Source organism: Muntiacus reevesi, chromosome 10 (genome assembly GCF_963930625.1).
Source record: "Muntiacus reevesi chromosome 10, mMunRee1.1, whole genome shotgun sequence".
Classification (NCBI taxonomy): domain Eukaryota; kingdom Metazoa; phylum Chordata; class Mammalia; order Artiodactyla; family Cervidae; genus Muntiacus; species Muntiacus reevesi.
Window position 1 is genome coordinate 74,052,250 of NC_089258.1, and position 286,929 is coordinate 74,339,178.

Sequence of the window (286,929 nt, forward strand, 5' to 3'; positions counted from 1 at the left end):
CGTGAATCAGCCGTAAGTATACATATGTCCCCTCCCTATATGCAAAAACCTTTGAATCTAAGTAGATGTCATGAATCTTTGCTTTTGTTTCCATTGCTTTAGGAGACAGATCCAAAAATAAATATCGCTTCAATTTTATGTCACAGAGCATTCTACCTAGCTTTCCTTGTATGAGTTTTCTTGTTTCCAGTCTTACATTTAGGTCTTTAATCCATTTTGAGTTTTATTTTTGTATTTGGTGTAAGAAAATGTTCTAATTTCATTCTTTTCCATGTAGTTGTCCAGTTTTCTCAGTACCGCTTATTGAGGAGACTCTGTTCTCCACTGTGCATTCTTTTTTTTTTTAATTCTTTTTATTTTTTCCACTGTATATTCTTAAAAATCTTTGCCGTAGATTAATCGACCATAACTGTGTGGGTTTATTTCTGGGCTCTCTAGTCTGTTCCATTGATCTACGTGTCTGTTTTTGTGCCAGTGGCGTATTGGTTACTGCAGCTTTGTAGTACAGTTTGGAGTCAGGGATGACCATACCTCCAGCTTTTTTTTAAACTTTTTACTTTGTATTGGGTATAGCCAATAAACAAGGTTGTAATAGTTTCAGGTGAACAACAAAGGAATTCAGCCTTACATATATACATACCCATCCTCCCCCAAACTCACCTCCCATCCCTCTAACTTTATTCTTCATTCTTAGGATTGCTTTAGCAAGATGGGGGCTCTTTTTGACATTCCAAAGCTCTTTTGTGTATACACTTAGAGAAAGTTGGCTTCACAAAGCATCTTCAGAATTCTGACCTTAAAGGAACAAGTTCTAGGAAGAATTTGCTTTACCTTCTTTGTGCCTTTGAGCTGTAAATATTCTACCAAACTATTTACAAAGTATTCTACCAGACCTAATTCCTGAGACTGAGAGGAAAAAAAAAAGAGACAGAAAAGAAGTCTTTTTTAAAAATTCAAGCTAGAAAGCTTAACTTATTCAAACTGCTATTTGTAAGCTATTGAGTCTCATGTTGTAAAATCTGATTTATGACTAAATTTTAAAATGAAGCTATGAAAAAATAAATAAATAAAATGAAGCTATGAGATCTGATTGTGCCCATCTATATGTTTGTCCCTTATAGATATGATATAGATATGTCTCTACTTGTTATATATAGATATCATTTTAAATATGATGTCTCTACCTTTGGGTGGTATCACAGAAATTAATTTGGAAATGAGCTCTATTTAATTGGCTTACACAGGAAATTAATGCTTATATAAATTCTTAGAAACTAACCCAAATTAATTTCAGGTTCACATATTCTGGGAATTATTCAGTATTAAATTAATATTTGTTATTAAAGTTAGCTTGAGTTTGTTGGCTTAATGAATACAGATATGTCTTTAGGGTCATCAACATTAAATACAATGCTTTTATTGTACTTAGGTTTACCAGAAGTCAAATAAGATCTTATTATTTCTGTTATAAAAATTTACCAGAAAGAAAAATAACGGGGTATGATAAATTTTTATAAGTGAATTAAATGTAAATAAGAGTTTTTAGGTAAAATCTTTAGAAATTATTATACTTTAAGTATGGCCACTTAAAAATAGTTTCCCCAGATATTTGGTAACTACAAACTGTCCAGTTTTGCTAAATTAAATGATGGAGGTCTATTGAAGATCTGTGTTTAAGTTACTAAAACATTAATTACTGAACATAGGCTTCCTTTTACAGACACACTAAAGATATTTAGGACTATTAGTAACTATGCTTGGTGTCCAATTGAGACATTTTCTATAAGAAAGCACATGTTTTTAGACATTATAAATAGTATATATTAGTTGGCCAATCTACAGAATACTAATATAAAAGACAATTTATAATTGCTTACTTCTTATTTTCACTAGAAAGTAAGGATTTTTTAAGAGTTGAAAATGATAATTAAAATATGTAATTAAAACCACTAGAAGTTAAATAGGAAAACATTTTTGTATGCAAGGGAAAAAAAGTCTAAGGACTGAAAATGCATGTAGTTAAGGTAAGAAAGAGTAATTTTGTCCTAAAGAAAAGAGAGAGAAAGGGAAAAGCATAGGACAAAAATCTGGAGGTGAAAAAGAAAGTTACATAAAGTTTGTAGGAAAGAAATCCTAGGGAAAAAAAGAAAAAATTTTGTTTGTGATCAGGACTGGCTAAGATTAGAACAATTTTAAATAAATACATACATTAAATAAATAAATTTAAAAAATAAATTCATGAATACGTGAATTTTAATATTAAAGGTAAGGTGGGGGAAGGGATAAATTAGGAGTTTGGGATTACCAGAGGCACACTACTGTATATAAAATAGATAAATAAGAAGGACTTACTATATAGCACAGGGAACTATACTCAATATCTTTTAATAACCTATAATGGAAAAGAATCTGAAGAATATATATACAGAGTTGAAAAATATATATGTATTCAATTAAAAAGAAATAATTTATATTTAAAAATTCAAGATTCAAAAAAAAGATTTAAAAAAATCATACATCCTGTCACTTACTAGTTGGAGGAGTAACTAAAATTGGCATTAGATTTTATAGCTCATTAAATGATTCCATTGCATTATGTGGCTTACTCCTAACCAAACCACAAGGGAATCAGGATAACTCAGTTGTATAGAAAAGCAGACTGAGGCTCAAAGAGGTTGAGTTTTCTCCATGTGAACGTGATCATACTTAACTTGGGCAGGTTCAAACACACGTTTCATCCCGGCACGTGTGACGCTCAAGCAGCAGGGACTTGGTTTACTACTCTACCTAGACCCAGAAGAGAGCCTACACAGAGTAGGCTCTCAATGAACATTAATGCAATTAAAAAAAACAAAGGTAAGGTGACGTAAAACTTGAATTTGGTTTTCTGTCTCTGTAAGAGGACAAAGTTTTCTTAGAATATTGATCTGCTTCCCATAACAGACTGTAATGTTTCTTTACCTTTTAAGTAATCTGTTGTAATTATCTGTATTTGCCTTTGAAATTTTTTATTGTCACTTTGGTTAAATAAGTGTAGTTTTACAGTGACCTGTGATCCTATTTGACCAAGTGCTTTTAAACCTTTTTTTGATATTTTTGATGGACTTCCCCAAACCAAATTCTAAGTGAAATTCTTTGACCTCTGTCCAACTTTGAGGTTTCCCGGTTCTACTGATACAAGGATGAAGTCATAACTTCTACAGTCACTGTCCTACAGTAACCCCTAAGAGGGCTCCAGGGTAGAGTTGACAGTGAGGCAGCTTGAACCCGGATTCTTGCATCTTTCTTTATTTAGAAAGCACTAAAATCGTTAGAGGAGATACCAGCTCCTTGTGACCGGCAGTAACCTACTATCGAGACGTGTGGTTGCTTGCATGTACCCATTCACCTCATTCGCCTACGGACCCATTCATGAGGCTTCAGAGCAGCTCCTCAGAGTGGAAGGGCCAGGTTCCTGGTATATAGCTCTGGTAAATCTCCAAATAAAGCTGAAAGTCACAGCTCTCGTGTTGTGTGTTCCAGCTGGCAGTGGAAATGACCCAGTCAAGGTCCCACAGCTGGTTGGCAGCAGGTCTGGGACAACTGTAGCCTGCTGACGTTTAGTCCATCTTTACAGGGCTCCTCCTGCAGCCCTCGGACACTCTGTGTGTTCAGCTGTTCAGTTTTTTATTTTAATGGTCTTTGTTCATTTCTGTCATTCATTCTTGAAAGTGAAAGTGAAGTCGCTCAGTCGTGTCTGACTCTTTGGGACCCCATGGGTTGTAGACCGCCAGGCTCCTCCGTCCATGGGATTTTCCAGGCAAGATTACTGGAGTGGTTTGCCATGTCCTTCTCCAAGGGATCTTCCCGACCCAGGAATCGAACCCGGGTCTCCCACACTGCAGGCAGACTCTGTACCATCTGAGCCACCAGGGAAGCTATTCTTACACCTCTCATTAGTTGTTGTTTAGTCGCTAAGTCGTGTCTGACTCTTTTCGACCTCATGGGCTGTCGCCCGCCAGGCTCCTCTGTCCATGAGATTTCCTAGGCAAGGATACTGGAGTGGGTTGCCATTTCCTTCTCCAGGGTATTTTTTTTAAATTTATTTAATTTTTGGCTGTTCTGGGTCTTCAGTCTTGATCTAGTTTCCGTGAGTGGGGGCTACTCTCTAGTTGCCGTGTGCAGGCTTTTCATTGCGGCGGTTTCTCTTGTTGCAGAGCACGGGCTCTAGGCGTGTGGGTTTCAGTAGCTGAGCTCAAGGGCTTAGTTGCTCCGTGTCATGTGGAACCTTCCTGGACCAGGGATCTAACCTGTGTCCTTTATATTGGCAGGCCAGTTCTTAACCATTGGACCACCAGGGAAGCAAGCCCTCAGCTGTTCCATTATTGATTCATCCATTTATACCGAGAACCTTTACCCAAACCCTGTGCAGAGTCAGTTCCCTTCTCAGGGGTTAGTTCTGGAGCAGGACTAAGTCCCGAAGCTCACAGATCAAAGGGGAGAGCCGGCCAGAGACACCAAGAGAGGGGGCCTGGGCTGGGCCCCCTGCCTTCCTCACGCTTTCCTGAATAACCTAGGCAGACCAGGCTTTTCCATAGGGCCTGGCATGAGCTGAAAGTTTAAAAAGACAGAGTGAAAGGTATTGGGGTGCTCAGCCCCAGTCTTTGCAGTCTGGGGGCCCTGAGCTCTGAACCAGGGACTCATGAGACAGGCCAGCCTCTCCCCGTAGTCCCTAAGACCCAGGCCCAGTGAGGGCGATCTCATCTCAGCCTGCTTGCTGGTCTCTCAGGATATCTTTTCCCTTTAAGGTTGACCTTGAGGTTGCTTTTCAGCCAAATTCATTTGGCAAGAATGTTGGAGGTTGAGAGAATCACATTAGCACTGGCCTTCAAAATTATTGTGGATGATGACTACAGCCATGAAATTAAAAGATGCTTACTCCTTGGAAAGAAATCTATGAGAAACCTAGACAGCTTATTAAAAAGCAGAGATACCACTTTGCAGACAAAGATCCATCTAGTCAAAGCTATGGTTTCTCCAGTAGTCATGTATGGTTGTGAGAGTTGGACCATAAAAAAGGCCGAGCACTGAAGAATTGATGCCTTTGAACTGTGGTGTTGGAGAAGACTCTTGAGAGTCCCTTGGACTGCAAGGAGATCAAACTAGTCAATCCTAAGGGAAATCAGTCCTGAATATTCATTGGAAGGACTGATGCTGAAGCTGAAACTCCAGTACTTTGGCCACCTGATGTGAAGAACTAACTCATCTGAAAAGACCCTGGTGCTGGAAAAGATTGAAGGCAGGAGGAGAAGGGGACGACAGAGGATGAGATGGTTGGATGGTATCACTGACTCAGTGGACTTGAGTTTAAGCAAACTCTGGGAGATAGTGGAGGATAGGGGAGCAAGGCGCGCTGCAGTCCATGGGGCTGCAGAGTCGGACAGGACTGAGCGACTGAACAACATGGGCCTGCCCTCTTGGTGAGAGGGTTCTGTGTTACCACCGCCCGGAGGTGGAGGCAAGGCCTGAGAAACGGGAGCAGTGGGATGCTGCTAACAACCCGTGTGTCCGCTCACTCCAGAAAGGATGAGAGCGACAGGGCCTGCCCAGAGCCAGGCCAGGTGCCTGGTGCCCATGCAACGCAGGCGAGTCTCACACGGCCTCTTCAAATCCTGCTGATGCAGTGGGAAGGGGCCAGCATCCCCGAGAAGCCCCTTCTGTGGGCTCTGCTCTGAGCAGTGGCTGCCCAGAGCCCCTGGACAATCCTCCAGCGGCCCCCGGAGCCGGTCTGTGAGACCACCCAACCTCCCGGAGCTGGCTTGTTCCCTACCGTCCATCGCACTTAGAGGGGCCGCGTGGGTCCTGACGTGTGTGACTGCAAGTGCGTGTCTGCTGTCTCTTCGGTGGGCCTAGTCCCCCGCCCTCCCGGCTCTGAGGCTGCGTCCCCTTGTCTGCAGATGAGCATCTGCAGGCCCCAGGGCTGCCCTGACTTCGGAAACCTGCCTGAAGGCCTTGTTTCCCGCCCCCATGGAATCACAGGCACCTGAGGGAGCCTCTTGTTTATCTTCAGCCTGAGCTGGGTGCAGAGAGAGGTCAGAGGGCCCTGGGGAAAGGGAGCGGGCCAGCCGCCCCAGGCCGCTTCTCCTTCCTCGCCCACGTGCACCCTCGTGCACATGTGCGTCTGGGAGGAGGGTGGGGAGGGGTTATTACAGGACAGATCGGGCAGATAATGCCCAACGTCTCCCCGTGGCTGTCTCGGGAGAGTTATGGCCGCTGTGACGGGAGGCGGTGGGGGGGGGAGACTGCAGGGTGGGGGGCCCAGCTGCTGCTGATGTCAGAGGCTGCCGTAGACTCTGGGGTGCGGTGTGTGTGGGGGGGGTGCTGGTGACCTCCCCCGGGGCCAAGGCTCTCTTCCTCAGCCTTGCCAGGCAACGTGCCTGGTTAACTCTCACGGTCCCTCCGAGCAGTAGAGTGGGGAGAGAGGTCTGGGAATTCTCTGTGGTTCTGGAAGTCATTTCTGGCTTTGCTTGCGGATGAGGGCAGAGCCCCCCACTCCACCACTGGAGGAGACCGGTGGGGGTGGGGGGAGGGTGCCACAGGCCAGGAAGGAAGGGATAAGGCCCAGGCTGGATGGGGAGGCCCCTGGCGGGGAGGGTGGGCCCTGCGGGCTCACTCACCCCCTCAACAGTCCTCCACTGAGTGCCAAGTGAACTTCCCTGGTGGCCCAGATGGCAAAGCATCTCCTACAATGCAGGAGACCCACATTCAACCCCTGGGTCGGGAAGATTTCCTGGAGGAGGAAATGGCAGCCCACGCCAGTACTCTTGCCTGGAAAATCCCATGGATGGAGGCACCCGGTAGGCTACAGTCCTTGGGGTCGCAAAGAGTCGAACACGACTCAGAGACGTCACTTACTTTCTTTCTTTCACTGAGTGTCCACCATGAAGCTCTCCAGTTTTAGGGGAAGATGAACGGTGTGGCCCCGTGTGGGGAGTGGGAGGGCGGAGGAGGAGGGGTGCTCCTGGGGGGAGTCACATTTGAACTGAGTGTGGAGAGTCAGGTCAGGAAGGAGTCAGCCAGGTGTGAGAGGGGCTGGGGTGGGGGCGCAGGTGTTCCAGGTAGAGAGTTGGGGTCGGGGCGGGGGGCAGGAAATCTGAGGGTGCTCAGCTGGGCCGTGTTTGTAGAGCGCGGCGGGAAATGCAGACTGAGACACAGGTGGAGGTCAGAGCCAGCTGGTGGGCCTGGGACAATGCCTCTGCAGGTTCCCAGAAGACAGAGGCCGAGAGTGGAAGAGGGGGACCCTGGGCTTGTCTGGGCCTGGCCCCGAGGAGGTGAGCACTGAGATCACCTTGGGTATGTGGGAAAGCTATGTGCTGCAGGACGGACAGACAGACTTCCCAACCCCCTCCCAGCACTTACTTTATGCCTGGGAGCCCCTGCTTCTTCAATCTGAATTTCCTTATCTGTAAAATGAGGGTATATTTTCTTTTTCTTTGTGTAATCCTCTCGTGGCAGTTACGAGGCTTAAATCAGGTAACGATACAACTCAGTCAGTGTCTAGGCACTCTGGACCCCCACCCCCCGCCCCCTGCTCCCCACTTCTCCTCCAGCCCAGCACCCTCCCGAGGTACCCCCACGTTCGGGCCAGCTCACAGCACTGGGCATCCCCTCACTCTTCTCTTTAACTAGAATCCAATACCTTTGGGCCCCCTTGACAAACGTTTATCACAGTGTCAATAAGGCTATTACCCATTCTCCCCACCCATGTTTTTTAAAGACTTTCTTAAGTGCAGTTTTAGGTTCCCAGAGAAATTGAGAGGGAGAAACGGAGACTTCCCAGCGTCCCTCTACTCCACACCTGTGGGTCCCCCCTTCTGTCCATGTCTGTAAACTCCATTAGGACCTGAAAATTTCATAAGGACTTGGATCCTTTTCAAATTTTGGACTCCCCAGCACTTAGCACAGTGCTAGATAATTGTGTTGTGGCTTCAACCCCATGGACTGTAGCCCGTCAGGCTCTCCATCCATGGAATTCTCCAGGCAAGAATGCCAGAGTGGGTTGCCATTCCCTTCGCCAGGGGATCTTCCTGTTCCAGGGATTGAACCCGGGTCTCCTGCATTGCGGACAGATTCTTTACTGTCTGATCCACTAGGAAAGTGATAGATAATTAAAAGATAGGAGCCTGCCACTCTGGAGATTCTCAATAAATACTGATTTCCTTCCAGCTCTTCCATACTGTTTGTAGGAGACAAGCTTATTCACAGGGCATGTTTTCCTCCAATGGGGCCATTGTGCAAGGGCAGCAGAAAGTTAAGGCAAGTTTCGCTCGTGGGGTTGAGGTCATTTTGGCTCATCTTCCTGCAGAGAACACTTGATGTAGTCCAGCACTTCCTTCCTCAGTCTGAGTTGCCTGCCATTGTGTAATTCTTACTTGTATAAAGGAGACTGGGACTAAGTTCACCGAGGATGTGGCGCTTCCCAGCCCCCCACCCCGCCCGAAGCTGGCTCAGTGCTGGGGACTCAGTAGGTGATAATGGTTGGTGCGGAAGTCCTGGGCCAGGGGCTGTCCTAAGCCAGGGATCCCCAGCATTTCTGACACCAGGGACCCGTTTCATGGAAGACAGTTTTTCCCACAAACCAGGCCTTTTTGATTCAAGCATATTACGTTTATCATGCTGCTGCTGATCTGATAGGAGGCTGAGCTCAGCTGGTAATTAATGCAAGCGATGGGGAACAGCAGCGGCCATAAATACAGATGAAGCTTCGCTGACTTGGCCACCACTCACCTCCCGCTGTGTGGTCTGGTTTCTAACAGGCCAAGGGTGGGTACTTGACCATGACCCCAGGGTGGAGGACCTCTGTCCTAAGCTCTTCACACATAGTCACTCAGTCCTTACAACAACCAGCCAAATTAGTAGGCACTGTTGGGATACTTGTTTTATTTATTTATTTACCATGTGCGTGCATGGCTTACAGGAGTGAAAGTGCCGAGTTCTCACCACTGGACTACCAGGGAACCCCCGGGATCCCTGTTTAATAGACGAGAAACAGAGACACTGGAGGTGCCGCTGGATCAAGTTCAAGAGTTCAGAAGTGAAGAAACCAGGATGCACAGTCTGATCTTCACCTTTTTCTCAGAAGTGAAGATTTACAATGTTGGTTTCTGCTGTCCAGCAGCGTGAATCAATTATACACATGTTGCTGTTGCTCAGTTGCCCAGTCGTGCCCGAGTCTTTGCGACCACATTCTTTTCCATTATGGCTTATCGCAGGGTAGTGGACACGGTTCCCTGGACTGTACAGCAGGGCCTGGCTGTCCATCCATTCTGTATCTAATAGTCTGTGTCTGTCAATCTCCGTCATCCCTCCCCTCCCCACCCCCTCGGGAACAGCAGATCTGTTCTGTGAGTCTGTTTCTCTTTTGTAGATAAGTTCATTTGTGCCATATTTTAGATTCCACGAATGAGTGACATCATGTGGTATTTGTCTTTGTGACTCACATCACTCTGATAATCGCTGGGTCTATCTGTGCAGTCATGAATGGCACTAATTCTTATGGCTGTGTGCTCTTTACAAAACTTGCAAATCCATCTCTCTCTGAAAAGCGGGGCCTGTATTTGCTGCTTACAGCTGATAGATCTCAGAGTGGTGAGCTGTGCGCTGGGTTATCCCCTTGCACTGGTTCTCGTCTTTGTCTTCCTGTCCCCAGCAGGTGAGCCGGGGACGCTTGGCAGGGCCTGCAGTTAAAGCTGTCTTTGGCAATAGCCTGAACCAGGAGTCACCTGAAGGCAGGTGGGCTGAGTTTAAACTTCCAGATATTTTATTTGGCCTACACACCATTTTAGAAAATTTTGAATTAGTTGTCAATACAAACTACGGGGGACAGAAAACAAACCAGTGGTTTGCCAGGGTCTGGGGAAGGCCGGGAAAAGGTACATTCAAAGGGGCAGAGGTCATGGTTGTGTTAACTATATGCAGTAGTTAAAACTCACGGAATTGTTTGCTAGAAAGAGTGAAGTTACTGTATGCAAACTTATTCGTCAGTAAAACTGGGTCTTCGAGATGAATTCCCAGACAGTCAGGGTTTCTGACCTGGGATATGGCCAGCACTGGGCCCTCTCTTCTTGCTGTCCTAACTGCTGGTGGGCTGGTGCCCTGACACCACTCAATTCCTCGTGTTTCCGGAGCATTTGAGGGCTTTTTGTAGCCCAGGGTCTAGCCGAGTGGCTAGAGTGGAGTTACAGAAATCTTTTACTACTCCTTTTTTAACAAAAAAAACAAGAATAGATAAAAACTAGGAAGCTGAGAAGCAGGGAAAAGAGAGGCAAAGCAGTGAAGTGAGAAGAAAAGGGCTTGATTTTATTCTCTGCTCCCACATAGGCCTGGCAGAGCCAGAGTCAACAGGTAGAGTGCTAGGCAGGGTGGACCGATCCAGGCCTTTGGCACAGACAGAAATGTGCCCCTTTCTACAGTTGGTTTCCTAATTCTTTCAGGTTAGAAGATCTTGGGTATATTAGTTAGATACAAAACTTGCTTGGTTGGTAACAGCAAGCACACTTAAAGCTGTGTCCTGCTTTCCTCATTTGGGGGATCCCAAAAGGGTAGTATGGGCTTCCCTTGTGGCTCAGCTGGTTAAGAATCCACCTCCAATGTGGGAGACCTGGGTTCTATCCCTGGGTTGGGAAGATCCCCTGGAGAAGGGAAGGGCTACCCACTCCAGTATTCTCGCCTGAAGAATTCCACGGCTTGTATAGTCCACGGGGTCACAAAGAGTCAGACGTGACTGAGCGACTTTCGCTTCATCAGGGGGTAATATGCGAGGTGGGGGTGCAGCACTGTAGGTAGGAGGGAAGCAGACAGAAGAAAGAGTACCTGTTGCTTCCAGCAACCCTGACAAGCCCTCCCCCACCCCGGCCCCATTTTCCTGGGATGCTCTTCCAGGCATTTTCACACCAACCATTTCCAGCTCTTCACTCCTGGAGGGCCGTAGTCTCCTTATTCAGTGTAAGGATTCCCGCTAATTAATCCACTCCTGGTTGCTGGGTGAGTCCTGCTGTCCTTGCCCTTTGAGGTCTCTGACTGGTCTCTGAAGTATCTTACTAACTAGCCTGAATTCACCATATCCGCAATCCATCCATCCATCCATCCTTCCTTCAACTCCACAGATATGTACTGAGACTTGATATGTGCCTGACATCATTCTCCATGTGTGATCACAGGAGTGAACATGCCTGACATCATTCTACGTGTGCGATCACAGGAGTGAATATGACAAAAATCCAGCTTTAAGGATTTACATTCTTGTCGGGGGAGTGAAATTTATGTTGGATTGCAATAATTGCTCTGGTGAAAAACAAAAGCTGCAAAGAATATAGTTGGGGATGGTGTTGCTATTTAAAATGGGTCTTCAGGGAAGGATTTTCTTGTAGCTGTCTGAGGCAAGTATGTTGTAAACAGGAGAATAGGAAATTCTGGCCCCATCCAGGGCTTGCTCCACCTGCTCCACCTACTGCCTCTCACTCAGCTTGACCCGTCACTCGTACTCCTGTGAGCAAAACCGAGGCCACTGTCCAGCCATCACATCTGGCACCTCTGCAGTTCACACTGACGTGGCATCCTTCATGCCGGATGGTATGAGGGTATCTGGCTCCGCTGAGTACCCAGGGCCTGCTGGGACTTTAGCTGAGTGGGGGAGGAGAACAGATATTGTGGTTTAAATTTAGCTGACAGCATGCAATGAAAGGTCAAGAGTCAAGGAAGGGGGAAAAGGAGAGAGGGAGAGGCTGCTGCACTGTTACATCAGAATGAAGATGGATAATTTCAGATAATTTCAGTATCTGCAAAAAGCCTGGACTGGGCAGAGCTGAGGGCGATCCCTGCACTGAGGGGCAGGGAGATGAAGGGGAGGGAGCAGGGAGCCTTGTCTTGTTCCATCCTTCAGCTCTAGCCTGTGAGACAACACTCTAAAGGGCAGTAGCTTATCGTACGTGATGACTGGAACCCAGCCATGGCTTGAAAATCCCTAACCTACTATGGAAACTGTCTTCTCATGAACAGAATAAATCGTAAGTCTTATGATTGCATGTGGAATTCTCTGAGTGAGGTAAAAAAGACAAAAGCTGATTACAGTGAACTTGAATCTCTTAAAGGTGTTCGATATTCTGAAAGGTTGGTGCTCAAAAACAACAAATTCTGCTCTCAAAATCTTGTAGTGAAAGTTAACCACATCTTCCACAGTTGGTGATGGGTTTTTCCCCTTCATGTGGGAATAAGAAATTAAGGCTATTCAGCGGTAAGGTTAGAGGTGAAACACAAAATAAATCATTAAGTGCAACTTTTCTCATATTACCTCCTCTGGAACCAAGCCAGTGATGAACAGCTAAGGTCAAATGATTTATCTGCAAACCACTGAACTCAAACCATTGCAAAACCCTGAGCTCATAAAATGTGAAGTATATTGAATACTATAAAGTAACTTAAAGATAGGAATTGGATATAAGTATCTTCTCTGCAAAAGATGTCTCTGCTCAACAGACTATAAATATCTGGAATAATTTTACAGTTAAAACAGAGTCAAGGAGGAAGACTGACTTGCTTGAACCCAAGTGCCAGAGAGAAGAGAGTCTGGGTTTTAACCCATTTGTCTCCCAATTCTAAGTTCACACTGTCCAGTAGCCAACACTGACTCCTGGAAAGTACAGCCTCTTACGAGATCAACATCACACCAGAAAGGTGGCATCACCAGGGGTTGGCAGCCAAGACATGTGGGTGGAGAAGAACCTAGATCTTATCAGTCACTGAAACAGTTTTATCTGTGCTTCTTTTTGATAATAGCATAAGACGCTCAAGACTCAAGCCAAATGTCCAGAAAAACCTCATGAAAGTAACAGCATTTAGAGAAGTTGTCACGTGGATCTTATGGGAACACAGCTGGTGACGCGGCTGCTACCACTCCTGCTTCTCAAACACCGGCTTCTGTTGTAACCAAGAACTGTGAAACCTCACTCAAAGAGCCCTCCTGGAGCCTGAACATTTTTTGTTATTGGGGGAAAAAAAAAAAAGACAAGGTGATAAGGGAGGACCTGCAGGATATTTAGTATGAAAATTCTCCTTCAAAAGTGACTTCCCTTGTGGTCCAGCGGCTGAGACGCCACACACAATGCAGGGGCCCCAGTTCCATCCCTGGTCAGGGAACTAGATCCTGCATGCCACAACTAAGAGTTCATATGCCACAGGTCCCACATGCAGCAACGAAGACCTGGTAGAGCCAAATAAATGAATTAAAACCAGAGCAAGCTGGAATTGAGACAGAAGGGAAATTCAATGTGTGTGTGTGTGGACTGCTTATACCTCTGAGAGAAGTTAAATGATGCCTAGTCACTGAAGGCAACTCAAACTTGGGAAATAACACTGCAATTTTGAGATTCAAGTTTTATTTACAAGTAAATGAAGACTGTCCCCTGTAGCCACTCATTTGGGGTGAGAAGAGCAATGTAAAGTAGCAGCTGCTGGCTCCACAGTGATGAGTCAGAGGAGTCCATGCCACTGTTTCTTTAAACGATGATTTTGTAATTAAAACGAAAAAAACAAAACACAAGACATGATTTCTTCATGTTGCATCTGTGAACGAAGTCAAAATAAGAATGACTTTTCGAAGCTCTAGCCTCTCATCACATGTGTGAGGTGACAGCCCCGCTCCCCGAGAGCAGCAGTCTCTGAGCAGAAGACTTAATACTCATCGAGAGTATCTGCCCGAGGGATGGACAGGCCTCGGTCCTTCAGGGCCTGCACTTTCAGCTTCTCCGCTTCCAGCTTGGCCTGCTGTTCCGCCCTCTGCTCTTCTAAGATTTCTTCAATAGACACTTGCTGGAGAGGTGTGTCACTCTCCTTTTCTAAGTCCTACAAAACAAGAGGATTTGGAAAACTTCACCTCATGACCAAGAAGAGAAAACATCATGGATCTAAAGGCAAACGGATTCCTGTATCAGGCTTGAGTTACCTTCCGTGCCTGTGCCAGGGCACAGACACCTGTGCACAGGTAACCTTGTACGAAGAAGGGGCTGGCGACGCCCCACAGAGCACACGGGTGTGATTTACAGGAATCAGTGTCGGTATGCGTAACAAGGCTTCAGTCTGTGCGAAGTCAAGCCTACGTGAGTTAAGAACTACTTTTCTTATAGCACTTCCCCAACCCCAGGGAGTTCAAGAGAGAAGTCGCTGAGGTCAAGGTAGCTTAGAATAAATTTTGTACTTACACATGGCCCAAGTTAGCCTAACTTCTGGGGCTGTTCTTTTTTTTGCTAAGAAGTAAAAAACATTGGTTCAAAGTAGCACCCCTGACCCCCAGCCTCCAACCAAAGGCCATCAATGGGCCCTCTGTTAACACAGGACTTCTTTCTCCCCCATGACAACTAGTCTTCTGGAGAAAACCTCAGCAAACCAGTTGGGTTAGTAAATCATTTTGGCCCCAACATTCTTCCCAAATATCGGCTACATTTCCCACTTAATATGGTAAAACATGATAATATATTTATTTTTGAACACCTAAAACATCTGACAACCAACTTGATAATGCAGAATTTTGCTATAAAATTATCTATCTACCGACTGTTTATTCTTAAGAAGTTTATCTAGGTATCACTTGGTGTTGCGGTAACATGGAAAGCCTCTGTGGACAGGGTACTCACATTTCTCATCCTCCTCTGACTTTTACTTACAAAATCTGGGAACACAACACAAACGCCACCTCTCCAGGCGTTCCAGCCTATCGCTGGATGCTAATCTGCAGAGGTGGCCAAGGCCTCAGAAGCCACAGCGGTGACACCGCAGATGGAGGACTCTCCCAGAGAGGTTAGAGCGAAAGCCACATAAATTCCATAAGCGAGCCCTGCCCTCAAAACTTAGCTGCATCCAGCAAAATATATATTATCAAGTGTGATCTTCCCTCACAGCCCATGGGCGGCAGAAGGGAAGACTGTTCTTGGCTCCGTGTCCTACCTCCTGGACTTTCCAGTGTTATGCGCTGAGCTTTCGTGTGGTTATGACAATGCTGTTACCCAACAATCAGCTTATTACTTAAGGCTGTGTGTCTCATTATCCTTGAGGTAGAAGCCAGGGACTTCACAAACAACAGTGCGTCTACAGAATGCAAGTGGTTTCTAGTTTTGAGTTTTCCTAGAATTGGTACACAACGTCTTCAAACAGACCATCGATTCATAGAACTGTGGAAACAGTCCCAAACCATATTTCTTTAGTAATACCACTATAAATAATTCTGCAGAATCTGAACCGTTAACATACAAAAAAGAGAGTACTCTTCTCCACGAAAGGGCTCCCAGGAAACAATGACACTTCAAGAATAAACACAAATTCTTCTCTTCACATACATCAACAGAGGGCTGTGTCTATGCCAGTGTAACTGGCACAGAAAGCCTATCTGTGCTGTTTTCTCCTCTACAATTGAAGCAGTGTGTTTGTGTGGTATTGTGACTTGAATCTTTCCCCTGATAGCAAAGTAATACATTTCCTCTCTAAAAGTTACATTCAGAAAAGTAAAAAACAAAGAAAAAATAATCACCCATCATCCTACCATTCAGATTGGCCAGTCCCTCTGAATGTACAGTCAGACAACGATCCTGACCCCCACATCCCAGGATACATACCATGATGCTTTATATCAACCACACACACAAAAAAACAGCTACAGACCAAGGCGCTTCTCTCCAAAGACTTCTGTAAACCTGACTTAACATGTGGCTAGGGATTGGGAAATGGTACTGAAAACTTTAAGGATAAAATCAAGGTTTGATTTTCCTGGAAAACGCAATAATCAGAAGCACCAGGATCAAGTCAAAGATATTAAATAAAGCACTTTTAAAGTAAATGTTTCATGTAAACTGTGAAATCAAGTTTTATCTTCTTTAAAAATGTCTGAGTAGTTCTAATATATATTTTGGAGGAGTTTTCTAATGGTTCACACACACACACTCACACCTATAGAAACACCACTTGAGAGGATTTAACTTTTCACTTGCCAGCTGGCTTTCCTGACAGATAATAGGAACCTCCTCCCTGCCTGGGAGCTAAGAAGCCAAGTGAGGTTGAGTCCATTCTGAGAAAATTAAGAAAGGCTTCTTCTAGTCACTCTTTCCCCCTGCCCCCTTTAAAAACACAGATATCATACTGTACACGCCATGTGCCTTTCCCCCAAACCCAGTTACCTTTACGTCATGAAAGACCATGTGTAGCCCACTGTTTAAATGACTACAAAGTACTCCAGTGTTAGTAAGCCGTATTTCATTGGACTATTCTTCTCTTGCTAGGTATCAGGCTTCAATTTTTTGCTATTAAAGATATGAGAATAATCTACTAATGAACACATTTACGTGAGACAGCGTTTTATATATATAATGGCTGCACCACTCGGCTCCTGGGATCTTAGTTCCCTGACCAGGGATTGAACCCTGGCCTCTGCGGGTGAGAGTATGGAGTCCTAACCATTGGACTGCCAAGAAACTCCCATGTAGGACAGTATTCTTTATGATACCAGGTAAAAATCAATGACATTTTACTGTTAATGGGATCAAGATCTTTAATATGCCAGGAGGCACTGAAACAAAGTTGACTCTTCTTTGGAGCTCTCCTTTTATAACATCCCTTTCTTAAGCTAATTTGGTGGTGTCCTGTGAGAAGCTGGGTCAAGGTAGAAAACATTTTTTCCTTCTTGAAAGACAAAAAGAAACCTAACTGGCATGATTATCAAGAGCCATAGCAGCTTAACAGTTTTCACTTACTATTTCTCCTAGTAGGACCACATTTTCTCCTCTGACCACAAAAATCCCTCGAGGAATATCACCGTATTTCTTGCCCACGTGAATGCGCTCCACAGTCTGATGCAGCACTAAGTTAGCTACAAGTGTACCGGGAAGAAACAAAGACATTTAGTGCAAATTACTCTACAGGTAAAGGCCCACAACTCAGTCAGTTACCCTGAGTACAAACGACTAGCTGAACATGATTTTCAAACTTTCTAATTCTGGAAAAGGCTAAAATTTCAAACCATCTCGTCCTATTTCATTCAGACACACCACTTAGAGATTTTTAAACAACTGCAAATAGAGTACTTGGGATTATGTTGCACTAATACAAGAAGGATGGTGGAAATAAATGAAGAAAATTAAATTCCTTATGAGTTAATTGCTGATATCAACATGACTATAAGAAAATATGATAGGGCACTTGGAAAACTCTCAAGTCCAAAGAACTGCAGAAATAATCTTTTTTTCTTATAGAAGGAAATTTTTTTTTCTACTTTGTGCAGGTATGTATGTGTGATGATTTACCAAAGATTTAACTTTGTTTCGGTATGGATGATTCACTTAATCCAATGTAGGTATTCATGGATTATGATACAACAGTAATCTGTTTTTTTCCCTTTGTCAGATGACTATAATTTGGTAATCTGAGAGTAACCTTAGTATTCATTACTTTCCCCTCATGTAGTCTGATGAATTTGACTTAAAGTTTAGAACCACAACCTGTGCAGAATAATTGCTTTTCTTCTTTCAGTTGGTACTGTGGTCGTCTTTGAAGAAACAGTACTATCATCTGTGATTCTTATAAATATTTCAATTATGTTGTTCTTCCTTAGGTCCAAAGCCACTGACCTAGCTAATGTCCAGCAAATGTTGACATGAACTGGAAGTTCCTCAAGACAGGAGCAAATATAAGGTCTCTTTAGAAAACACAAGAGACAGAATCAAGATTAAGACCTTGAGTCTGATGTATCCCAAAGTATAAAATCCTGAGCTTAATGTTGGGGGTCCCTAAAAAGCTTCAGGAAAGGCCTCTGACCCACTTCTCATTGGACAGGGAGGGATTACCTTCAGGGCAGGAACTGCTTTGAAGAGTAGTCGCACCCAAGCCAATGTACAAATGAGCAGCCTTTTCAGTGGACTGAGTGTATTTCTATCATCTGGCTCCCTCTAATGGGGAAAATAAAAAATAGTCCAAAACACTGTAATCACATGTTCTAGTAGTGAAACCAGTTTTAGAAATAAAACATAAGCTTGTAAACACAAGCTTTCAAACCACCTAATTGTAATTTAGAAAACAATGATGTAGTGACTTAAAACAGTATTCATCATGCCAGGTACATGAAAAAAGCTGCAGATAAACTTCAATACGAAACAGCACAAAAATACAGTGGGCAGCTCTTATCATCCAGAGTATGGGATGGAAAAAGCCATCATGGCTCTTATCATCATGGACTCATGATAAGTCCATGAGTAATACATACCAAATTGATCAATGCTTCTCAAAAAGCCTATAAGTGTCCTTCCATCTCGAAGCAGGACCAAGTGCTTTTCTGGGGAGAGGAAAAGAGATCTTTAAAAAATGAACTGTTAGCTTCAGCCTGTTTATAGGGAAACAAAAACAGAGTTAATAGCAGATTAAGCTTTACCACTTCCTCTTACAGAGCACTTAAAGCAGAGTTCATTGAGAAACTAGAGGGATGACCACAGGAGCTGGGGACTAGTTTAGATGAGAAGATGGGTGGTGAAAAGAATCTAAGAGGGGCAGCAGAGCGGGGAAGGTCTGGGGACGCAGTCAGGGGGCCCAACGGACTGGCTCCAGATGCTGGTGCTTGACAGTTAAACCCTGTCAGCATCACGTCAGTTTCTATAACTGCCAATTTGGACATTTAATCTAGGTGGTCTTTATGATCTTAATTTTCCAAAATTATTTTCCCCTCAACTTAGACAGAGAGTCTCTATTTCACACTCTGGAATCAGAGACGGTTTTAAATAAAAACAGTACCAAAGACACGTGAAATGAGGATGCTGATAATAAAATCAGAGCAAAAATTCAACAGAATGTATTGAGGGCTATGTGCTGTTCTGGGGCCTAGACATATAGTACAGAATAAGACTCAGAGTCACCAACCTCATGAACTTATAAGCCTGGTGGAGAAAAGCAAACACACTTTTAAAAATGACCTATGGTGATTAGTCTAGCAGAATAAAAACAAGATAGCAGAATAATATGAGAAAGGGAGGGGAAGAAGCTATAGAAGAGAGGGTGGTGGGGACTTCCCGGGTAGTCCAGTGGCTAAGACTCCACACTCCCAATGTAGGGGGCCCAGGAACAAGATCTCATATGCTACAACTAAGAGTGTGCATGCTGCGACTAAAGATACCATGTGTTGCAACTAAGACCTGGTGTAGCTAAGTGAATAAATAAACATAGGGAAAAAAAAAAAAAAGAGAAGGTGGCTAGGGAAAACCTTTCTGAAGAGGTGACTCTGAGCCGACAATGAAGAATGACAGTAAGCCAGTCACTAGAATAGCTAGCAAAAAATCACTTGTCTTTAATGCCATGCATAAAGTACTTTCTACATGCAGAACTTGGACCATAAAGAACGCTGAGCACCAAAGAACTGATCAAGATTCTGAAGAGGACATCAAACCAGTCAATCCTAAAGGAAATTAACCCTGAATATTCATTGGAAGGACTGATGCTGAAGCTCTGATACTTTGGCCACCTGACGCAAAGAGCCGACTCAATGGAAAAGACCCTGATGCTGGGAAAGACAGAGCACAAGAGGAGAAGGGGGCAAGAGAGGATGAGATGGTTGGATGGCATTATCAGCACAATGGACATGAGTTTGAGCAAACTCTGGGAGACAGTGAAAGACAGGGAAGCCTGGCGTGTTATAGTCCATGGGGTTGTAATGAGCTGGTCAGCACTGAGTGACTGAGCAACAAGATGCAGAACAGTGCAATAAGACAGTGAGTCTTTCCTGAAGGAATTTACAGGCTTTTTTTTTGGCTATAATTAAGTACCACAAGAGGGCAAATCTTAATTACATGAGAGTGGCAGAAACTGTTATCTAGCTGGAGGTATCTGAGTTGGACCTTAAAGTGAAAGTGAAGTCGCTCAGTCGTGTCCAACTCTTGGTGACCCCATGGACTGTAGCTTACCAGGATCCTCTGTCCATGGGATTTTCCAGGCAAGAGTACTGGAGTGGGTTGCCATTGCCTTCTCCAATGGACCTTAAAAGGTAGATAATTTTTGGCCATGGGAAAAGTGACAGGGACTGGGAAGAGTGACAGGGTCTGGGAAGAGGAGGGAAATCTGTAATTGAGGCAGTAGAAAAGGGAGCTGTGTGTCCAAATGTGTGGCTAAAAGTTGAGGGTGTGAAGGGAATAGGAGATGAAGTCAGAAAAGTACTGGGAGCAGGCTGAGTTTGGATGTGACTTCATGGGGAACAAGACAACTCTGAAGATTCAACTGGCAGAAAAGAGAGAATGGTTTTGAGGTTATGACCAGAGTCTGAGACATGAAGAAGAGACCTGAACCAGGGCAGAGATGAGAAGGGAAAGGATGAGAGGATCAAGACACTGCAGTTATAAGGGATGGAATTGGTCAACCAAGTGCGTTTGTATATGTGGATATGTTTGTGAGTGCGTGGGAAGCTGAAGAGATGGGTTAAAGATGGTGCAGGAATTTTGAGTCATCCTGTCAGGGAGGACCATGTACCAAAAGTTAGGAGTGAAAGAAGCAAGATCCCGTGGAAGGTGTTTTGTTGTTATGATTTTCAAGTGGTATCAAGACACCTGTGCAGAAATGTCAGCTGCAACTGGAGATGTAAGACTGGAAGGCCAAAGAAGTCTGGAACGGAGCAATTTTCAGTATGTCCACAAAGAGGTGATATCATTATTAAAGTCCAGGAACTCTTTTAGAGATTTAAAGAAAGCAGCAGCCAAAGATGGAACCTAGGAGTCCATCTATTTTAGGAAACAATAACTGTTACAGAGATAAGAAAATCAAGTACCAGTGCTGCAGAAATCAAGAAAATAAACAATCATATGATAATGGTATCAGTGTGCCAAAAAGAGGAAAAAATGCATTAGACAGATGTTTCAGTAGTGTGTTGACAAAAAAATCTGATTGTAGGGTGATAGAGGTGGTCTACTCCAGGTAGCCAGGAAATAGAGTTAAAATGGGAGATGATTTAAGAGGTTTGGGGGTACAGATGTGAAAAAAGGAATGGGAATTTGATGGTGAAATATAACTGAAAAAAATATGACAGACAAGTACATGAGGGGGAGCAAGAGATATGAGAGAAAAAGGCTATTAATGGATTCCAGAAGCAGCTGGAAGGATAGAGAAATAACACACAGACTGAAAGGGAGGAACTGAGGAACTGAGATGAGAGGATGGGTGAAAATACAGAAAGACTGAGGAGAGAGAATGCAACTGTGTGTGTGTTGCAGTGAAGGCTGCATATGAAATGATTTGAAACCACTCAGTAAAGGAGGGGCTTGGAATCTGCAAAATAGAGGTTAGAGACTTGAGAAAAACAAATATTTTTAGTAGAATGACAGGATGTGCTAGGGATCTCAAATAACTCAGATACATAACAAGAGAGGTGAGGGCACCATCCTCAGACAACTAGAATTAAAGATTTCATTACATGTTACAGACAGGCCTGTACAGTGGTTATTCACACAGAAATTTGATCCAAGCTACACTACATTCCCTTCAGTAGCAAAATCACTAATTTGGATGTAAAAAGTGATTTCAGACGATAGCAAGAGGATTTCATCACAAATTCACTCTTTACATACACAGTAACTGCAGATTGCTCAACTTGTTTGGAACTGTGTGTAACTGTTTCGCAGCAATTACAAGTCAATGAGACAGATCACACAATTGGCACAACTTTAAAAATGTTGTTTTAGGTGTAACTCACAGATGAGAGTTTGGAAAAAGGAAAGACAACTGATACAACCGAGCTCTTCTTCAGGATAGTGACTGGGAATAAGGGAGGCCTTAACAGCAAAAGAAAACTAAAGGAAAAAAAAAAAAAAGTAAGTTTGAAGTGACTCAGTCTTTCTGGAAAAGTCACTACCTAGTCTGAAAAGCTAAATACTCCCAAACGGTAAAAGACTGCAAACGGCCACACAGTATAAACCTTACGTTTAGTGCTAATTAAGTCCAACTGATGTTGTATTCGGAGAAGTCAATGGCACCCCACTCCAGTACTCTTGCCTGGAAAATCCCATGGATGGAGGAGCCTGGTAGGCTGCGGTCCATGGGGTCGCTAAGAGTCGGACACGACTGAGCGACTTCCTTTCCGTTTTCACTTTCATGCATTGGAAAAGGAAACGGCAACCCACTCCAGTGTTCTTGCCTGGAGAATCCCAAGGACGGGGGAGCCTGGTGGGCTGCCGTCTTTGGGGTCGCACAGAGTCGGCCACGACTGAACCGACTTAGCAGCAGCAGTAGCTGTTGTATTACTATTTTCGTTTCTGCAAGAATCCTTTCTCTAAGAATTCTCATTCATCCACCCAGTAATCACCTGATATTTCGAAATACCACAGGTGAGAGACAATGGACCGGGGAAACGGTAACCTTCACATGTGAGCTTCAGCAGCTGCATCCCTGAAAAGCAGAAATGAATTCTACAGCTTGCCCGGGGGACCGGTGGAAGCTGCGAGAGAGGGGATACAGGGAGTAGGCGAGAAAGTGGCAAACGGTGTGTCCCGTGACTCAGGCATCCTCCGGAGGATGCCAACGCCGAACGTCCAGAACTGCACTAAAAACAAACCGCCCCCGGCCCGGCCTCATTCTATCGGCTTCCTCCTTAAGAGGCACCCTCCTGGGAGGAAGGGTCTCACCCCAGACTTTCACTCTGAGGAGATGAGCTACTCACTGTCGATGTCCTCGATGAGGCTGGCGGTGCCGGGCATATAGTTCATTTTGAGTAGAGACAGAGCTGCAGTGTATAGCGGCGGTGGGCCAGCGCGTCCCACACCTCTTTCCTCCTTACCGCGGTCGCCACCTCTGCGGGACCGGGACAGGAACCCGGACCCGGACCAACGCCGCCGCCCCGGCTTTCAGTAGCCGGGGCCTGCAGGAAACGCCGCCATGTCGCCCCACCCACTTCCGGCATCACGTGCCCGCCCTCAGGAAGAGGTGGGACCGTTCATGTGGTTACCCCCGCCCCGGGATACCTTTTGCATATCCCTGACGAGAAGGGGAAGAGGAGTCTAGACTGCACAGACAGTGCGGAGGTGTGTTCTCCCTTTTAGGAACACTCGTTCTCCTGCTTCCTAGACCTCAGAGTCACGGACACCGCCCTCGGCCTCTCAGGACGCGGAAGCGGAGGGGGGCGGGATCCGGCCTAGGATTGGCTGTTGCAGGCCGACCCCCTTTCCTTGCGGTCCATTCGCGCTCCCCCGCCGGCGCCTGCGCGGTGGGCCGGCCGTGGGGGGCGGGGGGGCGGGAAGCGCCTGGGGGCGGCAGAGCCCATGTCGGCCTTGAGGCGCTCGGGCTACGGCCCCAGTGACGGCCCGTCTTATGGCCGCTACTACGGGCCTGGGGGTGGAGATGTGCCGGTGCACCCGCCTCCGCCCATCTACCCCCCGCGCCCCGAGCCTCCCCAGCCTCCCATTTCCTGGCGGGGGCGCGGGGGCGGCCCGGCGGAGACCACCTGGCCGGGGGAAGGCGGAGGAGGCGATGGCTACTACGCGTCTGGAGGCGCCTGGTCAGAGCCGGGTCGTGCTGGCGGAGGCCACCAGGTGAGCTTTGCGCCACCGGTCCCCGGGGTGGGGTGGGGGGGTCCGATAGGGGAGTCTTTGGGGGTGAGGGCCATTGGGATTGATACAGCTCCCAAGAGTTCGTAATGAATTGGGTTTCGTGCGTTTTCCTATTACGGCTTTGGAGAGACAAGAGACTAGGATCGTGGGTGGGGGTATATACTTGTGTTTTCTCTACCCCTCCTGCTGTGCTTCAGCCGTAATAAATGTCTTCTTACCAGGAAAAAAAAAACTGCGCTGAACCTGCTAAGCTGAGTAGCAGGCTGTGAATCTCTCATCTGGGGGACGAGGTTGGGCTGGACTGACCTGGCTTTGCTTTTCCAATCCTAACAATTTATCCTGCGTGGTTCGTGGGGGCCGGCTCTCTCCGAGGAGGGAGGTGGCCGCAGCCCCCTCCCGCTGGGAAGGAACGCGAAGGAAAGGGAGGGACCTGGGCATTTAGCCCTTTGCCCCTAAAGCATTGCCCGGCATTGAATCACCGGTCATCATTACTGTTGGAAAGCACCTATCCGTGGGTTGTATATAATCGTAACGGTGACTGCGACGTAGATGTCATCACAGGGTTCCTGTTTTACGATGGAAGAACTACTGGCCGTGAAAGGTTAACTCACTTGCTCAATATATTCAGACCTCTGACATTTTATTTTGTGTCGTCGTGCCGGAAATATACTTCTGTTTTGTTAATGCAATATTCGTCGTAGAGGATTACGGTTCTATGGTGAGGGCACACCTGTTCTTGTCTTCAGGAATTATAACATTCTCATTGGTTGAAATTTAATAATGAAATTCCCAGACATTGCTGGTGGAAATGTAAAATGGTTCAGTGTTTTGGAAAACGGTTTGGCAGTTCGTAAAAACGTTAAGTGTACTGTTAGCAAGCCTGCTGCTAGATATATACCCAAGAGAACTGAAAACATGTCCACATAAGAACCTGTACACACATGTTCATAGCAACGTTATTTATAATAGCCAAAAAAGGGAAATATCCCAAATGCTCATCAACTGAAGAAATGATAAAAATAGTATATTCATACCCCTGGAGGGAATGGCAACCCACTCCAGTATTCTTGCTTAGAGAATCCCCATGGACAGAGGAGCCTGGCGGGTTCCAGCCCATAGGATCGCAAAGAGTCAGACGGCACTGAACGAACGACTAACCACAGCACAGCACAGTGTATTTATGCAATGAAATTGTTTAGCCACAGAAAGTAATGAAGTACTGAGACATTCTGTAAATGGATGAACGTTGAACATATGCTACATGGATGAAGACGCAGAGACCAAATATTGTATGAATCCATTTTTTGGAAAAATCCAGGATATAGAAATCTGTAGAAAAATTTGTTTCCAGGGGCTGTGGACCTGGGGACATTGAGGAAGATAGATAAAGGGTATGGAGTTTCCTTTGGGGATGATGAAAATATTCTGGATTTAATGACGATAGCTGCACAGGTCTGAGTATATTAAAACCATGAATTGTACACTTTAAAAGGGTGAGTTTTATGGTATATCTTTAAAAAAATTGTATGAGAAAAAACATGTAGTGAGAGGTTAATTGTTAAGAACGGTCCATAATTTCTCTGTCTAAATCTGGAATAAGGAGCTGTGGGATTTTGGTCCCATGACGGAGTAGCGTGATGAAATACTTGGTCTGTAAGTAGGCAAACTAGACCGAGGCTAACTTGAAGGGATAGAGGGGAGGCCTGCTGAGCTGAAGACTCTGCCTGGACTTGCTGTGGTATCAAAACAAAAATATGTTTTGTTTTTGTTTTTGGTTAGGATTAGAGAGGACTTCCTAGGTGCCTCAGCAGTAAAGAATTCGATCCCTGGGTCAGGAAAATCCCCTGGAGAAGGAAATGGCAACCCACTCCAGTGTTCTTGCCTGGGAAATCCCATGGACAGAAGAGCCTAGCGGGCTACAGTCCGTGGGGTTACAAAAGGGTTGGACATGACTTTGTGACTTTTTTTTTTTTTTTTTTTTAAGGTTAGAGAAGTTAAGATCTCAGTGTCATGTAGGGAGTTGTAGGTTAAGGTGGAGAACAGGTGTGCACACAGGTGGGTGATGGTGCTGGAGGGGTGGAGGATAAAGCTGGAATGTATGATGGGCATTTGTAAATCATTTCAAGAGTCTTTCGGGCAGATATTTCTGAAACTCAAAAAGTATCTGATGATAATTTCTTAGGTAGCAGTAGGAAACTCATACAAAAAATAAACGTGATGTCCTACATACTGCAAATGTTTTTTCTAAATTTGTGGCTTGTCTTTTGACTTTTTTGTGGTTTTTGACATATGTTTTGCATTTTTATATAGCCAAACATGTCAGACTTTAAAAAGGTATAGGAACCCTTTACAGCCGTACTCTAAAACTGTGGGCCATGGACCGGAAGCTTCAACTTCACTAGGGGGCTGTTAGAAGTGCAGACTCTTTCCTCCTCCATACTTACTGCTGCTACAGATTAATAAGATCCTCAGGTGAAGCATATGCGTATCATGTTTGAGAAGTGTTGCACAACGGAATTGAACGTGTTGAGATGAGGCTGCTCTGAACTATTAAAAAGGCTTGACTCTATATTAATGTATTTAAATATGGCAGGAGAAAAATGGAGAACCTCTTGCTGTTTTCTTTTCTTTTTTTACTTTGTTAGCTAGACTTGCAGCGCTGTAGTTTGATTCCTAAGCTTGCAGCACATACATCACCTAGGAGCTTGTTGGAAATGCTGTATCTCAGGCCCTGCCCAAAGCTTTTAACAAGACATCACTTTGCCGACAGAGGTTTGTCTAGTCAAAGCTGTGGTTTTTCAAGTAGTCATGTACAGAAGTGAGAGCTGAACCAGAAAGAAGGCTGAGCACCGAAGAATTGATGCTTTCGAACTGAAGTGCTGGAAAAGACTGTTGAGAGTCGCTTGGACAGCAAGGAGATCAAACTAGTCAATCCTAAAGGAAATCAACCCTGAATATTCACTGGAAGGACTGATGCTGAAGCTGACACTCCAATGCTTTGGCCACCTGATGCGAAGAGCCAGCTCATTGGAAAAGACCAGGATGCTGGGGGAATTTAAGGGCAAGAGAGAAGGGGGTGACAGAGGATGAGATGGTTGGATGGTATCATCAATGGACATGAGTTAGAGCAAGCTCCGGGAGATAGTGAAGGACAGAGAAGCCAGATGTGCTGCAGTCATGGGGTTGCGAAGAGTTGGACATGGCTGAGTGACTGAACAACAACTGGGTGATTCCCATGTTCCCCAAGAACAAGTCATCTGAGAGAGTGCCGAGATGGACGGAAGCTGGAAGCCGCAGCCTCTTATAACCTCATCTTGGTAGTGATACACCTTCACTTATGCCGTACATTACTAGTCATGGAGACTGACCCCGGGACAGTGTGGGAGGCATCTTCACTCAGATGTGCATACAGAAGGCAGGGGTCATTGGGAGTCATCTTGCAGGATGGTTACAATGGGAGGGTTTGGGGAGACAGCTCAGGTTAGGCTCCCAAATTAGGTCAGAAAAGAAAACGGCATGTGTTTGAACAATGTCTGAATGTAGATAGGTTTTTTCCTCAACATTTTATTATAAATATTTTCAAACATAGAAAAGTTGTAATTGTACGTGAAGACACACATACCCACTGTCTAGATTTTAGTAGCATTTATTACATTTATCACGTGTATCTATCTAATTTTTTGGTTGTGTTTTATAATGAGTTACATAGATTGAAAAGACATTTTCAAAGGTGTGTATCAACTGGAAGTGAGGATTGCAGGAGAAACAGAAGGATTCTGAATTTTTAGTATTTCCTAGGATTAACAAGGAAGAACAGATTTTTATGGGAAGATGTGGTTTAGTTTTGTACCAAAGAACTAGGGATCATTTCTTTTCAAAAAACGATATTGATTTGTTTGGCTGCATCAGGTCTTAGTTGGGGCATGTGGGATCTTTGTTGCATCGTGTGGGATTGTTTGTTGTGGTGTGGATGTGAGATCTTTATTCCACAGCCAGGGATGGAACCCCCTTCGCCTGCATTACAAGGTGGATTCTTAACCACTGGACAGCCAGGGAAGTCTCACCTTTATTTCATTTCTGCTGGAAGCCAGTTTGTGATGGTGGTTACCAAGCTCTGGATGCAGTGTATGAGACTGATGAATGAGATGCCTGAGATTTTGTTATTGTTTTCCGATGCCCAGTTTTACAGTCTGTGGCATTGAGGAGTTGTCTGTGGGAACAAAGCAATAGGTGTGGGACTCAGCAGGGAGTCAGGGGATGGAGACAGTGATTGGAGAGTCACTACATGGAAGCATGGGTGACTTACCTGATTGGGTTATGCTGCCAGGGGAGAGCTTTGAGATCTAGTAGGGTGACAAGAGAGAGAAAACCCAGAAGACAATGAGTGAGAATACTTGGATAGGAGGAAAAGCAGGATGTCATGTAATATAGACGACCGATACTTTGCAGGTTAGTGATATGAGAACTGAAGAGAAGCATTTGGATTGGCAGTTAAAGTGGTGTTGATTTTAGTGGTGGGACTTTAAAATAGTATTAAAGTAATGATTGGGGGATTTGGGAAGACAACTAGTATAAACTGTTGGTAAATGAGAAAATGGTCACTTGACTGGGAACCAGGGTTGAGGGAAGCATTTTTAGGATTGAGTGGCTTGAGAATGTTTGTCAGCAGAGGAGAGAGAAAGCTAGTAGATTGTGAAAAAGGATACTAACAGAAGGGTGGAATGTGTCTTGGGGAGAGGTGGAGTAGGAAGTGAGGAAGACCCGAGAAACCTCCTCAGAGCTAGAGAAGGGGAAATGAAGCTGTTGGGAGGGGAGGGCATTGCAGGAGTTTCAGCTCATGGTTGATGAAGCAGGAGGTTATCTGAGGGTCAAGGAAGTGGGATGGGATAGCTGAGAACTTGATATGGTGAATATTTGAAGCAGGTGCTAGGGAAAAGGAAGGCTGTGTAGGGAAGCACGGCAGAGACCCACGTGACAGTAAAGCTGAGATTGTGATGACGGGCCAATACAGGAGCAGAAAGTGCTTTTTAGTGATTTTTGGAAAATAATTTATAATGTATTTTTCTAATGTGTGTGTGTGTGCTCAGTCATGTCTAACACATTGCAACTCTATGGACTGCATGCAGCCCATCAGGCTCCTCTGTCCATGGGATTATCCCAGCAGGAATACCCGAGTGAGTTGCCCTTTCCTCTTCCAGGGGATCTTCCTGACCCAAGGATCGAACCCATGGCTTCTGCAGCTCCTGTATTGGCAGGAGGATTCTTGACCACCCAGACACCTGGGAGGCCACCTGGGAATTTTCTAATAATTTTTGTCTAATTCTTGTGAAAAAATATAACAAATTTGTAAATGGATCGTAGGTAGAAGCAGCACTACGCAGATCCCTCTGCTGTTTGGTTTGTCTGGGCTGGGGATGTTTTTTGGAGTCATGGTGGCAAGTCATTTTGTAAAGTTAACCGTATATCATAAGAAATAGTTATCTTCGTATGGGACTAGATAGTTCTATTAAATAGTTCTACATATTTCTAGATAAATATGAAAGGAGTTGACTTCAGCCTTCACCTGAGATTTAGGTATTTCTTTTCAAAAGAGAAGAAAGTAAACTTGCATTATATTCTTGCATAATTTTAATAAAATATCCTTCATCACAAGAACTTTAATTCATAATATTCTCACTTGAAAAAACCTTTTATCATATTTGTTTAGTTTATATCATCTTTTAGCATTACCTTGGCTAGTTTCAGACAGCACATAAAAAGTTTGGAAAGACTTGGGCACATGATAAAATTGGCAACTTGATTTATAGAACAGCTTCAGCCAGCTTCCTGTGAAACCAAATGCTATTTCATAGAATTAGTGTCATGTTAAGAAGGTGTTGCAGAGAAGGCAATGGCATCCCACTCCAGTACTCTTGCCTGAAAAATCCCATGGACGGAGGAGCCTGGTAGGCTGCAGTCCACGGGTTCGCGAAGAGTCGGATATGACTGAAGTGACTTAGCAGCAGCAGCAGGAAGGTGTTGAGCTGCAGACTTTCTTTGTTATTGGAAATATTTTTAGATTTGTTCCATTTTGTCCAAAAGGGGGAAAAAAAGCAAAGGCAATCTTCTTAATTAAGACTTATTACAAATAATTTTTACTGCTTCATTGACATTCTTTTTTCATATAAAAATTGTGATGTATTTACATATTATAAATGTTACCATTTTTAAGGTATAGTTCTGTGAATTTTGACAAATGCATATGATTATGTAACCACTATCACAATCAAGGTATAAATATTTATCCACCTGTTAAAAAAAAAGGACTCTGAGGATAAAATGAAAGATTAACTGTTTATTCATCTCTAAACCCCATTAAAATTACAGAAAAAGAACTATGTTCTTATTTTTAAAAATATTTTTATGAGCTCATAACATGTAGGTATGTCTACACATATATATTCAATGTTTCAAATGTGTTTCAGTCAGTTGCAGTCATTCTTTTTATTGCTTAAATGATCTTATATTAAGGCAATGGGAGTCCCCTCCCCTCTTCTTGGCTTCAAAGTTCTTTTGACATGACCCACTGATTTTTTGACAGCTTCTTTGATTTCTGGTACAAGATATGCTAGGGTTATTATATAGCCTGTCCCAGATGTCATACTCAGCCATTCCATTAAGAAACCTTGATTTTTGTTTTGTTTTAATTAGAGAATTTTATTTAGAAGCTATGTGTGTCAAGATCCGGATAGGAAAATAGAACCTACACTAGTTCCTTTATAAGAGAATTTGATTTAGGAAATTAGTTAAATGGGTGTTAAAGATCTGAAAAGGTAAAAAGAGAATATGGAAGTAACTCAGAAGATAGTTATGGCAGGGAACAACCTCAGTTCTTGGGGCTGGGGAATAAAGAGGGAGAGATTGTGGAATTAATAGAACCTGGAAACTTGGAAGAATGACCTTTGTCACTGAATCCAAGGAGGCACTGGTATTGGTACTTCCGAGGGAGTTCTCAGGAAACCAGAGGAGCCTGGAGATGGCTGCAGGTTGACGGGCTTTGCTGGCCTGGCACTGGCAGAAACAGGAGGCAAGCAAGCAAACAGGGAGGATCAAGCCCATCCTCCCTCCTCTAACCTGGTGCCCCCTATTGGCAGAATCACATAGTAAACAAGTGATGAAGAGAAGTGTTTGCAGACTCCCGATCCTGCACCTCAGAGCCAGCTACAGAATGCTGGGTTTGGAACTGAGGGCCAGTTGTCGTTCACTCAGTCGTATCTGACTCATTGTGACCCCGTTGACTGTTGCTCGCCAGGCTTCCCTGTCCTGCACCATCTCCCGGAGTTTGCTCAAATTAATGTTCATTGTGTCGGTGGTGCCATCCACCCATCTCGTCCTCTGCCGCCCCCTTCTCCTTTTGTTTCAGTATTTCCCAGCGTCAGGGTCTTTTCCAGTGAGTCGGCTCCTTGTGTCAGGTGGCCAAAGGATTGGAGCTTCAGCTTCAGTATCCAATGAAAATGCCAGTGAAAATTCAGGGTTGATTTTCTTTAAGATTGACTGGTTTGATCTCCTTACTGAGGGCCAGTAGTTTTTAAGATCACTGGTACAGAAGTTACATTTGGTGTGAGGTGTACTGATTGCTATTGTGTTGTCATTGCTTCTAGACCTTTTAAATGAACAGAGTTATACAGAATGAGCATTTAGGAAGATTTTTTTATTGATGTACAGTTGATTTTCAATGTTGTGACTAAGTATTTTAAAACAGAAATAAATGAGTTCATATTTGTGTTAATTTAAATTTAATGTCAGATTATTTTTCTTCTTAGATTGTATTTATTACTTTAAAAAAACTTTCAGCTTTATTGAGGTACAACTAACACATGAAATTGTAATATATTCAAAGCATACAATATGATAATTTGCTATATGTATATGTTGGGAAAGGATTCTCACTATCAAGAATTAACGCATCCATCGCACCTCACATATTTATCTTTTTTTTTTATGAGAATACTTAAGTTCTATTCTCTTAGCTAGTTAGCTAGTTTCAATCATTTACAATACAGTGTTATCAAAAAATACGGAATGCTTCACGAATTTGCGTGTCATCCCTGTGCAGGGGCCATACTAAATCTCTGTTATCGTTCTAATTTTTGTATATGTGCTGCTGAAGTGAGCACTGTATTTATTACTTTTATATGGAAATCTTGGTTTCTAACAATATTAAGGTAATTACAAATACTTGTATTAATTCAATCGTGCAATAACATATAAAATAACTTTAAAATAATGCCAGGTTCCAGCTCGGGCATGACAGCGTGAGGAGCTCTTGTGGGCCCAGTCCTCCGTGAAACTGGTGAAAAATATTTTTAAAAAACAACCATATTAAAGTCTCTGGAAATCGTTTCAGGGAATTTAGCAAATGAAGAAACATTTATGATAGAAAATGTACTCAAACTCAGTAAGAGTAATGAGATTCTGTGGGATCCTCCACCTCTTCCACCCCAGCTCAGTGATACAGAAACTCCATTCCAGACGGGAGGGCAAATAAAACAAAGCTGCTGGCTCCCCAGGTCCCAGCCATCCTGGGAGAACAGCACGTCAGCATTGCTCATCTCGCCCCCAGCTACTGTTGCAGAGGCCACATTCCGGGCAAGTGCGGTCAGTAGTGGTGTTTCTACCCCCACCCTGACCCGCCCTGTGGAATGGGGGCTTTACCTTGAAGGGCAGCGGGGCTCTGATCGCCCTGTCCCTGGTCTGGAGGCACGCTGGGAAGGCCTGAGGCTCCTGTCTTCCCCCTTCCAGGTGCTCAGCTCTTACTGCAGGGGTGTCTCACAGAAGCACACCCTTGTCCCCAGCCCAACTGCAGAATGTGGCTCAGACATTTTTCTCTGGAGGCGGAAGCTGTAAAACCAGTAGTTCCTAACGTTTTCCCAAAGGAACTGACTTTATTTGCATCAGAATATGGCTAAGCTGGAGCCTGAGGATGTTCTCAGAAACTTAGAGGTTGCTGTGGAAGGCAGTTGGGAGGAGATCGGTAGATTCATTGCAGATAAAGACTAAATGGTAGGCCAGCTAGTTAGCTGGAGAGAGCTGGGGAAGGAGATAGCTGGGAGGAGCCCTCTGGGGTCAGAACACATCCCAGACACTGACTTTGGGAGGTGTCCCTTCCAAGGAACCCAACTGTGATTGGATCGGTTTGTGGAACAATTCACATCCCAGGGTCTTGTTGAAATAGTAGAGAAATTAGCTGGAAATTTGTGGAGTTTAACAGCTCCACAAATATTTATATATATTCAGTAAAGAAATTAAAAAGCTGCATTAGAAAATACTTGATGCAAAAGCAGTAAAGGAAGAACAGAGGAACAAAACCAAATATGAGATATAGAAAACAGAAAGTAAAATGGCAGATGTAAATCCAACTACATCCATAATAGCATCAACTGTGAATAGATTAAACCATCCAATCGAAGACAGGGATTGTCGGACTGGACTAAAAAAAAAGGTTCAACTCTACACTGTGTGAGATAATAGAAAAAAAAATATATATATATTGATCTCTACCCCAGGTTTTTGGTATAGGTCTCTTGGAAACCCTTGTAATTTCCTAAGTCATAAGTGGAAGAAGCCAGTCACAATTTATACCACAAATCACATATTATATGATACATGCTACCATTTATATGAAGTGTCCAGGGTAGGCATATCTATAGAGATAGATTAGTGGTGGTGCAGGGCTATAGAATGGCAGATAGGAGGGTGTAGCTGATGGAAACAGTTTCTTTTGAGGTTTGAAATGTTCTGCAATTGATTGTGGTGATGATCACATATATTGCTTTCGTATATCTGGATATATGAAAAACCATTGACTTGCACAGTTTAAATGAGTAGATTGTATGGTGGGAAATTATGTCTCAATGAACCTGTTAACGCAAGTAGTAATACCAGTATTTTGACTAAGAGATAACTAATGGATGCAGTTTAGGTTTCTTTACAGTTCATCTGGTCCTTGGAATATATTCCACTGAGAATGTACAGTCAAAGTAATATGATTTAAAAGCCATTAGAAATAATTCTTTATTCTGTATGGTTATGTTACCAACTTGATGTTTAGTTATCAGTTGATTTTTCCTGTAGTAAAAAACAACTCCGAGTTGTAGCTTACAGCAGTGACTATTTCCTGCTCACATTCTGTGAGGTTGCTGCAGGGGCTCATCTTCAGATCCCAGGCTGGGTTCAAATGACAGCATTTCTTTGCATTTCTTTTACCTTTAGAAGGTATACCATTAAGGATATCCTTCAGAAGATTGTTCAAGAGTTACTTGAATTAATTTTTTTGTATATGTGTGGTTATCAATTTGTTAGGGTTTTTTTTTTCAGATAAAATACAGTTTGAATTTTAAATTTTCACATAAATTTAAGAACTGTACTTTTTTTGTTTAGTCCTGCTGGGTGGCTTGCAGGATCTTTGTTCCCCAGCCAGGGATGGAACCTGTGCACCCTGCAGTGGAAGTGAGGGCTGCCAGGGAATTCCAGGACTATGGGGTTTTTAATTCATTATTCTTTTTGTTGTTGATTATTTGGTTATGGTTTATCTCCCTCCTCTGTGGAATGTAAAATCTGGGGGGGCCTCCATGTTCCTCCACACAGTGCAGTGCTTGGTTAACCATGAGTCCTTAGACACATTTGTTGAAATAAATGAATGAAACGTGTGTGTGCGCTGTCACTCAGTCGTGTCTGATTGTTTGTGACCCCATGGCCTATAGCCTGCCAGACTTCTCTGTCCATGGGATTTTTCAGAAAAGAATACGGGAGTGGGATGCCATTTCCTCCTCCAGGAGATCTTTCCAAACCCAGGGATTGAACCCGCGTCTCCTGCGTCTCTTGCACTGCAAGTGGATGTTTTACCACGGAGCCGCCTGGGAAACCTCTTGATTCCATTATTCTTGTATACCTCATCTCCCATTATGAAAATACTGATTTCCAATCACACCAGTGTAATCATTCATTAGCAGTACCAACAATGTTGGTAATTATTAATATGCTTACTGAAAAATTCATTTGGGGGAGTCTACAGACTATTTACCTGAGTTGTAATGTTGGTCAGATTACTGTGCTTTATATACTCACTTGAAAGAATTTCCTTCTGTGAAGTATCTTATCAATTCAATATTTAGTGTTTATTTTATTTTGCTTCCTTTCAGGGATTTAAAAATACTTCATTATCTTTCATAATTATGTAAAATGTTCATAATTATTCTGAAGTCAAATGTACAAAACAAGATGTATTTAAGGGAAGTCTACCTTCTGCCCCATAGCTTTGTTTTTTAACTTTTTGTTATGGAAACTTGTGACACATTCATTGTGTAAAAGTAGAGAAACTAGTGTAGTAAAATTCTCAGATATCCATCACTCATCTTCAGCAACTATCAGGTTATAGTTAATCAAGTTATTGCTCATTAGACACCCAATCACTTGTCACACTGTTATTTATAGTAGTTTAAAAATAGGTTTTAATATTTGTTTAGGGTAGTCTTAAGGGCAAGTTGGTATTTTAAGAGAGGCAATCCGCCCTACTAGGAGAAATAGATGATTCGTGAAAGTTCTTACCATGTAGATGGTAAGAAGTTATGTGGTCCAGAGCTATGAGGAAGGATTTGGCCTTTTAATAGGGCCAAAGACAGTTCATGCACACGTTCTGAGAAGCCAGGGACAGATTGGTAACTTTAGAAAGTAGGAAGACAGTTTCTGTGTGATTGCTGCTTTTTTTTTTTGTGAAAGATGAGATAAAGTTACCAGTTGATGAGTGAGGGGTGTCATCGTAAGAGGATACTGGAGATCTAAGAGGACAAGAAGGTGAAATATTAGCTGTTGTGCAGAGTGGGATGAACATCCCTAGGAAGGGTGGTGTGGTTGTTAGGCCATGCTGAGGGTCTGCTTGTGTGAATCCAGAGAGCTTGTGTTTCTCTCCACTAATATTTTGGTGAGGTACAAATGGGAAGTCAGTGGGTAATTGGTTTTTGCAGGGTGAGTACCTCTGAGGGAGAGTGGTAAGGGATGAAGGTGTTGGAAAGCTGAGTAAGGAAGGAGTGAGGAGAGGGAAGGTGGAGAGGCAGTAAAAATGTGTGGGGGCTTTGGAGAATCAGTAGGAAGGGACAGAAACCAAGGAAGTTCTGGGGATTTAGGTGTTGGTTCACCATTGCTGGGGTGAGTCAGCTTCAACTCTTGTGTTTTCACCTCTTTTTAATTAAGATTCAAATTCTTGGTAGAGAGAAACAGTTAATTAGTCAAATGCCACTTAACTGGGGGGAAGGAAGAGGAGTCATTAATCAGGGGAATTTGCCTGATTGAGAAATCTGGTGGTTAGAATGTGAAGTTTGCTTGTTTCTATATTGCTCTAGTTGCTATATTATGTAAAGGAGATGCTACTTGCCTAGCTTGTATAATGTCATGTGGAATAACTGCATGCTTTGAAAACAAAGTGTTATGAAACTGGTAAGTAGTGCAGTTAAGCTCAGATGGTGATAATTAAATTCTCAGTGACTACAACTGCCAGTGAATTTCTTTGTGAAACCATATTTGAAGATTTGAAGATCCTATTTAAGCTTAAAATTAAACTATAAAGCTCAAAGCAAAATAGCTCAATTTATGGGATAAAAAGTGCATATATTAAAATAGCCTGAGAAGTTTTGAGTTGAACTTGTTTCTTATCAGAGTATTTTGACTTATTGCAAATGATTGGAGTGAAAGCTGTAGAAATTAATGTCATAGCTAGATTTTCTCCTTGGAGTGGTAATTATTCTACCTAATTTCCTGATACTACAATGCGGGAGACCCGGGTTTGATCCCTGGGTTGGGAAGATCCCCTGGAGAAGGAAATGGCAACCCACTCCAGTACTGTTGCCTGGAGAATCCCATGAACAGAGGAGCCTGGCAGCCTACAGTCCATGGGGTCGCAAAGAGTCAGACACGACTGAGCGACTTCACTTACTTTCTTTCACTTTCACCAGAAGAAAGCTTAGCCTAGCAGAAAGTGGAAGAATGTAAAAAGCTAGGGGTGTGGCAGGCAAAGAAGTCGAGTATTGAAGACATTTGCATTTGAAGTAAAGTTTAATAGTAAAAGACTTCCCAGGTGTCTCAGACTGTAAAAGTGTCTGCCTACGATGCAGGAGACCTGGGTTCAATCCCTGGGTTGGAAACATCCCCTGGAGAAGGAAATGACAACCCACTCCAGTACTCTTGTCTGGAGAATCCCATGGACGGCGGAGCCTGGTCAATGGGATCTCAGAGTCGGACACGACTGAGCGACTTCACTTTTCACTTAATAGTAAAATGTTAACTTCAAGTTGCAAAGCTATTGAAATAAGTAAATGCTACTCTTAACAATGGCAAACAACTGTAATTGGGCTGCACTCATTAAATTAGTAGTGATGGGTTAGGGATTGGAGAGGGATAAAGGAATTGAATGTCTCTGGTTTTGGTAATTGTCTGGACATAGTAGGTATATCATTTGTTATTGTATGTAAGTGGCATAATAACAAGAATAGTTAATAACTGCTTTGTTCTCAGGCACACAGTTCACCATGTATCTGCATCAGTTTTAATGACGAGTGATTTTAGAATGGGGTCCCATTGCTTTTTGTCTCTTGACTTTTTCCATGCTTACAACTGCCTCTATATCAGCTTTTCAGAATGATGTAAGGAAAAGTAAGTAAAAGTGAATTTACTTTCCTTTTTTCCCTTAGGAGCAGCCACCATATCCTAGTTACAATACTAGCTATTGGAATTCTACTGCCCGACCTCGGGCTCCTTACCCAAGTACATACCCTGTAAGACCGGAAATGCAAAGCCAGGTATGATCTGAAATTGATAGACTTTCTGAATTTTCTCTTAATGATCTGATTTATTTTCAGAACCTGTGGAAATTTTATAGTAAATATATGTGGGGTTTTGTTATGTAATGGAGTCTATCTTAATCATTTTAACGTTTTTTAACTCAGAGATAGGGAGATATCTAGGCAGATGCTACATAAGGCAGAGGTGGCTTGACATATGATAGATTATTTCTCAGGATCTGGAAACAACAAACGCAAAATGTACTTATTTCTAAAAATGTGTTATTTTATGGAGCTATGATTGACATATAACGTTATATTAGTTTCAGGTATATAATGTAAAGATTCAGTATTTATATGCTTTCCAAAATGATCACCACATAAGTCTAGTTAACATCTGTCACCATACATAGTTACAAATTTTTGTTTTCTTGTGATGAAAAAAGTTTTTAATGTATTGTTTTTGGCTGCAGCGGGTCTTCCTTGGGTCTTCCTTGCCATGCGGGCTTTCTCTAATTGCGAGGGCGGGGGCTGGTCTCTAGTTGGGTGTGGCACGTGGGCTTCTCATTGCAGTGGTGTCTGTTGCAATGTACAAGCTCTAGGGTGCCAGGGCTTCAGTAGTTGCAGTTTCTGGGCTCTAGAGCACCGGCTCTGTAGTTGTGGTGAACTAAGCACCGGCTTAGTTGCTCTGTGGCAGGTGGGATCTTCCCGGATCAGGGATCAAACCATGTCCCCTGCAGGGCAGGCAGATTCTTTACCACTGAGCCACCAGGAAAGCCTCTGTGATGAAAACTTTTGAGATAAACTCTCTCAGTCAGTTTTTAAATGTACAACTCATTATCTAACTATCGTTACTAGAGTACACGTTGTGTTCTGTGGTTTATTTACTTTATAACTAAGTTTGTACCTTTTGACCAGCAACCCGCTGCTCCACCTCTGGAAACACCAGTCTGTTGTCTGTGTCTATGAGTTGGCCTTGTTTGTTTGTTTGTTAGGTTTTACATATAAATGAGATCATGCAGTATTTGTGCATCACATTTAACTTGACGCCTTCAAGGCCCATCCATGCTGTCCAATGGCAAGAGTTCCTTGGTTTTTTGCTTGAATAATACTCCATTGTGTGTGGGTGTATCTGTCTCACTTTTTCTTCATTCATTCTTCCACTGCTGGACATTTAGGGTGTTTCTGTGTCTTGGCTATTTAAATAATGCTGCAGTGAACATGGGGTACTTTTTAAGTTGGTGTTTTTGTTCCCTTTGAACATATTCCCAGAAATGGAATTATTGGATCATACGGTAGTTCTGCTTTTAGTTTTCTGAGGTACCTCCATACTGTTTTCCATAGTGACTGTACCAGTTTAGCTTCCCGTCAACAGTACACAAGGGTTTCCTTTTCTCAGCATTCTCATCCAGTACTTCTTGTCTTTTTGAGAATAGCCATTCTAATAGGTGTGAGGTGGTGTGTCACTGTGATTTTGATTTGCATTTTCCCGATGATGAGGGATGTTGAGCACCTTTTCATGTACCTGCTGGCCATCTTGTATGTCTTCTTTGGGAAAATGTCTATTCAGATCCTCTGCCCATTTAAAAAAAATTTTTGTGCATGATGGCACATGGCGTGCAGGATCTTGGTTCCCCAATCAGGGGTTGAAGCTGAAGTTATATTTATATCTCATATGTGTTTTTATGCTTTTACTATTTGTATGTGCATTTTTATAACATTTTAAAAACATATCAAGTTTTTAAACTTGATGTAAGTGGTTTCATCCTAGCATTCCCTTGCACCTTGCTTTTTTTAACTCAACATTGTTTCTCCCTTTTCTATTGTACAACATACAAGACAAGCATTTCCCTAGTGTGTGGAATTGGTGGGTTTGGGTGTGTACATCTTTATTTAATATAGCCAAATTACTTTTCAACAGTGATTAGAGAGCCGAGAACTCCTTTATTTTCTTTGCTGCCAACCTACTCTTCAGAAGATTTAAAAACGCTGAAACATCTCTGAACTGTGATCATTAGCTCATGCTTAGTCATGGTCTGTAACAATTGCAAGGCTAATACATGTTCTTCTGACTCTGGTTGTTGTAATCATGCATGTTGTAGCTCTGATCTATTGACCCAGAGGGTACTTGGGAAAAGTATGATAAACTCACAGGTTTTCTAGTAATGATTGTGGTGGGGGTCTTTGGTTTGCTTGCCTGACTGGGGATCAAACTCTGTGCCAAAGCAGAGTCTTAACCACTGGGCCAGCAAGGAAGTCCCTGTGGTGGTTTTCTTTCTGTTGTTTGTTTAAAGTCCTCTCATTGGTCACAAATGCGACTTGTTTTTCTAAAGCTGCTTTCCCACATATCTAAAGGATGAAAGAGGGATGTTTTCACATTGATTTTCTAATGATGAAGATAATTCTCCTGACTTCTGGAAGATTTCACCACAGAACACCGAGTGCCTGGGAACAGAAATGCTCAAAGAAAGACAACTGAAGTCCTCTTATAATGTTCTAAATTGAGAAATCAGGATACAAAAGGACTTTGGTCAGAACCTGTAATACCTTTTCATTTAATTTAAAGGAGAACTGGGTTGTCAAATACAACTTATTAAGTATCATGGTTTGGAGCTCCTGTGAGACAAAAATTGTACCAGTTCTGTAAGTAGAGATGCTGCTTGAGGAAATGACCAGTGGAGGATGATGGACTGGGCAATTCCAAAAGCGAGTGTCAGCAGAAACTCAAGTTGGTGTTGACTGCTGATAATTGTGGAGGCTCGGAGTCCTTTTGTGGTGAAGCTTTCCATGTTTTTCAAGATAAGCACTACAGGAGGAATCGTGGTGTCGCTAATGGAAAAGTAACTTTTCCCACTTGGATTGGGTCTGTTTGCTGTTTGATAGTCATATACACCAAATGGGAAGGGAATCCATTAACAGTGTATCACTTTCTGGGTAAGAGACCTGGCCACTTTTCTCCCCTTTGGATTCTACATCTATAAGCAGTCCATCAATTGTAAAATCAACTTTTGGAAGAAGTATTTTCTCCTGGATAATCTTCAGCTTGCAGTGAGACACCATATGGTGTGACAGTGTTTTGACTTTCAAATGCTGAGTCATATTTACATTTACCTCTAGAACAAAAGCAGCACTTGGAATATGTTTTGAGTTTTAAAAGCTCCAGTCTCTTGATTTCTTCTGGAATCCAGAATGAGACTTCTACAGAAATTCAATGACTGTCAAAGATTTTGCTTACTTCTCCTTATAGTGGATCAGTTTCAGATTTTATCTGTTGCCATATCAGCTGACAGGTTTCAAATCCCAGCTTGCTGTCTTTAGATACAAGTTTCCCTTTATGAAAAAATTGGACTAGATGGAAGTAGCTATGTTCTGTGCAGCCCACTAGACATACTTGGGATTTTGTGACCTTTTTTTTTTTTTGGATGTGACATTTTTAATAGGATAATTTTTTTTCTATAAAAATAATGCAACTTTATTACTAAATACTTGGGAGATAAAAGAGAGAAAAGTCACTAACTGTCATCATAGTATGTCCATATTTTGGTAAATTTGTTTTCAGTCTTCTCCCTATTGTATTTACCCAGTTTTAAACTTATTTTACATATACTTTTTAACATTACTTTTTGGTTATCATATGTACTTGTTACAGGGTGAAATGACAGGAATTCTTTTTTTTACTTTTTAATAGTAAGGAAATTTTCAAACATAATCCAAAGTAATGGGATAGCACAGTGATCTCCCTAGACCCCTTACTCAGCTTCAGAAAGTATCATTAATACATGGCCCTCATGTTTCATCCATGTTCTTAATGTGCTTTGAAGAAAATTATAGATATCACATTATTTCTCTTGTAAATACTTAAGTATGTATCTTTAATATACAGGAACATTTTTAAAACATTACCACAATGCCTTTATTAAAACTTAAAAAACACTAAAAATAATTCTTTAATGTCAATAGATGTCTGGTCAATTCTACAGTGAATTTTAAGACAGAATAAAATTCCTTCAATGAATAGCCTATAATTGACTTAATCATTCCATCAATACAGGACGTTTAGGTTGTTTTTGATACTGCGTGATGGTGACTCATGCTCTGATGAACAAATCCATGCTTATAACTTTTTCTCTGGTTGAATCATTTCCTTAGGAAGGATTTCTAGAAGTTGAAAAACAGTACAGAAAGTCACATTTTTTTTAATCACCTTCAGCTGCGTATGTTGTATAAGGGACTTTATTTTTTTTGGGGGGGGGTGCCTGCCCTGCAGCATGGGGGGGCCTTAGTTCCTCCACCAAGGATCGAATCCATGCCCCCTGAGTTGGAAATGCAAGGCTTAACCACGGGACCACCCGGGAAGTCCCTGTCCCTCTTTTTGATGTGGTAGATTTGGAATCAGATTTAAATTTCATTTTCTTCAGTTATTAACAACTATAGAAGGTATCCGGTTTCTACACTTTTAATTCAGGTATAATTGACATTTAGCATTCATTTCAGATGTATAACATAATGATTCGATATTTGTATACATTATCAAATGATCACCAAAATAAGTCTGTTTTATTATCACAAGATTCTTTTCTTATTCTCCTACCTAAAATGGGAAAGACTGTCTAGTTTTAGAAGGATGAGTCCAGGAAAAGTTGATTTCATTTTTACCATCTTAACAAGGTAGAGTAGAAATTAATGGAAAATCTGAAGGTAATCATTTAAAGTTTAGCTTTAGTCTCATTTGGATTACTAAACTGAGGGTTTTAGGTATCAATAGTAGTCTGGATAGGTGATGTAAAACTTTAGGAAGCGGTATATGAGGAATTTGTCCACTGTAATTTGGGAAGCAGAGTGAGACAGTACAAAAAACACAGACTTGGAGTCAGATTGGGTTCATCTCCTGGCCTTGCCACAATTATACTGACAACAATGGTGTTACAAAAATTATCAGTTATTGAGCATACTATGTGCCAGACACTGTACTGAGCATTTTATATATGCCATCTCATTTAATTTTTACAATAACCCTGCAGAATAAGTTCATGATTTCCATTCTCCTGCTTGAAAAAGTAGAATAAACACAAAGCCTGTGGCAGGGCTCAGTCTGTCTCTGTGGTCTTCTTTTCTTTCTGTTGTATCAGGGTCCTTTTCTTCTTTCTTTAGTCATTCTGCCAGGTTTCCCAGAACAGCCTGCCTCCTGTTAGGTGTGGCTGCCAGGTGTCCTTATGAAAATAGTTAATAGCACGGCCCTACGGCCATTACTTCATCTTTCATCACAATATACCTTCCCATTGTTAGGACACGGGCTCTAAAGTGATAATCTGAGTGTAATATATGTATACGATTATAATATAAGAACACCTCTCAAGGGTTGCTTAGGTAGTTGATATTTTCATTACTCATCTCCTTTCTTCCCAAAGTTCTCAAAGTGAGGGCATTTCGGCTCTTGTACTCATTCATCTTTTTTCTCCCAACTTTGCTTTTTCCAGAGTTTGAATTCTTACACAAATGGGGGATACGGCCCACCATACCCCACTGGCCCGGGGACAAATACTGCCTCATACCCTGGGGCCTATTACACACCTGGGTATGCTCAGACCAGTTACTCCGCAGAGGTTCCAAGCGCTTACCGTTCACCGGGCAACAGCCCAGCCCCAGTCTCCCGTTGGGTGTACCCCCAGCAGGACTGCCAGACTGAAGCCCCCCCTCTTAGGGGGCCGGTTCCAGGATACCCTGCTTCACAGGTGAGCACTCTGCTGTCGTCTTTTTAGTTTTTAACTATTAATGAATGGTACCAAGTTTATTTCTCTGTTCACTTCAATAGGTTAGGTTTATATTTTTAAATATTTTAGGAATCTCTGTTCACTTCCCGGGGAGTTCTAGGATGTCTTCATTTGTGTTTCCTGATAGCATTTATTTCTGGTATCTGAGGGACAGACTTACGCTGTGCTTCAGCTGTTAAAGTTTAGGCCCTATTCTTTCTGAACTTGACGGTCACCAAACCTGCCCCTGGTATCTTTGGAACCAAGCTTTTGTAGGCTTGGAGAAGTTATTGCAACTGTTAAGAAATACTCCAGTTTAACCCTGTAGCAGCTGAAGTATACTCTGTTAAGCAGAGAGGAGGCAGCTCAGGATCTGTTTACACTAGAATATTTTCATTACTTCTTTAAGTGTTTTTTTAGCAATGACCAGCGTATTTCCTTCCTCTCAACCCAGAACCCTGGAATGAGCGTACCCCATTACCCTTATGGGGATGGTAATCGTAGCGTTCCACAACCAGGACCAACTGTTCGACCCCAGGAGGACTCATGGGCGCCCCCAGGTGCTTATGGAGTGGGAACCCGGTACCCCTGGCCTCCAGCTGCGCCCTCAGGACCGCCGGGGGGCCTCTACCTGAACGAGGGCACTTCCTCATGGCCTAGCAGTGGCTCTCCTCAGCCACCTGCTTCACCGCCACCCCCGCAGCCTAAGGTAGGAGGCCTGCCAAGCCTTGTTCTTTTAATGTTGGGGTAATCGAGAGCAAAATATGGGATTTCTCTGCATCGGCCTGTGTTAAGTAGGGGGGCTAGTTTCAAAAACCTGGTGGCCACCACCTACAGCTTTATGTAGCCCAGTTCCCCCCCACCTTTTTTAAAATAGACTTTATGTTTTAGAGCAGTTTTAGGTTCATTTCCTTTTTTTTTAAAAGACCGTAAAGTGCTCATTTTCTTATTAGTTGTAATACTATCTGAATGTTAAAATCAAAGATTAGATTTGTTACCTCTATCTCCAGACAGAAGACAAAACCAATGTGAAATAGCATGGTTTTATTAAACTGTATACTTAAACATCATTTGCTTGTGGCCAGGTTCCTTTTAAGATTTGTCTTCAGATTTTCTCTCTCAAGGGGAACGGACTATCTAATTCCCATTTATTAAGTCACTGATCAGATTGTGAGGTGATAAAGATAGATTATGAGGTGTTCATGATGATGACCTACCTCAGGGTAGATTCCAGCCTGTATACTTAGGAATTCTCTGCCTTTATCTTTTCAGAGCTGTATTTTCCTCAAATGATTAAAGAGGGCTGTCCAGTTTTATTGGTGGGGGATCTTTTCACGTACCTTCCTGGTCAGGTGGAAGATGGGGGCTGACAAATCTGATGCTGATGGATTCCCATTAACGCTTTTCTCCCCTCTCTGCTCTCCCACTCCAAGGACTCCTCCTACACCTACAGCCAACCAGATCAAGGCATGAGCCAGCACAACTTCCCTTGCAGTGTCCATCAGTACGAGTCCTCGGGATCAGTGAACGATGACAGTTCAGAGCTTTTGGATTCCCAGGTCCAGTATAGTGCTGAGCCTCATCTGTATGGTAATGCCACCCACGAACATCCCAGCACTCAAGACCAGGGTAATCATCTTGCTGAAGAGTGTTTATCTTCAGATGAAGGGACTCCCCCAAGCATTAAAAAAATCATACATGTGCTGGAGAAGGTCCAGTATCTTGAGCAAGAAGTAGAAGAGTTCGTAGGAAAAAAGACAGACAAAGCCTACTGGCTTCTGGAAGAGATGCTAACCAAGGAACTTCTGGAACTGGATTCAGTTGAAACTGGGGGCCAGGACTCCGTCCGGCAGGCCAGGAAAGAGGCGGTTTGTAAAATCCAGGCCATACTGGAAAAATTGGAAAAAAAGGGATTATGAACGGATCTAGAACAAAAGGGGAGCCTGTTACTAACTCGACCAAAGAACTCTTGATTTTGGTTAATTACCTTCTTTTTGAAATGCCTGTTGACTATAAGAAGCAATACATTCCAACTTTCCTTTAATAGAAAACTTGAAAAACTGGTAAAGGATTTGGAAGAACAGTTGGGTTATGAGTTGTTTTCAGACCAGTGAATGTAATAGGGAGCTCTCGGGTTATCGGCATTGCCAAGTAGACTCGCCCGGTAAGAAATATATGGGTGTTGTGGGCAAGCCGCTTCTTATCAGCAGGAGGGAAATTCACCTTATGTAACAGGCTCCTCAGAAACCTACAGGATAAGACTGGGTGTTCTTTGGACAGGCTCTGTTTTTTTAAACATCTGGATTACTTGTCACATTTTTGTACATTGTAACTGCTTTCACCATACACTCTGTGTGTAAATTACAGCTTGGACTTTAGCCTCCTTGGACCTCTGTTTTGTTTTGTTATTTGCAGTTCACAAATATAGTATGATTCTCTATTTCTTGGTATATTTTGTAGTAATATGTTTAATATAATTACTCAAGAGACTGTACTGACAGCCAGATAGTATGGCAGTTCTGGATAAATTTGTACCCTTTTACCACTTGAATATATTGCACTGTGTAGTGAGTTTCTGAGGTAGACTGTCTCCTTTTTTTGTATAGATTATCAGGTTAGAGTTTTACCACTTCTATTTTTCTTGTTACTATCAGAAGGTTAATTTGGAAATGGCATGCCTATAAGAATGAAAATGTAGGCATATTCTTTTTTGCTTTCTTCATTGTATTTGGATGAAGCTTCACTTTAAAATTTCCTCCCCCCCGCCCCCACTTCATTGTCTTTTTACTATAGCCGCTTCCATAGGGAACAATGTGATGGAACTCAAATGAAAAACGCCATGGCGAGTAGGAATAGTCACTGCAAAAGTAATAAGCACAACCATTTGGGAATGCTATTCTCCATCTAAAATAGTAGCTTCACCGTCAGGGTCCCTATGAGCAGACTTCAGCTCAGCTTATCTGCAGCTTCTCCATCAGGGTCCCTATGAACAGACTTCAGCTCAGCTTATCTGCTCAGTGTACAGTAAGATATGCAGAGGGTAAAAGGGGATTCATGCTCTGGGGCTGAATCAGCCACAGCCAGAGTGGGAAATTATGTTCTTTTAAAGGCAGATGTGATGGTTAGCTTTGTTTCCCCAGAATAAATTGTGTAGACAGTATTGCCTGTTTTATAAAAAAGAAGTTTACCACCACTAGTAACAGTCACTTCAGAGCCAGAGTTAAGGAAGGGATACTGAAAGGGTCTTAGCTGGATTTGCTTGGGTGGTGGTTGTTTAGTCACTTCAGTCGTGTCCGACTCCTTTGCAAATCCATGCACTGTAGCCTGCCAGGCTCCTCTGTCCATGGGATTCTCCAGGCAAGAATACTGGAGTGGGTTGCCGTTTCCTTCTCCGGGGGATCTTCTCGTCCCTGGGATCAAATCCATGTCTCCTGCATTGGCAGGAGGATTCTTGACTCCTCAGCCACCAGGAATGCCCTTTGCTTGGGTAGCTCTAAGCTGTCATGTAGAAGAGACTTAGGTATTTACTTTTTACATGTGAAGAGAGTTCCACTATATAGTGTGTTATTGGAAAAACTGCTGTTTCTTAATAAGATATCCAAGTGATAATGTGTTTTTTTTCCCCTTTTGACTGCCAGGCCTATTAATAAGAAAACAAATCTTTCAGCCATTTTCTCTCCTTATTTAAAAAAAACAAAAACCAATACAAACATATGATGAGAAGAATTAGAGTAAAAATAGTGACTGGGTCTTAGGTTGGTATGAGTGATTTTATGAGATAATATGGTGCGAATTTTATTCAAGGATTTTTATTTTTGGCCTAATATAGGAATGTTAAAGGCTTTTTTATGAAAATTTAAAAATTGAAACAAATATTAGAAAGGGGAGAACCTTAAAGCTCATAAACCAGTGAGACAATGACTGATACAGGCAAGAACACTATTTTTTAACTGAGTGCCCACAATACCAGTTTCCCTAAAGTCTTGATTTATTTATATACACATACATATGTGTATATGTTTTTCAACAGTATACTCTTCACTAATGATCCCTTTATATTAACATCTTACATAACTATAAAACATTGGTCAAGTTAAGAAATTAGCCGTGATACAATACTATTAACTAAAGTAGAGAGTTTTGGAAAGTAGATTTTCTTAGTCTTTTCACTAATGCCCTTTCTCTGTTTCAGGATCCAATCCAGGATCCTGCCTCGAATTTAGTTGTCATGTCATCATAGTGTCCTCTGATCTGTGACTCTATCCTTGACCCCTGATGCGGTAATGTATTTCTGGTGTTATTAACCTTAGCCACTACCTAAGGTGGTGTCTAGGATTCGCTACTGTAAATGTACTGTGTTTTTCTTTGTAGTGTCTGAATGTTTGCTGGAGATAATGTGAGCTATGCAAATGTCCCATTTCTGCTTAAACTTCAGCCCACTCATTTTTTAATCCATTGGCAGATCTTGCTTGTGTCGATTACTACTGTGGGGTTCCAGTGTGACTTTGTTTCTTGAAGTCCTTCTACATTTATTAATTGGATTCCTTCTTAAGGGAGGGCTATTGCTTCTGGATTTATAGTTTTAATTATAATAAGATATTCAGGATAAGTACAGACTTAGAACTTAAAAGATGTAAACCATTTAAAAATGATTCTAAATGCCAGTGTCAAGGAAAGGAAAACTAAATTAGCAACCTCTTCCAGAAAATACAGTGAACTTAAGGAAAATTAGTGTTCATTTTTTTGTGTGTGTGGATTTGATTCAGTTCTTGACTTAGTATTCACTCCAGATTGAATTAAAAATGTTTTTGATATTTCAAATCTGGACTTTTTAAAAAGGTGTCTAAGTTTAATATTACTTTGGGGATAATTTTTGTGAAAATCTTGAATTTACCCAGATCTGGCATATTAAATACAACTATCTCTTTTTTATAATAACCACTATTGTTCCAAATACAAACACCAGTATAAACATTTACACAAGTAAGTCCTGATGAAGTATCAGTGGCATGGGCTAGTCTCTGCATTCTTGGTGGGGAATTCTTCCAAATACTTTGAAAAATAGGGCTTTTAAAGCTGATTTTTAGCTGGTTAATGTAATACCATTAGAGGTAGGAAGATTTTTAAGTTGAAGAATATAGATTAAATTGGCATTAAAGTTTTTTGGGGGACGGATATTTGATGACTGGAGCTTTTCATCTTTTTTTCTTTTTAAAAAAGTTATGCGTTTAAAGACTCAAATAATTCTGTAGAAGCTAGCAATTTGAAGTTTATGAAAAGGAGCTCTCTTCTGTCACACTCTTTATTTTTCCTTCTACAAAAGTAACCACTTTAAATTGAGTTTTTAAAAAAAATTCTCTCCATGTTTTTTTAACTTTTTAAAAAAATTTGAAAGTAAATTAAAAAAAAAAAAAAAATTTGGCTGCACTGTGTAGCTTGTGGGATGTTAGTTCCCCGACCAGGGAACGATGACTCTGTGGCCTCCAGCAGTGGAAAGCGTGGTCCTAACCACTGGACCACCTGGGAAGTCCCAGTTTTTTAAAAACACAGTTGTATTTCTCCCTCGTGATTTGTCAATTTTAGGCTGTTTCTACTTATTTTCTATTGTAGAAGATGATGGTCAGGTCTCTCTGCCTCCATCACATACACAATCGCAGCCCTCCTCCCACCAGTTTCTCCATCCACTTAAATGGTAGTTCTGTGGTTCATTATTATACTATGTAATGCTGACCAGAGCTTATTCATGTAGTAAACTGGTTACTTTTCCTGAACAACTCCTGGAATTGCAAATGAATGAATTTCCCTGGAATGAATCCTTTGCCTTACTTGGTTTGCTGATGTCCTTATGACTAATTTGACCTCAAACTCTCCATCACTTGTCTAAATCTTCTCTTAAGATGCTCAGACATATTTGGTCAGTTTCAGGCTCCTGAAGAAGCTGTGCTGGGGTGCCCTCTGATGGGAGAACGGTTATGCTCCTGGTGCATACTTATATTCTGGTGTCTTCTGTTCATCCTGGGGATTCTCGCCACCTTTTCTGTTGGATTCTTTTTTCCCTACAATCTGTGTGTTTCTCTTTCTTAATTTGTTCCCTCATTTTGGTCGAGTCTGTTCTCCAGTAGCTTTCTGGAAAAGGTGCATAGGAAATAATTTTTTTTAATATCTTGCATGTTTGAAAATGTGTTTTCATGATCCTTTGTTTAAAACTTGGTTTTTCGTTTTGGAAGCTTGTAGGCTATTTTTGTCCCCTCTGTTTTGAAATTTCCTAACAGTATAACATTGGTGTGGGTCTGTTTTTGTCCATTTTCCTGGGCATATTTCATTCTGGAGACACCTGCCCTTAAGTCCTATAACATTTTCTCGGGTTTTTTGTTTCTCTTACCCGTCCGCTACCCTCATTTCTATTACCTCTTTTTAAAATTCTTGCTGTTTCTGTTATGAATCTCTTAGCCTGATTCTTTGATTGACTTGTCTTTTCACTTTAATTTTCTGCCTTTTTGCTGTTTTTGTGGGAGATTTACTCACTTTTATCTTCCAACTCACCACTGAATTTTACATTTCCATCTACCATATTTTTAGTTTCTAGGAATTTTTTGTTCTCTATGTGATTCTGCTCTTGTTTGTGGGTGTAGCATCTTGTATCTCTGAGAACATTAATGATAATTTCTTGATATTTGTTTCATCTTGAATAATGAATTACCTACAAATTGCTTTTCCCTTTCTACTTAGATTGCCATCTTTTTCATGTTAGAGTTTTTTTTCAGATGTCTTTTAGTTCTTGGTTGTATTTTTATACTGGAGACCATTGTTGTTCTACTGGAGACTCAAAAATGCTTTTAGAAAACGCTTCGTGACTATTCTGTTTAATTATTTTTTCATACTCTTTCTTGGAAAGAATATCTGTTTTAAATGGAAATTGAGAAGGGAGGACTGTTTGGATAATTTTTACTCCTCTGTGAAGAGAGAAGGGTTTTACACTCTATGTGGCTCTTCTCATCAAGAGTGGAGGGCAGTTAGCTTACAGTACAAAATGTGAGACGCCAGCTACTGAGAAGGGAGGATTTAGGGGTTTCTGAGATCAGAGCACATTTGCTCTAGGCAACTTTTAAGTGTTCTTTTATTTTGCAATATACACCTTATCCTGGTAGAATGCCAAGGGTAGTGTTGCCAGATGAAATATAGGACTCTCAGCTACATTTGAATTTCAGATAAACAACAGCTCATCTTTTAGTATCAGTGTGTTCCACATATTGCATGGGACATAACGATACTAAAAGTAATTTTTTTCCTGAAATCCAAAATAACTAGGGATACAGTCTCATCCCTCAGTATGGGTGGGGGATTGGTTTCAGTACAAAAACCATGGATTCTCAAGTCTCTTATATAAAAATGGTGTAGTATTTGCATAAAACCTAGGTTTATCCTCCCATATACTTCAAATCACCTTTAGATTAGTTATAATACTTAGTACAATGTAAATGCTATGTAAATAGCTGTAAATACAATGTAAATGCTGTGTAAATAGTTGCTGGATGTGTGGCAAGTTCAAGTGTTTGCTTTTTGGAACTTGACTGAATTTTTTTTCTTTCTTTCCAAATATTGTCTACTCATGGTTGGCTGAATCTGTGAATGTGGAACCCATGGATAGGAGTGCCAACTGTATTGTATTCTTTCTTTCTTTATTTTTTGGCCATGCTGAGCAGCTTGTGGGAATCTTAGTCCCCACCCAGGGATTGAAGCTCAGCCCTCAGCAATGCAAGTGTGGAGTCCTAACCACTGGACTTCCAGGGGATGGCCCTGTATTGTATCTTTTTAATTAAAGTTTTTATTTTGAGATAATTTGTTAAGTCACAGACGGTTTTCTGAAATAATGCAGAGCTTTCCTGTGCCCCTTACCCAGTTTCTTCCAGTGGTAACATCTCACAAAACTTCACTGCCACGTCACCGCCAGGATGTGGACATTGATACGGAACAAGATGCAGAACAGTCCCGTCGCCACCGCCGTTCCTCCTGTTGACCTTACCACACCTGCTTCTCCTTTCCCTCCACACTATATCCGTGGCAATCACAAACTTGTTCTCCATTTCTGAATTTTGTCATTTTGAGAATGTTATAGAAATAGAATTGCATCATATGTGATCATTAGAGATTGGTTTTTTTGCCCAGTCAGAAGAATTCTCTTGACATTCATCTAAGTTGTTTCGTGTATCTGTAGTTCTTTTTTATTGCTGATTAGTAGTCTGTGATATGGATGTACCTTTGTTCAACCATTCACCTGTGGAAGGACATCTGGGTGGTTTCAGTTTGGGGCTGTTATGAATAAAGCTGCTATGTACATTCATGCACAGGTTTTTGTGTGGACATGGTTTTCATTTCTTTGGGATAAATGCCCAAGAGTGCAGTTCTGGGTCATACGATATGTGCATGTTTAATTTTTTAGGAGACTACTAGACTTTCCTAAAAGTGAAGTTGTACTGTTTGCATTCCCACCAGCAGTGTGGGAGTTTCTCTGTATCCTTGCCAGCATTTGGTGGTGTCACTTTTTTATTTTGACCGTTCTGATCAGTGTGCAGTGATAATCTCACTGTGCTTTAACTTGCATTTCCTTAATGATGTTCAACCTCTTCTTATGCTTATCTGCCAGTTGTATATCCTCTTCTGTAAAAATGTCCCTGTGTGTCTTTTGCCCATTTTCTAACTATTTATTTTAATAAATTTATTTTAGAATAGATTTAAAGAGGAATTATGATAGAGATCCCACATACACTACACCCATTATTAAGATGTTAAATTAGTGTTGCATATTTGTTACAACTAACGGATCAGTACTGATACATTCTTATTGACTAAAGTCTATACTTTATCCAGATTTTCTTTGTTTTTACCTAACACTGTTCTCTTCCAGGATCCCACCGAGGATACCGTATTACATTGAGTCATCATATTTCCTTAGGAGCCTCTTGGCCATGACAGTTTCTCAGAATTTCCTTGTTTTGTTTTGGCCTCACTGTGAGGCTTGTGAAATCTCTGTTCTTTGACCAGGGATTGAATCCGGGTTTGGGTGGATAGCATAGAGTCCTGACCACCAGCCCACCAGGGAACTCCTGTGACTTTCCTTGGTTTTGATGACCTCTGTAATCTTGGGGAGTGCAGGTCTGATGTTTCATAGAATGCCCTTCAACTGGGATTTGTTTTGTCTGATGTTTTTCTCCTGATCACACTGGGGCTTGTGTTTTGGGGAGGAAGACCACAGAGTAAGTGCCCTTTCTCATCAGACATCAAAGGGCTATATTGTCAACGGAGCCTATCCTGCTGCTGTTAGCTGTCATTCCCTGGCTCAGGTAGAGCTTCTCAGGTTTCTCCACTACAGTCTTTCTGCCCCACTCCCCGCCCCTCCAAACTGTATTCTTCGCAATATAGTCCCTGCATGCAGTTCTACATGTGGGGGAGGGGAGTTATCCTCCAACTCATTCAGAGTATTTATTGGTTAATTCTTAGAATCTCCCTGCAAGGTATATTTGTTCATTCTCTCCCATTTATGTATTTCTTTATATCTGAATGGACCCATATTTATTTATTTTATACTTTGTGTTATGATCTAGTGCTACCTTATTTACTTTTGGCCATTGGAAGCTCTCTCAGTTGTCTTTTTGACATACATACATACCCCCATCATTGTGTGGGGCTTTTTTTTTTTTTTTTGAGCCCTCCTTTCTGGCACTACATGGTTCTCCAGGCTCATCTTGTATATTCCTGTTTAGTCCTAGAAGCAATTATTCCTCCTCCGTGTTCCTGAAGAATGGCATTGAAACCAAATTTGGGTTCCATTGATTATCTTTTCACTGTTGAGTTTTGTGTTTTCCAGATACTGGTTTTCTGTCGGATTGGTGGTTTGCAATATTTTATCTCAATCTGTGGCTTGTCCTTTCATCCCGCTAACAGTTTTTCACAGAGCAAAAGTTTTTGATTTTGATGCAATCCTATTTATCAATTTTTCCTTTTAAGGACTTTTGGTATCAAGTCTCTGAGAACTCGTTATTCTTCCAGAAGATTTCTGTGATTGTTTCCTGGAAGTGTTTTGTTTTACTTTTGCACTTGGTACATTTGCACATGCTCTCTCTGACAACCCTAGCCAAGAGGAGACCTTGGTCTGATGGAAACCTCCGGGGGCCCGAGGAGAGACGCCTTGTTGCACAGTTTCAATTGAGGTTATCAGCTCAAAACAGTCTTCACTGAAATAAGAGCCAACACAAGGAAAAGTACAAGTCACTTTCCTCAAAGTGAAAAAACTAAAAGCTAAGATGACTTAAGTTGGGGGCAAAAGTATTCCGTTTTTGGGTATAAAGTAATAAAATGCATTCTTAGGAATGGTTTATGAACTTATAAAAATCGCCAATTTTGGGCTGGAAAAGAACATCACTGATGTCCTTGTGGTTCCTTTTGTTCTAACCTTCTTTTATAAACAAAGTCAGTACATGGTACTTGCCTCACAGCAGCAGCCTGTATGTTCTTAATTAAAATGTAGAGTCATGACCCCTCTGATTATCTAGGGTATGGATCTGAAATGTAAAGAATCTATTTAGCACACTCTTCTGATGGCTCAGACGGTAAAGCGTCTTGTCTACAATGCGGGAGACCTGGGTTTGCCCCCTGGTTTGGGAAGATTTCCTGGAGAAGGAAATGGCAACCCACTCCAGTATTTTTACCAGAAAATCCCATGGACGTTGGAGCTTGGTGCAGGCTACTGTCCATGGGGTCGCAAAGAGTCGGACACGACTGAGCAACTTCACTTTCACTTTCTGATCATCAGTTTGAGAATCACTGTCTCAGCCCAAGGCCCCGGCCTTGTTATCTTAGAGTCAGTGGATCAGACACATCTGTGGAGTTGTCTCAACTTCTGATGCCTAGGTGTCCACCAGGGATTGAGAACCTCTCCAGACACAGCCTGTCCTCAGAGCACTTAGTGCCTTGATAGGCACTCCACACAATACCTTTTTAATATTGAAATATGACTTATTCTGGAAAGAAGTGGGAAACTTACAATTTATACTTCTTAAAGCAGTGTTTCTCAAAAGTGTGGCTCTCATGGTATCTGCTTCCAAATCACCTAGAGGGCTTGTTTAAAATGCAGATTCCTGAATCCCACTGAAGACCTACTGAATGAGAACTTTTGGAGGTATGCCTGGACATTTGATAACTCCCTCTTTTGTAACTACTGGTGTATCTGGTCTCTTGTTAACAGCACTGGATAAGATGTATTTGTTTACCTGCTTGTCTCTCCTGTTGAGACTGTGAACTCCTTCAGGGTAGGTATTGTTATTCCAAGCTCCAGATTAGGCACATTTAATTGTTGTATAGTTCTCAAAGGGTGGTCCGAGATGGCTGGGAGTCTTAGAGATCCCTTTAAGGGTCACAGGATGAAAACTTTTCCTAATAATACCAGGATATGATTTGCTTTTTTTTTTTTTTTTTTTTGCTGTGTTGCTTCCATTTGCACTCTTGATGGAAAATCAGTGGTGGGTAAAATTGCTGGTGCCTTACCAGGAATTAAGGCAGTGGAAACAAATTGTGCTATCGGTCATTGTATTGTCTACTGTCATGCATTTGCTAAAAAAAAAAGCCAGTTTCGCTTAAAAATGTGCTTCATGAAGAGTAAGTTACTAATTTTATTAACTCTAACCCTTGAGTTCACACCTTTTTGACATTCTATGTGACAAAATGGTTAGGATGCATGAAACAGTTCTGCGGGCTGAAGTACGCTGGTGAAAAAGGGTTTCCAGACCCAATTTCACTGTGTGTGTGGAGGCCTCCCCACACCAACAAGCAATTCTTGAACCCCAGCAGGGTGTCTAAGAATTCAAGTCACTTCTGACACTGTCTACCGGGTACAGAATCCCATTCCACAGGTAAAGGGTTCAGCCCCACAGGACCATCCTCCCCTCCAGGTGCCAGTCACACACCCAGGTCGTTACCTGTGCTTCTGACGGACTGGCTGTAAATCAGAGGTTCCCATGACTTGCTCCTCAGCTTCAATTAACTTGCCAGGACGGCTCACAAATCCCAGGAAAACCCATTTATTTACCAGATTTCCAGTTTATATATAGGGTATGACATATAGGGCATGGCCTGGTGGAAGGGGGTGGGGCTTCCATGCCATCTCCAGGTGCATGGCTCTCCCTTAATCTTCACAGGTGTTCTCCAACCTGGAAGCTCTTTGAACCCTGACCTCTGGATTTTTAGTGAGGCTTCATTGCAAAGGCATGACTAAGTCATTGGCCATTGGCCACTGATTCAACCTTCAGGCCCTCTGCCCTCCCCCAGAGACTGGGGGTTGGGACTGAAAGTTCCCACCTTCCAATCACATGGTTGATTCTCCAGAGAAGCAGCTCCCCCACTTTCTTTCTCAGTTACTTTCCCTGAGCTGTTTTTAGGACCTGAGGACTAGAGCTCAAATATTATCCCACTGCTTTTATAGCTCAGGAAAGTCCAAGGGTTTGGAGAGCTGTGAGCTAGGAATTGTGAATTGAATATACATATTCATCTGAATGGGGCTTCCCTGATAGGTCAGTTGGTAAAGAATCCACCTGCAATGCAGGAGACCCTGGTTTGATTCCTGGGCCGGGAAGATCCCCTGGAGAAGGGATAGGCTACCCACTCCAGTATTGGGCTTCCCTTGTGGCTCAGCTGGTAAAGAATCCACCCGCAACAGGAGACCTGGGTTCGATACCTGGGTTGGGGAGATCCCCTGGAGAAGGGAAAGGCTGCCCATTCCAGTATTCTGGCCTGGAGAATTCCATGGACTATAGAGGCAAATACAAGAATCCAATGGCTTTCTATTAAGCCAGACATTAAAGTCTTTTCTCTGATTAAAAAAAACCTGGAAAATATTTTCCCACAAAAATACATGAAATGGATTCTTATTTTCAAATAAATTGTTTAAATTTCTCAGTCGTAACAGGTAGTACACTAAATCATGATAGACCCTGTCTACAGGGTCCTCAATAGTTACAGTATAAACGGTACTGAGAGCCTCTCCCTAAAACAGAACACCTGGTATGAAGGCTGCATCAGGGATTTGGAGAAAGAGAGAATTGGAACTTGAATTCCAAGATCATCACTTTAACTGTGATATTAGGTTAAGTTACTTAGGTGCAGGCTCAGAAGACAGAGCGTGTGTTTTTAGTACTGGCTCCATCACTTGCTGGTAGCATGTTACTACCTCTGCAAATAGGGATAAACTACAACACCCTGTTGCTGTGAGAATTAAATGGGATTATACTTGTAAAATGCTTACAACTGTACCTAGAACATGGTAAGAGCTCAGTAAAAGCTAGCTACTGTCATTACTTACATTAGTCATCTAACAGCATATTAGTAACTGGCTTTCTTCATCCTCTGCAGAGAGAACTGAAGCTATTCAGGTGTTAGAAATTTGAGGAGAAGGTATAAGTAAACTTGTGGATAATTGTGTGTGGCTTAAACCATAAGAGAATTAATGTTACAAAAATTGTTTTAGTTTCCCTTTTCTCAGCTTCTGAAGAAATAAAACTGACAAACATCCCCAGAACCCTTACCCTATAATTTAGTTAGGAAACAGTAAAGTATTGTACGCCTAAAGGAATTGAGGTCTGGCAGAAAACTAAATACTCAGGAGATCTGGGCAGCTCTACTACTTAGGAAATTCATTTAAACTCTTGACCTCAGTTATGTCATCTTTTTTTGGACAGAAATATCACCTCCAACCTCCCTTGCGGCTTCTGAATCCTGCCAAGCTCACCTCGACATCTTTTAAATATATCTTTTCGGCAACCTCGAAATCCTAATAAACGCCAGGGAGAAGGGCAAAGCCCCAGAGACCTTTTTCCCCTTGCAAATGCCAATGGTACGTGTTCTCAGCACCCAGAAGCGAAGGTCTGGGTAGCCGCAGCTGCTGCCAGCTCCCTGCCCTACTTTTCAGCAGATGGTGGCATGCCAGCGTCCTCGCCCCATCCTGGCCATTAGCAGGTCAGCCAGTGTACCACGGGGGCCAGGACGTCGGTCTTCCTCTCTATGAAGTGAAGAGACTGGGCTGGTTTATCCTTGCTCGAAGAACTTTGCTTTCACCGAGACTTGACAGGCTCTCCACTCGTAACGCCTCAGGCCGCGTCCCATCCTCCCAATGACCTCTCGCTCCTCGTATCGAGAACCCGCGGGTGGCTTCGGAACAGAGGGCACGCCGCACGCAACAACCCCTGGTCCCGCGCTCCGACTTCCAGCCGGTTCCGAGGATAACATCTCGCGCGATTCCCTCCACCTCTCGCGACACTTCCCGCCAGCGCTCCTGCGGGTCTCCAAGCCCCGGCCGTCGCTCTGCGGCGAGCTTCGCGTCACCTCAGCGCTCTGCTTTCGGCGACCCGGCCAGCTGGCCGCTCGCCCGCTGGGAGTGCGGTGGAGAACGGTGTTGGCGCCAACCCCGCGGGCCCGCAAGTTCCGCCCCGCCCCGGCTGGCGGGGCAGGCTTCCGTGGGGACATGTCGTGTCCCCCTGAGCGAGGGCATCAGAGCGCGAGAGGCTGTGAGGCAGCCAGGTGAGTCTGTGGCGGCGCGCCGGGGGTGGTGGCCGGGCCCCTGGCCCCCGACCCGAGGGGCGGTTGGGAGGCGCTGCGGGATGGAGATGCCAGGGACGGAGGAGGGCGCGATGCCCGGAGGCAGGGAAGGGAGGGCCCGGGAGGACCAGACCCGGCGGGGCGGGGGGTGGCCTCGGTCCCAGGGACGCGGCCTGGGCCCGCTTGGTATCGACGGCGCCGGAAAGTCACCGGGTTTCCACCCGCGTCCCGGTGCTCACTGCGGGGCCGGAGGCGGGACGGGGAGAGGCGTCCGCGAGCCCTGAGGTTTCAAACCTGGGTTGCAGGAGGCCCGGCGTCCTGGGGAGAAAGGGACACGCGAGGTGGTGGAGGTAAATTCGTGCTGGGGGGGAAAAATATTAAAAGTGGCGGAAGCCGGGGAGCGGCGGCTCGGAGGGAGGCCGGGTGTTCGCGGTCCAGCTGCACTGAGTACCGAGATGGTCTCGCCCGCTCCCCTCGCAGGAGCCTGGGTTTTCCTTTTGTGGTCTGTCTGCAACGTTGGTTGGTCTCTGCCGGGCGGTGAAGGGGAAACACACAGGTCAGTCAGTCTTGGGGGAAGGAGGCTTTTGAGGTCACTTGCTACTTTTCTCCTCTTGAGACCTGGACCGTACGAGTGGGCGCGCGCGCGTGCGCACAGTGGCCCCAAGCGAGGGTTCGCGTTTTCAGAAATTTGTACCATCGTGCGTGCTTCAGCACCCTGCAAGGATTGATAAGAAGTGACTGTTATCTTAAGTGAATAGTTTTATTTTCAATGTTGTAATTGCCGTAGCCTGGAGTCTAAAAGCAGGTGTTATTAAAAACAGTTGGGGTAAATGGTTTTGGCTTTGGCACTAGATTTAAATTGGAAATTGGCGTAAAGTGATGTTTTCTTTTTTTGCAGTCAAGATTTTGACCATGTGTTTCTCATGATTCCAGTTTTCTTTAATTAAAACCATAGTTTTCTGAGAGGATTGGGAGATCAGTGCAAAGCCCGTTGGTCTAACTATAAGAAGCATTTTGTTTAAAGCCTCCTTCCCTCCCCTAAAAAAACCAAAAACCAACCAAACAAAAAGCTGTTAATTTATGTTATTTCTATTTTAAATTGTGTGGCCGCCTTAGTTTTTCTTTTTTCCCCCAGAAATTCCTTCTAAAAATAACCCCGTTTGTGTGTGTGTGTATGAACAGTTATACTGTTAATAGAAGGAAATTTTTTTCTCTTGAGAGTTTTCTTTTGTCTTTTAGAGAACGAAATGTCGTCAGTGGAGTCACAGCAGGAACAGTCGTCCCAGTCAGACCCATCTCCATCACCAAATTCATGTAGTTCCTTTGAGCTCGTAGATATGGATGCTGGCAGTTTGTATGAACCAGTTTCTCCTCATTGGTTTTATTGTAAGATAATAGATTCTAAGGAGACATGGATTCCTTTCAACTCTCAGGATTCGCAGCAGCTGGAGGAGGCATATAGCTCTGGTAGGGTGAAAGTAATGACTTGTAACAGGCGAGGACTTACTGTCATTCCTCTAAAACTGTAATATGATAGTCATTATAGTGAGTGCTGTTTCTAGTTATCTCCTATAGCATTTTCATATCGAAGTTCTGCATTACTGTCCAGTGAGTTTATAATATTCAAGAATTTGGTCTGTATTTTGAAAACAGTGCCTATTGTTAATTTCTGCATAGTTATCCAATAATGTTTCTTATGTTTCAGTTTTTGTTTAAAAAGAGTGATAGGTGGTAGAGTCACATTGCAAAAGAATGAATCCTTTAATTTTTCACTTGTTTTTCTTACTTCACGAAATAAGAATGATGCTGGTTAGTATTTTGTCATCATGAGGTCATTAATTTACCTTTTGACCCCTTAAGCAAAAAATTCAGAAAAGCTTTCTTGTTTACAGTTTTTTGTTCTTTAAAGGGATACTATAATCTCTTCTCAGAAAAAGAGCAAAATAGTATTTGGGTATTATTTTTTTCATGTTTCATTAAAGCCAAGAATGATTTGATGGTTTAGACAAGAAGAAAGGGATCATTCATACGTTATATAACATTACTTAGAGTATAACTCAGTTTTTTTGGGGGAGTGGCAGTTGTATTTTATTTTGCTATACTATATGCTTATTTTCCCCTTTCCAATCCTCAATAGGAAAAGATTATAATAGAATTGTTCCCACTGATGGGGGTAGATATGATGTTCATTTGGGGGAGAGAATGCGGTATGCTGTTTACTGGGATGAACTGGCTTCAGAAGTGAGACGATGTACCTGGTTTTACAAGGGAGACAAAGATAATAAGTATATTCCATACTCGGAGAGCTTCAGCCAAGTTCTAGAGGTATTCCTTTGACCTCTTTTTTTAACTCATTTTCTTCATTTTTTTCTTCTCTTATTTAAGTCTTTTCTTCCTCTTTGTGACTTATTTTGTGAATTTATAGAGAGAGCTTGGTTCTATCTGCAGCACAGTTTATGGCGTTTCTTTTTGCAAGTCAATTTCAGGATAAAGAAGTTTTCAGATTTTAAAATACTACAGAAACTGTTATGTCTTTAAAATTTTTTTTCTCTAATGGTGATCATTGTTAGTATTTAAACTATGACCACAGAGTTGTTCATTTTTGCTTTTTATTTTTCTTGCTCTGAAACTATTCTGAAATTTGCTCTAAATCGGAGTAGGACATTAATATTGTTGAAAGAAATATATCAAAATGTGAACAATGATTATTTCTAGACTAGGTGATGGGATTAGAACTGATTTTTTTCTTTGTTCTATACTGTTACCTATTGTAATTTTAAAATAATTTTAAAATAAATTTGATAAATCAAGAAAAGGAACTTTATATGTAATATCCTAATTTTATGGATAATATAAATACATTAATATCATTGAAAGAAATATATCAAAATGTGTATAGCCGTTTTTTCCAGTCTAGATGCTAGAAGCAGAATGATTATTTTTTGTTGATTGTTTTTTGTTTTATTCTATACTAGTATCTGTTGTCATTTAAAGAGAGTTAAAATAAATTTGATAAATTGGAGTAAGATATTCTTACTGTAATTGTTTATCTAGCAGTATTCTTATAGAGAGGTTCAGTTTTAATAGAAAAACCATTAGAGAAATCTAATGAAATGTGTTTTGTTTTAAGGAAACTTACATGCTTGCTGTAACTCTGGATGAATGGAAAAAGAAATTGGAGTCTCCCAACAGAGAAATTATTATATTACACAATCCAAAGGTAAAGCAAATTAAGGCCCTTCTTTAATGTTAGGATTAAGATTAATTGAGTTACTAAAGAGAATGCAATTAATTCTTAGTTGTTTCCTTTTCTAGCGATTCTACATAGGATAACCTTTGGAAGTTTTTATATTGCATTCACAATTATGAAACTTAAAACTGTAGCCTCTACCATTATTTGCTCATTCAACTCTTTTTTTTTTTCTTTTTTTCTTTTTAGTTCTACCACTTTATTGCTACAAACCCATCTCCCTCCACCCTCGTGCACACATGCTCAGTCATGTAATCCCATGGATTGCAGCCTGTCAGGCTCCTCTGTCCATGGACTTTTCCAGGCAAGAATACTGGAGTGGCTTGCCATTTCCTTCTCCATCATTCAACTCTTACAAGGAGAATTTCCTTAGGGAAAATTATGTTACTGTAGATTAAGAAGATTACTGACATATTAGGTGGGCATATCTTTCACGTGTAGGATGTTGTGGAAAGGTATGTTAACCTGATACATTTTCTTTTTCCTTTTGTTTTTTAGCTTTATTGAGGTATAGTTGACAAAATAGTGAGATATTTAAAGTGTACAACATTAGCCTAATGTATTTTTAGGATTTTCATTTTAAGCTGTAGGAGTTACATAGCAAAACTCCAGTTGAGATTTGACAGTGTTTGTGGCTCAGACAGTGAAGAATCTGCCTGCAATACAGGAGACCCAGGTTAGATCCTTGCGGTGGGAAGATTCCCCTGGAGAAGGAAATGGCAATGCATTCCATTATTCTTGCCTGATGTATTCTATGGACAGGGGAGCCTGGCAGGCTACAGCCCATGGGATGGCAGAGTAGGACACAACTAAGTGACTTTCTCTTTCACACTTTATGTTTTGGAAGACTTGATCCCACCCCTCATTATGTATTAAGATGTATTTAATGTGGAATAAATATCTTTATTGCTCTGATCTTTTTTGTTTAAGCTTATGGTGCATTACCAGCCAGTTGCAGGGTCCGATGAATGGGGTTCAGCACCCGCCGAGCAAGGTCGACCTCGAACAGTGAAGAGGGGGGTTGAGAACATCTCTGTTGACATTCACTGTGGTAATGTTAATCATTCATTTTTTTCTTATCTTCTGATTACTTGTTTATGACTTAAACTGTGGGCTTTTTCTATGACTTTTATTACCTTGAGGCTTAAAAATGGTCTTTAATCAAATGGCCTTATTCTAAGTTAAGATTAGCATTACTTCATCTAGTGAGAATCTTAATAGGTATAAAAATCTCTTTTCAAGTTGCTAAGTATATATGGTGGGATGGATAAAATTTGGGCAGTACTGATCAGGAAGTCACTAAGTACAAATGAACTTAGTCCTAATTCTAAGAAATGTGATTCTTCCTGCTTGCTTATTTATTCCTGGTAACTCTGTCCTTGGGAGAAGGCAATAGCACCCCACTCCAGTACTCTTGCCTGGAGAATACCATGGACCGAGGAGCCTGGTAGGCTGCGGTCCATGGGGTCGCTAAGAGTCGGACGACTGAGCAACTTTACTTTCACTTTTAACTTTCACGCATTGGAGAAGGAAATGGCAACCCACTCCAGTGTTCTTGCCTGGAGAATCCCAGGGATGGGGGAGCCTGATGGGCTGCCGTCATGGGGTCGCAAAGAGTCGGACACGACTGACGTGACTTAGCAGCAGCAACTCTGTCCTTGAAGTTTTTCAACCAGGGAAAACTATTTTTCAGTAGGACCCTGGTGGTTATCCATTGGTCTCTAGCTAGGGGCGTTTATGGTTGGTTTTGTAATATATTTAACTGGATTATAAAATTCCTTTTAAGTATTCTGTCGTCAGATTGTTTGAATTTGGTAACTGCCCTGTGGCTATACAAGAGAGTATTCTCAGGAAATACACAAAATATTAAAGGTTTAAAGAGATGTGATGTGTGTAGTCTGATGATGTATGCATCCTACTCCCAAATGGTTCTAAAAATAAATGTGTGTGAACACACACACACGTAATGTTAAAAGTATGGAATCTGTGAAGAAGAGATTTTCTGAACTATTCTTTCAAGTTTTCTGTAAGATTGCAGTTATTTCAAAGTAAAAAGTTTAAAAATCCTGAAAAATTTTTTCACCGACTTACTGGGTTAGTGCAAACCTAATTGTAGTTTTGGACCATGAATTTAAACATTATAGCTAGGCTCAAACGTATTTTTATTAATCAAAATAGGAACCATTACAATCAACACATTTTTGCCAACAAGAAATAAGTTTTATTCCTGTAGCATAAAAATTCATGCTTCTAGATTCTACAAACTCTTGGAAAGCATTTTCTGCCTCGTGCTGATTGTGAAAGTGTTTTCCCTGCAAAAAGTTGTCAAGATGCTTGAAGAAGTAGTAGTCAGTTGGCAAGAGGTTGGGTGAATATGGCAGATGAAGCAAAACTGTGTAACCCAATTAGTTTTGAAGTGTTGTTTGTGCAACGTGGGGTTGGGTGTTGTCGTGCAGAAGAATTGGGCCCTTTCTGTTGACCTGTGCCAGCTTCAGGCATTGCAGGTCTCAGTGCATCTCATTGATTTGCTGAGCAAATCTTAGATGTAATGGTTTCGCTGGGATTCAGAAAGCTGTAGTGGATCAGACTGCCAGCAAACCACCAGTGACCATGACTTTTTTTGGGTGCACATTTAGCTTTGGGAAATGCTTTGGAGCTTCTTGGTTCAGCCACTGAGCTGGCTGTCCCTGGTTGTTGTATAAAATCTACTTTTTGTCCCACATCACAATCTGATCCAGAAATGATTCATTGTTGTTGCACAGAATAAGAGAAGATGACTCTTCAAAACGACAATTTTTAAAATTTTTGGTCAGCTCATAAGGTACCCAACTAAGCGAGCTTTTTCACCTTTTTAATTTGCTTCAAATGCTGAACAACTATAGAAGGTTGATGTTGAGTTCTTCAGCAACTTCTTGTTAGTTGTAAGAGGATCAGCTTTGATGATGGCTCTCAGTTGGTCATTATCAACTTCCAGTGGCTGGCCAGTATGCTTCTCATCTTCAAGGCTCTCATCTCCTTTACAAAACTTCTTCAACCACTGCTGCACTGTACGTTCGTTAGCAGTTCCTAGGCCAAATGTATTGTTGATGTTGCAAGTTATCTCCGCTGCTTTACAACCCATTTTGACCTTATTTAAGAAAATCACTCGAATTTGCTTTTTGTCTAACATCATTTTCACAGTCTAAAATAAATATAAAATAAACAGCAAGTAATAATACTTAGCAAAGAAACAAGGTGAGGAATGTGTATTAAAACACATTTAGATGTTAGATCTATAATATAATCACATTTATTAAAAATGTTTTCCAATATCAAAGGGCAAAAAGTTCAACAGTGCAAAAACCACAATTACTTTTGCACCAACCAAATATTTTAAGATAAATTAAAAACACTTTTGAGATAAGTTAGAAACAAAGTAAAATCACAATATTTTTACTAAGTAGTGAAATATAGGAAAATTTGTGTCTTTAAAAAAAAATCTGCTCATATTTTAACTTACCCATTTCTATTACCTACTTATTGTGAATGTTTGATTTTAGAATACATGACTAGTTATACTGAATAACTTTTCTTTATAATTTCACTTGTAGGGGAACCTTTACAAATCGATCACTTGGTTTTTGTAGTGCATGGGATCGGACCTGCTTGTGATCTCCGCTTTCGAAGCATTGTACAGTGTGGTAGGTTTGCAAAGCGTGTCAGGTTAGATCACGTAAAGGGACTGTTATTGCTCCTCTGAGCCGAGATAGAGCTGTCTTAGGCTGTCCTCTTAGCTGCATAATAAGATTTGGAGAGCTGAAGACAGGTGGCAAGATAGTAAAGCCTCCCAGCTTAGACCTAAAGTGCTAGTAACTTCCTTAGGCTAATAGGTTTATACTCTTAACTAATAGTTCTTGAGTGAATAAGCCTTGAAGTCTGATAAAATTGTTTTATGATGTGACTGTCCTGTTTGTAACTATTCCAAATTTAAAGGAAACCATAAATATGTGACCATAAAGTTAATCTGGTTTAAATGAATAACTGAAACTTATATTTTTTAAACTTAAAATGTTGATAAACCTCATGATACTCTAATTGGAACATTTAAGTCATTAACTTGATTTTGAAAAGTAGTATTCATAGTCTAATTGTCCCAATTTGGGAGTCTTATCCTAATACTAATGCTTCTAAGCATAAACTTTCTAGATGGTTAAGATCAATGTAATATGAATTCTGAACATCAGTGGTTTTTCTAAAATATTGAATAATGAATGATTGTTTGAGTGCAAGGCCAACTGACATAGTCAGGTGATTCTTTTAAAAAATTGAAACAGTTCATCTGACAGAAGTTTTGAAGTTAAGGTGTGTGTGTGTTTTTAATGAAAATGTTTTGTATAGTAAAAGCAGTTCTATATGAAAGGAATGTCTTTTCCTATATGCACTATTAATTTTTCTTAAATATAACTCTAATTTTGACTCTAGTCAGTATGTGCTCTAAGCAAATGTAGATGAGTGTGGTATAATCGTATGATCTGTTACATCCTAATTCTGTGACTTGATTGCTTCACTGTTAATGCATTAGTTAATTTTCTTTTCTAGTTAATGATTTTCGCAGTGTTTCTTTGAACCTGCTACAGACGCATTTTAAGAAAGCCCAAGAAAATCAGCAGATTGGGAGGGTAGAATTTCTCCCAGTCAACTGGCATAGTCCCTTGCATTCCACTGGTGTAGATGTGTGAGTAGTACTTTACACCTTTGAGTTGTTACCTGTGATTGTAATGTTTTCTGATCATTAATATGCTTAGGAACATCTCTGCTGTTAGCTGAGAGTGTATATAAAATTCTGTTCAACAAAATACTTTTTGTACTTGTGTCGTTTTCTTAGAGTTATATTATTAAGTGCTGAACAATCCCTTTGTTTAACCAGCTTGGGTCAGGAGTAGGGAATGGTGTGTATCTTTTTCCAATGTGTTTTAGTGGCTCATTAGTGTTTACTATTGCAGCTTTACTATTTTTTTAGCATAAAGGAGGTTATGGAATGTATTTAAGTTTTCTGCTTAAAGCATCTTTCCTTTTTTCAGAGATCTTCAGCGAATAACCCTGCCTAGCATTAACCGCCTCAGACACTTTACCAACGACACGATTCTGGATGTCTTCTTCTACAACAGCCCCACCTACTGTCAGACTATTGTGGACACAGTCGCTTCTGAAATGAACCGAATTTATATACTTTTTCTGCAGAGGAACCCTAATTTCAAAGGGAGTGTATCCATTGCTGGTCATAGTTTAGGTGATGAATTCTCTATGACTGGAGAGGACTATCACATTTTATGGATACCTTTTATGTATTTTTTGAAGTACAATGTCTTATCAGTGTCAGATTCAGAGGTCTAGAACTGGTCTGTGATGAAATATGGAAGGGGTTGGAAGGGTGATGGTGGATTGGAAAGAAAGACTCCCTGCTTAGTAGATTTTGCTACATGGGTAGTTCCTTTTTTGTGTAAAAGACAGTTGTTCAGTGCTAATGCTTCAAAATTGTCCCCTCTTCTGTTTTACTTACAGGTTCGCTTATATTGTTTGATATCCTAACAAATCAAAAAGATTCTTTGGGAGATACTGACAGTGAAAAGGTAATTTTAGATGTTCAGATAGTTTTTCTTGTACTATTTTTTAGTAGGGATTTTTAGATTTTAGACTTTTTTCCCCCCTTAGTCTCATATCATAATATTAAATTTACATTTATTTTAATTTTAACAGATTTGTAATTATCTCTGTTATTCTTGGATGATAGAAGCAAGATAGTAATATGCTTCTATAAACATGTGCCACATTCTAAGATAATTAATGGTTATCTTATTTTCATTATAAATATGTACTACTGATCTGTTATTAGAGTTATAGAATCATTGAGTTGAAATGGAATTTGCATATGAGGAAATGAAGAATGAATTGAATGTAAATTGATATAGTTTATAGAAATTCTGCTTGAAAGCTGTCCTTAAACACTACTAAGAGCTCAGGGAAAGTTTTGTTAATGATGATGAAGAATACATTAGTAGTCATTCAGTCACAGATTCATTTATTTAAAAACATACAAAGTTTCAATTGACTGCAAAAACTTAAAAGATCAATCACATTTTAGTTTATATTTCATATACATTTCGATTTAGTCAAAGTTAAGATACTATGTGGCTATCTTACATAGTGCTTTTCTTTATTGCAAAGTAATATTAATAAAAAAATCTAAATGAATTTAGACAATATAAGTTTTACAATTTAATTTTTAGGATTTGCCAAGTATTTTCATGGATCAAGGAGATACACCAACACTGGAGGAAGATTTGAAGAAACTTCAACTGTCTGAGTTCTTTAGTATCTTTGAGAAGGAGAAAATAGATAAGGAAGCTCTGGTAAAAATAATCTTTTAAAACTGTACTCTGTTCCATTTTCAGTATTTTTATTGCTTATTTTCATCATACTGCTGGCTAAGAGCCTGCCCTTTAGAAGCATTTTAGTCATACATACTTTATCATTAGTAATGCTCTTTAGCATTATTTTTTTTTTCCATCATATAAAGTGATCTTTTCTTTGTGGGAGTTCAAAGTTCAGAGGAGCCACGTTGATAATAGGAATAGAGCAAAGACTAAAACCCAGCACAGCTCTGAAAACATGAGAGCAGGTGTAAAGGCCACTGACTTTTCCAGCTCTTATTTTCTGTTACACTTTCCAGAGCTCTACTTGTGGGTATTTGCTTATTTTTTTGCCACTTCGGTTGTGCCTTTTTTTTTTTTTTAGGTTTGTGACACATTTGTTCATTTAACAGGTATTTAGTAAATACCTACTATGATCAGGCAGCTGTACCAAGTATGAGGTAGAGTGCTGATAAGGCAGATACAGTTCAAGCCTCATGGTGCTTATAGCTTAGTGGAAAAGACACAGATAGCCAAACACATAATTAATTACAACTGTGCTCAGTTGTAAGTAGGGGAAGTGCACAGTTTAGGAGTGTACAGTGGGATGAGCTGATCTAATCTGGGAGGCGAAGGAAGACTTCCCTTGTCAGGAGCAGCCCTTTGGCTGACCCCTGGATTGTTGGTCTGTTTTGTGCTCCGTGTTTACTTTATGTTCTCACTGCTCATGTGCGCAAGCAGGAATATAACCTTTCTCAGGAATGGAACATCTGAGGAGCATGAAACCGTGGAGGGTTTTTCTTTCATGAAGTTAGATACTCACCTCTGTAGGTTTGTTGTTTTTTTTTTTTTTGCAATAGTATCTGTATTACTACAGCATTGATAACTCCAGTATTGGTATTTTATATTCCTTTTTTAAGCTCTTTATTAAGAAGATAAAGTTATTAATGATGCTTTACCACTGGGGACTCCTAGTCATGAAAAGCCAAGAACAGCAGAGTGCTTAGGCCTATTCCTGTCAGAGAACAGGACATTTAATTGCTTTTATTTTGCCTAGAAATAAAAACAGTGTTTGATTTTTTATACTTAGACTTTATGTACAGACAAAGACCTTCAGGAAATGGGAATTCCCTTAGGACCAAGAAAGAAGATACTAAACTACTTTAGGACCAGAAAAAATTCGATGGTATGTGCTTAATATAGCTTATGGGATTAAACAGTGTGTTGACTTCCTTGTACCCTTGTGCTTTGTGAGGTGTATAGGGAGCTAAGCAGTTTTAAAATTTACCTTTGGCTCTCTTTTTTATAAATTAAATACAGTTTCTTTTTATTAATATCTTTAAAAATATTATCAGTGTTAGAAGTCTTATCTCCCCTGGACTTCCACCATTTTTTCCTTTTTTGATTTGCATTATAACTAGTTTATTGAAATATATTGCATATCACATACCATAAAATTCACCCTTTTAAAATATACAATTCAGTGGGTCTTGGTATATTCAGAGTTGAATAACCATTACCACTATCGAATTCCAGAACATTCCATCACGATAGAAAGAAACATCATATTCAGTAGCAGTCACTCCCCATTCCTCCCTCCTGTGAACCACTGATCTGCTTTCTGTCTCTGTGTATTTTCTTATTCTGGATATTTCATATAAATGGAGTTATACGATATGTGGCCTTTTGTGACTGGCTTCTTTCACTTAGCATAATGTATTCAAGGTATAACCATGTTGTAACAGTACGTGTGCACCGAGTGTTTTTGGCCACTGAATTCCTTTCCATAGCCTAGTTGATTATCTTTCAACCATTTAGCAGGTTGCTTGGTTCTGATTTGAGGCTGATAGAGACATACTGTTTGCTTTGATTAGAAAGGCATAGCACTTCATTGAACTCTTCAGTAGCCCCCAATATCCCACAGTGCTCTGCTTTCATTTGCTCTCATGATGGTTGCCCAAAGTTGCAGTTATTACCCAGAAGGCTTTGTACAGCTTTCATCATTTCAGAGCATGTAGGGATATCAATTCATAATTTAAGGCAGCTTGGTTTTCTTTAGCTTTGTTTTCTGAGAGATTCTTCTGAAAATTGTTGACTGTTGTTTCAAAACTTTCCCAAGCCTCCTTGTAAACCAGTAGAAAACTGTATAATCCTTTGGATATTTTTACTGCTTAGCAGCTCCACAGAACTATTTTTTATTCTTTAGGGTGTTAATAGACCAACCCCGCAATCACCTGCAGGGGCAAATATGTCTAATATCCCCAAAGAGTCAGAGTTCTACAGTAGTACTAATGGTCTGGACGTCGGCATTGGGCAGGTAAACAGTACTGATTCTCTTTGGTCATTTTATTGTTTGCTATTGGTATTGTAGGAACAGATGTAACTTTTATTATCAATAAGAGATGCTTTCATTTCCTTCATCCAGGTGCCTGTAAAATACCCCCGGCTCATCTATAAACCAGAAATATTCTTTGCCTTTGGATCTCCCATTGGAATGTTCCTTACTGTCCGGGGACTAAAAAGAATTGACCCCAACTACAGATTTCCAACATGCAAAGGTTTCTTCAATATTTATCACCCTGTAAGCATGGGATAGCTCTTCTGATTTCACTTGAATCTTAGGGCTTATTGGTAAAGGGCATATGATATTCTATTGTGTTGATTTACTTTTTCTATTTTGTAGTAATGAGAAAATTTATAATATGATAGTATGAATGGGGAATTGAAGAGGGCAGAACTACTATATTTAAAAATAAATGAACTTATAATGTTTCATATTCCTGAGACCATCATTATGATCAGCAGAGGTATATGTAACTATTGTTTTTTACATGTAGTTTGATCCTGTGGCCTATAGGATTGAACCAATGGTGGTCCCGGGAATGGAATTTGAGCCAATGCTGATCCCACATCATAAAGGCAGGAAGCGGATGCACTTAGGTATGTCTTGAGTCCAGAACCTGATAATTCTAGACCTTGTGATGAGTGCAGGCTGACTGGACCTCATTCACTTTGCTTGGCTGTGTTGAGCCCTTTTACCTCTGTAAACCATGTAGTGCTCCTTTTCACGTGTGTTTCAGAACTGAGAGAGGGCTTGACCAGGATGAGCATGGACCTTAAGAATAACTTGCTAGGTTCGCTGCGGATGGCCTGGAAGTCTTTCACCAGAGCTCCATACCCCGCCTTACAAGCTTCAGAAACTGCAGAAGAAACAGAAGCAGAACCTGAGTCAAATTCAGAGAAGCCTAGTGGTCAGTGACACTGTACACAGTGGTTTCCTGCACCAGGCCAGATAAGAGGGACTCCCTGGTGTCTGGTTCTTATTCTCCCTGGGTCTTCTTAACTTTCCCCTTGTTATTGTTTAGAGCCAACACTATACTATGAGTCCTACTGGGCCTTCAGCTCTGCTGGTTTCTTTCTGTCATCAAATAGCCACAAATTGTGGAAACACATTATCTGTGAGGGAAAATGTTAAGAGAAGCTGAGCATCTAGTAGCTAGGCTTTAAAGCACTCCCCGCTCGGGCAGTGTGGCAGCGACGCTAAGAGCCCACACTGTGAAGAGCCTTGCCTTACCGGGGACTGTCTATGTATTCATGGGTCAGTTTCGTTTTCCTGGCTGGGCGCTAGCTAGGACACTTCTCTTGATTTCACAGTTAATACTGCATTCTTTTGCTTTAATTGTCAATTGCCCAAGGAGATCTAACCCTGCTTGCATTTATTTTGTAAACAAAAGGTAAATGGAATTAGCTGTCAAAGGTATAGGAAAGAAAGGGGATTGGATAAAATCAGTGTCGCTTGAGAACAAGCTTTAAGGGCTTGGAGAGGAGATGAGAGAGAGCTTTCAGAGCAGAGTAGCTCGTCCTCTGCTGAGGCTGGAGTGTGAGGGGAGGTAAGGACAGCCTTGGAGGGCTGGAAGCTTCTATGTTCTGACCATGGTTCCTTCATATCCAGATGTTAACACAGAAGAGAACCCTGTGCCAGTGAAAGAGGAAGCCCCCCCAATCCATGTGGGAATGCTGAATGGAGGCCAGCGCATTGACTATGTGCTTCAGGAGAAGCCCATTGAAAGTTTTAATGAATATTTATTTGCTTTACAAAGCCATTTGTGCTACTGGTAAGTGTTCCTTTTTGTTTTGGGGGTTTTCTTGGTCTTCAGCTCAGTTGCTCAGTGATGTCCGACTCTTTGCGACCCCGTGGACTGCAGCACGCCAGGCCTCCCTGTCCATCATCAACTCCTGGAGCTTGCTCAAACTCAAGTTCATCACATCGGTGATGTCATCCAACCATCTCATCCTCTGTTGTCCCCTTCTCTTCCTACTTCAGTCTTTCCCAGCATCAGGGTCTTTTCCAATGAGTCAGTTCTTCGCATCAGGTAGCCAAAGTATTGGAGCTTCAGCTTCAGCATCAGTCCTGCCAGAAAATATTCAGGACTGATTTCCTTTAGGATTGATTGGTTTGATCTCAGTTGCAGTCCAAGGGACTCTCAAGAGTCTTTTCCAATAGCACAGTTCAAAAGCATCAATTCTTCGGCACTCAGCCTTCTTTGTTTATTAAGACCAAATATTTATTATTTGTGTTTATTTTTAACAACATTTATTATTATAACTTTTTTAATGACAGCCTGGTGTGAGGTCACAGGTGTGAGGTGATATTTCATTGTAGTTTTGAATTGAATTTCTGTGAGGATTAGCGATGTTGAGCACTTTTCATGTGCCCATTATCCATTTGTCTTCCTTGGTTGGAACTTCAAATGACACGATTGTGCTATTTTGTATTAATAATTACCTGAACAGGCAATCATTCTAATTCCAAATGAACACCGGCCTATGCTGCTTTTTCTACATCTGTCAAATACCTGTGATATAATGAAGACTTATTTCACTAAGCATAATATTTTTTAGGTCCATCCATGTTGCTGCAAATGGCAGAATTCTTTTCTTTTTTAATGGCTGTGTATTATTCCATTGTAAATATGTACCACATCTTTATTTATTTGTCTGTTGATGGATGCTTAGGTTGCTTCCATATCTTAGTTATTGTGAATAGTGTGGCTGTGAACACTGGGGTGCATGTATCTTTTCAAGTTGGTGTTTTTGTTTTTCCTGGGTGTGTGCCAAGGAGTGGAGTTGCCGGATCATATGATAGTTGTATTTTTATTTTTTTGAGGAGCCTCTATACTGTGTTCCACAGTGGCTGCACCAGTTTACATTCCCACCAGAGTAGATAAGAGTTCCCTTTTTTCCACATCCTTGCCAACATTTATTATTTGTGTTCTTTTTGATGACAGCCATTCTGACAGGTGCGAGGTAATGTTTCATTTTGGTTTTGAATTGAATTTCCCTGGGGAATAGTGATATTGACCACCTTTTCATGTGCCTGTTATCCATTTGTATGTCTCCCTTGGAAAAATGTCTCTTCAGTCTTCTGCCTGTTTTTTGATTGGGTTATTTGGGGACTTTTTTTATATTGAGCTTTATGAGCTGTTTATATGTTTTGAATATTAACCTGTTATTGCTCATATCATTTGCAGATATTTTCTCCCATTCAGTAGCTTTTGGTTTCATCTTGTCTATGGTTTCCTTTTCTGGCAAAAAGCTTTTATGGATTAATTAGGTTCCATTTGCTTATTTTTGCTTTGAAAGACAAACCCAAAATATTTTGCTATGATTTATATCAAAGAGTGTTCTGTCCGTGTTCTCTTCTAGGAGGTTTGTGGTTTCCACTCTTGTATTTAGATGTTTAATCTGTTATGAGTTATTTTTGTATATGGTGTGCAGAGATTTTATGTCATTCTTTTACATGTTGCTGTCCAGTTTTCCCAGCACCACTTATCGAAGAAATTGTCTTCTCTTCATTGTATATTCTTGCCTCCTTTGCTGTGGATTAGTTGACTCTGGGTGTGTGGGTTTATTTCTGGGCTCCATATTCTGGTCCATTGTTCTGTGTGTCTGTTTTTGTGCCAGTACTAATATATTTCGACAACTGTAGCTTTGTAGTATAGTCCGAAGTCTGGGAGGATAACTTTGACCATATCGGGCCTTTTGTGATTCTGTATAAACTTTAGATTCATTTGTGCTAGTTCTATGCAAAATGTCATGGGTATTTCACTAGGGATTACATTAAGTCTGTAGATTGCTTTGGGTAGTGTGGTCATTTTAATAATATTAATTTTTCTGATCCAAGAGCACAAAATATCTTTTCACTTCTTTATATCATCTTTAGTTTCCTTCCTCAGCGTTTTATAATTCTCGGAGTATAGGCTTTCATTTCCTTGGTTAAGTTTATTCCTAGGGCATTTTATTCTTTTTGATGTAATTTTAAATGGGATTTTTTTTTTTTACTTTTTGATAGTTCATTAATATCATAGAGAAAAGCATTAGATTTCTGTATATTAATCTTGTATCCTGCAAGTTTACTGAATTCATTTGTTCTAATAGCTTTTTGGTGGAGGCTTTAGGGTTTTCTATGTAAAGTATCACATCGTCTGTAAATAGTGACAGTTTTACTTCCTCCCTTCCAACATGGGTGCTTTTTCTTCCTTCTTCCCTTCCCTTCCTCTGATTGTTGTGGCTTGGACTTCCAGTACTGTTTATGTTACATTGAAGAAGCAAGAGTGGGCATCTTTGTCTTGTTCCCGAATTTGGAGGAAAGGCTTTCAGCTTTTCATTGTTGTGTATGATGATAGCTGTGGGTTTGTCATAGGCAATCTTTATTATGTTAAGTTATGTTCTCTTTATACCAGCTTGGAGAATTTTTGTCAATGTATATTTAATTTCATTAAATGCTATTTCTGTATCTATTAAGATGATCATGTCATTTTTGTCCTTCTTTTTGTTGATGTGGTATGTCACACTGATTGAATTGTGAATATTGAAGCATCTTTGTGTCCTTGGGATAAATCCCACTTGATCATTGTGTATGATCTTTTATTTATTTTTTTGAGTTGTTTGTTACAATATTTTATTGAGTTTTGCATCTGTAGTCATCAAAGACATTGATAAGTAGTTTTCCTTTTTTGTAGTGTATTGGTCTGATTTGGGTATCAGGATATGATGGCCTCACAGAATGCATTTGGGAGAGTTTCTTCCTCTTCAATTTTTTGGAATAGTTTAAAAAGGATGAGTGTTAAATCTTTGTAATTTGCTAGAATCCCCCTGGGAAGCTGGTCCTGGACTTTTGTTTCCTGGGAGTTTTTTTTATAATTTGTACTTATTACTCTTGGCTGTGCTGGGTCTCTGTTGCTGCGCAGGCTTTTCTCTAGTTGCAGAACGTGGGGGCTCCTCATTGCGGTGGCTTCTCTTGTTGCGAAGCATGGGCTCTAGGCCACGAGGCTTCAGCAGTCGCGGCTCCTGGGCTCTAGAGCATGGGCTCAGTGGTGCATGGGTGCAGTTGCTCCGAGGCATGTGGGATCCGCTCCGACCAGGGATCGAACCTGTGTCTCCTGCATTGGCAGGCAGATTCTTCGCCACTGAGCCACTAGGGAAGCCTCCTGCGAGTTTTTTAAATTAGAAATACAATTTCACTACTAGTGTTTGGTTTATTCAGATGGTCTGCTTTTTATTGATTTCAGTCTTGCCAGTTTTTATGTTTTTTTAGAAATTTGTCCGTTTCTTCCAGGTTGTCCAATTTGTTGGAATATGACCATTGATAGTATCCTCTTATGTTTTTCCATACTGCTCAGTTAAGTGGTTGGTCCTCAGTCCTTACTCTGTATTTCTTCTCTGTAGGTTCTTTCCACTTAGAGAAAACCCATTAACATTTCTTTTAGAGTAGGTTTAGTATTGATGAAATGTTTCAGGTTTTGCTTGTCTGAGAAGTTCTTTGTCTCTCTTTCAGTTTTAAATGGTAATCTTGCTGGGCAGAGTACTCTAGGTTGCAGATCATGCCACTCCCTTCTGGTCTGCATGGTTTCTGCAGAGAAATCAGCTGATAGTCTCATGGGTGGGGATTCTGTTTTCTTTTTTCCTTGCTGCTTTTAGAAGCCTCACTCTACCTTTTGCCATTTTAATTATGTTATTTCTTGGTGTAGGTTTCCTTTAGTTCAACTTGTTTGAACTGTGCTTCCTGTTCCTGGATATCTTATTTCCTTCAGGTTTGGAGAGTTTTCAGCTGTAATTACCTCAGCTGCATTTTTGATGCCCTCCTATCTTCTGTCTTCTCCTATAATGTGAATGTTAGTTATTTAATGTTATTTAAGATATTTCTTATACTGATTTCATTTTTAAAAATCTGTTTTTCTTTTTTCTGTTCTGATTGGATGATTTACATTTTCTGTCTTTCAGATCATATATGTGTTCTTTTGTATCACTTAGTCTGCTATTCATTCCTTTTAGTGTGTTTCTTTTTTTTTGGCAGCTGTTGAATTCTCTTCAGATTGGGTCTTTTTAAATATTTTCTAGTTCCTTTTTAAAATTCTCACTATGTTCAACTATTCTTTTCCCTAAATTCAATTAACATTTTTATTAACAATGTTCTGAATTCTTTACCTGGTAAATTGTTCATTTCTGTTTCATTATTTGTTTCTTCAGGGTTTTTTTCTCTTGTTCCAATTGAGAGCAGTTCCTCTGCGTTTTTATTTTGCTTAACTTTTTCTGTCACTGTGAATTTAGGTGAAGCATTTACCTCTTGTGGTCTAAAGGGGTGTTCTGGTGTGGGAGCATCCTTATGCAGACTGCATGTGCCGTGTCTCCACTCCAGCAGGGGGTGGGGCTGGAGCTGGATGTGAGGCAGACCTCGCCCCTGCCCAGTGGCCCGCACCCTGCTGGGACAGGAGCTGATCCAAGTTGCTGGAGGCAAGGGTCCGGCGGGGCTGGCTCTGTTCCCTGTGGGTGTGTGTTCTCCCCTCTCCCTGCCTTGGAAGCCTTGCCCCAGAGCCGGGAAGTACTGACCACAGTGGCGCCCATGTGGACCCTCTGCAGGCAGAGGTCTGAGCTGTCTGCCCACCGGAGCTGCACTTGTTCCCTTTCTCTGCTCACACGCAGTCTCACGCACATGTCCCCCTTGCCCCTCACAGCCCATCACCGTGCCCAGCCTCCACCAGCTGTCTTGTCATGGGGCCGCCCTGCAGGGTCCCTGGGGCCTGTGTGGAGTCTCCGTGTATATCCTGCGGGAGCTGTGGGGTAGAGGCTGCCGTCAGAGCTCTAGGCTCCTTCTGACACGCCACTTGAGTAAGTGCCAACCATGACTGCTGCCAACACCCATGCTCCGCCCCAGGCCCGGGTTGCCCCTGGACACTGTGCAGTGCCGCGTCGTCCTGCTGGAGGACGTGGAGCGGAGGGAGGTGCGCGCCCAGGCAGGGAACCTGGCAGCCACTAGAGCACTTGTCCAACCGCCCCCTCTGCCCTGCTCTCCTTGCGGGGGTACACAAGCCAGCACACACACACACACTCCCTCCCTCCCTCCTTCCCATAGCCCTCCTGCTAGTTCCACCTGCCCTCCCGTCAGCCAGGGGCGGTTCATCTCCCCCGTTAAGGTTACGACCCCAGCCTGCAGCATCCCCTGAGGCCCAGGCCTGCAGCATCCCCTGAGGCCCAGGCCTGCAGCATCCCCTGAGGCCCAGGCCTGCAGCATCCCCTGAGGCCCAGGCCTGCAGCATCCCCTGAGGCCCAGGCCTGCAGCATCCCCTGAGGCCCAGGCCTGCAGCATCCCCTGAGGCCCAGGCCTGCAGCATCCCCTGAGGTCCAGGCCTGCAGCATCCCCTGAGGCCCAGGCCTGCAGCATCCCCTGAGGCCCAGGCCTGCAGCATCCTCTGAGGTCCAGGCCTGCAGCATCCCCTGAGGGGTGGGTCTCTGCCCCAGTGTTCTCCCTCTTCCTCGAGTCCCCTCTCAGGGGCACAGGTGCTGATCTGACCGCTTTTCTTCCTGTCCTACCCAATTACATATGGGTCCCTCTCACAGCCTTGGTTGTACAGAAGTTTTTCTGCCAGTTTCCAATGAGAATTCTTCCATATATAGATGTAATTTTGATCTGTTTGTTGGCAAGGAGTGAGTTCCACGTCTTCTTACTCTGCCACCTTGATTGATCCACCTTGCCATCCATGCATCATCTTTGGTGAATTGTTAAAATCTTTTGCCTCTTTTAAAAAATTGGATTATTTCATTATTAAGTTTCAAGATTTTCCTACATTTACAAGTCCTTTTCAGATACTTTTTCTCTCTCAGGATGTGATTTTTCATTTGTCCAACAAGTATGTTTTGAAAAGCAAAAATGTATTTTGATGAAGTCCAATTTATTGATGTTGGTGCTTTTGTGACACAGATAAGAAATCTTTGCCAAGTGAAAGTCACTCAGTCGTGTCCGACTCTTTGCAACCCCATGGACTATACAGTCCATGGAATTCTCCAGGCCAGAATACTGGAGTGGGTAGCCTTTCCCTTCTCCAGGGGATCTTCCCAACCCAGGGATCAAAACCAGGTCTCCCCCATTACAGGTGGATTCTTTACCATCTGAGCCACCAGGGAAGCCCAAATCCAACATCAAATGTTATTTCTCTTTAGTTTTAGAAGTTGTGTCATTTTAGCTTTTACATTTAGGTCTGTGTTCCACTTTGGTTAATTTTTTTGTTGTTGTTGTTAATTTTTAAATATGGTGTGAGGAAAGGATTGAGGTTCATTGTTTTGCCTGTGGCTTTTATTCTAGCAACATTTGTTGAAAAGTTTATTCAGATGGAGAAACTGTTGAATTGCCTTGGCCCTGTTTTGTTCTGTTGATCTGTTTGTCAGTCTTTACATCAATAAAACCCTGTCCTGATTACTGTAGTTTTATAGTAAGGCTTGAAATTAGGTATTATAAGCCCTTCATCTTTGTTGTGCCTATTAGTAGTTATTTGAGGTATTGTAGGTCCTTTGCATTTCCATATGTAGTTTAGAATGAACTTGTTAATTTCAACCAAAAAGCTTTTTAGGCATTGTGATTGTGATTGCATTTTATCTTTGGATCAATTTGGGCCTGGGGGAGAACTGATACCTTAATAATGCTGAGTCTTCTGACCCACAAACGTGGTATCTCTCAGTGTATTGTCGTCTTTAGTTTCTCTCAGAAATGTTTTGTGGCTTTTAGTGTACGTATCATGCACGCTGTAATTATTGCCCTCTCCGTTACAAGGTTGATCATCTTGACATAATATACTCGAGGACCATTTTAATTTTCTTTTTGGGGAATTATCTATACTCTTTATTCTGTTTCATATTGAATTTTTTTTTTAATTGATAAAATCTGTGATATGAGTTGTAAATACCTTTTCCCAGTTTAACATTGTGTACATTGGTTTTTTGCTAAGTATAAACTTTGATTTTTATGTAGTCTAATTTATTTTTTCTTTTTTGGCTTCTGGAATTTGTGTCATGCTTAGATTTTCCTTGTTTTCCAGAGAATTCCTTACCACAGTTTATTCTGATATTTTAGGGTTTCACTTTTACATGTAAATCTTTGATTCTCTTCAAATTTATCCTTGTAAGAAGATGTGAATTGATTCAAATCATTTTCCAGATGGCTCTCCATCTGGAAAACACTGTTAATAGATTTGAGATTCTAACTTCATTGTATTAAATTTCTGTGGGTTTTTAAGTCTTACTTTTGAACTTTCTGTTCTTTTCTATTGACTCATTTATTTATGCACCAGGATCACACCATTTTAATATCTGGTTTAGCTAATCTCCTCTCATTGGGATAGGAGGAATTTCTTAACCTGCAGTCCATGTGCAGAGCTTGTAGGGGACAGAAAAAGTTCATGAGTCTAGTGAAATTCTACTTACAATTTTGGGTATACAGTATATGTGTATGATGTTTTTTCAGGGAGAAATCCATAGGTTTCATTAGATTCTCAAATAGGTCTATGACTCAAAAAATGTCAAACCCCAGATCTAAAAAAGTGTTTGAGCCATACACCTGTAAGGCAGTCCATGAATGTTATTTTTATAGTCATGTTTCTTTATGAATGAGATATAAGTAATTGCTTGTACACACACTGAATAATATCGGGAAGATACATAAGAAATTGATAACACCAGTTGTCAGAAGTTGGGAACTAGTGGTTTAGAAACAGTGGGAAGGAGACTTCATTATTATATCCTTTTGTATCTTTGATCTTTATCCACATGATTGTATTGGCTTTTCTTTTAAAAAGGTGACTCAACATTTAAAAAATTAAGGTGATGAATTGGACGACTCTTCCATATTGTCCCAAGAATGAGTTCTGTGGAGGGAGGGCTTGGTAATTTACTACTGGCTTTTTTATATTACAGAACACAAGGCTAGACTTCTTTGTTAGAAGGTAACCCAGCAAACAGCTTCTTTGCTAGGTTACCTTCCAAGCCACTGTTATATATATATAACTTCTAAGCCAGATTTTTTTTAAACAGTAAAAAAAAGAACTTGTAAGGTGGTTGTGTAGATTGTTAGATAGTATATGTAAAACACCTAGTATAAATGTTAGTTTCTTTTTACAACATAATCTTTTCTCTTTCCAGGGAGTCTGAAGATACAGTATTGCTGGTTCTCAAAGAAATCTACCAAACCCAGGGTATCTTCCTTGATCAGCCTTTATAGTAAAAATGAACCACCTAAGGCTGCTTAATGTAAGTTTTTAAATGTCATGTATGTAGCATTGTTCCTACATATTAACATGTGGAGCCTCAAAAGCTGCTTGGAAATGTACTTTTGGTTGCTTGTCACCAAGATCTAGGTTATTACTCATTTTTAGAGGAACTCTCGTTAAAATTCATGGGAAAAAGCACTGGAGGCCATTTAGAGAAAGGTTAGCATGTGTTTTGCTAGCAACTTGGTCCAAAAACACTTGTCATTTTTGGGATCTAAACTCAGAATCTTCATGGTTCTGACCATCTAAGAGTTACCATGACAACATTTACAGCTTTAAGTACATACAGTCCATTCTGGGATTTACATTGCTGTTGTTGATCAGTCACTAAGTTGTGTCCAGCTCTTTGTGACTCCATGTTCTGCAGCACACCAGCCTCCTCTGTCCTCTGCTCTCTCCTGGAGTTTGCTCAGATTCATGTCCATTGAGTCAGTGATGCCATCTAACCAACTCATCCTCTGCCGCCTCCTTCTTTTGATTTCAATCTTTCCCAGCATCGAAGTATTGGAGCTTCAGCATCAGCCTTTCCAGTGAATATTCAGGGTTGATGTTCTTTAGGATGGACTGGTTTGAGCTCCTTGCAGTTACAACAGTTTCAGCTTTCAGCATAGACAGCCCAGCCTAGGGTTTACATTACTCAACCCTGTATATATGTGTTAATAGTCAGAAAGCTTGTGTGTCAGACTCTGGCATTCTCTCTGGTTGCCTTCAGTGTGATGACCTCTCTTCCACTTTCTCCCCTAGATGGACAGAGGGATCCTTCCCCAGAAAACCCGCCTCTCTGTTCCTGCGTTTTCCTCTCAGCTGTGTCATTCCCTGCATGTTGCCTGCTACTTACTCACCACTAGGGTCTCTGGAAGATAATCTTCCTCTCTGGAAGCAAGTGGAAAAGCAAAGGGAAGACCCTGTCACTTTTTACCACTGGCTTCACAGAAACATTCGCCATTCTTTCTTGATGGCTACGGGTAGTCTGGGTCTTTAATTCTCTGATGTTATTTACATACCACACTCTATTGCTTATTACTTGAGATGGTATAAAGCTTGTCTTGAGTTTGTTTTGGGTTGGGTGTAAGTTTTTCTAGGAGGTTATTGTTTATCTTTAGAGAATATTCTAATCTGGTAGTGGGTTCCTGAGACTCAGAAGCCATTCTGGGTCTGCTTATAGTCATGGTGTTCTCTGCATGTGAAGGCCAAATCTAAGTGGAGGAGGGAGACTGATGGACAGTCAGATTCTTTCCAGCCAACTTCTGTTTTCCACATGTACTGTATGAAGAAAGACTAAAATTATAAATACTGTTTACTTTCTATAGGTGACTGACAAGATTTATTGCTAGGACTCACAGAGGCTGTTCATTGTTTTTACAGCTATTTGAGCTGCTCTGAGTCTAAAGTGGACAGTTTCGTTTCCATTAGGTACATTTTTATAAAGATATTATATATCCTAGACCTGCCCTTTTATATCGTATCATACTTCAAACTGGAAGACTCTAGATGAAGTCCAACCTAGTTATTTGTTAGTTCTTAAGTTTAAAGTTATAAACGCTGAAAAACCTGCAGTTACACACCTTTGCCTGCTTATGAAGTGATGAATAAAAACTTCCAGTGGTGTGTTCATGGTGGAACAACTTGTGAAAGCCATCTGCCACATCCACTTGTGTGAAGGGAGTGTTGAAGACTGTTCTCTTCAAACAGACGCTGTCGCTCTGAGTCCCCGCAGAGCAGGGAGCAAATGGACAGGCCTCGGCACAGGCAGTGCCGGGGAGGGGTGGGTCCGCCCGGGGGATCCTGGCTCTGTGGGGCTAGGAACAGCTACTGCAGAGGCAGTGTCAGAGTGTGCAGGTGAGGTGGGTGAACGTAGACCCCCGGCATTTAACATTCACATAGGCCATCTCTGTGACAGCAGAGGGAATGTTACTAACATCACGCTAGAGATGAGGCTGGGGTACTGCTGAGAGCCTGGCCTCTCCGTGTCCATCTGCTTACAGACTAATGCTGACCAAGCCACTAAGACGTTTCAGGTCTATGAAATGCTTTATTTACTACATAAACTCCGAGACCAAAATAAGGGTTACTGAGAATAAAGTAGCATTCAATGTAAAGGGGAAGCTTTCATCAAGTTGTCCTCAAATTTAAATTTACTCTTCCTATTAACAGAGTAAGTAAATTGTAAGAGTAAGCCAAAGGACAAGCAAGAGTGAGTCCTTGTAACCAAAGAGGAACCGCATCACCCCGGATTGTTAGATAAACCCCCGTTTGTACTAAGAGGTGTTTCCTTCCTGGTGGTGAAGGGCAGGTGACTGGAGAAGAGCTTTATATCCTGTGTATCCCCCTGTGTTGATATCATGGATCCATCTTACACAGGGTACTAAGCTTGACTTAAATTCCTTATTCAGTTGTATATTATTTGCACTACTTCAGTTGTATCATGTGCAATCTCTTGACCAAGCCTATTTTTAAACTCTGGTAGAGTATCATTTTATACATATTTCCAGCTGCAGAATTGGTATTGCTTATCTCAGCAAGAGAGATTGTTTGCATGGAAAGATTAATAGCACTGATTAGCTTTCTAATATTTTGCACTTTTTGAAATGTTTGTTTTTTATGTGATTATATTTAAAACTTTAGTAAATACTGAAATAAAACCAATTTGACCAGTTGCCTACTTCTACCTGGCTCATCCATCGAAGACCAAAGAGAATCAGTACAATAACCATTTTCTCCTCCCCTCTGTGTTACTAAAACAAATTTTAAAAAAGTACTGGGCAAAGAACTGACATTCGGGTTCTTTTCCCCTTGACTGTTAAACTACGGTGATTATAAGGTAAATATTGAGAGCTCTTTGGTATTATTATCATCAGCCACTACTGGAGACAGTTGAGTCACTTATGTCAGATGGGGAATCCAGTGTTTAACTTGAAATGTTTCAGTTCTCAAATGGAACTTTAAGTGCAAAGCCCACATTCACCATTTTATTTGCATATTGCATTTACATAAGGAAACAGGTGCACTGAAAATGTTATAGAAAGAAATAAAAAACAAGGTCGTATTAAAGTATGATCAGCATAAAGAGAAGGGTAGTTTCAGGTCCCGTGCGTCAGTTCCGACCACGTCCCGTAGCTGTTGCTCACGGCCCGCTGGGGGCGGGGCAGGACACGCTGGTCTGTCCTCCAGGTAAGTCTGAGCACCCTCTCCTGCCTCAGCCACGTGGCAGGGTGGGCGCGTTCGCACAGGTCTGCAGCCGTGACTGCAGGCAGGGCGGCTCGTGAGCTCGGTTCAGCACAGGTGAGGCTGGAGCCGGCATCCGCTGTCGGTACTGAATTGACGCTCCTGACCGTTTTCTTGTTTACTGTGTTTACTCAGTAATTCAACAAATTATCAAATCACTTATATTCACAGAATTCAGGAGGGACAGCACTATTTAACTGGACTTGGATAAGCATAACAGTGGTAAATTAGTCAGAATTGGACATTTTCTATTTCAGGCGTGGAATTGTCCCACCAGAGAAAGTAAACCGAAGTAAAATTTAATTGCTCATGCCCTGGATTTTAAGATTCTGAGCTATGGAAAGTGGAAATTAAGTTCTGGTAATCAATGCTAGTGTCTAGGATAAAGTGAGGCTAATGTAAAGGGTTCTTTGTGACAAAATCCTTCTAAGAACCGTACTGAAGTTACATGTGAAAACACTGGATCTTGGGATACCAGTCCGGTGGACCAGACTCGTACGCTGCTGGGGGACTGCGTGGTGAACAGTAGTGCAGAAGGACTTCAACCCCCCTCGATAAATCCCTGCGCACCGGGGCAAAACTGCACCAGCCTGCGGGCTTCTATCCTCGCCTGTGTCTCAGGAGGAAAAGGTCAGACATTCTTGTCCTGGGTGTGGGGAGAGAGGAGGGCCGGTGGGCCTGTTCTCCAGGGAGGCGGCTCCAGTGTCTAGCTAGACACAGAAAGGCTGCGGGGCGTGGGGCTGCTTCTGCGCGGCGGGAAGAGCAGGGCTGAGGGGCAGCGGCCTGTGGCACTCGGCGTCCGTCAGCGGAGGGTAGTACTGCCTGTAGCAGCTGTACGCGAAAGTCAGGCCGATGGCCGATCCAGCCAGGACGTCTGAATGAAGACAGAGGAGACGGTCTTCCCTCACTCACAAGTCATGCTTGCTGGTGGAGGAAGCTTGACCCTCCAAGGCTACTCGTTTAGCCTGCAAGACCCCTACATTCCAGGGTTATGGTTTTGGGGGGTTTTCTTACTTTTATCATATAGCTGCACTATTGTCATGATCAAGCTGTTCCCTTAAACGCCAAATCAAAACACATCTTTAGTTAGGTAAATATAACACATTTTCTGAGTTCACTACATTGAGTTACTTTAGTTTGGAAGAATAACAGGTTCATTGAATACTATGAAAAACCCCTCATCACCATTCAAAGGGTTCTAGAGGAAGGAATAAATTCTCTAGGAGTTGCCTCTCTTTGCAAAAATTTAGTTTATCCTTCAGAACAGCTCTAAGGGCCTCTAGCTAATACTGTCAGCTTTTTTGTTTTTTTTTTTTAAATTTTGGGCTTTCTCTGCAGATACTCTGTAATTTGGATGTTTTACTATATCATTCAACTTAAATTTCTTTGGTTTAATTACAATTTTATGTTTTTTAAATTTTACTTCCATTACTGAACAAAAACCTTGACAGTGAAGTTGATTTTTAAGATAGTAAACTGAACTTTGAGGTTGGTTGTAAAAAATTTCTTAAAAGAGTTTTTTCTGAACTTATGATGCTTCAAAGTAATGGGAAAATTAGGATGTCCCTCTTTGGTAATCTGTTTAAAAGATAACAGTGAAAAAAAAAAAAAGATAACTGTGCTTTCCCATTTTCCATGCAGCAATAAGCCACGCTCTCAGTTCAGATCCAGACCATCCTCTACGCACTTGTCTGTTCACTCACTGGGGGTGTGTCCCAGGCCACGTGTGGGGGACAAATGACAGGAGACCCATGGCCAGCCCACGGCCTGGACTCCTCACTTACCCTGCCAGTGATGCTTGTAGTCACAGGTGCGGGACAGTGCAATCACAGCTGCAAAGAGGAGGGGTGACAGAAACGAACAGAATCTCCACGATTTCCCTCGGCCTCGTGGTGTGAAGCAGTGTAACTTCCCTGCCAGATAGAAGGATGCGAAGGCCAGGCCGGCAAATGCAACTAGAAGAGGGAAAACCTCTATGTCTTTTAAAGGAAAAGAAGACAGGGTTATGAACATGTTCTTAGCCCTTTTTGTAGCTTCTGGTGTAGATCACTGATGGTGACTGTCAGTTATGAGGGAGGAGAAAACAAGGGAAAATGAAGGATTTTGTCCCAAAGTGAGTGACATTTACCCGGAAAAGTTTTTGGAATCCTAGCGATGGGACTTCACTTCCCATAGCCTCTTGTTTCCTCCTATATAAATGGGAATCATAAAAAGGACCCATCTCATTGGGCTAATATGCTGTCAAATGAGACACGAATCTAAAATGCTTTTGGAAGTACCTGACTATAGTAACTCTTCCATAAAGGTTGGTTAATATTTTTATGACTAGCACAAGACTGTAGGATTTACACAGATAATACAGTAATAATGTTCAAATTTCATGAAGGGAAACTACTTCCTCTGTCCTTAAATGTTTAATACTTGAGGTTCAAGCTTGTTATTAAAGAAGGGGGGGGGTCCTCTGATTTCTAGATACAAGAATGAGTGTGTGAGATGTTCCCATCCTCATAAGTTCCCTTGGGTTAAATTCAATGATTAAAAAAAACACAGATGTAGAGTTCACATGGTATTCATACAGGAAGAGTGGCCACTGGGGAAGCTCTTACGGCCCTCGTTCACCACGGCCTTGTCTCCCGTGCACACCAAGTCTCCACGGGCTTGCCCATCCGGGAAGCAGCGGTAGAAGAAGTCTGGGCGTGGCCTGGAAGAAACACGCCAGGTCTGAACGTGGATCATTCACAGCTCCAGAAATTGTTCTTCCGTTGTGTTAGACGTCGATTAACCTGTTAACTGTCAATCAAATAGCATCCCAGGCAAAACAGTGAAACTGGACTGGATAGTCACCACTAAGAGAAAAGCCTTATTTTTCCAAGGTTAGTATTTAAATCAGAAAAAGAAAAAAAGGCTGCTGCAGCACATAATTACTTGTTAGGGGAAAGAGTCAATCATGCTGCAGCTTCCTCAGGGTGCTCTGGAGGACACACTGTGGCACTGGGAAATGTGCTGTTCTGAGCAGAAAAGAGCCCGAGAGTCAGAGGGGGACCGAGGCAGAGGGAAGGGAGGACGCGTTAAGAGAGGAGGCTCGGGAAGGTGCGGCGGGGGCTGCGTGACCCCCCTCTCCTGAAGGGGGAGGGCTGACGGCAGCTCGGGCACTCACCTCCCCACTATCAGTTTGATCGTGTTGGTGAAGACGCCATTCAGGGCCAGGGCCAGGCTGGCCGCTGCAAAGCAAAGAAACTCACTGTCGGCGGGTCTGCTGAGGTCCCTGCCTCGTTCAGCACAGCCACAGGGGACACTGTCTCGTGGGACAGCAGAGTGGTCAGCCTCCAGCCAGACTGGAGCATAAAAGGAACGCGGGCCTTGGTGGCCACTGCGGTGCCACAGGGAGGACGTCTGGCCTAGCCTAGCCTGAGGACGCGCCGCAGGCACACAGTCCTGTGCCTACAGGTGTACCCGGGAGGTAACCCACAGCTCACAGGTAAAAAGCGGGGTAGAGGGGAGACGGAGTCACCTTAGGGGCTCGCAGCACGTGGCCGCCACACACTGAGGCCACCAGCTCCATGGGGGGGAGCCCGACGGCAAAGGGCGGGGGGCACTCTTACCCAGGCAGGCCTGCCGGCTGTCGGCTGCATCCGCCTTCTTGAGACACCTGGCCAAGAGGACGGGAGCCAGCGGGGCGAGGACGGCGATGACCTGCACGGGACACAGCGGAGCTGAGCACACGAGAGAACAGAATCAGCTTGAAAACAAGACCTCCGACAGCAAGAGGGCGGAGTGACAGCAGAAGTCACACAGCAGACCTGAACTGCTCCCCTGTCCGCCTGCGGCCCCCTGGGCCCCGAGCTCCCCCGGCCGCCCTGCGCACTGCACCCGGCACGTGTCTCCCGAGCCAAAGCGGAGGGACATCCGCTCTCAACCCCGCCGAGAAGCACGGCGACGCGAAGCCCCGTCTAGCACGGAACTTCCCATAACCGTCGCCGCGGAGCCGGGATGACCGCCCACGCCCTGAAAGCGCGGTCAGAAGGCAGGCTGGTCCTCCACGCACAAACATCGGCTTGGTGGGGAGATACTCTGCCTCCACGTACGGATTCCGGTAAAGCCACATCTCCTCGGGCTGGATGAGCCTTTGGAAGGGCGGCAGCAGCTCCGTCACTCTGAAGGAGACACAAAGGAGCGGAGCGTCGGCGGCTTCTGGCGAGATCGCGCGGAACCCGGCCGGGTCTCGGAAAGGAGGGTGGGGGCTGAGGGCCCAGGCCCGGGGGCGGGGAAGGGGGCACAGCTCAAGTCCTTACAGGAAGGCCGCGAACAGCGCGAGCCGCACGCCCACCTCGGCCGCGAGGGCTGCGACGGCCACCTTCCCCTTGCCCATCGCCCGGTGCGCGCTCAAGGCTGACGTGGCGGCGCCGGGGGCGGGGCGCCGCGCGGGAGATGGGCGGGGCATCGCCTCGGGGGCGGGGCGCCGCGCGGGAGATGGGCGGGGCGGAGGGAGGAGTCGTTCCCCCGCTTGTCTCTCCACCCGCCCTCCCACGCCGCCCCGACGCTTCGTACTTACTCGGCCTTTGCTCCCGGGAAGCGCGCAAAGTGCGCGTTTCCTTTGCTGCGTTGCCAGGTTCCTTGCTCCGCTAGACCTGGGCTGCAGGGCCCACCGGCCAACCCTGCACTTGTCCCCTCCCGCCCAGGTTGGCCTGTTGGTCACTGAGTTGTAGCAAGAAGTTGTGGCAATGAACAAGTCCATACATTTAATTTTGGAACATACAGGACAATTTATTGAAGTCAATCTCAAGCAAAATCTGAAATCAGTGGAATGTCATTAAAAATCTTTCCAAATTAATCCTCACGGAAGCAAAAAAAAAAAAAAAATTTGAATCCCAAAGTATTTGTAAAATAAAAAAGGTTAGGGAACATCTCAGTAAATAGAATGTACAAAAATTATATGTTCCTACCAGCACACACAGTAGTAAGAAGCTTAAATATTACAGGCAATCCTAATACACTGTAACTAGTCAACAATAACCTATCTATATACAGGTTAACCAAGCTTTAAACGTTTCACACTATGCAATAAAACATGGGCCAATCAACAAAATCCCCAAAATATCATGTATCTTGAAGTCTATGTGGCAACATCAAGTCATTATTCAGTAATGCCCTAGTGGAACACCCCCCAGGGAAAATGAACACTAATCCTTAGTATCAGGAGCTTCTAGCCAAGTCACAGAAACTCTAATAAAAGAGATTGACTTTTAGTGAATATTGATGCTTTGTTGTTAAAGACTCAAGTCTCAAGTGATTTAGGCAAAATAACATTTCACAGGATCTACAAAGTTTATTACAGATAAACAAAGTACAGAAATAACCAATCTACAAAGGTCATTATCATAGATAAAGATCACGAGGAAATGAAAACAGAATCTGTAGGTATCTGTGGTTGTTGTGCAATATCACAAGTGGATACAAATGGATTTCTCATGTCAATTCCAATTATGCACACACCCTTATATATAAAAAGAACCTTATTATTAGCCAGTTGCAATCATCATTTAGCATCTTAGTTATCAGTGGCGATATGATTTTCTTGTTTAACATGGAGGGCATGTGACAGCACGAATGAGATAATGAGCAGTGTTAGTGACAATGAAGAAAAAGGACATTTTATCCAGTCTGCTTCTAAACTGACAAGAGTTACACCATATACACCCCTCATCTAGGTCATCTGATGGATACTGACAGCGGTGTGCACACATCAGAAGTCTGGTGGCTGGGGAAAGGGAACCCGAGGGTGCTTTCTTGCCAATTAGCAGATGCAGTGATGTCATGCAAGAAGACAAAGGACTGGAATAAAGGACTTTGGCAACTATTCCTCTTCTCCCTTTCTCTTACATGCTAATGACTTTGAGATGCTCCTGAAGGACAGGTATTTCTCTACCTCCTCTTCCTTCATACAAACGTGCCACATGCACCTGAACTTGTCACTTAAGCCATGGACTGACTGCAGAAAGAACGGAAATGGGTTTGAAACACACAGGTCACACCCGGCATTTCAGGAGTGTAACGTAAGTGCAAAATTTTTTTTCCCCCCTACACAGGCATCTATTAAAAGGAAAGAAGAGGTGCGTGGGGATAGGGCTGACAAAATAACAAAGTAAAGGACATACATAGGAAATACTCATGAAAATGCTGCTGCTATTTCATGCAGGAGTCTCTTCCCTGACTACACGCACTGAATCTGAGACCGACTGTGGACGCTCCCGTGTGCAGAACTTCACCTCTAACTCAAGTTCAAGAGGGTAAGAGACAAAACAGTGTACAAAACAATGCCTTCTATTTCATAAATTTAAAAATAACTGTAAAACAAGGAGAATCTGAGGAGTTTCAAGTACTTAAAAAACCTGAATTCAATGAGGCAGAGGTCTCAATGTTAAAGTGACTACTTCGTACCTGTGGTAAACATTATAATTCCCCTCCCTCACCCCACTGTAACCCCGTTTCTCCCAGTAGCCCACCCCAGATAAACATTGGTAGATTTCAGTATATACAAATTTCCAACTCTTTCGTGTATGTCAGTACATGGCAAAGCTATCTAATTAAATCTATTCCCGAGCCTATCTGGAAATGGAAGTGAGTTCCACTCTCTTTGTTTACAAATAACCAGAGACCAAGTCTAGGTGAAAGAAAGAAGGCGAAAGTCGCTCAGTTGTGTCCAACTCTTTGTGACCCCATGGACTATACAGTCCACGGAATTCTCTAGGCCAGAATACTGGAGTGGGTAGCCTTTCCCTTCTCCAGGGGATCTTTCCAACCCAAGGATCAAACCCAGGTCTCCCCCATTGCAGGCGGATTCTTTACCAGCTAAGCCACCAGGGAAGCCCAAGAATACTGGAGTAGGTAGCCTATCCCTTCTCCAGGGGATCTTCCCAACCCAGGAATCAGACCAGGGTCTCCTACACTGGAGGTGGATTCTTCACCAGCTGAGCTATCAGGGAAGCCCAAGTCTAGGTGGCCTGAGGCCAAAGGAAGTTGTTCTGAGTGATCACTTCATGTGATCACTGCAGCTGCAGCTGTAGCTCCGACCCGAGGGATCTAGACACACCAGCTTTTTAAGAAGTAATTCAAGTCTAATTTGCACTGCTCGTCAATTGAGCAACTTCCCCGGTCCCTTCATGCTGTCCCTTCTGCAGAAGAACAACTGGTGTGCGCTTCCCAAGCTGTCAGCACGCCATGGAGACAAATTTTCTCATCCTAATGGGACATGGTGTGCGGGAGCATCTTAACTTTAAGGTGAATGCTAAAGAAGAGCTTTCTGTTTTAAAATGAAATGAGAGACAAGCAACAAATCCCTGGGAGTCCAGAGCCTGTGCTCCACACGGCTGGCCCGCCTGCTTCCTTCCAAACTGCAGATCTGGGCTGGACCCTGCCCGAACACACCACGCAACAAGCTACTATGAAGTAAGGAAACTCTGCTTCACGATCAGGAAAGAAAGCTGTCTGACAGCCGCCCTGTCTGAGGGTCCTTGACCTGATTATCTCGAGGTTGTGGGCATCACAGCATTCTTCCCAGACCTGCTTCCTAATACTTTGTGGAAATGGCAGCAGGGAGCAGCCTTCCCCCTTCCCTATTTTATTTTTTTAGTCTTTAGATGTGTTCCTGACTTGAACACATGGAAATCTCCAAGTTTCAATGATTCTAAAAGTCAGCCTATTTTATAGCTTAGGCCAGAGCTTTTTTGAGAATTAGGGTAGGGTGGGAACTTGTTAAAAAGAGAAATGAAAATAAAACCCACCTCACTCCTAACTGTAGCCCTGATTAGACAGTCAAGAAGTGACTCACTTCCTCCAGCTGCTTCCGTCTTCCAGGAATGCAGCCCCCCTCCCCCCCGCCCCCCCAAAAGCGACAGGCAGCTCCCGACTCCCACCAGGGCCTGGAAGGGCTGGAATCTCACCTCTAGTTGTTAACAGACCCAGTTTCTGAAGCGTTCTGCCGCTTCAGAAAAACATTAACATTCACTTTTTCTCTGAACCAACATAAGGTTCAAAAAAATTACCACCGTTATCCCATGCTGCTTGATGTTATTTCATTTTCAGATAAGAATTAAAAACCAGCCATTTACGGTCTGACTACACCTAGATTTCACAGTTAGCATATCAAATAACAACTTCCGGCTGCGAGTAAGCAGCGTGTCTGCGGCAGCATCTCATGGCGAACCGTAAGCAAGCAGGCTGCTCGGACACCACGCAGACTGCATGGGTGGACACGTCCCACAGAAAGCACGACTCGCGCTCTGGCTGCCGCCACAGCCTGCGCCTTTAAACACGTGAGCCTGTGGCGCCGCCAGGCCTGAGTAGAGCTCCCTGGCCCTGGCAGGACTAAAACCACTTCTGAGGCTGTTAGAGGACAGTCCCGGACAGGGACTCCAGAGCTGCAGTCAGCAATTTCGCTTTCCACCCTGATTTCTGCAATGGCAGAACAGTCCCGCTAGCCGCCCCCTCCCGCCCCACCTGCCCACCCGGTTGCCCCCCACCCCAAATCAGAAAGCTCTCAGCGGAGCTCCGTTACAGATACACAAACAAAATGTGACACAATGCAGAAGCTGCATAAAAACACTTAAACCTAAGGTGTTTGTAGTATACAGGATATACCCTGGCTTACCATATAAAAGTCAGATATTAAATAGCACTGAGTCCAAAACAAAGCAAGAAGATTTCATGTTGGATACTGACTCAACGCAGTTACAGTTCAAATATTAAAGGAAATCCTTCATGTTAGTAAGTTTAGAAAAGCAAATGTTTATCATATACATATATAAAATAAAGTTTTAGTATGATAAAACATAGATTTTCTTAAGTTATTTTTTTTTAAAAGGACATCAAACTCTATAGTTGCTCAAGAGCAAAGTTTAGTGTTTTGGTGAGCTGTAATTCATGTGACTGGCGGCAGTCGCATTTGGTAACACGTGTAGCATCTTCTATCTTTTGAGACCGTATCTAATCAATAGAATTACTGGAGGCTCAATAAGTTACCTCAAAATTATTTGCTGGAATCACGCAAATGGCAGTTTAGGAGCTTAAGTAAAGGAATTGTAGTGTTTGTTTTTTTGTTTTGTTTTTGTTTTTTTAAACAAAAAAATCCAGTATAATTGCACATATACATACATACAAAAAAAAAAAAAGAGGCACAAAACAGATTTTTTTTCTTCTTTTAGAGAAGAGCTCTAAATTGGTAAGAAAAAAGGGGACACACAGCACAGCTGAAGGAATGTTGGGGAGCATCTATCTTCCCAGCCTTTCTGTAAGGTCACTGGGTGCTTCGGGAGGGAAAATAAATGCTGCCAGGTACAGGCAATCGTAAGCAGTCAAAATTCACAGAGAAAATTAACGTTCACTCAAGCTAACCCTAGACTTCTACTTAGTACAGTGTTACAACAAGGTCTGACAGGACTAATGGATCCATACAGGGAATCCTGGAATAGACACATCCCTAACCGTTACGAGCAAGGGCGTTGTGTGGGCAGACAGCCCGCTTCACGAGCGTCTCTTCTCGCCAGTGCTGCTTTCTCGGGGGCTCTCCCTAAGTGCCTCCTGCGATGAAGCGCGCTTGTGTGGCCTTACCTTCCCTGTACGAGTGCCTCCCTGCCCCGGTGGGGGCAAGTCTAAGGACTGGATAATTTACAGGTCACTCGGGGAATGCCCCGACCCCTTTTGCCCTCAAAGGCAGAGTTAAACAGAAAGAGCTACTCAAATCACACGAATTCAAATTCATTTGTGTAGTTTCCATCAAGAAACTGAGTGGTCAGTTGATAAAGGGGAGTTTGACTGGGAGACGGAAAATAAAACGCCCAACATTCTCTCCAAGTCAGACCAGGGTCCACAGCACACTGGACAGACAAGGGTGCTCCTCTGACCCGACTTTTGGTCCGTGCCCTTCATCTGCCTTTAGCTGCCTTTACCAGTGCCCAGGATAACAGGAATGTCCATTCGAACCCTGCATTCACATACCACATAAATGCACTTCACCAAAACACCCATTATCATTGGAGAACATTTCAGACTCGGTGAGACCATCCGCTTCCAGTTTCCTCCAGAAGGAAAAACCAGCAACCACATCACATACCTTTCTAGGTAAAGTCACATCAGAAAGCCCGCCGAGTGTGAGAGCACAGACGTAATATCCACTGAGGGCTTCTGTTTTCAGGAGGCCAGGTGCAGTCCTCCCACAGAGCTATCTCTAGACCATGAGGGACACCTGGAAGGGAAAGCAAAGCCAGCCGCCCTCCCGCCCGGGAGAGGGGCCTGTGACACCGCCAGACCCTTCTCTAGAGGGCTTTCTGCAATTCCTACTTAAAACACACATGTATACACATACACTGATCAGACTATCTGAACTATGCGTCTCTGAATCTTAAAAAATGAAAATAAATAAAGGAATGAGGGCTACTTTTTTTTTTGTACACCCACGGAACACATCCTAGACTTTAAATTTATCTCATTAACAAAAAACTTTCTTTTCTCTCTGTTCTTATTTTAAAAAGCGAAGACAGCTCTTTTTTTGCCAGCTGCAAAGGCTCTGGAGCACAGTAAAAGGGCAAGAAAAGACCAAGTGAATCTAACCCTCCACAAAGGAATTCCCAAACCGACAGAACTGAAAACAGCAGAGCCCACCACCGGCTTCGGCCTGCGCACCGGCTCCCTGCTCCTGCTTTCGCGAGGCGGCGCTGCTGGCCAAGGCTGCCTGCATCGCAGCGGTCTCTTCTTGCACTGATGCGTCCTCTACTTTTTTCTTCTTTTTTTCCCTTTAATTTAAAGAGAAGGACATTTTCCCCGCCCGTTTACTCTTTGACTTCTTCTCCGTGATCCTGTGATTCCAGTTTACACTTGATCTTGCTCCAGTACTCGGGGGACACGGGGGACGCAGGGTCGTGCTCCGAGCAGCAGAGCCGGCCTTCCAGGGCAGAGGGCACCAGCGCCCCCTTCTCGTGATCTTTACAGAAGGACCGGGGGCAGAACTCGCAGAAGGCGACGGCCGCAGCGCTGCACTCATCACACTGGTGCCAGGGGCACTCCCACTTTCCTGGGGAGGCGGGAAGAAGGACGGAGCTCAGTGAGTGCCCAGGTCCATCACCCACCAGACACGCCACCTCCCACCTGCCCCTCTGGCTGGAGGCTGCGTCTGGCTGACCACAGCTCCAGGCCTCGGCCCGCGAGAGGTCTGCATGGTCCTGGCGGGGTGGCTGTGAGCTCTGCCCCCAGTTCCACACCTCAGGGGCCAGCTGCCCACCTCGGGGAACACAAGACCCCAGCCCTGCACCCACGGGCATCCCCCCCACGCACTGGGAGGCGCTTGGTCTGGCCGTTGTCCCCTCCGCTTCCCATGGCACGGCCCACGGGGGCTGGACCGCGGCGGGTGGGGGCGCTCACCGTAGGGCGGCTGCGGCAGGTTAAGGCAGAGCAGGTGGTAGGCCTTGGGGCAGTCCTTCCTGTCGCACATGACCAGCTCCCCGCCGTCCCCACACTGGAAACAGACGTCCTCGTGCAGCTGCTTGGGCTCGGTTCTGATTTTTCGTCGCTTCGGCTTTAACTTAGCATTTTTGGCCTTTTCTTCAGCTGTGGAGGCACATGCCGACTGGCGGGAAAGAGGGATCATGGTTTTAACGATCACAGCGCATGAAGTTTTACGGAAAAGGAAAATCCTATGACCTCAGGTTCACAAAAATCCATCTGTTGTCCAGTTAGCTAAAACTCCAGAAGGGCTTGTCCCATAACAGAAATGAAAGAAAAACAAGCCTTCATTGGGACTTCCTTGGTGGTCCGGTGGATGAGGCTCTGTGCTCCTAATGTAGGGGGCCTGGGTTCGATCCCTGGTCAGGGGACTAGATTCCACATGTTTTAACTAAAAGAGCCCATGTGCTGCAACAAAGAGCTGGTGCAGCCAAATTAAAAAGAAAAAGAACACTGTTCTATTTCAAAAACAATGCTTCATTTTCATTGACTTTTGAATAGGTGCTTTTTTTCAAAATTGCAAAAACACTGAGATATCATTCACAAACCATAAAACCCACCAATTTAAAGTGAGTAATTGCATGGGTTTTAGGGTATGGTGAATTTTTTTTTTTTAATGTTCTTGAAAAGGAGTCTGCTAACTTCCAATTCAATCAGAAATACAAACATGTTCAGAACCTGACAGTTCTTACTGAGATATACTCCAGTGGGGACTTGGCGTCTCAACTCCAGGTAGACACAACCGATGGACCACACACTAAACCATCTGGCCCACTCTTCCTGAGACGGTTCTCCAACAGCGCCCTCCCCACCACTGACCTTGGGCCGCACGCCCAGGAAGCCGCTGCAGTTGTCTGCCCCGCAGTGGCACTCCGTCCTGCCGTTGCCCAGACAGTCCAGGTTGTAATTAAATGTTAGCTCCATCCCTAGGCCACAAGAGAGAGAACCGTTCATACTCAAGTTCCGGGGAAGAGAGAAGCCATCAAAGACACAGCCTCACACTGAAAAAAGAGACAGAATTCTGACGTGAAGACCCTTCCCTCTTCCTTGTTCCACATTGAAGGCAGTGATGGGGAAAGGAAAACAAACAAACAAACAAACAAAACTAGAGGAAAACATCCCCATCTGCCAACGATTAAAGCAAAAAGAAACATTCTACAAAGGCCATCATAGCCTTTCCACTGAAGCGGTCAAACACCATCAAAGAGACTGAGAATCTGAAATCTGTGCTCAAGAAAAATCTTTTTCTAAAACAAATTCACACCTAGTGTGCAAGTGAACAATATGACCGTGGAATTGTCACAACCATACCATGTTCAGCAGCTAACGTGTAAGTAGCTAATCTTACATTATGATCAGAAAAAGAGTTCAAAATGCAGGTTTACTATTCAAACCAAAGACCCAGGGATTCAAACTAGGAGGTCCAAAGCTTCCTTTGGCTGGGCCTCAGCAATCCAGTGAGCGCTAGAAACACAGTTTAAATCCCCTTCAGTTACGGCATTTCCCTTCCCACCCATTTTTCTAACAAAGGGGAAATTAAGTTCTGCTGTTATGATGGTGGATGGGTAAGGAAAAATAAAAGCAATGACTGCTTCAAAAAGCTTTTTATGTCTAATTTGTAACAGAATGCTCTTTCGAACTAAAAAACAAAACAAGAAAGCTCCCACAACAAGCCAGGAAACCAGCGGATGTTAACGCAGGCTCATTACTTTAAATTAAAAAAGAAAAAGAAAACAAAAGTTTAAACATCTGCTTACATTACACAGACAGCAATCATTTGGAGGATGAATTCACTTCTACTAATCTCCCTTTTGCAGGATATAGAGTTTTACTTCCTAATGGCAGATAATTCTAAACACAGCTCTTTATCTTATTTGAATAAATACGTGAGCGTCAAAACTTAAAGAGTGTCCTGGGGGAGGGAGCAAGTTAAGTTCCTTTTACCTGCAGGAATGTCACAAAGAGCAAAAAGCCCAACGCGAACGTCTCCATTCACGGTCCACTTTTGGGTTTCACAGTTTGGATTACAACTGTGGTTCATAAAGCGAGAATAATTTCCCTTCGGGCCAGCATCAATGATACGGTCCTTCAGAAAGAAAAGAAAGGAAGAGAGAGCTCCTTTGACATAAAACTGAGCATCAGCGTGTCGGAGAAACCCCCAACTCAGGCAAGAGCCACAGGGCAGCACCGGGCGCCGCCAGCCAAGGCCTGACCACCTACAGCTTCACAGATGTGCTCCTGGGGCGAGTGACTGAGTCCTCTTCTCTACATGGAGACCAGGTCAGAGCAAGTAAGACAACGTGAAGTCTGGGTTCTTTTAAAGTTTGTTTCTAGAAACAGACCGCAGATAACGCCACTTAGAAGGTCAGCTGGCCGTGGGGCTGAAGGAAAGGTATTTTCTGAGCAGTGTGCTCGGCTGGGACGCTAATTGAGACGGGGATGATGGTGGTTTGCTGCCAGGCCTCTCCCCCTGCTCTGAGCGAGAAGCGGGGCTGGGGTCTGGGGGCACTGAGTGATGAGAACTTAGGCCACAAAGAGAGAGGGAGGAGAAGTGAGACACTTCTCTGCACGAAGACTTGGAGATTTGGTTGATGGAAACGCTAGAGTCTGGAATATAATCTTTGTCGTTTACATTTACTTATATAAAAGTTCAAGGTATCTAAAGAAGTCCAACATTTTGGCTCCCTGAATTTACGCTCTGATAATCCGGAAAGGCTCTGGAGGGCGGAGCCCCCCAGTGCTGTCCGGAGGGCTGGAGCAGTCACCGGCAGTGGGGCTGGGAGATAAGGGGGCGGTCGGCAGCCATGAATAAATGGCATTTTATGTTTCTAAATTATCTGTTTGTGAAAGTGGTAAAACGTTCAGTGACATAACAGTTAAACTAATACTCTTCAATGATTTCTAATTCTTTTAATACTATTCTGATTCAGTTTTAGAGAGAGCCTGGAACACAGGAAACACAGGTACTAGTCCAGGTTCTTCGTTAAGCTGTAACAAGATATTCAACACATCATTTCTCATGGCTGGACCTAGTTTCTCGTCACCTATAAATCAGAGGACTGTTGGAGAAATTCAATAAGATAGGTTTTGCAGTGATGTGCTTCAAGTAACACAGTTGCATGTATTAAATCAGAAGTTTTACTGTCTCTTTTCTTTTGACTTTATTCCTTTTTCCTGACTCATTAAAAAAAAAAAAGTGTAAATATACAGAATGATTTACAGTTAGGATTTTTTTGCTGAAGCAGAACTCTCCTGGTGGTTTGTAACTTAGAATCAGAGGTGACTCTCTCCGTTGGTGATAAACAAACTGAGGACCAGGTCTTCCAGTGACTAAGAGCCGGGGCTCAAATCCGGGTGTGTTGACCTTGTTGCTGGTCACCCTCTCACGCTCGGCGCCGTGTCACGTGACCTGCCACAATCCCTCAGGTTTGTATTCTGGTATAATGAGCATATTACAGCGCGAAGCACACTGGCTACTGCAGACCATTATGTTTTGCTTGAAACGAAACCGAATTAGAGGAAGGAAACTGAATTCAACCTAAGACTATGGGACTAAACCAAAAAAAAATCCTTTGTTCTTACCAAAAAAAAAAGCAATTTTACCTTGGTAACAGTTAACATATAAAAATTAGTTACACTGTTCTCGTGGGCTCGCTTGATTCGCAATCTGCATTCTTCCTCATCAATTAATTCGCCAACATATTCATTTACAAATTCACCCTGGAGAGGAGCATGCAACATGAAGAGGACCAATTAGTGTATTGTATTAGAAAGCGTTCCAAAATACCACATGTGTAACTCAAGAGAATTAACCCAAACCCTTCCTGGAAATAGAAATATACAAAATAAGACCAGAAAATTGACACTGGGACGAGATTCTGACAATTTCACACGCACTCGTGTGTGTGCATATGTGTTGTTATGTGTACACGCGTGCATTTCTGTGGAGTTCTACCCGGTGGGCAGTCAGGGAGCCACCACCACAATCAATAACCGACCTGCCCTGTCAACACAGATGCCCCGAACCGCTCCTTCATAACCACGCCCATCCTCCGTCCCTCATTAGTTCTCCAAATCTATAGTTTTTTTCTTAATTATATTTTATGGAAGTATAGTTGACTTATAACACTGTGTTAACTTCTGACGTGTAGCAGACTGATTCAGCTATACATACACATAGGCTCTCTTTTGTATATCCTTCTCCATTATGGTTTATCACAGGATATTGAATACAGTTCCCTGGGCTAAACAGTAGGACCTTACCCAACCCTATAGTTTTATCATTTTGAGGGTGCTCTATAAATGGAATCACAATATGTAACCTTTAGAGATTGGCTTCTTAAAGAAATTTAGCTTAATTCCCTTGAGATCTAGCCAAGCTGTTGTGGGTATCAATAGTTTATTGTTTCATTACTACTGAGTAACAAAGCTTTTATTACCAAATAAAGCTGCTGTGAACATTTTGATAAAGTTTTTGTGTAGACAAAGGTTTTCATTTCTCTGGGATAAATGCTGGGTCATATGGTGAGCATATGTTTAATTTTTTAGAAAACTGCCAAACTATTTCCCAGAGTGGCTGGCTCATTTTGAGTTCCCACCACACACTCCCCATGTGTGGGAGAGCCGGCTTTCCCACGTCCGCGTCAGCATGTGGTATGTGTGCGCTCAGTCGTGTCTGACTCTTTGTGACCCCGTGGACTGTAGCCCACCAGGCTCCTCTGTCCGTGGGATTCTCCAGGAAAGAATACTGGAGTGGGTTGCTATTGCCTTCTCCAGGGGATCTTCCCCATCCAGGGATCGAACCGGGGTCTGCTGCACTGCAGGTAGATTCTTTACCAGCTGAGCTACTAGGGAAGCCCATGGGATTGCCACTGTTTTTCATTCTGCTGTTCTAACAGGTGTGTAGTAATAAGCTCCTTTTAAAAATAAGTGTAAATACTGTATATTCGACCTCTCATGTTTATAAATGCATAATCATGAATCACCCTTTCACCTCGAAGACTTGGTTGATTCAATCTAGGGCAACAGCATTAACTATAGGATTTCTTGGTGTTAAAAATACATTTCCAAGGCAGAGAAATGTCTTCAGGGAGTAAATTAATATGTATTTGCTGTTGTTTTTACCAGACCTGTGTTCCTCCCCCAGCCCCCAACCCGAGTTCTCAGCAGCCAGGCTCACCGCTCAGCATCACAGAACTGAGAGCATCAGTCATCTAAAGAGATGCGCTGTAGTGTCTTTTCTGATTCTGAGTCATTAAGAGCATAAGCCAACATCCTTATGTATGGATACTTGCCTTTTCCCACCGATAAGAAGACAAGACTGTGACTTTGGTACGAGAGAAGGGAGATACTGGGTGAGCCGGCTGGCCAGCTGGCCACTGGGGACGTGGGCAAGGGCCTGTCTGCTTCAAGCAGCTACAGCTCGTCTCGGCTGGGCCTGGCTACCACACAAGCGCGCTTCTGGGGGCTCCTATCCCTACTGTAACCGGTGGGACAGGCTCCGACAGGGAGCCGCGTTTCCCTTCTGCCAGCGACACCGTGACAAGACAGCTCTGCAAGGCACGTACTGTGCGCGGCAGGCCCTGAACGGCTTTCCCTCACGCGGTTCGGACTTGGACCTCGGCTGCTGGAAACATCTTGCCCTTGTCCCCGTCACTGGCCTCCCAGACAGATCTCATCGTCATCTTGGCTGCACTGCCACCTAGCGTCACTTAATTTTATGGCGAGTTTTCCTTACAGAAGACCGAATAGAGGGGAATTCAGACCAAATCAGCTCCACCTTACTTGTCTGATACACTTGAGATTCAAGTCAAGGTTTCATCTGAAGAAAGGGTTCTGCGGCTTTTAAAGGTCTGAAGCCATGTGTTACGGTTTCTATTTACTATTCTATGAAAACTGGCGAATACTGAAAAGACAAAGTGCTGATATCAACCATGAGGCATGTTAAGTCTTGTCAACTCGATATGGTTGTGAATAAATGTGTCTAGTTATTTTGTAAAAGAAATATTTTAGGCATCTAAAAAGTGACAAATCTTTAGCCTCAAAGAGTTGCTTACTGGACTTAAAACCATTAACTGTGAATTCAATTGTGGTTAAAAATAACAAAATAAAGAACTTTTAAAATGGAAGAAATCTGGAACTTCTCTGGCGGTCCAGTGGTTAGGACTCCACGTTACCAATGCAGGAGGCGCAGGTTCAATCCCTGGTCGGGGAACTAAAATCTCCCATGCCATGAGGCATGGCCAAAAATAAATAAATAAATAAATTTTTAATTGCTAGAAATCTATCCTTAAAGGCAACAGCAAAAAGACAGTTTAATTTAGTATTTAATATAATTTTTTTTTAGGGCTTTCCTAGTGGCTCAGTGGTAAAGAATCTGCCTGCAATGCAGGAGCCAGGGGAGATGTGGGTTAGACCCCTGGGTTGGGAAGATCCCCTAGAGGAGGAGGGCATGGCAACCCACTCCTGTATTGGTGCCTGTAGAATCCCATGGACAGAGCAGCCTGGTGGGCTACAGTCCGTAGAATCGCAAACAGTTGGATACGACTGAAGTGACTTAGCACGCACACATGTTTTTAATTTCTAAGAAAGAAATCACTTCATAACAGGAAGTCCCTTGTTTAACTCTGGCATACGTTTTTAGGAATCTGTTATGTGTGAAAAGAAGGGGATGATGATGGTGTGCATTCAGTCTCCCCTGGGCTCCTGTCTCTGAGTGTACCCAACAAGCCTTTTCCACATTGCTACAGTCTTCCTAACTATGCTGTTCGGAGACTCTGCAAGCTCAGTTCTTTTGTAAATGACCAACCGCCTTCCACCAGCAATTCCTCAGGTGCTAAAGGGCAGAGTAATCCTGGCTGGTACTTTCTTCTCTTTTGATTATATCATTAATTTAGTAACTTAGAACATGGTTTAGAGTAAATGTAACTACTATTAAAAGGTGTCAACACTGTATTAAATTGGGTAGATTTCAGGATGGCTCCACAAACTCCCTTGAAGCCATAAGTTAAAACCTGCGAGTGACACGCAGGGCGTTAAAATGGTATCAAAATGTTTGCATTATACGGTGACATTTAAAAAATGTGTATTTGACCACGTCGGGTCTTAGCTGTGGCATGGCGACCTTCGCCACGTCATGTGGGATCTCTGGTTGTGGCGCACGGACTCTAGCTGTGGCAGTGGGCTCGGCAGTGGTGGCCCGGGCTCAGCTGCTCCGTGGCATGCGGAATCCTAATTCCCAGACCAGGGATTGAACCCGTGTCCCCTGTATTGCAAGCTGGATTCTTAGTCACTGGGCCACCGGGGAAGCCCCTATATGATGGCACTTTAAATGCAGATAGCCTTTGATCAAGCAACCCAATCCACACACCCAATGCTCTGGCGAATCCTGCAGGCACTACCTCCGAAATGTCAGAAGTCCAACCACTTCTTTCCTGCTCAACTACAACCCCGATTAGGCCACACCACCTGGACTCTCATGGTCTCCTTTTATTGCCCTCTCTCCGTTTGTGTGTATTAACTGCACAGAAAAGTTCTAAAAGGCTACACACCAACTTATGAACAATGGTTTTCTCTGGTTAGGAGGACAGGAATTGAGGAATTTCACTCTTTATTATCTTTTTCGTATTGAGTTTCTGTTCTATGTTATATAGCGTTTCATTATAAAGGTGATTTTTTTTTTTTAAAGGCAGAAAAATGCCAGGAGTAATTTTAAATTCCCACTAGGCCCATCTTCTCTTAGAGAACATGGCTCCAAGATCTACACATCAGCAGGTGATGGTGGGGGTGGGGGGGTAGGTGGAGAAGATGAACTTTTTAAAAAACAGATTATTTAGGCCTGTCACCAATATTTCAGTTGACACTCATTTTAACAAGGACCCTGGAAGATTCTCAGGGTCTCTAAAGGTTAAGAGCCACTGTTTGAATAGTAGGATTTGTTGGTGATTCTCAATTATTGAATTATTTGGATTAAAATATTTTCCACAATGGGCATGCATTTCCTGTGTTAAACAGAGTGCTTTGAAGAATTACCTCAAAGTATAAGAACGAAGATAATTTATAAGCATTAAAGATCTCAACTTTTTCTAGTTGCTCTGTATATATGATCTAATTTGAGACTACCCACAACTCTTACACGTCGGGCAGGGCTTATTATGTCCATTTTAGAGATGAAGGAACTGAGACTCAGACAGGTTAAGTCAGCAGTCCTCATCCTTTTTGGCACCAGGGACTGGTTTCATGGAAGACAATTTTTCCATGGATGGGGGAGGGGGGGGATGATTTTGGGATGATTTAAGGGCATTACATTTCATTGTACACTTTATGTCTATTATTATTACATCGGTTCCATCTCAGATCATCAGGCATTAGATCCCAGAGGTTGGAGACCCCTGGGTTAAGTGCCTTGACAGGGGCTTCATGGCTAATTACGATGTTGAAGCAAAATCCTGGGGTTGCTAGTTTCTGTCCAGTATGGTCTTAACTTTACTATTTTTCCTTTTACCTATATTAAATCTAGTTTGTTTAACAAGTAAAAAATATTTCGGTTAGAATGACCAATGTCCCTTCTCCTTTTGACTGATCACAGGAAAAGTGAAAGTCCCTCAGTCGTGTCTGACTCTTTGTGACCCCACGGACTGCAGCGTGCCAGGCTCCTCTGTCCACGGCATTCTCCAGGCGGGAGTACTGGAGTGGGTAGCCAGTGCGGTCTCCAGGGGATCTTCCTGACCCAGGGACCAAACCCGGGTCGCACTGCAGGCAGATTCTTTACCGTCTGCTCTTCTAACCATTTCTTACTTGCTCCAGAGTACCAAACTCTCACCCTGAGAAGCTGCAGAACTGTAGGACAAATCCCTGTGTCCCGAACCCTTACTGCCACTCTGAGAGGTACGGTCCCGGGCTGCCCCAGCGCCGCCCCGCCCCGTGCTACCTTCTTGATGCTCCTCTTGGTCCTGAGGCCCCAGCCCCTGCGCTCGGTCCTGATGACCTCGGCGTCCGGGTAGAGCCTCTTGGTGAAGCACTGGTTCTGGCAGCGCTCACCCGCCGGGCACACCTGCGGATGACACTCGTACTGCAGCATGCGGTTCAGGCACTCGGACTCCAGGCCGCACGGGTTCTCGTCGGCTGGCTTGCAGTTGCAGCGGGGGATCTCCGACAGGTCCGCCACCTGGATCTGCACCTTTCCTATCACTTTGTTGGCCTGGTAACAAAACCACAAGCGGGAGGGAGGAATCTGAACAGGATGCCGGAGACACCCAGACCCGCCTGGCCCCGCCACTGCCCATGGGGTCACCCCGAGAAAGGCTCTTTATCCTGGTCAAGATTTCCCAAGTTGAGTAAGCTGAGATTAACAGCTGCCTCTCCTAAGCTGACAAAAATACCAAAACCTGATGTGAGTCCTCATTTATTCTCTGTTTTTCCCCTCCTACCAGTTGATGATGATTTCATAAAGTTGAAAACAGCTCTGGCTCTCTGGAAAAAAGGGGGCTAAATCCCTACATTCTTGTTGGTTACTGGACAGGCTGAGGAGCAAGCTTATCAAAGCCCCCGCCCTCCCGGGGCAACGGCCTCGACTCCCAGTGGATGCTCCGACAGAAGCTGTCGGGTTGTTCTGCACAGACTGAGTCGTGATCAGCATAAAGGTTTTACAAGTCAGTCAGGGCCTTCTAACTACTAAGAGAGCAGTTTCACCTTGTCTGTTGAATACCAGCATTTTCGTGGGTGAAGACTCACTTTGATGTGTTTGTATGGAGGGGGTTTTCTTGAGTTTTTTTCAATCTCCAGTGCTTCTTTACTTTCTCTTTGTGCTTTTAATTCTTGGAAACGTTTTGCAGCTTCTTCCAATGCTGCCAATAAGACCAGACAAAGCATATAAACACCCCAAACCAACTAAACAAAAACCACGAGGAGAGTTGTTTTTACCCTGCCGTCCCCATGCACTGAACGGGACCTGAGGTTTTCTGTTTAAAATTATGTCCTGGAAGGAAGCCTTTACCGCCAGGGAAGAGTGACACTGAGATGGGATATGAGGCGTCACAGCTGAGCGCTGCTCTGTGCAAGCTGCCAGCTGGGAAAAGAGGCCCCCTCAGTGGTCAGGGGCTTCCACAGGAACCGGAGGGCGGCTTTGCACCTTGTACCAGGTTTAAACTCACTTCACTCCTCCCCAGAAAGCTCAACTTGCCGTCAACTTGTTGCAAAAACAGATGGTAAGACTTAAGAGAGCGTATTAACGGCTGCCAGGGGGTGGGGAGACAGTTCAGGAGTGTGGGATGGACACAAACATACAGCTATATTTACAATGGATAACCAACCAGGACCTACTGTGTAGCTCTGAGAACTCTGCTCAAGGTTATGTGGCAGCCCGGATGGGAGGGGAATTTGAGGGAAAATGGATACATGGGTATGTATCACCTGAAACCATCACAACATTGTTTGTTGACCAGGTATACCTCAATACACAGCAAAAAAAGTTAAAAAAAAAATAGATAACAAAAAATTTTACACAGAAACAGCTGTATGGCTCTTCATGGGAAGTGTTTACTACTCTTCTATGGCAAAGGTGCTTCACTTAATTAAGGAGACTCTGCGTTTCCAGAAAAATCTCTATGTCTGTAGTAAGATCACTGAGGAAACTTCTTTCACATACACAGCACAGTCTACTACACTGAATGAGTTTTTCTAAACGACTGGATTGTGAGGTGGTTCTAACATGACCGGAAACTATGGACGCCAGGTCATAACACCTGATGAAAACTCCCTAACACCAGAAACATGTCCTCTGCAAGTGAGAAGTGCGAAGAGATCAACATAGGAGTGTCGGTTCTGAGTCACGGTGAACGTCATCCGATGTACCTTTTTTGAAGGTCTTGTTGATACTGGTCTGTCCATCAGCAAAGCTTTTGTCTCCTTCGACGTAAGGGAACACTCTGCCCTGGTGGACCCAGTAGTAATCGTGAGAGCCGAAGAAGAACACGGGGAAGTCGCCCAGGTCGTGCTTGAGGCCCTGGATGTTGAGCGGCACAGACCGGGGATTGCAGATCTCAGCTGGCCACCATCTGAAAGCGGGAGGATGGAAAGTCACACTAAGCTTTGCATGGCCGGCAGGAGCCGGAAAACATTGGTTTTGTACTTTGTAATTTTCATTGCAAGTCTAAGGACACAGAACACCTCGCTTATCTTTAATCCTGCCCAAACCACACGTCACTTAAAAACATACTGATGAACGAATTAATGAATGAAATGGTGAACACAGACTAAACAAACTAGGCCCTAAACACCCAATCTGATTTCTTCCTTAAATATTAATATTTGACATTTATAAAAGTATATATATCATAAGAATAAAACATACTAATAAGGTTAACAGTGAAACTACGATACAACTTAAGAATTAGAATTGGCCAATAAAATATTCCAAACCAGATTTCAGTCCTGGAAAAGTCACATTTTTCTCCAAATGTGACATTCTTAATTCCAAGATTGTCTTTCAAGCTATAGAAGTTTATTCCTGGCAGTCAAGAGAATCATTTGAGGATAAACTGATGCTGTAGTAAAGAATGCCTGCTCCCATTCAAACGGACATTTTCTGACTCTCTAATCAGCCAGGATAAAATACATTCTGGTCAAATGTACTAGGCTTTTATCAGTGTGTACTTCAGAATCTAATTCATCTTAGATCATAATAGACGTGGGATTTGGGATAGGCCTGAAAAAATCATGCTTCCTGTGATGCCTGGTCCACAGTGACCACTGGGGGAACCACCTCTGAGGCGCACTGGAAGACTTCCTGCAACTGGGCAAGTCAGGAACTGGAGGGTGAAGCCGCGGCAGTACCTGCGACCGCTGATACCAACAGCAGACGCACACAAACTCAGTTTTTTTAGTCCCATTTTATACATGCCTAATAAAACCACTTATTTAATGAACAATGAATGACATTATTGGGAAGATAAACGATGAACATGCTTCACCTAAAAGCACCCCATGTTCACCTATGGGTTAATTAAAATGTGGGTAGAAAGCCAGTGTTCAAATTGTTAAAAACAACACTATTCTGTGTAATCAGTATTTGGTTCCCCTAAAAGCAGGCTGGGCAGTGGTTGTATTTCTGATCCGTGTTAAGGCCACATGTGGGGTGCATGTGGTAACCACACACACTGGCTCAGACAGACGGGGGTATGATTTCTGCCAGCCTTGTTCCAGGCCCACGTCTCCCCCAGGAAGTCTCATATCAGAATAACTAGTTATTGAAAAGAAACAGTTTCTTGGGGCCCAGAGAGGTCTGAGTGGAAAAAATACATTAGGAATTAGTCCATGGATATAAAATCAGGCAGATAAAATGTCACCGGCCTGTGAAGGGGGACCTCTGCTTTGGGCCTCTTTAAATGTCACGTGATTAAAATTTAAGTATTAAAATTAAGTCAAATATATTTTCATATTCATAAAGTTTTTTAAAAAGGAAAGATATAATGGACAGCATGGTGACTATAGTTAATGATACTGTATTGTATTTGAAAGTTGCTAAGAGAATAAATCTTAGCCATTCTCACCAAAGTTCAGCTTTTTTGGGTGCTACCTGTCCTGAACTCCTAGCCTGGCTCCCTGCCATAAATGGTGTGCTTTCCTTCAACACACACAAAGAAGTTCGCACCACAAGACAAAAAATTGTAACTATATATGGTGATGGATGTTAACTAGATTTATTGTGGTGACTGTTTTGCAATGTATACAAATGTCGAGTCATCATATTGTATACCTGAAACTAACATAATGTCAATTATATTTTTTTAAAAGGCAAAAGAAAGTTTTAAAAAGGAAACATTCTGAAATTTTTTTTCTTTCTTTTTTTTTAAATTTTTTTATTTTTCAGTGGGTTTTGTCATACATTGATATGAATCAGCCATAGAGTTACACGTATTCCCCACATTCTGAAATTTATCTGAGGACCTTGGGGCTTCCCTGGTGGCTCAGTGGTAAAGAATCAGCCTGTCAGTGCAGGAGATGAGGGGTTGATGCGGGAGACGATCCTGGGCTGGGAAGATCCCCTGGAGGAGGAGGGCACGGCAGCCCACCCCAGCATTCCTGCCTGGGAAACCCCATGGACAGAGAGGCCTGGCGGGCTGCAGCACTGTGCCAAAGAGTCAGGGACAACTCAGTGAGCAAACGACAACAAAGCCTTCTTATACTACTGCTGGTGTTTCTTATCTGGGAATATCTTATCTATTATTCATCAAACCTGTACCTATCCCCTCCTGGAAAATATATATATATTTTTAATTATAAAAGCACTGTGTGCCAGTCAGAATCACCATCATCAAGAAGTCTACAAATAGCAAATGCTGGTGGGGTGTGAAGCAAAGGGAGCCCTCCTACACTGTTGCTGGGAATGTAAGTTGGTATGGTCACCGTGGAGAACAGTATGGAGGGTGCTCAGAAAACTAAAAACAGAACTACCATGTGACCCAGCAATCCCACTGCTGGACACATACTTGGACAAAACCATGATTCAAGAAGACACGTGCACCCCTGTGTTCATAGCAGCAGTATTTACAATAGCCAAGATATGGAAACAATCTAAATGTTCACTGACAGATGAGTGGATGAAAAAGACATGGTACATCTATATAATGGAACACTACTCAGCCATAAACAAGAATGAAAAAGGCCACTTGCAGCAACATGGATGCATCTAGAGATTATCATACTAAGTGAAGTAAGTCAGAATGAGAAAGACCACTACATACGGTATCACTTCTATGTGGAATCTAAAATATGGCACAAATGAACTTATCTACAAAACAGAAATAGACTCACAGAGAGGACAGACTTGAGGTTGCCAAGGGGGATAGAGGGAGAGGGAAGAATTGGGAGTCTGGGGTTAATAGAGGCAAACTATTACGTAGAGAATGGATAAACAACAAGGTCCTCCTGTAGAGCATAGGAAACTATATCCAATCTCCTTCGATAAACCATCTACGTATGTATGTATGTAACTGAGTCAGTCTGCTGTAACAGCAGAAATTAGCACAACAGTATAACTACACTTTAATTAAGGACATACCTTTAAAATTATTAAATGTAGTTTTATACACAAAAAAGTGTAGTTTCTTTTAAAAATTAAAACAATGCAGAAATGTGCAACAGAAAAGCTGAACACGCTTTCTCCTTATAATCTCATGCCCCAGATTATTAATGTTAGATGTTTTTTCCAGGTAATAATACAAACATATTATGTCTAGATCTCCAATTTTTACAAGTTGTATAAGTATACGGAGAGATAATCTATGTACTATTTAACATACTTCCTGAAGTTAACTGTACACTGTGGCCACCCTGCTTTTGTCTTTCAAGCATCCTGCAATATGGATTTGACAAATCCCCTACTGACTGACCATCTGGATTCCTCAAAATTTTGCACTTAGAAATAATACTGCAATGAATATCCCTATGAGGACATTTTTGCCCGTTTGTCCAATGTCTTTCCTTAGATACACTCCTTGAAGGGGAAGTGCTGGGTCCAGGGGCGCACAGTTCAGTTCTGTCACATGACACCTTTCTTGTATAGGGGCCCTTGTCTCTCCAGGCCCACCTGAGCTACAGGATTAGTACTCTTAAATCTCTGCCAGTCTGTTAACTGAAAATAAACTTTGTTTTTTTAATGTGAGGCAGGGCACTTTTCACATGTTTATTTTCCATTTGCTCTTCTTCTGCAAACTGGCTCTGTCTCTGTTCCTTTTTCCTTCAGGAAGGTATTTTTCTTTTCTTACTGAGAGTAGAAGAGTTCACCTGGTTTGATATTTGCCTTTTAAAACTTTATATCTTTTGCTGTAAAGTGTAAAATTATTTATATATTCAAACTGTCCATTTAAAAAAAAAAAAGAACATGGAAGTTTCCTGTCATCTGTTAAAAAAATTGATTGGAGGGGAGCTTCTCAATGCCCTTTATCTCAGCTAAAAATGAAGTTTGTTAAATAGGTAAGCAAGCAGCATATTTAAAACAGAGAAAATGACAGAACCCTTGTTTAAAAAAATTACAGCATGTTTGAAATTCTATAGAAACATATTTAGGATTCTAATTGAAAAGCAGAACTTTACTGTGTTCTTTTGAATAGTATCCATTTTCTTGGTAAAATAATATACACCTCAAAATGTAGAATGTAAAATTTAAAAAACATATCAGTATCCTTTGGTGTGAAGATTTGTTAAAAATAAGTTTCTTAGGAGGAGAAAGATTTAATAAAATGATGGCAACCATGCATACTTCTTGCTTCATTCCCTTAAGAACTAAAGGCTCCTAATGAAATAACCTCTCTCTCTAAATTCTAAAAAGCTCCCTCTTTGCACCTAGCTTAGAGCGTCTAGCTAGAACTATAGTAAAACAGATTTAGGGGCAGAAAGAGTTATTTTGGCCAGAATATAAAGTGTTAACTTCATTAGAAACCAGACATGAACATAAATCTAATTAGAATGCAAAAAAAAATTCTTCCCCACTATCCATATGAAACTTTTTATTCCAAATCCTATTAGTACCATAGTTCATTAGGATAAAATAACTTTTAGAACTTAAAAACAAAAGTCAATCAACAACAAAAAGGGGTGGGGGAATCTGACAACCACTGACCTTCCCAGTCCTCTAAATACCCAGCCTAAAAATCTAACAACCACTGACCTTCCCAGTCCTCTAAACACCCAGGCTAAAAGTGTTTCTCCTCTCTCTTTTCCTGAGGAAGTGGCTGCGCTGGGTTGTACCTGCTTCCTGGCCGCGCTTGTACAGACTGTGAACTACTCAGCAGTGATTGAATACTTCCTCTTTGTCCCTGGAGAAACTTGCCTGTAATTTCCCAATTTGGCCCAAACAATCTGCTTGTAATGCAGCTTCTTGCCAGCTTTGCAGTCATTGCAGTTCCAGCAGCCTTCGGGCGTCTCCATGCTCAGGCACTCCGGGTGGAAGGAGGCTGGACACGACTCGCAGCAGAGCAGTCGCCCACCTTGAAACAAACAAACAGCCTTAATAACTAAGAAGGGAGGAAAGGGAGAGACAAGAAAGTTATCTTTTCAGTGCATTAAATGTGATTCAGATTGAGAGAAATTAACAAAGGGATTGAGTTATATTATAGTGATGGATTAAAATACAAGACAATAAACAGATTTAGCTACTTCAGTCCTTCCTAGAGAGGGCTTCAGTGGCCAGAAACTCAGAGCGTGTGAGGAACTGTGAGTAGGAAAAATATGACTCTTCACCCCTCTGAAGTGAGGACTATTGAGGCATTGATTTAGCTGAGGGTTAAGACTCTTTAACATATGACAAGTAGATGCATAAAATCTTTAGACCTGAGTAGATGTGAGAACAGATTTTCAGAAAAATATGCACCCTTTTTTCTCCTTGAGAGTTAAGAGAGTAAACAATGATCATCTTTGTATTTTAATCCAGTGGCACATCTAACTAAATCCCTTTATAACAATATTAGCGAGAATGAAAATAGCCAATAGGCTGACCACTACTTTTGTCTTCACTTGTAAGAATACAAAAAAGCAAAAGCATCTTGAATTTGTGATTACATTTATCATTACCTTTTCAGGAAAGACAAAAAAGTCAGACAGGCTATACAGCAGTGGTTTGCAACTTTTTCATCACCAAGGATCCCCTTTCCCTTTCCCATGGACTCGTGTTTTCAAATATTTTATCAACCAGAAAAACCCACCAAAACAAAAAAAAAATTTTAAAAGCCACAATTATTTTTTATGTTTTAATTGACTACAGAAATACCGAATAGCCAATTGGAGCTTCACATTCCAGTAACAAAACTAGTCTTATCATATTAAATTGTTAAAGTCATAGCCAAATACAGAGAAACTCATGCAACTGTATTTTGCACAAATGGCTGATTCTGTTAGACTTTCTTAAATATTAAACATAGTTCAAAATTTTGTAATATTTTCTGACATCATATTGAGAACCACTGCTTTATAGCATGAAATAAGTATCAGATAGAATCAAGTATCACATATAAGGAGATCTTTTTAAGTAGCCAAGAAAATCCTCTCCTTTTAAAAACACAAAATGATCTCTGTATTAAGACGAAAACAGGTGCAGCAAATGAAACAATATTATTTTTAAATGCAAAAAATTAAAGAAATTTGAGGGGAGATTAGGTATTTCAACAAGTGACAGAGAAGAATGTTAATCACTGAAGATGAAATACAATAAAGACATTTACTGTTAAAAAAAAAAATCATCTTTCCATTGGAAAACCAAGTCTATAACCCATGAGTGTACTGAGATTTAAAGTCTTGTAAGCAAAAGGTTAAGAGCCCACTATATAACTTTATCAAATTATATGCTCCAACCTTTTGAGCGTTTGCTATCAATTTTCCAGAAAATCTTGTCTTCCTGTAGACTTTCAAACTTCTAACTAATTAACATAAAAACAAAAAGAAAATCCATGTACAATCATTGATGAATTAAATTACTATATTTCCTCTGCTTAAAAGCTTTTACTTCCATCATTTGGATTTTCCCCTTTGTCTGCAGATCTCAATATGGATTAATTGTTCCAATTCTCCAACCTAGAGATTAGCTGCCTGAGTGGTCTCAGCCTAGGTAGGGAATTCTTCTGTAAGTTTAAAGTAAAATGAAATAATTCATTTTTCCATCAGAAAGAAACGACCAGTAGGGAGAGCGGTCTTTGCAAATAGCTTTGAGGACATGTGATTATTTGGGTTGATGTGGAAAAGTCAGGCTGGCCATTTTTTAACATTATGGAATAGTCCTGAATTTTAAGTCTTATTTCAGAGGAAATACAGACCCTGAATCATCAGTGAAAATCATCACGATTTTTTGACAAAAATACACAGGGAAATAGAAAAATAAAAATATGAACAATCCACCTTGGTGCTATGCAAGAAAACTGCTTTAGGGTGCGAGAGAAGAAATATAACGGTTCAAGCTAAGCAAACAGAGGGCTCAAAATAATTTCAATTCATGTCAAGGCCAATACTGAGTACTGAACACAAAGTAAGCAACAATTGAATTTGTCTACTTTTATAAAGGCGCCAGCAGGGAAATCAGGCATTTCCTAAAATGCCTTGGGTAAGTCTAATTTTACTGTACTATGGAATTAGTCAGACCCATGTCCATCTTTGTTTTGGAAACAGGTGGTATCACCAGTAAGATGCCATACTGTGACTTCAATGGAAAACAGACAAAACAGTCAGTAGTCTCTCAACCTCCTTTCCCATGGGCTCTAACCATCTTGCTTAGCTATACTTTCCTTTAGTCATAGGTCGCTACTTCAGATGTCTGACAAACAGCGAACATACATGAGCAGCAGGCAACACAAAGAAAGAAAAAAAAATGAATTAAATTTTCTTTAAAGATTCTGAGCCTGGCCCCAGATCATACCGGAAATGTATACAGGAAAAGGCCTTCACCTTCTAGGCTATTTATTTTACCCTCTAGAATAATAACTCCCCCAAAAATACATTATTGTTAAACTACTTTTTCCCCCTGTACTACATGTAGGCTCTGTAAGGCAAAACACAAGATTTTTCTTCCATAGATTAAATTAACTGGGAGAATATAAATATATACATTTAGCTCTTGGTTCTCTGTGGATAAATTATCCATAAGCTATTCTTCAGTTCCGCTGGGCTGCCTTTCAAGCTCCAGTATTTGTGGATTCTCCCAGCTGCCCACCAATGTCTCCTGAGAGAAGGGCAATTAGTTTTCATAGCAAACATTTAAGAAACAAAATGACAGACTGTATTCCAGAATCAAAATTTTAAGTGTCAGTTATTTTTGTTCCCCTCTGTTTAATAACCTATCTTATTATTTAGTTGAAAGTTAGTAACAAATTACATTCTGTCTCTTCTATTCTAACATGAATGGTAGTTCAGGCAAAAGAGAAAGAGGTCTCAGAATACATTTCTATATTAAGCAGAATCCTAGTCTTTCAATTTTAATAACTACAGATATATGGAATGTGCGAAAATTTATTCAAGAAGTGTAAGTAAAAATTTGTAATAGCGGAATTATTTTAAGCCCTTTTTAATAATTTTGCAGCCATATGAAGACAGTCACAGCCACCAAGGTAGAATTTACTGAAAGCAACAGATGGTGCTTGACAGGCATACATTTTCCCCCTTCATTTAAAGAGAAAAAAATAGGAAATGCAAAAATAAAAGTAAGAGATAAACTATTTTGATTATTACCTTTCTCACATTTCTTTTTGGAAGCTGACGAAGAAGGAATCATAGGTAATTTCATCAACTCTGCACGATTTGATTCATTCAGTAGGTAGTGGGACTTATAGGCATAGGAACTGAACATGGGGTCTGAATGGTCCTGCACTATCAGCCCTATACGAGACAAACAGAAAGATGTGAGCTGCAATGAAACTACCCATGATTCCATGAGGAAAAATAAACCAACACCTACTAGGTAGCTGTGCTTCAAGGTGGGGGAAAAAGAATATGAAGAAAAGGAAAGATCTGACAGAAAAGGCTTTCTACAGTTAGTAAAGGGAGTTTAGGCAACTCAAAGCCTTATATCTACACGATACACACCCAGAAAAAAAAAAACTTGAATTTAATTTGAGGATTAAACTGTGCTTGATGTCGTTTTGAAAACCCACTCTGGAAAACAGCTATGTTCCTCAATGTTTAGAAGGACTATGATGACAACCCAAAGAACAAAATGACACATCAGTTAATAGTGGAAATAAGACTGTCTACATGACACAGTAGAGACCCTGGTCTTCAATGCATTAAGCAGCAGTGAATGGCAGAACTGGGCCTCTCCTCCTCTCTGCTAAGATCTTTAGATACCCTCAAATTCCAGCTTTCTCAGCCAGACAATGAGGCTTTCCTCTTATCAACATGATACATGGTTTTAAAGAAGCCGTAAGTTGCTGAACTTCACTGAGGTACTGCAAATCTCTAAAATTTTGTCCTGCTTGGATAATAACCAACTTAAGCGTTTATAAAAACGTCCTTTCAATCCACTAATCCAGCTGTCCTATTGGAGGAAAACACCATCTGCTCTAACCCACATGTAGCACACACCTCCCCTCCCTCCCTCCTCTTCCTGTCCCGAGCTAAGTCCATCCTGTAGCCGAGGGACCTGCAGGACCAGGGAAACTTTCTGTTTGTGGTTACCGGTCAGTTTGTAACAATCTAAGACTTTACAGCACGAATCATGACAGCAGCTTCATAGAGATCTTTTTGAGCAGAAGTTTTGTTTCTAAAGGGTGACCATTTATTATTTTTGGTGGATGTTATCTTCATTTGGTGCTGCTTGACACTGAGACAGATTCAGGAAATATCTCTCATGTGAATGGAACTTGAAATTGCTAACTGATAATACAGAAGAATCTTTGAATAAAGGTTATATAATGTTTAATAAATTTTATACATTTAATAGAGAAAAGTGGTACAGTGGCTTTTAAATAGGGAAGAACAACTTAGAATGTTAAGTAACTTATTTTACAGCACCCTCCAGGTGAAAGGGAATGCTGAAGAATCTCTACTGCACTGAAATGGCAGCTGTGACACCATGAGAGGCAGGGGAAGAGGGTTGTTCCTCTAAACACTGAGGCATTTCCAAAAATATTTCCAGATATTTCAGGCTTTAAAAATTAGCTTAATGATTTTAAACAACCAGGAGCTAAGACAAAAATCCTCTGTGCAGAGGGAGAAACAACTGCAACACAAGCTAAGTTTCCTAATACCAAAACATAAAGGACTGAAGTATCCCTTTTAATAAGTGTGGATTTATTACAATTAGATTCCCTTTAAAAAGGAGACCCTCTAGAAATACTGATAAAGGAACACATATTATTTACTTCTGGAGAAGTTTTAAGCCCTTCTCAAATCCTAGCAGCTGATCTATTTAGAATAATTTTCTGTAAAATGCTGGAAAAGAAAATGAGTTTCTGTTTACTTTGCAAAGCTGAAGTTAGATTATTTGGGAATTAAATAATCTTGTTCTTAAAAAGGCATTTCAGTACAGCAAATCTTGCAGAATAACTGCCAAATTGATAAAATCCAAATGTGATCCTGTTGTCAAAACATGGAGTTTCCATTATCTCAAGCTTTTAATCAAGGCATGAAAGTTAAACTTAAAATGGTTAGAATTTGCTCTAAAACTAGGTTCCGTGACAAGGGGTCATTTTCTACCTTACTTAAATAAAAAAATATCTGCTTTAAAGGTCACCCAATTATTGAATGAAATACAGCAAAAGAAAATATTGGTTGCTATACTTACTGATGGTACTGGATTCAGGATGTACTCCCGAGTAAGCCAACACAATAGTTTTAAACTTGATATTTATTAATAAAATGTTGGCTCAGTTACACACACACACACACACACACACACACACACACACACACACACACACACACACCCTCCCTCCATCACTCCAAGTGAAGGTGAGTAAAAGTAATATTTACAAAGCAACAGAGACTTTATGTTATCACTGACACTCATCTATTTGGAAGTCTCTAAAGCTAGTCGTTCAGTTGTTAGTTCAGTATTTTCACCCTATCATTCCTTGCTTGGGAATGGGGAGATGGACAAGGCACATGCTGACATTTTCTTTGGCTAATGCAACGTGGCATGAGACACGTCCAACCTTCTCCTCCCTGTGCCATCCAGCCTTCAGAGCAGAAGACAGCTGCCTTCACTGCTCTACCCAGCACTGCTCTCTGATGGCGGCCGCCCCACATGCGTGCCCAACGGGCCAACTCAAAGCAGTGTGTACACGGACTCAGCTGGCTGCTACAAAAAGGACTACCAGTTCCTTAATCCTTTACTGTCCACCTCCTCTGGCCTTTTTTTTTTTAAAGAGAGTTACAAAAGTAAAACAACTCAAGATCTATCATATTAGCTAAATTCTATTAAAAATATTTTATAGTACTTTCACCAAATTGAAAGAACTGTCTCCTAAAACAAAACCAAACCAAACACAACCACTATGGATAAAGTAGATAACTAATGAGAACCCCCTGTACGGCACAGGGAACTCTGCTCAATGCTCTGTGGTGACCTAAATGGGGAGGAAATCCAAACAAAGGGTTAGGATATACGTAAATATAGAGCTGATTCACTTGGCTGTACAGCAGAAACAGAAAATTCCTTAAAAAAAAGAAAACAAGATCGCAAACTTCTTTTTCAATATGGGCTAAGCATAATCTAACAGGCCTGACATGTTATAGAGTCCTTTCAAGAATTTCACACTAAGGGAAGTTTAGAAAACTTGGCATTTATGACAAAAAAAAGCCCCCAACAAGCTGTGTTTGGGGATATTAGTTGATTTCTAAAATGCTTACATTTTAGATTACACTAAACATTATACTAAAAATTGTTTTTATTATAATACAGCTGAGACTCTATAAAGCTGAATACTCTGTATCATATTCAACTAAAGAAATTCTACTTTAGATTTATCACGAACTCAAGTTCACTGACACCCTCAGGGACACAATATTGTTTTTAATTGATCAATCTCCTGGCAGACTTAAATATTAACAGCTGGCAAGTAAGAAAGCCTGCACTGCAGGCTCTTAACTAATACACCCCATATGTTGCCTTGGCTGTATCCCATCAGGCCTCCCTCAAAGCCAGACCAAAACATGATAAAACACAACATAAATAATTGAAAAATAAATGTGCTCTTCTTGCCTGGCAAGTGAAATCTAAATTAATGGAAAACTCTGGATTAAATAATAGGACATGAGAAGATTCTACTTCAAACAGAAGAACTGTTTGGAGAAGTGAAGAGAGCTGACCCTTAAACACCGTGGGGGTGAGGGGTGCTGACCCCCACGCAGCCAGAACCCTTTGTAACTTCACAGTCGTCTCTCTGCCCATCTGCAGATTCCGCCAGCGTTGGGTCGAAGTACTGGAGCACACACTGAGGAAACAGTGCAGCCAAGTGGACGCGGGCAATTCAAACCCATGCGGTTCAAGGCGCAACTGTCATCTTTTGATGCTCCAAACAGAACAGTGAGTACTCGTCTTTAATTCTAAGTTACTAAGAAATTAAGCAGAATTTACCTTAATTTATGGAAAAATTAATATTCTAACAGTCTGAGTATCTAACGTAACAAAAGGGACTGGTTGCTGGAAGTGTTCATCTCTCTTAGGGGTACTTCTGGAACTCGATTTTAACGGGGAAATACACCAACGAACCCAAAAAGACCCGAAGAGAAAGGACTGAGACTCACCTCTGGCGCAAACGAAACAAAAGCCTACATTTACAGCAGAGGAAGAGCTACTGCTCCGTGTGGAATGATTACTGCAGATGAGAAGGCAGGAAGACACGAGGGTGCTGCCGGCGGCAATGCAAGCATCTACGGAGTGGTAGGCGACTGGGCACCGCAGACATCTCACCATGCGACCTATTGGAAGACGGTCAGGGAGGAACCTGGGTCACAAGGCATCTGCTGACAGAAAGGGACATCTGTGGGGACCCGTGTGATGCTGGTTATAGCGGAACGAAAATCTCCTCACTGGTTTGGCTCTGCCATTCCTATGCTGTATGATCCCTAAATGTAGTGCCCATCTAGAGTCACTCAAAAAAAACTGTGTCTGCTCCAGTGCTGGAGAAATGGTGGTTGCCAATATGGCACCTGTTGAAGGAAATTCCAGGGGTAATTTTGAACATATGGAATTTTCTTCTCATGGTCTGAATTATAACCTAGTATCCACTTGTCTTAGGGCTCTCCAGGTGGTTCAGTAGTCAAGAACCCTCCTGCCAATGCCGGAGACACGGGTTTGATCCCTGGGTCAGGAAGATCCCCTGCAGAAGGAAATGGCAACCCACTCTAGTATTCTTGCCAGGATAATCCCATGGACAGAGGAGCCTGGTGGGCTACAGTCCATGGGGTCATACAGAGTCGGACATGACTGTGTTTTTTACTATCTTATTTTACTTATTTTATTACTATCTACTTACCACTTACTTTACTATCTACTGTAGCCCAGCTGCAATAGCTATAGATAAACAAAGGGAGGATGCCCAGTGTTCTTTGTAATAATGGGCTTACTGTTTACCATTGCATTTAAAACAACCCCAAACGTCGTCCCCTTCCTTAGCTTTGTTTTACCTTTACTTGCTTTGTGGATATCTTTCTCCATAGAGCAGGCAGAACAGCAGTGCTGGGGACAGCGGAAGCCTTTTGATTCAAAGATGGCAGTGGGGAATTTGCGGACACAGGCTTCATGGTAAAATTTCCCACAAGCGCTGACAGAGCAACGCTTCACATCCGTACCAGACACTTTACATGAAAAACACGGGTGCTGGCCTGCAAAATTGGTGAGGAACACAGTTTAAATAAAATCTGGATTAAATAGAAGCAGCTACTGATATCAGAGAGCTAACTCCTCCCCCCACAGATACTACTACTATGTATAAGATTTTAATATACAAAAAGGTGCAGAAAATAGTTAAAATATGACAATAAAACTTGCTAGAATAATTGATTTTCCACAATAATTGATCATCCATTTGAAGATATAGCACTAAAAGCAATTTAGATCCCCACTTCTCACTTTACACTAAAATAGAGTCCATGGAAAACCTAGAGCAGAATTTTTCAACACCTGAGAGTGGCAAGGTCTTCCCAACTGAGAATAAAGAAATAACCAGTGAAAACACAGATGACATCAGATAATCACAATTTCCATTTGTAGATCAGACATAAAATGAAAACTCATAATCCTAATAAAAACAGAAAGTTATAGCTAGATGTCTTATTAAAACTGCAGAAAATCAAGGACAAAGAGAAAATATTAAAACCACCTTCAGAGAAACAAGACTGAAAGCTGATGGAAAGAGAAAGCTGGAAGCCAGGGGATGCTGTCACTAAGGGCTGAAAGAAAACTGTTACCAAGCCAGAATTCTGCACCAGCGAATGCATTCTGCGAGAAGGGGGTGAAGTCAGTATGTACCGGGGAGAACTAACAAAACTGAAACTCGGTTCTCTGAAAAAGAACTGATATCCCTGGGAGCAAGTAACTAATAAAAAAATGGAGAAAAAGCAGCAATATTAAGAATATCAGAAATGCAAAATGATGCATCACTACAAATCCTATAAATGTTTAAACAAATAAGAGGATGTCACTACCTTTTTGCATAAATTTGAAAATTTAGATGAATAGATTCCTAGAAAAACAGAACTTATTATTAACACTGGCACAAAAATAAATAGAAAATATGACAGTTCTATAAACTATTTAGGAAACTGAAACTAAATTAGAAACCAATACAGAAACTTTGAAGCTCAGATGGCTCCACTGGTCAATCTGCCAAACATTTTGAGACAGAAACAATGAGAATGGGGAAGAAACAACAACAACAACAACAACAACAACAAAAGGGAACAAGTGAAAAACAAACACATGTAGAAAAATAAGTGCAACAGAATGACAAAGGATTATGTTTTGTTATATAAAGAGTTCATATGTGATATTATCACTTATATGTAGAATCTAAAAATCAAATGAATGAATATAACACAGTCTCACAGAAACAGAACAAACTAATGGTTACCAGTGGGAAGAGGTATGGCGAAAAGGGGCAAGATAAGGGTAGGTGATTAAAAGGTACAAACTACTATGTATATAATATAATAGGTAAGATGCAAGGATGTACAGTATAGGAAATACAGCTAATATTTTATAATAACTTTAAAAGAAGTATATTCTATGAAAATATTGAATCATTACGGTTTACACCTAAACTAATACAAATCAATTATGCTTTAACCAATCAATCGGGCTTCTCAGATGGCACTAGTGGTAAGGAACCTGCCTGCCAATGCAGGAGACATAAGAGACTCCGGTTTGATTCCCGGGTGGGGAAGATCCCCTGGAGGAGGAAATGGCAACCCACTCCAATACTCTCGCCTGGAGAATCCCATGGACGGAGAGCCTGGAGGGCTCAGTCCACAGGGTCACAAAGAGTCTGACACAACTGAAGCAACTTAGCATGCATGCATTAGCCAATCAATCAATCAATACAAAACAAGGAAGAATCATGGGGAAAATATATGTAACATACATAAGCAAAGATCACAAGACTTATGGGTTTCCCTGGTGGCTCAGCGGTAAAGAATTCACCTGCAATGCAGGAGACATGGGGTTTGACCCTTCCATCAGGAAGATCCCATGGAGAAGGAAATGGCACACCACTCCAGTATTCGTGCCTGGGAAATCCCATGGACAGAGGAGCCTAGTGGGCTACGGTCCATGGGGTCACAAGAGTCTGACGTGACTTAGCAACTGAACCACTATAAAGAACTATAAATCAATACAGAAATGGCCTAATATAAAAGTTGGCCAAGGGTATGAACAGGCAATTCTGAGAAAGCCAAAAAGATAGACAGCCAATAAACATATGTCAAAATGCTCAGCTTTACTAGTAACTAGATAAATGCTAATTAAAACCACAAGCAACATTCGAAAAAGTCATCAAATAGGAAAAAAATGTAAAGAGTTTGTTAGTACTGGCTGTTGACCAGGGCGTGGTGAAACAGGCATTCATACATTGCTGGCAGGAGTTACGTTGGAAAGAACTAGCTCAGAAGGCTGCAGGGCAGTATCCATTCTGGAAGGAGACATCCACTTTCTGTGGCCTGGACATTTCTATGTGCTGTCTGCGTTAGAGAAGACTTGTACATGTAAAAGGATGTTGACTGAAGTACTGTTTGTAACTGCAAATAACCGAAAGCTGTCATTATCTGCCTTTTAAAATCAGGATTGGCGTTTTCATTTTGTGTCTGTGTGACATAAGTGGTTATTTATTTGGATTCATCTTTTGGGAAGTGTTCAAGTCTTTTGCCCATTTTTCTTATGATGCTATAAAAATTCCAAAGGAAAAAAATGTACAAGAAATCATTTTTTGTTTTGATTTTTTACAGAAAGTTAGATGTGGTTTTGGAAGTAGCTAACCATTACAATTTGACTAAGTCATAAAGATCCTTTAAAATCAGTACTTACAACTGTGATGTTCAAATATTTGTTGTTGTTTTTAACTGGCATTGTTGCAGACATAAAATACAGCAGTGTTAAATTGGATGATTTATAAAAATTCTTCAAAATTAGTCCTTACAAACTGTGATGTTCAAATTTTTAAAAAAATTGTTTTTGTTCCAGAAATAAGGAACAGCAGGTTTTTTTTGGTTCCTGTTGTCCCATTGCATATATATAATTTCAAATTATATTTTAACACATGGGTAGATGAGAAAGAAATACTATTGTTTTTAAAATAACTTTTAGAAATTAAAAGAAATTAAAAGAAAATTATTTTAAAGTTTGGCTTTACCTAATGCATAAACTGCTCCACGTAAAAATGAAACAGGTTTTCATAATGATCAAAGTAAGTCTAATATAAACAAAAAGTGTTGTAACAAGCGGTGCCACCACACTAACAGGGCTGAGCTATAAACCTCTGTAAGACTCAGGCTTAGGGCTCTAGCATGGGGATGATTCCACTGCTCTCCCTTCTCACTAGGTCATGGGAAAGTCGCTCAGTCGTGTCCAGCTCTTTGCAACCCCATGGACTATACAGTCCATGGAATTCTCCAGGCCAGAATACTGGAGTGGGTAGCCTTTCCCTTCTCCAGGGGATCTTCCCAACTCAGGAAACGAACCCAGGTCTCCCGCTTTGCGGGCAGATTCTTTACCAGCTGAGCTACAAGGGAAGCCCAAGAATATTGGAGTGGGTATCCTATCCCTTCTCCAGGGGATCTTCCCGACCCAGGAATCAAACTGGGTCTCCTGCATTGCAGGTGGATTCTTTACCAACTAAGCTACCAGGGAAGTCCCACTAGGACATGGTCTTCCTTTAGAATAAGAAAGTATTCTTACTACACATTTTATTCAAAAGGGTCAATGAAAATGTTTTCTATCCAAAAGTCACATTTGTCTTAAACAATAGAATGGAAGTATAAGAACTTATCAGGCATGTATCCTGTACATGTAATGTGTTTATCTTTTGATAAACAAACAAAAAAACCTCCTAAATGACCTTAAAGAATCTGAGTTTACATTGCTAATATGTTGGCAGGGTACCACATTGGTATCCAACTGATTTTCATGTGAAAAAAATGTATCAAAAGCAGTTTTAACAAGTTACTCTTGTATTTCCTGGATTATTAATGTTTGTAACGAGAATCAACATTTTCTCATGTCTTACTGGCTATTTGTGTTACTTCTTTGGAGAAATGTCTATTTAAGTCCTTTGCTCAATTTTGAATTGGATTATTTATTTATGTATGTATTTTTGGTGTTTTCACCTATGAGTTTCATAGTTTCAGCTCTTATGTTCTGGTCTTTGATCATTTTGAATTAATTTTTATATATATGGCATAGGGTAAAGGTCCGAGTTCATTCTTACGAATGTGGACCCAATTTTCCCAGCACCTTTACTGAAAACACTATTGACCAGTGTTTGCACCCTTGTTAAAAAAATCATTAGACCATATATGTGAGTTTATTTCTGGGATCCCTAATCTATTTCATTGGTTTATGTCTTTGTGCTAGTACCACACTGTTTTAATTACTGTAGCTTTGTAGTAAATTCTGAAATCAGGAAGTATGAATCTTCCAACTTTGTTCGACTTAAATTGTTTTTAAAGCAAATTTCCTTAAATTTTCTAGTAGATGTGTACCAAATTAGATTACATCTAACATTTGTTGGCAGATTTCTGCTGGATTCTAGAGTTAGAAGAGAAGCCCTAAGAGTGTTTTAATACTGAGATACATGGTCCGTCCCATCAGTAATTTAAACTACAGGCTGAAAATTTGAAAGCTTAATTGGGCCAGGCACATCAGTGACTGCGTGACAGGGTTTCAGAAAAAGGCCATGGTGGGGAAGGTAGGGAACCAAGAGTACGTGCTTGTTCCGTGTTTACATGTTCAGAACTCATTCTGAAGGCCAAATAAAACAATGTGTAGGTAATCTGACTCTGAGGCTGTCAGCTGGCAAACTGTCCAAAAGTTTTTCTGCAGAGTCTAAATGTGATCAACAAAATGATACCTTACACAGGGAAAAATGTAAGTTATTTCTTTAAAACAGCTTCTGTAACTTAGTTTTTGCCTGTGTATATAAGTGAGGGTGTGTAGGTATGGTCAGGATATATGATACATGATCCCCATCTACTGGGTCAAGGTGGCAGAAGGCAACGGGAAAGAGCAAGGACTCTGGGGTCAAGCTCTGCCTCCTGGGCTCAAACCCCACTTCATCATGTACGTCTTTGGGACTCTGGGCAAGGCTGGGAACCAAATACTCTAAATCTCAGTTTCACACTCTGCAAAATGGACATAATAATAGTAGTAATCTTATAATGTAATGAGGATCAAACAAGATAAGAAGATAAAATGCTGAGTATTAAGAGCAGCTGGTATTTACAAAGTGTTTGGTTAAAAACAAAAATACTGTTCTAATGGAATTTGGAATATACAAAAGATTTTTGGAGGCATACAAGTAAAAAGTGTAAAATAAATATCTATGAGAATCCAAATAAAGGGAGGAAAAGAGTAGGAAAATAATAAAGTATCAAAGGTAAGGTCAGCATATCATAAATACTTGACATCCAACTGGCTCATAGTTCCTCCCAGCAAAACCGAAATAAACCCCACAAGAACATACAAACAGGTTCCTAGAAGCACTACCAGGCCATCTCACAACCAGGTGATTTCTCATTTACATTATTGGTAACATCGTGCTTTCCATGACTTTACCTAGAATCGAGGCTATGACACGGAAGAAATAAAAACTTACATATTTCTTTCTCTATACATTATTTTGACTGGTGGAAGTCTACATATGGGGTATAAGAAATAAATGGTGACCCCCCACCAAACCAATTTCCAGCTCCTCCATCTTTCCACTAAAAATACAGCTCCCCATGGTTACAGTTTGTGATGGACACATATTCTGGTGTATGAAAGCCAAGGGATTTTAAACCAACCTATTGAGCACAAAAAAATCACAAACCCAGCTGAAAAATAACTCACTCTACAAACTTTCTACAGCTCTTTAGACAAAACACAAATGCATCTCAATGATCTGATAGGTTTTACGGTCAAGGATATCAATAACCTCAGATATGCAGATGACACCACCCTTATGGCAGAAAGTGAAGAGGAACTAAAAAGCCTCTTGATGAAAGTGAAAGAGGAGAGTGAAAAAGTTGGCTTAAAGCTCAACATTCATAATACGAAGATCATGGCATCCGGTTCTATCACTTCATGGGAAATAGATGGGGAAACAGTGTTAGACTATTTTTTGGGGCTCCAAAATCACTGCAGATGGTGACTGCAGCCAAGAAATTAAAAGACGCTTACTCCTTGGAAGGAAAGTTATGACCAACCTAGATAGCATATTAAAAAGCAGAGACATTACTTTGCCAACAAGGGTCTGTCTAGTCAAGGCTATGGTGTTTCCAGTGGTCATGTATGGATGTGAGAGTTGGACTGTGAAGAAAGCTGAGCGCTGAAGAATTGATGCTTTTGAACTGTGGTGTTGGAGACGACTCTTGAGAGTCCCTTGGACTGCAAGGAGATCCAACCAGTCCATCCTGAATGAGATCAGTCCTGGGTGTTCATTGGAAGGACTGATGTTGAAGCTGAAACTCCAGTACTTTGGCCACCTCATGTGAAGAGTTGACTCATTGGGAAAGACCTTGATGCTGGGAGGGATTGGGGGCAGGAGGAGAAGGGGATGACAGAGGATGAGATGGCTGGATGGCATCACCGACTTGATGGACATGAGTTTGAGTAAACTCTGGGAGTTGGTGATGGACAGGGAGGCCTGGCGTGCTGCGATTCATGGGGTTGCAAAGAGTTGGACACGACTGAGCGAGTGAACTGAACTGAACTGATGGTCAAGGAAGAAATCTGACAATAATATGGCTAACTGGTTTGTTATTTTTCTTTTTGGTCTTAGGAAGCCTAATCACGAATAATCTTAATCACTGGAACAGCTATGGAAGAGGAGATTCGAGCTTCATAAATGCGTTAAGGGAGTGCACCGTCAGAGGAGACAGAGGCTCTCCATACCCCCACCCGCCGCCCCGTATCTACCAGAATAGGGATGCTCACCAGTTTTACACTCGACACAGATGAACTTTCCATCGGGGGGTGATGACAAGCCCAGGCACTCCAGGTGGAAGTGTTTGCAGCACTCTCCCTCACAGGGAATCAGAGAGTCGCCAGAGCTTTCACAGATCTGTAACAAGGCAAAAACAAACAGCGGTTCTCAAACTGTCCCAGGGATCAGGACCACTAGAGGGCCTGTGAAGACAAGCTTGCTGGGTCCACGGTTTCTGATTAGTGGGTCTGGGTTGGGCTTGAGAATTTCCAGTAAGTATCCTGACGGTGCGCCTGGTCCTTGGCCCTCACTTTGAGAACCACTGAACTAGAAAACTCTTTCCTGCACCCAATATGTATAAAGTTTAAAAGTTACACTTGATCTTTGATGATTCCTTTTTTGGAATCTGCAGACTTCAACTTTGCTTCACAGTGCAAAGCAGTATTTTTCAAAAAGGGTAAATAAACCTTAAAAATGGTTATAGCAACTTAAATTTAAGAGAATGTTTTTGAAGGCAGCCATCTGTCATTTACTTCCAATTAATAAGAGAGTATCACAATGAAGGGGGCTTCCAAGGTGGCTCAGTGGTAAAGAATCCACTTGCCAATGAAGGAAACTCCAGTTGGCGACCCGGGTTGGGAAGACCCCCTGGAGAAGGAAATGGCAACCCACTCCAGTATTCTTGCCTGGAGAATCCCATGGACAGGGGAGCCTGGTGGGTTACAGCCTACGAGGTGGTGAGTCAGACACGACTCAGCAACTAAACAACAACATCCCAGTGAGGACCCACAGTTTCGTGTGAATATTAAGTATTCCAACTCCGAAAGGGAAGAAAAGAGTCAGAAGTGGCTTTGAGGTCTGTAGCTTTAAAGTCACATTGCAATTCAGAAAGATACTACCCTCTCTGGGACTTCCCTGGTGGTCCAGGGGCTAAGACTCCTTGCTCCCCATGCAGGGGGTCTGGGTTCGATCCCTGATTAGGGAACTAGATCCCACATATTGCAAGGAAGACCCAGTGCAGCCAAATAAAGGAATACAATTAAAAAAAAAAAAAAAAGAAGAAGAAGAAGAAGAAGAATATACTACCCTCTCTGACAGGACAGAAGCGTTTTACTGGCAGGACGTCACGGTCACTGTTTCAAGCTGCAGGACAGGTCCCTTGCCTACCTGACACACAGTGTCCTTCTTGCTCATTCCAGTGCCTCTTCGTGACAGACTTGAATCCACGGACTGCACATCAGAAACGTCTGCCTCTGCAGCAGCTGAAGGGCTGTCGACTTGCTTTCCAAATCCTGCCTGCATGGAAAACAGAACAGGCTTTTAAGAAAAACAAAAATCTCCTCAAAATTAGGTGCTGTGAAAATCCTAGTAAGCCTTGCTCAAATAAACCTTCCCACAACCTCTTCTTTCTTTCTAAACCCCTGGATACCAGATGTGTGGTGTTTCGAGAGAAACTGTTAAAATGAAAAAAAAACAACAACAACAAACTTCGTTTCTGTTCTGTAAAACCACAGCCCCCAACCTTTTTGGCACCAGGGACTGGTTTCATGGAAGACAACTTTTCCACGGACTGGGGGTGCGGGGGGTGGCTTCAGGATGATCAAGTGCATTACATTTGTTGTGCGTTTGATTTCTATTATTACTACATCAGCTGCACCTCAGATCATCAGGCCTTAGATCCCAGAGGTTGGAGGCCTCTGATTAAGAGATCAGCAAAGTTAAGAGACTCCTAAGTTACAAAATAACCAAAATGTTTCCTTTACTACCAGTATTTTTTTTTCCCCAATTCCCCATTCTCTCCAAATAAAAAGAGAGCCAGGCAAAGCATTACTTGGTTACTTGTTTGGCAAAGCAAGACGGCACTGCGCCCAGGCTCTGGGACGTACTTACCTGCAGGTCACTCAGCCCTCTGGAATCGGAGTCAGACGTGTCTCTGTATGTGGAACCAGCCATTTCTACGTCGGTTGAGGCGCGGCTCCTTTTCTTTAGAGGTTTACAGGAATCTGAAATCTCGCTGGCACCTTAATACAACACACTGAAATTAATCCTAAAATAGTGCTTAACATTTGTTGTTTTCATTTTTTCTTGTGGGAGAGTATTTTCTTTCCCCAAACTCATCTGTAGTGTGAGAAAAAAAAAAAAGCATAGCTCTCTTTGTAACACTGAAGTCAGGAGTCAAAACTGCGTAAGCTTCTGAACTTCCTGATGGTGAGTGATGTAATTTACAACCGCTCTCTGAAAACATTTAATTCCAAGCTCCTGCACTAAAGCTATTTTCGGGCACAGAGCCCAAGTTCCGACCCAAACACCAATTCGGTGAGAACTGCAGGACAGCGGATCGATTTGGAGCAATGCAAGTAGCTGTTCAATTGGGGGGGGCGGGGGGGGAAGGAAGACATAAAACCCAACACACTGTGCAGCTTACAAATACGGTTGCAGAGACACCTCCTTCTTGTTTTTTATTAGGGATGTGACAAATCTTTGATTTGTATTCGATTCGTACACGGATAGTGCCATTTTCCCCCGAATTTTGCATTTCAGATGATTATTGCCCCCCCTCCCCCAGATAAATCCTGGATGTTCACAAATGTTCGTCTGAGACTTCCTCGGTGAAGGGCAGGTACTGTGACCATTACAAGTGCTGCAGCACCGCGACATACGTCATGCCATCTAGGCGACACAGTGCTGAGGGCTGTAAACAGACAATCAATGTTCAAGCGCAGCCGAATCACGAACAGCTGGATGAGAGGCCTCTGTGTGGAATTGGTGCGGGAAGGAATAAGTATGAAGAAAAAAAAAAAAAAGGCAGAGAGTAGTGTGGAATTTTTTTTTTTTTTTAAAACGTGTGTAATACAAATCCGGCCAAAACAATAGTGCAAAAAGTTACAAAGCAACAATCTCTCAGGCTAATGCAGTATAGGCTATACAGAAAGAGCCATGATGGAACGTGTGGATCAGCCACGGTGGATGCCAAAGGAACCAAGGAGACGCTTAATATTTCAACCCACAGTTTGTGTTTGGGAATTTTTTTTTTTCCCCCAAAATTTCCATACAACAGACAGACATCTCAGATCAGCCCAGCAAGCTACGGTGGAGGTGTGCAGTCCAGAAGAGACCCAGGAGGGACAGGTCTCCCGAGGGCCGTGAAGATCCACAAAGGCTGGGCAGGGAGCAGGACTTGGTGTGTGGCCACGGTCTGTGGTGGAAGATGTGGGCCTCGTGAGACTGCTCAGGTTAACCGGAACCTCGTCATCACATCCCATCCTACAAGGTTTTCAACTGAGGGTTTCCTTACATCTATAAAGTGAGGGTGCCTGCCCGTGTTAACGCTGATTAAAAAAAAAAAACACAAGTACACAAATCTATCTCCTTCATTGTTGGTGTATGGACTCAGAACACCACCACAACATATTTCCTTGGCCTAAAAGATCACTGGATTAACAAGGAGTTTTAACAGAGGAACAGGAGTGCTGTACTGAGAGGCTTTCGGAGGGAAACACAGGTACCGCCATTTCCGATGAGTTTCTGAAAATGCTAGAAAAAGGACAGACTGCCCACAGGCAGCCACCACGCTGTTCTCCATGATAACGGCACTAATGTTAAAAAAAATAAGAGCTTTTAATGATTGTAATGTATACAGTTTGGGCTGTTTGGCAAAACCCTGCGATGTGCATTAATGATGCTTTATTTAAAAACGCAAAACCGAAAAAAACAAAAAACAAAAAAACCCCCAAAAACAGTCCATGTTGAAATTGATCAGTGTAAGTTAAACGATGGTTTTTTTAGGCTGGACCCATGATTTAAGCTGTACCCATCCAGCTCAGACCAAAAAAAAAAAATAAAATCATCTGAATGTTAAAGCAATTTTTCAGAGTCTTGAAGAAGAAACCAGGCAGGAAAACGCCAATAGTGATGATTGGCAAAATCAAAATCGAAAACAAAGAAACTGTTTTATCAAGCCGCCGACAAAGAAATCTTGCATGGAGACTACAAGTCTGGAGTTTCTGGGATGAAATTGTACAGGAATCTCAGTCCACAGTTTCCTCAATCGCTGCGGAGACGGAGCTGTCACTGAATCTGACAGAGCCCTGCACGCCCCGGTCCGCCGACCCTGTGGAATGGTGGAAACACAACGCAATCAGGCCTCCTAATCTCGCAGCGATCGCGATGTCTTTTCTTGGAGCTCCGCCAAGCAGTGTTCCCTCCGAGAGGCTGTTCAGTTCTGCTGAGGATCTCCACGGAGACCATCGCTGCAGACTTCTCCCCGAGAATGCAGAGAGGCTGGAGTTTTTTTTTAATAATGCAATTTGCCCAGAGTAAACTACAGGCATTAAATACAGTCTGATCTCACCAAAAACGCACGAATCAATGCTATGGAGTTTGTACTGCAGTCAAATTGCACACAGAAAGTACAGACTTAAGTTTAAGGTTTCTTAAACTTTGTGCATATCTCAAATAGATTCTGCATAAGATCAGCAAATAATGGCCATAAGTAGGCTATGAATCATTTTAATTTACAAAAAAAAAGATTTTACAGCACTGTAAAAATAAACGTGGCAAGATTTTTTTTTTTTTTCAATCGGGTGGTCTCGTCTGATTTGTCATAGTCCAGGTTTGCCAACTATTGACAGAGCTACTATTCGGTATTCGGTCGAATACCAAAAAAAGTGGATTCGTCACATCCCTAGTTTATAAACCAGTGAAACCCCAGAATCTTAAGGAGAAAAGTTGGAAACAGGTATTAAGCCTACGTGGTGTTCTCCAATTTACCAAAACGAACAAGACTTTTCACATGGAGGCACAGAGTAAGATCAACTCTAAGAGACATACACGCAGGCAGGCGCGCGCGCACGCACACACACACACAGACACAGGGGAATGCTTCAGCTTCACACGAATCATCGACTGAAGAGCGACAACAATGATTTACAGAGACACACAAAAATACATGAAGTACAAAGAAGTCTTTAAAATTGGTTTTAATTGAGGAAAATGCAGAGCAACAATATAAACAACTCACCTTTTTGTAATCCAGTCTTCACTGTAGCCTGAGGAACTGTTTCAACCTGTTTTGGACAGAAAAATATAGCATGAGTGGGGAATTTTTTTTTCTTCTGCCAAATTAACAGAGGGGGGAAAAAATAATACGGCCATCAATCTAAGTAACGATGAGCAACGAATGCATCTGAAATCTGGACATGGTCCCGTTTTCTGGGTAAAGCTGTCTCAGGGTCAGGGAGGGTTTCAGTCTGAGCTGCCTGTGCTGGGCGCCAAGGGACAACACTCAGCCACGTGCGCTCAGGCAGACCTCTCCCACTGCTTCCTCGGTGCCTGAAGACAACCCAGATGCTTTTCTCCACATCTGGGAGGCAGGAGAGGGGTTGTTTGTACAAGCAGCCCCGGGGTTGCTGTAAACTCCGCCCGCCCCAAAGATGTTTAGGGTAAATTTTTTACTTACTATGATACTCAGGTTAATGCAACTCACACCACTTTAAAGACCCTCCGCGCCTGCACTGACATCTAAGTTGCTGGGGATCAGGACCCTCTCTGTAGAGTGCTATGGGGCTCCATACAGCTGGAAGCTCAATACTTTTGCTGCTAGTACAAACTTAAGTTTGCGATATTGCAAAAGCGCTTTCTTGAGTGTCTTATAAACAGTGTCTTGATCCTACATTAGGACAGAGAGATCAGAAGTTACTCTGCCAATGGATATGTAAAACGCATGGTAACTGGAGGGCTGAACCGTTGGAACTGAAGGAAGGATGCTCTTTGGAGGAGTTCCTGCTTAAGTCACAAACTGAATTTTAGTTTTCTTTGAGATGTGGTGAAATATGCATGTTGCAACACAGTCTGTAAATATTTAAGGATTATTCTAAGCTTTTTAAAAATTTTATTTTATTTTTTACAACAGGTAGAAAAAAGCATACAACAGAAGAGCTTTTACAAGATACAATTGGCGATACAAATATAAAATCTTCTAAATAATCACTGGTATTGTTCTGCTACTAACTAAACACAGTGGCATTAACAATCTGTCCCATTTTTTGGTACTCATTCTCCTTATTAATTTTAGTCTGGCTGGTCACAGACTGAACTGGGGAACCAGCTGGCCAATTCGCAACTTCATTTTGGTAAGGAATACTGCAGACCTGCAAGAGCTTAGAAAGATTTATTGGAATATAATTTCCTAAGTATGAAAGCTAATGATGATAAAAGAACATCAAATTAGTATACTATTTAAATTTGTGTTAAACTATTTCTGAGAAAATTGTTTTACATGCTTCCTGATACCATGACACACCCACAAAATCACTTCAAGTTTGGAAGTTTAAAATTCTGAAAGAAATCATTTAAGTAGAAAACTCCACATTTTTCTAAATGTATTTGAGGGGTTTTAAAAATAGAAAGCTTATTGGAACTAATACTATTCACAGTTCTTTTTGTTTAATAGCAGCTGCCCGGTCTGTAAAAATTGGTATCTTTTTACTTTAAACAATGAAGAAAAATTCTGACTGTGAGCTTAAGTTAAAGGAGTAATGGTTTCTAAAAACTTCTTTGAAAATGTAACTTAGTATGCCTATTACTACAATGATTACACTGGTTGAATACCCTTCAGTCAACATGCCCCTCCCTTTTTTAACTTAAATAGTGTGTATCTGATAACCCAAATAACAGGTGAGTGCCATTCTACTGGGCAAACAACATTCCAAAAAAATCTGTGATACCAGCAGAAAAACCAGATCATCTATGGTTATGTTTCTTAAATAAAACTCTTACAGTTAAATTAATTTGATTCGTTTAAAAAATAAAATTAACACATATTAGCAGCTTAGGTCAAAAATTAAAATTAAAAAAAAGGGGGGGGGGGACTCAGAGATGGTTCCAAATAAAAATAATGAAAACATGAAATCATTTTGCTCATAACAGAAAATTCAAAATAAACAAGAGGAATTTTTAAAAGTCTTGGACCAGTGGTTTCCCATCTCCTAAAGCCTGACTGTGGTCTGTGAAAATGCTTGAAGCAGAATCACAGGGATGCTGTCTTAGAACTGGGTACTGGAATTCATCAGGGCAGAAGCATGACGTAGTCCAGAAGGGAAATCCAGTGTTGGGGAGGTCTCTCCTTTTAAGGTACCAATATAAGCCACAACATTGACAAATACAAGGTTCTAACTCTCTACAGGTAGGAAGCCAACCTGCTCCTTTTTGATCTTCTTCTTTGGCACAACCTCAGTGGATTTCTCTGATTCAGAACGAGTTCTAATTGATCTTCTCTGCTGCTTCTTTTCTACTGAGCCTAAAAGATAATTTAAACAAGCAAATAAAAACTCATTCGAGGATGCCTTGACATTTAAATAATTAAGATCTGACCAAATTCCCTGCTTTTCTCATCCATTACTTTTGGTCTTGTAATTACAAATCATTAAAAACTATTAAAACACTTGGGAGTACACAAAAAAATGTAGATTAAATTGTAAAGGCTGGTAAGTTGAAACTAGGATTCGTGAAAGACCCTGAACTATACAAATAAAGAGGGATTAGGTTTTAAAAAATTATATAGTCAAACTAAAACAGACGATAAACACACGTAGGTAATAATAAGTGAAGAGATGAAGGGATGGCGGGAATGTATAAAAACGACTGTATTCTCAGTTGACATTAGGAAGTAATGGTTCAAAATTTATTCAGTATTATGTATTTTGCATTAACAAATTAATTCTACCTTTAAAATGCTTAACAGGGCTGGCTGCTGGTTGTACTATTGTTATATTATTAACAACCAAAGAGAAAAAAGGAAGAAAAACACAAAAATGTGATGAACAATGAATCATTAATTTGACCATCAAGGGACTAGTATCCTTTAGAAATAATTAGTCATGGAAAACTAATTGAAAAAATTTCAAGTCTGTTAATATTAAATGGCTAAGAAGGTTTTTAAACAGTAAGAGTCTTTGCAATAAAACTCACGTCATTTCAGTTCAGTTGCTCAGTCGTATCCAACTCTGCGACCCCATTTTGGAAAGGATAAAACTGACATTTAAGGCCACAGTGTGAGAAAATACTAAGTTAGGAATGGACCCCAGAATGGTTCACCCTGTGACCCAAAGCAGGAAGAACCCTTTCAGCACAGCTGTTCTCTATCTTCTCAGCGCTTGGACCACCTGAATAGTCCTCGCCAGATGATAATCACCTTGCAGAAGCTACCTCCATAAAGTGTTCACCTGTATACTTCCTGGTTTCCTTAGTCTTGTCTGTGCGGAAACAGCTCTCCTCACCTTTGTTCAAAGCCCAAACAAAGAAGGATCTCGTTCCTTTTTCAGGGACAGGAGCAGAAAGTTTGACGATAACGTATTGTTTCTGAGCTGTGCTTAATTAATTTCTAGCATAGAAGTCACACAATGAAGGTGTCCTTTACTGTCACTTTTCTCTTCTCTACACACTGATGGAAACGTTCACTAAAACAACAGGCATCCATTCCACTCTCACAGACACCTGAGTGTTCCAGAGACCTGTATTTCAGTTTAGTTATCAATATTCAAGTACCTACCAGGAAAGAGGAAAATGAAACTAGAACTGCATAAGACAAACAAACAAACAAAAATCTTTACTTGTTTTGAGGACGAAAACATATAATTGTTCCATCAAGGGCAAATGATATTTGATCTATTATCTTGTAAAGATAAGGCAATGTGGTGACTCCTTCAAATTATTCTGAAAGCTACCCAAAGAACATATAAACTCTACGACGTTTAAAAACAACACTGGACTTCTCTGGTGGCCCAGTGGTTAAGGATCTGCCTTGCAATGCATGGGGACACCGGTTTGACCCTTTGGTCCAGGGAAGATCCCATATGCTGCTGAGCAACTAAGCCTGTGTGCCCCAACTACTGAGCCTGTGCTCTAGACCCCGCGAGCTGCAAAACTACGGGAGCCTGCATGCCTGGAGCCCGTGCCCCACAAGAGAAGCCGCTGCAATGAGAAGTCCACACGCTGTAACTACAGAGGAGCCCCCGCTCACAACTAGAGAAAGCCCACGTGCAGCAACGAAGACCCAGCTCAGTCAAAAATAAAAATAAATAAATAAAATTTAGATAAAATAAAAATATTAAAAATGGGAATTCCCTGGTGGTCCAGTGGCTAGGACTCCATGCTTCCCCTGCAGGGGACATGGGTTGGATCCCTGGTCAGGGAGCTAAGATCATGCATGACATGTGGCACAGCCAAAAAAAAAAAAAAGAACCCAACAAAACCCCAATAATGGGGGAAAAAAACCCATAAACAATGAAAAAGTATTCTGCTTATGTTCTAAGGGATAAGAAGTGAGCATCTCTGGATTTGGAAAATAGCACAGAGATCTTGTATAAATGCAAATACAATTCCTCAAACCACAGAAAAGCAGCAGCGCCTAAATTAACTAAGAAAAAGCCTGAGAATTCTCCATGAGTAGTTAACACCAACTGAGACAATGATGATGCAATAGGTTTCTGAAGGGAGACCAGGTCTCTTTTCTGACTTTTCAACCACAGAAGCTATTTTCACAAGGAGCAAAACGGTCATTTAAGGAGACAAGATATGCTTATCAGCTATAGGTGGTAACCAAATTGAAACCAAGGCCAAAGCTTTAGACCGCTCATCTCTAAAGTAAGGTCACGAAAGTCATTTACGATCTAACTACATACGTCTGCCTGAGGAAGAAACTGAACTTTTTCTCGATATAAAGAATAATGACTGAACTTCCCTGGTGGCTCAGTGGTAGAGAACCCACCTGCCAGTGCAGGAGACACAGGTTTGATCCCTGATCCGGGAAGATCCCACATGTTTCGGGGCAAGAAAGCCCCTGCGCCACAACTACTGAGCCTGTGCCCTAGAGCCTGGGAGCCGCAACTGCTGCGTCCACGTGCCCTAGGGCCCGTGACCCGCAACAGGAGAAGCCACCGCAACAGGAAGCCTGCGCGCCGCAAGTAGAGAATAGCCCTCGCTCTCTGCAACTAGCGAAACGCTGCGCAGCATCGAAGCCCCAGCACGGCCGACAATAAATAAAATTATTAAAAACAAAGAATTACAACCTTCCACAGCTTAAAAAAAGGAAAGAAGAAAATTCACAGCAGAACTTAAATGCAAAGGACAACATGAAGATAAAACATTCAGTAGCTGAGGGGAAGAAAACACCAAGCTCCATTAGAAGTCAAAGTTTAATACTGAAGATCAATCTAATATTCTAGGCAGAGCCTACTTTCTCCCCAGTTCGGAGAAAACAGGTGTTTAATGATCCTCCTAGTGTGAGTATCACGCTGACATTCAGACAAATTACCACCCGTTTAGTGTAAAGATGACAAAACCTGGGCCTAACCACAAAGTGCTGAGGCCAACCGTCTTGTGGCATCTAGGAAGGTAACAAAAACGTTCAACTATGGCTAATGAATGCAGGATCTTCTAAGTCCATTATTCATTGCTTCAACATTGTAATTTCATTTTTTGTACTGGATTCTGAAATGACACAGGTTGCAAGTCTGGTTCTGGACTTGGCTACTCTCTCCTTGAATGCAGCCTCCTCTCCCAACTCGTTGCTGGATGAAGGCTTCTTATTGACTCTGTCCCACCCTGTATATGCCACCACCTCACCCCATCCCACAGGCTTGTCACTTTTTTTAAAAAAAAAGAGTAGCCCAAGTTCTTTCCTGAATAATGTTTGCTTTTATTTAACTTTTGTAAGAAGAAGAATTTTAACTCAAAACTTTCCTTACAAAAATATTTATCTCTTAGTGCCCCTCAATTACAGGTTTGCCTGAGTTATTATTGAGCTAAGATTACTACCTCGGGTCTCAAGACGTTAATCCTTCTGGACAATTATTTGGTCACTTCTTAAGATTCCAAAAAAATTTCAAAAGAACAGGGAAGGAAGTCCAAAAGGGAGAGGATATACGTATATGTATAGCTGGTTCACTCTGCTATATAGTAAAAAATAACACAACACTGCTTTAAAACAACTAAACTTTAGCAAAATTAAAAAAAAAAAAAGAACAAAGTGAAACATACTCCTTTCTTCTATGATTTCAATGATTTCTCCTTGATTTCAAATGATCAAGTTAGTTGATATCTAACTCTTTTCTTGACAGCTGTATGCAGCAGTAATACTGTTATATAAACCAAACCAACCAGACACTCAATTTATGCTACAAGTCAGCCTTTGCCTATTCCAAAGGCACAATCTTACTAAATACAGGCGTTTCTTCTTTGAGTAACACTAATGTATCTTGGTTTTCAATTCAAGCTATCTGTTAATCAGAGAAGATTCTAATAAGAGAGTTAGGCCCGAGACCCTCAGCTACCGACATCTAGCACACCTAAGGGAAATGGAAAAAGCATGGGCATCCACCAATTTGTGTTCCACAGGGGATAGCGGAGGAAATAATAAGTGTGTGTTAATAGTGCTGGAAAAGTTAAAGCCATTATTTTCATGCAGAGAGATCATCAAATGATGCATCTAAGTCAGATATGTATAGATTTTATAACTATACTCTTTTCATCATAGAATCCTATTATTTAAATTCCTATAGGAAAAATAATTATCATTGTTACTATCAATAAAGCTCTTTGGTCCCTAAGCCATTCTCTCCTATTGAAATAATTGCCTTTATAATTTGATTTTTTAAAAATATAACTTGATTCTGATAATGAAGGTTTCCTAGGAACACAGTTGCCATGTGATAGTCCAGCAGAACCAAGACCTCAAATGGGTCTGTGTACTCTATACTCATACCCACCTGCAGAACCAGTTGTTGCTTCAGGAGACGACATATTCTGAGTTGCCTTTTCATTCCTCTGGTTTGGTGTAGAAATTATAAGTCTGTCTTGTCCCCTGACACTTATTTCTGTTTTGTTACCAATTCCCTTCAAAATAAGGCAAATTAAAAAAAAACAAACAGGTGATTACCAGACAAATGGCATCATTGGCTTATAAAGATGGCTTAAGACCATCATAATGTGCTTGGATTTTATATGGTTTTTGATTGCAGTTACTTTATTATCCTAGCCATTATCAGAGCAATTTTATTAAGTCATCAGGTTGTATTCTAAAATGTATGATGAGATTATTCGGGGGAAAAAAAAACCTAATTGTTAATCCCAGATGATGAATATCACTAAAAGAACAAAACAAAACCTGTACCACCTATTTTTCTGTCAAAACCAAAACATTTTCTAGTCTGAATGGTCTCTTCCTTTACCCACATCACAGTAAGAGAACTGTAGCCATTTTAATGTGGTAAAGTACCCTACTACATGGATAAAAATGCCAGTGTGTCTTTGAAAGACAAGACTCTCCTTAGATTACAGAAGTACGACCAAAATGTGCACCCAATAAACAACTTGGAGCAGACAGAGGTTGCTAATTTCAGCTGTGTTCTCATTTTAGGTATTTTTTAATGCATTGAAATAAAAGAGTGATTTATAAATATAGTATATGTATTTTTAAAGCCTTCATTTTTAAAAGGTCAGTTTTACCTCAAATTTCATTTAAATAGCACTCTTTGGAAGGGGGTGACCAAGTTTGACTTGTGCATCCCAAAGCAGATAAAATCCAGCTCCAAGAATGAAGCCAATTCACATTCAAAAAGTACGCAAAGGATTTATTTGCTAGTCAAAGCTGTTCACAGAACCCAACAGGGACTATAAGTTTTTCCAAGGAGCTTCGCCTTAGTGAAATTAGTTGACTCTGTAGGCAGAAACAGGTTAACAGAAGACATTTACACCTTGGGAAAATATATCATTGATGAGGCGTCCCTGTATTTAATTATTTTAATGAGCATGTGACACTGTTAAGAAATAACCACAGAATTCTTCAAAACTTGTACACATCCATGCGTGTGTGCTCAGTTGCTAAGTCGTGTCCGACTCTTTTGCAACCCCATGGACTGTGGCCCACCACGCTCCTCTGTCCATGGGATTCTCCAGGCAAGAATACTGGAGTGGGTTGCCATTTCCTTCTCCAGGGGATCTTCTCGACCCAGGGATCAAACATGAATCTCCTGCATTGGCAGGCAGTTCATTACCACTGAGCCACGAGGGAAGCCCTTACAACCATGAGGAGCCACTAAATTGAATACACAAGCCCACACTTGTGGGGCGGGCTGGGAGGGTAGTGAAGAGGTGTATTAAAAATGACAAATGTTGTAAAAGTTTTAAAGCCTTAAACTGTGACTGACTTTAAACCCTGACTGGAGGCCCAGGGCTGGCTGAGGAAGGCATTCTGTCTGAAGAGGCTGCATTCATGCCCCTACCCAAGCTATCACCACATTCATTGTGACAGGACACACACAGCTCTGGTATGTCCCTAAAATGCATGAGCACCCCAAGCCAACATGAGCCAAACAAACTTGCTGGTGCCACCAAACGGATCAGGAGGTTCAATGATTACAATGGTTAATTCAGATAAATGACAGAGATGATTTAATCAGAAGCATACTTTGCAACTTTAAAAAAAAAAAAAAACCTAACCACACAAACTAGAAACGGGCAAAGTGCCCAGTTTTTTTCCCATGATTTTAGGGAGCTGAGCTCAATTTTGGCTGCACAGCTCAAGATTAATCTAGTACAGATGGGGATATTACAAAAGAGGGGGGAAAAAGAAGGAAAACAAAGCCTTTTTGCCTATGTCCTTTTTGCCCCCATCTTAAACATAGTAAACTGACTGTACATTTCAAGTGCGGTGAATACAAAGGGTATTTAGATGATGATCTTGTGTTATCTGGGTTGTTTTCTTTTTAAATGCCAACAGTGACTACTTACTAGACACCTGGGTTCCCCTAGAAAACCCATGAGAAAAGGAGATACCTTCGTCGAATAAACAAACTGATCGATAAATTTCCCATCTCCTGTAGCATTCTGCAGAGCAAACACTTGTTCAATTTTCACCACGGGAGACATGTTACACTTCTGCAAGTCCAGGCTCCCTTTGTGCATGGTGATGGACGCTGGTAGGGATTTCCTCGCTGCCGCCGTTTTCCAGGCCACTTTCACGGGAGGGGGGTCGTCCTCGTCCACGCCAGTGTGCCGCCGCTGGCTGTGTCTCCGCATTTCAGTACCTGAGGGCGAGGAGGCCGCCTCGCCGGCGTTGGTCTGTTCTGGCTGTGCATTGAGCACGGACCTCGGTCTTCGAGGCTTTTTCACTTCGGCTTTGGAGGCAACGTTCTTTTTTGCTTGGGATACAGTCTCCTCGGGCTGTTTATCAATATAGATGAAAGTATACTGTTCTATCCTCTCCTCCCGGGTCATGGTCAGCGCCTTCTCTGCGTGGGCAATGCCGATGTCCCACTGGGCACGTTCCCTCTGAGGCCGCGGTTTCCGAATCTGGAAAGAAAGATGCAGGCAGTAAGGAACATGCTTTATTCCAACGGGGCTTCCCTGTGGCGGAGTTGGTAAAGAATCGGCCTGCAATGCAGGGGACCCAAGTTTGAGCCCTAGGTCGGGAAGGTCCCCTGAAGGAGGGCATGACAACCCACTCCAGTATTCTCGCCTGGAGAATCCCATGGACCTAGGATCCTGGTGGGCAACAGTCCATGGAGTCGCAAAGAGTCGGACACGACCGAGCGACTAACACTTTATTCCAACGGGGACATTGAAACCCATGCGTATTTCCCATGTGGTCTTATAGTTTTTCCAGGTGTGCATACACACCTTCAGGGTCTTCAGGCAAATAAAGGAAATGTTCTGAGCCTGTAATTCTGATGGATCCGTGCTACTACCGAGGACACGTAGGTCCACTCTCTCTGATGGTAAACCCTTCCCTGTCGCCCACTCTGCTGGACGAGTCCCTCCAAGAAGTTGTCCTCTTCACATCACAGTCATAAAAAGCTAGCAATGGTGATGGCGGAGAGAAGGAAGGTGACAGAAATGATTGCTTTCAGTGGCCTAGGAAACACAAACATTAAAAACGTCACCCTCAAGCTCAGGGGTGCTGCACAGACCACAGCAGAGCTAAGGAAGGGACAGAGAACCAGTGTTTAGGGCTATGCGGCCGGCTTGTGCCAGGATGCAAACAGGGTGCAGAGAAAGAAGAGCCCGGAGGAGCACGTGACAGCGACAAGACACGAGAAGACAGGAACGTAATGAGAGGAAAAATAAACCTGAATCACAGTTTCCACAGTCCTGATCAGACGGCTGGATTGGCAAGACAGATAAGAAAATTTTGAATAAAGGTATGTGAATGACCAAAGTAAGTAGGAATTAGCCAGGGAGCTTAGACTGAGGGAGCCAGAAATTAGCTAATGGAACCATCAGACAGTATAGTATGTGTCAAACACTGACATTTAAATTTGTAACATGTTACAGAATGCTTGATAAAAGTCATCAAAATCCTCTGAAATAATATTTAGCTTACTGTGAAAACAGAACACATTTCTGAATCAACAGAGGCCCACACTAAATTAGTTGAGTTAAAAAATCTCGACCAGACACACTATCAAGAGTACAGGTCTAATTCTAATACGTCCACCACCGCATCATCTTTGGTTCCATCACTAATGTGACCTTGGCTGAAGCAACCACTCAAGCTTCCTGTGCCTTAATCTCTTCATCCATAGAAATAGGAATAATAGTATCTACACCTCACTGACACTGTAATGAAGATTAAATGGATTAACACATAAATAAAATGCTTTAAAAAGTGCCTGTCTCAGTGTAAGTACTAAATATTTTTAAAACTTTACTTTCATAGAACAATTTTGCTAAACAAGCATAAAGGGGAATTAGGGCAGGATGCCGAAATTAAATGAAAAGAACAGAAATCTCTGACAATAGTCACATTTCACTAGCATCTATTAGACTTTATACATTTGAATTCAAATCAAAATAGAAGACAAAGTTGTATTAAGCAGAAAAAGTTTTTGAGAGGACTGCGATGTTGTTTATGTGACATGTAGAGTATGACACAGTGATAATAATTTATTAAAATTGAACTTAGAGGACTAAAATAAATCATTCTAATTGCCTGAATTCAAGTACGAAAAGCTCTATTAAATTATTAACTCCTTTAAAATCCACATTCAGTTGACCATGCTTCTATGTCATCAGTTACCTTCTGCTTTTCAGAGTGATTGCTGGCTTGTCTGGTCGCTTCAGCCAGTAGTTCCTCATACTGTTTGTGGCCTTTATACTCTCGGACCCGCTTCTCATGAACCCACGCCCTCTCTGGCTGGTTGCTAAAAAACTGGACGTGATACTCCCTGGCACCTGCAAGCAAAAGTTCTCGTTAGCCATTTCACAGCATAAGCAGCCACATATATTTTGCCAAAAATGTGAACCTAAGCTGGGTTCCCAGGTTTACTCTTATTAAAACTTGTAATTTTTGGATCATCCAAAGATCTACCAATGACACAACTAACAGCTACTATAGAAATAACCTCAAACAATTAAAATTAGTACAGTGAGTTTTAAGAAGAAAAAAATATTACAAATATTCTGCTCATTATCAGATTTGTTACCTTGGTTACACAATTTTCACAGGCCTCAAACCTTTTTACAAACAAATCTGGGTATAACTAAATAATTTTTCCTTCAAAAAAGGCATATTTTCTTGGACTTTTAAAAGCTAAGAGCTGATCGAACTGCTTTTCTCTTGACATAAAAGTGTGGCTGAAACTCCAATACTTAGCTACCTGATACGAAGAACTGACTCCTTGGAAAAGACCCTGATGCTGGGAAAGACTGAAGGCAGGAGGAGAAGAGGATGACAGAGAATGAGATGGTTGGATGACATCACTGACTCAATGGACATGAGTTTGAGCAAGCTCTGGAAGTTGGTGATGGACAGGGAGGCCTGGCGTGCTGCAGTCCATGGGGTCGCAAAGAGTCAGACACGACTGAGCAACTGAACTGAACTGAACTGAAAAGCGTGGCGCACAGACCCAGGAGAAGAGGAGAGGCTGCAGGGATCCTCAGGCTCCCATTGAGGTCAAAGCCTTCGTCATTATAATGAAGAAGATGTCTTTTTTGAGATGTTGACATGTGCAGTCAATATGGCAAGAGCACTGCTGGGTCAGACTGCTGGTTATCTCAGCACAAAAAAAGGCAGCGAGTGACTCCAAATTACACTGGTGTTGTATCCTTCACAGTCACACGCTGGCAGTTAAAAAAAAAAAAGGCCAGTTTTACTTAATGCCCTTGATGAAGCTGTAAAAATGATTAATTTTACTACATCTCAACCCTTTGAGTTTGTGATAGTGAAGGACAGGGAAGCCTGGTGCGCTGCAATCTGTGGGGTCGCAAACAGTCGGACACGACTGAGGGACTGAACAACAACCTCACCCCGACCCTGGAACATGCGTCTCTCTCACATCCTGTGTGAGGACACAGGAGGGTGTAAATCACATCTGTGTGCCTCCACTATGACAGCTGTCAAGGGGGGAAAACTTCTGTGATTGAACTGCACGGTGACCTGGCCACCTCTTCACAGAACACCATTTTTACTTGAAAGAATGACTGTGAGGAAAACTAGGTTATTGGAATTTGAGAGTGTGGCAGATATTTTATCAAAAATGAACAAACAAGTTTTTCACTTCAAGAAAAACAACTGATAGTGTTTGTTGCCAATAATAAAATTTGATCTTTCAGGAAAAATTGGAATATTGGAAAACTAGTATCTGTCCCTAGGAATTTTCCAACTTCTCAGTAATCAAAGAATTTTCTGATGAAATAAGTGGTGACTTAAAGAATGTGATTTTTTAAGACCATCTATAAAGGAATGTGTCAACATTTGGAAGATAGGCATAAAATATGTTTTAAATGGCTAATATATGATGTTACTAAGTCATAAAAGGAAAAAGATCCACTCAAAGTATAAGACAGAACCAATGGATTTTAATGTAACGAAGTACAAAAAGTTTATTGACAGGATTTCAGATTCCATATTGCAACTAATCTACTTCTTGCTGAGTTTGAGTGTAATATCAAAGAAATAGGTCCACAATTATCTGAAAAGGCTATTAAAACACTTCCCTTTTCTGACTACACATCTGTGTGAAGCCAGATTATCTTCCTTTTCTTCAAAGCAACAAACCATAATAGGCTGAATGTAGATGCAGATAAAGAGAATCTAGTGTTTTCAGTTAAGCAATTGGCAAAAATGTAAAAATATCATTCTCAATTTTTTTGCTTGAGAAAATATTTTTCATAAAACATGAACTTTTTTTGCATGTAACAGAGAGTAGATTTTTTTCTAATTGGTAAATATTTCAAATTTTTCTCGGCTCTAACTTTTAAATTAACATAAACAGTAATAGATATAACCTATATAAAGCTAAAGTGTTTAGAGTCCTCATATTTGAAGAGTAAAAGGGGTTTTGGGACCAAACGTCTGAGAACCACAGCTCTCCAGTGGTGCCACTCTGAGACTGTGGTTCCCAGGACAGGTGAGCTACAAAACAGAGACGCTAAGAGTGAGGCTCTAGAAACTATGATAATTTGACACTGCAAGATATATAGGCTCACAACCAGGGATCCTGTCTGTGCATGTGTGCTAAGTGGCTTCTGGCATGTCTGACTCTCTGTGACCCTATGGACCGTAGCCTGCAGGCTCCACTGTCCGTGGGATTCTCCAGCAAGAACAGCGGAGTGGGTTGCCATGCTCTCCTCCAGGGGATCTTCCCAACCCAGGAATCAAATCCGCATCTCTACGTCTCCTGCACTGGCAGGCAGGGTTCTTTAGGACTAGTGCTGCCTGGGGAGTCCCCAGGGCTCCTGTACTATTTATATATATTTTTGGAAAGGGGAGGCCTTTCATTTCTCTAATAGTTAATTTTATCATATTGGATAAACCTAGAATTTGTCATATAGAATGAAGTTCCATATCTGGAGGATGAGACTGGGTGCCTCTGGCTTCTGACCAAATGCATTGTTATAAACAGAAAAAGCATTTCAGTTTTAACTTTTAAACTTAAAATGAGAAAGACCTAAACGATAAAATACAACTTAAAATAGGTATGTGATCCAAACATCTTTCAATGTGCTTTTCAAAGAATTCTCTCTTAATGTGTGAAAACCGTTAACTATGTTTTCCAATGCTAAGAATCTGACTAATAGCAATACTGACTAAAAACAATATGGAAACCAAAGATTACTGTATAAAATTCAAGGTTAATTTTACAAAGCAGTTTAGATAATAAGCCACACAAAATGCTTCTCAGGTATCACATGTAGAGTGTAATCAACAAAACCAAGTTTTATATTGTGTTTCTGGTTTTCAGAAAAACTGTCAAAAAGCTACTTCATTTAAAACTGCATTGCACAGGCATGCAATGAAATATTATCTCGCAATAAAAAGAAACAACACAGATGAACTTCTAACCATGGTGCTAAGTGAAAGAAACCAGACCCAAAAGACCTCATATTGTATGACTTGATTTATATGAAATGTCCAGAAAAGGCAAATCTACAGAGATGAAAAGTAGTTAGTGGTTGCTTAGGGCTGGGGGGTGGAAGTGGGGGATGAGGAGTGACTGCTAATAGATAAGGGATTTTTTTGGGTTGATGAAAAAAGTTTTAAGATTAGATTGTGGTGAAAGTGAAAGTCACTCAGTCACTTCCAATTCTTTGCGACCCCATGGAATAGTCCATGGAATTCTCCAGGCCAGGATACTGGAGTGGGTTGCCGTGCTTTCCTCCAGGGGATCTTCCCTTCCCAGAGATCGAATCCAGGTCTCCCGCATTGCAGGCAGATGCTTTACTGTCTGAGCTACCAGGGAAGCCCAAGAATACTGGAGTAGGTAGCCTATCCCTCTTGCCAGTGGACCTTCTGGCCCCAGGAGTTGAACTGGGGTCTCCTGCATTGCAGGTGGATTCTTTACCAACTGAGCCGCAAGGGAAGCCCATCAGATCGTGGTGATGGCCGCATAACTCTGTAAATGTGCTAAACATCACCAGATTGCACACTCTAGAAGGGTGAATTTTATGGCACACAAAACATATCTCAGGAAGGCTATTACTTCAAAAACTACTGCAGAAAAGAGAAAATTGAAGATATTATCAGAAGGTACATTTTTCAAACCTAAATTCTCAGATTTCAGTTTCAACAGTACAAACAAAACTCAGTTTTTCTAGCACTAAAGTACTGAGGATCAGACCAGATTAATTCATAAAATGAATGCAAATACTTCCTTTGAAATACAAGATGAGGCATAAATTGTACTTTCCTTTGTATCCCAGAAACAAAATTCTTTATATAATCCCCAAAGGATGGTTTCCTAAGGGGAGAGAACTGAGGAACCACAGCTCCCACGTCATGCGGGATCTCAGCGCGCTCCGGAGGCCCAGACACACACTGCTTCACCTGAGAAGGCTTGTCCCTCTTGAGAAGTCCTTGCCCTGTCTTCTCTCTTTTAAGACTCATGGATTAGTAAAAGTGCAAGGCACTTCAGAGACCAGCAGTCCAACACTCTTACTTCATAAACGAAGGAACTGGGACTGCCTTCCTCGGCCTCTGTAACTCATGAGCAGGGGGTTCAGTTATGTTCTCCCCTTTTTATACACTAGTGGTTAAGAGTGAAGGTGATGGAGGAAGATTTATTTGAGACTCTATTTACAGATCTGAAGTGAGATGACATTAGGCCCTGCTTCACATTGTTGATGCCATGAGCGCTGCTTGAGAACACGTACAAGGGAGTTGTTTCTTGTGTGTGTGTATGTGTTTCTTTTTTTGGCCATGCCACACAGCATGTGGGCTCTGAGTTCCCTGACCAGGGATCAAACCTGCACTCCTTGCATTGGAAGTGTAGAGTCTCAACCACTGGACAGCCAGGGAAGTCCTACAAAAGAATTGTTTAACAGTGTGCCTTGCACAAAAGTGGACATTCAACAATATACTTTTTAAAAACATTTATAATTTTGTATTGGGGTACAGCTGATTAACAATGCTGTGATGGTTTCAGGAGCACAGCAAAGGGACTCAGCCCTACATATCTATGTATCCACTCTCCCCCAAACTCTCCTCCCATCCAGGCTGCCACGTAACACTGAGCGGAGTTCCCTGTGCTATACAGTAGGTGATGTTGCTTTTTTAAAAACTTCTGCCCCATTGGTGCTTCCAGTCTCCCCAACCGCTATTCAGTACATTATAATGACAAGATGATTGTCTTCTGCACCTGGTTGGATCCCTTGCTGGGTAGCATATGAGTTGCAAATATGGCAGATCTCATCACAAATCTGACTTGTCGGACCTTTTTTCTCCTCATAACAGTGAACAGGCACCAATATAGGAAGTTTAAAATGAGAGGAAAAAAAATAGGTGCAAAGTTGTCACAGGCAATAAGGGACTTGACAAGTGATTCCACAAAGCAAATATCCAGAAATAAATTCCAAACTTCCTTTGGCTACTAATAAGCAAGTCCATTCCTAGGAATCTACCCTACAGATTTTGGTCAAACATCTTCTTAACATTTATTAACACTCCTAAGGTAGGATTTTATGCCATTCAAAGTATACTTATGTATCACATTGAATATTTAGGAATGTCTCAGTAAATTTACAGATTCGAAAATGGAGTGCAAAGAAAGTTTTTAATTAAAAATAAACAAAACTCCCCAAAATAAAATGGGAGTTGAGGAGAAAAGCATGTTGCAAAATTTGTCAGGATGAAAAGTAAAAAATTATTACCCACAGGTGTCAAAGATGAAATAAAAATGTTCAAAGAAAGCTTGGCCCAAATGTCTTTAAGTTCACGTAAGATGTCTCATTACCTACAGGTCTGCTTTCTTTTGGAAATCATACGAGAGGACAGTCAGATTAAGGTAGGTTTGTTTTTAAAAAAGAAGTGTGAAAGAAATTATAAAACAAACATAGGATGTTTTAAGGGAAAACAAGGACTATGTCAGCTGTAGAGCCTCTCTGCCAGTTAAGATAACTGTTGTTATTACACTGTTCATCAAAAACTGACATTGATGCAGGTTCTATCCCTGGGTCGGGAAGATCCCCTGGAGGAGGAAATGGCAACCCACTCCAGTATTCCTGCCTGGAAAATCCCACGGACAGAGGAGCCTGGTGGCCTACAGTCTGTGAGGTTGCAAAGAGTTGGACATGACTAAGCACGAGTGTGCACACACATATATGTATTTCTGTGGTGTCAGATTACATTATCATGGATGTACTTTAACATTCATAACACTTAAGAGTCAGTTTTTGCCCCAATACCCGTTTTTGCTTAATGCCCATCCATGCCTCTTCTTACCTCTCGTGTTGATTTTGGTGTGCACCTCAAGCTGGGGGTCACTGGACACCATGCAAGGCCACCAAGGATAGGTTCCCACCTTAGACCAAACAAGATCGCCGACCTGGAATTTCACACCGGCGGACGCCTCTGCTGTTGGAACAGAAGGTGACATCGGCTGAACCTGAAGGAAAAGTTCATAAAAGACTTTGTCAGTAGAAAAAAACTTTTAAACAGAAAAATGTACAAAATACATCAAACATGCTAACCATGGAAAATTTATCTTCACTCATACTTTTGTCTGATGCCTGCTATCCATATCTAGCAAAAGGAAAGAAGAGAGGAGGAAAATAATTAATAAGCCCCACCCCAAATATTAAAAATAGAATGGATGGTTTCTATTGCTGATAAGGGATCTCAAAAATTCACAAGTATGAAAAATTGGTCATAGATTTTAAAAGGAAAGTAATTCCTCCCCCCAAAAAAAAGAAAAAAGAAGAAAATCTGCCTCTTTGACCAGCTCCACGATTTATTTCAGTGTAATTCCTGAAGTAACAATAGGTGCTAAGTGTGTTCTCACTTAATCACTTTGCATCCACCTTCTCACACCACGTTTGGTTAGACAGTACTCACTAAGCCACTCACCAGGGGCTCCTCTTTCAGCACTGGGTCTTCTCTTGGCTTTTCTGATACAGGGTCAACCCTCTCATTTGGTCTCTAGGTGAAAAGAATAAAATGGCAGCAAACCAAAGAACAGTGACACACATACAAACAAACAAACAAAGCGAAACAGCAAAGGAAATCAAGGACATACATTAACTGGGTAACGCGAGGAGCACAACGTCCACTGCGCATGACACTGTGTCTTAACACCCCATGTCCACTCTACACCACAGCCAATGTGCCTACTTCTCATGCTATCTCTTCAAAAACTTAATTTCTTAATCTGTTGATTCTCATTTTTTTAACCTATCAGAGTACAGAAAAATGGGCCCTCTGAGATTGCTCGTAAGAAGTAACTTGGAATTCTTCTAGAGAACAATTTGGCAATATGTATGAAAAGCCTTAAATTTTCAGACTCTGACCCAGCAAATCCATTTCTAAAAATGTATACTGAAAAAGCACTGATACGTACATATATACACACACACATACATACATATATACAAAGACATCCCGTCGGTGACATTTTACAAGGGCAAATATTAGAATTAGTCTGCAAGTCCAAAAGTACAGAGTTAACTAAATAAACTGTAATACAACTAGTTAGTAGAATTTAGTACGCATTTTTAAGTGGCACAGAAAAATAACAATATAATGTTATCTGGAAACAACAAACTGCAAAGCAGTTTGTTTGATGTGACTCCAATGCTGGAAAAATAACTCTTATGTGTACAGTAAAAAAAAAAAGAGTAGGATACCACCAGAAGATGGACGACATGATTTTTTTGATGTGCTTTTCTATATTTGACAAATTGCCTATAATAAACATCACATTACTTTTCTAGTCATAAAACCCACAAATACGTTATTTAAAAGTTGTTTCTACACACCTTTGAGGAGGCAATTTGGGATCAAAAGACAAAACAAACTCTTTAGTTAGCAACTGTTCTATAGAAATAAACAAAGTGAGAAAATCTAAGCACAGGGATGGTGACTGCAACGCTATCTCAAGTCAGTAACCCACACCTATCAACATCTTCCTACTTGTTATTTAAAAACAGCCTGCAGGGACTTCCCTGGTGGTCCAGTGGTACAAATCTGACTGCCAAGTCCAGGGGGCACGGGTTTGATCCCTGGTCCAGGAAAACTCCACGTGATGTGGAGGAGCTAAGCCTGGGAGCCACAACTACTGAAGCCCGGGAGCCTAGAGTCTGTGCTCTGCAACAAGAGAAGCCGTCACACTGCAACTGGAGAAAGCCCGTGAGCAACCAAGACCGAGTGCAGTCAAAAAAATAAAAATAAAAAATTATTTTTAAAAATAGGCTGGACACACCTTGAAAAATATTTGATACATTGTATAATAAATTGATAAGAGTAGTTATGTTTGAGGAAGGAGATTAGGAAAATGAGGAAAGATAGATACCTGTATATTGCATCTTCTGTAAAAAGCAACTGCTTTTGTAATTTAAAATGTTCAAAAACTTTTCTTGTCAAAGAACAGAATTTAATTTAGATGACAAAAAAAGAGAGGTCTAAGACACCATTAACTTAGGTCTAATTTCACTTAAAAACTATAGCTACTAGGTTACTTAAAATTCTCCATTCAATTAATTCAAGACATTTAAGACATTGCTATAAAACCAAAGCTTTATTAAGTAAAAGAAACTGTGAAAATTGTTAGGAAATGATAAGCGTGACTCATATGCCAATCCCCACGTGTCGGTCGTTCACTGGACTGTGCCCACAGAGTTCCTGGCCTGTTCTAGAAGTTGGTGTGCAGTGGTGAAACATACAGATGTGACGCCCGACCTCAAAGAGCTCACAGGTGGGTAGGACAGACAGACAGACAAACATGAAGCGGGGTTAGTCACTCAATCATGTCTCACTCTTTACAACCCCATGCACTATAACTAACCAGGCTCCTCTGTCCATAGGATTCTCCAGGCAAGAATACTGGAGTGGGTTGCCATTCCCTTCTCCAGCGAATCTTCCCAACCCAGGGAATGAACCCTCGTCTTCTGTGTCTCCTGCATTGCAGGCAGATTCTTCACCCGCTGAGCCATCTGGGAATTCAACACAAACATACACTCATACAATGTATGAAGAGAAGTAACAGTGTGTGGGCATGCAGATATCAGGAAACGCCTCTCTGAGAAAGTATAATCTGAACCAAAAGAAGAGGAGTTGTAGTCCAGTAAAAAAGTGGGGGAAAGAACATTCCAGAGAATAGCAGCATGTGTGAAGTCTCCGAGGTTAAACAAAGGTAGGAACTTCAAAAGAGCCCTTACGGCGGCCACAACTGCCCCAAAAAGGAGAGAGGTTACAAAACGGGAGGGGAGGAGGCGGCCTCCCCAGGGCCTTGTGAGCCATGTTCAAGGGTTTTATCTCAAGTGCGATGAAAGCCTCAGAGGAGGATTAGGGGGAGAAGTAACATGTGCCAACTTCTGTTTTAAAACGATCGTGTTAGCTGTTGTGCGGAGAATATCTTGGAAAGGAGTGAGAGGGGAGGCGGGATGCTTAATCAGGAGGCTACTGAAAATACTGGGAGAAGCCTGCGTGGAAGAAGGCGGTGGCGGCTCTTCGTGGCACTACGTGAACTCTGCCCGATTGGCTGTGGCGATGCTATGACTGGCTAATCCGATAGGACTCACTCACTGAGCAAGGAGAGAGAAACCTATGTTCAAGTGAGAATTGCCCCCCGCTCCCACCCCCAGTCACTGGCGTGACGAGGCAGTTTAAAAATACTGTCCACATTTGCATAGGCAGCTTCACTTCAGTCCAAAGATACAGAGTAAGCCTTGACCTCAGCTTCTCAATTCTCAAGCTACAGCAGGAGGACAGGGCCACCTAGGCAAGCATGTGTGGAGCTGGGAAAGCAAGTCCTCCTCCTCCCTGCCTTCAGTCTTGGGGATGTCAGAGCATTTTCGAGGACCTTTAACTCTAAGGCCAGACAGATAAGGAGTGACTCATCTCTGCCAAATGATGGAATCCTATTACTGTAAGAGCTGGTCTGAAGCTCATAAACATTTCTCCCTTTCTGGGTTAAAGACAGGATTCCTTCAAAACCTTTATATTATTCAAATGTCTTATCCCTTCCTGATTTTCCTAGGTGGTTCCAGGTTGTTCGCCTTTCCTTCAAATGAAAGTCGCCCAGTCGTGTCCGACTCTTTGTGACCCCATGGACTATATAGTCCATGGAATTCTCCAGGTCAGAATACTGGAGTGGGTAGCCTTTCCTTGCTCCAGGGGATTTTCCCAATCCAGGGTCTCCTGCATTGCAGGTGGAATCTTTACCAACTGAGCTATCAGGGAAGCCTGCCTTGCCTTCAGGTTGACTTGAAAAAAAGCTAAAATCACTCTCAAAGAACTAAGTTTTTTTTTTTTTTTTTTTTTAAACACAGTCATTTTAAAAGGAAAAAAATGGCAAGGAAGAAAAAGAAGGCTAAGAAGATTTATTCTAAGCTTTCAAACTATAAAAATAGAAGAAGAAAAAAAAAAGTCAAATAAAGGTGCTGCAATGATAGAATGTGAATATACATTGCAAAATGTGCTAATACGTGAGCAAAAGAGAAATACCTAGTAGGCATTTGGAGATCTAAGATTTGAGCTCAAAAGAAAGGTAAACAGAGCTACATATTACCACAAACATCAATTAAGAAGGGGAGTTTTTAAGATGAAATGGTCAATGGCAGTCAAATGCTTAGGAGTCAAGAAAAATAAAGAGTCAGAAACTGCCAACAGACAAAATATTGCTCGGAATAAAATCCACTTTCCTTCGACTGTTCAAAGGATAGATAAGCTTAGAGGAGATTAAAACCAAACAGGGACTGAAGATGCCTTCTGGGTGCTAACAGTGCTGCCTGAGGAAGAGAAAGTATCCGAGAAAAAGACGACAGCAAGCAAACTATTCACAGCCTTAAAGTCATCTTAATTTTAAACGAATGATTTTTATGGGTATACAATCTCTTTACATTTTTAGCTGATTTCACGTGGAAAGACCTTTTTTTTCCAGTAAAGAATCACTGGAAATTTCTTAATCTGGTAGAAAAAAATATGCTAACGGCAGCTAAAATAAAATTCTATTGCCCTAAATATTCCTTTGAATTCCCTGGTGGTGCAGTGATTAGGACTCGGGGCTTTCACTGCCAACACCCGGGTTCAGTCCCCGGTCAGGGAACTAAGATCCCGCAAGCCACACAGTTCCAACCACACACACACACAGACACACACACACACGATATCTAGCATTTTTATCAAAATCCAAGAAAGAGATTTATCAGGATGAATAACACACATCAAATCTGGCAGAGTTCCAAATCTTTAAGAGTTTTCAAACATTAAGTAAAATCATATTGTCTACAGGAACCAAAACCTTATGTCATCATTGAAGGTGGGAAGAAAAATGTAAAGCCAGTAAACTGCTCATGCATTTTTTCTTTTACTTTCTGAATAACCTGTGAGTTCGTAATGCATATAAACAGTTTCTAAGAATTTTAAGACCTAACACTCTGAGGCTGGAGAACGAGATATAACCTCTAACTTAGTGCTAATGGGGCCAAAGAAGCTGTCTGGCTTTTTATACGTGAAAACGGCAAGCTGAGAGTTAATGGGCCTGGCCTTAGTGGATAAGCCCACCGAGGGCTGGTGGAAGACCAGTGTTTAAACAGAGCCTACGCTCACATGCCTGAGGCATTACACCTGCCAAGGAGGAAGAAGTGCAGAAACATTTCCACATGTTTCTAATTTGGTGGGAGAGAAAGAAGCTAAAGCAGCTTTACAAAATATACAATTTCTGTAGTGATCGCAGGTCTCCTGCTGCTGAGATGTTTGGACACACATTTTCATTGTTGGAAAGATATACTTAGGTTGTTCCACAGAACAGCCGCTCTCTAAAAGGCCAGATAGCTCAGAATTGGGAGGAAATACTCGTAGATCGAATACTAAGAAAAAAGGAAAGAAAACAGGAGTAAGTGAAATCTTGTTTTATTTTTAGATGAGACTTTGCTTTGTCTGTCTCAAAAAGAACCTATGAGTGAGCTTTTAAGGAAGAAATATACATCTGGACATCTAGATATAGTTATCAATAAACTCAGCTTGAGGAGTCATTCCAGGTACCAGCTCTCACTGGGCTTCCTCAGGCGTCCGGGGGAGGGGAGCTATCCAGTGGTGTCTGCAGACACTTCCTGGGCTCCTCTTTCCATTCCGAGCCCTCTATAATGCTGGACGCCAAGGGTATGGACCTCCAGTGACAGCCAGCAGGCACAAGGATATCAAAAGTTAAAACACTTAACTCAACCGTCCTCAAGGAAGCAAAAGGAACGTTGTTCAAGTTAAGGAAACCCCTATAAGACCATACATGGTTACAAAAAAAACAGAAACAGGCTGATGTGTGCACATCCCTGTCTGCACAGCTTAGCAGAGGCACAGCCCTAACAACAAGCGGGGTCCTGGGACACCAGCTTCAACGTTCCTCTGTTAGAGCGCAGGGTCACTTTTATGGCACCTTCCCATAAGCTTAGACCTGCCCCATGTGTGCGATGAAAGTCTGATTAAATCAAATTCAACTGACAAGAGCTTAGCTCTTCACTACATTTTTTTGAAAGAAAATGTGGGTGGTGGGGGGAGAAAAACAAGGGGAAAAAAAACAACAACCCTAGATTTTCCCCCAAAGCTCAACTTTCAGGCAATGGTCTTGGTAACATTTAAGGCAACCAACGCCACTTACCACATCTGTATCTTCAATCAAATTGACATTCCTTTACACCAAGAGACTGTAAGATCCTAAATAATGAAATATTATATTATGCCCCTACATGATTAACTAAAAAAAAGAAAATGAACTAAAACTCTTAAATCACATCTAACCATTCTAATTCCTGGATATAACCGTTAACTCAAGGTTTAAGCGACATAAACGGCCAGACATAGCAGACAACCAACAAAGACAGAATTAGCTTTAAAGTCTCACTGAAAAGTGACTACTAGACATATCATTGTACTGAACTGTTTCCTAGATTCCAATAAAGCAAAGAGTGGATATGAAAAATGAACAGGCTATCTTCTCTTGCCTGTAACTGCTTCCAGCCCTATTTCTATTGTGAGATATATTTTAAGCTATACATTTTAATATTTTTATCAATGAGGCAAGAAGTCTAGCCTAGTAAGTAAAATAGAATATTCTCCTATTTGCCAGATTCTTTAGAGCAAAAGAAAGTCGGGTCACCAAAATGGTTCTTAGAACCTCAGTTAGAACCAAATTCAGGTTTTATGCATTTTCGTGATTCCCAAGGGTCACTGGGGCTTCGCACGTCTTTTCACTGCAGGTCCATGAAAGAAAAGCTACAGTGGATGTGCTCGGAGGGGAAAAAGTTAACTTCTCTCCTTTCACTGATTCATTCACTTAATAAGCAGTGTAAGATACTACATGAGCTAAGATCTGTGCGGGGAGGGGGAGTACATTTAATAAATGACTTAGGAAATTTAAAGGCATTTCAGAAACCACTTCGCTTCAGAGTCATTTTACAGCTACAGAACTAAGATGGCAGAACTGCTAGCATCCACAAGTTCTCTTTATCTCATCACTCAGTTTTATTTTCTTCATAGCACTTACCACTATCTGAACCTAGACATGTTAACATGCACACACGCACGCGTGTGTGTGTGTTTTCTGGCTCCTCTTACTACAATGTTAGCACCCTGAAAGTAGGCATCTTTACTTTTCACTTGCTGACCAACTTTCAAATCTTAGAAAAGTGTCTAGCACACATTAGGTACTCAGTAGATATTTGTTAAGTTGAATAAGAAAAAACAAGAAGAAAAACTTAAAAAAAAAGAAGAAAAAACAAGAAAAAATTGAATAAGAAAAAACAATAGAAAATGAGAAAAACATATTGACTTATCACACTGAGACTTGTGAGAGCCTAGAACAAGTGTGACCTTTACTCCAGTGAATGATCATGTTTATCTGCATAAAGAAGTAGAACTCAGCTACTAAGGAAAAGATGAGTTGGTAAGATGTAAACATTTCTTTGAATAGAAGATAACAAATTAACTTGCATACCAGATAGAAGAGCATTCATTTCTTCGAAATCTATGTCTGGGGACATCTTCAAGTCACACTATATATTAGAATATTAATGAAAAACTCTTCTTTCAAGCTAGAATTGATTTGTTACATACGTCTTGTTATTAAGGAAATTAATAGTGAAACCTCAGAGATGTTAAAAAAAAAAAAAAAATTAGTAGCATGCATCTTAAGTTACTACCAAAGGATGACTTTTATAAAATGCTACCTGAAGTTTTAATGAGTATGTTTGAATACTAACTCTGATTTTAATAAAGAGTTCCTTTGTTTACCTCAGGTTATTTTGCAGCAAACACACTAGTGATGAGTGTAAATCTAACCTCTCCTGGCAAACGCTGGTCCAGGCGCTTCCTTGGCGCACAGTGGATAAGAATCTGCTTGCCAATCAATGCAGGAGACACAGGTTCCATCCCTGGTTGGGAAAGATCCCATATGCTGAGGAACAGCTGAGCCCACGCGCCACAGCTACTGAACCCGTACTCTAGAGCCAGGGGCTGCAACTACTGAGCTGAAGCCCCAGTGCCTTAGACCTTGCGCTCTGCAACAAGAGAAGCCACCGCAATGAGGAGCCCGCCCAGTGCAACAAAGAATAGCCTCTGCTTGCCACAACTAGAGAAAGTCCACAGGCAGCCAGGAAGACCCGGTGCAACCAGACCAAAAAAAAAGCTGAAGTTCTGGAACAATGGAAAACCAATTTCATTAACCATATTCTCGCTGACTTTCCTCTTCATCTTCAGAAGCCAGTTTATTACAAGCAAGATTAAGTGAGACTGCTAAACAAAGACACACCGGAGGCAAGACTTTTAGTGTCACGTGTTTTTAAAATATCTCTTTACTCTGATGATGTCCATTCATTTACTCAACAAATATTTACTTACCACCTGTCATCATAACCCAAGCTCCTTGCCAGAGATCAGAAGAAAGAAGTTATCACAAATATTTACATTTGAAGAGATAAAAACTGGAAAAAAGATCTCTTGGACTTCCAGTAAATGTGAAAATGTTACAAAATTTTTCAAAAAGATGTTTCAACTTACATTTTGTTCTTCTGGTTCTAATTTGGGGATTTTGTGTGACTTGCGCTCTTCGGATCTAGATGAGTCATGCTTGTTGCTCTTTTTCCTCTTTTCTTTTCTGCTTTCATGCTTTGACTTTGTGTGCTCACTTGCCTGGACTTCATTTAAAAGGTCTCCACAAAGGGAAGACTCGAACAATTCCCTGCCATTCTGGATAGTTTTGGTTATTTTTAGTTTAATTTCAGGTGAGCCAGTCTTCTTTGGAATCACAGTCTGTGGTACCGAAGGTGGAGGTGGTGGTGGCTGTGGAGGAGAAGGCTTTTCCAGAACTTCATGGGGTCGTGTGTTTGGAATTTCTGAATGGTAATAGTCAGTGGGGCTAAAGTTTCTAACTGCACCAAAGCCGTTGGCGGACCCGTTGGGATACTGGTTATACGGCTGGTATTTGGTTTGAGTTTCGTACATGCTGATGGACGGTGGGTAGCCATTCGTGAGTGGAGGGAGATCTTCTGTTGTGGGTGGGTACTGAAAGCCTTGCTGCAAGGTAGCTTCATATGGTGTCTGGCCACCATCTTCAACAATGTCACTGTTGTTATCAAAGGCATCCTCCTGGCGGATGTTGGCGGAGTCAATGAGTTGAGGTGGTTGCTGAATTGTGTTTCCCATGATCCCTTGCATGAAAGAGAAAGAGAAATCCATTGTTCTGCTCCAGCATCCTTAACTTTCCCTTTCTCTCATCGGGCCTAAAGTTTTAAAAGAGAGATCAAAAAGTGTTAGTTAATAACCTCAAAGGCTAGATGGCTAACCAACAGCAAAGGATTAAAGTAAAACATTCCGAAGCCCATTTTCATATCCAGATTTGCACAAACACTGTTTTTAAAACAAGCAGCCAATGTGATTCTGACACAGAACAAACACTTTTTATCGTAAATGCTTATCTGTTTGAAACTCAATGACTGTCATAATAACTTAAGAAACAAAAATTTTGTCCTCTTCGCAAACATGCAAAGTAGTTTTGACATTCCTTTGTTTCCCAAGTTAGAGATTATAAGTCTCAGTTAAAACTGGTAATTGCAAAATCAGCAGTGTCTTGACGCATACAAATTAAGTCCCATGGGAGTTTTCCTTGGATCATTCATGTTTTGTCCAGTGGTTCTGTTATTACAAAAATAACAAAATCTTATTGCAAATATTTTAAATACAAAATTTAAAAGGCCGAATAAGTCATGGGTAACCACTGTAAATACTTCAGTGGGTATTCTTCTAGATCTTTCTCTATATATTTACACACAAAATGTTTAAAATAGTTTAGTCTGTGACTTTCTTATTCGACTTAAATCCTAGCTATCTTTCTACATCAGCCATGTACAGACCATTCTCATACATCCTCCACTCCCTAAGTGGCTGTGGTCACACTGTAAACAACTGCGGAATCTACCATATTTAACCATGACAACCACTGAGTCGCTCACAACTCTTGGACATTATAATGGGCTGACAGAAAACTTTCTTGAAACTGTATCTTTATGCATATATGTATTTCTCTAGGACAGATGTGAAATTCCAATGATACTGTAAAACTGTTCTATAGAGTAGTTTATTATAGGCTATATCATATCAATTTATACTCATGCCAACAGTGTGAGGGGACAACTAGTTCCTACGCTCTTACCAGTATCTAGTTGTTCTTAATCAGTGATATAGATAGTAGAATCATCTTTACTTTTACAAAAGGCACATGTCAAGATCTATATACTGATGACCTGATTCAGTAAATCTGGGGTGAGGCCTAGGGCATGAGTATTTTTTTCCCAGTTCTATATATATTTGCTATTTATTTCTAGTTGAAGGATAACTGCCTTACCATACTGTGTTAGCTTCTGTCCTACACCAACTTGATTCGGCCACAGACATTCGTCTGTATCTACACGTATCACCCTCCCACCTCCCGCCCCATCCCAGCCCTCTAGGCTGTCACAGAGCCCCAGGCTGAGCTCCGTGAGTCATACGGGAAATTCCCACTCTCTATTTTGTATATGGTAGTGGATATACGTCCATGCTGCTGTCTCCATTCGTCTCACCCTCTCCTGGCCCCCCTACCCCCCGTGCCCACAAGATTGTGCCCTGTGTCTGCATCTCCGTTGCTGCCCTGCAAATGGGTTCATCAGCACCACCCTTCGAGATCCCGTATGTAAAGCGTGAGGACTTTAAGGCCACACACCAGCTGACACCGACGCACGCTGTCGGCCAGGTCACTGCTCTACTCCGACAGTCACTGCGCCTTCTCTAGAAAGTGTCTCAACTGCCCACACTGAGTGACAATGTTACAGTATGGGTGAGCAGCTGTTAGCAAATGCTCTGAGACCACTCTGCTCCGGCACAGGTTTGACAGGTCCACATCCTGACAGAGGGGATTCATGGACTGCCCAGATACAATTTTGAAAATCCTGTAAACATCTCTTCTAAAAAGCTCTAGGGCTGAGAGTATTTCACTACTGTGTCAAGTCTGATGAGCCAACTGTAGATAGCAGAATGCAGGGAAGTGGATTCGGAGACTAGAGACCAGTTCAATTCCGTGATTTACTGGTAATGTTCACCATCGTGGTTCTAGTCGAAAAACGATAAAGCAAGTAAGCCAAAACAGTGAAGGGAAGAAGGAAATAAAAGCTGACAACATTTTCCAAGGTGTATCCAATTAAACAGCTGTTTATTCTGAAGGTTGCAAGTGGAAAGAAAGTTAGCAGTTCTTAACTTGCAAAGGAATGAAAATGAGAGCTTACAAAAAATCAAACTGACTTTACTGCTCTATACTGGGGTGAGGTGCGGGGAGGGGGCAGCCACAGGATGTGAGAGGGCACTCCCACTTCCTTAGCATCGACTCTGGGCCAAGCACTTTTTACACATCTCACTCAATCCTCAAAATGACTCTTCAAGGTGGAGTGACTCCTGGCTCACAGATAAAGAAAGTGAGCTGCAGAGGAGTTTTTAGGGGGGCTTGCTTAAACCCCAACGCCAAGGAGGCTGAATCAGGATTTGCATGTAGGCATCTCTGACTCTGAAGCCCAAGATTTTTGCCATTATGCCACTAACACTTTCCTCAGGTGCTAAGTTCTGAGAGGACTTGTTTCTTTTGTTCAGGCATTGGGTTGGCCCAAAAGTTCATTTGGGGTTTTCCATTACATCGTATGGAAAAACCCATATGAACCTTTTGGTCAACTCTATTCTTTATTCCTTGGTCACTGCTAAAACAACAACTAACCATTTCATAATAACCACCACCAACACTTAAAAGACAGTTTAGTGTGTGTCAGGAGCCATTCTAAGAGCTCTACAAACAGGACTCCATTTAATGCTCCCAACAGGCAGTTTGGTCTCAGAGTCTGTGTTCCTAACCAGCATATCATACTGATAATGCTCATAAAGGTTAGAAATCATTTCTTTATATATATATATATATATATATATAGCTTAAGAATTGAACCTTACCCTAATCTGACACTTGACAAAAATATGTAGCTCACAGACACAAGAAAGTATGTTCTAAATTCTGTAAATACACATGGGGCAAATATACAGGTAGAATTCAACAGTCCTCCAAACTTCCAACTTGAAAGCAAGTTAAATACCAGCATTTGACATGATGCAATCTGTGCTTTTGGTTCTTGTAACTGTCATACACAAGATCAGCTTCCAGATTATGTCCCATGGTCTACAGTGGTTTTCAGGCACATGCACTCAGGGACTGCAAGGAGATCAAACCAGTCAATCCTAAAGGAAATCAATCCTGAATATTCACTGGAAGGACTGATACTGAAGCTGAAGTTCCAATACTGTGGCCACCTGATATGACGAGCCAACTCATTAGAAGAGACTCTGATGCTAGACCCTGAAGGCAGGAGGAAAGGGGGACAACAGAGGAAGAGATGGTTGGATGGCATCACCAACTCAATGGATGTGAGTCTGAGCAACCTCTGGGAGATGGCAGAGGGTGGAGAAACCTGGTGTGCTGCAGTCCATGGGGTCGGAGAGAGTCCGACGTGACTGAGCGACCAAACAACAGCAACAACTCAGATTTCTGATACTTCTGACTTAGTTCCAAACACAAACTTCTCAGAAGTCCGGCATTTCCCCCTTCTCTTTTCTTCTCTAGCCCTATAACCAAATATTTTAGTTTGAACTAAGAAAAGAAGCAACATTACCATATTACAATTACAGTATAAAAGTTATTGGGCTTCCCAGGTGGCGCTAGTGGTAAAGAACCCACCTGCCAATGCAAGAGACATAAGAAACACGGGTTCAGTCCTTCGGTTGAGAAGATCCCGTGGAGAAGGAAATGGCAACACACCCAAGTATTCTTGCCTGGAGAATCCCATGGATAGAGGAGCCTCATGGTCTACAGTCCAAAGGATCACAAAGAGCTGGATACCACTAAAGTGTCTTAGCACACAGGCACACATAAGAGTTTGCAATTACACAGTGTTTTCACATACTTTATTTGATCGGCAAAACAATCCTGTAAAGCTGACAGGGCAGGTGTTAGCTTCATTTTTCAGATAACTACATTCAATATTTGCCGAATTTCCCAAGACTACAAAGCTAATTAGCGAGTAAGCTTGAAAAAGAATCAATCTCTTAGCTTTCTAATCCTGTGTTCTTTTCCACAAGATCCCATGCCAGAGACTATCCAACCATCCAGAGACAACACAAAATCATCTTGAGAGTCATATGTTCAAAGTTGAGCAGACTGTCCTTTCCTAACTCAGCTTTGCTTCCAGACTACCCTGCACTGCTTGCTGCTTCCACTGTTTTTCCAGCTACCAAGCCAGCAGCCTCAGGTTCATATGAGGGTGATTGATTCTTCCTTCTCGGCAAAGTCATAAAACTAAACATTGGACAAGTCTAGTACCTATTCCTTTGAACTCTGATTTGTTCTTTTCCTTTTAAAAAAAGTAATTTTGTTTATTTATTTTTGGCTGTGCGGGGTCTTCACTGCTACTCAGGCACTTTTTCCTAGCTGCAGAGAGTGGAGGCTACTCTCTAGCAGCCACGTGTGTGCTTCTCATTGCAATGGCTTCTCCTGTTGTAGGGCATGGGCCCTAGGGTGCGTGGCCTTCAGCAGTCACTGCTCCTGGGCTCTAGAGCACACTCAGCAGTTGTGGGGCATGGGCTGAGCTGCTCTGGGGCGTGTGCAATCGTCCCAGCCCAGGGATCAAATCCGTAGCTCCTGTGTTGGCAGGCAGATTCCCTGCCGCTGAGCCACCAGGGAAGTCCCTGATTTGTTCTCTGATTTCTATATCCATGTCAGGCCAGGCCCTCGTCAGCGCCTGATCCTGAACGACAACAACTGATTTTCAAGGTATTTCTCACCTCTAGTTTCTTCCTGCACAGCAGCCAGGGGATGCTTCTAAAGTCAACCTGCACTGAGTTTGTTCCCATATTGACATTCTGAACTTCACACCACACCAAGTCTCTTCTGTGCCTTTCATGATGGTCCACAATCTGATTTTTTTCTTAATCAGCCCAAATTGCAAGGGCATGAATGACCTTTTCTGAGCATCCACTGAGCCAGATATCTATGAACTGGGGCCTAATATACTTTATTTAATCCTATGAAGCAAAGTATTATCCCCATCTTAGACGTGAGAAGGGATGGGGCTCAGAAAGAACATGTGATTTGGCCTTAGTCACATGGCCAACAGAAGTTGAATAAAATGGTGACATTTGTATCTTTTAACTCCAGTACAGTACCAAGTAATGTCAGGTGGTGCAGTGGTAAAGAACCCGCCTGCTGGTGCAGGAGACACGAGTTCCATCTCTGGGTCGGGAAGATCCCCTGGAGGAGGAAAGGGCAACCTGCTCCAGTATCCTTGCTGGGAAACCCCCTCAATAGAGGCGCCTGGGGGCTACAGCCCATGGGCCACAGAGTCAAACACGACTCAGCGACCAAGCGTGGGGCGCTCTGCATGGCAGCTGCCTCCTAATCTCTGAACTACCCCAACTTCCCACTTTAACCCAGTATGCTCCAGACACACAACCCAAGTGCCTGTTGGACAGCCTCACTCGTATCTCACAACAAGCGCCTTAAAATGTCTAATAGTGAACTCTCAGTTTCTATTTTACTTAAACGTGTCCTTCCCCTGAGAAGAAAATGAAACCTCCACCTACCAGCTGCCGAAGCCAGAAGCCTGGGAATCATGACACACCCCTTTCCCTCACTCCTACTCTTGTCCAGCCGATCCATAAATTCCCAGAGCCTTACTCCCCAGGCATCTGACTCATGCTGGTCTATCTCACTCCATCTCTGGTTCCTCACTGAAGCTCTTGCACAACTGTCTCCCCAATCTCCACACAACCCACGTCCCCAGAGAATGGCCCATCACCTTTAAAAAAATGAATACAATCGTGCGACCACCCCTCAAAATACAGCAGGAAAAACGAACAACAGAGAGGACTCTCACAGACGTCATTTTGAACAAAAGTGGTCAGACACGGCGATTCCACCTACACAGCACACAGTGTGATTTCATTTACACAGGGGTCAGAAACAGTATGAAGTTAGGCCTAAATCTACGGGAACGGCTGTCAGGATAGTAGCTGCTTTCTTGAAAATGGTGCTGTAGACACTGGAAGGGGGCCAAAGGGAGGTTTCTGAGCCACTGGTTATGTTTGATTTATTCATCTAGATAGTAATGACATGATTTACTGAAATAAGCAAAAATAAGCAACAAAACCTTCAATGCCTTCCCAGTGGCACTCAAGTAAAATCCGGGCTCAGCATCACGCCTACGTGCTCAGGCCTCAGTTTGTAAACTACCAAAGTCATCTACCAACACTCGCCACAGAAGTAACACACTCCAGCCACAGGGGCTTCTTATCAGTTCCTCAAATGTGCCCACTTCATTTCTGTCACTGGAATTTTCACCTGTGTTGCTCCAACTACCTGAACACTCATTATCGCTCACAGAAGACTTCTGCAGTCCTTAGCACCCTCTCCTCATGGAGTCTGCTTTCTGTCCTTTATAAAAGCACTTAGAATTTGGGCTGGTGGGTTTGGACACGTACACATGGGGTATAAAAGATTTTCACAAATGCTGGTCGGGGTCCTTGGCTAAGAGGAGACTCTGCCTTGGACCTGCTGGTGTAATAAATTGCACTCCACTAAAATAAATAAATAAATAAAAGCACTTAGAATAACATGCCTTATACAAATATGCGTTTGCCTTTTTATGGTCTCTCTCCCTCACTCCACTGCATGCTCTATAAGCATAGGGACTATGGATATCTTATTCAAGGCTAGATATTCAATACTGTTCAATTAATAAATGACTGAAAGCATCCCTGACCTCAAAGGGCTTAAAACTAGTATACCTCCACTGACCTGCAGGATTTCTGGGGATATTTGCCTATAATGTAACTCTATTCACCCACTAATCCCTGGTTTTGTTAAAAAATGAGTTATGCTTATTGTAAAAAAACAAACAGAACATTGACACCCATAGTTACATGGTCAACTGATCTTCCACAAAGGTGTCAATTAATTCGAGGAAAAGGACTTCCCTGGTGGCTCAGTGGTAAAGAATCTGCCTGCCAATGCAGGAGACATGGGTTGGATCCCTGGGTCAGGAAGATACCCTGGAGAAGAAAATGGCAACCCACTCCAATATTCTTGCCTAGAGAATTCCATGGACAAAGGGCCCGGAGGGTTACAGTCCATGGGGTCTCAAGAGAGTCGGACAAAACACAGTGACTGAACAACAACAACAAATTCAAGGAAAAAGGATGGTATTTTCAACAGACAAGGCTGGAAAAAAATACGACTGGATAGTTGTATGGAAAAAGCAAACCTCACCCTTACTTTACTTTTTTTTTTCTTTTTTTTTTATTTTATTTTATTTTTCAGTGGGTTTTGTCATACATTGATGTGAATCAGCCATAGAGTTACACGAATTCCCCATCCCGGTCTCCCAACCCACCTCCCTCTCCACCCGATTCCTCTGGGTCTTCCCAGTGCTTACTTTACTTTATACAAAAAAATAATTAAAGTTAATTTGTAAACCTGGTACTGAAGTCAAACCATAAAAGCTTCTAGAAGAAAAACATGGGAGAAAATATTCGACTGTGTTAGGTGAGGATTTCTTCTACAGGATGCAAATATCATGAACTACGAAAGAAAAAGATGGATAAAATGAACTTCAAAATTAAAAACTCTTGCTCTTCAAAAGACACAGGTAAAAGGGAAAAAAAGTGAATTACAGGCAGAGAGAAAGGTATCTGCAAAGTACATAGCTCATAAAAAATATACTCTTACATTCTAGGAAATGGGGAGAGACCCACTAAGGGTTTTTGAGCAAAAATGGGACAAGTGAAATGACGGTTTCAATATTTATCACTCCATAGGTGGCTTACTAATTGCAAACAGAACTGTGTACAGGACAGAGTACTTCACACCAGGGAGTAGGTATGGTTTTACCAGAGGCGGGCCAGCTGGCCTCCTGGGCCTCGTGGTGTGATTCATGCACACATCATCATCCCCCAAGTCCTCTTCCCAGTGCTTACACCAAGCCTCAAAATAAGGAAGCAATCAGAGGAATCCAAAGTGTGGGACCTTCTCTCAGAAAACTGGCCCCGGCTCTTCAAAAAGTGAAAGTTACAAATAAAAGGTGGAAATAAAGCCTTTAAAATAAAGGCTCTTTTTTTTAAAAGACCAGTACAATGCGTGAACTTTGATTAAATCCTAGATGTAAACACAAGCACACACAGAGAGGTAAAAACAAAGTTTTGGAGAAAATGAGAACTTAAAATGCAAACTAGGGGCTTCCCTCAAGACCAAGACTCCACTCTCCCGAAGCAAGGGGGCCCGGGTTCTATCCCTGGACAGAGAGCTAGATCCCACACGCTGCAATTGCAGATTCTGCTTGCAGCAACTAGGACCCAGCACAGCCAAAGAAATAAATATAATAATATTTCAAAAATAAATAAAATGTGAACTAGCTATTAAACAATGGTGCTATTAATTTTCAAGGGTATGATAACACTATCCTGTTAATGTAAGAGAATGTCCTTATTCTTAGAAGAGCTATGCTTAAATATTTAAAGTGTCCTGGGATACGCAACTTTCAAATGGCTTAACATTTAAACAGTACATATATCTAGAGTAAAACAAAGAAGGCAAAAAATGTTAACAACTAATCCAGGTGTTAACTATAATAGTCTTTTAATTTTCCTAAAGATTTGAAAATTTTTAAAGTGAAATGTTGGGGAAAAAAATAAAAATAAATAATTTAGCTAAGGGGCTGGAAAAAAATATTAAAAAGAAAAAGCAACTGCTTCTTAAGGCAGAACTGCTACTGCATTGCTTCAGTCGTGTCTGACTCTGTGCGACCCCATAGATGGCAGTCCACCAGGCTCCGCCGTCCCTGGGATTCTCCAGGCAAGAACACTGGAGTGGGTTGCCATTGTCTTCTCCGTTAAGGCAGAACAGCATGCATTAAATCTTGACAGCATATTCTTACCAACTCAGCCAAACGGCTCACTGTGTCATGTTTTCTAGGAAGTCTAAGCATGAATAGAGCCACACTTTCTCATATTGCACCTCCAAATAACACAATAATGCAATCAAAAAAGCAATTTTGATCATTAAAAAAAAAAGATATTTTAGGACTATAAAATTCTTTACATAGTGATTTTTATACATACTGGAGTCTGGTGGCCAGCCTTCAAACAGCAGATACACTAACTGACATAGAGAATAAGGAGGTAGAGATGCAGGTTTGATCCCTGGGCTGGGAAGATCCCCCAGAGGGCACGGCAACCCACTCCAGTATTCTTGCCTGGAGAATTCCATGGACAGAGGAGCCTGGTGGGCTGCAGTCCGAGGGTTCGCACAGAGTTGGACACGACTTAGTGATTAAACAACAAGAGTGCTGCTATAGGAATTAAGAGAATCCACGAGCAGTACTTTGGACAATGACCAGAGTTAGAGTTCAGTATCTGTTGGCTGTTACCATAATATCATTCAGCACACTGCTGGGCACACAAAACTTATGAAAAACCTGATCTCTGACCCAAAGGCATTTACAGTTTCTTTAGCATATAAGACAAGATAGGATACTATGGTCAAGACTCATAAAATAGTAAACAATGTAAACAACATTAAACAGAAGGTGACTAAGAATTAGACTGTGTGTCATGACAATTACAACAGACATTTGAGAACAGTGCTCACGTAGGCAAGGAGGCCTTTAGTCCACGAAAGACAGGCAAGATTGGAGGTTAGGTGTTTTTCACCCACGCATTTTTAAACTACTCCATAGGAGTCATCAAAAACTCTCACACCTTTGTCATTAACAAATCCCTGATAAAGATGTACATTTTAAACTTTTTTGTATTACTAAAGTAATAGTAATAATGACTAGCATTTGAGGACTTAACTACACATCAATACTATCTTAAATACTTCACATTTGTGTCATTATTTCACTCCCCAAAACATGTCTTTGAGGGAATACTATTACTACCCCCATTTCACAAGTGAAAATGAAGGCCAGCGTGATTAAGTGACTTCCTCAGTCAGACATCCTGTAAATGGAGAATCCACCGAGAGGCCCTCTGCCCCACAGTCAGACTGGCTCTTGACAAGTAAATGCATAGCCCACAGCCCCTAAGTATGTCAAGTAAACAGCAACACAAACATTCACTTTACTGAATTACTTGCTGAAGTAATTATTTACTGAATTACTTACTGAAATCATAATGCACACGTCCTGAGCGTTAGCTCCACTGCCCAGAGCTAACAATTTGGTGGGAGACGTAATGGACTAGTGTTTGGCCCATTGTAATATGTAGTTCCAAGTAAATGAAACCACCACAGGCTAACAATTTAGGACAAATTCTTCCTCTGACCAATGTTTTCACACTTGTTTTTAAGATGAAAGAGATCAGTGAATGAAAAAAAAAAAAAAGATGAAATCAATGAATGAATACTTTTGCCTTATTTTTGTTGAGGCTGTTCACAAACTTTTTTTTATAATTTTATTTATGGCTGTTCTGGGTCTTCATTGATGCATGGTCTTTTCTCTAGTCATGGTATGCAAGCTCTAGGTGCACAGGTTTCAGTAGTTGTGATATGTGGGCTAAATAATTGTGGTTCCCAGGCTCTAGAGCACAGGCTTGGTAGCTGTAGCACACGGGCTTAGTTGCTCCGAGGCATGTGGGATCTTCCCGGACCAGGGATCAAACCCGTGGCAGAAGGATTCTTTACCACTGAGCCATCAGGGAAGCTCCTGAGACATTTTTAAAGGAAAACAGTTGAAAATTACCAACTAAAGCTTTAGGCCATTCATTCTCCAGCTTATTCAGGAGAACAGTGATAACAGAAAAGTTTACTTAAGTCAATCTCAGATACAAAGTCTAAAAAAAAAAGCATATGATGTTTCAGATGAACAGTTGAGCTATTCAAGTATTCATGACATGTTAAATGTAAAGTCTAAGTCACTATAACAAATTCTTATCCTAATGTGAACAATTTCCTTTTGTAGACTACATATTGTTGGATTCTACTTTACAGAATTAACACACTGTGCTGTATGTACTTATTTTCCTGTGTTTAACATCAGTTTCTTCTCCACAAGAAAAAAAAAAAAAAACAACTTCGTATTTCATTATAGGTTAAAATTCCTCATACTGACATCATTATTCAGGCTTTCTGGAATCAGAAGTAGCTCTAAAGGTGTCATAAATAACTATTTTTTGTCTTCAGACCCAATTACCCCTTCAATACATTCCTAGGTTACTTAATTTGTAAATCTAACCACATCACTTTCCTGTTTAAAAGCCGTCAAAGATTTCTAGAAAAAGCCACAGTAGTTTGGCCAGCAGAGCACACCGGCCCTCCAAGCAAGGCCTCCACCCCCATCCCCAGCCTCAAGTCACTTCTGTGCACTGGTAATGTCTGCTTACTCGGAATCACTGGACACGCTGGGGTTTCACGCCACTGTGCCTTTACTAATATCGTCTCCTGCACCTGCTGTGCTGAGTCACTTCAGTCATGTCCCACTGTCTGTGACCCCATGGACTGTAGCCCACCTGGCTCCTCTGCCCATGGGGAGTCTCCAGGCAAGAATACTGGAGTGGGTTGCCATGCCCCTCTCCAGGGGATCTTCCTGACCCAGGGATCAAACAGGCATCTCTTACACCTAACCTGCATGAGCAGGTGGGTTCTTTACCACGAGCACCACCCAGGAAGCCCAATATGCTCTTTTACTTTTCTTTTTTTTTTTTTGCTTAACTTATTTAACCATCTTTTGAACTCCGAAAGTCATTTCCTAGAAGTACTCACTTAAGTTCCATGCTAGTCTGAGTAACTTTCCCCTGTTTCCTAAGATAAATAATCCCTCTTAGAATTCATCATGAAACTGTCTGTCTGTGTGATTTTCTTAAGAGCAGGAAGTACTTTTATTCATCCGTATGCTCCTAGAACTCAAATCGAAGGCTAGAGGAAGGGCTTCAGTGAATCTTTGAAACTAAACTGTATGAACTTAAGGGAGCTATTACGTATAAAGGAACTGCTTCAAAGAGTAGTTGAGGATCTTTCTATGAAGAATACAAGATAATATAAAGGCAACTGTGGTCTCCTCAGGAATATCCTTGGCAAAATCTGACTGAGGACCACTCTCCAAGCCACTACTGAGATTCTCCTTAGTTCTGGACTATGCTTCCCTGCAAGGCTTAAAGCCCTGAGAGACTGACATGAAGTCAAATGCATTTCCAAGGAGAGTCTACTAACCCAACAAAAGACTGAAAGATATCAAAAACTCCTTTATAAGCAGATCTATTTAATATCCCAGTGTTAACCAATTTTTACTTTCTGCCTAGAATGATGTAAGTGCAGGAGAATGAGCTGTAATGTTCCCGAAGTGCCTTGTTTTCTCTGATACAAATATATTTACAAGGACCTGGTTCAGAGCATTCTGGAGAGTGTTCACCACATCAAGATGTTAGGGAGTGGGTGAGTATGTCATGGGGATACAGTCTGAAAATGGGGCCCCTCCTCCCAAGGATGGGAAAGGAGCTGGAGGTGGAGATCTGAGCAGTGGGATTAAGCCAAACTCTTAAAGTGACCCTTTCCTCTTCATCCGACTCCTCTCAGACATCCAGTTTTTCAAAGTCCTGTGCCTCCAAGCCTGGTCTCACTTGAGCTCCTGCCAGGCTCACGTGTGTACCACATTAGCACCCCAGTGACCTGAAGAGTCTACATAATTGTTTTATGTATATATGCAAATACACTAATGCCAACATTTTAAGTAATCTGATAAACTCTTTGGAACCACGCAAAAAACAGAAATAAAACCCTAGTGTTAATACTGTAGATATGAAATTCAGAATGTGGAAGCTCTCTAGCTTAAACTGTCAAAGTCACAGTTAACTGAATTAGCATGAACATGAATCCTTATTTTTGAAACCTATTCCAGTTGTTAAAATCAATCTTACTAAAATACACAGTGTACTTGATATATCAACATTACAATTTTCACAGCTAAAGAAAAACAGTAGAATATAACGTGATTCCCACAACACAGAAGAGGGTGGCCTCCCTTTACTCCAGCATAAACAAGGGATCCAGATGTTTCTTTATGTGAACTGCACAAGAAATATTTTTCAAAGTTTATGATAAATCCACAGTCTGCATGTGTTTCTATAGTAACAGTGCACACAGACAGTCTACAGAAGTGAACCAGTTATGCTGGTTCTTGAAAACCTGGCATTTTTACTGTTTGATGATTTCTGCAGCAAACCACTATGAAAACAATACATAATGTTCAAAATTTAGAGGTCATTTATGCTTTAAAGCAAAAAAATTGATATTAAATTTAAGTATATATACTTTGAGGTGTAACAAGACAAAGCTAGCAAATATATTCATACACTGATTTCTAACTGAATGATCATTAACATTTGAAAGTCAGATCCTGTATTTGAAATCAGTTGAATACATACAAGCAATACCCCTCCAGAAAATGTCAACTGAGACTCATATTTAATGACAGAACATGAAGATTTCTTGATGACAGCATCAAGGGAGATTTTCATTTTACTATTTTTCCCCCAAATCTACACCAAGAAGAAAATGGTAACAGGAGTTAATTTTATTTTTTTTAAAAAGGGTCCATTATTTTTAGTACATAGGTCTGCAAAGGTAAAACCAGGTCCTCTATAAAGTAAAAACTTGAAAAAACATGCAGAATCTATATAGGAAGAATGCTAAAATCCCCTAAATGCTAGGAGACTCCATTCTTTTTGCTTATATGTTCTACTCATATTTTAATCACTTCTATGATCAGAGTGATCCTTTGACTATAAGCTATAAATTCTGTATTACCCATTTTGGCTTTCATAATTTAAAAATTGTTTGTCAGTAATGTAATGACAAAAGTGTATTGTTAAAAGAAAAGAACAGAGGTATATTATTTTGTTATAATTTTCTGTTTTAAATCTGTGAGTCATTCATCCTTTTTGGAAATAAGAGAAATATTTTTAAAGAGCCCAAACACACACCTTTAAAAATCAGGAAACGTAAACTGCTACTAAGTATGAACAATATGCAAATTATGTTAAAAATTAATATTCTTCCTTCACAAGCCTTTTGACATTTTTACTTCACTGCACACACAAAAAACTGGGGGTGAAAGTTATAGAAAAAAAATACCAGCCATTTGGTTCTAAGAACATGATCATGCCTCTTTAGTACCAAAAAGGAAATGAGCAATAATATTTACCTTTTAATCACTAAAAGTAGCTAGAATTGATAGCATCTAATCTGGCTATCCGGCTATGCTATAGACAAAAAGCACTAACTGAATTTGGTACAGTGACTACACAACTCAATGTCAATCCTTCAAATAAAGTGTGTCCTGCTTGAAAATTTTTAATCAAGGAAATTTTTTTTGTTTGCTCAGTCGCTAAGTCAAGCCCAACTGTGACACTATGGACTGGAGCATGCCACTGTCAAGGAAATACAAAGTTAATAAACTGAAGTGGTGTTCCATTTGTTTTTAAATTATCTTATCTTTTGAGGGAACTAAAACTGTATCAGTTTACAAGATTTAACATTTATTCACAAAGAAAATAAAGTACTTCTAAAAGCATCCAAGAGTTACACAGTTGGTAGTTACAGGGGTCTATCCATATCTGTAACTATAGTGATATAAAAGCAAATTATTTCTGACAAATTGGGCATTTTCTCTCAGTTTGTTAAATTCATATACAAAGGCTTGAACTTGGAGGCTGCTACATAAAGATATTAACTCTACAGGTACTTTTAATTTCCTTATGACTTTGGAATGAAAATTTGAAGATGTCAAAATCATGAGGTTTGAAAAGAGTGCTGGTCAAACTTCTGAATCATTTAAAGAGGTTTACCTCTCAACCATTCTAGTTGAGGCTAACTCTTTGAAAGTTTAAAGCAAAAAAAAAAAAAAGTGCAGGAATCCCCTGGTGGTCCAGTGGTTAGGACTCTGCTTTCACTGTGGGGGACTTGGGTTCAATCCTTGGTCGAGGAACTAAGATCCTTCAAGCCAAGTGGTGCAACCCAAAAAAAAAATTAAAATTTCATGTTATGATTAAGGGGAAAATATTTTCTTTTCTGAACTATATTTCAGCAATTATACTAATAAAACATCAGTTCTCCAAATGATACCAAGGCTCATAGTATTTTAGTATGTTAAATAAATGTTCTTTATTAGTAAACTTTATCTGGGTACATGACTTAAAGGTACTTTCCGAGGTAGCCTTCTAAAAAGAACTCTAAGCTGGTGACTAATTTCTGGGTTAAACTGGAAAATCTGCTTGCTTTAAAAAATAAACAATTCAGGAGAGAATATATTCCCTGTATACTGTCACATGATTTTACTCATCTATCCACCAAGATACAAAAGGAATCACATCATTTTTATACAATTACCAACAACATCTACCCAAATCAAAATAGTCTTACTCCATCCATATCTCATAAACTCAAGATGTATCAAAAATACTCTTCTAGAACAGGATCTGTTACATGACATTTATTCATCAAGCAACTAAGCAAAAGCATAAGACTGGCCACTCTCTTCAATAAATGAAGAAATAAAATCTGATGCTTAAACAATAAAAATGAAACAGAAATAAATACTGGTAAGGTTTTCTCTTCTTGCTCCCCACTAAGATACAGTATTATTGTCCTACTTTCTTAAAAGACACAGTAATATTCCTACAGAATGCCCTGCTAATCTGTCAATTTGACTCAATTTAAATAAATGAATACTGTTACAGAAGGCTATATAGTGTACTGTTCCATTTGTGTGAAATGTCCAGAATAGGTCAATCCACAGAGACAGAAAGCAGAGTAATGGTTATGGGGGGTAAGAGGAGGAAACAACAGAGGCTAACTGCTAGTGGGTATGGGATCTCCTTTCAGGTGATGAAAAATACATTCTGGAATCAGCACAACTTTGTGAATATAATAAAACCCACGGAATTGTACACTTTAAAAAGGTAAATCATATATATGTATATATATATATATATATCTCAAATGAATGCTTTAAAAGAAATCAAGAAAGTATTTGCATATATTTCTCAACAATAAAGTCCACAATATCCATACAAAGATTTACTGGTCTGTACATACATATACAATGTACTCGAAATATAAAGCTCTACATGTAGTAACCTACAGTGATTAAAAGGTGAGGTACTGGCAAAGAGACAGACAATGAAACAGACTATGACCTGAGACACAGACCTAAGCTTATATAGGAATTTGGCATGGAACAGAAGAGTCATGGCAGATGAGTGAAGAAAGGATAAAAGATTCAAAGAACGGTACCAGACAACTGTTTATCCACATACGAAAATAATTACACCCTCACCATGTAATATACCACCTCCTGGTGAAATAAAGACCAGATATAAAAAGTCAAACGTTAAAAACTTCTAAGGAAAAATAAAAACATAAAATGGAAGTAGATTATTATGAACTTAAGGTGGGGAGGGACTTCTTAAACATTACATAAAGAGTACAAAACACTGATGAATAAAATCAACAATGTATTTTTTAAAAACTGTACGTCAAAAGATAACACAAATGAGTGATAAGACAATTCTCCAGACCAGGGGAAGATAAACGCAGTGCACAAAGCAGAACTGGGCTCTACCCTCCAGCCTTCTGCCAGATCTGCTCGCTTCTGGCTATGTTCACTGGCTGTGCCTTGTCATTTCTCATCTGAATTCAAGTAGTAACTTCAAGCCGTTCTTCCGCTTCCTAAGTTGTCCACTCCCAATCTATTCTCTCTAGCATTTACAGTACTTAAAAACACCCCCGCAAAAAATAATGGAATAACTTCCCATGGCTCTCCACGTCTCAACATAAACTCCAGAAAGCAAAATGCCTTTTCTAGATTTGGCCCCTGCCTAGTTGTCCAGCCTTCTCTCTTCCTGCTTCCGTTTTCCGACCTTGGCTTCCACCATTCTCTCATTTCCTCTCATTGATCGCTCAGCTTTTAAGATTCTGTTTGGATGTGTTAAAATGCCCCAAGCAGCTTTTCCAGACCACCCCTCACCCATCCTCTGAAGCCCAACACCGCATCCTACCTACACTCTACTAGAGCACTAATACACCAGAGAGAGATGTCTTGAGCTATAGGAAGGGTATGTATACAAGTGAACATAATCTCAAAACATCAGTGTAAGAAATAAGAGTAAATACTTGATCGCATCCATTCTGGATACCCGATGCTGTCTGCTAACTGCCCTCTGTAGGCTGGGACAATGCCGGGCCGAGGTTCACTCCAGCTTCTCCTGCCTCCCAACCTGCTGCTGCTACAATGGGAGGGAGACCAAAAGCTAGAGCCAGCTTGTCCCCACCCCAATCCGCAGAGGTTCCTCTAATAAAACAAGTTGTTTACTGAGCACCCACTATGTACCGGTCAACACACTAAATACTAAAGCTGTAGACATGAAAACTCAGACGTGGTTTCTGGAATCGCACGGTTTCATTACTACTGGAGAGAGAAAAAAAAGCAATGAAGGGAAAGTGCTGGAGATGAGGCTCCATTAAATGCACTTATTCATTTCATATTGAGGGTCTGTCTTATGTTTGGTCCTAAGTACTAGACATAAAAGATGAACAAAACAAGAGTCTCTGTGGACACAAAAGACAAGTGCCCTGGATGCCAAAGGAAAGCATCGAGGGTGAGAAGTGGGGGGATGCGGGACAGACAGGATTCATGGGACCTCATTTCCAGGTATAGGAAACAAACAGTCCTAAAAACTGTGGCAGGGAGGGGAGTTACATTAACCTACATCACCTAAAACGGTTAACAGCTTCCTTGGCTTCTTAAGTTTCACACCTTCTAAATGATCTTGATTATATACATATATTTCTTGATATGCTGCAAAACCAAATTACGAGGATTTGATGAAAGCACACTACATAATTCAGGGAAATAAAACAACTTCAATGCCAGAGAATATGGCAAGACTGGAAGTTTACAATAAGGAATGGGACCACTCCATTTCTGAAACTGACGTCAAGTGGTGAGCACATAGTCAATAAACAGATCAGTCACAAACACAAGGGAGTGCCACAGCAAGGGGCCACAGGCTGAGAAGAAGGACGTATGCTAACATGAGCTAAGAACCGCGAGGTAACTAGTGCTACCGAAATGCCACAGGCTCCTTTTCAGCAGCATACATTTAGAACTGACTGTACAGTTTTGCTTTGTCCTTCCTAAAAGCATCATGAATAAAGCAGGCAAGTATCTGCACCTTGATTTATATGACCAACATAAAACCAAATGTAAAGCAGGTAATCAGGACTAAGAGGAAATAAAACAAAATAAAATCTCCCCCTATTTTTAAGCTTTATCAAAAGTTTAGCATGTACTCTTACCATATGTCATCAAGTAATCTTTTCATGAGAATTAACTTATTGTGGAAGATACTTTATTAAGTTCTGGAAATTCAGAGTATAAACACAGCATACAAAAGAGTCACTGGCTGACAGGAGATTCCCCCTCCCCCAGGAAACTGAATATTTACATAACTGTATTTAATATGAAGCTTGCTAGCATGAATCTAATAATTCTACAGGCATATATAAACTATTAACATATTAACATTCATCTTTTCCAAAAGAATAGTTAAACAATGAAGTTTTGTCTTGTGTTCAGAGTATAAAAACTGCAGCCACTACTAATCGGATTAAGAAAAACTATCACAACATTATCACTGTTGCGGATAACTCATGATAAGAAGAATCTGAAACTAATAAAAGTGAAAGTTAAGTTGCACATTCCTGTATTTGGGATCCCATGAACTGTAGCTTGCCTGATTACTCTGTTCATGGAATTCTCCAGGCAAGGGAGTACGGGAGAGGCTTGCCCTTTCCTTCTCCAGGGGATCTTCCCTATTCCCTACCCAGGGATCAAACCTGGGTCTCCTGCATTGCAGGCAGATTCTTTACCAACTGAGCCACCAGGTTTGCCCTTTTTTTGATCATTTATAGGCTAATACAAAACCTGGACTAAACACAAAATTATTTTCTATTAGAAAGCCAACCTGTATTAGAGGCGTCTTTGAGTTAACTTCAGCATTCAGAGAATTGCCAAATGTGTTCTGATTTCTAAAGTTCATATTTATGTTTAATTTCCAAAGCAAAGGGGAGCCATGCCTTCTTTGGTCATGGAAAAACCAACCAACAAACAAGGCAAAACTGATACTTCACTTCTACCAGAGGGACTGTTTTGCTCACTGCTGTTAACTCTATCCCCTAGACAGGGAATGAACAAGGCTGCTAAATGAATACAGGAAAGGCAGAAGAGACAAGAGGAAATTAGTACCTCTATCTTACTGAATGTTCATTTCCAACCAGGTAATGAAGACAGAATTAAGTACAATTTGGCTATCAAACTACAGTCAAATGTACGACCCCAGGGACTTCCCAGCAGTCCAGTGTTTAAGACTTTACCTTCCAGTGCAGGGTGTGTGGGTTCGATCCCTGGTTGGGCAGCTAACATCCCAAAGGCCGCAGAGTGCGGCCTCAAACTAAAAAAACCGGGGAGGGGGGGAGTACGATCCCAAATCACAGCATTAGTATTTGCCAAAGTAGGACTTCAACTTCATAATCTAAAATTATGCAGATAATTCCAATGTGTATCTCATCAAATGTGCATGCTATATTAACCTCTAAAATTACCAACATTTCCCAAGAGCCAAATATGAGTTACCAAATCAAATTTGGTCTTTAGCATTTGGACTTGACATAACCCACTGATCAAGAAGGAAGTGATCTGGGACTTCTCTGGTGGGCCGGTGGTTTAAGACTCCACGCTCCCAATGCAGGGGGCCCCCACTCCATCCCTGGTCAAGGAACTAGATCCTAATGCCACAACTAAAGATTCCATGGGTCACAACTAAGAACTGGTGCAGCCAAGTATTTTAAAAAGTGGTCCAAAATTCAACATATGACTGAGAATCAGACTAAGAAAGCAACACAACTTATCAAGTTCACACTCTGAAGCAAGGGTTTTCAGTGTCGGCATTGCTGACATTTGAGGAAGGCTGTCGTGTGTATTCAAGATATTAATCAGCATTCTGGCCTCTACCCACTAGATGCCTGTAGTCCACCTGCCAGTAATAATTAAAAAAAAAAATGTCTCTAAACATTGCCAAATGTCCTTTGGAGGGCAAAATCACCCTTGGGTTGAGAACCACTGCCCTAAAAGGATGTTCACCAAAATGTAAATGCTTACTGGAGGCTGTTCTCTTTTGTTTTGTCTTTTGCTTCCCTGTTGAGTCTACAAAGAACAAATAAAGGGCTTCCCTGGTGGTCCAGTGGTTAAGAGTCTGCCTTGCAACGCAGGGGACGCCTGTTCAATCCCTGGTCTGGGAAGATCTCACGTGCTGAGGAGCAACTGAGCCCACACACCACAACTACTGAAGCCTGTGTGCCTAGAGCCCATGCTCAGCAACAAGAGAACCCAGCACAACGAGAAGCCCGCACACCAGAAGGAAGAGTAGCCCCCACTAGATTCAACTAAAGAAAGCCCGCGTGCAGCAATGATGACCCACCACGTACAAATGATAAAAGACTTAAAAATCTTTAAAAAAAAAAAAAAAAAAGAGCATGTCTCTTTAGGAAATACAATTCATTAACTATTAATCAAGAAAATGCTCTTATTTCTTCAGCTTGTATCCTATTTTTCAATGACTAATACACAGATGTTTTCCTGAATATGGCATATTCATGAGTATTCAAAAGGTTAAACAAAGAAACCTGCAACAACTCAGAATAGACCCAGATTTTAATCTGTAATATATTAAGAATCTCTCTGAAATGTCAACAAAAATACTTTAAAATGTTTCAAGTAAAATAATTTGTTGAGCACTTACACTGTGATGTTCTAAGTGTTTTACAAGTATTTTCATTTAATCTTTAGAAAACTCCTGCAAAGTTTTTTTCGGTATCTCCATTTTATAGATGAGGAAACTGAAGGACGAACAGGCTAGGTGGCCTGCCCAAGGTCACACATGAAATAAGGGCAGAGCCAGGAGTTAAAGCAGATAGTCTTGCCTCAGGACCTGCACCCTTTACCACATGCTATACTGTCACTAACCATGGAACCACTTTTCTGTCACCTCTGTGACAGATGTGATTCAGAAAGAAAACCATTACTGCTTCAGGAAACATCCCTACAATTAACAAAGGCCGCATCTTCAACTTGCATAGAAGCCGTGATGGGGAGAATAAGGACTCCCCAACCAGACACCCCCATCCTAAACCCCAGCAGCTGTGAACATGCTACCTGATGTGGCAAAAGGGACTCTGCAGTTGTGATGAAGTCAAGGATTTAACAATGGAGAGATTATCCTGGACTATTCTATTCACATGGGCCCAGGGTAGTGCCTAGGATCCTTACAAGTGAAAAGGGGATGGAGAGGAGTCAGAGAGATGTTTGAAGATGCTCTGCTCTGGCATGGAAAATAAGAGGAAGGGGACCATGGGCCAGGGAACGCAGGCGCCTCTAGAAGGTAGAAAAGGCAGGGACAGAGTCTCCTCAAGAACCTCCAGGAGGAACGCAGTCCTGCTCATACCTTGATCTTAGCCCCATGAGACCCATGGAGCCTTCCAACACCCAAAACGGTAAGACAATAAATGTATACTGCTTTAAATTTTGTTGTGTTTAAGCCGCTAAGTGTGACAACATTTGTTAGTGAGTCAAGAGGAAACTAATGCAGTGTCTTCTCTGACAGCATTTCTAAACACTCCCTTTGTCTTTTAGTTCTACTACAAAATATACAGAAAAACATCTATTTCTGCTTTATTGACTACACGAAAGTCTTCGACTATGTGGATCACAATAAACTGTGGAAAATTCTGAAAGAAACGGGAATACCAGACCACCTGATCTGCCTCTTGAAAAACCTGTATGCAGGTCAGGAAGCAACAGTTAGAACTGGACATGGAACAACAGACTGGTTCCAAATAGGAAAAGGAGTACGTCAAAGTTGTATATTGTCACCCTGCTTATTTAACTTATATGCAGAGTACATCATGAGAAACGCTGGGCTGGAAGAAGCACTAGCCGGAGTCAAGACTGCCAGGAGAAATATCAATAACCTCAGATATGCAGAGGACACCACCCTTATGGCAGAAAGTGAAGAGGAACTAAAAAGCCTCTTGATGAAAGTGAAAGAGGAGAGTGAAAAAGTTGGCCTAAAGCCTAGCATTCAGAAAAGTAAGATCATGGCACCTGGTTCCATCACTTCATGGGAAATAGATGGGGAGACAGTGGAAACAGTGTCAGACATTTTTTTGGGCTCCAAAATCACTGCAGATGGTGAATGCAGCCATGACATTAAAAGACGCTTACTCCTTGGAAGGAAAGTTATGACCAACCTAGATAGCAAATTAAAAAGCAGAGACATTACTTTGCCAACAAATGTCTGTCTGTCTGGTCAAGGCTGTGGTTTTTCCAGTGGTCATGTACAGATGTAAGAGTTGGGCTGTGAAGAAAGCTGAGTGCCGAAAAATTGATGCTTTTGAACTATGGTGTTGGAGAAGACTCTTGAGAGTCCCTTGGACTGCAAGGAGATCCAACCAGTCCATCCTAAAGGAGATCAGTCCTGGATGTTCATTGGAAGGACTGATGCTGAAGCTGAAACTCCAGTACTCTGGCCACCTCATGCAAAGAGTTGACTCACTGGAAAAGACCTTGATACTGGGAGGGATTGGGGGCAGGAGGAGAAGGGGACGACAGAGGATGAGATGGCTGAATGGCATCACCAACTCAATGGGCATAAGTTTGAGTAAACTCCGGGAGCTGGTGATGGACAGGGAGACCTGGCATGCTGCGATTCATGGGGTCACAAAGAATCGGACACGACTGAGCGAATGAACTGAACTGAACTGAACTACAAAATATGCAGGGAGGAGCAAAATTCCCGTAGATTCCTTAACCTAAGATTTGGGGAACACGAAACAGAAATGTCACTGGCAAAGGTTTTAGCCCACCACAACATGAACAGTCCTATCTATGGATACAAAGATGGTAATGTGACCTACAACCTGCCCCTAGACAGCCAGGAGAAGCCATTAGATTTTAATTGCTAAGAAGGTGTTGCTGCCACCTTTCACAATGCAGAAGAGAAGGAAAGGATGTCTTCCCATTTTGTTGCCACAATCACTGCTGTTGTCTAGGCTCTGGATTTCACTTTCGTGCTGGTCAGAGACGTGACACAAACAAGAAGAAGGCAGTAAAGCCATCATCATGCATGACAGGATAATGCTATGGATCCTTCCAGTACTAAAATACGGTATCTTTCAATTTCAGACAACCAAAATCTCCGGGCCACACTGGAATTTGTGGTTGATTTCACAAGATTATGTGATGGGTATGGAGAAAACCTGCAGTAGTAAAGACAGCACTATGGTAAGAGCCATTTTTTAAAAGTCTATTCAACATGTAATAGCCACAGTTAATAAAGAAAAGCCCCCTCGCAGCCATCCAAAAGAACTCTACCAGGCCAACATTTTGTCTAATGAACAATCTCTCACTGGAAGTTTATTTGGTAAAGGTGAATAATGTATATGTTGCCTAAATAAAAAGACTTTCATTCACATTTCACTATTTAAGCCTATGTAAGGAACAGATTAGTAAAAAGAGCATCCTTTTCACACTTACCATGCTGGCATTTAAAGATCAGGACTTAAATCACCCAATTTACTGGAAGAGACATTTGATCTCTGACTACCCACAGATAACTCAAACCACTATCAAACAGTGCTTTTATCAGGTAAAGTACCCATGTCTGCTGCACAGTGATGTCCATTCAAAGATGATAAGTCAAAACACCACACTGGAAAACCAGAGTTTGGCAGCTCTCTCTGTTCCGACCAACGGCAAACAAGTGACTTCGAGTAAATCCCTTAATCTCTAAGAGGTTAGGAAATAAGGCTGAATACTCAAAAACCGACCATGGAAATATTTTCTCACTTGTTTTTCCATTTTGTCAATTGTATGATGTTTTGTGTGGAGATGATTTATTTAGTACATATGTGTATGCCTGGACAAAAGTTCGTTTTTAAAATAAGAGTTCCCAGAGAAATGCTTCTATACAAAATCATTCTAAACGAATCCCATAAACTGCTCACGCCAACACCACCAACAGAATCAAAAGCTGAGCCTTACCCTGCCTAGTCCCAGGCTCTAAGTGGCTTCTCCCAGATATATTAATATATCTAATTCCGCATAAAGTCTTTTTGTCCTTTTGTTTGTGACATGGTTCATTACTGAACATCAACTATGTACCAGGTCCTGTTCTAGGTCCTGGGAAATCAAAGGAAATACGATCCTGGTCTCATGGAGCTTAAAGAAGCATGAAAATGTCAGATGATGATAGGCTATCAATACTATAAAACAGGATACAGTGACTGCAGGATACAGTAATTCCTGGATTGTTATCAAAAGGATTAGTAGACTCCAAACCAGGAATTAGTCATATAGAAAGACTGGAGGAAGACATGTGAAGAAGTGATTACCAGCCATATCTTTTATTTTCTTTCAAGTTCTCTTTGTCTCAAAGGCTTCCGAGGCTAGAGTAAAAAGATTTAAATAACAGTTTATAGTCACTTATTCCACTTATAAGTTTAAGATTTCAACATTATTTAACCATAATGACGCCAAAAAATTACTGAAACAAAACCATTTTGTTGATCAGTTGTACAGTCTGTTTATAACTGCAACAATCAAAAGTTTTCTAAAATACTTTTATATTTTAAATTGTTTTACTTAAACTTTTTAAATATTTAAAATTTGTATGGTTTAAAATAATAATCAAATAACAGCTGTTTCTTGTGAATGGATTTATTTACTATCTAAAATAATGAGCATTTGAAAAAATGAGATTTTAAAATCCCAACCCCACAAAAACACAATATACCATAACCACAAGGGCAAAAAATGTGAAAATGTCCACTTCTACTTAATTCCTTCCATTCAAGAATATCTAAATCTGTGCTATTCATGTGTGATTAATTTTAAACAAGGTAAAGTTAAATAAAATTTGAAATTTAGTTCTCAAGTACACTAGCCACATTTCAAGTGCTCAAAATCCACAGTGGTGAGTGGCTACTATACTGGACAGCCAGAGATAGTGTATTTCCATCTCTGCAGAAAATTCTATTGGTCAGTGCGGATGTAAATCATTTCTCAAATTTGACCCAAACACAAACATCCTAAAAATAGCTTATAAAAATAAGGATGATAATACATTTTTTTTCAAGAAATTGGTGAACAACACTGTAAAGCTAGACAGAAATCACATACAGCGAAATTGAGCAGTCAGACCTGCATGCCAGAATAAGGTAAGATAAATCAGGAACGAGGGAAAATGTGCTCTGACTTTGGCCTTGAAGTCGTGAGCCTTCAGTTTTCGTTGTGATTCTACCTCTCTGGCTTGGCTTCATGAATTCTGAAGACATACAACATATTAAGACTTCTGTGTACAGCCCATAGTAAAGGTTAAATGAGGTGATCCAGACCACCCAAAATGACCCCAAACAAGGGAAAAACAAACTATGATTCCTCCCAGTCACCAACACATAAATGTACAGTTTGGATATGCATGCTGACAAGAACATATGTGATTTTAAAAATTAACTCTATTGTCTTACCTACCCTATTGACATTATTTAAAGGAGTTAATTATTTGCAATAACTATTACATTGAATTCACAATCAATACCTATTTATAAAAATAAGATTTTAAGGGTAAAGCATGATCACCATATTTCTTTCTACAAAATTCAAAGTGTGTTACAGAAGTGGCACTTTATATCAATTTTAATTTTTCTGAGTGTATACCACTAGTAATAGAGCAACACTATTTTTTTAAACTTTCGATTTTGTAGTAGGGTTAGCCGATTAACACACAATGCTGAGACAGTTTCAGGTGAAGTGTGAAGGGACTCAGCCACACACACACATGTATCTACTCTCCCCCAAGCTCCTGTTCCACCCAAGCTGCCACAGAACACTGGGCAGAGTCCCATGCAGCAACACTCTTTTTAAAACATTATTGTTATAAACATAACTACTCTGTAATCTGTTTAACTCTAGTGTCATCACCTCAAATATATTCCAGAATTTTTACTTAATAATTTTCCACTAAAAATATGTTAAGAGAAAGATGATGGTCAAGGACATTAAAATATCCTGCATAAGGGAGCGACCTATGTGAAATTAAACACAATTAGTGAATGAAATACAAAAACAAACAAAAAGAAATACAAAAACAAAAAACCCCCCAAAACCCCACTCTATAATTTCATTTAACCAGGAGCCCTGTCACTAAATACAGTCATACAATTTTCACTTGACTATTAAGTTACTATTCCATTAAGTTACACAACATTTTAGGTTGCTTTGTAGTTCTTATTTTTTCCTGACTAAACCACATTACTATTGAACTTCCTTGCACCAATACAAAACACCCAATTTCCCTTATCTATTTGGTTTAACCTCGCCATCCTCCCTTTGTTCTTGACCACATTGGGCAACAACAGATATGGCAACCACTGAAAGAAAATTCACATTAAATTATTTTCCAATCCCTTACGTCAAGGAGACTAGCTCACAGTGAAAATTATGACAAACTATGTGACTTACATCCGTCATCTTGTTCCACCTACTATGAAGTCTAGTAAACTAACAAGTTTATCCACATAGTTTCCTTCCTCTTTCCCTGGAAAAATTTTTAATTAGAGTAAATTGGTTTGAGATTGTTCAAATTTTACTTTCTTTTACCATAGCAAGGCAATGTATCACAGAAATGATATGTAGTTTTTAAAGTACTAAACAATTTATCATAACATCTAAAATGATAATGTACTAAGTTTATCTTTCCTATAAAGACCAGTGTTTTTTTCATTTGGTTCATTGCTTTAGTATTTTAGGTTCAGTTGCATTCAACATTTCATCTTTAAAACAAAAATGAAGAAAACATAAGGGACTTTATACCATATATTCAAATTTTACATTGTCACTTATTTGCTTCATCAGAACACAAAGCGTTGGTGAAGCTATAGCCATCAAGCTACAACAGTGGAAGAAAATTTTGACTGGAAAGTTAACTTCATGTTTATACTTGCACCAGCATGAACTCTCTTTACCAACTGAGAAACACCCATATAACCCATGCAAAGATCGGCTCAAGCACTAATTACCATTCAACCTTCAACATCTATGGAAGTACATTTAGGCCAACTAAGTTCACATCTTCATCCATGAAACATCTGACTGAAGATCAGTTCATTTTGCATGTTATTTTTCTTATATTAAAAAAACCATTTATTATCAGCTACGTGCCGGGTCTAGTTTTAGGTATGCTCTAGCACTTCTAGTTTGGATCCCTATAATTTCAAAACGTAGTTATCTTTTCCTCCCCACTTTAGAGGTAAGGAAACACTCAGCCCCAGGGGTAAGAGGCGCGGTGGGGAGAAGAACTGAGTTCTCCTTGACTCGGGCCCTATACTCCACTGCCCACTGAGTCTTAAAAAAAAAAAAAAAAAGGATGTTTTGTTAAATGGCTCAAAGCAAACAGAACAACTTTCAGGGTGAAGGTCAGTCAGAGCAAAGCAAGTCTCTCAATAAAATCAAAGCCATACTTTTCATATGATGATAAGTTTGCCTCGGTCGATTGGATAGGTAGAGCATACTTTCCATACAGTTTCTAAAAAAGGCTGTTTCTAAATGAAATTTGAATGAAAAGAAAGGTATTTTTAAACCATATACAACACTGTCTCATTAAAGGCATCTTGACTGAACAGAAAGATGATTTTATAATTTAAAAAATCTACCACATACTTTATGTCATGTTTCTTAACATAAGAATATGAGCATCTTGGTTTCATAGGTGAGTTTTAACTCACTCCATACACGGATACAAAGTATGCATCAGTTATATTTTAATAAAGCTGGAAATAAAAATTTTCAAAAATAAATTCTAGGAATTATAAAGGAAAAAATACCATACAAGCTGTTGTGTCCTTGTATACTTACACTATGCTTTTAAAAACCACAAATAAATGCAATTTTTAAAAAACAAAGCCTGTATGATATGCTGGGAGTTTAAATTTGTTCAAACTTTGCTGGAAATGTTCCAAAATCGACTGTGGTGACAGCTGAACAATTCTGTGAATATACTAAAAACCATTACACTGTACATTTTAAATGGCTGAATTGTACAGTATGTGAATTATTTTTCAACAAAAAATGTTATTTAAAAAAACTTAAAAAAAACTTTAATTCTACATTTATTGTAATGAAATCATCACAGTCATACAATTTTTTAATATGTAAGAATGTTCATCAAATTACAATACCTAAAAATTGCAAACTGTCTAAAATACCATCAATAGAATAATGATAAACAGATATGCCACACACATACAATGAAATTACATATCAAATTAAAAAATCACATTCTCAAGAAAATTTATTTCACAATAAAGCAGCTTATAAAATAATATTGTGCACTGTTACAATTTGTTAAAAAAATATATGCATAGGAAAGACACTGGAAGGATACAGAAGAAAATGTTAACTACAGCTGTTTCCAGTTGGTAAGATTTCAGGGGATTATAATCTTTATATCTTACTGCAGTTTTCAATTTCTCTATAATAAACAAGACTTACATAATTTAAACATAATAAATGTTTTTAAACTAGCAGCCACTTTGGAAAGGACAATTTTTCATTAAAAATTAAAAACTATTAGGGCTATCAGCATTTCTTTGGGGTGCTACCTGTTTAGACCTATAGGCATGAAGGTATAATTAATTAATGCCTTAACCTCAATACCCTAATTCCATCACACAATAAAATAAATTATAATGATCAAGGCTTACATGTACAGGTGATAACATAGAAAACATGAGATGACCAAAAGCATATTAACCCTACTTAAAACACAAAGCCAAATTACCTAATTTAGGTTTAAAAACTATCATATCAAATTATGTTTGTTTCCATATCTAGGAAAACTCAACATATATGCTCATTTCAAGATTTAAAATAAACTTTTCTCATTCTTGTAGGAGGAAAAATTAGCTAGGCATGTATTTAATGTTCACCCAACATAAAAAAGAACAACATTCTATTGGAATTCTAGGTAAAAGATAACAAAAAGCTTACCACAATCAAACATGAAATACCATATTCCGATGTATTTGGATCCTGAAGAGATCATGAGAAACACAGAGGGCCTAAAGTAACAAAATTACAAAAGCCAGAAAAAGGCTTCAATTTATGTATGCAGATGTCTTTTGTCATTTATAAAAATGTCCTTCACAAAGTCCACGTTGGAGAATTTTACTCAACTAGACTGTGTTCATCAGGTAGTCAGAGAGGAAAAAAATTCAACTTTTTTCTGCTACCAAAATCTTCCAGAGACGTCCCGTTTCAGTGCGTAAGACTCTGCACTCCCAATGCAGGAGGCCAGGTTCGATCCCTGGTCAGGGAACTAGATCCTACATGATGCAACTAAGACCTGGTGCAGCCAAATAAGTAAATATCTTAAAAAAAAAAAAAAAAACCCAAAAGCCAACACTAACCTTTCCATATCTATAAGAAAATGGTCTAGAAGTCAATGGGAGCATATTAAAATAAGTTTCTCCAGTTAAGAAAGAAACTTGGTTCACCTAGCCAAGACGCAGTGAGGGTAAAACTCAAGATGCACCACGGATGAAGAGTCAACATAGACTGCCACTGCTGACTGCCTCCTCATGGTTACATTAATGTGAAAGCAAGAGAGTCAAACTAGTTCTTGTAAATAAGATACAGAAGTTAGGAGATTATTGATATAGGCAAATCTGACATTTTCGAAGCGAAAGCCATTGTTTAGTGTTTGCACATAAATCTAAAACCAGTAGTCATTGAATCTGACCAAAAAGTGTAACGGAGACGAACTCTGAAGAAACAACCTTGTGTAACACAGCATCATTGTTGTAGGATTCAGAATTATTTTTTTCCACATTCATTAGTAAAGCACCAAGATTTCAAATCACTAAATGACTACACCAAATGTTAGGAAACTAATTTTTTTAATTGTCTAAGTAACACTTATGATAACAACAAAAACTGGTGATTCAGTTTTTACTGAGTGTTGACCCCTCCCCTCTTGGTTATTCATTTTTCCGCTTAGTTTTCAGCACAACATTATCCCTCAAGACCAACTACCACTACAGCAATATCACTTAAACTGATGATGCTGTCTTTGCAGCTTTTCTTAAAGGACTTATTACCTGGGAGATGACTCCATGATGTCCACTTTCTAATTATTTGTTTATACTGTACATTTAGGTTTTATGCTTTTTTTAATATATATGTCACATTTTACAACTTAAAAAGTCTTTAAAGAGGGCTTTTAAGGTTTTGTTTGTTTTCTATGTATAGCTTTCTTATGACTCCACAGTAACACAAGACTCACCAGACACAAAACCATCTTGCCTAAGGCCAAAATGCCAGTAGGTAAGCCTCCACATGAGACTTCCTAATCTTCGTTATCGCAAATCAATTTGATAAACTAAATTTTGTTTCACCCACAAAATCTGAGGAAGCAACATATTTTTTTAATTTAAAATATCGACTTATTTAAATTGAGTTAAATAATCCTTGGGCTTTCCAACTTCACACACACACATGTTATTGTGCTGGAATTCTATCAAACAGGCTTCCCCAGTGGCTCAGAGGTAAAGAATCCACCTGCAATGCAGGAGACTGTGGAGATGCAGGTTTGACCCTTGGGTCAAGAAGATCTCCTGGATGAGGAAATGGCAACCCACTCCAGTATTCTTGCCTGGAGAATCCCTTGGGCAGAGGAGTCGGGCGGGCTACAGTCGCTGGGGTCAAAAAAGAGTGGGACACAACTGAGTGACTAAACAACAACAATTCTATCCAATATCTCAGAAGGTGTCATGTAAAAGCAAAGGATCATTAGACCGTAATATTCATATTCATGCATCGTTAAAATGGAAACTATGTGAAAGTAAATTTTTTTTCATTTTCCTACTCACTTTCCTTTCAATATAATTCTAAACCAAGATGAAAAAGGGAACCTAGTAGAAAGAGCTCTCATTGTAGATCACTCAGTGGTAACACAGATTCACATCTATTGATAAAATTTAAAAATAAGCCAAGAACCATTTATCAAAGAGCTTTTCAAATTCAAAATCTGTCAAGAGGCAGATATACCTTAGAAGTACCGACACACATCCATTAGTAAAAATTGAACATTCTCTAAATCACAAAATTTTAAATATGCCTTTTCCCTTATTGTCATGTTACCCTGTATGAGCACAATGTAACACAAAAGTGTTTAAAAATACTTATTAAGTCCTTACTAAGGTCAACAATAAAAACAAAACAAAAACCCTCTGCGTATTTTAAAAAGTGTTAGGTAGTCATAATATAATCAATTGCTTAAATTTACCTGTATTTTATTTATTAAAAGATTAGCCTCCAGAAGTAAAACTCACCATTCATTTAAAAACTCAAGTGCTGGACATGGTGTTTATTAACATATGAATAAATCAGCTGCCTCTTTCAACATATAATAGACTTTTTTTTTAAAGTAAAACTAAAAACAGCATTGCATCAAACAGATTTTATGGATAGACATCAAATTCTAAACCTTTATAAAGCTCTAATGATTTTAATTTTTAAAGTGTTTAAAACAGATTTTTTGTTCTAAAAGAACTCAGTGAATGAGTATCCATGGTTATGAATTTTCTTCTTATAGTAAAAAATAATTTAAAATAATCAACGGTGCCTATGATTTTTTTTTTTAAAACTTGTCTTCAATTAGGTGCTTTTAGCTCATTTAACAAACTTACTACTGTCTCAGTCTTCTTTCCAAATTCTTTTCCAGGACCAAGCTGGACCTCTTTTTTTTTTTTTTTCTTTTTTAAAATTTCATTGATAATTTAATTAAAACAGGAAAAATTCTGCCAAAACCACTTGATTACTCAAAACACAAAATTCAAGATACCTGGGCAAGACTCACTTATGCGTGTAAAAATATTTTGTGTGTATGTTATATGTACAGCATGGTGAACAAAGTACGGGAAAAAAGAAGAGCCTTGACCTCACTGCAAGTTAAGCCCCTTGCGCTCACTATACTAACCATGCCTGACCTTGGGTATTCCCCCTCACCTTGAACTTTGACAGAAAGCACAAGTACATTCACAATGAAGTGATGTGGTATAAAGCAGCGATCCCCAACCTTTCTGGCACCAGGGACCGTTTCGTGAAAGATAATTTTTTCTAGAGACCAGGATGGAGGGGATGGTTTCAGGATGATTCAAGAGCATTACATTTATTGCGCACTTTATTTCTATTATTACTACTTCAGCTCCACCTCAGTCATCAGGAATTAGATCTCCGAGACTGGGGACCCCTGGGATAAAGAGTCAGGTAACAGGTTTGTTACCAAAGCCTTGGACTTAACTTTTTGGTCTCTGTGATTTCTCTTGTAAAATAAAGTAGTTGGACTGTATCTCTTCTATATAAAGAGGCTGTCAGGGACTTAATTCAGGATCTGCTATACTACTTATAACAGCAAAAACTTGTTAACAACTTAACATTCCATTCCAAACAATGGAATACTATATGACCCTTTAAAAAAACAAAAAGAAAGCTGTAGGTCCATGTGTGCTGGTTTACAAGGATGTCCCAGGTAGACTATTAAAACAAAAAAAGCAAAATGCAAACAGTGTGATCCAAGTTTATGTATTTTAAGACAAATATGTATACATATGTACAGGAATTTTCTAGGAGGACACACAAGAAACCTCAAAATGGCTATTGTGGAGAATGGAGTGCTAACTTTAAAAAAGTCTCTCAATCTTTTTTAATATTTGAAAAAATTTAAATACTTAGCATGTATTATTTTTATGAATTTTCTAAAGAGTAAAAGTAAAGGTCTTCTGATTCGGGTTTTACAATTAGAAAAGAACTTAGGTTCATATACTGGCTTTGTTCTTTACCATCTGTGTGTTATTAAGTTATTTAGCTCAATTTCTCCACCTGTAAAAAAGGAGTTAATAGTACTAATCCCACACAACTGTTGGAAGTATAAAAGGAAATCATCCACAAAAGTCACTCCGCCTAGCACATGTTTACAGGACAACAACTATCAGCAGCTATTACTAGTGTTACTATTATGAACTCCAGAAACTGAATACCCAGTTTCTGGATACTTAGAATCAGACAATTGACTGAGGACTTTGACAAGTCATTCAAGCATGACCAACCTCAAGGCAACCAATTTCCTTTACCCAAAACTCATTCAATCTGATCAATCTAAGAAATTACATATCTAATAACTTAAAGTTAAAAGAAAAAAAAGCTATCACAGGCCGCAAGTGAGCTAATTCTGGACATGCAAATTCTGGATTTTAATTAAGAATCATCTATCCAGAGTAGCCTTCCTCATTACATGGCTCCCTGGCCAAGGAAGCAGAATCCTCAGGGCAGCTGGGCAGGGCACCTTTCTCTTTACAAAATTCTGAATCTTTACAAAAGGCTGAATTTATAAGAGTACTTTTTCTTAAGTAATGCAAGCTTCCAAGAATCTTTTCTTATTTTAATATACAACAATCTCTCATTTTCCTAAAAATGTATGGCACTGTTAGTTCATTTACAAATTAACTACAAATAACATGTCAATCAAGCGGGAGATATAAAAATGAAACCACCATATAAAGAAATTCCCCCAAAAAAGCATACTGAATGGTTTTTTTGAGAGTAGCTTTTCCTCATAAGATTCTTTAAAAATTCAGGCTGAATATTATCAAATCAAAAACACTCCAAGCTGTAAATCTAACCCCTCTTCTGAAAGTGCTCTCCCAGAGTAACACTTTAATAATATTATATTTAATTTTTCCAAAAGAACAAGAATATATCTTAAAATTCTATTTAACAACTTGAAAGGATAATGCACTAAGATTAAATCAAAATGTAGAACAACTGGTTTGAGTCCATCATATTAAAATTTTAACAGGCCTTACTCAGTATTAGAGAACAATTTCAATATCAATATGATGGATTAAAGTTTGGATTTCCCCAATTACAATAATACAGCAAAAACAAAAGGTCATTCACACAATTTAATCCTTTTCAGTATGAAAAGAAAACAGGCTCCACTTAGTTTATCTAAATTTGTTAGTATTTAAACCTTTAAAATAGTAACTATTTTCAAATCACACAAGTAGATACATTTGAATACATCAGAGAGTTACTGTTGCTTTCCTGGAGAGTGTGATCTGAAGTTTCCACCAAAAAAACCTGGTACCTGAATGATGCTCTGAGATCTGCATGCCTACTTCACAGATCACTGCACTGTGCTGAACTGACATTTGGAGATTGTATTGAGCAACCGTATGAAAGCAAAGGGAAGGGATGGAGGAGGGATTATTTTAAAAAAGAAAACATTTAACACACCCATCCTCTATAAGCAAGAGCTATCAGAAAAACCATTTAAAAATACACACATTTCTAATTGTCCAACACTCAAACTATGGAAAGTAGATACTCTACCACAGGAGTCTCCAATCCACTCTTCTCCCCCACACAGTGCTGTGCCAAGAGCACAAGACCAAGTAAAACAACCCAGGCAATTTCCTTGTTTACTCAAAGAATTGCAAAAAACACGTTGACTGCCTCGGAAGCTTCTGAAACAAATGCATTTGCAATATTTAAAAGACTTTTCATGATCATGCTGGAAATAGACTAGTTATGATTCCTTCACCCAGTATTAAATATACTTTTAACTTTATTAAAAGGGTTAAATTTTACACTGCAGCTCATTAGCATGCCGTGTTCGCAACCAGAAGGAAGAGGGAAAAGAGAGGTGGGAGAAAGCAGCGAAACACACAAGATGGAAAACATTACTACCTCCTTTGGTGGTTATGAATAATTTTATATGACCCCAAGATGCATGGGAAGAGTTCATGAATAGAAAGAAGGGGGGTTAAAAATCGTAACTGGCCCCTTCCAGATTCCTACTGATGTCGGAGACAAGAAGGAATTTATTTACACTGCAGTGCCTGGCAGCAAACATGGCTGCCCCTGCCCCCTTTAAATCTGAATAGTCTTCACTCCCTCACCAAAACCATCAAATTATGGCCATGGCTCTCCCTGTCTTGCTACCATTACAGGAACACACCTCCTCCTCCCTCAAAGCAGTAAAACCCACACCTCTCCATTTCACAACACCATAACCACTAGCTTCTCCATTCTCGAGCCTTGAAAGAAAACGCACAGAATAACAAATATAGGAACAAAAGGCTTTCCCTCCCTAACACTCCAGCAACCCCCCTGGCCCCTTCTTTTCCTTCCACTCTGACGCTTGGTCCGTAGTTCTCACCCCTTGTCAACATTCACTTCATTTCCTTCCCGAGCCCAATCCTGGGTCTCCCGGTTTCCTGAGTCTATTTCCTATCTTCCAATTGCATCCTGTCTCAATCACTTCTTATCCCTTTTTCCTAATCCACCTTTTCCTCCACTTCCATTCCCTCAGAGCTCCCTTGGGGCCTTGTCTCTCCATCACATTCCTTCTCCTTCCTCCAGACTCTCCTCTAGTTCACACACTCCACCCCCAAACCTGCCTATTTCACAGTCCGCCCAGGTCTCCCATCTCCGAACCCAACTCTCCTCCTCGCTCCCGGCCCCCTCCCCCGTTCCATCTTTATCCCCGCCCCCATCCCACCTCTACTCCCAATTCCCAGCTCAGCGCCACTCCATCCCTCATCCCAGTCGCTACCTCCCCAGCCCCACCTCCCAATCCCCTCCACACCCCCACCCTGCCCCATCCTTCCACACCCCCCTCGAGCCCCTCCGGGCCACCCAGTGGTCCTTCCATTCCTGCTAAGGTCTTTCTCCCGACCCGGGTCCCATTCCTAGGTCGCCCCTTCCTCGTCGTCCCCTCCACAGTCCTCCCTTCCAACACATACACACACCCTCACACACTCTTTCTCTCACACACACATACACGCGCGCATTCACTTTACCTTCAGTTTGTTCCATTCTAACCCCCCGGCCGTGTCAGTAGGATCAAAGGAGAGACACGGAGGCCCGGAGTGGGGCTGGGGCGCGGGCAGCCGCCGGGGCCACGGCGGGAGGAGGCGGAACCAAGCTAGGCCTCATGAAATCCCCGGGCTAGATTTCCCCCGCGCCGGACGCCTCTGCCATGGCCGGCCGGCACCGAGGAGGGGGCCACGGCCGGGTCGGGCCGGGGCCGGCCGCGCAGCGAGAGGAGGAAGACTGTGGGCAGGAGGGTGGGCGGCGGAGCCGGAGGGATGGGGGTCGCCGCGCAGCTGCAGCTCCCACAGGCGAGCCCGTGGCTGGCGGCCGGGCCGGGGCAGCAGGGTCCTCGGTGCTCGACGCGGCCTCGCGCGCCTCTCCGCGGGCGATCAATGTGGACAGTCCCCCTTGGCCTCGGCCTCCGCCTCCGTCCTGGCCGCCCGCTGCCGCCGCCCGCTCCCGCCGCCGCCGCCGCCGCGCACAAAGCCCCCCCTACTCCGACTCTCCGGGCGCCGCCGCCGCCGCCGCCGCCAAATCCTCAGCCGCTGATTGGCCGCTGGCCGCGGCTCCTGCCGGGAAATGCAGTCCGGGGCTGGGGGCGCCAAGGGCCGAAAGGAGGAAGAGGCTCGTCAGCCTGTGGAGAGGAGGGGCGGGGGTGGGGGTGGGGGGAGCCAGAAACGCGAGCCGCCCGGCGGAGTCTAGACGAGAAGTGAGACCGCAGGCGATCCGGGCGGAGAGACAGGAAGGCGCGATGCGAAGGCCGAGTGAAAAACAAAACAAAACTAGAGGACGGGGTGGAGGTTGGGCCTGTGAGGCCGAAGTGTGCTCGTGCGTGTTCCTTAATGCTTGAGGAAATAACAGCGTCTGTCAGTCACCCGACGGCGGGACTCCGGGGTGACACCGCGAGGCCGTCCCCAGACCTTAGAAATCCCCCTGCAGACGGGCGCCCGGTTGATAAAGATGAGCGGGGGCGGAGGGGCGGGGAAGGGGACAGAGATGTCTGTGCCTCCCTGACTGGCTCCCGCCCGACCGCTGTCAAAGAAGAGCTCCGCGTCCCACCCGGCTGTCTCAGACCGGAGCCCGTTGGGGGCCAGGCCCGGACGGCAATTCTCCTCAGACGCCTCCCGGGCAGGCCTCGGGCCCCCGCACGCCCGCTTCCTGCTCGCCCCGCGGGCCCGGAGGCTTGTGGGTAACGGGGGGAAAGGCGGCGCAGCCCGCACCCCGACCCCGAGGGCTCCCAAGGGCTCCCCGCCCATCACGTGCCGGGCCCTCGCCTGCTCGCCGGCCACACCTCCGCTTCGAGGGATGGGGGCGTTGGTACTCGTCCAGGCTCACGCATGCTGGAAGGAGAGGGAGGAAGCGGGAATCGAGATTCTCTGTTACCCTGTATCCACTCACCCACCCACCCCCATGCTAGGAAACTTATGTGAAACAATAGAAGGTCTCAGGTGCGTGACACGGTAAACGAGTCTTGCAGGAGTGTGACGGTTTGGTGATATTTCCTGGGGCCTGGGGATAATGACTTAGGACGCGGCAGCGCAGACGTGAATGTACAAAGGAAACACAGGCAGTGAGATGAGGAAACCAATACTCGGTTCCGAGAATCATGAAGTCATATCACCCACTAGACGTTAGACTCTCCACCGACGTTACAGTGCGGGACCTATTTGGTACTGTTACGGGCAATTCCTGCTATCTTTTTCTGTAAATACCACTTAAACAGGAAATTTAAAAAGTCCTACATATCAATGATTTTCATGGTTACTAACTATGGATTCGTTTTTAAAAAGAACCACCCTGTTAATAATGCTAAATTACGATATTCAGAATTAGGATCTCCATTACTATCCTTAACTATTTATACACCTATACTTGTGTGGTTGCTATGCTTGTGATACCAGAAGTTAAATGAATCAATAAAAGCACATTTTCTTTGTTTTAAATGTCTTTTTAGAACACAAATCTCCAAAGGGGATTTGTGAACTTATTTCAAATGTTTGATTCTACCTCCTGGAAAGAGAGGTTAAATTGGTCTTTTTTTTTTCTTTCCTAAGATCCTTTCTACCTCCATCTTCTTTTCCATCTTCCTGTATCTTTCTTGCTTTGTTGATAAGCCGTTTCCTTGGCCTGACACTTGGATTGTCCCTTTGAGGAGAATGTGGAAAATTATTCCCAGGGATTTTATTTTAATCTGCTTCTAAAGCTGTGCTGTCAAGAGTTTAAATTTATGTGAAGTAAATGCACAGTCTTTTCCTGCATAAGATATATATTGTCAATAATATTTGGTCTGGAGCCATATTTAGAGAAATAACTTAAAAATAATAATTTCTATTTTTAGCATCAAACGAGGTTCAGAGCATGCTTTCTCTTCTTCATAGAAAGTAAGCAAATAGCTCATTAAGAAAGCAATTTACAATTCTCAGGGCCAAGGTTAGGGAGAAAAAAATTGTTTTTCTCTTCTGAAGATTATATTAAGAAGCTCATTACATGATAACTTATCCTGAAAGTAAAAAAAAAAAAAAAAAAAAAAACCACCAGGTCTGGTAACAGAAGGCAGACACTGCTTTGAACCAATGGATTTCAATAAGGAAGATTCTTAACCCTTCCTTTTTAAAATGGGATTGCTGACATATGGCCATGGTAGAAAGTCTAGCTCATCTTTCAAATACTGGGTTTGGAATAGCTCGTCTGGTTTATGAATACTTAATGATTTTCACTGTGCCTGGTTGTAAATGAATACAATGCATGAATAAGAATAATTTCCCGGTATAAAATGTCTCCCAGGGAACTGAGAGGAATATTTTTGCATCTTTTATGATCTTTTCCAGAAAAGTACATGTGCATGATAATGCAGTGATTAATTTATGAAATTAATGTGAAAAGTGTACCTACCTAGCCTTTTAGAGTTCAAAATTTACCATTGGGAATTTTCAGGGAAAGAAAGGTACAGAAACCAAAGCTTTATAGATTTTAATTCTAGAAAACAAGAGACCATGAAGGGAAGCCTTTATGTGGAAAGTTGGCTATCAGACATGCACAATGGGCCCTCTAGTGGCCACACCGAAAAGTTTTGCCCATTTAACATAGTTGATCTATTTGGTTATTAGCTAAAAAAAAAAAAGCTTTGTGGATTAAAAGCTGCCTTCATTTTTTTTTAAAGAATTAAATTTTATACCCGTCAGCTTTTATTCTTACAAATGCGCAGCCCAGATGAATAAAGTTTGTGGTCAGTCACATGTTAAGAGAAGCCTTCGTGTGAAAGCGGTTCCTTCCTGTCTGGTGTTATTCAAAGGAGAGCCACCAAAATTGTGTTTTCCTTCTAGAGTCAGATAAAATGGATGGGTAGAGATAACTGGGGAGAGAAAACATTTTTACATCTTTCACGTTCCAAAAATGACTCAGTTCCCCAACCTAGGAAATGAAGTGCCCCCAAACTTGCAGTGCTAATGTAACCGCACAACTACTATAATATACATTTTAAATACTGAGATTTCTACACTATTGAACATAAACAGTGTTTGCTAGGAGAATATTAATAAAGCAGTTTTCTTTAGTGGAGTTCATATTTCCATATGCAGATTTCACAATATTCCAGTTTTTGACCCTAGAGATAGGAGAGGAATGTTTTCCTCACCATTCCCGCCCTTTCTGCCATTCCCTCTCCCTGCTATTTTTCCCCGCCCGCAGTTGCGGAGTTGGAAGGTGGAAGGGGAGACTCGAAGTGATGTAATTGGTGACTCCCAGATGGTTACCATGGCGACTATCAGGCATATTACGCTACTGGTAGAATAAGAGCTTCTTCCATCTAGTCTTCAAGAAAGGGTTTTGGCGGTGGGGGAGAGCGGACGGATGTGAATCCACAGCCTACAGAAGACGGGCAGGCAGGGTTGAGCCTCCCAGCACAGACAACTCCTTGAACAAAACCCCGTAGACGAGTCGTTTCGACGGTGGGAACTGGACTTCGCTGCCTCCTAGGCTGCCACCGCGAAGGACGCCCTCGCGCCCCAGAATCTGCGAGCTGACTGGCGGGTGGTGTCGTCACTCACAGTGACGTGATGGCGGAGGAAAGAGGTGGAGCCATAGAGACTTGGCTTCTGGCCCTTCTAGCTGGGGGAGCCGGGGGTGGAGGGGTATTGGGAAGGCACTGGAGGACTGAGGCAGCCGTTCCGGGAGCCGGCCGGAGGAGGTAGGGGCGGGCGGGCCAAGTCCTCAGGCTGTTACTCGGTGGACCGCGCCCGCCTGTTTTCCTCCGGAGCCCGCTCCCCTCCGTATCCTGCTCCTCCCATCGGCACCCAGATTTCCCATCTTCCCGCTCTCTCCTCAGCCCCTGACCTCGGTCCCCTACCCGCGCCTCAACTTTTGAGCTCAGCCTCCATCCCCCGCTCCTTCTGTGCTTCATTTCCTCATTTCTTTTCAGCACCCTGCGCCCCGATGCTCCTCGCCTTCCTTCCATAAACTCGGACCGCCAAAGCTCGTGGTCCCACTGCCTGCACCATCCCCTTTCCAAAAAAGCAAAGATTCTCCCCCTCCCCAGACCCTACCACAGCAAACACAGCCCACCAACGCACAAGGGGCACAAAAGCCATCTGCTGGGGAAGCCGAGGGCGCCTTTTGCCCCCGTGTCACCGAGAATCAGAGGCAAAGGTAACCCGGGGAGCCTGGGGCCCCGGAGAGCTGGAGGGGCGGTGCGGAAGCGCAGGCGGGGCTCGCCGCCGGCCCCGCCCCGCCCCGCCTAGGCCCCCGCCCCGCCTAGGCCCCGACCCCGACCCTCCCCGCCTCGGCCCCGCCCCGCCTCGGTCTCGGCCCCGCCCTCCTGGGAAGTGGTTGCTCAGAGCAGATTAACTGTCCTCCTCCAACAGGAGACGACATGCCCTTGGTCTGGGTCCAGATGCTCTGGAGTATCATTTGAATTCTTGTTCAAGACGTCAGCTCTATGGTTGAGGTTTCCGACCAGGAGGGACTGGAACTCCTTTCCCAGCTGCAGGAAAAGAGTTGACAGTGTGAGAAACCAATTCTCTTGCTGCCTTTGGCTGAAAAGTGCCAGTAGGGTGGTCAAAAATTTTGGCAAAGCTTATTTAAAGGTTTAAAGCTCAGTTTGGGTTTCCCTTGTGGCTCAGCTGGTAAGGAATCCGCCTGCAAGGCGGGAAACCTGGGTTCGTTCCCTGGGTTGGGAATATCCCCTGGAGAAGGGAAAGGCTACCCACTCCAATATTCTGGCCTGGAGAATTTCATTGACTGTATAGAGACACGGCAAAGAGACACGACTGAGCGACTGTCACTTGGGCTCTTTAGAGAATCCTTAGCATAGGAAAATAGGCTTCCTCCACTTCTGAATTATTAGTACGTACCTTGCATATTTTCACTGATGAGTATTTTCAGTCTTTAAAGGCTTGGCAGCAGCTTGGCCAAGTAAAAAGAAAACCTAATTGAAAACAAATGCTGAAAATTTACTGTCTACTTGTAATTTTAGGCTACAAATAAGTGTGTCTCGATCAGTTTCTTAGACACTTGGCAACCATTCAAGTAAATTACTAACTACTATTTACCAGAAATCAAAATGTCTTTGAAGACCATATCATCATATGAACATCATCGTATTAGAGATCATTTCTATATGTGGGGATCTAAAAGTACCATTCTCAAATCTAGGGCTAAGAAAATATTACTCCTGATTGGTGTAAATGAAGAGTGAAATTGGAAATGAACTTGAGGGAGACTTTACGCTTTGAATAAAATATGCAAATTTTCTACACTTGAAGTAGTTTATAACACTTAAATCCTGGTATCTGAATAAATGATATGTTTTTAAGGTACTGAATTGTTTACTTACTCCTTCTGCCCAGGTCTCTATGTCGACTCATTGAGTGAAATATAAATATGGCCTTCTACAGTTATAAAACAGTCTTAGCTATTGCCCGGACAAGGTAAGCCTTGGGATTCCCTCCTCTTTCCACTATTTATATGAACCTTATTTTTCTAGATGGAAAAGATACATGTAAAAGGATAGACTCAGTACACAATTAAAGTTTTCTCGGTTTTAATTGTGTTGGCTTTTAGGAAGCAGGCATTTTAATGTATTTAAACTTACCCTTGATTTTCTATATGCTTTAGAACTCAAGCTGAGTAATTTTGTAAAAGTGTGGAACAGGTAAGATAGAAAATGTAATGGCTTTAGAGTGACACCACTGTAACTGATGAATGTTACATGCAGCCCTTAGATGTAAAAAGGAGTAAAATGGCTGGCAAGCAAGCCAATCCTAGGGCTTATACCTGTCCCAGTAAGGCCTGTTATCACTTACTTATTCCAAAGAATATTCACTGAGACCTTACTGTGTGCCAAATACATTGTACATTTTCCCTTTTGGCCATTCAAAAAGTGCTTTATCTTGGCAAAAATAGTCTGAAGGAATGGAAAAAGCCACTTCTATGCCAAAAGAAATCTCTTTGCCAGAAACTTTCTTTTACCTAGCTGGGTCTTATTTTTATTTTCAAACAATCTGATGTGTCAGTTTAGCTGAAGATTGTGAGTTGTTGCAAAATTGGAATGTAGAGATCCCTGGCTAGGGAGCCTAATTCTAATTCTTATTCCCAACATTCCTTAGGAGTCTTAGGTGAAGGACATTTCAGCTGTAAGTCCTCCTTATTTGAAGGAGTCCCTGGGCACTGCATAGACAAAGCAGTATTATGTGATTGTTTAGTCCCCACAGGGACCATGAAATGTTTCATTCAAACAATATTTCTGTCATCAGTAGAGTAGCTGAAAACACAGGTGTTCCACCTGGTTAATGATAATAGAGACAAAACTTTCAGACTTAGCCCCAGATGGAAAAATGTTTGCTTTTTAAATTAATAGTCACAGAGTTTCTAGGTTGTAACACAACAGTTATCCTTAGGAATTAACTTATTAATATTTCTCATAGAGTGTATCATTCACCCACAAAGCATACTGTTATTCAGTTGGACTAAAAAGTTGTATGTCATTCATTCATGAACATCATCAACTTTGAAAAATGCAAGCTTAAAAATGATTGTTTTATTTTTACCAGATAAAATATTTATTTCTTTACTCTTTCATTCTGTAATAGTATGTGCTTGACTCAGAGGCTGTTGGTCTTTATTCCAGATTCCCTAGCCATTTTGTCCAGCCTACCAGTTCTTCTTACTTCCCATCATTTGCATTTCTTCACTTGCCAGATTCCCATTCAAACAAAACCTATATGAAGAACTATGGAAGCAGAAAGTACTCCTATCCAAGTCAGTCAGGCAATAAAGTACTTCATTTACGAGCCAAAATCTTCCAAGAGCTGCACACATCGACTTGCTGGTCGCAGGATGTCCCCAGTAAACATCAGCAGGAACAAACAGCAAAGAAGCCTCAGGTGTCAAGCCCTCAGCCCATGAAAGAAGCAGGCGTGACGATTGAGGAAGGAAAGCGATCTTATAGACAGATAATTATGGATGAACTGAAATATTATTACAATGGATTCTATTTGCTTTGGATTGACACAAAAGTTGCTGCCAGGATGGTTTGGAGGCTGTTGCATGGACAGGTGCTGACCAGACGAGAGAGAAGAAGGGTAGGCAAGAGTCATATTTGAGAAAGAAAATGTAAAATTGAAACGAACTTTTGGTCAACCAACTTTTAAAAAATCCCTCTGAAAAAAATCCCAGAGTAGGAATAGTAATTCACGGTGAGAACCAGTTTCTGACCTATCTGCAACTGACTCGCTGTACATCTGTAGATGGGCTCTTAAAATACGTGTATAGTTGCCCATGGAATGCTTATAATTGTGTTTTCTAATTTCTCCAAGGAGTTGAGAGGCTTCAAGTTTGATATGTGCATCTGGAGTAGAAACTGCTGTTAATGTATTAAGTATATGCATTTGAAAAACCAATTTTAACAGATACCATGTTATTAAAGTACTGACTTAGATGAAAGCTCAGAGATGCCAATAATATGTTTTGATTGTCATAGATTTCCTTGAAGATATCCCATAAACATTACTTCTGAGCTAAGGTACAGAGGAAAATCCGGCCTTTCCATTTTATAAATAGCTGCCTTGGGTTTTTAATGCTTGCAGAACTGAGGCAGACTTTTGTTTTTGCCATGGCCAGAAATAATGGATATTTGCATCTGCCTTTAATTCTTTAGCTGCTGAGAACCTGTGCTGATTTCTTCCGCCTGGTTCCATTCATGGTGTTCATCATCGTCCCCTTCATGGAATTGTTATTGCCAGTGTTTCTGAAACTTTTCCCAGAGATGTTGCCATCAACTTTTGAAAGTGAATCCAAAAAGGTATGAGGATTTTGAAAGCTTTTAAAAGAATTAAGAGTTTTATCTTTTTAAGAGCAGTTTTTAGGTCTACAGAAAAATTGAGCAGAAGGTAGAGAGGATCTCCAGCTACCTCCTGACCCCCGTTCCTATTTCCCCTATAAAATTTTTTAAATTATTTTTTAAATTTATTTTTTGGCCACACAAAAATTAACTGTGACTAGATGACCAGACCCTTGCGTGCCTATGAGTAGCTCCCAAGCAGAGGGTGTCCTCCTCCTCCTCTGATGGCCATTGTAAAGGTGAAGGGCTGGCCAACCAAGGCAGCCCCTCCTTCATCCTCTCCTTCTAGGCCACTCTGCCAGACAGACGGATGAAGGCGTGGATTCCGCCCTGTGAAAGAACAATGAAGGCAATTTTTAAATCAGACTGAGAAATGTTTCCCTGTCGTAGTGACCATGGACTTGAGATTACAGAATAGTAGAATTTCACCACACTGTTTGAAAGGCATTCTTGATAGAAGGACTAGCGTTTAAGATGCCTTAACAGTATAAAAGTGTGTGACATAATCAAAGACCACCGACTGGCCCTCTGTAGTTGGAGCAGGGAATACCAGGGGATCCGTGGGAGCAGATGAGACTCACATGGTGTGCTGGGGTCAGGCTGGAAAGTATCTGACACCCTCAGGAGTTTAGACTGACTATGGTGATTGATGGAAGGTGAATGCAAAGCAGGGGATGAGAAAAAAAAGTGATCTATATTTTAGATCAGTCTAAATCATCTAATCAATCATGATTAGAGCTATATTTTAGGAAAACAATTTGCTGGCAGGAAGGATTAAAGAGGGTGGAGCCAAATGAGAATCAGCTGGAATGTTATTATAGTAGCATGAGAGAGAGAGGGAGGACAAAACCTGAATTATAAAAGCTTCATCAGGAGCAAAACCTTGAAGATGGGTTTGAGACAGATTTAAAGAGTAGAATCAAACTGCAATATTTAACTGCCTGGCAGTGGTTTGAAATTAGTTTACTTACGTTTAAAGTAGTCAGGGTCTAGGATTAATACCATGGGATTCCAAGGAAGGTGTATGTGGTGGGGTTTTTTTGTTTTGTTTTGTTTTTGGCTGCACCATGAGGCATGAGAGATCTTAGTTCCCTGACCAGGGATTGAACCTTTACCTTCTGCAGTGGAAGTGCAGCATCTTAACCACAGACCTGCGGGGGAAGTCCCCAAGGAATGTGTTAGTGAATGCAGAAAGAGGTGGGGGATGAGGTAGTGATTTATCTAAGTATTCCTCTTTCCTCAACATTGCATGTTTCCTGAACATATGCACATACATATCATGGCCACAGTATTAGAAAATACTTTCTCCTTTGCCTTGTTTGATGATCAGAGGGAGAGAGCGAGAGAGTAAACATGAGTACCTAGCTTTCTGCTTACACAAGGTCCCAGCACCATGCACTTCTCTTTCATGGTACTTGCCTGATATACTTTTAGATTAATTTGTGGAATTACCTGGAGAAGGAAATGGCAACCCACTCCAGTATTCTTGTCTGGGAAATCCCATAGACGGAGGGGCCTGGTGGGTTGCCGTCTATGGGGTCACACAGAGTCCGGTACGACTGAAGCGACTTAGCAGCAGCAGCAGTGGAATTACCGGTTTATTATTAATTGACAATGTTTGTCTCTCCCATTAGACTAGAAGTTTCCTGAGGGCAGGAATTCTTACCTGCTTTTGCCCATTTTACCCTAGCACCTAGCACACGGTGGATGTTCAATAAACAGGTGAATGAAATTGATGGCTGCATGGGTTTTAATGATGGTATTGCCATTGTGTGATTCTAGGGGGCTGATTCTTCTAAGATATTTCTAAAAAAAAAAACAAAAAAACAATGATCGTTATGATTTGCTTGTCAGAATCTCTTGGGCAACTTAAGGGGGGAATATATATATATATGTAATATATATATATATGTATATAAAACACATTTATTCCTGTTCCTCTGTATCCACCCTGATCATGGTTATTTTGAAAATACTACCACACTATATCTCTGATGGTGAACAAGGATTTAGAATTAGTGGTTAACGTAATGTCTTAAGAGTATGCATTTAAATCCTCTTGTACGTAGTGCTTTGTTTATATCTGTTATAGCATTTCATTATCTTGTAATTAATTGTTTTCTTCTTAACCTGTAAACTTCATTAGCTTAATTTCCTAATTTGGTTTATGGCCAAGGAAAATCTGGGGTCCCTCAGACCAGGGGTCCGCTTGACCAATGACCTAGATGGTTTGCACCAGGTTAAGAGATAGTGACAAAGGCTTCCCCTGAGGGCCCTATTTTGAACCCATCCAATATTTATGATGATTGCATTAGTGAGAAAGGTAAGATTAAGGAGACAAGCTGCAAATCGAGGCTACTTTTTAATTTTCTCTGGTTTTCACAAAACTCCTTGAATTAGGTCTAATAAGAATATTCATTCGTGAAGTAGAGATGGCAAGCAACAGCACCACAGGCATGTTTCTCTCATCTTTATCTACCAAGTTGTCATCATGAAGGATTAATTCTAACTTTCCTCTTCCATCATGAAGGAAGAAAAACAGAGAAAGAAAATGGCTGCAAAGTTGGAACTAGCGAAATTCCTTCAAGAAACGATTACAGAAATGGCAAAGAGGAACAGGGCCCAGCTGGGGGACGCCTCAACCCAGTTCTCCTCCTACGTCAAACAGGTGTCAGTCTTTTATATAAAACCAGACAACTTCGTGTCATCACGGAGCTTCCAGATTGTGCCTGATCTCTGAATTTGCAAATATCTCAGTTACAGAAATACAGTATTTCAAAAATTTATGGGAGTTTGCAGAAAACCAATCTTAAAGCCATCAATGCTTTGAAGATGTTAATAACTGCTTAGAAAAACAGTACAATGAAACTCAAACTTTTTAACTTCTCCTGATTGTTCAGTTGATTTAGGCTGACTTCTGACAGATTTTTTTTTTTTAACTCCTCTTTGTAAGTCAGGGCCCACTTCCAGACCTAAGATAGAATCCATAAGTGCTTTGGCATCTTTCACATGGTCTACAGGGAAGATTCTTTAAGCAGGAAGCAGGTTTTTATTAGTCCCTGTGTCCCACTGCCTAGGTCCAGACAGGCCACAAGCCCAGCACCAAGGAGATAGTTCAATTTTCCAAACTCTTTGAGGATCAGCTGACCCTGGAGCACCTCGACCGACCTCAGCTGGTGGCCCTTTGCAAACTGCTGGAACTGCAGTCCTTTGGAACCAACAATCTGCTTCGCTTCCAGCTACTGATGAGGCTGAAGTCTATAAAAGCAGATGATGAGGTAAGAGCTGAGCTACAGCTGGAGGGAATTAGCCAGGCCTTGGGGACTGTCTTAGGGTGGTTCTGTGACAAAGTGCACTGCCTTCTGTCAGGTCTGCCTGAAGGCTGGTTCTGGCAGAACGAGTGGTCTGAGCAACCACTGATAACCTGAACCTTGATGACTCACTTTCGAGGTTGCCTGTCGGCCTCTTGAGAAGATCTTGTAAGCAGTGAGTAGCTTGGATGTCTTAGCTGGGGCTAATCAAAACCAGTTAGGACCCATGGGGAAGGAACAGCAACTCAGTAGATCCCAGGGAACAGATCACACTGCCAAGGACAGTGCTCAACTCCCACCCCTCCCCCGCTGCCCCCCACACTTGCCCTGGGCTTCCTTGGCTTGGATCTTGGTGAGCAGCCCTGGTAAGAAGGGGTGGGCAAGGATGGAGGGAAGGCAGGACCCCAACATCTTCTGGAGTAAGGGCACCATGGGACTGTAACTACTTGTTAGTGTCCTTAAAAAGTGGAAAGAATGTTTCTTGAATCTGAATCAGCCGCTTTAAAAGCATTATGCCTGAGGGAGCAGGATTCCCAGCACTGAGAAGGCAGGATCCCATTGGCCCCATTTAGATTTCAGTGGTTGCTTTCAAAACTGTGGAATAAACAATCCTGGTCCCAGAAGTCCCATAGTTTGGGGTCATACCAAGTAGAAACTGTGTTAAGTTATTTATTGAGGGAGTTTTGAGGCCCAGGGAGTTGGGGCTGTTCTTAGGGGGTTGGGGGAGGAACACTGCTGAGACGTGCAACAAATGGTACATTGAAAGCTTTTCAAATGGAATGCTTTTCTAATGAGTCTTAAAGTCTTCACGAAAGGGAAGTGGAGTGGAGCTGTCACAACCAGGCGCAAGGCAATGCAAGAGGGAGAAACACCTCGGGGTCAGGCAGTGGAGTTCTGTAAATTTCTGATATTATTCACACCCGCTGGCAGGATTCCCTTCACCTCCACCACTGCACCTCGAGGTCACCTGGCTTTATTGAGCGCCTGGCATTTGTGGCAGACAGTGCAGGGGACAGAGTGGGAAAGCTAGCTGATTCTGCCTTTCCCCTGACTTGTGGGAATTGAAGGATTAGGCAAAACTGGGACCAAAGGACCTGATGCCATTCCTTCCGGGTTTTTTATTTCTTTTCCCCCAGGTAATTGCCAAGGAAGGGGTGAATGCCCTGAGTGTGTCGGAGCTCCAAGCCGCCTGCAGGGCCCGAGGGATGCTGTCACTGGGTCTCACTGAGGGGCAGCTGAGACAGCAGCTCACAGAGGCAAGTGGCCGCTTTCCTGGGCCCCGCTGAACTTTCTCCCGTCCCGTTGGCGTGTCTGCTCAGTTGCTTCAGGCATGTCTGACTTTTTGCAACCCTATGGACTGTAGCCCTCCAGGCTCCTCTGTCCATAGAATTCTCCAGGCAAGCACACTGGAATGGGTTGCCATGCCCTCCAGGGGATCTTCCTGACCCAGTGATTGAACCCGTGTCTCTTATGTCTCCTGCATTGGCAGGCAGGGTTCTTTACCACTAGAACCATCTGGGAAGCCCTCTTTCCCATTTTCAGGCCTGTTTTTCAATTTCTGCCTTGCCATCTTACCTAATTGGCCTTCTTTAACAGAGCCGTGGGCCACTGAAGAAGCTGGCTTTATTTTTGACTGCAACACGCTACTCTGTTAAATAGTTGTCTATGGCTGCTAACACACTACCACAAACCTAGCCGCTCAAAGTAACACCCGCTGATCAGCTCCGGGTCCTGCAGGTCAGAAGTGCAGGCTGTTTTCCTTTCTGGAGGCCATGGGGGAGATTCCACTTCCAAGCTCATGCAGTTTGTTGGCTGAATTCAACTCCTTGCAGCTGTGGGAGTGCGGGCCCTGTTTCTTCACTGGCTCCCAGCCCCAGGCCGCTCTCAGCCCCTCCAGCCTCTCCATCTGCAGTGAACTTCTCACCCAACCTCTAGCTCCGGATTTAAGGGCTCATGTGATTAGGCAAGACCTACCTGGGTCATCTTCGTATTTTAAGGTCAACCGACTTGAAACTTGGATTACATCTGCAGAATCCCTTCATGGCAACACAGAGTTTAATGTTTAATTGAGTAACTGGGAGAAGGCTTAGGTACACAAGGGACAGAAGTCTTGGGACTACCCTCCAATGTGCCTCCTCCTCTGGGTATCATGAGGGCCCCGAACTGAAGCTCTGATACAGGGCCTGTCATCCGGGTGAACCCCCCTGAAGGCCTGCACCTTCTGGGGCTGCTTTCCCAATTCATGCCCCAAACCAGGGTCAAGTGTTAGCTTTGTAGCAGATTCCCCTCTGATAACGTACTCTCTCCCAAACAGTGGATTTTAACGGAGCGTTTAAACTGTTTTAAGTGCTTTAAAACAAAGTAGTGACTCCTGTTACAATCCTCATTCCCAGTACTGTAAAAGGTGCTGTGGAAGGACTTCCCTGGTGGCCCAGTGGTTAAGGCTCCACACTCCCAATGCAGGTTTCAATCCCTAGTCAGGGAACTAGATCCCACATGCTGCAACTAAGAGCCCACATGCCTCAACTAAAGAGCCTGCATGCCGCGGATAAGGGCCGCCATGCCTCAACTAAGAGCCTGCATGCCTCAACTAAAGATCATGCATGCCACAGATAAGAGCCACCATGCCTCAACTAAGAGCCTGCATTCTGCAACTATAGGTCTGGCATTCTGCAGCTAAGGTCTGGCACGGCTGGGAAAAATAAGTGCTATGGAGTGTGCACAAATTATTTAGGGCTAGGACCCACTGTGGTGGCTTTGAACCACATCAGGTAGCGATTTCCTCTTCCATGTCACACCTGCTCTGATTGGAATGGGAGCATGTTCTAGGGGGTATTTAAACATCATTTATTTCCTGCATGTAGGGTATTAAGTGACTTCATCCTGTCAAATTGTTTTGTTGGAGGGATGTGTTGTTTTACAATCCCCCTTCAAGGGAGTGAGAAAACTAAGCCAACCATACAATCTTCAGTGCTATGGATTACTGTTCCCAAAATCCTGTGTTAGGATATCGCTGACATCTCATAGAAAGGAAAAGCTAAAAATGATAAACTTACAAAATGTCTTAACTTCAAAAGAAAAAATAAAGTTAAAACTATGAGATTCCATATGCACTTGTTACCTTGGGAAAGGTCAGAGGTGGGTGACGCCCCGTGTTGGGGAGGGTGTAAGGACAGAGGGGCACTCATGGAGTGCTGGTAAAACCCTGCATGGAGGTTTGGCATCAGCTTCCAAAATTTAAAAATGCATTTACTTGGACCTAGAAATTTCAGTTCTAGGAATTTGCACATATGCAAAATGACATACCTAAAAGATTATCCATTGCAGTACCATTTATGATAGCAAAAGGCTGAAAACAGCCTAAAGTTCATTAGGACAATAATCAAATAAATTATGGCATTTCCAGCAATAGAATCCTTTACAGACATTTAAAAGAAGGCAGCTCTGGGACCTCCCTGGCGGTCCAGTGGTTAAGACTGTGCTTCCATTGAAGGGGGCATGAGTTTGATCCCTGGTCGGGAAACTAGGATTCTGTATCCAGTACACTGTATGGTGTGACCAAAAAATAAATAAATAAAAAGAAGGCAGCTCTACATCTATTGGTACAAATCAATTTCCAAGATACTTCAGTGAAAGAAAGCAAACGACAAGTGTGTATATATCACCCTTAGTGTAAAGATAAACATATAATTGTATATTTGGTTTTGTTGTTAATATTTTATTGGCTCAAGTGTTGTGGCTACCACTGAGGTTTTGTTTTGTTTTGACCATGCCTCAGGGATGTGGGATCCCAGTTCCCCTGACCAGGGATGGAACCCACGCCCTCTGCAGTGGAAACACTGGTGCTGGGAAGTCCCTAAATGTATATTTGTATACGCATAGGATATCGCTGTAAGATTGTATCAGGAACTGGTACCAGTGGTTGCTTCCAGGGAGGGAAATAGGGTAGCTAGAGAATAGAGTAATTTACCTTTTGAATTTTGTCTTGTGTGCATCTATCTATCTATCTATGGTCTTCCCTGGTGGTTCAGTAGGTAAAGAATCTGCCTGCAATGCAGGAGACCCAGGTTCAATCCCTGGGTGGGGAAGATCCCCTGGAGGAGGGAATGGCAACCCACTCCAGTATTCTTGCCTGGAGAACTCCATGGACAGAAGAGCCGGTGGGCGATAGTCCATGGGGGTCAGAAAGACTCACATGACTGAGTGACTACACACATGCCCCTATCCAAAATTTGGCCAATTTGGAGCTTGAAAAATTACATCTCATTCTAATGTTAATTTCTTTAGTTATGAATGAGGTTGATGTAATCTTTTACATTTATCTACTTTATACTGAAGATATCTCCTTTGATCCATGGTTGGTGTAAGAGGTTAATTGAACCTCCCTCTCTGACTGTGAGGGGCTGTAGGGCCCAAGCAGGGATGCAGCAGCCAGGAGACATGCCCCTGTCCTTGCTGTTAGTACTCAGCGTGTGCCTGGGGGGCTATGAGACCAGAGAAGAGGAGATGCAGGGGGCGGGGGTCACATCAAACGGGGTGTGATTGTCATGCTTCATCCCTCTCCCGTTCTCCAGTGGCAGGACCTCCACCTGAAGGAGAATGTCCCGCCTTCTCTTTTGCTGCTGTCCCGGACCTTCTACCTGATAGATGTGAAGCCGAAGCCCATTGAGATACCGCTCAGTGGGGAGGTGAGTCCTGGCTCAGTGGGAACCCGGGCCCCTCGGCCAGGGCCGCTCACAAACCCGCCTCCTCTTACAGTCAGAGTAGGCCTCTCTCTTGGCTTATCTTTTGGAATTTTGCCCCAGTGGCTTTAAGATCTTTTAAAAATTCCTTTAAAAAATGAAAATCACTCAAACCACCTGTAGCTTTAGAGCTGTTTACTGTGTTTAGGAGTCTTATTTGATTTCTTATTAGGAGTCTGGCTTTATTCTTTCTAAGTATCTAGTCTTCTTAGAGTTTTTTTCCTCCTCACCATTCTTTCTCCTTTGAGATGGAATGGTTCCTGTTCTTTCCTGTCTGTCTTATTTGCCCAGATTCCTATTAATTTTTAAGTGGTGAATGGCCAATCTAGAAAATAAACAATTCCTTTGTCTCCCTTCAGCCCATTTCCTTAATTATTTGTGATTGCCTTTAACTCAGTGGCTTTTGTTCTCCTGGTGTTCTGAAGAACCCAGGACTGGCCCAATCACTAGAGCATCTTGCTCTGGGTCCATCAGAAGGGACCTCTCACTTCCCTGCTTTGTGGCTTCACGTCTGACTCAGAAGCTGCACATGTGAGAAGGGAGGGCCCACGAGAGAAGAGGCTGCACTTGTGGCCGAGTGGATGGAACCAAATGCTCGGGAATGAGGACCAGTCATTTGGAATCTTGGTTATGCTATCGACTCCTTGGGCAAGCCAAGGAAAACATGAAATCCAACATGAAAAATGTTCTTCAGGAAACACCATCTTGCTTTCCTTTTCCAAATTTTCAGAAACCGATCTGGATTTTGGCTTGGTCCAGAAGCATTCTAGGGAGACTTAGGAGATAAAGTCTGGAGCATAGACCATGTTCTAACAGGCTCCTGAGTTCTTACTCTTTCTTTGAGACAGACCAGTTGATTGTCCTTCTTAGACTGCTCTCAGTAGCAAGGAAGTCTTAGAGTAGCGAAATGTCTCAGAGCTAAATTTGAGTTTCAGAATGATTCTAGAGGGTTATAAACTCTTGATCCAGATGTTGCTTTCTGGAATTGTTAAGAAATACCTGGGAATTGGACTTCCTTGGTCGTCTAGTGGTTAAGGCTCTGGCCTTCCAATGCAGGGGCCTGGGTTCTATCCCTGGTCAGGGAATGAAGATCCCACTTGCTTCACAGGGGCCCCCTACCCGCACCCCCCACCCCCCGCCAAAAGGTGAAAAAGAAGTACTATTAAGAAAAACTACCTGGGAATTAGGGACAAAAGGACAGGCTCCTAGGCATTTTATTGTTATTGTTGTTGTTTTTAATACATGCTTTTAAACTTCTGTTCTTCACATGTACAAAAACAAGTAGCATGCTAGGTTCAGAAGAGAACTGAGACATGAAACTGAATATACTATAGTTTTGGATATATATAGCCCTTTTCCCTCCAAAGTACATGAAGAAATTACTTCCAAAGAGCAGTGATTTACTTTTCAAGCGTAATTAATATAATTGTTGAAGACAGGTTAGCTAGCTCTTCTAAAATACCACTCCCTCCCTCCCTCCATCTTCAGGTATTGCAGGAACTTCTGTTTAAGTAACACCTTTCATTTGAATAAATCATTTATTACTAGCCACCAAAAATGACACCAAAGATGTCAGTTTTGACTAAGTTGTATCAATGCTGGCAGAAACTGAGGCCTAAGTGAGAAATGGCAACTTTTGGTGTGTGTGTGTGTGTGTGTGTGTGTGTGTGTGTGTTTTGAGAGTGAGCACAGGATCAGAATCGCAAATAAGTAGCTTCCTAATAACAAAAGATTTTAAATATCAGACTCTGATTAGAGTGCAACTTTTGTATCTAGAGTGCTTAAAAGTTAAAAGATAATACTAAGTTGCTATTTCAGAGACATATACTGCCTATTTCACCCAGAAAGGAAGTCAGGAAAGCAAATTGTGCTGAAAAGTACTAAGGTAGAAGTGCTTTTGAGTTTCAGGAGGAGCAGACAGCTTAATTTATATAAAACATCTCTCTCCCTAGGCTCCAAAGACAGATATTCCCCTGGGATCACCCACTCCCCCTGAATCTAAAGAGAACAGGGCCGGTTTAGCACCTCAACTGAAGGGAACTAAGGTGAGACACTTTTGATTACATGAAAAAAATCAAGAAGTTAATTTCATTGGTGTCCTTTAATAAGGACTTATTTTTGGGTACTACTTGATCTAAGAAAGTTCGGCATCTGGCTGTATGCATTTAGGTTCCAGATTTTGCCTGTTGAGTCCTGTGGCAGACATTCAGTAGTTGTTTCAAGGATCTGGTAGTCATGGCAGTGTGACTGTAGCTCCAGTATACCTTGTGTCTTAAGTCAGTAACCCAACTCAGCTCTGATGTTTAAGGATGAAGAATGGATACAGCTGCCGTCAGTTACATCATCACTCATACCACCATCAAAGTCTATTTCATTACCTAAAGAATCCATCACTTCTGCTAAAGAAGATGTACATTTCTAAAAAGGAAACTCTTTTCCTCAAGTTGCTTTTAGGGGCAGTGAGAATCTAGAATTATAACAGTTGCAAAACACCACACCCTCTCTCTGTGTCCTCCAAACAGGAAACTGTAGGCTGAACTTCAGTCATCTTATAACCACTACATTTTTTAAAAAATTGAGTGATCCAAAAGCAAATATATATATCAACAAATGCAATCGTGGTTCAGAACTAAACATGTTAAGTCTAGAAGCTAATTAGAATATAGGCAGATTCTTATTTTCTGTTGCGCCAGATGGAAATAGTTCCCATATGTTGTGTATTTCACACAGGCTTCAGATGTCAGGAAATACTAGCAGGAAAGCAATTTAAGAATCTTAGGAGAAGTGCATGTAAATTAGAAATTACTTATCTATCCACTTTTCCCGTTTGGGAGCGAGAGCAGAAAGCAGGAGGCAGTGAACAGTAGGGGGTCGCAGGAGAGCTGAGCTGTGGGGTGGCTCTGCTGGCTCTCGAGCCCCAAAGAGGAGCCACTGAGCACCCCGAGTGTTTAACCCAGGCCTGTCTGCATGTCTTCTCTCTCACTGTGACCAGTCCCTAAAGCCCTTATGTTTTTGTACCCCAACACTCCAGGCAAAATCAGAAAAGACAACCCAGAACAGCAAGGCTAGCTCGAATGGAGCATAAGGACACATGAAGGATGGCGCTCACTCTCTGGCTTGCTGCCCTCAGCAGTGGCATCCGTGAAGGACGTCCCTGAGATAGAAGATCAGTCATTTAGCCCTCAGGGTGGTCTTTTGAGGCCTTGTAACCGTTCAGATGATGTCAGTGGCAAGACCACTGACGGATCACTTGGAAAACTATTTAATTGCAAAGCCCCTGTTCTCTGTAGCATTATGTCATCCCACGGGACCTTGTGTAAGGCCCACCTGCCATATTGTTTCTGAGCAACTTCACGTTCTTTTAAGAGAGGAAATTTTTTTGCACGAAGGAATCAGCCTGATGCCTTAAGACACCTAGTCTCCTCTAGCTCGGTAACCCGGGTAGGAACTAGGGAAACGTCAAAGTCAGTCATTGCGAGCGTTGCGCAGCCACTCTCACGCTCTCAGTGCCTGCACAACTTTTTCAGACTGAGCACGCACACACACACATCAGTAGGAACAGTGCCCTGGAAACAAAGTACCTTTGGAGACGGGATGGATGTAAGTCCCTGGTTAGGTCTTCCCGGATCTAAAGAAGAAAAAGCTTCTTGGAGAAGAAGATGGGTTCAACAGACTGGCAATCAGAGACTTGGCGGCCCCCCTCGGGCCCGCAGAGGCTGCAGGGATCTGGGAGGCCGCCACTCCTCCAGCACATATGGCTTCCATTAGCCTCCATCTTGCTAGGAAACATAATTAAGGGCTTAAGACCGAACCATTTGTTTGTGCTGGGTGTGTGTGTTTTTCTGGTCTGTTTGTCTTTCACAAACACACGGGTTGTTAAGAGTCTGATACAATCCCAATACTACCCAGGAACAGGTATTATGTTCAGATATTTATGTTGGCTATCTTCAGTGTTGTCCATACTGAAAAACCTTAATAATAAATCGATCACCATGCAGCTGACCACCAGCCTTCTTCCCTTGGGGAGTACTTAGAAAGGAAGAGGTGTTTCAGCTGCAGAAATTAGATTTCTGTACTTGCTGTGGAATTGAAGGCAGTTAGATGGTTATCCATGTAACCAAGGAAAACTCAAATCAACCTGTCTGGGGTCATCTAAAAGAGGAATGTTATCAGCGCTTGACAGCAAGGAAATGCACTTTAAAACCTTCCCTAAACCTCCCCTCCGCCAGAGGACAAGCCTCACCATGTCCTGTCCTGCTGAGGAGCTCCATGCCATTGGCCTCGGAAGGTGATTCACAGTAAATTTTCCCATTTTTAAAATGATGAGTGTTTATTTTAATTAGTTCATATTTCAAGGGTTTGCATGTGAGAAAGGGATTAGCTCGTTCATTTGTGCAACCCTGTTGCAGCTGGGTGCTGTGGGGCTGCTCTACAGCTCTTTCTGGCTTTCCCCGTGAGCAGAATGGGAAAGGGGCCTTGGTCACCTCGGACCTCAGCTGGACTTCACCCATGTTTGCTTCATAAATAGGCATCTGAGACCCTCGATACACCTCTCTTCCCCTTCTTCTGATAGTTGCTCAGAGAGCTCACTTCACTGGTGGGTCCCATGATGGTTATAGGTGCAGTCCACTGCTGAGACTGAGCTAGTGGTGTTCTGATAAATGATTAACACATGGTCCGGTGGTTAGAACTCTCTGCTTCCACTCCAGGGAGCTTGGGTTCGATCCCCGGTTGGGATCTAAGATCCCACATGCTGTGTGGCGTGGTTTCAAAAGAAAAAAAATTAACAGCCAATTCTGGGGCGTGGTTGGGAGGGAGCCCTGACTTGTAGCCTTGCAAAGCTGTGATGTAAATACTCCCACACAGCTAATCTTCAAGCTATCAATAGGTCACCGAACAACAGTTGGGGAGAGATGGATATGGTCAGCTTGAAACACCACACTTAATTGACCCCCGATCTCTCAGAGGAACGAGACACTTAAACCTCTAGTTGGTGCGGGCTGCAAACGTTATCATTTCCACGCACCAGGACAGACATCTGGTAGGTAGTGTAGCATAAATGGCTCTAAATACTGTTAAGTGCCAACCTAGAGAGAACTTGCTCCAACACTCAGGTCCCCACGCATCTGGGTCCCAACAGCTGAGGAAGTGGAAGCCTGTCTCCTTGCCCTGCTTTCTGCTCTTCCCCACAAATGCATCTACTGTGGCTGCACCAGCTGCTAATAATCTCACCGAGTATAATTGTAGGCATTTTCTAAAGCCCAGCCCCGCTGGTGATGTCAGACTTGGCCCATCTCACACCCTGAGAATTCTGCTTCAGCAGAAAGGTGTTGGTGGCTTGGCACGTGTGGACCTGCACCTGTGCCGCGTCTAATTCTGTTTCAGTCACTACAGGTCACAACGGTGATATCAAGTAAATGCTCTATAGTGTTAAAACCTAAAGATCTCCTTGTCACCTCCAGTGCACACCGGTAGGTAAGGTCAGGCTAACGGAACTTTAACGCTGATCGACACCTTCCTTTTGCCCAGGATTCTGGCCCGCTGGCTCCCCCCAGTGGCGGCTGTGAGAAACACAGCGACTTCATTGTCATGGAGATAGATTTCCTTCAGCCGTGGTTCAATCTTACTTACCTGAGATCAATATAGTACATTAGCGGTGCCGGGGGACCGGTGACCCCCGGCCTGTGGCAATTAGAAAGGGCGGGAAGGTGGTATCGATCGATGCTCTGGCCCTCATCTTTTAACCCTCAGGAAACCTGACAGACTCAGTGTCTTGACAGCATGACATCTTCATTAGATAAACTGGATCTCTTTCCTCAGGAGACCCAACCCGGTCATCTAAGTAAAATGGCCATTTCATTTTCTCTCAGGTCAATTTCACTATCTTTGATTTGACAGCTCAGTCTCTCGGGAAATTCATGGGTGATTAGAGTAGTAACAGCAAGGACATCACTGTTAGAGCAACAGTGAGCTGTGTCCCATCACCTCTACTGAAGGCATGTAAAGCCCTTTGTGAAAGAGCGACCATCCATTCACACGACCCTGGGCCCACACTATCATCAGTATTTTACAAGGAAAGGCGCCACTTCAAGGGGTCCCACAAACGGTTTTAAGAGCTAAAATTCATTTCCTGACTCTGTTCTTCACCAACGTATGCCTTCTTTAAACGTGAACACAAATCAGAATATGTTGACAGTCACATACTCACAGAGCTACCCAGCAGAAGAGAGAACTTTATAACAGGGGCCAACACTAAAAGGGGCTAAGAAACAGCTCAGAAAGGAAACTAGGAGCAACCCCATTCTTCCGACACAAACTAAACTGGACTTGCTTTTATACTCAGAAGGGATCCGGCAAAGAGCAAGCTTTGGGGGCAGAGGCTGCGAACCAACAGCCGGAGTGAGCCCTAAGGTTCCAAGGAGCCAGCACCTACTTGGTGGGGGGAAAAGGATAACCAGCAGGTGGCATAGAAAGAGAATTCCCCAGCAGCCAAAATGCACACTTTCACGGAATGTCTTCCTTTTCCTGAGGGCTGGGGTGGAGTTCCTATGGGAAGAACTGGAGGAGGCCAAGTGCTAGTCCCAGCACATATGGTCTGATCACTCGAATTCAGAATGGTGTTGGGGGGGAGGGGTAGGCATGATGGACACAGAATAGCCTGGGAGACAAGAAACCGGAAGCCAGGGCCCTGGGTGTAAAGCTGGTCTTAGGTGACGGCTCCTGCCTGACAAAGCAGCACAGGCAGAACGGTACCCTCACAGAGGAGCAGCCACCCTCCTGGGTCTGAGCGCTTGCTGCCCCCGGTCAAACCATCCGTGGCCTGCATCTTCATCACTTCAGCCCCACTCCTGGCTTTTCCCAGCTGGGCCCTCAGCTCCCTGACTCTCAGACCCCAGAGGGCTCCACATTTCCGCCGAGGAAACGTGTGGTGGAGGGGGCCGTGGGGCCTAGCCCTGGGCCCGGTGCCCCCTACCTGCCCACCACGCAGCTGCCTGCCTTCTTTCCCTGCCTTTCCCAAAGCCCAGCAGAGGAAGGCGGGCTGTCCAGAAGCCTTGGAGCACGACCCATGGGGAAGAGACCTCGGGACAGAGCCCCAAAGCCCGTCAGCCTCGCTCCTTCACAGCCGACCTCCTCTCCCGCGTCACACAGCCCATATAAAAATGAAGCAGCAGCAATTTTTATTGAGGGACCTAAACTGAAAATAGGTTTAGAACATAATTTAAAAAAATAAAACAGCAAAAGTAGCAAAAAATATATGACCTTTTAAAAAACATTTTCCTTTTTTTTTCTTTTTTCTTTGTTTTTAATATATAGCAACTGATGCCTCCCAACCACCAGGAGCATCTTACCCAATGGGTAAATCTCTGGTAACGACCCTTTTAAAAAGACATGTAAATATATACTCAGATTTATACACTTTGTGTTTTCTTCGTAGCTATGTACAGAGCCCCTGCTTTGGGGCTGGGCCCCAGGGCCACGCCGCCGGCTCCCGGCCTCTGCGTCCCCACCCTTGGGTACCAGGTATTTGGTCAGCAAAGCAAATTAGTACCGGAATCAATAAGCCACTGGCACTATCCGTCGGAGCAGAGGTCGCCTTCTGCGGAGGCCCAAGCGCTGACCACCCCCACACCCAACTCCCGCTGTAGCCCGAGGACCTGCCACCAGAACACGGGCACATGGGCTGCGCAGAGCAGGCGAAACCAATGCAGGAAAACTCAAGTTGGCTCTTGCTCGAGGGCGGCTCGGCCCCCACTGCCCGACCCTCCAGGCGGCAGGGAGGGGGTCTTGGTCCAACGTTTGGCAGGCCACGTAGTAGCCGTCAGCAAGGACCGGCCTCCCCGCTCCTCTGTGTCAGGCTGTGAGGAGGAGAGGAGGGGAGCTCGGGGGTGCGGGCCTCAAGGAGGCCGGCCGGCAGAGCACAGGGGAGGCAGCGAGTCCAGCGGGAGAAGGGGCGGGGCCACAGCTGAGGATGGAGTCCGGGGAGGGGTGCGGGGTGTGGGGGCCAGTCAGCGCCGTTTGAGTCCGCCGTTGGCCAGCTGGGCCGGGTGTCGGGGCAGGCAGGGTTCCTCGGGCAAGGGCTCGTGAGAGAAAACGGAATCCTCTCCGGAGGAGCAGGTGGAGCTGCGGGTGTCGGGGAAGCTGGGGGAGTATTGGTCCAGGGGCATTGACAGGTCCAGGTACTCCTGAGGGAGGAGACAGAAAGATGGAGGACCCACACTCTCCTTCCCGCGGCGGCGGGATTCAAGAACTCGGGATGAATCCCGCGAGAACTTGGAATGAATCTCGCGAGAACTCGGGTCGGTAGGACACAGGGTCTAGGAAAGGCCGCCTCACCTGGTTGGAGGTCAAGGCGACGATGCGGTCCAGGTCTTCCACCAGCTGCTTGAAGGTGGGTCTCTGTGAGGGGACCGCGTGCCAGCAGTCTCTCATCATCATGTAGCTGGGGCAGGATGGCGAGGTCGGGGTGGGGGGAGAGGACAGGCTCAGGGCGGAGGGGCCGCAGGCAGCTGGCTGCGCGCCCCCATTCCTCCCTCTATGCCCCGAGCCCAGTCCGCCCCCAGGGCCCAGCCCAGGACCCCAGGCATCTTTTCTCAGGCTTACAGCTCGTTGGTGCAGTTACTGGGCTTGTCCATACGATGACCCTCCTTCAGCAGCTTGAAAAGCTCCTCCACGGGGACCCCAGGGTACGGGGAGCCGCCCAGAGTGAAGATTTCCCAGAGGAGTACCCCAAAAGACCACCTGTGGATGAGCGTGGTGGGCACAGAGCTAGGCCCCACACTGTTTTCACCACCTCTCCCCCCAGGTCCTCGACCCCAGGGGACCAGGGCGGGTCAACCTCTGGGGTCAGAGTGAAGGGGCAACGTTTCGTTCATTTTCTGAGACAGGATGTGGGGCTGTACCACCCTGGAAACTCTCCCCAGCAACTGCTTATCTCAGACTTACACGTCGCTCTGGTGGGTGTAGATCCGGTCAAACAAGGCCTCCGGTGCCATCCACTTGACGGGCAGTCGGCCCTGCAAGCAGCACGGGGACGCTGTGGTGGCCCGGGGCAGGCAGGGGCGGATGCAGGGCTGGACCCAGCTCACCCGCCCACCCAGCCAGTGGGGGTGGGGGCAGCCCAGCGACTCAGAGTCCTGGGGCAGAGGACTGGCGGCGCCCGCACTTACGTTGGTTGTCTTTTTATAGTAGTCGATGTGGTGGATGTCTCGAGCAAGACCGAAGTCCGCGATCTTCATTACGTTGTCCTCCGTTACCAGGACGTTCCTGGCGGCCAGGTCCCGGTGGATGCACTGTGGGGCCCAGAGGGGAAGGGGGGCGGGTGGTGGAGGTGGGCGTAGGGGAGGGTCAGCAACCCCCGGTGGGCCCACTTCCCTCACCGGCCCTCACCTGCCCCACCCCTCGGCCCTCTGAACCATCGTTTCCTGCTTACAGGGTCCCTCTCCTGTAGGTCAAAGCCAGACATCCAAACACCCCCAGCTCTGGGGCCGCCAAATCAGTTCAGCAAACCCTCCAGGCATCTTCCCTTCCCGGTGCCTGGCTTTCAGTCTGCAGGCAGTGAGCTGAACCCCTCTCTGCTCTGTCCAGTTTGCATGGACTCTCATGGGGATTCCCTGTCTCCCTGGCCAAGAATATCCATACAGGCCTGGGCTCAAACAAAGCAGCTTTTACCCAGCACCCAAAGCTGTACCTAACTCTCACACAGGACCACATCTCCTCCCCATAACCAGTTACAGCCTAGGCATCATCGTTCTAACTTCACACTGGTCCAGCTCAATCCCAAGGCCACATGGCTCTCCTGACTCTGATGTCCCCCCCGCGCCCTGCCGCTCCCCAGGGTCCCATGCTACCCAGGGGAGCTGTCAGGAGCCACACCTTCTTGGAGGCAAGATACTCCATGCCTCGGGCCACCTGGTAGGCACAGGATACCAGGTCCTTGGAGGAGAGCTGCTCCTCGGGGTGGTGGCTGGGGTTGTAGCAGTACTCCAGCCCCGGCGGCCTCCGGGCCTGCAGGTACTCCCGGAGGTTGCCTTTGGAGGCGTACTCCACGATGACATACAGGGGACCTGGGCACATGGGCGTGGAGAGGCCGTCAGGGCCGCCGGGTGGGCGCATGGGCTGAGTCTCGCCTGGAGGAACCCCCTCCCCAAGGCACATTGTGAGCCTGTTCCCCAGGCCTCACCTCCCCTTTGAGGGGACCCCAGAAATTCATCCCACTCCCCAGAAGAAAGCAAGGGCAGTCATTCTTCTCAGCCTAGTCCAGGACATTCCCAAGCAAAGCTGGGGCCAGAGCCCTGACCTTGACTGCAGCAAGTCACCTGTTCTGGCCACACGGTGTGCATGGATCCAGGTGCCTGGACTCAGATGAACCCCCATGGGCGTCGGGCTGGACCCCGAGAAACACATTCCAACTATTGCTAAAGTGGCCTCTCGCCCCAACCCACTTCCCTCAGTGTGGCTGAGATGCCTGATCCCTGACGCCCAAGCTAGGCATCTTCTCCCTGACAGACAAGACAGACAGATGGCAGGACCCGAGTGTCTGCCTGAGCCCCTCCCCCACACGGGTGGAAGCCTGCCGGCAGGGCGCCCACCATCCTGTGTGCAGGCCCCCAGCAGGTTGATGATGTTCTTGTGTTTTCCAATCATCTTCATCATCTCCATCTCGGAGATCAGGTCCGACAGGTCTTTCTCTGTTGCATCCGCTGCATGGACAAAGCAGAGAAGGGGATGGAGAAGCATTTGCATCGGAAGGGAGGCCGACAAGATAAAAACTAAGGGAGAGGGATGCGGTGAACACCCAGGGGTCCCTTTCCTCTGGGACTTGCTTCTCTCTTTACACGACCCCTCCCTCGGCCTTTTTTTTTTTTTTTTTTGGCGGCATCACATGGCTTGTGGGATCTCCTCTGCAGAGCAAGTGCAGAGAGTTAACTGCTTGACTGCCAGGAAATCCCTTCCCTCTCCTTTTCACATCCAAATTTACCTCCCCTTCCCTCTTATGAGAGCTGCTGGTGTTGCCAAAAAAAAAAAAAAACAGGATCTGGGGTCACCACCTGATGACAGACGCCAAGGAACAAAGTGAGGTCATGGTGAGATGGCGGGGTGTGCAATGCCCCCCCAACTCCAGGACAACCTAAGCAGGCTGTGGAGCAGGTGCAGGTAACGGCCTGAGGCCCGGAGTTCGCTGGGAAAGGGAAGGGGTCGTTTCTGCAGGGACACAGACACCACATACACTTCAGCATCTTCACGGCCACTTTGGTCACACGGTTGGGTTTGTCCTTGTCCAGCCCGATGGCCTCCGCCAACACCACCTGCCCAAAGCAGCCCTCTCCCAGGGGCTTGCCTAAAACCAGTCTTCAGGGAAACAAACGGTGGGATAAGCTGGAGTGGTAACGTTCAAACCTGACAGGAACCCCCACTCCCCTCCCCGCCCTCCGCCGCCTCCAGTTCCCCCGACTAAGAGCAGACGGTGGCAGTCACTTTTGGATGCTCCCCTGAAGGTCTGAGCCCATACCACTGCCCCCATTAGAATAATGAGCCGGTGGGCGGGGGGGGTGGTCACCTGTCCCGAGGCAGCTCCCAGCGAGGGTCTTCAGGAAGCTCGTATTCAGAGACCCCAGCCAGCATAGGGGTGCCGCTGGAGGACAGACGCGAGGGTCGAACCAGCAGGACCCCGGAGTTCATGGACGCGCTGGAGTCGGCCGACACCTGCAGGGAGGCGTGGGGTCACCCTTCCAGCAGGAACGGGGGAGCGGCGGCAGGTCCCTCCCCTCCCCGCTCAGGACTTGTTGCTAAAGGCAGCAGTGTGGACCTGGCATCTGGTGCTCCCTCCTAACACAGGCAGAAAAGCCACAGCAGGTCGGAAGACCGAGGTTCTAACACTAATGTTTGCCACCAACTCGCCTTTCTGGGTTTTGGATTACTCACCTTTCACATGAGCATGAAGCCTGACATTCTGCTGTAACTTATCAGTGCAAGAGCAACTCTCTTCCTGTCCCCATTCTTATGTGAAAACCCTGCCATGGATGAGGGGTTCCTGACTCCTGAAGTCCCTTCCACAATTATCATGGCTTGGAGCGAAGCCTGCCTCCTCCCTTTACACACCTTCACCCTCTTCCATCTCCTGGGATGAGGGGAGGCGGGTGCACAGGAGCGAGAGGGCATCTTGGGACCCAGCTCAGCTCTTCTCCTCTGCTTTGCACATTTGCACCCCTAAGGGGCCTTAGGGGAAGCTCAGATTCATAATATCAACCAGGCATTTAGCCCAGTGAGGATGTCTCCCAGTCCCCAGGTTGGCTGAGCAGGGCACCGTGGTTGGGGTAAGATGGGTTCACAGGATTCATCGGCCAGAAAAGCTAGGAGCCTGACCCCGAGCACTTAGGACATTCCCCTGCTGCCACCCGGAAGCCGGAAACCAAAGTCCGACACAGTCAATGGGGACCATGGAGAGGACAGAGTGCCGGCAGGTCCTGCAGGGAGGACGCACAGGGTGAGGCAGAGCGTGTGAACCCCCCGTCTACTTTCTGTTACCTGTCTGCGCAGAGGGATGCTCTTGGCCAGCTTGTGCACGGCCATTTGGCTGTGGAAGTCACTTTTCTTCGTGCCGCTCTTCATCTTGTAGATGATGACAGACCCCACCATGCAGGAGATAAGGAAGGCCCCCGTGCAGTAGATGATGATCTCCAGGTACAGCGGCGAATTCATCACTGCCGGTCTCTCTTCCAGGGCTGGGTCAGCGTGAACAGGACGTTAGTGGGCTCAGGGCAGGGCTGGTCCACTAGGGTCCTGGTTCCCTAAGAAACTCAACATCCATCTCCTAAACTCTGGGAATTTGGGGGGCAGAGACGAACCGAGCTAGGTCCTAGCTGGGGTTGGGGTTCTGACACTGAGCACACAGCAGACATCCTGGGATCTGTGAGGCTCCCTGACTCTGACTTGAATCCCCAGAGGGATGGATTGTATCTTGCTAGCCAATGCCCATGCCCATGAACTCAGGAGCCCTCCTGGCTCAGGGACTGCTGGACTGGATGGGTACTTGGTGCCCTGCAAGAGACAGCTGAGGACTCACTCGCGCTAGATGCTTCTCTCAGTGTTCCTATGGGCACACTGGGCCCTTCTCCACAGTGCCCGAGCACTGCGTCAACACCTATCACAGGGGATAGCGAACCATCCATCGGTCTTTCATTACTGATGGCCCAGGGGTACCCTGAGGGCCCAGGTGGCACCTCATCCATGTCTGCAGGCCACAGCGCCTGGCATCTGGTGACACTCATAACGCAAAGACAATGATGCAGGGAGGAAAAAAGAAAACCAGTGTATGTCCTGACTTCATTGCTCAGCTTTGCCTACGTCATCTCTATCAGGTCAGACGTGTAAACGTCTACATCTAGCCAAACTGCAGATAGAACTTCGCTTCCAATTGTTGTCTGGATTATTAAAGATAAATATGGAAACATCTCAAGACTTCCACTCACAGGTCTAACTCCTCACACTGAGGAAGGTCAGGGAGAGGGTAGTTTCATTCTCTTCTATATTCAGACTCTCCCGCCTCCCACCTGCACTGAAACCCACACAACTCAAGCCTCTTTCCCTCCCGCACTGAGGTGGGGAGGGTCCCATCCAGCAGGACATCCCTTCCCCCACCCCTCCCCTATTAAAGACCCCCGCCAGCTGCAGGGGCCAGCACCCTGAGGACCTCTCCCAGGAGGCCTCAGACATGACCCCAAACTAGCCCAAAGAGAACTCCCCGAGGTGCAATGAGGAACGGCAGAGCTGATAACAGGGAGAAGCGTTTCTGTTTTTCTCTTTCCCTAGCATGGAGAAACAGACTATCCACTGGGAGGCACAACACAGGACAAAGACAGTGACGAGGAGAAAAACAGAAAATGCTTCTGCGCCTCCAGTGGGGGCGCACGTTATCAGGGGAGGAGAGGGAGGGACAAGGAAAGAGACCAGAGTCCGCAGGAACCTGAGTAGCACCACACCTGGCTCCAGCCCCGAGGCCACCAGCCCACCACCCTGCCCAGGATGCAGGCTCCTGCCTTCCTGGCCCGACCCTCACGGCCCCCTCTGGAAAGGAGCTGCGTTGGAAGCCAAAGAGCATAAATGGGCACCACTGAGCCCCCTGTGCTGCCTGGGAAAGGACTCGCTCAAAGCAGTTCAAGTCCACTGTCTGGGTCTGGAGGAACCTCTCCCACCGAGATCAGCAAGGGGGAGGGTGGAGGGCACCGGTGCTTACAAGTGGCAAGCCCCTCCCTTCAGAGCACCTATATTCAGTTACAGGGGGAGCCTCTCGGAGACTTCAGGGGGCTGGTGATAAAGGAGTGGCTGAGTCAAGGAAGACTACTGGACCCGAGGAGGGAAGGAGCCTGCCCTGGAGGAGAGCCCGGCTGCAGGTTAGATCCAGATCCCACGCATGCATCACTCTGGCCCCGGGGAGAGACGGAGGCAGGCCCACAAGTGAGAGCAATCTGAGATCCTGCACCAGGAGGAAGGCTCCGGGGTGAGCTGAGAAGGTCCGACCCCCGAGGCCGGATGACTTGCCGGAGCCGCCTGCTGCGTACGGAGCCTGGCTCTGTGTCTCCCGCGACCCCGTGATGCATGCTCCCCCCGTGCCCCTGGCGAGGGCAGGACATCGAGAGGAGGAGGACAGTGTATACCTTCCAGAACGGTCAGCCATGCAGAGTGATGGGAGAGTCCGATAGAGTTACCCGCCAAGCATGTATACTCCCCCGCGTCCTCAAAGGAGACATTCCTTAAGTGCAGCACCTCCATCTCTTTGTCGGTGGTGTTAACTCCGGCCGTCTAGAAGAGACAAGGAAGCCACATGGACAAGCCCCAGACCGGAGACCTCTCAGAGAGGGAGGGGGGAGGAGGAAGGGGAAAAACAAATAACCAGAGGAAGAAAGGTTCCCCAGCGTCTCCTTTGCAACAACGGACAGACAAAATCACCAGGCAGCGAGAGACCTGTTAGAGGAAGAGGTTGAGAGCCTGAGGAGGGGCTCGGCAGACCTGACGGCACGACGCGGATGGCTGGTTACACCCGTCACCAGGCGCGGCAGCCCCGGCCCGACCCGGCATGCGGCGCGAGCGCATGGAGAAATGGGGCCAGCGCGGGGCGGGTTGGTTTCCGGGGGGCACACACAGGAGGGATGGGGGGGCGGGGGGGCTGCAGACTCACACACACACTCACCCCCCACACACACCCCCATACACACTCACCCCCATACACACCCCACACACACACTCCCATACACACTCACCCCCCACACCCTCACACACACACCCCCATACACACCCCCCCAAACACCCTCACACACACCCCCATACACTCACCCCACACACACCCCACACACACATACACTCACACCCACACTCCTCCACATCCCACACACACCCCCCCACACTCTCACCCCCCCACACCCACACACTCTCACACCCACACAAATACCTCCCCCACATCCCACACACATACACTCACCCCACACACATGCACACAAATACTCCCACACACACTCACCCCACAAACATACCCACACAAATACCCCCACACTCAGGCACACAAATACCCCCTCACACACATACCCCCCCATCCCACACACACATCCTCACACACACCCCACACACTCACCCACACAAATACCCCCACACACACCCCACAAACACTCACACACACCCACACCCACTCCACACACACTCACCCCCCCACACAAATACTCCCCCACACACATACCCCCCCACATCCCACATACACTCTCACCACACCCCCCCCACATACACACACTCTCACCACACACACCCCCCACAGACACTCACACCCTCATACACACACCCCCCCACACTCATACCTCACTCTCACACACACCCCACACCCTCACACACACAAATACCCCACACCCCCCACATACACTCTCAACCCCCCACACTCACACCCACACAAATACCCCCACACCCACCCCACACCCTCACACACACAAATACCCCACACCCCCCCACATACACTCTCAACCCCCCACACTCACACCCACACAAATACCCCCCCACACACCCCACACCCACTCCACACACACATATCCCCCCACATCCCACACACACTCTCACCACACACACCCCCCACAGACACTCACACCCTCACACACACAACCCCCCACACCCATACCTCACTCTCACACACCCCACACCCTCACACACACACATCGCTGCAGACGCTGGTCCTCTCTCCTCTCCATCACTCGGACCCTCAGTCTCCAGGATCACCCAGGACGCACCCCACATGCAGCCAAGAACACACAAGAGGCACAGAGGGGTGACACCAACACAGAACCAACCGGTCAGCCGCCCAGGCCGGTATTTTTCCATGGCTCCGGGCACTAGAAACACAGCAGGCCAACAGGGAGAGTGGGGCGCTGGCCTCCCCACAGCTGCCCTGGCAGCTCGGGGCCTCCATCAAGCCCCCAGCACAGGGGCCCCTCCAGCTCCCCGTTACCTTTTGCCACAGGTCTGGTGACTGTGAGCCACGCAGACTGGTTAGCTTCACCAATATAATTGGAAACCTTACACACATACTCCCCGCTCTGGGCCTCTGTCACATTGAACAGGGTCAGGACCTCCGCATCCGAGCTATTTATCCCCGAATGCTGGAACAGACCAACGACACGCCGTCAGTTGGGCCAACACGGAGATGTGGCCGTATTTGCTCCCGTGCAGTGTTAAGGTGGGCCCGGGAGCTAAGGCAAGGGGCTGAGGTGACACGTGTCCTCTTTCCCTCGTTAGCAGGACGAAAAAGTGGACTTTAAAAATCCATGTGACTGAAAAACAAACTGAATGAAAAAAATCATCGCCCGAAGCAAATCTTTCCTGTGTTAAACCCCCTCCTCCAGGAAGAGGGCAGAGATTGCCAATGGAGACGGCAGCCAAGGTCCAAGGCCCCAGGCCCACTTCCTACACGGCAGTTTCAGTGCTCGAGGTGAGGAGTGAGGTGGCTGGGAAATCTTTGGAACAGCCAAGCCAGGGAGGAGGAGGTCTAAGGCTGGGACCAGGAGGTAAAACAGGTTCCCAGCTTCTGGTTACTTCCTGTTGCAAGATCCACTGGAGAATTAGGCAATTAGCTTCCCTGGATTAATGGAGCATTCAGGGACATTCAAAGTCTGGGAGTGGGAGGGAAAAAAGGAAGAAAGTGCCATTACTCCTGAAACCGCTGAGGACTGACCCGTGGCCTCGGCTTTTCCAGCCCTATCTAAGCTAAGCCGTGCCTGGCATCAGCCCATGTGCCACAAAGGACGTGACTTGGGAAGCAGGGCAGAGACTGGGAGATGCTTGCTGGGAAGGCTGTGGTAGTGGGCAGTGGGAGAGCAGAGTGCCAACGCCTTCCCGGAGAAGCTGACCCAAAAGCCTGGGCACGGTCAGCGTCCAAGCTCTTCAGAAGCCAGCAGTGCTCACCCCCAGCCCCTTCACCCATGACCTGCCACTGGTCCTTTGGAAAGTGGCTGGGGACCCACGTAAGATAAAGCCTGGACCCAGCAGAAGGACCGGGGGCGGATCGCGGGGACTGAGCCGGACTCCAGCCACCTGGCCTCCTTCCCCGAGCCCAGCCCATGGAGACCAGAGCCAGGATTACCTTCAAGATCTGGACATAAGGCAGGTTGTCTGGCCCAATCTTACTCCCGTTCACCTCGATGTGCTTCAGCCACTGGATGTGGGGTTGCGGGTCGCTGTACACCTTGCACATGAACTCCACGTTGCTACCCAGGGCCACCGTCTTGTTGGCCGGCAAGCCCGCCTGCAGGATGGGCCGGTGAGGGGACCGCTCTGCGAGGGCACGGGACGGGAGAGGGTCGTCAGGCCCTGCCGTGGCCGCTCCTGGCTGGGATGCCGACAGAGCATCCCAAGGACCAGCACAGCCTACCTGCCCGTAACTAAACCCACAGTCACTCAGACTCTCGCTGTTCAGTGTGGTCTGGGAACTGCAGCGCCAGCTTCACCAGCCTGTTAGAAACACTGACCCTCAGATCCTACCCCGGACCTCCTGGATCACAAGCTTGTATTTTTTTTTTTTTTTTTTGCTGCACTGCATGGCTCGCAGGATCTTAGTTCCCCAACCAGGGACTGAACTGGGCTGTGGCAGGGAAAGTACCGAGTCCTAACCTCTGAACCTCCAGGGAATTCCCCAGAAGCTTCTTTGCATACCATATCCTCAAAGCCAAGGCAGAACGCTGGGTGCGAAATTCTTGACCTTAAGGTCGCCAGAGAAGGAGATGCAGAGCCTCTGGAAGGCAGAGGCTGCACCACCAGGAGGCACGGTGTTCTTGTGCAGTGCCAGGAGTCTGTGCAGACTGACCTCTCTGAGCCTCAGTGTGCCCCTCTGTACAATGGGAACAACAGCTCCCACCTTGCAGGGCGCTAGAAGAATTGCCTGTGGTGTATTTACTGTACCCGGCAGACCACTCGCATCCATGGAGTGGCAGCTACTATTAAGCTAGATTAACCACCACTATGCCAGTCACCTCCTGCCGGAGAGACCCAACAGCACTTTCCCCTTTACAATGAACCTGTGGTACCGCTGATCCTCCCAACTCTACTGATGGATGAGAAAAGGGAGGTGGGAAAGAGGAAGGTGACGGAGCTAACAAATGCCACAGCATCCTGACTCTACCCCTAAGTGAACATGGCTGCCAGGCTGTGCTCTCAGCATCCCTGCTCCTTCCACCAAGCTCCTCCTCCTGTCACCACCCTCTTACCCACGACATCGAGCTGGTAGGTATGGTTGATGCTGCCGTATTCGTTCTCCACGATGCAGGTGTAGTTGCCCTTATCCGAAGGCACCACAGAGTCCATAATGATGCTCCAGGTGGCATAACGGACCTGAGGGGAAACATGCAAAGGGCCCCACTGTGGGTCTGGAGGGAAAGGTGGGCAGAAGCCACGCACCCTCCAATCAGAGCACGCAGTCCGGCTACACAGGGAGCTGGGAACCGTCATCCCAGCCCACTCACACTCTGCAAGAAAGCATCAGGCAGAGGGGTGTGAGGACTTGGAAAGTCTGCCCGCCACGGCCAAGGCCATCTGCAATCTGGACAAACGGGCCTTCGGAGCCCTCCAAACACATTGCGAACTTTCCCAACCCTGCACCCCTGTCCGCACTGCTCTTGTGCTGGAGCAGCGTCCTGCTAAGAGTCCAGCCGTGTCCACCCTTGACATCTCGTTTCAGAGCCTGCCTGCTGTTCTCCTATCCTTCTGTGCCTCACAGGTGCAGTGCTCCCATTAGACGGAACTCTGTATGGGCAGGACGCTGCCTCATAAGACCCAGAGCGCAGAGCGCTGCACACAGCAAGTGCTGGGTGAGTTACTTTATAAGCAGTTTATTTTTCTGACTTCCTTTGCTTCTCTTTTTTCATATCGATGTATTTTGGCTGCGCCGGGTCTTGGTTGCGGCATGTGGGATCACGTTCCCTGAGCAGGGACACAGCCAGGCCCCCGGCTTTGGGAGCAAGGAGTCTTGGGCACTGGACCGCTAGGGAAGCCCCTCCTCTACTTTTCTTATGCAAGATTAGGTGAGATGGGAGAGAAACAGGAATGGTGAGAATGATCACAGGGTTTAAAGGAGGGCTAGATGAAGACATTCTTCCTAGAATTATAAATGGGCAAAGACTGGAACAATTTCCACAACCAGAAATGGAAACCACTTATGAACACATGAAAATTCTAAGTTTGTTCCTAAGCAAAATAGCCCACAGAGAACAATTTGATATTCTCACCTGTCAAATTTGTGGGCAAAAGTATAGCCAGTTTATCATTCTCATACTCTGCTATGGGAAGGCGAATTCATTTTCCCTTTTAAGAAAGTAACTGTTACCACAATAAAATAAAATAAAAAATCACACCCCTACTCATTACATCATCTTCCATTACAGCAAATGTCACGGTAAAATTTTATGTCTTCCCATTGTACTTTGAACTCTATTGCCTAATATATTTTCTAGAAAGACATGTATCCACGAAATGTTGGTGTAAAAAATGAATAAGTGAACAAATGAATAAAGTTACCTAACTTTATTAGGGGGAAAAAAAAAGGATTTGGGTAACATGCATCAAGAGCTTTAAAATGCTTATACTTTGCTCTAGTAACTTCCAGCAATCTGTCCCTAAAGAAGAATATTTTAAAATATTGACATAGACTTAACTACAAAGATATTCACCATAACATTATTTACAGCAGTGAAAAACTGGAAAATAACTAGTATCACAAAATAGTTCATTAAATTATGGGGCAATTAATACTGGGATATTAGAAAGCCATGAAAAATTGTCTTTCAAATACATGGCAAAAGATTCATAACGTTAACAACTGGCAAGAAATTAGACAACGTGATTGACCATGTAAAAACCACATACGTAGAAAAAAAGACTAAAAAGATTTAAGTTTATTTGCTTTTTTAGTATTTGAAAACTTTCTAGAGTGTTGTTTAAAACAATTAAAGGCATGTAAGTAAGGATTTTCTAAGCAGCGTCTCTTGCTCGCCTTATTCCAGCTTTCTGGAGTAAGTAAAAACCCAGGTACCTTGTAGCCTCCAATCCTGTGGTCGGGCTTGAATTCTTTGCCGTTTTTCAGCCAGCGCAGCGTGGGGTTCGGGGTCCCACTGGAAGGGCATTTGAACTTCACTGTCTTGGCAGCTGGCACCGCATGCAGTTTCTTTTCCATCTTTTCTGGCGACGTCCAGTAGGGAGCCACGGCTGCCCAGGGAGAGCGGAGAGAGACAGACAGGGCTTGGTCAGGCTTGGGGGAGGCCCCACCCACCTGCTCGCCACCTGTGAACGATGCCTGCACAGGTCCGGACCCCGGAGGGGTGGTCCCCCGGGCCAAGTGTCGTGCCCCGCCACCCCTCCCTTCTCCAGTTGTTTGCCCAAGCTTCCCCCTTTCCGTTCCAACCCAACCCCCGGGCCTGGAGGCCAGAAAGGAAGGAAACAGTGTCTCACGCATACGGTTTGGTTTGGTGTTATCTGTTTCCTTCTCCTCCGAAGAGGAGTCATCGTCGTCATCGTCGTCCTCCGACGAGGGGAGCGCATCTAGGGCAAGAGGGAGGGGGCGCTGAGGTCCCTCCCCGGGAAAAGACGCTGCAGCTTGAATCCAGTCCACAGCCACCCCAGGAACACGAGGGCCAGTCCAGTAACAGCCAAACGCAGAGATCACTCCCCACACTGCCTCCTGGGCTCACACCTCCCTCAGCGCCCATCCCTCCACAGGACAGACACGGTTTATGTAAGAACTGCATGCCCTGTACCCGTTCCCCTTCTCCGCTGACCCCAACACACCCCTTCCCTGCCCTGAAGCCTTTACCCCGGGCAGCTCCATCACAGAGGACAGGTGGGGTTCTCTTTAACTGAACTCCACCCTGCACTCAGGCTCACGCCGTGTCTCAGAACCAGCAGCCAGGGCACCGAAACCCTCCTTTGGAAACCCAGACAGATCAAGGCAATGTGGCCAGAAGCCATTTCCGAAGCCCTGGGCCGAATGCTCTGGAGTCGCAACACTTCTAGCACGTGTCCACTGAGGTCGGGGAACTGCGCTTCCCAACCAGAGTGGACAGGAACCCGCAAAACAGTGGGCAGCTGCCAACGCCTGCCCCCAACAAGTATCCGCCCCTTTGAGCATGTGGTCATCCATCAGGGTTCATGCCAGATGTTTCCCCAGTCCTTTCTAGTTGTTTTGGGGGCATCTGGAGGGAAGTGAAGGAGGCACATCCCTCTGCTGGGGAGGGGGGCGTTCTAGACGATGTTTGGCGGACAGAGGAGAGGCCAGGCTCACAGCCTGAGATGTGTAAGTGGTGTAAAGAGAATTCCAGCTCTACTCAGTTCAGTCCTAAGGTTTTGTAAAAGTCACATCCTACAAGTGGCAGGTCCCCAGAGTCACAGAGCTCTAGGGTTCCCTGGCTGCCCTGACACAGCTCTGGAAGCTAAAGAACACGTGTCTCCCATCAAGCCGTGACTACGGCGGAGCAACTGGGTCATCCCCCATCCCACGGGGACCACACCACGAATCTGGGGACGCTGATGACCAAGCCCAGCACCAAGTCCAAACGGCCAGGGAACAAGAGTTTGGAAGCTGCCTGAGCCCTTGGGCACCCTCAATGACCTGGGCAGGCTGTGCTGGAGAAACCACCTTGCCTCACTGCCCCCCGGGGTGTCAGCGAGCACAACCGAGGTGGGTCCAGGCAGCCCCCTGCTCTCCGACCCGACCCAAGGCTGGCACCCCGAGTCACCCCCTGAGAGCTAAGCCACGCAGCGGGCGGGAGCGATGTTAGTGGGTGGCAGCTTCTGCAGCAGAAGGGGGGGTGTGGATGACGGCAGAGGAAGAGGCCGGCCTCCCCCTGAGACCAGCAGAGAGGGAGGCAGGGGCGGGGAGAGGCGGAGGGCGAACTTGGCTACCCACCTGAGACGTTGACGGAGAAATAGGTGGTGTCGCTGCCGGAGGGGCTGCTGGTCACGCAGGCGTAGAGGCCTGAGTCGGCGGGCACGGAGCCCCGAACCTCCACCTCCTCCCCGGTGATGCGTGTGCGGTTGCTGTCCGCCAGCTGCACCCCGTCCCGCAGCCAGTTGATGCTCTGAACATCGTCCCGCAGCCGGCAGCGGAGCTGCAGCAGGTCACCGGCGTGGACCAGGAGGGACTCCACTTCCACGGGGGCTCCCCAGGGCTGGGCTGCAGCCGCCGCAGGGACCAGGTAGAGGGCAGAGAGAGCGAGGGGGCAGGAGGGATAGGGAAAGACAAAGGCATTATGCCAGCCGCACAGAGTCGCAGCGTCCCCGGGGACGGGGTACGGAGCTGGGGAGGCGGGTCAGTCGGGGGGACGGCTGGCTCTCTGGGCACCCAATGCTTCCTGTCCACCCCAACTCCTCCAGAGGGCAAAGAAGACAGAGGCGAAGTTAGGAAGCAGCTGCAGCAGCATTAAGCAGTTCAGAGTGGGTTTCCCTCCATCCTTTGGTGGGGGGGGGCAGCTGGCCCTCCCCGGGACCCCTGTGTGTGTAAGAGCACCCCTTCCCCACACACGCAGCTCTTTACCAAGAGTGGCCGCTTCCAAGGGGAACACTCTGTTCCCTTTCGGATGGGGCAGCCTCACCCCTGTCCCCAGGAACAAGCCCCCACCAAAACGCAGCAGCCCCCCATGTGGGGGGCAGCGTGTCATGGGCGGGGCTGTAGATTCAAGTGATCAGTACTGGGGGGGGCGCTCTGAGCCCTGCAAGAAGTCCGATGCACAGGGTGTATACGGGAGAGACGGCCCGAGGAGAGGTCAGCTCAGGGGAGCCTCCGGCTAACAGGTGTTGGGCCAGAGGATTCGGAGCTTTTGACTATATTAGGAACGGAGGCCGGCAGCTGCCACAAAACCCACACTTGCCCTGGCAGCAAAAGCCGCTCCACACAAAGCTCCTTTCTCCTCGCCCCACTGCAGGGCTCCCCCTCTCGAGCCCCCCACCTCCTCTACACTGCCCTCCCCCGACACACAGGCACACACACCCACTCCCCCTCACTGCTCCCCAACCCCACCCTGAACCCGGGGGTCAACACACCCACCCCTCTCGGCCAGCAATGCTGAACTCACACCAACAGGAAGGCCTGAGGGCGGACACAGGATGACACCTTCGGGGCGGACCCGTCTACTCCCAGGCACCTCACACCCATCTCAGGACTTGCATGCCTGCTCCTGGCATCTTCCACCCTCTGTCTGGCCTCCACACCTGCAGTAGCTCACACCCACCACCGGCCTGGTTTCTCTGCCTTCTGCAGCCTTCTTTCTTTCTTACCCCCGGTTCGCCACCAGAGGCTCGCCGGCAGCCCCCTTCAGGTCCTGGATTCGGGAGGCTCTGAAAGGCACCTGGCCCCTGGTGTCTCTGCCTGGCTCTCCACCCACCCTCTGGTTCTCAGCCTGGCTGGACACTGCCCCAAAGGCCTTTCTGACCCCAGTCTGGGTCAGGGGCCCTCCCCTCGCAATTGTCGCCCTGGAGGAATGTCCCCTTTCTCAATAAGGTTGCCACAGTGGGGACATATCATATTTACCTTCAAACCCCATCACTCAGGAGGGCCCTGGCCCATGAGAGCTGCCAACAAAAGCTTGCTGAATAATCTGACAATGATGCACTGTCTCTTTGTCGTCTTCCCTTCCAAACTCCGCTTCTCCTTCACCACCTCATTTTAACCCACTCTTTCTGAAGTCCCCACCAGGTTTCTGCTAAAAAACCTCACTGATGAAATGTGTCCCAGGTACCAGGGACTAACAGTAGCTTTTTGGAGGGGCCTCGGATGAGGCTCCGAGGCCATGGCTGCAGGCCAGGTGCCCCTTGACCCAAGGGCTCTGTCTTAAATCCTATGTAAATACTGAGTCATCAAAAAGGAGGTGCTGGTTTAAAAGGGTTTGGAAACAAACCACCAGACCTGCACTCATTTATTTTTGTGAATCAGGTCAAGAGGGACACCACAAAGGTGAGCAGACCACACATTGATTAAAAATAAGCTTTTGTGGGTCTTGGAAAAAAAAAAGTTATTCTTTCCATTTTTAATGGTTTGTGGTTTTGCCAAGAGGAGGCAGAAGAAAAGCCATTCAGACTTGACCCTTAGGGAAACAGAAGACGCTCCTATGGATCAAATCTCATTTTCCTGCAATGACCTCACTGATTAAATATTTTGCAGCTCATGATCTGTACCAGCCGTTGGTCAAACAGTAAACTCCGGTAAACTCAAATTCTTAGCCTCTGGCATCACAGCCTATTTTGACAGGTCTCAGAAACAAATAGGTAGCAGGAAGAACAGGGGTGCTGCCCCAAGAGAAAGCAATAAAGGGAGACTCGGCTCTGCTGGGACCAGCTCAGGCTGATTCCACTTGGATCTGAAACTCCCCACTCTTCCTGGCCAAGACGTGCAAACAGAACTCTTCTGCGTGATCTATATGAAGCCTCAAGAGCCAGCTTACTCGTCCCTGTCCCTGGAGGTCAAGCTCACCCGACGCACCAGGCCACAGTGTGCTAGTCCCGTTCATTCTCCTGATCAATATCGAAGGCTGTGCAGAGGGTGAACTCTAATCCCGTGCTTTGCCTTCAAGGCTCCTCTCAGTCTGTTCCCTCCTCCCCATGTGACCGTCTTCTCCCCACCTTCCACGCCAAGTCTGGCTGTTTTCTGCACTAACCATATTCTGCAGCCACAACAAAACTGACTTCTGCTCAAGGCTGTTGGGCGTCTCTCTAGAACCCTCCTACCTACCTGCTCAAAGTGCACCATTCAAGACACCCACCCTCCTTTTCTGTAAAAACAGTTACCATCTGAATAGCACAAATTTGCATTTAATTCCATGCCATCTTGCACTGTTGCTTTTTCAAACATCTTTACTGAGATATAACTCACATATCATAAAATTCACCCAGTTAGAGTGTATCATTCAATACTTTTTAGTATAGTCACAGAATGCAAATATCACCACGATCTACCTTTAGAACATTTGCATCACCCCAAAAAGAAACCCCATACCCATTAGCTGTCACTGACTATCCCCTCCCTCTCCACCACCCGAGGCAATCATTGATCTGCTTTGTCTCTATAGATTTGCCTATATTAGATAGTTCATATCAGTGGACTTGGGCAATATAGTTTTTTGTGTCCTCCTTTCTTTTAGTATGTTTTCAAGGTTTTTTCATGTTGTCTTATGTACTTTATTCCTTTTAGTGGCCAAATAATATTCCATTGTGTGTGTATACTACATTTTATTAATTTAGTTGTTGGCTGATGTACATTTGGGTGTATTTTTTCCTAATTGTCAAAAGTATCCATGTCTTGCCTAAGAAACAGAAAGCAACTCAGACCAACAGAATGGTCTATTATAGTTTTCCCACAGTGCCTAACAATGTCAGAAACACAGAAAAATATTCAGTAGGTCTTGAAGTTAGCATCTGGCAAAGACTAAATTTTAGAGGAACTGAAAACATTCTTCTCAGTTTAAACCAAAACCTACGGCTCTTGGTTTATGGTGGATTTTTTTCATGGCTAATAGTGCTCTTGGATGTGTGTCAAAGCCTCCATTTACAAAGCAGGTAAATGCCACTTTCTTCGAGGAGGTAATGGAAAGGTAACTGACCACCTGCTGGCTTACTGGGCCCTACCCCTCTGTGTCACTGCCTGGAGTAGCAGCCCTGACCTTGGAGCATCGTCCGTAAGGCAACTGATGCGGGCATCCCTGCTCACTGGCCGCCTGCAACAACCAAGTCATTACTCTCCACTTTCCTGCGGTCTTTGCAGGGTCCCCCATTTATGTCCCCGTTGGGAAGGTCCTTGCATCTGTGGCTCCACCTCCACTGAGATGGCCTTTCTCTGACCAGGACCCATGGACCAGGGCTCTACGTGCCATTAGGCATCAGGGAGCAAGAAAGGAGCTGACACCTTTATTGGGCTGGCCATGACTGATGAAGAAGAGAAAGCAGTTTATTGGGCAGCGACTTGAAAGGACATTCCAATGCTTGATGGATTGGAGTGGGGAGGCTGCGGGGGACGCTGCAAACCCACACACTCGCTTTGTATGTCCTGTTTCCTGAGACATGAGGTGGGCAACGGAGGCTGGGGGACATTGGGTATCTGTATTCCGTGGGGACCTGACCTGAGGCTGAAAGCGCTTGGTATGAGTTTCACTCCGACAAGCTCTGGGTGCAGGGTGCTTGGGGTGCCCCAGAGAAAAATGGTGCATCCTGCTTCCACGCCTACATCAGATTGTCACCGGGAGCAAGAAGGTTAGGGTTAGGGTTGGACCTGACTTGCACACCCTTAGAAGATCCAGGGTGCCCTGGCCATCTCTCCAGAAGACAGGAGGGAACGAAGGCTCCTGCTTAGTTGCCTGAATCTGGGGCTGAGGAGGGCTCTGGTCCTGGGGCAGCTTCTAAGACAGTGCGGACAGCAGGTGGACCATGGAAGACCGTGCTGGCTGGACCCAGGACTCTCTTAGTGGGAGGGACGGGGGTTCAGACAGCAATCACCAGTCCCATCTGCTTCTCTAATGGAATCTCTCCACCCTCCAAGGGGAACTAGGAACAGATCAGGGACCCACACATTTTAGTAATCCTCAAGGAAGCAGCTAGAAAAACAGTGGTGAGAGGCGGTACTTCTCAAGCCTAGGAATGTGATCAATGTTAGCGAGGCCCTACAGAATCCCTCCTCCAAAACACCAGGGCTCTGTAATTGCCAACGAGCCAACAGGATATAGCAGTTGGCTCATGGCAGGACTGGGCCAGAAATCTGCCACTGCCATCCAGCAGGCAGCTCTGTCCTGGGTTCATCTGTTCAGATCCAAGTTCTTGATTCTAAACTCCGAGTCTTCTGCCAGCCCTGGGCATGGTGTAGGATGGGCAATGACCACAAGGAGGCTCAAATCCATACAAACGTGGTCATTAGGAGATGAGACCCCAGTTTCCCCCAAATCCAAGAAGACAGGGACTTTCTCTCCAGAATGGCTATCAGCGGGTGTCTCCATGAGCCCTTGTTGTTGTGCAAAGAGATGTCATGGATTAAAATAAGGAGCAAAAGAGCTGGTCAGCCTTGGGCTAGCCAGGGTGATAAGATTTACACAATACCTGGTTGGTATGGAGTACTTTATCATACATCACGAGGTGACGGGAGAAGAATATGAGAGCCCAGGACAGGTGACCCAGCACAGGCTCTGAGGTTTCACAACTTAAGTATTGGTGATCAAGATGGATGGTGATGTTCGCAGCACCGGGGAACATGACGGTAGAGGAAGGCAGTGAAACTTTGTGGGAAGCAGAAAAAGATAGGGTGCTTCCAGGCAAGGCAGTGCCTCGGGATGAAGGGGATGGGAGATGAGACTAGGCCATATGGCCTGCCTGGAACAAAAGAAGACACAGCAGAAAACAGCCCCCTCCGAATGATTTCAACTTAAAGGTCGGTGGATAGAACAGAACCACTCAAGAAGTCCCAGGGAACGCGCTCCTCTGCAGTCACTGTGAATGCAGGCTTTTCATGCCACATAGACAAACATACCTGAAAATGTATTTTAAAAATACCACTTCACCAGCCTTGGTCCCATAAGAACCAATTTGGTCTGGAAGCTATCCATCCCGGAGCCCCACAACTTTGCATGAACCCAGCGAGGAACAGCACCATATTTGCAGAGCACTTTATGACTGACCACGCGCCTCCCCATATATTATGTTGGGATCTTTAAACAACTCTGAAAACAGCAACGCCAATATTGGCCAATACTGGCAGCAGGCTTACTATCTACATCCCATATCCTGGGAATGCTTTTACTACAGTGTCCCTGAATCCTCAGAGCAACCATGAAAAGTTAGTAGCTCGGTCGTGCCCGACTCTGTGACCCCATGGACTCGAGCCCGCCAGGCTCCTCTGTCCATGGGGATTCTCTAGGCGAGAATACTGGAGTGGGTTGCCATTCGCTCCTCCAGGGGATCTTCCCCACCCAGCAATCGAAGTTGGGTCTCCTGTATTGCAGGCAGATTCTGTACCAACTGAGCCACCCGGGAAGCCCATAGGAGGTTGATTCCATTGTTACTTCTACCCTGGGAACGCAGAAGCTGATGGTATGCCGAGTGCAAGTGCTTCACAACAACCCCGTGAAGTGAGGACCATCACCCTCATTTGACAGAGGGGACATGGAGACCTGGGAGGTTCAGGATGTGTCCAAGACAGCCCACCTAGTCAGTAAGTGGCTGAGCAGGGATTTGCCCCCAGGTGGTCTGGCTCTTCAGAATCCATATGCATCCAGAACCTCTGAAAGAGACCAGCGCAAAGGGTCTCTATTTGCACTGTCTTTGCAATCCTTGCCTCCGGAAGGCGACAGAAACCCTTTCTGGTCGGCCCCTGGGTCCTGCCTAATGGCACCTGCGTCTCCTACCTTCCTCCCATGGGACTCTGCAGGGGCTGCTTTAGCCTCCTCCTCCTCTTCTCAGTTCTTCACCTCCACAACCACTACTCGATAACTTGGTGTTTTTTTACTTACAATGCACTTTCCTGGCCGTGCTCATCCACGCTTTAGAGTTGAGCAGGTGTGACCGCGCACATTTGGCAGACGAGGAAATTGGGAGGCGGTGGGGGGGCGGCACGGTGACCATGGCGGACCCGGGGCTAACAGTAGTGCCCCATCTTGGGGCGGCACCTGATGCTTTACAGGGCGAGTTTATTCACCTCTGTGCTCATTTGCATTTATTTCAGTTAAACACGAGACAGTGGAGGTCGAGAGACTTCTCCCAAAGTCACAAAACAGTCACGAGTCTTAACCACTGAACCACCAGGGAAGTCCCCCAAGTCCCTCTTGAGTGCAGCTTATAGCTGAGCTGATGTTTATTCACCTCTGTGCTCATTTGCATTTATTTCAGTTAAACACGAGACAGTGGAGGTCGAGAGACTTCTCCCAAAGTCACAAAACAGTCACGAGTCTTAACCACTGAACCACCAGGGAAGTCCCCCAAGTCCCTCTTGAGTGCAGCTTATAGCTGAGCTGATGACCTCAGATGACCCCTGCCCGATCCACTGAAAAGATCAAGAATGTCAGGCAAAGAGGTTGGCCTCGGCTCCCCTGGGCCAGCTCCTCCTCCTCTCCCATCACACATCCTGACTGTCCCAGCCCTGGCCCAGGCACTCGGTATCCTGTCCCCTCACGCCCCTGGTTACCCGGTTAGCATGCCCTCCTCCAGGACCTGGGGCCTCTCAAGTCCTGGCCTCCCCCCAGCTCTCCTGCAGCCCCCTCCCGCCCCCTCGCCAAGCCAATACCCTCACTGCCCTTTCTTTTGCTTTCTCCTAAAATACTATTGTTTCCTGTCTCTCTATCACTTCCCCAGACGGGAAAACTCATTCCCTGGAGATTTCTGCAGCTCTGTTGTACAACTCATTTGTAATGTGACTTGCAGATTTTCACGGCTTTATCGTGAAAAGTGCCTGGCTCATTCAAAATGCTCGGCTGAGGGCTGATCCTTAAGTATGTCTCATCTACCCCGGGAGGTCAGTGTGGCATCACCTCTGTGCCCACTCCAGAGGGGAAGGGTGTAGGGCTTGAATAGCTAGCCCCCCAACAAACCCAGGTGTGACGGCTCTCCACAGTTGTCATCCCTTTTTGTTGTTCAGTCGCTCAGTCCTGTCCGACTCTTTTGAGACCCCATGGACTGCAGATTGCCAGTCCTTCACTATCTCCTGGAGTATAATCAAATTCAGGTCCACTGAGTCGGTGATGCCATCCAACCATCTCATCCTCTGTTTCCCCCTTCTCCTCTTGCCCTCAATCTTTCCCAGCATCAGGGGCTTTTCCAATGAGATGGCTCTTTGCATCAGGAGGCCAAAGGATTGGAGCTTCTCCATTCCGAGGAAATCCTTTGGATTCTGTGTTTCTGGGTTGAGAAAACTAGAAGAGAGGGCCATGCTCTTCGGTAACGTGGGGAACTGGTGGTCCAGGAATGTTTACAGTCTTGGCACAAACTCCCCAGAGATAAATGAGGGGGCAATTGTGGGTGGGGGAGGAACTCGGGGTGGCTTTGAAAGCAACTTAAAAGGAAGACATAACAGCCCAGCGGGTCCCCGGGAGCCCTCTGTCGAGGTTTTTATTACGTTATTTTGGCTTTGAAATGGAACTGAAAACTTACTTTAGTCTGGCAAGGCCAGGCCAGAGGGGATTCTCATCAAAATCCTGGGGGACAACGGTCATCCTGCAAAGGTGGGGGGTCCAGGGAGGAAGCCCTCCGGATGCGTGATCCCCTGGACGTGCGGCGTCCCCGAGACGGGGTGCACACAGACGTGTGAAGGAGGGGACACGGGGACACCAGTCAATTAGTGGGGCCTGACACCCAGATCCAGCCGCATTCACCGGGCCCCCGACCCCGGGGGATTTGGAGTGTAGGGTTTTTTTTTTTTTGAAATAGAAAAAGGGAAAGAAGTAAGAAGGAGCATTTTGCATGCAAATGGGCCGCTGCCAGAAGAGCCCATTAAAATGTAAAAACTCCACATTCAGCCTGACAAAACGGTGCAAACTGCTGCGTGGGCCAGAGGGGCAGCAATACAGCTCCCGACAAAGGGGCCTGGCCACAATGGGAGCTGAATGGTCTCAGTCAGCGGGTCCCCAATCGCGTTGCCATGGGGACCCCACCCGGGCTTACCAAAGGTATTTCCTGAGGAGAAAGGCAGAGCACACACGCCCAGGCGGCCCGGCTAATCCTGACAGGAAGCCATTGCCATTCAGCAGCCCAGGGGCTTGGGGCCGGGAGTTGTGTTTTGTTTTTATTAAAAAAAAAAAAAAGATCTCGGGGCTTTTGTGTCGTCCCATCTCGTCACTGTAATTTAGCGCCGAGCCGCCCGCGCTGGCCGAAGCCGCAGCCAGGACCCGGCACCCACTCCAAGACCCCCCAAAACCGGCTCCCCGGTTAAGCTGCAGGGCAGGCAGGCGAATCCCTGTATATTGTGCAGACCTTCCCCAAAGACGCAGCGATGGGTAACCCAGCATCAGGGTTGAGCCTGGCATTCTAGTTGATGCATTTTCTTCCCTCCTAGGGACTGGGTTCCCCACCTTCCCCCCGCCCCACCCCCATACCTCCCACCACGAGGAGGACGACACTTCCAGGCTGGGGAGGGGGCTGTAATTACGTGATTAACAAAGGAATGTGCCAGGAGTAGTTTTTAAGAGAAATCTCCCCTCCTCCTCTTGCCCCAGTGTTTACAGAAGCACTCCGGGCAGAAACGCTTCCTCCAAAGGATGCCCGGTACCCTTGGCTGCCCTCCTGCCTGCCTTACCAGGAAGAAAGAGCTGCCCTGGGCCTGGGCAAGCTCACCCAAGTCATGCGGGAAGAAGCGTCGGGAGCAAAGGTCGGTCTGCAGCTACTGGGAAGGAAGGTCTCTCAGCTCCCGGTTCCTAGAAGTTTGTCACCGGCTCGCACTCGGCACCAGAGGAATCAGCCTTGGCAGATTTAGGGAAGACAGCCAACAACACAGCTGGCGGTGGAGACAGAAACTCCTGTGTGACAACTGCCCCCCTTGGACACAGTTTAGGGTAAATTAACATTTCCTGAGCAAACTTGTATGTGGAAGGAGCCGGCCTCCGTGAAGATAACAAATGAAGGGGGCTGGCCCAGCCAGGCTTGTGGGTTTGCAGAGTTCATGCTCTTGCCTCTAAACCCTCCCCTGCAAAATCTTTTGAATCTGGCATTTTGATGGGGCAGTGCAGCAGACCGGAGTTCGATCCCTGGGTTGGGAAGATACCCTGGAGAAGGGAACGGCAACCCACTCAAGTATTCCTGCGTGGAGAAATCCATGGACAGAGGAGCCTGGCAGGCTACACTCCACGGGCTTGCAAAGAGCTGAACACAGCTGAGCAATTTAACATCCTCCCTGGTGGCTCAGGCGGTAAAAGCATCTGCTTACAATGCAGGAGACCTGGGGTTCCATCCCTGGGTCGGGAAGATTCCCTGGAGAAGGAAATGGCAACCCACTCTGGTACTCTTGCCTGGAAAATCCCACGGACAGAGAAGCCTGGTAGGCTACAATCCATGGAGTCGCAAAGAGTCGGACACGACTGAGCGACTTCACTCACTCACTCACTCACTTGAGCAATTAACACAACACGTGCTAGATCGGTTGTTAAATCGATTGTTTGGGCAGCATTAAGACTGTGTCTCATCACAGCCCTGGAAGCTTCTAGAGCCATGTTCAGTGGGTCCCATCTTGGGAAAAGAAGTTGGAGAGCCTTGTTCATTCATGGAAAACTTCCCCTAAAGAACCACACACCCAGGAAGGACACTTGTGTAGGGATCGGGACACTCGGATGGGGAACTTCTCCCACGTCCTAAACTCAAAGCCAAAGTACCATCAGTCACCAACTGTGACAACACAGAACACCTTCCCCCCCAAGTAGTCAGGGAAAGCTGGACTAGCTGAAGAGGGGTGTGTGTGTGTATGTGTGTGTGTGTGAGTGTGCAGGGGTCCTGCTGCTCCGAGGGGAGCTCAGACCCTCCCACCACTGGCCCGGAGCCAGGCCTCCCCAGCCATGTGTCTGCAGCTGTGACCTGTCAGGCACTTCCTGGTCTGGGTTCTGTAATGGAAAGATCATTAAGAGTGGGGGAGGGACGACGGCGAAGAGGTAACCGGGCAGCTCCCACTCCGCCGAGCTCTGACCTTAGAAGTCCGGTCAGGTTCCTCGAAGAAAAGAATGTAGGCGCCTCCCCCCGCCCCGCCCCCTCCCAGGACCTCCCCTCCCCCCCCCCCCAACTCTGGTTTGGGGAAGGAAACCCCAGCAGCTGGCTAGGAAAACACTGTGGCTTCCTAAACTTGCTGATGAATTAGCTGAGGCCACAGCTGCTTCAGCATCTGCCTTTTGCCCTCCCCACCAGTCCTCGATGGGTGCTTCGGAGAACATGCACCAGGGCTATCAGCGCCCTTCGGGTCGGCCACCTTCCTTCCCCGGCCAGTCCTGTGGCTGCGATGGTGGGCCTGGGTCATCGGACCCAGTGCAGGACGAGGATCACTGCAGTGGGGAAAGGGACTCTTCATAAAGTCACATATTTCTTTTTTTCCTTGTTAAAGAAATGCCCCTTATTTGAGAATAAAGGTGACGGACATCCTTTATTTATTTATTGGCAGAACTGTGTGGGGATCTTAGTTCCCCAACCAGGAATCGAACCTACGGCTTGCTGCATTGGGAACTCGGATTCCGGGAGTCTTAACCACTGGACCACCAGCAAAGTGGTGTAAAAGCTGGTTTAACAGGCGGAGTGTGAGCTGGGAAAGTGAAAAGTTCTGGAGCAGGAAGGTGGTGATGGTTGTACAACAATGTGAACGTATTTAATGCCACAGAACTGTACACTTAAGAAAGGTGAGTTTTATAGGAGGTATATTTTACCATAATAAACACTATCGGTAGTGGAGAATGTTGTGTTTTTTTTTTTTTTTTTTAACCCAAAATATTGGGAGGTGGGGATCTGGCTTGTGAAATCTAAAAATCTGGGACTAATGGCGTCTCCACAGACTGGGAGGTAAGCGAGGGGTAGAGGGCCCATGGACATACCATGCATTCATCCTCTCTCTTCTTCACATTCACCACAAAAGTTGACCATTTAGTACTGTTCTCAGAAGTTTGGAAGCTCCAATACTTTGCCCGCCTGATGTGAAAAGCTAACTCACTGGAAAAGACCCTGATGCTGGGAAAGATTGAGGGCAGCAGGAGATGGGAGCAGCAGTTGGACTGTATCACTGACTCGATGGACATGAGTTTGAGCAAGCCCCGGGAGATGGTGAAGGACAGGGAAGCCTGGCATGCTGCGGTCCACGGGGTCGAAAAGAGTCGGACATGACTGACCAACAACAAACAAGAACTGTTTTCAGAAACTGAAAGAGCGTGGTTTGGGGATTTTTCTCCCTGAGATGAAATGGCTCTCAGAGCAGGTAGAAGAACCAGGACCAAAGGCTGCCTGGAGGGTCAGCGTCCACACTGGGGACTCCTGTGCTCCGGTGAGCTGGGGCATCTAGAACAATGAGCCTCTCGGGAGAGACCGCCTACTATGGGCAAGATTCACATTCCGGGTGTCCCAGGAAATGAGAACCCCCTTTGAAACCCTTATCAAAACCACTTAGTCCCAAACCCTGCTTGAGCCCCAGGTGGTTGCCGAAACAGTACTGGCGTGGAAGTCGCTGGGGTGACTGCGTGACCTAGGCCAAGTCATCCCTCTCTCGGCCTCCGTGTCCTCAACTCTGAGATAGCAAGGCCGGCTGGACAAGCTCTCATCACCCCCTACCGCCCTCCCCCTGCAGCTCTAACCAACATTCTAAGCTTCAACCGGGCCTGGGAAATTGAGTGCCAATTACTGCGTCCCCTCGGCCCCTACAGCACAGCGCTCCCTCTTTGGTGAAGGAAGACAAGAGAGTGCAAGTTACTTTTCCTTAAAAGAGGGGAGGGGACGTCCCTAGTGGTCCAGTGGTTAAGACTCTGTGCTTCCGCTGCACGGAGCTCGGGTTCAATCTCTGGCCAGGGAACTAAGATCCCACATGCCAAATCATGCGGCCAAAATAAGACACAAGAATGTAATATACAGCACAGAAAATATAGTCAATATTAAAAAAAAAGAAGCATGTGGCCAAATGAAACAGATAAGACATAAGAATGTAATGTACAGAGCTTCCCCCCCCCCCCGACCCCCCTCTACCCCCTGGTTGGCTCAGCATGTAAAGAATCTGCTTGCAATTCAGGAGACACAGGAGATACGGGTTCAGTCCCTCAGTCGGGAAGATCCCGTGGAGATGGAAATGGCAACCCACTTCAGTATTCTTGTCTGGAGAATTCCATGGACAGAGGAGCTGGGTGGGCTACAGTCCATGGGGTGGCAAAGAGTTGGTCACGAGTAACTAGGCACCATAAGCATGTAATGTAAAGCATAGAAAAAAGAGTCAATATTTAAAAAGAAAAAAAAAGAAAGAAAAAGGGATTCCATTTTGGCCACAGAGTTATGGCCACCAGCACCTTCAATATATGTCTCTCTTCATCTTTTCCCTCTGGCCCGAGATGTTCCAGAAGAAATCTCAGAACTGAGGGTGCAGGGTAGCCCAGAGACTATGACTGAATAAGCTAGGAACCCAGGTATTCTGGAAGAATTTATTTTATTTTTTTTATGCTCACTAGCTAGGCAAATACATTTAAAAAATGGACTGGTAGTCAGCGGGTAGTGGTGGAAGACTAACATTATAAAATAAATGCTTCTTCCTAGTGTACCTTTCTGGCATTAAGAGAGGCTTGAGAGAGCAAATAACGTGGACTAAAGTTCTGGATGCCAAAGGGAGAATTTTGTTCAGTACGTTAGTCAAGGAACCTGACTCTTTAAGGTTTAAAAGCTAATTCCTAAAACCGAAGGGAAACAAACCTTAATCCCCAAAGTAAACCCTGAAGTTGGATAATCAAGGGGCAGACATTTCCGAACGCAAAAGGTCCAATGATGGGAGAGCTGAGGACATTCCAACGGCAGTGATAACTGACTTCAAGCCCTAAGCAAAGCAGGAGGGCGTTCCTGGAAAAGGGTTTCCTTCCCCGCAGACAACTCTCTACTCCTGGTCTTCCTCCCTCCAATACTCCCCAGCACTCAGCCTCAGCCCTCTTTACCCTCCTCGCCTCCCAGTACAGAGGTTAGAGTCATAGGTGCCTATATCAAACAGACCCAAGTCAACTCCTTGGGGAGTGTTCATTTGACCTCTCTGAGTCAGTTTCCTAAATGTTTCCTAAACATCTACCTTGTAGGCTTTTTGAAGTGAGTGAGAATTAAGAGATATCAGAGATTCTCAAAGTGTGATCCCCAGACCAGCAGCACCCACATCTTTGGGGAACTTGTTAGAATCACCTGGCAGGGGCCCCGTTGCAGGCTCCAGAGCTCCAGGGGTGAAATGAGGCAGGGGTGTTTAACAAGTCCACCGCGTGATGTCCCTGCAGGGAAAATCTGAAAACCACTGCGTTAGGTGACATAAAGGGCTCAATATGGGGTAGCAGTTACTATTTCTCACCTATTTGCTGTACTTTTTCATTGAAAAGGATTTCATTCCTAACTTCCCCATTTTAAAAACTGGAAATAGTTTGTATTTTCCCCTCTAATTCCTTTTAAAAAAAAATTGGGAGTATGGATTTTTTTAAATGGGGGGGGGCCTAGATTTTATTTTTCAATATTAATTAATTTATTTGACTGTGCCAGGTCTCAGTTGTTGCACTCAAGATCTTCGGTCTTCCTTGCAGCATGTGGGATCTAGTTCCTTGACTAAGGATCGAACCTAGGCCCCTGCATTGAGGGGAGCTTGGAGTCTTAGCCATTGGACCACCAGGGAAGTCCTAGTGGAGTATAGCTGATTTACAATCTTGTGTTAGTTTCTGATGTACAGAAAAGTGAATCAGTTATATATATACACATGCAATGGTAGCAGTGTTAATCGCTCAGTTGTGTCCTGCTCTTTGCGATCCCATGGACTATAGCTGGCCAGGCTCCTCTGTCCATGGGATTCTCCAGGCAAGAATACTGGAGTGGGTAGCCATTCCCTTCTCTAGAGGATCTTTTCGACGCAGGGATCGAACCCGGGTCTCCCACATTGCAGGCAGATTCTTTACCGTCTGGTCAGGAAGCCCATACACACACATACACACACTCACACACATCCACTCTTTTTTAGACTGTTTTCCCGTACAGGTCATTACAGAGTATTGAGTAGAGTTCCCTGTACTTTACATAAGGTTCTTATCACTTGCAAGTATCTTTTTTAAAAAAGAAAATGGATGGTTACTTCCCTGTGCATTCATGCATGCATTCATTTATTCAAAAAGTATTCGCTGAGTGCCTAATACGTATCAGACAGTAAGGTGCTGGAGTGACCAAAAAATAGAGCAAAACCTCTGCCTTCCTGATAAATGTGTGACCCACCAACGGTGGTCAGCGTGTGCTTTCACTTTAGGGAAGAAGCCTTCTCCTGTGGCTTCAGATGTCCTCATAACCTGGGTTTTAAGTCCTTATTTGAGATTGTCTTTGGATGACTCTTCTTCAATGAGTCACTTACTGTATTTTCCTACGTGGACTCAGAGTGACACTGGCTGGGGCTGGGCCTGACCCAGGGTGAAGCTGGGGCGGGGATGCCCTTTGTCCTGGGCCTCCAAGACTTTCATGCTTTCCCCCCAAAGGTCATACAGACAATTACTGAAAGAGGGGCTTCCCCGGTGGTGTAGTGGTTAAGAATCCACCTACCAATGCAGGGGACATGGGTTTGATCCCTGGGCCAGGACGGTCCTGCACGCTAAGGAGCAACTAAGCCCGTGCGCGGTAACTACTGAAGCCCTTGAGCTCTAGGGCCCGTGTCTGCACAAGACAAGCCACTGCAATGAGAAGCCCTCGCATCGCAACTGGAGAGTAGTCCCTACTCACTGCAACTAGAGAAAGCCCTAGGGGAGCAGGAAGACCCAGCGCAGCCAAAAATAAATACACAAATAAAGTTAAAAAAAATGAAGTACTTAGCATGGATGTGTATTTCCTATGTTTGGACTAATGAAAAATAGAACCCTTAAGAAAAAAAAGAACTGGAAGAAAATATTTACCAAATAACTTACAATAAATCTGTGTTCTATTCTCGGGGCACACTTCAGACAGAATACTACAAATTAATATATATGCTGAGTATCCTTTCAATTTAAGTATTCTGTGACTAGTCCAAGTGCATTATAATATGTATTTAAAAATATTACTTTGCTAAATATAAACACTAAGAAAAACAAAATTTCAAGACCCTATCACCTTGTGGATTTTTTTTTTTTGCATTTCTTCATGTTTTAAATATAGAAAATATATATTACTATATACAGACATGTATGTATATATACTGGTGGGGGCTTCCCAGGTAGTACTGGTGGTAAAAAACCCTGCATACCAGTGCAAGAGACATAAGAGACATGGGTTCGATCCCTGAGTCAGAAAGATCCCCTGGAGGTATTCTGGCCTGGAGAATCCCCATGGACAGAGGAGCCTGGCGGGCTACAGTCCATGGGGTTGCAAAGAGCCGGACATGACTGAAGCAACTTAGCACACACACACACAAATACTGTAGCCTCAAAAGGATAATAGTGTTCAGGCCTGCTGAGCCTTCTAGCCATGTTTACTTTCATCTATCAGACATTGCTGGACCATTTTAGAAGCAATCCAGGTGGTTTACATGTCCAGACAATACACTATATTCTAGAACAAGTGTGACCAACAAGGAAAACTCAGGTGTGGACTCTGACGCTTTTAGTTCAGTTCAGTTCAGTTCAGTTCAGTTGCTCAGTCATGTCCGACTCTTTGCGACCCCATGAATTGCAGCAAGCCAAGCCTCCCTGTCCATCACAAACTCCTGGAGTTTACTCAAACTCATGCCCATCAAGTCGGTGATGCCATCCAGCCATCTCATCCTCTGTCGCCCCCTTCTCCTCCTGCCCCCTAATCCCTCCCAGCATCAAGGTCTTTTCCAATGAGTCAACTCTTCACATGAGGTGGCCAAAGTATTGGAGTTTCAGCTACAGCCTCAGTCCTTCCAGTGAACACCCAGGACTGATCTCCTTCAGGATGGACTGGTTGGATCTCCTTGCAGTCCAAGGGACTCTCTCAAGAGTCTTCTCCAACACCATAGTTCAAAAGCATCCATTTTCCAGACCTCTGATCCCAGACCTTCGCCAAGTAGGAAGTCTCAGCTACACTGGGAAGGGCTGTTTTTGTTCTATTGATTATTCTAGGCTAGGGAACCACTTTGACTGGGACGGCTCACAGACCTATGAGCAATGCACAGCCTCACAGTCAAGAGCAGAAGAATGTCTCACAAGAAATGGCACAAGGCAAGCATCTGCAGCCTTACCCCAATTGCGCACATGTATGTGTCACCCCAGAAAGGGAGGTGACGCCTACCTCCTGTGAGATAAAAGGGAATGACCCAGCAACATTTAAATTGTAATGCTGGTCTGCTTGAATTTTGGGGAGAAACCCAGTTTATAGAGAGACATAGTATAAGACACTAGAAAAAAATTTACTGGAGTCAGACCTACCTGAACCTGAATTCCACTTTCACCTCCCATCAGCTGTGTGTTTGAGTAGTTCAGTAGTGTCTAACTCTTTGAGACTGTGGACTGTAGCCTTGCCAGGCTCTTCTGTCCACGGGGTTCTCCATGCAAGACTGGAGTGGGCTGCTATTCCCTTCTCTAGGCCCATCAACTACATGACTTTAGATAAATAACTTAACTCTCTGAACCTCAGTTTCCTCATCTGATTATGGAAATAAAACCTATGGCCATGGGACTGGTGTAGAGGTAAAAATATGTAAAGGATGCAGAATGTGAAAATGTAATAAACAGTATTTATTAATTACAATTTTTAAAGATCTTAACTGGTATCACCTTTCTGGAGCAGTACTATGTAATCACAACTTTTAGAATGTATCTAAAAGATTTTAGAATGTATCTAAAAGAATGTATCTAAAATCTTTGGATACATGGACAAATTTTATATGTGAAAGTATATTCACTTAAGTGTAAACTAGTGAAAATAACTTAAATGCCCAATAGTGAGGACTGCATAAATAAATAAATCTTGTACATCTATACTTCTGTGTAGTTACTTGAGCATGATGCAAGGCAATAAGTACCTGCTTATGTTACAAACTAGTATCTAATGTATAAATTACCTGTTTGAAAAGTCATGTTGTATAAATGTAGAAAAAAACTAAAGAAATAGATTCATTGTTAATAGTGATTATTTTTGGATGGTGGTCATGTAAGTTTTTCTCTTTACAAGCCTATATTTTCTAAATTTTCTATAATGAAATACTCCTTTTTTTTTTTTTTCTGATGTGGACCATTTTTAAAGTCTTTTTTTGAATCTGTTACAATATTGAGTCTGTTTTATGTTTTGGTGTTTTGGCTGCGTGGCTTACGGGATCTTAGCTCCCCGACCAGGGATCAAACACCCACCCCCTGCATTGGAAGGCAAAATCTTAACCACTGGACCACCAAGGAAGTCCCCCAAATATCCCTGGTTTAAAAGAGCAATAAAAACATTCCTGATTGCACAGAACTTTGCTCTGGTGGAGGAAACAGCCATATATTAAATAACGTAAGGCAGAGGAAAGTCAGTGCGAGATTGAAAGCTACACAAAAAGGAAGAAAAAAAAGTGATTTATTTGGAAACGGAGGAGGGCTTCAATAGGGAGATGGCCCTTAAGCTACACCTTAATCTAAGAGTAGAAATGACAGAGTGAAATCAGGAAAGGCTAGGGATGAACATTTCCAGCTACGGGACCAGGATAAACAATGGTTATATATGCATGTGCATGCTGTATTAAACAAGGAAGAGGGAAGCCTTGTTTGGCGAGATGGATGGGTGGATGGGAGAGAGGGGAGCAAGGAAGGTAGGTGGGTGGGAAGGAAGGAGGGATGCAGGGAAGGGAAGTAGAAAGGAAGAAAATGCAATCAGTAAACAAATGGCGAAGAAACCGTTAGCCAGAGGCTAGTGTTTAACCCTGGAGAACACAGAGGAAGGGATAAGGGCTTAAGTTCAATTTTCGCTGTTGATCAAGTATGTGAAACTTTACCACTGATGGTTTTTAATCTCTTTCCCTGCCCAAACTCATGACCACTAATGTCCAGTCTTCACCGAACTCCTTGACCCTCTCACCCACTTGAGGCTCAACACGCCTACACATCAGGGCCCGGGAGACACAACTGCATTCACGCCAACACTCACCTCCTTTTTTTGCACAACCTGTCCCAGGAGGCTTGGCCATAACATAACACGTGAGCTCGGGAAGGAAGCACTGAGTTTCCATCTCCACCTGGGCAATGTTCTCAGTGCGTGGAACTGACTGGATACAGCTCCATCCTGAGCCTTCCCGTTGGTAAAGAGAAAGCCTTAAATGAAGGCATGGGGCACCTCGTTTGGCAAGAGGGGCAATGAGGCTCAGTGCAAACCCAGAACAGGACGGGGTTCAGGGCAGGAGCCATGAGCAGCCCGCCCTGGGGGCACCGGGCCATTGCCCCTCCCCCGCACTTGGCCATCACCCGCTGTGAATCGGAGCAAGTCCTCAAGTTCAGGAGCAGCCCAAAGTCCAGGCAATTCCTCCTAAGAGGAATAGTCTGGGACTTCCTCCTGGCCTTAAGAGCCCAGCTTGAGCAGTTGGCTTGCAGCTGAATCACTTGGGGGGTGCAGGTCGGGGAGAGGGTGGGCAGAGTGAAGGGAAGTGCGTGGAGGCGCCTTCTCTCCAGGACAAACAGGGAGGCCCGGGCAGCTGAATCCGGGAGATCGGCAGTGCCAGAAGCAGCTGGACTTTCCCGGTCAGCAGGGAAACAGCTGTCCCGCTGCCAGGCTTTCGGGAGGCAAGAGGCAAAGGTGGCGTCCACAGGGTGAGCTGGAGCCCCCAGCAGCCCCCGAGGACCATGGCCCTGCAAAAACAGGGCGCAGCTGCCGGTCAGGCGGTCAGGCTCTCTGACCCCGGACCTCACCCTCCCGGAGCACGACTCCCCGGAACCCACTTCTCCCAAGGTCGTCCATCACCACCCCAGACACGAGCCATCACTCACGGGCTGAGCCCTGCTGGCCCACCTCCCCACGGGCATCCCTGGCCCTCTCTCTCCCTCCAGGCCCTGCCCACCCCCCTCGACTCCAGGGGGGCGGCGGTCACAGAAGCCAGGGGGGACAGCAGCCCGGCCTGCTTCTTGGTATGGGCTCCCTCCCTTCCCCCCACCCCGGGCCAGGGCTCTGGACAGCCATTTGTTCTTCCCTGAGAAATTCCTCCTCCCTGGCTTCGGGGGGGAGCTGGCCGGCACAGCCAGAGTGGAAAATCAGTGAAGCTAATGGTGCAGCAATGCAGGAGCCAGAGCCAAGAGCACGGCCCTGGGGTGGCTCTGCCCGGCGTGGTCAGGCGGACACGTGAGCCCTCCCCACCTCCCTCACAGCCTCTCCCGACCCCCACCCTCCGCAAAGCCCCGCTCCGGAACACTTGCCCACGCACCCTTCTCGGGGTCCAAGAGTCACCCCTCCTGGGTGGGGGACAGGGCAGATGGTCTGGGGAAGTGGGGGTAGCCTGGCGCCCTGCAGATTCCCAGGTCCTGAGATCCTCCAGCCTTGTTCACCAGTGGCTCACCCCGCATCGCCCTCTGCTCCACAGCATGCCACCCGCCTTCCGTCACTGGGGAGAAGCTTCCCTTCAACGCCCTCCACCCCATGTGAATCCGAAGCAAACAGGTTCTTTTTGCAAAATGATCTGATATGGGGGATGGGATGGGATAGCCACTGGACACACTGGCCTAGCAGACACCGGTCCTCTGGCTGCGCCGATCAGCTGCAGCCAGAGGGGCCACGGCCTGTAGGAGGCGGGCAGTGAGATGCCCTCTGGTACCGATCTGGGGCTGCCCCCTGCAGCCAGGTTGAAATGCATACCGCTTTGGGCCCAGGAGAGCTGGGGGAGCCCCCGGGGAGTTGCCTGGGGCGGCCAGGGCCCGGGACTGGACTTGAAGCTGGGGCGACGTCTCCCGCGCCACTCGCTGCCTCCCCCACGGGCCCAGGTTTCTGCAGCACACAAGGACAAAGCCTCGCTTTGTGGCGCCCGGCTTCCAGGGGGCTTGCAGCCAGAAATGGAAACGTGCGGCTTTTCCATTAAGGGTAACCTCTCCCCCTTCAACCGGCCACCAGACTCCTTCAAATCTGGGTAGGTGGGAGGAGCTGTAAAACCCCAGCCATTAAATCGTTTATTAGTTGCAGGTTTCTGAGCATGTAGGCAAGTATTTTGAGAGTCTTATGTTGTACCCTCCACCATGGGGTCTGGGGGTTTTAGCCCAGGTAATTGCTTTGAAAAGGGGGGCAGGACCCCCACCCCAAGCTACGTGATAAGTGGTCTTGCAAGCGGTTTTGGATTCGTCCACTCGCTTTACTCCAAGTCTTATTCTAAAAGAGAGAAAAATACACAGAAACAAGCCTCTTCAAGCTCAAAGTGTCTTTCAAGCCAGTGCTTATCTTTTTAAAGGGGCATTCTTACTCCTCGGTCCATGACCCCGCTTCGGTCTCCCCCTACCACTCCCCAACAAAGCCTGGTCTGAAACCAGCTCAGCCTCCTTAAGATCCCAAACCAGAGAAGGGAAAGGAGAGGGGGAGAAGGAGGGAGGCTGGTTTTCCTGGAACCCTTATTAAATCAACTTTCCAAGGACAGCCAGAAACTCCAGGCCCTCCCCACTCCCCGAGGAGCATTTGCAGACTGGGGGAGGGGCTCTCAAGACACACACACACACACACACACACACACACGCACACACACTCACCACATTCACTCACAGCAAAGCCTTTCTAAAGGGGAAAAGCTCTCAGTCAGCGGGAGCAGGGTTTGGGGTAGTTTGTTTTAAACTTTTGGGCAAACCTTCTATATACAGTCCAGTCTTTTCTGAGGACAAGAGTGGCATTGTCATTCAATAACCAGCAGTAATACTTTACATTTATGAGATACCTCGTAGTTTACAAATCATGGAGAAAGATTTTCCCTTAGGGTTTCAGACAGTGGGGGGGCCGTGGTCTGCCATCACCAAGCTCAGGATGGATAATCATGGGGAGGGGCTGACTCAACCATGCAGGGACCCGATGCCCATCAAGACGAGTGGATTTCCTACATCTGCATCCTAAGGCATTCCAAGCGTGGCGATGAAGCAAGCCCCTTACCACGTAGTGCCTCCCCAGAAAAAGTATCCACAGGTCCCATGCACGGTTCATTGACCATGTCCAGCCAGGGTTCTGGGAGCTTTGCAGACATTAACATCTGATATTCACAAGGACCTCTGGAGTAGATGTTCATTACCAATAACTATGACAGAGTGGCGGAGAGGGACAGCCGGCAGGCAACAGTCGGTAAGAAATGGAGCCAAAATCAAAACCGGGGCAGTCCAGGGGAAACGTAATGCCCACAGTACGTAGTACGTGAACATGAACAGCCCAGGGAAAGCTTCATGCCCGCAGTACATGAACATAACATACACGAACGTTCACAGCAGTTTTAGTAATAACAGCCCAAAGTGTGAACAACCCAAATGGCCACCACCAAGTGAAGGGATACACATTCACCAGACAATTCCATTATGAGAAATTCTAGAGTAGGCAAAACTAACCTACAGTGACACCTAGCAGATCCGCCGTTGCCCGAGTCCAGTGGACTGCAAAGGGGGCACGAGGCAAGGTTTGGAGACGATGAAAATGTTTCATGTCTTTTTAACTGAGGGGGTAGTTATGTGGAATAATACTATATTTATCAAAATACACCGAACTCTACACTTTTGATCAGTGCATTTTACAGAATGTAAGTGATAGCTCAGTTACGCTGATTTTTTTAAAACATGGCACTGTTCCTTCCTTCTTCACCATCACATCGCCTCCTGACAGCCCCCTCTCCCAACCCCTCCCTCCTGTTCAGGGCAGTGGGGACTTTGTCCTGACCAAGACTTCCAGCCACCCCTCCCCAGCTCCGCCCTCCACAGCTGCCCACCCTCCCCAGCTTGCTCTCCCAGTCTGGATGCAGTCAGAAGCTTCAGGACTCTTTCCCCCTGCCCCCCACTCCTTATGCCTGGACCCTTGGACATTCCTTTTCTGTTTACAGGAGCCCAGGCTAGAGATGCTTACTATTCAGTTTCTCTACCCTTCATTCCCGGGCTGCAAAAGGGTTTGTTAGAGAAAGTGGAAAAAAAAAATACCTTGGGGTTGACCGTAAACTCATATCCTCAAACCTCACCCACCCCTCCTTGTGGCCGCCCACTGCTGTGGCTGACCCCAATTTCTACCTGCTCCTCACAAACCTCCCATCCTGACTCATCGCCTTTACACTCGCCTTGTCTATCTGAGGCTTCCCTGTGGCTCAGACGGTAAAGCATCTGCCTGCAATGCGGGAGATCTGGGTTCAATCCCTGGGTTGGGAAGATCCCCTGGAGAAGGGAATAGCAACCCACTCCAGTACTCTCGCCTGGAAAATCCCTGGGACGGAGGAGCCTGGTGCGTTACAGTCTATGGGGTTGCAAAGAGTCGGACACGACTTCTCTTTCTCTCTGTGTCTGTGTCTCTAGTCACCCAGAGTTGACATCCAACCTACTTAAGCCTATAGGTTTTATTTCTATAGTATCTCTGCTATTTTTCCTTCTTTTATAATCCTCACCCTAGTTCACGCCCTTTCTCCAGCTAGACAATCAAAACCACCATTTAAGTAACTTGCCCCTGCGATTTCCTGGTGGTTCACTGGTTAAGAATTCGCCTTCCAATGCAGGGGACATGGGTTCAGTCCCCGGTGGAAGAACTAAGACCCCACAAGCCATGGGGGAACTAAGCCGGCTACAACTAGAAAGGAGCCTGCGTGCTTCAACTAAGACCCAATGCAGCCAAAAAAAAGTAACTCATCTCTCTGGCAACAGTGGTGGCAGCAGTCATAACTAATCCATGCTTTACCAGCAAATGCTTTATGTGGATTATCTCACTGCATCCTGTGTCATTCTCCCCATTTTAAAGATAAGCAAACTAAGGCTTAGTGTGTTTGAGTCATTTTGTCAAAGCACGTAACGGTGCTATTAGGCGGCAGAGCACAACTGGAACCTAGGTCTGTCTGACTTCTTCCTCCCATCCGTCCAAACTCAAATGCTTAAAAATCTGAAAGCTGGATCATGTCACTTTCTGTTCAAGATTTTTCACGACTCCCAGTATCTACCCCCATTTAAGTACAGTTTCCTCTGCAGGGCATTAAGGCTTCCATTCGCTAACTCAGTCCAATTTTTCCAGGCATGATGTCCTCCAACCACCTATGCACCAGGTGAGTGATTCTCCGAACGTCTTATACATCCTGCCCCAGCACCCCCTCATGATGTTCTACCTGGAACACCTCTCATTTCCTTGCCACCCCCCTGCCCATCCCTCTGGACCATCTCAGAGGCTCTCTGCTGCCCGGCTTCCCTGGCATTCCCACTGCACTTTGTTATAACTCCGCTGTGTGGTCTAAACACGGTCCACTCTGAATTTAGTTGCCTTTGTACTTGTCACCCTCTACCTGATGGTGGACTCCCTGTGGGTGGGATGGGCCCCCCTGCCCCACTCAGGGTCTCCAATACGTTCCAGTCCAGGCCCTGCCTTCAGTTCTATCATGGAATGCAACAGGTACCTGCTTGCTCCAGCTTCTAGAAAGCCCCCTTCACCCTTCTCCCTCCTTCTCCATCACCCTGCAAGGGGGTAAATATGCTCACTCCTCATCTGTCACTCACACAGGTCCTGGGAGTGAGACTGGTGGCCCTTGACACGCAGCCACCATGTCACACGCACGACTGAGCCCTTCACCCACTGCCTGCCAACCTCCTCTGTTTCTGCCATCAGCTGCTGAGTCATAAGCCACACTACCTCTTGGCAGCAGAAATGCCCAAATATTAGTTCTCAAAGACCTTCAAAAGCTGCCAGGTGTGCTGTACCTGTAATCCCCACGAGGTATTTTCACAAGTCCGGAAAAATGCCATCAGCGGTGGGGGCAAGTCTTTCCTGTTACTAAAAATCCCTCTGAACTCCCCATAAACTACAGGTCTCTACCAGCACCCTCGCCCCACAGTGCCATTCAAAATCTCTTTGAAATCCCTCCAGCAGTTTATCCGATGCAAACCTCTTACCAAGCCTCCCAACAGGGCTTGTGAGACATGGTCAAAGACAGAATAGCAGGCCTGTGGCCATGAGGGCCAACCCTCTGCAGCCAGAGGTCTGCACAAAGCTCCCACGTCCCTCCATATCCTCTGTAGACCATCCAAGTTCTAAATCCAAACTCACAGGTCACTTATACCCCACTGCACTGCCCAGCCCCCACTTTAGACACCATCCAGCTTAGGGAGCTGGCTCTTGGGTTCCAACCAGAAGCTCCATTTTCAGGAGGAGAAAAGCGTAAACCCACCCTGAGCATGTCACCTCTGGCAGATGGATGTCATCGGCCTTCACAACCCAACCTCTGATGAAGCTGGCTGCGTTTACTGGCAGGCCCCAGCCAGCTCAGGGGTTTCTCCTGCAGGCCAGGAGCTGTTTGCTTCACCTGGGATGGAGCCTGCCTGGCTGAGCACATCACGTCCAGCCTGGCCCACCCTGCTGCCGAGGGCATGTGCCCGCGCTGGCCCTCCGCCTGCGCCTTACCTTGCTCCGGCAAGGTCGGGGCCGGCCTGGCAGCGCAGAGCGTGGCTGTGACCAGCACGGCCCAGAAGAGGAGACACTTCCGGCTCCACATCCCAGTTCTGCGGTTAGAGGTTGGTGACCAGGCTCCACACCTCCATGGAGACTCCGCCGTGGGCTTGGTCCTCCTTTGCACGCTGACTCTGGGGAGAAGGAAAAAAAAAAAACAAAACCCGAAGTTAGGAGGGTCTGAATGGCGGCAGGGTCGGGGGGTGGTCTCCCACATCTCAAGGAGAAAAAAAACAGGGAAACCTGTCACACGGCCACCCTGCCCAGAAGGTGCCCGAAGCAATCTCTGACTCCTTCAGATACAAAGAAGGGAATTGTTGTCCTGCCCCAACGCTGAATTGGAGGTTAGAGGCCTTAATTAGACCAAGGAGGGCTTTAATTCACTCCAACAACTATTTACTGAGTGTGGACTGTTTCCCATATTGGAAAGATTGTCATCAAGTTCCCCAAGGCATGAGCCCCACGATCAATTGTGCTGGGAAAGCAAACAGCCTAGGAAAGTGTCCCAGAGGGGGCCCAGGGGTACGAACATGACCTCTCCCAGGATAAGTCTTCACTCCCTCTAGGGCACACCAACCCTTCGGTGAGGGGTGAAGAGAGATGAGGAATCATGGACTAAGTCCCCGGACTGAGAGCCAGGAGAGATGCTGACCCTTTCTGGACCTACACGGCTCGGAAGCTGAAATAAGCCATCTCCAGGGTGCTTTCTTTTTGTCTCTAAAACTGGATCCATCACGGGGACCTCTGGTTCCAGCAGCTTTCCCTCATGGAGACAACACAACTCTCACCAGCTACTTAAACAGGGCCTCCGAGTGGGGAGTCGTGAGGTGGGGAGCCCAGTTCTCCCCGAGACCGAGAGGCGACAGCAGTCGACCAGCAGAAATGGATCCAGACGTGGGGAAAGGTCATGCAGAAGAAGAAGGTTTCTTGCAAGGCCTGACTCAAAGATGGCTCATGCTAACCCCGGTGAAAGGCACGGACTGTGGCCCTTCATCCTTCTCCTGTCTGAAAGTGTTAGTCGCCCAGTCGTGTCTGACTCTTTGCAACCCCATGGACTGTGGCCTGCCAGGCTCTTCGGTCCATGGGACTCTCCAGGCAAGAATACTGGAGTGGGTTGCCATTTCCTCCTCCAGGGGAATCTTCCTGGCTCAGGGATCGAACCCAGGTCTCCCACATTGCAGGCAGATTTTTTACTGAGTGAGCCATCAAGCAAGTCCTTCTCATGTCCAGAGCAGCAACGTGTAAAACAGTCCTCCAGGGTCTCCAGGATAATGGTCTTTGCTGCTCAACCTTCCCTAAGTGATAACCCTTCTGGGCCCCATTTGGGCTGCAAGGGGGTGACCCTCTCAGTCTTCCAGGTGACTTTTGTCCTAAATACTCCAGGGAACCACCTGAGTTATTCAGAGCATCCACTTCCCCGGAACATATCCTCATGTGGTGCTTCAGCCCGGCCTCCCCGGAGCCAGACAGGGCCCCTGGTGAGTGAGTCAGTCCCGGCTGGCAGAAAAACCCCTAGATTCCTGGCCTCGTTCTCAAGTGCCTGCCAGCGCGGAAGATGCAGGCACTGCCTGCGTCCCTCCCAAGGCTTTCCTGAAATGTTTTAATGATTTCAAATCAAACGAGAAGTAAACATTTCTGGTTTTCTGAATTTAGGAAAAGGACTAGACGAGACAGAATCGAGTAAGTATTTACTGAATACCTAAAACCCCTGCCAAGTGTGGACTAGGTATGATTTTAAACTATAAAACTTCAGCTCTTCTTCACCATGAACTTTGGGGAGGGTGGGAATTATTATTGCCCTTTAAGCAATGGGAAAACTGAGACTCAAAGAGGTTAATTGCTTTACCCAGGGTGCAGTGGGGAGGCAAGAGCATGGAGTCTCCATCACCTGGGCTTTCAGATGCCAGAGGGGATGATCAGGGACTTCCCTGGTGGTCCAGTGGCTAAGACTCCATGCTCCCAATGCAGGGGACCTGGGTTCAATCCCAGGTCAGGGAACTAGATCCCACATGCTGCAATTAAGAATCTGCATGGGGACTTCCCTGGTGGTGCAGTGGTTAAGAATCTGCCTTCCACTGCAAGGGACCTAGGTTCAATCCCTGGTCAGGGATCCCACATGCTGCAGAGCAAATAAGGCTTCAAGCTGCAATGAGCCACAGCTAAGATCCGACACAGATTAAAAAAAAAAAAAAAAGAAGAACTGCATGCTGCAACTAAGACCTGGAACAGCCAAATAAATAAATACAAATAAATATATATATATAAAAAATGGAATGATCAAAACTGGCTCTACCGGATGCAAGCTCATTTTCTCCAGAGGGTAATTCCCCGTGTCTTACAGACACCATGTAGACAAGGACAGATCCCAGGTGACTCTGGCAATAGGAAAGGTTTTTCTTTTTTTTCCCCAGTAACTTATTAATTGATTTACTTTATATTTGGCTGTGCTGGATCTCTGTTGCTGCCCGTGGGCTTTCTCTAGTTGCAGCGAGTGGAGGCCGCTCCCTAGGTGCGGTATGGGAGGTTCTCATTACAGTGGCTTTTGTTCCGAGCACAGCTCTAGGTGCACAGGCTTCAGTAGTTGCAGCACGCGGGCTCGGTAGCGACTCACGGGCTTAGCTGCTCCGCGATACGCGGAACTTTGATTCTCAATTTCTTGGCTCAAGAGGAAGACCCTTGGAAGCAGCTCCTGGGTGTACCATCTAGGACACAGGACAGCCCTGATCCCCAGCCAGGGATAGAAGTGATGCTGGCCAGAGAATACGCCGAAACCACCTTCCACATCTCGTTACATTGATACACCAAATGCATGCAGGACAGTCACCAAGAAAGGTACACCTAAGAACCTAAGTAAATCCCCTAGGAATGGCCAGAGTCAGGAACGAATTTTTAGTATTCAAGGAGAAAGTGTGGTATCATCTTGAGATGATAAAGCTGGTTTTCAAAGGTAGCAGGGAGGCAGGTCCCACCACTACTCGATCACTCTGCCTGCCCCCGCCCCAACCCCCAAGAGTCTGCCCACCTCCTCGCAGGTGGGGTCTGGCTGCTGGCCACCCTCTTTCGGCTCTGCGATCAACACATTTCAAACTAATCTGGCAGCTTCCCTGCAAAAGTCTCTTCCGTTCCTCCCTCTCTGGGCACTGAGTCCCCACGCCTGTAAAACAAAGGATGTTCAGAAAACCCAGCTCCCCAGGCAGCCCCTTCTGGAACCAGAAGGTAAATTGGGTACACATCCCGTTGCGGAAAACACAGTGACACAAACCACCAGTCCACACGCTGTCTGGAACCCTAGGGACTGCCCCCTCCCTCTTTACCTCACCTTCTTCCCATTCTACTAATTAAGGAATTCTTTAAGTCCCTTAGGGACAGTCTCCTTCCTCCACTGCTTGACAGATGTGACCTGTAGCCCCGCAGGTGCACATAGCAGCTTGGCCCCATCAGCCTCTCTCCAGCAGACTGGTCTCCTAGGACTGGCAGCCCAGCTCTGGCTCTGGGTGCAGAGGTCCTCACTGGGGGGCGAGGAGGGGCAGGGAGAGGACACGTGACATCTCGGTTTTCCCACTTGTCGTCAGAGGGAGCTGAAATACTGTAGTTGCCTTGCCTACCCCACAGAGGGTGACGAGCCTTAAATCCACAGCGTGGGTGAAAGGACTTGCTCTCTCCTCTTGAAAACACTAATCAAATATAAGGAATTATCTATAAACATTGTTCTTTGAGTCACTCTCGGGGGACTCTGGTAATTGGCAACCGGAGGACATGAACTTCCTGCCTTTGCAAAACCGTTTCTCCCTCTCCCGTCTTTCCAAACCCCACACTCTAGACCTTGGGGTCCCGTTCCGTGTGGCCCCTCGTGGCTATGGAACCCTTGAAATGTGGCTAGTGCGAGTCGGAATGTGCTGGAAATGAAAAGTACATACTACATACAGTCTCTCAATGATTTTTTAAAATACTGATTACATGTCGAAATGATAATGTTTCACATATACTGGGCTAAAGCAGATATATTATTGAGATCCAGGTGAATTAATGAAAATGCATTTCACCTGTTCCCTTTTCAAACGTGGCCACTAGAAAGCTCTGAGATCCCACATGGCCTGTCTTACGTTGTAGGGGACGGGACAGCCCTGGGTAACCTCCACGGCCTGCCAAGCGCTTCTTCTTTGCCCTTCCTCTATCCTTGGCAGGCCACGCTCTCTCATTCCTGTCTCATTCCCCGAGCCCCGCCTCAAACTGCCACGTCTTCCACAAGTCTTTCTTGGGCCTTTTGAGGTTCCTCTGATTTTCCAAAAACGTCCACCATAGGTTGCCAAGCTCCTATACAGGAGATCTACATTGGTTTACTCTTCGCTGATACCCTTAGCACCTAACACCTACACAGAGGATGCTGCTGCATTTGGTAACTGGATGAATAAATGAATGAAACAAAGAAGGGCCGATTGGAAAGAAAGTGACAGAGCTGCGCTTGCAGAGAAGAGGTTGACAACGGCAGAGAAAGTCATCAGGCGCTCCCTGTTAGCCAGCCAAACTCGATTTCAAAGCATACCAACCTGGACATTTTCTAAACATCTTGATTCCTCAGACTTGAGGAAGTAATGCCAAAACTTTAATCCCTTTAGATGGGAATGAGACTTCTTAACAGAAATAGTTGCTTTTCACCAAAGTGAGCATTCCCTACTCCCAGCGGAGAGTGGCAGGGCAAATACTCCACAGACATCCGACAACACGTACGCAGCTCGGCATGCGAAATGTGAGTGGGTCCAACAGAAATGCTCATTTAAAAGTTTTGAGTCCTTGTAAAAAAAAGTGCCCAGATGTCCTTGGAAGTGAGGTATGTAAGAAATGAGTAATAAGAAGAGAAACTCTAACTGTCCCACTGTAATCTAGGAAGCCTTGCCACTGAAGACAGAATGGCTTTGGACCACTATATGCTTGGAGGTGTTCACCCAGATGAGGGCTGTTTTCTTGGAGCCCAAACGTGGCTCCTTGCAATTGCAAGCAGAATGGTGATGAGCAGGGAATTTCTGTCTCAGGAAGATGCAACCTTAAGGGGAGAAGCAATTCCCCCAGGTCTGGGGGAGCAAGCAATAGCCCAGGTCTGGTTTTTAATCCTCTATGGAAACCCCACAATCTTCTCTGAAGCTCTGCATCTGGACTCCCAACAAGTCCGGGGGTTGACTCAGACCTTTTACAAAGCTCTGGGGAAGCCAAATGTAGACCTGTTTCCCAAGAGGAAATTAAAACTCCTCTCCAGTGAGGTGAGGCCTTTTCAGAGTAAGATGTTTGAATCACTTATTCTGTAGCTCCTTTTCCTCCAGCAGCAACAGGCTGAAACCTTCCTGGGAAGCTCTTAACCACGGCCATTTTGATGAGAGAGATTAAAAAATGGAGGCCTGAAGAAAGTGTTCAGAGGCCGCTAAAGGCCCAAGCTCACAGGAGCAAATCTCTTATTTTAGGACTCTTTTTTCTTTTCAGGCCAAAACAAAAAGCACTCCCCTAACACCCCCAAACAAACAAAAAGCAGACAACTAAAAGCCAAAGCAGTCTAGCCTGGTCTCGGCGGCTGGAGGCTACAGGAACAAAGCTGGACCGGACCTAAATCTGGAGATGTTCGGATCCTCTCCCCCAGGAGGGGTGGGGCCATAGCACCTTCCAGGCTCCTTGTCTGTGTCTTCTCCTGCTTTTGGCTTCACTTGCTATTCTAAGGGTGCCTAACGGAACTTTCTCACATCCTCCATGGCCAGGAGCCAAGGAAAAGAAGTACCCAAGGCTGTCTACTTGGGAGCCAAAGAAAACAGTGCCCACTCTGGCCCAAATCCCATTCGTGAAAATGCCTCCCCAACGTGCGTTTCTTCGGGCACCGTCAGAGCAGACAGCGCGAAGCGCGCACACTGTCCAAGTGGCTCTTCACCCGGATGACCCTCATTAAAAAGCTGACATTCCGCTATGACTAAGAATAAATGCAGCAGATATTTCAACGAGCTCGTCACCCGCTGCAGTATGTAACCATCGCCGGCTGGAGCCGAGCCCCCCGGCAGCCTCCCAGTCCCCAAACACCCAGTACTCCTCGGGGGTTGGGGTGGGGGGGTGGTCCACGGGAGCAGCCCTGGAGGTCTTCCCAGCCAACGGGGTGGGGGGATATACGTAAACAGGTGATTCGGGAGGCAGGCCATCCTCTCTAATGTCGCTGGGTCTCCCCCCACCCCCAACACCAAGGGCTCCCCCGGGTCACTGGAAGGAAGGCTGATGACCCAGGCTTGGGGCGGGGGGTAATTAACCAGACAAGAGGCATGTCCCAAGGCGCCCTGCTACTTAGCTTTTAAACAAGCCTCAGAGAGGAAACCGGGAGCCCGGGCCAATAGTTGGGGGGGGGGGGGGAGGAATGGGGAATGGGGAATGGCCACTTTCTGCCCCAGTCTCAAGGCTAAGGTTCTACAATTTAGACGGTTTTCCAAAAAAAGCGCAGGGCCGGAGGTGCACAGGCTAGAGCGCCATCTGCGGAGGAAACAGTCACCTTAATTACCATGTCTAGAGAAAGTGCGATTTCATTACAGCCTCCAACGACCGCCCAAAGGAGGAAACCAGAGAAGTGTTTTCAATTTGAAAGAGGCTGGAGAGGAGAGGGTGAGAGACCAACTCTCTCCACCCTCTCGCAACTTTGGAACCAGAAAGCGCTTTCCTGCCTCAAAGGGCAGAACCAAAAAACCCTCAACAGGCCAACCCCTTTCAAACCTGCGGCCGGCGCGGACTTGGTAAAACGCCCCACGTTAGCCTCCGGGAGCGGCCGCCCAAAGAAAGAACTCCTTCAAAAACACCGAGGGAGCCACAGCCCGGGCCCCCCTCCCACGCCCAAGCCGCTGCGTCCCGGGCCCGCTCCAGGGAGGGTGGGAAAGGGGACGCGTGACGCCACCGCGGGCGGCCCGACACCCGGCGGCGGGCTCCGGACAGGGTCAGACGCTCCCGCCGCTCCGGCTCCAACTGAAAAGGGAGGGGACTGCAGTGCTCCGCTTCCAGAAACTTCTGTCAGGGCCAGTTCTGGGTCAGACCGATGGCCATAGAGGCCACCACTCATCAGATGAGATGTTGTCACCCCGCTAAACCTCGGCCCCCGCGCCGGCGACGCCTCTTTCCCGCACGAGCCAGAAAGCGCCGGCGCAGCCTAAGTACCCTAGCAACCAGAGTAACTTCTTTTCTCCCCCAGGCCCAGCGCTTCGTCCCCGAGTCTTAAGGAAAAATCGTAAAGAGCGAGGTGGTGAGGACAAGGTATAGAATCCCCGTTTCGATCCGGGGGAGGGGGCAGGGAGGAACAGGGACGTTCAAGCGGCTGCGGTGTACCCGGGTGGCGTGAAACGGAACCAGATGCGGCGGCTACATCTGGAAAATGGGGGGTGGGAGTGGTGGTGGTGGTGGTGAGGTGGGGGGAGACACCGCGCAAACTTTGAACAGGGCCAAAGCCTCTGGGTCCAGAAAAGAGATGCAGGTTTCACCGCTCCCCAAGCCCCCCGCCCCCCAACCAGAGGCATCTGACTGCTTTCATAGGATCTGGGTTAAATGATTCCATCTACAACGTCAATAAATTCCTCTGCAAACCAAGGTTCCAGCCCCTCTCTTCTCCTCACCCCAAACATAGCGGGAAAGGGGAGCGGGAAGGGGGCAGAGGGTTCTGGGCCCGCCAAGCAACAAGCATCCGAGCCGAGCGAACCGCACCGGACAAAACCCTCATCCCTTCCCCCACCTCCTCGAACCAGATAGGAACTGACCAATCCCCTCCCCCCGACCCCGTAATGGGGCTTAACCTCACCCGCTGGGCGCCCTCCCCTTCCCCAAACTCCCGACCCTTTGAGAGAGAGACTGAGTCGGAGATCAGCGCCTCTGGAAAAAGGGAATTCCTTTCTCGCTCTTCGCTGAAGCAGCTTCAGCCATTTGGTGACGACACCCCCCTTTAAAACCGACTGGAAGAGAAGCGAACAGACCCCTCCACTTCCTTCCCCCTTCAGGCCCCCAGCCGCCCACCAGCCCGCGGCCGTGACCCCAGACTTTCCCGGAGATGGAAAAGGGCTTAGGAAGACCCCGGATTATTTTCTTTCTTTTTTTTTTTTTTTAGCGTTCCACCCAAAGCTACCTGCTGGATCGGGGAGACTCCCCACGGATGGACTAAAAGGAGATGGTGTGGAATGCAACTCTCTCTCTCTCTCTCTCACACACACACACACCACCTCGCTGCCCACCCCCGCCCGCCTCCCCAGGCCCAGGAAACCCAGGGCCGCCGCCGCCTCGGCCCCGGGCCCTGTCCCTCCCCGGACTCACCGCGGAGCCGCCGCCGCCTCGCCAGCTCCCCAGCGCGAGTTGGCGGAAAAGTTGGGCGGCGGGACGGGCGCGGGGAGGGGGCGCAGAAGGCGACGCGAGCGGAGGGAAGGGAGGGGAGACAAAAGGGGGGCGCCGGGCGCTGGGCAGGGAGCCGGGGGTGGAGAGGGGCGGGTAACGAGCGGAGGGAGGCGCCGGACCCGACTGCGCTGCGGCGGGGAGAGCGCGCGGCCGGGAGGCTCCGGCGCCGGGGGGCCGCCCGGGACGCCGAGCCCGCCCCGAATCCGGGGGCGCCGCGGCTCTTACCTCACTGGGCGCTGCGGTTCCGCCTCTGGAGAGTCCGCCGTGGCTCGTGCGGGCGGGCGGGCGCCCGTGTCCCTGGCTCCGGCCCGCCGCCCCCGGGCTCCGCTCGGGTCCTGGCGGGGCCGCGAGAGCCCCCGCGGCCGGCGCTCGACTCCCGGTGGCGCTCGGGGCTCGGCGCCTCCAGCCCGGGCGGGAACAATGGAGCCGAAGCTGGTGCCCCGGAGGCGGGGCGGGGGGAGGGCTCCCGTCCGCCGCCCGGGGTCTCCAGACCCTGTGGCCCCCCCCTCTCCAGCACCGGGCGGCGGCCCTCAGGCTTCTGGCAGCCCGGGCTCCATCGCCCGGCGGGGGCCCCGGCGCCGCGGCGTGCCCGACTGCCGCCCTGGTCCCCTGCGCCCCGCGGGGCGCCCCTCGGACCGGAGAAAAGTCCTCGGGCTCCGCCGCTCTTCCAGCTGCGGCGCGCGCTCTCGGCCGGGGAAGGCGAGGTCGCCGCAATGCGCTAAGCGGAGTCTCGGGGCTGTCCGGGCGTCGCCGCCCAGCTCTGAGCACAGCCCGGGCTCCTCCGCGCGCTGCGGCTGGACCAGACTTCGGGCTCCCGCGCCGCGCCGCCGCCGCAGCCGAGGCCGCCGCGCCAGTGCCCGCAGGAGCGCTCCGAGCGCTATGCGCCGGTAAGGCGCGAGGGCTCCCTCTCACTCCCACCCCGCGCTGGTCCCACCTCCTCCTCCTCCCCCTGCCGCTGCCTGCTGGGCCTTGTAGTTCTGAGCCGAGGGCCCCCGAGAAGGGGGGAGCGGGCAGAGCCGCCTGGCGTTCCGCGGCTCCTTTGCCTCGGTCTGTCTGGCCTCCTTTGGCGCGCGTGCCCGCCCCTCCATCTGAGCCCCTCCAGGAGGGCGCACGAATTTCGGGCCGTGGACGGATGAGCAGTTGGAGGGGTGGAGATGAGACCCTGTAGCCCTCAGGTTGCACATGGTAGCACTTTGGTCTCTGACCGTGTGCCTTGGGGAAACGATATTCTTGCTCTGTATCTCAGTTTTCACATCTGTAAAAGGGGATCAAACCAGTCAATCCTAAAGGTCAGTTCAGTTCAGTCGCTCAGCCGTGTCCAGCTCTTTGCGACCCCATGGACTGCAGCACGCCAGGCTTCCCTGTCCATCATCAACTCCCCGAGCTTGGTCAAACTCAAGTCTATCGAGTCAGTGATGCCATCCAACCATCTCATCCTCTGTCGTCCCCTTCTCCTCCTGCCTTCAATCTTTCACAGCATCAGGGTCTTTTCAAATGAGTCGGTTCTTCACATCAGGTGGCCAAAGTATTAGAGCTTCAGCATCAGTCCTTCCAGTGAATATTCAGGACTGATCTCCTTTAGGATTATTGGTTGGATCTCCTTGCTGTCCAAGGGACTCTCAAGAGTCTTCTCCAACACCACAGTTCAAAAGCATCAGTTCTTCCCTGCTCAGTTTCCTTTATGGTCCAACTCTCACATCCATATATGACTACCGGAAAAACCATAGCTTTGCCTTTGTTGGCAAAGTAACGTCTCTGCTTTTTAATATGCTGTCTGGGTTGGTCATAACTTAAGTTTTCTTCCAAGGAGCAAGCGTCTTTTGATTTCATGGCTGCAGTCACCATCTGCAGCAAGTTTGGAGAGCAAGAGACCAACTCTAAACATTCATTGGAAGGACTGATGCTGAAGCTCCAATACTGTGGCAACCTGAGGCAAAGAGCTGACTCACTGGAAAAGATTGAAGGCAGGAGGAGAAAGGGGTGACAGAGGATGAGATGGTTGGATGGCATCACCGACTCAGTGGACATGAGTTTGAAAGATAGTGAAGGAGCGAGAAGCCCTTTGTGCTTGGAGTCGCAAAGAGTCAGAGACGACTTAGCCACTGAGCAACAAAAAGGGGAAGAATAACACTTTCCATATAGAGCTGAGGATTAAATGAGGGCCTGCCACAGAGTTACTGAGCAAAGTCAAACTGCTTTTATTCATGAGAAGTTTGATGGCTCCTCCTCCTCTTCCATCTCACTTTCCCAAACACGTGGCCTAGGTTTTGTGGTCCAGGGGTGCTGAGTCTTGTCAGTTCTGCAGCACCATTCTCGGCCTCTGGAAGTCTTCAGCCTGGAGCGAATGTTTCAGAAGCAAAGAGTGAGAGGAACTGAAAGGTGTTGATTTTGGAAATTGATCAAAGCCCACCCAGCACACACTCCAGTACTCTATGGAACTCGAGGGAAAGTGGCTAAAATGCCCTTTCCCGTGGGTCCTTCTGCAGGCTGGTATAATCTAGTGGTTCCCTGATCCAAATTTGGGAGGATCCATCAGTCCTCCCAAAAACTTCTGAAAAATATAAATTCTTGGACCTGCTTAGACTTGAGAGATCAGACTGTCCCAGGAAGGAGCAAAGAGTTTATATATTTCTGTCGCTCCCACGGTGTCAGGTAGGGGACCACTGGCAGGTGAGAAGTGTGCCACCCTAGATATGATAGATACCTTCTTTCTGACCCACTACTTAAGAACTGTTTGATTTTGGACAAGTCATGCATTTGAAAGAAATCAAGACCTGTTTACATGTTTTCCCTCAGTTGGCTGGGGCCCACTCACAAGGTTGTCACCAGAATCAAATAAAATAATGGATGTCAGTGCACTCAAAAGTGTTACTTTTGATATAAATAAAATTGCTGTGTAAGTTACTGGTAGGGCCTGTTCCCTCATCCTCATCTCACTGAAACCCACAAGGTTGTGGAAGCTCAAAAACTGAACAAGACAACGCCCTCCCACCCCGACATTTGAGGAAAGTATCTCCAAGTTATTCTTTATGGCTGTGCTGTCTGGCTTGTAGGACCTGAGTTCCCCTACCAGGGACGGAACCCAGGTCCTAGAAGTGAAAGCATCAGGTCCTTACCACTGGACTGCCAGGAATCCCTCCAAGTTAGTTTTTTATTGGACCAGCAGGTAAAAGAATAGTGACTACCATAGTTTTGTTCACATAATAGGAGCTCAGTACATGTTTACAGACTGACTGACAAGTAAATAAATAAATATTTACAAATGAATGAAAAAACTTTAAATACAAAGCAAGAGCTCACATATTTGTGGAATAAATGAACTTCAGTCATCAATTTTTTTATTATTCTTTTTAGGTTTTACATTTAGGTCCATGGGCCATTTTGAGTTGATTTTTGTAAATTGTGCAAGGCATGGTCAGTTATTGCTGTGTTTTTTGTATGGAGGTATTCAAGTTTTCTAGCACCATGTGTTGTTCTGTACCACATGTATTGTGGGATCATAGTTCTCCCACCCCGAATGGAACCAGCAGGTCCTGCGTTGGAAGGTGGAGTCCTCACCACTGGACCACAGGAAGTCCCAGTTATTTTTTATGGAGTTATCCCCCCTGTGAGCTTATCTCTCAACCCTTCTGCTCCTGGTTAGGTTCTATTCATTGGAAGGACTGATGCTGAAGCTGAAGCTCCCATACTTCGAGCACCTGATGCAAAGAACTGACTCATTGGAAAAGACTCTGATGCTGGGAAAGATTGAGAGCAAAAGAAGAAGGGGGCAACAGAGGATGAAGTGGTTGGATGGCGTCATCTACTCAATGGACGTGAGTTTGAGCAAGCTCTGGGAGATGGTGAAGGACAGGGAAGCCTGGCGTGCTGCAGTCCATGAGGTGGCAAAGAGTTGGACACGACATGTCAACTGAACAACAACAAAACAAGTTACCCATATATTATGCCTCTTTCATTTTCTTTCTTTATAAATTTTTATTTATTTTTGGCTTCCCCGGATCTTCATTGCTTTGCGCATACTTTCTCTAGTTGCGGAGAGTGGGGGGCTGCTCTTCCTTGTGCGGTGGGGCCTTCTCATTGCTGTGGTTTCCCTTGTTACACAGCACAGGCTCTAGGCATGCTGGCTTCGTAGTTGTAGCACATGGGCTTTGCTGCTCCATGGAGTGTGGAATCTTCCCAGAGCAGGGATCAAACCCATGTCCCTTGCACTGGCAGACTGATTATTATCCACTGTGCCACCGGAGACCTCCACCACCTTTATTTTAAATCCTGCTCATTCCAGCCCTGTAAGAAGGCCAGACTCACACTCCTCCCCCTAGGAGGGGCCTTCCCAGCCAATCTCGGCTCCATGAGTCCCTGGGACACCTACTGACCTTCTGGTATATCCCACTGATTTGATACTTAGCAAAACTGGTAGCTCACTTGGTAATGAGTCTGCCTGCATTGCAGGAGATCCGAGTTCGATTCCTGGGTGGGGAAGATCTCCTGGAGGAGGACATGGCAACCCACTCCAGTATTCTTGCCTGGAGAATGCCATGGACAGAGGAGCCTGGCGGGCTACAATCTGTGGGGTCACAAGAGTCAGACATGACTAAATGACTAAGCACACACTACTTTGTTAGTTGTCTTTTTTACTCTTTCTTCTAACCAGTTCCCAAACTGTCTTAGGGCCTGGTTCCTATCTCGTATCTGACCTAGTTCCAGATTCCCCTCAGGAGGTGTTTCATTATATTGTTGATGAACTTGATTACAAACCTGGGTGACCAGACAAGGCAATATAGTCGGAGAGGAAATACAAGCCAAGACAGTCCAGCATTTAACATCCAACTACTGTTTTCACACTTGGTTACTGCAAGAGAAGAGATCACACTTCTTCTTTCCAGTTCTTCTAAAACAGGGAGTTTTCTAGTCTTATTTACTTTCTGACCCTAAGGCATGTGGTCTTATCTCCCTGACCAGGGATTGAACCCGCACCCGCTGCTTTGGAAAGCTAAGTCTTAACCACTGGGCCACCAGGGAGGTTCCAACAGGGTTCTTATTTATTTATTTATTTAATCCAGCCCTTTTGCCTTCTGATTTGGAAGCATTTTACAGGTATCTTGAACCCCACAGGTGATGCTGAAGAATGTGTCCTTGATTTCAACAGAAAATGTTCAAATGTTGTTTGGATGTTCTGATGCTTGTCTGTTTGTTGTTGAGTGGCATCAGCCTGGGGTTGAGGAAACGTCTCTGCAGATTTCTTAGCAAGAAACCAAAATGAAAGCAAGTGGTCAACTTGGTAGTTCTCGCTCCCTGAGTTCTCAGGGAAACAGCCAAAGACAGCACGGGAAAGGTGAGAAACCCGGAGAAGGAATGAATGAACAGGCTGTCCCCAGACCTTGGAAGGGGCTCCTGAGTCATTGCGAGGCCGGGGCTTCTTTCCTCCCAGCCCAGCTCCCCTTGGGCGCTGCTGCTCCCCTTCCTCTTCCTGAAAGGGGGACTGTCCACTGGAGGATCGGGCCCCAAGACAGAGATGGGAGTGCCTCCCCAGGGTGGCCCCGGCCCTCTCCAGGCAGAGAGGGGGTCAGACCGCTGCTCTGCTTCTCCATCCTGCTCTGGGGACTCCTGGCACCTTGCCTCTCCGCACAGAAATATAATCGTCCCTCCGAGATGACAAAGAGCTGGGAGGGTCGGGGAGGATCTGTAGGTCCCTCACCCTGCCAGCTAGATGTCTGGGGGAGTGGGGAGGGGGACAAAGGCCCACACGGGCCCGAGGACCTGATAACCGGCTGGGGACCTGTTGCCTCCTGTGTCTGTGGGAGGAGGTGAGCGGTGCTGAATGAAACCCAGCGAAATGGAGCTCTCCCCAAAGCCCGATCGGGTGTCTTTGTTTGGGAACACTGCAGAAAAGCCCTTCTCTCCTCCTGCAGTGTCCTCAGACCTCTTCCGCGAGAAGGCAGGCCCTCCCCTCCCCAGGGCTCCTGCTCCATCTGAGTCTAGTTATTTTAGGGCTCAGCTGTTCCCGCCAGCGATGAGGACCCTTGCTCTGCTGGCGTGGCCCTGCAGAGCTGACACCTCCCTCTTATGGAAGAGTGTGCAGGGGGAGGCTTGCAAAGTCTACCACCAGCGGGGCAGGAGGGGCTGGAGAGCAGCTCCAGCCAGCTCTGGGGGTTCCTCAGACTTGGGGTGGTTGCCGGCAGAGGCTGGACTGGTTGCAGGGGAGCAGCCTCGGGAAGAGGGAACCGTCTGGATTTCTCCCTCCACGGTGGAGGTTCACAGGTCCCCGGGAGCAGGTGGGCCGCCCAGCCTTTTGCCCCAGGCTCCTGGAGTTAGGGAGCAGCAGTCAGTTACCATCTGGCTGCCATTTGGTGACCCCTGGCTGTTCTCAGCACAGCTTCAGCATATCGGGGAAGGGAGGGTCTTGTTTGGCTTGGTGTTTCTGTAAATAACATTTCACTCTCTCCCGACCAACTGACAGTGGGAAAGGGAGGTCTCAGATTCTCTGGCCCGAGTGCAACATTTATCCCCCGAGCACTGGGGCGGGGTGGGGGCGAGGGGGACATCGCCTGTGTCAGGCACTGTGCTGGGCACAGTGGGTCTGAAGAATGAACGAGATTGGGGGTGAGCTCACCCCCAGAGATGAGCCTCTGGGAGCTGACAGTCTTGTTGGGGAGTCAGGGGCACCTGCTGAGTATTTGGGGAGGAAATGGCTCAGGGGAGGTAATAATGCCTGAATCTTGAAAGCAGAAGGCATGTGAAACTCACAAGCCCATGTGGGATGCTGGAGGAACGTGTGCGTGGAGGGAGAGTGCATGCAAGTCGGGATGCTAAAGCTTCTGAATTGGCTTGCTCTGGAGGGATGAACTCAGTGCTGGGCACAGAACAAGTGCTCCATAAATGCTACCCTTACTCTTCCATTTTAACCCAGGATCACCTCTTTGGGTGCCTTTTTTCAGGTATCTTTGTGGTGGCACTATCCAATCACCACCACCCTCAGATCCTCTGTCCAAGATCTGCAGTAAAGGATATATTTTTTTCCCACTAATCTCCTCCTTCCTTGCTGACCCCATCAAGATAAGCAGCCCCTTTTGTTACAGATTTAACCGTGAAACAAGAAGAAAATAACAAGAACACATATGGAGAAGCTAACAAGGCTTATAAAACCTCTACAATCCTAACAAGTCATGGTCCCCGGTCTAGGTTTCAGACCCCCTCCAGGATGCTCATGGCAAACCAGCTGGCCTTTTGTCCTCTGCTTTCCTTCAGAGCTCCCTGAACTATCCCCTCTTTCTGACCCCAAATTACAAACCCTCTCCCAGTAAAAGCTGCCCATCCAAACCTCTGTGCTGGGGAACCGAGAGGTGACAGAGGTGGCAGTGGCTGAAAAGTGGACATTTGCATTTCTGAGGACTCCCCAGGAGTAGAGAACCCAGTTCCTGAGGCTTCTGCCCTGCCCAGGGACAAAGATCAAAGATGAAGGGTTAGACTGGGATACACCTTTGAAGTGGATTCCATCCAAGGATATGCTAACAGAGTTGCAGATGACTTCTGGGTTGTTAAGAACTTTTGGTGATATCAGACAAGCGGGGTCAGAGAGGAAAAGAATTTAAAAATAGACAGTGTTAGGTTAGGAGAGATAGACAGGCATTTTAAAAGACGGAGAGATGAAGATGTCAGTGAGGGTGTGGGAAAACGGACTCCCCACATGCTTGTTGGTGAGAGTGCTGAGGGTATAGCCTCCTTGGGGACCATGTCATAATATTTATCAATGTTTAAAAGGTACATACCTCACATACTCTTTGACCCAAAAATTCTTCTTTTAGGAATTCAAGATACAGATGTCCTCATATATGTATAGAAAGACGGTGTATATAATATATACTAATATATAGATATGTTTATATAAAAAAGTATGTATATAATACATGGATATAGATATGTTTATATAATGTATATGATAATCATTGCAACACTGTGGTTCCAGAACACCATACAGACTCATCCATAGGGCAACTGGTGAAATAAATCGTGGTCTATAAATGCAAAATTGTGCGTTTATTAAAAGGAATATGATAGATCTATATGGAAGGGAAAGAGCAAGAAGCTTTGGACTGTATATGTAACAGATCACCTGTGTAAGAAAACAACGGGGGCACACACACCAATACACAGGCAGATACCTGCCTGCCTGCCTCCTGCTTCAGTCGTGTCCGACTCTTTGCGACCCCGTGGACTGTAACCCATCAGGGTCCTCTGTCCATGGGATCCCCCAGACAAGAAAACTGGAGTCTGCTGCCATGCCCTCCTCCAGGGAATCTTCCTGACCCAGGGATGAAACCACCGTCTCCTGCATTGCAGGCAGATTCTTTAGCGTTGAGCCACCGGGGAAGCCCATTTGCACATACCTATATATGTATGTATTTATCTACTTGTAGATTACCTGGAAGGAAACTCACACACACACAACAGGTGAATTGAATGTCTAGAGTGTAGGGGTGGGAAGGGGCCCTTCAGACTACCCTTTTGGACACTATAAAAATTTCATCCTGTGCCTAGATTTTTTCCCTCTTAGTTGAATGTCATTAATTAAAACAAAGCAAAGTTCTATGAACTAAACTGCTATTGGCGGTTTCCCTTGCAATGTGGTTATAGGACGCTTATGTTGTCTGTTTACATACCTTTCTATCATTTGACGTTTGGGAGCGGAGCTTGTCTGTAGACTGGTTTCTGCAGTTGATCAGGCCGAGTGCTGGGTGTGTGTTTCTGTGCGCTTCTCCCCTTACCTCTGTCAAAGGGAGGTGGCACCTTCTTTTGCCCCTGACTATGTACTACTTTTATGATCAGCAAGATAATAAAGTAATGATGATATGATGATGGCATGTGTGGAAAAAGCAAAGGTGCATTGAGTGCTATGACTTTATCTTCAATAATCATGGAGACACATCCCACCAAAGCGTGTCCACGGGGACAGCATTTAAGTGGCCACTCTCAGGCCTTCGCAGACGCACCCATTCTTTCTTTCACAGTGACCGCAACCCCAACCACTCTGCAAAGTGGCCCCTGATAGGAAGAGAGAGAGGGAGAACGTGAGAGTTGATTTCTCAAACGGCAGAGGATTATTAACGGCGCACTGAAATCAGGGAGGGCTGCAGACCCCTCCCATCATGAGTCGTTCCTGAAACCAGCTCTCCTCTGAACAGCCCGTGCAGGGCCCCAGGGTGGGGTGCTGGGGTGCAGGGTGCTGGGGTGCGGGGTGGGGAGGCTCTTCCAGAGTCAGGAGCAGGGTCCTCTCCTGCTGTGCCCTGTAGCCCATGAGTGGCTTCTGTCAGCAGTCCAAGGCGGGGGGAGCCAGTTGAGTGAATTGGGGTGGACTTCTGAGACCTTACCGGAAACCGTCCGGATGAGTGTTCAGTCTTACGGGAAGTTTCTCGCCAAAGCTAGGCGAAGGCTAATAATTCACTGTTATTCCCAAAGTCACTTGTTTGACTCTCATAGGTTTCTAAGCACATGAGCTTATTTTCTAAGAAGTGTATAGGAAATGCAAATAGTTGCTTTAGGGTTGATCTCTCTGCCTAAGCCTTTAAAAAAAAAAAATGTTTTGCTTGGCATCCCCAAGAGCTAATAGTTAATGAATGCTTTCCAGGCAGGCACCTTGCTAAATGCTTTTACATTTGCTAAGTGAGGTCATTACTTTTAAATCTCACAACAATGAGAAAGGGATGACTGTTAGCTCCCATTTCACGGATGAGAAAACTGAGGCTTGGCAAGGCTAACTTGACCCACAAGTAGTGAGATAAGGAAGTGATTCTGCAGATCCAGACAGTCGGACTCCAGAGCCTTCACTGCCAGCCTTTCACCTCGGGGAAAAGAAGCTGCTCTTGATTTAGCAGTGTCTACAGAAGGGAATTTAAAACCGTTCTTGCTTTAAAGATTCAATTATTTTTTTTAAAAAAAGTTTAAACCACACCAAACAGAATTGTCACAGTTTGAGTATGTATTTTAAAGAGAACTTGTTACTAGTCTGCTTGAATCAATCAATACCAGAGTCATTTTTTTTTTTCCTATAACAGTTCCGCCTTCTGGGATTTTGTGCGTGTGTGTGTCTCGGGGGTAGGGAATTGGGTGGCAGGGAGAAAAAAGAACTGAAATCTGGCATCTGTGAGCCTACGTGTCAGCATCTCTTAGGGGTGTCACTAGGTTTCAGAATTACTCTGCTTGAGATCAGCTGGTCCTGTTGGAGATGTTGTTCAGGAATTTTGTGGTGAAGTTGAAGCGAGGGCTTGGGAAAACATGGAAGGCATTTTTCAAGAGACTCAAACAGCCAGCGCAGAAACTGTATTTTAAGTAACCATATCTCTGTTATGAATAGGCCCACAGAGAATTGAAATGGAAAGAATCTTTCAAACCAAATGTGCTTTCTGCTAGGTATGTTTCAAGTTTATTTTTCATTTTAATCTTTTTCCATACCCTTACCCGCTTATAATTCCATCTCCTTCTGCCTTTCAAAGTTTTCAGAAGAAGAACAAGGGGTGGTGTTTTGATTAGAGAGATGGCTTGGTCTTCGGCTTGGTTGCCTGTAGGAACGCTCACCATGAATTCTTGTCTAGCTCTGGTGTTTTGTCACCTCTGTAGAAGACCCCAGAAGCAGGTCCCCTGGCCCCACAGCCCACCTTCCCAAGAGTATGTATGATTCGGGTACCTAGTTGCCCAAATGAGGGTTGTGGTGGGTAGTACGATTCCAAGCCCAGGTCTTCAGTGCAGTAAACCTTATGAAAACAGGGGAGATAGTTTGTTATGGCAAAAAGTGGAATGTAGGGGTGAAGGAAGAGAACCGTGAGGAAGACAAGTACCCAATTCAGATGGCTCATCACCGAGCTGGACCCTCCAATGCGAGGGCCGCCCTCCGCGGCAGCATCGTGGCGATTGGCTCTGATGCTGCAAAGTCCGCTCTTAATGACTTAATGGAGACTCAGGGAGCCTGGCCACCAGGGCTCATCTCTGCAATTTCTTCCTTCCTGCATTTTTATTGAAGCTCCGGGAATAGAGCCAGGACATTTGATGATGTTTGTTTCTACAGATCCTCCACTCCCTTTTTTCCCCTTACAGATCAGATTATCGTGTGTTGGTGGCAGCAAAAAAAACCCAAAACACCAGAGTATTGATGACAGGTAGAGAATTGCTGGGAACGCACTGGGACAGGGAATGCACACCCGGCTTGATCCAGACGGCGGGGTAGGTCATGTCGCCCCTGCCCGGGGTGAAGGTGCTTTGTCCTAGGACTGGTGAGCAGTCGGGCCCCCCTCCTGCCCTCCTTTTCCTGTTTCTGCTTCAGGTGGCCTTTTATTGAAACTCTAAAGTGCGTTGGAGGATCTAAATGAGACTTTCTCTAGCCTTAATCAAAAATACGGGATAACCAGGGAGGGACCTCCTAGCCTTTTGCTTCAGTGAGTTTCCGATATTCCCCTGGTATATCCCAAGGTAAGCATCGGTGGGTCTGGCATACGAATATTTTTCTGTGTGTGTCACCTTGACAAGGTTAGCAGCCTTTCTGGGCCTCAATTGTAAAATGGATAAATAGGGTCCTGAAGATGTTTGAAAAAAAAAAAGCCAAAACAATCCATCTAAAGCCCCGCAGATGGTGCCTGACACTGCAGCAGTTGCTCATTAAATGTGACCTGGCTTTACCTGAGTTACCAGGAGCACCAAGGGGCGAAGCTCTAGCTTAAAATCCATTCATTGGTGGTAGGAGGGGGATCAGGCTGGCCACCCCACTCAGCGATGCTAAAGCTTCACCCAGATTGATTCCAGTTTGGGTTTAAAGAGGCAAGAGACTTCCTGAGTCCTTTGCCCCACTCCACTCCCAACATTTTTTTTTTTTGGCCACACCACACGGCATGTGGAATCTTGGTTCTCCCCAACCAGGGATCGAACCCCTGGCCCTTGCATTGGCAGCTCAGAGGCCTTAGCCAAGTGGACCACCAGGAAGTCCTTCCCTTCCTTCTTCTCGTCACCACCAGTGAGCTTTATCTACCCACATCCCCACTCCACACTTCATCCTGAAATGTACCCACAGTGCCCAGGTTCCGTAACGACTGACATCAAAGAAGAAGTGATTGAGGCTAAGAAAAGCTGAAGGTGAGCAATCAAGACTAGTGAAACAGACTGGTGATTCTCAAGATCCTTTTTCTCAATAGCCTCCTTGGCCATGTCTCTCTGGCCTCGGATTCTATTTCTCTCTGCTCCTCTCAGCCAGGTTTCAAATGAATGATGTAACGCTGAAGATTTATGGAGTGTCCACAATGTTCCTGGCTCTGGCTTCTGCCCTCTGCTTCACTTCTCTCTCCTCCTGGACAGAACTTGCTGACCTTCATCTTTCAGAGGTCCCTTTCAATCTCTTGTCAATCGCATTATCCTTCTCTAGGGAATCAATCCCCTAGCAAACTAAGGCAGCCCCTCGGCACTTCCAGACCACGGCTTGTAAAAATACAGAGCCCGGAATCCCCATTCATCAATGCTGATTCTTCCACGGCTCTGGTTCCTATGGGGGTGCGTGGGGGTAAGGGGTGCAGGGGGAGGGGTGAATGGGGAAGAGAAGCCGGCAGTGACAGAGGCTGACCCTTCCCAACGGTGGGGCTTCTTACTGGCCCCAAGCTTCTGAGCCAGGCTGTAGGGAGGGCATCCAGGGGATGCTCTAATGGGCCCTTGGGCCCAGGATGGGGTCAGCCCCAGCTGCACGTGGCCCCTTGCATTGCAGATGAAAGAAGTGAGAGCAGGCAGACGCCTCCTAGATGAGACCTTTCTGATGCTTCTTCCTGGCAAAGAAAAAGAAGTTGTTTGGCTCCTGCTTGAGGGAATTCTAACTTGGAGGGGGAATGGCGATGCTTACAATGAAATTATTATTATTATTTTTAAATTTACTCATAACCATTTCTATTTAATTTTAATTTAAAAATCTTTTTAAAATTATTTATCTTTCAGGGCTTCCCTTGTGGCTCAGATGGTAGAGAATCTGTCTGCAGTGCAGGAAACCTGGGTTTGATCCTTGGGTCAGGACGATCCCCTGGAGAAGGGCACGGCATCCCACTCTAGTATTCTTGCCTGGAGAATCCCATGGACAGAGGAGCCTGGTGGGCTATTGTCCATGGGGGTCGCAAAGAGTCGGGCATGACTGAGCGACTAGGGGAACTCTAACTCGGAGGGGGAATGGCGATGCTTGCAATGAAATTATTATTATTTATTGATTTACTGTCATAACCATTTTTATTTAATTTTAATTTAAAAATTACTTATTGATTTATCTTTTGGCTGTACTGCATGGCTTGTAGGATCTAGTTCCTGGACAAGAGGCTGAACCTGTGCAAGCATCCCAGGTATCTCTGGACCTCAGTATACAGATAACGAACTCCCGTATCTATTAACAGAGAGGCTTCACGTACAGGTGGTGTGAAGGTGTCCAAGGTGAGCGAGAGGCAACCCCTGGCCCAGTGACTTACTGCCTCCAGTGGATGCAGGAAGGAGGCATATCTCAAGCTTTCTGCTCGAAGCCTTCACCAGCCCCTGTCCTGGTGACAGGACCTCCTTTGCATCTCAGGAGATAGGAGGAACATAATGGTGCAAGAAGGGAGAATAAAGCTTGCATTCCAGGTATCAGAAGTCACCTGCACAGCGAGTGGCAGCCACTATCTACCAGCCTCACTGTGCTTCAGGTTTTGGGACATGCCAAGCGAGGATCAGAGGGAGGCTGGGTGATTTGCCCAGCTGGGCTTCAAATCATGGAATCTTAGGAGCTAGGATGCTAGGCAGTTTCCCGTTTCTTGAATTGATTTCCCTCTCTGATGAAGCTTAACAATTGTCTGCCCCGAAATGAGAAAAGTAAGATCACGTAGTGGATTTTTCCATATTTCTTTTAAAGGACTCTCCTTCACATTCTAAGATTGTGTGTCTCCTCCTTTTTTTTATATTCTAAGATTGTGTCTCTCCTCTTTTTAGTCCTGGAATGTGCTTTCTTTTTTTAACTGATAGTGAGAGGAGCCGGTGATATTTTAAAAATATTCTTATCTGGTGACAAGTTTTCATAAACTTTCAGTAAATTGCACTGGACCCAAATTTGGGAATCATGGATCAAATCCAACCCTTTCCTCCCAGGGGTGGGGAAACTGAAGCCTAACAAGCTCAAGGGACTCATCCAAGGTCAGAGAGCAGGAAGGTGCCCTCTGTCTATTCTCAACGTGTTCCCCATTCTGGGGCCTTTTTGTGATGGGGCCTTAGAATGTATGGCAGACTCTGCGTGGTCCCTGAAAGGGCAGTGACCTTCCTGTCTCCCCGGTTCTGGTATTAGAGAATCAGTCTCTCTGTTTCTCTCTTTTTTTCTTTTTAAAAAATATTTATTTATTTACCTGCTCCAGGTTGTGGCATGCGGGATCTTCGATCTTAGCTGTGGCGTGAGGGATGGTGCTGGAGAAGACTCTTGAGAGTCCCTTGGACTGCAAGGAGATCCAACCAGTCCATCCTAAAGGAAATCAGTCCTGGATGTTCATTGGAAGGGCTGATGCTGAAGCTGAAGCTCCAATACTTTGGCCACCTGATGCGAAGAACTGATTCATTGGAAAAGACCCTGATGCTGGGAAAGACTGAAGGCAGGAGGAGAAGGGGATGACAAAGGATGAGACGGTTGGTTGGCATTGCCGACTTGATGGACATGAGTTTGAGTAAACTCTGGGAGTTGGTGATGGACAGGGAAGCCTGGCATGCTGCAGTCCCTGGGGTTGCAAAGAACTGAACTGAACTGAGAGATGGTGGGGTCTTTTAGTTGCAGCAGGCAAACTCTTAATTGTGGTCAGTGGGATCTAGTTCCCTGTCCAGGGATGGCAGGCCCCCTGCCTCGGGAGTGCGAAGTCGTGGCCACTGAACCACCAGGTAAGTTCTCAGTCTTCTTTAACCAACTGCACGGGGGCCCACCTTAGCTCTCTTGAATGGAACACCTCTTCTCCCCTTAGAAAGCAGACAGTGGCCCGGCCCTCCCCTTCAACAGCTGAGAGCTGGCCTCCTCCACCAAGTCCCTAAAAGGCAGAACCCAGGCCGCCACTCTGCAGTGCTCCCGGGTCTGACCTCCAGGAGGGGTTCGAGGTGCCACTCACTGGCTCATAAACACTCTATTTACCTGGTTTCCCTTTGTGCTCACCTGACCGAAGTTAAACTTCCTGAGGGGGAAAAAGAACGGTTCATTTCTTCTCTTTGTTCCGGAGACTCTCCAGCCCTTTTGGTCTATTATCTCTAACAAAGCGATGCCCTCTGTTCTGAGTTCCAGAAAGGTCAGATGGATTGAATAATGAGGCGGATTAGAGCTGGGAGGCTGGTGGAGGGGAGGATTCTTAAAACAAAACTTGAGGTGAGAGTGAAACCTCGGAGCTTAAAGAGGCTCAGCTCTAGGACGAGGCTGTATTGGGAAGGACCGAAGCTCTGACACTTCTGGGCATGGAAGAAGCCACGTGAAGCCCCTGGAAGTCATAGAAAGGCTGGTAGAGAGCAGGGAAGGCTCTTTCCTATTCTGGAACCTTCCCGGCTTCCTTTCCTTGATGGACTGTTGAATTGGAGAGTGGGTTCCTCCAGCCCTGCAGCTCCCGGGCAGAAACAACCCTCCCTTCCTTTGTTACTGTCTAGTGGGGCGACCATGGCCAGCTTTCTGTTTATGTGGCCTAACCGAGGAGGGTGGGGCTCAGATTAAAACAGAAGCTGCATTTTGCTTTGGGGTAAAGAAAAAAAATAAAAAAAGAGCACTCCTCACTCAAAGTCCTCTTCCCCCCGCCAGCTTAAAGGGCTCTCAGCCCAGTTCGCAGATCAATGAAGACTGAATAGATCCTTCAGCTGGACACAGGGCCCACGTAGGTCTTTGGGCCATGACCAGTGATCCTGCCCTTCTTTGTGGAGAGATTCTTCTAGAGGTGGGCCTCATCAGCTCCGGAAATAAAAGTGTTCAGAGAGAGAGGAGGAGAAGAGATTCATTCACTGCACAGGAAATATTAAATATGTTAGGAGAGAACTTGGAGACCGAGGGAGGAGCCGGCCCCCTTCCTGAGGCTGTGCGTGCTAAGTCGCTTTAGTCATCTCTTTGCGGCCCCACGGACTGTAGCCCACCAGGCTCCTCTGTCCATGGGATGCTCCAGGCAAGAATACTGGAGTGGGTTGCCATGCCCTTCTCTAGGGGATCTTTCTGACCCAGGGGTCGAACCTTCGAATCGATCGAATCTTCTGTAGCTCCTGCATTGCAGGCAGATTCTTTACCACCGAGCCACCAGGGAAGCCCTACCTGAAGCTGAGAAGGTGTCAATTGTCCAATCAGAGAATAAAAAGGAGTGTTTCCACCCCCACACCCCCCCGACCCCCCAGACTGTAAGTCCTAATTCAAGACAACTTGTTTATCCTGGGTTTGTCCTCAAGGACAGTAGTCTGGATTTAGAGAAAGAAAACCCACATTTTTAGCATTCCGATACCCATTAGGTAACAAGACGTGATGGATTTTGGAATCAGGCAGGCTCTGGCTCCAAGAGCGAGGTAGGGAATTGGCTCAAGGTCATTGCTGTGATTTAGCTTTGGAAGCTTGGACGGTTGCCTGGCCTCTTTGGAGTCTCAGCTTCCACATCTGTAAAGTGGAGATAAAGAGTGATATCACAGCTGGAGCTAATATAAAGATGAAATAGCAATCAAGGTGTATGAGAACCCCAGTGCTTAAGTAGGTTCTCAAAATTGCATGTTCCCCCCTGCTCCTGCTACCTACCTGGCTGCAATCAAGACTTCTGAGAAGGGGAAAGTGAGTAGAAGTAATTCTCTCGTTTCAAAAACTGGACACTCCCTGTTGCTGTGTCCTGTCCCCAGGCTGCTCAGTGAATGTTGTCATGATTAGAATGTATTTGCGAGTGCTTATTGCTTAATCGTGTCTGACTCTTTGTGACTTTATGGATTGTAGCGCGCTGGGCTCCTTTGTTTCCCGGATTCTCCAGGCAAGAATACTGGAGTGGGTAGCCATTTCCTTCTCCAGGGAATCTTCCCAACCCAGGGATTGAACTCGGGTCTCTTGCATTGCAGGCAGATTATTTATTGTCTAAGCCACCAGGGAAGCCCAGAACGCATAATCCAGCTGCTAATCTGTTTAAAGGCAGCTTGGCTTGGTGGGAAGACTGGAGAATCAGAATCCAGAACACAGCTTCTTTTTCTGGTCCACCGCCTGTCTCAGAGATATCAGTTACTCTCTGATGGGAAGGGCGCTTCAAGGTCATGTCCTCCAACCACAAACCTAAATCTTGACCCTTATTCCACGCACACGCACATACACATATGCACACATACGCACCATCTCTCATAAAGTGGTTGTCCAGCTTCTTTAGGAACAGCTCACTATAGTTGAGACATCTTGCTGAATTGTTGTTATGCTTCCCTGGTGGCTCAGATGGTGAAGAATCTGCCTGCAATGCTAGAGACCTGGTTCGATCCCTGGGCTGGGAATCTTTAGACAATTCTGACTGTGCAAAGTTTTTCTTTCTAAGTGAAACTTGTCTTCCTGATGTTTCTTCTTATTTACCATACTTCTATCCCTTCGGGACATAAAGAAAAGTAGATTCTGTCTCCCACGTGACAGTCGTGTATTTACAGCTGATCGTGTCTGCCTGAGTTTTCTCTGGCCCCCACAAGCCTTCTTCGTTCCTTGGCCATTTGCTTTGCCTCTCTGCACTCACCCAGACACAATGAGACTCAGTCCTCTTGTTTTAAAGGCAGGGATCGTTATTCCTGACTCAGGGAGGATTTAACAATGAAATGTACGTTTCACCCGGGCTGGGCTCCATTAATATTTGATGATAAACGAGTGGATGAATGAGTGTGTGAAAGCGCTGTGCAAACAGCGATGTGCTTGCTGCATTAGTCTGTTCACACTATCAGAACAAGGTACCACAGCCTGGGGAGTTTAAGCAACAGAAATGCACTCTTTTCTCATCATTCTGGAAGCTGGAAGTTCAAGAGCAAGCTGCTGGCTTTTCCTGAGACCTCTCTGCCTAGTTGGCAGATGGCTGCCTTTTCACTGCGTCCTCCCATGGCTGTCCTTGTTCTGTGTTATTCGTGTCCTGTTTTCCTTTTTCGTGTAAGGACATAGTCATATCGGATTAAGGCCTGCCGTACAGACCTCTTTTTAACCTAATACCTCTTTAAAGACCTTATCTCCAAATATGGATGCATTTGGAGGTATTGGGCGTTAGTGCTTAAATATATGAATTTGACGGGTCATCAATTTAGCCCATAGACTTCCCTGGTGGCCCATGGCTAAGAATCTACCTTGCAGGGGGTTTGGTCCCTGGTTGGAGAACTAAGGTCCCACATGCGGTGGAGCAACTCAGCGTTCTCACCGCAGCTAGAGAATCTGTGCGTCTCACAAATAGAGAGTCCATAGGCCGCGACGAAAGATCCTGCAATTGTGACAAGGATCCTGTGGGGTGCAAATAAGACCTGACACAGCCTAATAGACAAATGAACAAATATTTTAAAAAGAAGTTAAAATGAACAATTAAAAAAAAAGTTTAAAACATTTCGCTCACAACATTCATCAATGTATTATTATCCTCAATTTAAAAAAATCTTTTATTTATTATTTATTTTTGGCTGTGCTGGTTCTTCCTTGCTGTGTGGGCTTTTTCTCTGGTTGGGGCGAGTGGAGGCTACTCTCTAGTTGCCATACGTGGATTTCTCATTGCGGCAGCTTCCCTGGTTGCAGAGGACCGGCTCCAGGGTGCGCGGGCTTCAGCAGTTGAGGTTCGGAGCTCTAGAGCACAGGCTCAGTAGTTGTGGCCCACGGGCTTAGTGGCATCCTGGCATGTGGGAGCTTCCCATACCAGGGATCGAACCCACGTCTCCTGCATTGGCCGGCAGATTCTTTATCACTGAGCCACCAGGGAAGCCCAGCAATTTTATTTATGGTGACACTTTTCAGAGAGAGTATTTGTGTGCTTTGCAGGGACAGTGGCCCTCTGCATACGAGAGGTGGAATATTACAAGCACATTTCAATACATATATGTTTTTTAATAGGTACGATATTCACATAGTTCAAAATTCAGAAAGTCATGGAAGAGGAACCATGAATGGATAACCAACATAAGAAGATGCTTTCAATGTCACCAGTAACCAGAGAAACGTAAATTAAGCTCATACTATAATATCACACCACTTTACACCCACTACATGTGGAGTCTGTTAATGTCGCGTTGACGAGAAGGCAGATACCTTCATGTGCAGGTGGGAACGTGAATCAGCACAGCTAACTTGGAAACCCTTTGGCAGATGGTTGGTGAGCTGAAGGTGTAGCTGCTGTCTGGCCCAGCAGTACTACCCCCAGGATCACACTTTAGGTCAGTCTTACATGTGTGCACCAAAGGCAGGCATAGAACGCTCATAGCAGCAAAAATGGGAAGCAGTCCAATGTCTAACACCAGGAAAATGGGTAAATAAAGTGGGCATATTCACACATGGAGCATTAACACAATGAAAACACATGAATCAAGCATCGGCATGAATGAATCTTACAACCAGGGTGACAGACATTGACTTGTCATAGAGAAACACATACAGTTTGACACCATCTTTGTAGAGTTCCAAACAAGTGAAGCGAAAGAATATTCTACTTGGGGATGTATCGCTGTTGTTGTTCAGTCCCTAAGTCGTGTCTGACTCTTGGCGACCCCATGGACTGCAGCACGCCAGGCGCCCCTGTCCTTCACTATCTCCTGGAGTCTGCTCGAATTCATGTCCATTCTGTTGATGATGCCATCCAACCATCTCATCCTCTGTTCTCCCCTTCTCCTCCTGACTTCAATCTTTCCCAGCATCAGAGTCTTTTCCAGTGAGTCAGTTCTTTATATCAGGTGGCCAAAGTATTACGAGTTTCAGCTTCAGCATCAGTACCTCCAATGAATATTCAGGGCTGATTTCCTATAGGATGGACTGGTTTGATCTCCTTGCAGTCCAAGGGACTCTCAAGTGTCTTCTCCAACACCACAATACAGTTCTAAAGGCAGCCAAATTTGGAACTTACTGGTGGTCCAGTGGCTGAGATTCCACGCTCCCAATACAGCGGGTCTGGGTTCAATCCATGGTCAGGCAACTAGATGCCACATGCTACAACTAAGGGTATGAACACTACAGCTAAATATCTCTTGTTCCACAGCTAAGACCTGGTGCAGCTAAATAAATAAGTAATAAATAAATAAATAAAAGCAGGCAAGACTGAGGACAAGCAGACAGCAGTGACCTCTGTGGGACCAGGGGCATGCTGCAAGAAGTCTTAACCCTATTCTAACGCTCCATTTCTTACAGTGGGTGGTAGATCCACAGGGAGGAATTCTTTATTAATCCTATCTCAATACATACATTCATCCATATGTTTTTATACATATGAAATAATTCATCATAAAAAAGTTTTACGAATTCAAAAGGCAGAAAAATATATACCATGAAAATCTTTCTCCAACGGCAGCTGTTATTTTCAGATTTGTGTATATCATTTGGAGATCATGTATGCTTACAGTGACAAATCAATACTTCATCATTTAGAGATAAGTTATATTTGACAGCAAAACATACATGGACACGCGTGTGTGCACGCTTGTGTGTTTGTATTCTGCTTTTCTTCCCCCTCCCTTTAATACACTGGTAGCATGTCCACAGGCTCCTTTTAAACAACATTATGATCAGATAGTTAAAGGTCAGAGTAAGGAGACTGTCTGGCAAGAGAAGATGGACTTATCTATCTGTCTAGTAGTTTGGATTTTAAATCAAAGACAGAATTGTCCCTCTAAAGTAAAGAGACAGCATGGCAGGAATTCAGCTTTGGAGCCAGGGCTGATGAGACATGGAGTTGGGACCCAGTGAAGTCCAATTGCCTCTTGATTGAATCAACCTAAGACCAGAGGTGAGCAATTCTCCCTTCTTGATAATGAGACCCCCTGAGTTACAACTGTCTCAGACCAACAACACAGACGTGCAGAGAGAAGGAGAGGGCGAGCTCGTGACCCAGTAAAAGCAGGGGATGAATACATCAAGAGACAATTCAGGATAGACGTCAGATGTAT

At 44.3% G+C, this 286,929-nt stretch overlaps 7 protein-coding genes and 1 non-coding gene across 28 annotated transcripts; 3 read left to right on the top strand and 5 right to left on the bottom strand.

Annotated features, from left to right (window-relative positions):
- Window positions 1–13,395: 13,395 nt before the first annotated feature.
- LSM1 (LSM1 homolog, mRNA degradation associated) lies at window positions 13,396–22,937 on the bottom strand. Its single transcript, XM_065947269.1, has 4 exons — window positions 22,700–22,937; window positions 18,278–18,346; window positions 16,773–16,888; window positions 13,396–13,878 (listed from the first exon to the last, which is right to left on the bottom strand). The coding sequence occupies exons 1-4, from the start codon at window positions 22,743–22,745 to the stop codon at window positions 13,708–13,710; spliced, it is 402 nt and encodes a 133-aa protein (XP_065803341.1). The 5' UTR covers window positions 22,746–22,937; the 3' UTR covers window positions 13,396–13,707.
- A 343-nt stretch (window positions 22,938–23,280) lies between these two features.
- On the top strand, window positions 23,281–45,586 carry BAG4 (BAG cochaperone 4). The gene is made up of 5 exons (XM_065946604.1): window positions 23,281–23,567; window positions 37,307–37,414; window positions 42,874–43,128; window positions 43,601–43,855; window positions 44,580–45,586. The coding sequence occupies exons 1-5, from the start codon at window positions 23,298–23,300 to the stop codon at window positions 45,063–45,065; spliced, it is 1,374 nt and encodes a 457-aa protein (XP_065802676.1). The 5' UTR covers window positions 23,281–23,297; the 3' UTR covers window positions 45,066–45,586.
- Window positions 31,636–31,741, bottom strand: LOC136143898 (U6 spliceosomal RNA). The gene has a single exon (XR_010658406.1). It is a non-coding gene; the product is annotated as a U6 spliceosomal RNA (small nuclear RNA).
- Window positions 45,587–57,459: 11,873 nt separating the features above from the next.
- Window positions 57,460–82,621, top strand: DDHD2 (DDHD domain containing 2). Of its 6 annotated transcripts, XM_065901543.1 has the most exons (18): window positions 57,461–57,711; window positions 58,969–59,196; window positions 59,867–60,054; window positions 60,860–60,949; window positions 61,910–62,030; window positions 64,570–64,659; window positions 65,558–65,693; window positions 66,040–66,248; window positions 66,521–66,588; window positions 67,246–67,368; window positions 68,459–68,554; window positions 69,575–69,685; window positions 69,794–69,949; window positions 70,206–70,308; window positions 70,449–70,619; window positions 71,321–71,483; window positions 79,837–79,944; window positions 80,709–82,621. In XM_065901543.1, exons 2-17 carry the CDS (start codon window positions 58,977–58,979, stop codon window positions 79,913–79,915), a joined length of 2,124 nt encoding a protein of 707 aa, XP_065757615.1. In that variant the 5' UTR covers window positions 57,461–57,711; window positions 58,969–58,976; the 3' UTR covers window positions 79,916–79,944; window positions 80,709–82,621. The 6 variants fall into 6 exon arrangements, with proteins under 6 accessions (XP_065757618.1, XP_065757617.1, XP_065757615.1 ...); XM_065901542.1 differs by having other exon boundaries at window positions 79,837–82,621; XM_065901544.1 differs by lacking the exon at window positions 57,461–57,711 and adding an exon at window positions 58,060–58,079 and having other exon boundaries at window positions 79,837–82,621.
- A 290-nt stretch (window positions 82,622–82,911) lies between these two features.
- Window positions 82,912–89,662, bottom strand: PLPP5 (phospholipid phosphatase 5). 5 transcript variants are annotated; one of them, XM_065901551.1, is made up of 7 exons: window positions 87,517–89,662; window positions 87,275–87,343; window positions 86,792–86,882; window positions 86,347–86,410; window positions 85,766–85,890; window positions 84,974–85,168; window positions 82,912–84,063 (listed from the first exon to the last, which is right to left on the bottom strand). In XM_065901551.1, the coding sequence occupies exons 1-7, from the start codon at window positions 87,922–87,924 to the stop codon at window positions 83,900–83,902; spliced, it is 1,116 nt and encodes a 371-aa protein (XP_065757623.1). In that variant the 5' UTR covers window positions 87,925–89,662; the 3' UTR covers window positions 82,912–83,899. The 5 variants fall into 5 exon arrangements, with proteins under 5 accessions (XP_065757623.1, XP_065757621.1, XP_065757624.1 ...); XM_065901549.1 differs by having other exon boundaries at window positions 87,235–87,343; window positions 87,482–89,658; XM_065901552.1 differs by having other exon boundaries at window positions 84,974–85,144; window positions 87,517–89,657.
- Window positions 89,663–91,738: 2,076 nt separating this feature from the next.
- Window positions 91,739–193,857, bottom strand: NSD3 (nuclear receptor binding SET domain protein 3). 2 transcript variants are annotated; one of them, XM_065901540.1, is made up of 24 exons: window positions 193,345–193,857; window positions 156,759–157,480; window positions 148,620–148,691; window positions 147,996–148,158; window positions 141,855–142,009; window positions 139,613–140,128; window positions 137,545–137,671; window positions 132,976–133,076; window positions 130,800–130,845; window positions 127,670–127,800; window positions 126,947–127,075; window positions 125,791–125,917; window positions 118,791–118,988; window positions 117,909–118,082; window positions 113,892–114,038; window positions 110,512–110,668; window positions 105,534–105,736; window positions 104,415–104,527; window positions 103,612–103,881; window positions 98,286–98,402; window positions 96,627–96,768; window positions 95,502–95,608; window positions 94,602–94,806; window positions 91,739–94,254 (listed from the first exon to the last, which is right to left on the bottom strand). In XM_065901540.1, the coding sequence occupies exons 2-24, from the start codon at window positions 157,434–157,436 to the stop codon at window positions 94,013–94,015; spliced, it is 4,320 nt and encodes a 1,439-aa protein (XP_065757612.1). In that variant the 5' UTR covers window positions 157,437–157,480; window positions 193,345–193,857; the 3' UTR covers window positions 91,739–94,012. The 2 variants fall into 2 exon arrangements, with proteins under 2 accessions (XP_065757612.1, XP_065757613.1); XM_065901541.1 differs by lacking the exons at window positions 91,739–94,254; window positions 94,602–94,806; window positions 95,502–95,608; ... (10 more) ...; window positions 126,947–127,075; window positions 127,670–127,800 and adding an exon at window positions 129,379–129,890 and having other exon boundaries at window positions 193,345–193,849.
- Window positions 193,858–197,488: 3,631 nt separating this feature from the next.
- LETM2 (leucine zipper and EF-hand containing transmembrane protein 2) lies at window positions 197,489–213,154 on the top strand. 9 transcript variants are annotated; one of them, XM_065947546.1, is made up of 12 exons: window positions 197,491–197,543; window positions 197,892–198,001; window positions 198,217–198,357; window positions 199,201–199,281; window positions 200,481–200,934; window positions 201,510–201,653; window positions 204,223–204,360; window positions 204,770–204,970; window positions 206,140–206,259; window positions 209,578–209,691; window positions 211,698–211,790; window positions 212,777–213,154. In XM_065947546.1, the coding sequence occupies exons 4-12, from the start codon at window positions 199,235–199,237 to the stop codon at window positions 212,828–212,830; spliced, it is 1,365 nt and encodes a 454-aa protein (XP_065803618.1). In that variant the 5' UTR covers window positions 197,491–197,543; window positions 197,892–198,001; window positions 198,217–198,357; window positions 199,201–199,234; the 3' UTR covers window positions 212,831–213,154. The 9 variants fall into 9 exon arrangements, 8 of the variants coding, with proteins under 8 accessions (XP_065803621.1, XP_065803618.1, XP_065803619.1 ...); XM_065947545.1 differs by having other exon boundaries at window positions 197,516–197,543; window positions 197,775–198,001; XM_065947551.1 differs by lacking the exon at window positions 197,491–197,543 and adding an exon at window positions 212,054–212,155 and having other exon boundaries at window positions 197,557–198,001; window positions 212,747–213,154.
- Window positions 213,155–216,900: 3,746 nt separating this feature from the next.
- On the bottom strand, window positions 216,901–266,200 carry FGFR1 (fibroblast growth factor receptor 1). Of its 3 annotated transcripts, none has more exons than XM_065947542.1 (18): window positions 266,068–266,200; window positions 257,416–257,594; window positions 232,166–232,432; window positions 230,719–230,802; window positions 230,297–230,469; window positions 228,477–228,600; window positions 227,357–227,547; window positions 224,400–224,544; window positions 222,271–222,467; window positions 221,303–221,448; window positions 220,973–221,094; window positions 220,335–220,445; window positions 219,619–219,809; window positions 218,913–219,035; window positions 218,689–218,759; window positions 218,347–218,484; window positions 218,080–218,185; window positions 216,901–217,928 (listed from the first exon to the last, which is right to left on the bottom strand). In XM_065947542.1, exons 2-18 carry the CDS (start codon window positions 257,504–257,506, stop codon window positions 217,752–217,754), a joined length of 2,457 nt encoding a protein of 818 aa, XP_065803614.1. In that variant the 5' UTR covers window positions 257,507–257,594; window positions 266,068–266,200; the 3' UTR covers window positions 216,901–217,751. The 3 variants fall into 3 exon arrangements, with proteins under 3 accessions (XP_065803614.1, XP_065803613.1, XP_065803615.1); XM_065947541.1 differs by having other exon boundaries at window positions 230,713–230,802; XM_065947543.1 differs by lacking the exon at window positions 232,166–232,432.
- Between the last annotated feature and the right edge of the window lie 20,729 nt (window positions 266,201–286,929).

Excerpts from the sequence above, each read along its gene's own strand:
- LSM1 (XM_065947269.1), bottom strand. The coding sequence starts at position 22,745 with ATGAACTATATGCCCGGCACCGCCAGCCTCATCGAGGACATCGACA. Across the intron at positions 18,347-22,699 it reads CCTCATCGAGGACATCGACA|AAAAGCACTTGGTCCTGCTT; the intron begins GTGAGTAGCTCA and ends TCCTCTCCCCAG. Across the intron at positions 13,879-16,772 it reads TGGTCCTACTAGGAGAAATA|GACTTAGAAAAGGAGAGTGA; the intron begins GTAAGTGAAAAC and ends CTTGTTTTGTAG.
- PLPP5 (XM_065901549.1), bottom strand. The coding sequence starts at position 87,924 with ATGGACTTGTTCATTGCCACAACTTCTTGCTACAACTCAGTGACCAAC. Across the intron at positions 86,411-86,791 it reads CAGCCGGCAGGCCTGCCTGG|CGGCCAGCCTGGCCCTGGCC; the intron begins GTAAGAGTGCCC and ends TTTGCTTTGCAG. Across the intron at positions 85,169-85,765 it reads CCCCAGTGGCCACTCTTCCT|ACATAGAGGTTTTCCCTCTT; the intron begins GTATGAATACCA and ends TTCCTTTAAAAG.
- BAG4 (XM_065946604.1), top strand. The coding sequence starts at position 23,298 with ATGTCGGCCTTGAGGCGCTCGGGCTACGGCCCCAGTGACGGCCCGTCT. Across the intron at positions 23,568-37,306 it reads GTGCTGGCGGAGGCCACCAG|GAGCAGCCACCATATCCTAG; the intron begins GTGAGCTTTGCG and ends TTTTTCCCTTAG. Across the intron at positions 43,129-43,600 it reads CAGGATACCCTGCTTCACAG|AACCCTGGAATGAGCGTACC; the intron begins GTGAGCACTCTG and ends CTCTCAACCCAG.
- NSD3 (XM_065901540.1), bottom strand. The coding sequence starts at position 157,436 with ATGGATTTCTCTTTCTCTTTCATGCAAGGGATCATGGGAAACACAATT. Across the intron at positions 130,846-132,975 it reads AGAAGATCAAAAAGGAGCAG|GTTGAAACAGTTCCTCAGGC; the intron begins GTTGGCTTCCTA and ends TGTCCAAAACAG. Across the intron at positions 114,039-117,908 it reads TTGTTTCGTTTGCGCCAGAG|GGCTGATAGTGCAGGACCAT; the intron begins GTGAGTCTCAGT and ends TGTCTCGTATAG.
- LETM2 (XM_065947551.1), top strand. The coding sequence starts at position 199,235 with ATGGCCTTCTACAGTTATAAAACAGTCTTAGCTATTGCCCGGACAAG. Across the intron at positions 199,282-200,480 it reads TTAGCTATTGCCCGGACAAG|ATTCCCTAGCCATTTTGTCC; the intron begins GTAAGCCTTGGG and ends TCTTTATTCCAG. Across the intron at positions 204,971-206,139 it reads CTATAAAAGCAGATGATGAG|GTAATTGCCAAGGAAGGGGT; the intron begins GTAAGAGCTGAG and ends CTTTTCCCCCAG.
- DDHD2 (XM_065901542.1), top strand. The coding sequence starts at position 58,977 with ATGTCGTCAGTGGAGTCACAGCAGGAACAGTCGTCCCAGTCAGACCCA. Across the intron at positions 65,694-66,039 it reads CATTCCACTGGTGTAGATGT|AGATCTTCAGCGAATAACCC; the intron begins GTGAGTAGTACT and ends TCCTTTTTTCAG. Across the intron at positions 66,589-67,245 it reads GAGATACTGACAGTGAAAAG|GATTTGCCAAGTATTTTCAT; the intron begins GTAATTTTAGAT and ends TTTAATTTTTAG.
- FGFR1 (XM_065947541.1), bottom strand. The coding sequence starts at position 257,506 with ATGTGGAGCCGGAAGTGTCTCCTCTTCTGGGCCGTGCTGGTCACAGCC. Across the intron at positions 228,601-230,296 it reads ACAGGATTGGAGGCTACAAG|GTCCGTTATGCCACCTGGAG; the intron begins GTACCTGGGTTT and ends GTTTCCCCTCAG. Across the intron at positions 221,449-222,270 it reads GCATCCCTCTGCGCAGACAG|GTGTCGGCCGACTCCAGCGC; the intron begins GTAACAGAAAGT and ends GCCTCCCTGCAG.